This window comes from Brienomyrus brachyistius, chromosome 10, assembly GCF_023856365.1.
Source record: "Brienomyrus brachyistius isolate T26 chromosome 10, BBRACH_0.4, whole genome shotgun sequence".
In the NCBI taxonomy this organism is placed as follows: domain Eukaryota; kingdom Metazoa; phylum Chordata; class Actinopteri; order Osteoglossiformes; family Mormyridae; genus Brienomyrus; species Brienomyrus brachyistius.
The window spans coordinates 10,812,666-11,060,690 of NC_064542.1; the positions used below are offsets into that span (position 1 = coordinate 10,812,666).

Consider the following 248,025-nt stretch of genomic DNA (forward strand, 5'->3'; position numbering starts at 1 on the left):
GGCAGTCGAAGGCGTCCATGCATGAGTCGTACACCTGCTCCGAATACTTGATTTTACCTGAGCGGAGAGAGTGAGGCAGCTTGTGAGAATGCAGAAGAGGGATGTCACCTGTGGTGAACCTTTACAGGAGAACCTCACCTGGGGTGAGTCTTTACAGGAGAACCTCACCTGGCGTGAGTCTTTACAGGAGAACCTCACCTGGCGTGAGTCTTTACAGGAGAACCTTACCTGGGGTGAGCTTAACAGGAGAACCTTACCTGGGATAAGCCTTTATAGGAGAACCTCACCAGGAACAGGCCTTTGGAGGAGTACCCTACCTGGAGCTAGCCTTTATAGGAGAACCTCACCAGGAGCAGGCCTTTATAGGAGAACCTCACCTGGGATGAGCCTTTACACAAAAAACTGATTTGGGCTGAGCCTTTGGGGGAGAACCTCACCTGGGGTTAGCCTTTATAGGAGAACCTCACCTGGGGCAAGCCTTTGGAGGAGAATCTCACCTGGGGTTAGCCTTTATAGGAGAACCTCACCTGGAGCAATCCTTTGGAGGAGAATCTCACCTGGGGCTAGCCTTTGGAGGAGAACCTCACCTGGGGCAAGCCTTTGGAGGAGAACCTCACCTGGGATGAGCCTTTGGAGGAGAACCTCACCTGGGGCTAGCCTTTGGAGGAGAACCTCACCTGGGGTTAGCCTTTATAGGAGAACCTAACCTGGGGCAAGCCTTTGGAGGAGAACCTCACCTGGAGTGAGCCTTTAAAGAAGCCTAGTTACTCCATTACAGAGCCTGTCCAGACCTTTCCACCATGAAGCCCCATTTAATTCTGTCTTCTCCACACTGGATTCCTGATTCCTGATGGAAGCCATCCAAACCACCCCACCGTGGAGCCCACGGTAACCTGCGCACCCACACAGGGTCACGTCGAGCCTGGGGGCCCTGGCAGAGAACCAGCATGACATTTTACTCGCCCTGCTGCTTCAGGAGTAAAGTCCTGCATGAAAACCTGACGTGAGTGTCCCTCTCATCATAAACACCACTCCCAGCTCCTTTAAATGGGTCCCACAGCTTCATGCGCACAGCAGGACTCCTGCCTGCATCGACACCACGCATTGTGGGAGAAGATCTGCCAGTCTGTACCTTATCACCTTCTCAAGTCCCAGTACATTCATCTGCCTGGTGTGGAACGAGCTCATTAGCACATTAACTCCTGCATCACTCAGAGGACGGAGCTCTCTCCTACACCCGCGCAGACGTGCACGCGCTCATGATGCCATGTCCCCATCTCACGCCCGCACCTCGACTGGCTCGATGCATGTCAGGATCAGTCCGGTCCTAAATAAAGCCCCACCCCCTCCGCTGCCCCCCCCCACCCACCCACCCCGCGCGAGGCGAGTGGCAGTGACACGCGGCAGGCAGTAATTGAGGGCGTCTAGTGCTTTGGATTCCCCATCAGGGAAATCAGCATCGCTGTCGCAGGGCCAGTCATTAACATGAAAATTAATTTGCAGTTAATCACCTTCTCTGTGTCTGACAGGACTGTGCTCCAGAAACTCAGCCTTCCTGAGCACAGCGTCAGTGTTCAGGGCCAAGCGGGACGGGGGAGAGGGCAGGAATGGCAAGGAGAGGAGGGGAAACTCAGCCCATATTAACTCAGAGTAAACACTTCTCATTGGACGGCATGATTAAGTTCTGAAGAAGAATTTTCTCCCAAAGGCAGATTTATGAAACTCCTGCTTTTTTATATTCTAGCTGCTTCCTGGAATGCCTCGGAGCAGAAAATGACCCTGACAATCGCATCGCTGCCGAACAATCTAGCCACAGAAATGCACTCCGTGGCAAAGCATTTTCTGAGCATTTAGGGAAAAAGACGTAACGTCAGCACCTCGTCATCGCAATGACCCTACTGTCTGCAGGTGCGGCCATCGCAAAGTTGCGACGTAACAACTGAGAAGATGCAAGAAATCAGCGTAACGCAGCAGACGGTGTGGCAGGGCCCGGCCAGGCCACGGTGGTACTCACATTCTTGTTTGAAAGTGAAATATTCTGTCAAGTGTCTACATTCGTGGTTTCCCCGCAGTAGAAATAACGTCTTAGGGTAGAGGATTTTCAGGGACCAGAGGTACAGAACACACTGCAGAGGGAGAGAAAAGCAGGAAACTCAGTAAATTTAGGTGACGGAGTCACCAGCATCAGATCATGTTTAGTTATAACATCGCTGTCATGCAGCCACACAGATTGGCCTAATATGTACGCATAGCACTACACACACGCTTATGAACACGCGCATATACACCGTTTGCCCTAATTAATAATGCCCCCCAGGGCAGTGTAACTGAGTAACCCGAGAAGGTTCTAATGGGCCAGGATTTCCCTGTCCATGGGCCGGTGTCAGGGCAGCTGGGCCAGACCCGGCCCAAACTCCTTGGGATCCTTGCAGGACATTTTTCGGACATCAGAGGGCACAGAAACTGTCAGCATTTGTCAAGTGGGATGCAGGTGGAGGCAGAGAGTGCGGGGGGGGCTCTGGGTAAAGGGGGGCGGTGGCTCTGACACAGACACACACACACACACACACACACACACACACGCACACGGAGACACACACAGATTTGTATTCATATCTTTGTGGGGACCGTCCAGGACCATTAGGGAAAAATCTTAATCTCAGCAATGACCCCCTACCCAGCCCTAATCTTAACCAAATGTAACCAAACTTCTGACATTTTTAGTTTTTTGATGGCAGTCACAGATTTTTATAAAATTCAGTTTGCCTTTGTGCAGACCAAAAAATGTCCCCGCAAGGTCAAGATAACAGGTTTTTATCTATATTGTGTACAATATATACATGCCTACACACACACACATGTCATCATGCAAGGACACACAAAACACCCACTAAGCACTAAGAAACCATTTAACAGGCAGACAGAAGCACCTGCTCCCACATGCTGACGCTCACACACACACACAAACACACACACTCACGCTCTCACATACACACACACACACACACAAACACACACATACACACACACTCACAGAAACTCTCAAACACACCCTCACACACACACACACTGATATACATAAACCCTCACACACACACGACTTCACACACACACACACGGCCCCGCTGCCTCCCGTCACCTCAATGCTGAAGTATCCGCGGTCCACATAGTCCCCCAGGAAGAGGTAACGCGTAGATGCAGGGGAGCCGCCAACTTCGAACAGCTTCATCAGGTCGAAGAACTGCCCGTGGATGTCGCCACACACTGGAAGACAGGCCAGGGGTCAGGGGGCTGCAGGGGGTGTGCGTGCAGGCGTGTGCGTCACCCAGGGAGTGTGTCATTCAGCGGAACGCGTACCTGGTTAACTGGCTCCCTCCCTCTGAGAAACGATGAAAATAAACAAATAAACAAACAAACCTCGGAGCCCCTGAGTAACGGTTTCGTTTTGCTGCTGCTGTTTACGCCTCCCTCCCTCACTACTTAAGCCGCACGTTACGCTGGTGACAATGGTGACATCAGAATCTCCCGTCTACAGTCTTCGGCACTCGGTGACCCATGACAGAATATCTAAGACGTCCTCAGCTAAAAATACGAGAGAGCTGAACGCATGATATCCTGTGTTATGTTAATTCAGTTACATCCATCCATCCATCCATCCATCCATCCAATACACAGCCATTAAACCCACCCCAGGAAGCACAGAGCTAAAAGCAGGGACACCCTCGATGGGGGTCCACCACATAGAAACTGTAGTTACACATGCCTGTTAATTACACCTTGATCTTCAGGATTTCGTTAATCTTCTGCTTTCAGGTCCATGTACACTCCTCCGTCAGCATCTACATTATTTCATAACTATTACCGTACAAGTTATTATGCAGATAGTCTGACATGATATGTGGCGTGTTGACCTCAGAAACACAGTTTCATGGCAATGGCCAACTAAGAAAAATGCTTCAAAACAGTCGCTCAGCCAGCCTTTTGTGTTTCCATCAGTAATGAATTAAATGTTCTTGCTCAACAGCGACCCCTGTCTGTCGGAGTTGAGCATGCACTCCACGCTTCAGCTTGATAACCCGCGTAACCAGCCGCCCGTGTGGGACGTGACCCGTGACACAGCGACGAATCAGGGGTGCTGCTCTTCCTTTCTCCCATCATGCACATGTTCTTTCTCTCTCCTTGTCTCTCCGGATCTCAATAAATAGAGACAGAGTGCAGTATAGGGACCCCTCCCCATGCAGGCCAGACACACGGTCGTGCTCCACCATCACCCATAATGCACCGGTTACCTTACGTGACTTGTAATCATCTTACTGCCTCATGTGACCCCTTTCCCAAGCCTGCTCAGCTCCGCTGATGCTAAATCGTGTTGAGTTCCCCTTATTCTCCTCTGTTTCTTCAGGCCGCATTACATAAAACCGTCTACAGCAACCACCCAGTGGACACGGGGACTTAATGGCCGAACGGGGCACACACACAGGGGGGGTGCTGTCGGATTTAGCCGTCCACCGAGGTTGCCGGGTTGTCTTGGGTCAGCTGTAATGTGATCAAATCAGTCAGCCGAGTTCTAAGGCTGTTTCCTGTACCAATTAATGGCAAGAAAATACAAATTTAATAGAACTTTACTGGGGAGACGGGATCCATATTGTGTCCTTTAATAATTCATATGAAATAACAGCCACACATACTCACGCTGCCCTACTTTTGGGAGAGTATAAGCAGAGTAATAATAATAAGCAGCATTGACTGATACCACTTGCGCGGCCTCTGGACCCTTGGAACCCGTCCCTGTCCCTTGTAGATCTCCACCATTCTCTCCCACTCTCTCTTCCTGACATGTTCTCTCTCCCTCTATCTCAGACATATACGTGGGGTGGGCAAAATAACGGAAATGTCGTGTGAAAGAGGACGTACTTTGAAGCAACTAAATCGCATTCAAGAAAACGGATACGGAGATGAGTCACGTTAAGTGGAATACCGGTTCCTAAAAAAGGCAGCAGGCAGTCAGCACTTGGATATGTGAGTTTGCAATCCGGAAATCCGATGCCCAAATTGCGGGCCATAAAGGCTGCAAAATGGTTCAGCGTGTCAAGGGGAGCAGTCTCGGAAATAAAGCCAGCGTGTGCGAACGTGGACGGACTGCACCGGTGCAGGAGAGAGGCTGTCGCAGCTGGCGATGGCCACAGGATGGGCGTTAAACACACAGAAGCAGGGTCTCCTCGACCACAGCACTGAATCAGCAGCCCTGTGAACCAGGCTCATCAAAAATGCACAACGTTAGCTGGAGTGTATTGAAGGGCCGCCGTTTGGAAACCACTTGTGTCTGAAGCCATAGCAGCACAAAAGTCGATCCCCTAGCCTTGGGGAAAGTGCTGTTACCCCCGAAAGGTTTGTAGGTTAGGGGCGACCAGCATGTAGTGGTCAACGGGTCCCATGATTGTTCTGAATTTTTGGAAGTGCAGAAATATGGGGTCGTTTTACAGGACCAGGTGCACCTATAGTGCAAGCACTGGTCCCTCAGGATACTCATTTCAGGATGATGGTGTATATATAGATACAGATAGATGATTACACTGCCTGTCACTTAGTTTTACACGTTAGAAGCTATAAAAACGCTTTATCATAATGAAAACAACAGGCATCAGTTAGTGTAGCGACAAGGACCCCTAATAATAATCATCGTAATAATAATAATAATAATGATGATGATGATCGTAATAATAATAATAATAATAATGCTGATCGTAATAATAATAATAATCATCATCATCATCATCATCATCATCATAATAATAAGTCACTCCTTCCAGGGTGTGAAGCATGCTGGGAGAGTCTTGCCGCCAGTCTTGGTGTGTAACAGCGTCGTGTCACCTGACCAGCAAAGCGCAGTCATTGAATAAGCGCATGCAGTCACAGCCTGGTCTTCCTCCCTCTCACTGGAGCAGAACCCCCTTTCAAACGGGCCGGGTCCATTTACAGCACGCTGTTCCCCTCTCAGCGGGCCGACGCTACCCCTCACCCCCTCCCCCCTGCCTTCCCACAGCACATCCCCCCTCCCCAGCAGGACGCCCCCAGCGCTCAGACAGCAGACAGATGCAGATGCCTGCTCCCAGATCATTGCTTCCTCTCTTTTTATCCAGCTGTTTATTTTCTTTTAACCCCTATAAGCAACCCCCCCCCCCCCCCGCCATTCCCACTGCCTCACCTGTGACGGGCGCCTCGATGTCCAGCATGGTCTTCTCCTGCCGCAGGATGGCGGCGCCCTCGTTGATGATGCGCAGGGCCACAGCCTCCTCCACACGGCCCTCCTTGGTCAGGTGGGCCTTCAGCAGGTCCACACGGGGCTTCCCCTCACAGTCGAACACCTCCTTCATGGTGAGCCGGTGGCTCAGGGGGAAGGGAACAGCTACAGGAGGGAGATGAGACAGAATGGTTGAGGCGGGGCAAAGAATGAGGTTTATGGTACAATAGGATTGTAAGTTCACATCCCACTTGAGCTTGGGGATGCAAACCTAAAACATATCGGTGAGCCAGCGAATACCGCCACAGCTCTGCAGGGTTCTGGCATGCTTAGTGGCCAATCAGATCGCGCATGTTCCCATGAGTGTGCGGCCTGTGCACGTGGCCGCAGTGGGAACACAAGGCGATCAGATGAATGTTCTAGCTTCGAAGGCCGTTAAGCAATGGACAACCTTGAGTAGAACATTGAGGGACCTTGTCGTGGGACCAATGGCAGCAGATCCACTCTGAAGAAGGGGTGTTTGTGTACACAGCAGCAGTGGTCGGTACAGAGCCCCCACAGGTGCAAATGGGTCAGCGCGCATCTCCTGTGCCGACGGGGAGCACGCTTATGTGTGTGTCTCCGTCGCAGATGTGGGTGTTCATGTCTCTGCTGTGACGCAGCCTGTTTTTACTTGAGATTCACAGGACAAGTCAGGAGCGTCCCAGCTGGGGATCAGCGCGAAAGGCAGGCTTTTCCCTGCTGTTCTGCATCCTGTGTGTGACTGTGTGTGTCTGTGATGTCTGTGTCTCTTTGTGTCTGCGCTGTGTGTGTCTGTGTCTCTTTGTGTCTGTGTCTCTTTGTGTCTGTGCTGTGTATATCTGTGCTGCATATGTCTGTGCTGTGTGTGTCTGTGTATGTCTGTGCTGTGTGTGTCTGTGTCTCTTTGTGTCTGTGCTGTACGTGTCTGTGTCTCTTTGTGTCTGCGCTGTGTGTGTCTAGGTATGTCTGTGCTGTGTATGTCTGTGCTGTCTGTGTCCTGTGTGTGACTGTGTGTGTCTGTGTATGTCTGTGCTGTGTATGTCTGTGCTGTCTGTGTCCTGTGTGTGACTGTGTGTGACTGTGTGTGTCTGTGTATGTCTGTGCTGTGTGTGTCTGTTCTGTGTGTGTCTTACTCTCTATCTGCACACATGGTGGGTGGATCCCCAGCAGAGGCAGTGCTGCAGGAGCCTCTCTGAGTGCCTCTGTTCCTCACAGCAACCCCCCCCCCCCCCATTTCACTTCAGGATCCGCGGCCAGCCTAACCACTCCTGCGGCGCCGGGGGGGGGTGGAGGTGGGGGGAATGGGGATCACGAGTCTCCTGCCTCCCCCGCCGCTCCCACAGGTACTGAGCTACTGACACCAACCGCAAGCCTCCAACAAGCCAGGTCTTTCTCGGAACCGGAGTCGCATCCCTGCCCGTCATGGAGGACCAAAAGAGGGTTTCTTTCTAACAGAAAATAAACAGATCAGCAGATCAGAACAGAGATGGGGGGGGGGGCAGCGGGCAGGAGCGCAAGGGAACAGTCTCTCTTCGTCCCACACAGCAGAGCTGTGCCGGATGTTGCCAGGCAACGGGAGCCAACTGATGGAATGCAGCCAGTGCAGTAGAGCCACATCACCCTCCCCCAACACGCGCACACACATACATGCGCATGCGTGCATGTACGAGGACACACACACGCAAAGAAATACAAACACGCTTAACACAGGCGAACCTGCAACGGCAGGTGCAGAGATGCACGTACGATCTCACACGTGCACAGAGCCAGCTGTTCTCTGCATTAACTTGGCACAAAAGCAGACAGATGTGCCTCCGACTTGGGAAGAATGTAGCACGTCATTCACATGGAACATCCTGCCCCTTCATGCAGTCATCTTGGTTTAGTAATTAAATAAAGCACCCATGCTACGGATAATTTAGGATGTGAGCCTCTGTGGAAGACCCTTTAATCTCACTGGAAGACACAGATCTTCGCAGAATGGGAAAGCCCTGGAAGAGCGAGACTGCAAGAAAAGACGAGGGAAGGGAAATGCAGCTGGAGGAAAACAAGCACATCTTCAAGGCACAAGCCTTGAGGGAACTGGACCGGGGTGGGCCAAGGGGGATGGACCAAGCTGATCCATGTCGACTCAGCCTCCCGGGTGCATGCGTGTCCCTGGGAAGAGGGCTCGTGGCTTTTTCTGTGTCTGTAAATGTTCTGGCCTTCCAAACTGCTGCTGGGGGACTGGCAGGAAGTCCTCTGATGATGAACACAAACACCATGCTCCATGAGAAAGCCCTGGCCTTCCTGCACTGTAACCCCTCACATTCCTTTTCCTGTACTGTAACCATCACCTTCCTCTTCTTGTACTATCCCCTTACCTTCCTCTTCCTGCACTGTAACCCCTCACCTTCCTCTTCCTCTACTATAACCCCTCACCTTCCTCTTCCTGCACTGTAACCATCACCTTCCTCTTCTTATACTATCCCCTTACCTTCCTCTTCCTGCACTGTAACCCCTCACCTTCCTCTTCCTGTACTATAACCCCTCACCTTCCTCTTCCTGCACTGTAACCCCTCACCTTCCTCTTCCTGTACTATAACCCCTCACCTTCCTCTTCCTGCACTATAACCCCTCACCTTCCTCTTCCTGCACTACAACTCCTCACCTTCCCCTTTCTGCACTGTAAACCCTCACCTTCCTCTTCCTGCACTGTAACCCCTCACTTTCCCCTTTCTGCACTATAACCCCTCACCTTCCTCTTCCTGCATTGTAACCCCTCACCTTCCTCTTCCTGCACTACAACTCCTCACCTTCCCCTTTCTGCACTGTAACCCCTCACCTTCCTCTTCCTGCACTATAACCCCTCACCTTCCTCTTCCTGCATTGTAACCCCTCACCTTCCTCTTCCTGCACTACAACTCCTCACCTTCCCCTTTCTGCACTGTAACCCCTCACCTTCCTCTTCCTGCACTATAACCCCTCACCTTCCTCTTCCTGCATTGTAACCCCTCACCTTCCTCTTCCTGCACTATAACCCCTCACTTTCTTCTTCCTGCACTATAACCCCTCACCTTCCTCTTCCTGCATTGTAACCCCTCACCTTCCTCTTCCTGCACTACAACTCCTCACCTTCCCCTTTCTGCACTGTAACCCCTCACCTTCCTCTTCCTGCACTATAACCCCTCACCTTCCTCTTCCTGCATTGTAACCCCTCACCTTCCTCTTCCTGCACTACAACTCCTCACCTTCCCCTTTCTGCACTGTAACCCCTCACCTTCCTCTTCCTGCACTATAACCCCTCACCTTCCTCTTCCTGCATTGTAACCCCTCACCTTCCTCTTCCTGCACTATAACCCCTCACTTTCTTCTTCCTGCACTATAACCCCTCACCTTCCTCTTCCTGCATTGTAACCCCTCACCTTCCTCTTCCTGCACTGTAACCCCTCACTTTCCCCTTCCTGCACTATAACCCCTCACTTTCCCCTTCCTGCACTATAACCCCTCACCTTCCTCTTCCTGCATTATAACCCCTCACCTTCCTCTTCCTGCACAGTATCCCCTCACCTTCACCTTCCCGCACAATGTCCCCTCACTTTTCCCTTCCTGCACTGTATGTCCTTCACCTTCCTCTTGCTGCACTATATCCCCTCACCTTCCCCTTCCCACACTGCATCCCCTCACCTTCCTCTTCCTGCAGTACAACTCCTCACCTTCCCCTTTCTGCACTGTAACCCCTCACCTTCCTTTTGCTGCACTATATCCCCTCACCTTCTCCTTCCCACACTGTAACCCCTCGTATCCTTATTCTATGTAGGACCATCAGCCGCTGCAGGTTGTTGTGCCCCCCCCCCGGTTTCTCAGAGTGGACATCAGATCATGGGCACAGCTCAGCTCACTCTGCAATCACTTATACTCCACTGCCCCATGTCTGGCGGCCTGTCTACAGCCAGAGATTGGTGGCTGTTTGGCAGTATCCTTGTCCTCACATGACCATTTGACAAACCTGTGCTGCCGTCCAGACATGCATTAGTGTCCAGCTGCCCCTTGGCTCAGAACCAGCGTGCTTGAGACAAGACAAGGCAACGGAGCCCTTCTGCTAGAATGGATACCATTGTGGGACGTTACTGGGAAGAGGCACCATGGTGAAGCATCAGGAGCAGCAGCAGCCCTACCCCACGTCCGAGTGTGACATTAACCTTCATGCTGCAGGCTGGTGATGCGCAGTTCGCATACTGGGTCACAGAGGATGACTAACCCTCCCTCTGGTGAACCATGGCCCAGTGACACCTCAGCACATGACCACACCCCCTCCCACAATCCTGCCCCCGCCCCCCAACTTCAGGACATCCATGCTTCTGTATATAAACAGAACATGAGTGTAATATAATGAAGGTGCTGGCAGGGACAGTGCATGTGTGTGTGTGTGTGTGTGCGCGAGCGCATGGTGTACCACTCATCCCCTAGTGCTTCCAACCTCTCTATCTCTCCATCAAATCACTAGGGAAGCTTCATTATGTAAGAGGTCTCTGTGCAATAAAACACTGCTGCAAACCAACACTTTAATAATTTACCCGCATTGCTAAATAAAGCCTGTAAGTGCATATCAAACATGTAGATGCCCCAGCACACAAAGTTGCTCCACCCCCTCTATGGACTATCCCACTGCCACCCAATGAAGAGCTCTCCACTGGCAGCTGGGGAACAATGCTAAAGACCACAACATGAAGCTCACAGTCACCATGCAACGACACACTGGACTCAGAGGAAACTGGGCGCAGGCAAACACACAGACAAACAAACAGGTCTTCACCTAGGAATGTAAACAAAATCCCCTGGCATGCATCCATACACAAATGCATGTATAAAAATAGCTATAGGAACTGGAGACGAAACACTCACACATGCACACAGGGTCACAAAAAAAAGCAGATGTAAGATAACCTGACCATGGGGTACTCCCCCCCCCCCCCCCACCCCAAAGGAAGATCCTGCATCGCACCCGAAAGACAAAGGGTAGAAGTTTTCATCAGCCTCTTGTGACATTCCCACCAAACGCCTCTGACCCAGACCCTTGCTGGTAGTATCTGCCCATGCTTCCACGTTACCGTGATATATGTGCATCGCCAAGTCCCACAGAAGCTGTGTGATGACCCAGCCAGCCTCTCTGATCCGTCTGAGGAACACACATCTGTCTTAGCATCTCTGGGGTGCTGCAGTGAGACCGGGTGGGCGAGTAATCAAGACAACCAGCCCCCAGCCCCCAGAGTGTAGTAGTCAGTGGAACAGGCCACCCCCATCACACCCAAAGTCCACTTCACCTTCGTTACACCACCAGCCTGGACGCGGCACCCCAAGGCTGCTTAAACATACTGTTACGGTGGTAGCGGCGGAACCGGCTCACACACCGGCCCAAAGTGGGTCCGATTGTTCTGCAGGTTCCACAGCGCCTTGCGCTGCCCCACCAGTACTAACACAGATAATGCCCTAGAATCACACTTTGGAAAGTAGGCCGCTCCAAGACCCCAGAGGTTCCAGACAGGGGATCATCCAGATCGCAATGGCGCCTCCTCTGGTTCTTCACGTTCCTGCATGACCCAATCCCACATCTGCACCTATCCCCGACCCAAACCAGGTTAACAGCACATTACTGTCATTAACCCCACCCCCCCCCACCAGCACTTCCCCAAAACTCGAACCCTTCCTCCTTGCACAAAAAAGCACTTTGCAGTTTGACTCAGTAAACTGAATCAAAGCGGAAGAAAGCAAGAGATGAAAATTATTCCCAGATGCGTTGAAGAAAGTGAGTTTCATGAGATATGAAGCATATAATTGCATAAATTACAAATTACGCAAATGTAAAAAGTATTATATTATGATAATGACAATAACAGTTTCTAACTGAAAAAGATGGGAAGTGATATAATGGTTGCCGGGGGGGGGCAGATGTGACCCCAAAGTCTGCTCATTGGCGCCCTGAGCCCTGAGTGTGGGGCATGATGGGAGTATGGGCACCATGGATGCAAAGCCAGTGCTGGTCTCTAGTTATACGACCCAACATGTGGAGGGAGGCTGCTGACTGCCTCCTACAGGCAGGGAGGACTGACAGGGAGGAATACGTATGATGCTGTTTGATTGAAGGAGGGGGAGAGGCAGGGACTGAGGGCGTGACCGTCCGGGAGGGGAAGCCGTATGAGAGTGTGGGGGGGGTGCAAGCAGCGGTGCTGCTGCTGCCCCTGACCCAGATCACCAGCCCTCCTCTGCAGAGCTTGCCAAGTCTCTGCAGGGGGCTCTTGAAAAGCTCCTTGAAGCTGTTGTGCAATTGGAGCTTGGCCCGTTTGTGGTGGATCACCAGTGCATTACCGTGGGGGGGGGGGCAGTGATGGACCCCTCACAGCTTGGCCTCATTGCAGAGGCTGCCCACCCCCCTCACCTTGTCCGAGCTACACACCTGTCCTGGGAACCATCTCAGGAAGACCTATAAATATACGTGCGTCCACACGGACACCGTACGCGGAAGAATGCGATCCAACCCTCACCTTGCTGCTGACCTATTGCTCTGATGGCACAGTGCCTCCAGGGGGCGCCACAGCATAGCATGTTGCTCCTGTGCATGTTGCTCTGCAACGTGGCGCTGCGGCATGCTTACGTGGCAAGGCATCCCTTCCGCAGCACAATCGCAGAAAGGCGCATTAAACAACGACACTTCTTGGCAGCGAAGCATCTGCTATTATTCCCTCTATATTTTGTCTGCCAATTATTAGCATAATAGTTTGAGCAGTAAATCCCCACGGCTGTGACCTCAGGTCCAAAGTCACTCTCTGATGACACCTTTTACCAGGTAACTCTGTATTATTTGTGCATTATGTGTTTTACTTGTGTGAGTCACTACAACATAATGCATTTCATTTAAGCATACAGGCGTTAATTGCAGCGTAGAGTCGACTTAAAACCCATGACAGGTGCTGATTGGCAAATGGTGACCGTGCTGAGTGGCTTGAAAGTGTGTTAACTCCTTATTGGTCAGGCTCAATGCAAAAAATGGTGCTGGCTGGTGATACAGAGAGGCGCAGTAGTCTATATGTTGTACTTTTCCTACTCCCCAGTGCGAGCAGCCAGTTGGGCATTCAAAGAGGGACACCCTCAACAGCGCTTAAGCTGGCCCACATCTGACCCCATTTCTCACATCAGCTGCAACAACACGCTCATATCTGCTCCTCGATCAATTCCCCTGCTGTTCATATCATTGCCATAAAGCAGGTAACTACCCCTACCAATGCACATACCCCCTGACTGTAGGGTCACCCACAACATCCTCATCTTGCCTTTCTGGAGCCCAAAACCTTAGTTCATCAGCAAACTATTCTCCATCTGATAACTGCGTCATGACAGAAGGTGGACGTTCATCATCCCAACATAAATCACAACCATATCACTGATTCTACAGAAAAATAATCACTCACAGAAATACGATGCTATACTGTGGTAGTTGTGACAACCAGCGTTCAGCATACTACAAGATACAGAGAACAACAGTTCAAATGGCTGTAGAGGAAAATTTAATGAGCCTGTATTGGGTTTTTCTTAAGGATATCTGTCATCATGGTGAATAGGGTAGTCATGTTTGTTATAAAACTCTGTGTCACTTCTAGAGAGAGGACAGTCTGTCATGTGTCACTGTCTTGTCCTGTAGTTTAGAAGGAAACAAATGTTCCTGACAGTGCAAACTAGACCCTGTATGTACTGCACTGCACGCTCAGCCCTGTAGTCTATTATTGCAATACAGTGAAAACGAGACATTCACTGTACAAAATAACAACCAGATTTGCTCTGCTGCGGATCTGTACATGTATATGTTCAATTAAGTACAAAGAGAAATCTACTATGATAACTAAACTGATACCAAAATGAATCAACTTTGAAAATACCACTGTAATTCATGCACACAATGTATTTTGCATCCAGATATAGCGTGTGTAATACCGTGTTTTTAAGACACGGACACAGATGACTAGGTGTCCACAGTATTGTGCAGCAGACGTTACACACCCCACATTAACACATTAGCATATAGCACATGAAAAATGGCTCTCTATGAAAACGCAAACAGCGCTCTGCTGTCTTAAGCATATTAGCTGATGCTTTATAACTGACACAGCAGCGGAGCTGCACGAAGTATGACCCACCTAGCACACTCTCCTGCACGTCCTTCACCTAATTCTTAACTTAAAGTCAATCTCGGTTGCGTGAGACATCACAGTGTTAACTCTTAACTCATCACAGTGTTAACTCTCCTCATTGTTAACTCATTAGTGTTAGCTCTCCTCATTGTTAACACATCACAATGTTAACTCTCCTGATTGTTAACTCATTACAGTGTTAGCTCTCCTCATTGTTAACTCATTACAGTGTTAACTCTCCTCATTGTTAAGGCATCACAGTGTTAGCTCCCCTCATTAACACATCACAGTGTTAACTCTCCTCATTGTTAATGCATCACAGTGTTAACTCTCCTCATTGTTAACGCATCACAGTGTTAACTCTCCTCATTAAGGCATCACAGTGTTAGCTCCCCTCATTAACACATCACAGTGTTAACTCTCCTCATTGTTAACACATCACAATGTTAACTCTCCTCATTTCTAACTCATTATAGTGTTAGCTCTCTTCATTGTTAACTCATTACAGTGTTAACTCTCCTCATTGTTAACTCATTACAGAGTTAGCTCTCCTCATTGTTAACGATTAACAATGTTAACTCTCCTCATTGTCAACTCATTACAGTGTTAGCTCTCCTCATTAACACATCACAGTGTTAACTCTCTTCATTGTTAACTCATTACAGTGTTAATTCTCCCCAGTGTTGGATCATTACAGTGTTAACTCTCCTCATTTTTCAAGTCACCCTTTTCATCCCTCCTGTTCCATCTCTTCTCCTGTGCTGCTTGCACCACCTTCAAGGCACAAACTGCTTGCCTTGCTCACTGTCCCACTGAGCTCCCACATCGTGTAAATATACCTGTGCTGTTGCTTTCCCTCTGCATAGTATACAAAGATATACCCAGCATGGTATGATCGCTTGAACAGTTGTTGAGCCGCATGTGATCTTTTGGAGGTCCTTAACAGCATGTCCTGGGGTGGAGCATCATGAAACCGGTTGCTGGTCTTACAATTTGATTTGAGCTTTTGGAATACAAATGGTCTGTGGGCAGGAGCCCCAAGTTCTGTCACGGCGAAGCTTCCTTCACGGCCCAGTCTGACTAATATGTTTGCCGCGTGATGTCGCTGAAGGTCCTCTCGAGTTTCTCATATGGAGTTCCCCGTGTCTCTGTTCTAACCTGAGCACAATGGATGTCATTTCCAGCCACCACAGGTCAGGATACTTCATGGTTCCCATTTGCACTGCATACACTGTGTGCAGTTCAGCCCTGTGTTTCTTTACAGGTAGAACATGCAACAAAAAACTGCCCTGATTCCCAGCAAACAGCAAATGCTGCCCATAATATCCTTATTAATCAATCCATAGTAATTATCCCAATATCAATAATCATCACAAATGCGCCCGTGTAAACTGTAAATATTAATTACCATATTTAACATGACCATATTTACATAACTAAGAGGTAAGATGTATTGTTATTGTTTAAAATCTTCTGTCCCTTGTCCCTGCAGAGGCAGCGTTATCCTGTGCACACGAGCGCAGACGTAATACAGTCAATAGAAATCATTATCGATATTAGTGCCGCTCGCGGCCTCAATCCGGTAATGCAATATACTTTTCATTTTCAAATTACCATTGCATTTTTCAGTAGTGCCATCAAAATAGGTATTATTTGAAATTAGCAAGAAACGTAGCTTATGTGTTTCTCAGCTGCATTAGTCTTCGATTTTTAATCGCACAGATGCATCGTTCTGGGAGACATCAAGCTTAAGAGAAGAGGAGGTCATGAGGAGCGACATTTCCAGAGTTGTCCACAACACCTCAGGAAAAAATTCTCAGATTTCGTATCGCCTTTATGCTACTGAAGTCCTTACAGACCGACGCGGATGTAAAAACCGGTATAATCAGGCACTAATAGACACATATACTTAACCATGATTACTCCTCCCAAAAACAAAATCACAAAAATTATACCCGTCTGGACAATTGAATCTGTTTCATATCCTGGCTAACAGCGTTTCCCGGCCCGATGTCGACTATCAGTTATCCTTCATTTGAATCCACATCGAAGACAACGAAACATATTATGCGCGATCGTCTTAAAGTGTATAAAGGGTACGTACCGTGCGCGTAACACATCATTGTTGTTATCTGCAGTGCATGAATTAAATAGCCTTATGACATCGATTTTTATCTTGGTTGAAGTGTGCATGCTCGCTGGGGGTTAAATACTACACGTATGTCTTTATGTGCATATATAAACACGCCGGCGTGTGCGAAGCGTGTCGGATACTCGAAAGTTTACCTACCTTTAAGTCTCCCTTTTGCTGTCATTGTCAGCGGGAAAGATGTGTCTCATCGGAGCGAGATGCTAATTGCATCTCCCTCTTTCTCTCTCTCTCTCTCTCTCTCTCGTCCATCCCCCCACCCCAGCCCCGTCCCCATCCCCGCCCCCCCATATCCTGTAACTCCACACGCATTCACCAAGCGCGCATTCCCGACGACCGTCAAGTCATAGCGCATCACCGCCTCTCCCGGTGTGGCACCGGGCGCATCCGATTTGCCTAGGTGTAGTACCCGTTAGTCCATCGGTGTATGTAACAGAACCGAAACGAAACGTGACGACGAAGAGGTGGCCTGTGCACGGCAATGAACCCAGGATGTGATCCATTTGCGCGCTGGACCGAATTCGGTGCGACGGCATGCTGTGGTTAAGCTATATCTTAGGAAAAGCAGAAATGACACCAATTAACGCGATTACTTGATCTTTCAAAAGAAATAAAACAAACAAGAACTGAACCATGAATGAGGTACAGAAAAATCTGTACATATATTTAAAAAGAAATTAATTGTATATAATGCAAATTCTCAGCATAATTAAAAAATAAATAAAATAATTAATAAACCTGCACCTACATTTGACCACCCGGTCAGTGGCGTTTATGACCATGTCAGTGTTAGACATCTTCATGGGCAGATGCTGTCCAGAAGCGTGCGGTTTTTATCCCTCTTGATGGAGTGACTGTTTATTCGTGGGTTGTTGTCGCTGGTGCGGGATGCGGTTGGTGCAGTGGCATCACTCGGTGTGTTCTTCCGTGTTTCACCGACTAAACTAGTAAGGTTTACTGCTACCCAAAGAAGGTGGATGCTGGGCTGCTATATTGTACTGGGGTGCCGTGTGGGGGAGGATGGAAAGAGAGGGGTGGGGGTGAGAGAGATGCTACTCGATTCAGGAGATCCTCGCTGCGCTGCAGCACCCTGACTTGGCGAAGGAGGGAACTCCCACGCAATTGCTTCCAGGGACTGCCTGATACCGCCATCAGGTGGAAGCAAAGCCGGGGTTTCCCAAACACACGCGCCATGTTTTCATATTGCATGCTGCGCTCGATTTGATCCTAGCATGAAGGAATGGGGCTTCGAGGCTTTTAATGCAATGGACCGAGCGTCTATATTCTCTATCACACGCTACCCATTTCACAGTTGTATATTATTCTACTGGTAAAACGTACCGAAAAATCACAGACGGGTTCTTGACGTGATTAATTAGATTATAAAAATTGTTGTTATAAACGTATAAATACGTTTCTTGCATTTTGAGGTGTCTTAAGATAACTTGAAACCATATTTTAATTATTTAAATGTTCATCTTGGAAGTTATTGAATGCATAGCGGTTTTTGAAGAGAGAAATCCTTTTTGAGGTGGCTGACGAAGATTTCCAAACGGAAATATACGTATAGAATGGAAACCGGGGAAAGTCGTTGTGAGTGAACGGAAAAAAATACTTGAATAATTTATGCATTCATGGATTATTAGGTGATACGTGCTAGATACACGTCATTTTATGTAAGTGTAAGGAAACACCAGAGAAAACACGCACACAGCCTAGGAAATCCAACAGGAATAATGACACATGCATCCATTTGCAAGTAATTAGTATGCAATTTAGTCATTTATGTTTTAATGGTAAGAGCAAGGTAGGTAAAACATGTAGTTTGAGATACATATATGTGAGTAGTGACATTTAATTTCGATTTCTTAATTAATGTATCTATTATGTGTAATAATTTGGAATATCTACCATAGCAAAAATCACAATAATCACATTTAGCGGACATGACCTGAAAGCAGACTGACGAGTATGTTTGTCATGATTTAAAACTATACTGACCAAATAGTATTCTGCTTTATATATGTATATACAAATGCGCACACGCGCGCGTGCACACACACACACGTTGTCAAGACATTCTTGATCGATTCAATTTCTTCAACATCGTGATATGCGTTTTTATTTTGACATACAGCCTTCGTAAATCACTATGACTGACCGCAGAACTCAAAGTAATATGTATATTAAAATTTAACGTCAATAACACCATACTGTAAAAATAATAATAAGTAAAAAATATACGTTTAATTGAAGTTATCGAGTCAACTTTATATTGTATAACGGTACAGATAAATGACATGTGTTAAACAATCCTACAGTTTTGCTAGAAAAAACATTCTCAGTATTAAACACGTGACTCTTAAATGCCTGACGCTAGCCAGTTAAGACCAGTCTGTTTAACTTTTATGGCTCCTACCTAATCCAGAGCATCACCCGGCTTCTGATTATTCATGACATATATTATTACACTTATGTATACAGCAAATAATGAGCTAATAGTTTAATTATCCAAGTTAGATACATTTTCTTTAAGAAATTAACTACCTTTTTAAACTACCAGTATCAGTTCCTCATTTACAACTACAGTCCTCGCGATAACTTTGGGCAACATTGAACGACGTCATTTTCAATAATATCCCTCCGCTTATTTTTATCTTTAAAACTTCTTCTCCAGTTACATGTTTGTGATCATACCAACCCGATAAAAATACGAACATACATATGGTTCATTACATAACCCTAAAAAAGTGAACACGTCCTTAAATCCCGGTGTTATACTAGATCCTATTTTTCGATCTAGATCAGTCTTCGTGCTGCACAGCAAGGAAACTACGGTATGACTCAAGCCATTTTGGCTCAAAGGACCCTTTTAAAACAACGCAAAATGTTCCGCATTGGAGAACCAAAATGGCGCCGATTGCGCGGGACTGTTATATGAAAGGGTAGTCGGAGCGCAGATGTTAGGAAACGGCCTTGTTGAATGCGTCGGCGGATGTGCGGGTCTGCGGAAGGCTTCTATTAGAGTGCTGCTCGGCGGAGTGATGTGGTAGCCGCTGCTGTAGGAGGAAGGACCCCGCTTCTACTCCACTTGTCTTTCAATTTCGCCTTAAAAATTATCTCGCTTGGCCCTTCTCCTCTGGTGGCTAGCGGTGACTTTAGCGAAGGAGAGACTTGCTTGTATCCAGAGGACAGCCATAAGCCGGTGGTGAGGGAAAGTAACCGCCATTTTAATCGAATAAAACACACGTTTCTAGTGACAGCGGCACAAGCACAACAATGGCTCTGAAAAGAATTCACAAGGTAAGGAAGTCATCGTGAGCTATGGTGGGCCTTAGAAATATGCTATAAACTCGCCTTATTTTCCACAAAATGGAAGTTCTTCCGCGTTATGTGAACACTTCAAGGAGGTTACCAGTTAAATGAGGGATTATTTTATAGGCATGGGATTAAAATACATTCAATGTAACGTTGAAGACAAGATGACAGTAAAGCAATGCACCGTGTTTTGTGCCCACAGATCAGCCTGGGCCCTCCACTCTTATTTTAGGGGTTAGCTGGCTAGCTAGGCTTTTGGCAGACATTCCGGTACATCAGTCATACGAGAGCATGTTATAAAGGCTACTTTAGGTTGTTTTCCACTTACTGTGAAGGTATTTTGTGTTACTGTCGTGTATTATTAGCATCTGGCTAGTTCTTTGCTAGCTATATTACGAGTAGTTTTTAGCCTCGGTGAGACCGTATGCGTGGCTAACGATAGAAGAACGGCATGTGCGGTAAAAAGGCTAACTGTATTGGCTGCTGGGGCGTCTAGCGGGGTCCCTTTGGGGGGAAAATGGAATCCAAGCGCATTTTCACTGGCGCGGCGTCGTTGTTTCGTTGTTCGCCGAGTGTAGTCCGGGTTCTCTAGGGTGCTAAACGCAGAGATTGGCCTACCGTGAAATTTTCTTGGCGGGGTGTAACAGACATGTACGGTGTGGTGCTGTGTCTTTCTATCACGTTTATCTAATTACATCTAGATGTTTAGTCAAGTGTTATGGTGCAAGTCTAGTCTGTATTTGATTCTCTTCAGAAGGACAGTTTTATCTCAGTAACTTGATTTCGTGTTTGGTCAGCGTTATCTAATTTGTAAAGACCCACAGGTACCTGTCACTAAGTAACAGTTTTGCAGTCATTGAAATAACATAAAGCCTGCGGTGACTAAACTCGGAGTAAATTGGAACTGTATTTTGCAGCCACAGTCCACACAGAGTTTTAATGTGTATGAAAGGTGTTGTGTGATGTGCTTTTGAAGCACACATATATTATTATTATTATTTTTTTTTTTTTAAAACGAATTCACACAATGCAAGCTACTTCCTCCCGTCCTGTCAGGGTATGGCCCGGCCACGCTGATTTTCCGATACTTGGTGTAATATAACAAGTTAGGGCCTCAGTCTTACTTCTCAGCTTGTCGTAATTAACATGTTTAAAGTGGAGTTTGTGCTAAAGAGTATCTGGGATGGATACAGATGTTAATGCTTATGTGCCTTAAATAGAATGATACTTAATGATTTAGACCTTGGGTCTGTTATTATTTTCTTAGTGTCTTATTGTAGTAGCTACTTAACCAAAGCCAGACCAGTATATTTACAACATTTTCAAAGGTTAACAGTGTATCTTTGGATGGAATTGAAAAGGCTCACAGTAAAATGGGTCTTTTAAATTGTAGCGTTTGAGGTGAGGCTTAGGGTTTGTGGCACCGGCATCAGTTGAAAGACCAGCTGATAAATCTCTCTTCAGTAGGACTTGTGTGACGTGTATATTTATATCTAACCTGAAAATAGGTTTGTCGTAATATATAGGCTACATTGATTTGTTGCAACACATGCAAGTTGTTTGCTGAACAGTGTCAATGCAAAGTTTGAGTGATGTGTCATTGTAAAGTACATTTCCACATAACAGTGATGATGTCTGTTGTTAGGAGTTGAATGACTTGGCACGTGACCCTCCAGCTCAGTGCTCAGCCGGACCGGTTGGTGATGACAGTAAGTATTCATAAGTTCCGCTGTCAGTTATTTTAAAGTGTTGGATGCTTCAATTAAAAAAATAGCAAAAAAATGTAAAAGATAATTTAATATAAAATGTTCTTTGAGACTTTCAAAGGGTATCGTGCTTCTCATGCTCTGTAGACAGTATCTTTCCAGGTTGCTGTTGCATCACTTGAAGCTGCCCAATTATTGATTTGACTTGTGACTTCAGAGTTGATTTACATATACTAAGATTATATTTAAAAATGTATGCAACCAGTGGTCAGCGGCATTTTAAAGGCACTTTCACGCAGTTTACGTAATGGGGACGGGCAGTCCATGCTGGTGGTTTCCTGCAGGCCTGATGGCACGTCACTTGTCACCAAAACCTGATCTGCCTGTTCGAACTTGCTTCAGTACTTTTGACTGCTGGGCTGGTATGACCTGAATGAGTCATGGTGCTTCCTGGTTGTTAATTTAATAGACAGGAGCCGCAGTATAGAGGAAGCGGCGGGAGATCTGGATATTGATCCCAGTGAATGTGTGTAAGTTTGTTGTGTAAATAATGCTGTATAACACAATCGTAATATATCCACTTTGTGATGTTGGGTAACAGTATGCCAAGAAATTTTTACAGTTAAATTAGGTTAGTTGTGAAAACTTCAGGCGGTGTGCAGTGGCTGTCTCTCACACAAAGACCATTGTACATCACAGAGAAGTGAATTTTGTGCCATGTCTTGCTCGCCTTGAACTATCTACAAAGTGCAAAAAAAGAATTTCTGTAATATTTCATGTTCTTCTGTAACAGTCCCACACTGTTTAATGCTGCGCGTCAAACTTCATTTAATATGTAAAAGGTATATTTTGCTCCTGGCAGTTTAATGTGGATTTCGTGTCTTTGGTTTAATCCGGATTTGTAATGTTACTCGTGTCATTATTTTTTACAAACCATTACGACCAATTTTATATTTTTTACTTAAAATTTGTAAAATCAGCCTTCTTGGTGTTTACTTTATAAAGATAATGGAAAGTTAATATTTTTGTTTGTGCTTTAAAGGTGTTCATTTGGGCACTGTTTGTAAATGCAGTGAATGAAGTCTGCCAGTAATTAAATCTGACTGTCAGTGTCTTTTACTTTCAGTGTTTCATTGGCAAGCTACAATAATGGGACCCGTAAGTATGATCCCCTTACACTTTAAAGTTTTCAGTAGTCATGTAGCTGTGTGCTGATGTAACTGTGATCTCATTTGACAGAACGACAGTCCTTACCAAGGTGGCGTGTTCTTCTTGACTATTCACTTCCCCACAGATTACCCCTTCAAACCGCCAAAGGTGAAGTCTCTTTCCTTTCCATCTTTAGAATAATTTGGAAATTGTCTTCCCTGCTCCGTCTCTCTCGATGTAGCATTAGCAAGGTCCTGTGTAACTGAAGTGTGTTGCTGATACATTTTTGGTGCTGATTTTAGACATTGGTTTGCAGCACCATAAGATACTAAATGACAAGTACTACAGAAATTAGAGATTTTTTAAGTTCTTCTGCCCTCACGGCTACATTCAGAAATGCGTGTTTGTAGTACTGTTTTCTGTAATAACATTCAGCAATCCGCTCTTTGCACCTTCAGGTTGCATTCACCACAAGAATCTACCACCCAAACATCAACAGTAATGGCAGCATCTGCCTTGACATTCTGAGATCACAGTGGTCCCCAGCACTTACCATTTCTAAAGGTATGATGGCATTTGACACATTTTGGAGGGTAATGCGAATGTACCCAGAGCATGACACAGCAATGTTTTCCAGTTAAAATTGATACATGTATATTTTTTGTTAGTTCTCTTGTCCATCTGCTCGCTGCTATGTGACCCAAATCCAGATGACCCGTTAGTGCCTGAGATCGCCCGCATCTACAAGACAGATAGGGAAAAGTAAGTACATTGCTATTTATCCTGACTAGGTTCACAGAGCGGAATTCCTGCCCTTGCAGTACGCACACACACATGCCCACAGAGTTGTACACTTTGTGCAGCTTAGAAATTCCAGTCAGCCCAACTGCATGTCTTCAGACTGTGGGAGGAATTTCCCATGTGACATGTGGGAAAACATGCAAACTCCACATGGCACAGCGATTAGTATTTGTACCCTCACCACTGGAAGTGAGTGGAATTGAGCTGTGCTACCTGTTGCATCGCCATGTCACCCATGCAGTGAGCGGTTTTCCCGAAAACTGTCACGGATGCTACACTTCTGATTTGATCTTTAGCTGCTGTATTGTGTGAGCGTGCTGACTAGACATTCCCTCTCTCCATTTTCAGGTACAACAGAATAGCTCGGGAATGGACGCAAAAGTATGCGATGTAGTTTCGGCGCAAGATCATGGCGAAACACCTCTGCGTCTACAGCTAGGGGGAGCTCTGAGCGAAAATGAAAAATAGAAAAAATCTCGTTGGTTTCCATTGGAGTGCTTTCTTTGAGCCACATCTTCCTTAACCTGCACCTCTTTCCCCAACCCTACCCAGCTGCCATGTTGTATATATTTCAAACTGCAATCCACAGTCCACCTATTTTCCTTGTCCTGCTACTGTCTTTGTCACTGGATCAGTCCACTTTTGGAGCTGTCCGATGTTTATGATCCTAAAAGCATTCCTTGCCATTTTAAGAACTGGGATATCCAAGATTGAGGGTTTTTACTTTTTTCCCCCTTTGTGCTTCCAACAGTAATGAGTTGGGCGCTTTTTTTTTTTTTGGTATAAATCTCTAAGGAATTCTTTTAAATTCAAATGAAGCTAAAATGGAAATGTAAAGCCTTTTGGTTCTTGTATGTTCAGCTGGAAAATTCTAAAGGATTCCCCCCCCCCCACCCCCAACAATTATCACCAAGACCTTCATCATTCCATATTCATTTCTGTTTGGAGGTTTTGGACTGGTTGGTTAAAACCCATAACCAATCTAGGTTGCATTCGGAATTTTTATTTTTATTTTTTTTGGATCTAGAAGCTAATAGCTCCTGTCAGACTCGTGCTTTCTTGGGTTGTAGTGCGAGGAAATAAAATCCTGACAGATGACTTCTGTATATTTAAATACCTGGAAGCTCATTGAGCTCGTGTGTTGATTAAACTGTGTAATAAAATAATTACTAAAGTCTGAACTTTGAATTTAAGCATGACTGAAGTAATTGAACATGTGGGCTTCTGTCGACAAAATCAGTTTTTTTTTGTAATAAATGAAACCATGTTTAGCATTTTTCCACATTCTGTGCAGAATTAAGTATTTTAAGGTGATTGTCATAGTTGAATTCACAGTAAATATGTCAATGATTTGTGGAACTGTTGCAAAGTAAATTCCTATAAAAATGTTGCAAAGCATGTGGAAACAGTATGTTATGAGCAATGTAGAGAATGTTGATGGGGGGGGGGAGTGGCCCTCTGTGTTCTAAGTGAAGGTAGTACCACATAATCAATTGTATACAATATAAATAATTGATAACATGGCAAATGTTAAGCGACATGCCTCATAACTGGAAATTATTACTGTTTCAGTTGCAGTTATAATGTATGAACACAGCCCTGTAAACTGAATAAAAATAGGATGTATAAACTGCTTCTTAGGTTACTTAGTTGTAATACTTAATATCATTGTGTTGGTGGACTAATTTTAAACATAACACTTGAATAATGCTGGTTTAGTGGAAGGTAATATAAGCAGGGTTGGAAGATCTTGTCTTAAATTTCAGTATTTTTATGCAGTTTACCCATTGGAAATGTCGAGTAGTTCACCGTGAAAGTGGGGTTACTTTAAATTAAAGCACATTAACCCACTTCGGATTCGTCATTGTTGGTATATGCATTTGACATCCTTAACTGGTAAAAACATCGGGTATTTTAGGGAGAGGATTTGACAAGCTGGACTCGCTCTGTGTTCAGTAGTGGTACAGGAGACGCGTTAGAGAAGCAGCGCAGTCAGTCAATGATTCATTTTCTCTTGCGATTGGCTAGCCCCTCCGTGACGTAGCGTAACCCGGAAGCACGCATGATCCGTCCAAAGGTCCGGGGCTGCCAGTGACCTTGTGCATGAGCAGACAGCCGACATTACTGCCAGCGGCGAAGACTTGCGATGTCGGCATCATCATTTCTGGCGCTACCCAAGCCGGATATAAGAAATGGATTCTCCTTTTGCAAAGGTTTTTTTGTCTTCCTCAGTATTATAACTCTAGCTGTCAAAAGAAATGTAACCGTATTTTGTAACAAGTGTTTGTTTTCGTTAACATGCATAATAATCGAGCTTTTCCACTGCATTTAACATCTAGTGGTCATCTATAGGGCAGTCTGGTTAGATGGCTTGCCTACTATTCAAGTATTTCAAACCTAAATCGCGACAACAATATCAAAATAAGAAAATAGATATCCGCACACGGTTACCACGTAATATAGTGAAACTGATTGGTAGCTGTGGTAATGCACCTTAAATCTCTTGACTTGAATGTATTTACAGAAATTCTGAACTAAATTACGTGTTTTCAAGCTCCAGTGGACCACGTGACAATCGTAGTCACACCCACACAACTTTCCCTACTTTCACAATTACATGTAGGCCTACTTATTTTAGCAGGTGCTTAACTGTTTTTAAAGCGATCAAGTCAGGGTATCCAGGTCAGGATAGCGCGGAGGCTTGAAGCAATTCGCAGGCAGAAAAACGCACAAGGCAGACGTACGTCCTGGACTGCATGCCAGTTCATTGTATGCCACAGACACGTATGCTGACACACTACTCTGCAGACGTTATTAATTTTTTATCACTGTGTTATTGTCGTTGATTTGAAATATTGTAGAGCCAATGTACCAGGTCCCTATAATGTATTTTTCTTCATCGATATTCCATAAGCTTAAAGATAAATAGTAGCATTTTACTTGAGCGGACACAGATAATGTGGTTTTATGCTATTACTTGTGTAATTAACCACAAAATGTTTGTTACTTTATCTGTTAATTATGTAATTTTTTATGAACTACCAAAGGAACCACCGAAGGAAGCACTATAGGAACAAATAATGAAGAACACATGCAAAATACTGATCTTATGTTTGTTCCTCATTAATGAATTGTGACACATTTATCTCAAGCAGTTACTATATGTGTTACTGTGTCTCTTAATTCTGTAAACCCTTGTAAACTACTAAGGAACTACTGAAGGAACAAGTAACGAATAACAAAGTGAAATACTGATCTCATGTTTGTTCATCAGTAATAAATCATGACGCATCTTTCATCAAGTAGACTATATTTGTTCATGATTTGTACTTCAGTAGTAACTAAGTGATTACTAAGTATTTGTGTCCCTTCAAGTAGTGTTACCGGTAAATTACTAAGTGTCAAGTGCTCATTTTTGTCTCCAAAATACATTCTCTGCCACAAGAAGCATTATTTAATGACGAAATCAAATAATGCCTTGCTGCATTCCATCCACAAAAGCGCTCCACCTTCTGGTCATTGCAAGGTACTACCCCCCACCTGCTCGCCCCTACTACGTACCTCTCCTGATTCAGCCAAAGACAAGCATTTCGTGACTCAGCAAAAGTCGAATTGTATTTCATGGTGCCTTTTGTGACTCGACAAACGACGAAATGCATTTTGTGATTCCACAGAATCAATTTTGTCCACAAAATGGCTTTCTTTCATTCACAAAAATTCATTTTGTCCCCAAAATGACTTTCACAAAATTTATTTTGTCCACAAAAAAGTATTGACATCAATTCTGTGCACAAAATGAAACATTCTTTTTGGTTTCTGTGCATGAAAGAAAGTGAAGTAAAAAGATAGAATGTGCACAGAATTGATAGCACTTTGCATTTCGTGTACATAAGATAGTAATTTTGTGGACAAAATTTATTCTATGGAATCACGAAATGCATTTTAACTTTTGCTGAGTCACGAAAGGCCCCACGATCCATATCAGTTAGGTAATAAAACAACAGGTAGAGACTTCACTGCATAGTCATTTGCTCCATATGTAATATTGATAAGAATATGCTATTAACAGTAGGAGTTAGTAGAAGTTAGTAGAAGGTATGCATTAAATTCAAATAAATTTGTTACAAACGTATCTAAAATGTTGAAGCTTCTTGCCCATAAGGAAAGAATTACTTTCATCTCATTGAACAAAAGTGAAGGTAAATGCATAACATAGCATTATGAAGTTATACTGCTTTATGAATAAATACATTTTTAAATATGTAACCCTTGATATAGTGTAGTGTCGGAGCATGCTGGGAAAATGTAAATAGCCTTTGTTCGTGTAATTGTAGACCAGGGGTCACCAACCTTTTTGAAACTGAGAGCTACTTCACGAGTACTGAACCATACGAAGGGCTACCAATTTGAAACGCCCTCCTAAACTTATCTAAACTTCATGTATAATACACATGTTTTAAATGCTTTTTTAAGATATGGTCATTTTCAAATCTATATAAATGTAAATGTGATTAAAGAAGAATAGCAACAGGATAAAATTACATTTTAGACGCTGCTCACTCGTGAGCTGTGCTATTTTTAGAACGAGTGCGCAGGTGACTCATGTGGTCCTTGGGGGCGTCCTGGTGCCCGCGGGCACCATGTTGGTGACCCCTGTTGTAGATGCTTGTGTTCCCGATTGTCATATGTGCCCTTGCCTGTGTCATGCGTGAAACCGGTCCGATCCGTCATTGCGTAAACTACCCACCATGTGTGTGCCTTACCGTCCGGCATCAGACCTTCCTGTATTTCCCCATTGTGTGTGGTTCGGGGGTGGATTGGTTCATGTGTTTGTCTTTTTAAGGGCTTAATTAAAAGACACTCTCTCTTCTTCCTTGTCATTTCTTTCCTGCTAGTCATTACGAATTGTATTACTATATATATATATATATATATATATATATATATATATATATATAGTGTGTGTGTGTGTGTGTGTGTGTGTTTTTAGGGCGAGTTATCTACATGTTATTTATAAAAATTATATTCCGATGACGTGCGTTTACCGACGGAATTACATTTTGAACCATAAAGTTAAGTGCCCATCTGGAGTGTGAAATAGCGCTGGAGGAATCCGAGTTTGTGTCTTTCTTGGCACGATCCTTTGGTGCCTCTCATCTGTACTCTACAAGACTACCAATTCTGCTTCCTGTGACTGCGTGTACAGTGCTCTGACTTAGAGATCTTCTAGTATTAATACATGTAGGTTAGTTGCAGAATAAATTCATTTTCATAAACAGTAACGAATGCATGGTGAAAATAAGAAGCTGACGAAATAATGTATTTCTTGCGCTTCCCAGGTACTTTGGTTTTCTAAAATATGTTGTTGTTGAAGTAGCTCTGAATTGCCCATGTTGTGTGATTTTATGAGCCCTGAATCTTATCCTGGATATACCTCTGCCTTGTGCTGTCTTAGAACTGCTCTAGACTCCCCACAAACTCTCGCTAGATAAGTAGGTGGAAGATGGGTGGATAATGTGTGTGTGTGTGTGTGTGTGTGTGTGTGTGTGGTCCTGATATACCTTACCTTTATTTCTAAACATTTGTGACAGCAATCAAAAAAGTTAAAGTTTAAAAACTCTTGCATTTTGCTTGGTTATTTACGGTTATGGTTAGGGCTGGGTAGGGGTTAAGGCTTTCATAGTTAGCGTTAGCATTTTTCCCATAAAAATGAAAGAGCGGTCCCCATAAAGACATGATTACAGGTCTGTGTGTGTATAGGAATGTCTGTGTTTTTGTTATAATGATATTGAGGTTTGTATGCTATTAGAGTTTTAAGGTGGCCGTTAGTACTACACTGTTACATACAATGTCAATTTAAGTTAAGTAAGTTGCCTTGGTCAACAGAAAGTGCTTAGCAAATAAAGAGAGCTGAAATTCTGACCGGGGCGTGTTTGTATTTCAGAGCACCTGACCACTGTTCTGCCTGTGGTATTGGCCACTGCTGCTGGAACCTACCTCATCTGCAGGTACTTCGGTAGGAGGAGCTGCAAGAAGAGCAGGGTGAACCGGGAGGTGAACAAGGACAGCCCCAAGGTGGTGCACAGCTTTGACATGGAGGACATTGGCTCCAAGGCCGTCTACTGCCGATGCTGGAGGTCCACAAAGGTGTGTCACATGTGACCTGCACCTCTTATGGAAGAGCCACTGTCAACAAAGGCAGCCAAACAGGTTACAAAACAATGTAACAATAGGGTATTGAAATGGAGACTTCTGTTGTATGGCATGGTTTGCTGTCTTCAACACAATTGTTTTAAATTCCTATTTTAAATAAGAATGAAAATGTTGTCACATACAGTACTGTGCAAAAGTCTTAGGCAGTCCAAAGAAATGTCTAAAGCTGTTTATCTGGGTAGCAAGTGTACTTTGGCTTAGAACAAACAACACAATTTAATATTAGAACATGTGCAAATTAAGAGTAACACAGTAAAAACTAGTAATAATGTCTTCTGTTTTCTAAAACGTTACTGATATCTAGTCGGATGGCTAGATGAACACCGCTTCAGTTCCCAAACTTCTCCTCAGGGGCACCTCAGCCGTTCCATGATTTTGTTAAATTTCAACAACAGCTCAATTAAATAATTATATATATTGCCTTTAAAAAGTCAATGACAGATTGACTAGCTGTATGACGTGTGCTAGTGGCCAAGTCAAAAAATACATGGCTGCACTGGACGGTCGCTGCAAATACTAGGATGATTATAGCAGAGGTTCTGAAATAGCTAAGCTGACACACTTTGACAGGCATAATATCATAGTTTTACACTAACACAAGGATAATCTAAACGTCATTTTCTTTGCCTGCCTAAGACTTGCACAGTACTGTATTTCAACCTCATATACATGTGTTACATTTTATAACAAGCCATATGAGATGGGCTCTAGGCCCCCCGTTATCTGACTAAGATAAACAGTTAGAGGAAGGAAGGAAGGAAGGACGGATGGAAGGAAGGAAGGAAGGACGAACGGACGGAATGAATGAATGAATGAATTTGCATATTTGGGAATGATGAATGAATATTACGGGAGACCGCAGTTGTATGAAATGTGCAATAATTCAGTTATTTTCTTCACTTAGATGATCACGTTCTTTTGTGAAGGTAACTCCCTGTTCTTCGCCCCTGTAGTACAGTACTGTGCTAACCAAGCAAAGGTTGTGGGTTTAAATCCCAGGGAGCACGCACAAATTGTAACTCCCCCCTCTGCGGTGCTCTTTTGGATTGGGTACCCACAGCTAACCTTAGTCCCCCACGCCTTTCCACAGTTCCCTTATTGCGACGGCGCACACACCAAGCACAACGAAGACACTGGCGACAACGTGGGTCCCCTCATCATCAAAAAGAGGGATGCCTAATGACCAGCGGACCACCGGCTGACGCTGTGCCTCTGCTTGGCCACATGGTGGCGCTGCCCCTTGCGCCGCTCTGTGTGCACGTCTGGCTTTTCTGGGCTCTCGTCTTCCCGCCGTACTCCTTCTACCACACATGCCTGGATCCTCGTGAAAATTAAATGGTGAATGTAAAGATACAGAGAAAGGGTCAAGTTTAAAAGTAATTTCAGAAGCGAATGTTAGCATGACTATCAGAGCCAGTACAATCCAATCTCAGTCCATTTTGTAAATTTCCCTACAGTGGTCAGACAGAAACGCCCCCCCTGCAGTAAGAACATGCAGCTCTTTTCCCAAGGGAAGCGTTTGTCTTATTTGTACATCAATTCCATCCACTGTGACTGATTTCATTATAATGTATAATTCCCTATTTCAGCAAATGATCTATTTTGAATAAACTCTATTGGCAAGAGACAGTTTTCTGTGATGGGAATGTTTGGACACACAGTGTAAAGACGTGAAAGGGCAGTACCAGATATTTCTCATGGTCACAGCAGACCCATAATTCGGTGGCACAGTGATCACGCTGAAGTTTAATTGACTGCTGATGGATCCGCAAGTCATGTTTGCATGGAACCACTGGTCTAATGTGTGCTATCATCTACGAAAGAAAAAAAAACATATATGCTAGCAGTTAATCTCTAAACTTTCATTCTTCCAAGCGAATTGTACAATCTGATTAAACATATAATTTTCTTTATTTGTAGAGCTATGGCCAACAGCAGTATATAGCAATATATAGGCTGCAGTTATCTAAACTGCTGTCCCGTGCGCGTATGTCTCACGTGGGAGTACAAGCCCTTTTAAATGCGGTGTGAGGATTTAGAAGTGACCGAGTCTTTACCACTAGGGGGCACTCTCATACAAGGTTTCAACAGCGCGCAGGGAATTTCCGTGGAACAAGATGCACGTCAGTATGACACATGTGTGACCGGTGTCATGCTGGGAAAATACCCGTTTTTCCAAACGATTTCTAACTGGGGAAAAAAAGGTTTTTTGGATTATTCTCTGCATGTCACAGTGCAACAATATTCAAATAGAACGAGTCGCACAGCTGATCTTTTAACCTCAAACCTAGGCTTTTAAGTCAGAAAAGGGGCAGACCGGTGTCCTCATCTCCAAATTCTGTCTCCCACGTTGAGCAGAGAAGCAGCCTTTGCAAGCAGATGATGTGATAGTAAGAGCAAGTCACGTCAGTATATGGGGTCTGATTACCGGATGGTGTTTCCCTGGAGTGATGAGCCGATGTAGATGCATAAAAGCGCGAGCTTCGGGAGCCTGGAGCATAAAATACTGGAAGGAAGGGCGTGTAGAGAGGTGAGAAACCCTACGGTTAAACGTTAGAAAGCAAACAGGAAAGAGTGAAAGAGGATGGGAAGGTGTCTGAAGAAGATTTTGTGGAAGGAGCGGGTATCTCATGGGCGGACTGACCGCAGTATCTTCGCTTGAGAAGCTGGTTGACAGCATTCCACAGTGTCTGGGAAGCCGGACGTTTGCTCCTTCTCTCTCTCTTTTTGTTCAATCTGGCTTTGGGCACTCCTGCGGTGCTGGTCATGCGTCTGGCTGGAGCATGTGGCCATGTGACACTAATCCACCCCTCCCCCCTCCCATGCTCCCTCCCAGCCAAAGGAAGCGCTTTGGCGTGCTCTTCATCTGCCTCGCCTCGCACATGGGAAGACAACAAAGGCCCGAGCGCGGCAGAGGCTCCGAGCTGCCGAAACGCCCACCTTGAACGTCCGCCGTCGCTGCGAACGCTTTCATCTCACCCCCGCGGAGCATCGGCTCACCGGCAGACCTGCATGCACCTCTGCGGCAAAAAAACGATGACTTATGTGTGGGCAGCTCACGGGTGCCGCCATATGTAACGTGTGAAGGCGGCGTGGTCGCACCGGGGCCGCGGAACCTGCGGAGGATCGGGTAGCTGGAGAGGTGTAGGTGACAGGATGGCGGGGCAGGGAGATGCAGTCAGGCCGGCCAGCCCTGTGGGAGGGCTTGGAGATGAGAGTCGGATGGTGTGGAAGGGTGAGGAGTGGCTGGAGCGGGGGAGGAGATGTGGAAATGGGAGCGTGAGGAGGAGTAAAGGGAGTGAGGAGGCAGGTGATGATGGTAAAACAGAAAAGAGATTAGGAAATGTAATGTATAGGGATTGGGGGAGGAGCAAGAGAGAGGACGGTTAGGGAAACACCGGCCTTTGGGGCGGCATCGGTCTCCAGCTAACTGGACCGTTAAGCGCGTCATGAATGCCTGAGATTTTATATTACACGTACTCGCTGTGCATACTGAGTACTCAGCTCTATGCTGTGGTTCATTAGCAATGCTAAATTGAATCCTTACCCTTTCAAATATTTTCTATGTGTTAATATTCTTGTGTGACAAAAGCCAAACATTTTGTTACAGAATGTAACCACCCCCATCTCTCTACCCTTTCTGAAATTCACAAACCTTCTAAACACGTAGAAATCCGTATAATTACATCATTCGAACTAATACCATTCCAATATGTATCTGTCTAGATCGGAGCCGCAGTACATGTAGACACATTGAACATAATGTTAATATGAACATCTATATATGTGTGTGTGAGTCTTGGTGTGTTTAGTTTAATGGACTACTGTGAATTCTCGCTTCACACTGTAGACATCAATAATGTTTTCAAGGTTCGTATTGAACGAAAAAACTGCGATGGGTAACTATTATTTTACTTGATTAGCTTATTTTGCTTGTTCTATGAACAAAAGGACAAAACGGCGCTTTAAAGACTCCCCGGCACTTTAAAGATAAGGGAATATTGGACATTCTCCACGGAGAGCTAAGGGTATTGTACATGAAATGTATGATAAAGCTTAGTTAATTGCCCACTTGTACTTTCTTAGTGTTAAATATGCGTCTTCTTTGTATTATTTGCAGTGTTAACAGTGTTCGATCACGGAGGGCATGCAAAATGAGTGATCTAGCGGCATGTGGACAAATAAGGACAGTGTCCAGACGTGTCCCGCACCATTCACAGAATATACCATCATTAGCACGTGAACTGGCACGTGAGGTAGCTTAATTGTATTATTAAAACACTGTCATTATATTGTTTTTCAAAGTCAGAGTAAGACACAGATGAGACCGACTGTCAAGGACCAGGGCTGGTCCACTATATACGAAAGTCAGCAATTACAGACTTTTGCACCATAATTTGTTTTAGACCGATTTTAAACTGATGTACGCATATTTAACCCCAGCCGTCCCTGACTTTTTCTTTAAATTCGGACAACTTGATTCAGGAGTGCAGGAGATCATTCTAGTTTTTATTCTCTCCAAACCTTACTCAGGGAGATGGGGTCTTACACCTACTTACTGCAGGTGTGTGCAGTCTAGAATCTTGGTATTTTACTGGAATAAAACTCGGGAAATCTACATGATTCAGGCACCCTACAAGGAGGACAGCCTTCAGTCAAGGAAATCTTTTCCCCAGAGACCCAGGGAGATGATGATAGGCGGCACAGACACTGCTCTAGGGTCCTGGACAGAAAAGCAGACCGAGAATGCATGGATAGGTTGCGTTAAGGGTGCGAAACACTGAAAGCGGATCCCTGCGAGAGAATTTTTACTGTACGCTTTCTCAAACAAGGAAGGACACACTTGACACGGAAGTTAGTCAAATTTGACTACGGAAGGTTTCCTGGGATGACGTTCTGGAGAAGTGAAGAAGAGATTAATTTTTAGGGAATATAGTCGGTCTATCTATAAGCCGTAGGAGGGGGATGTCCAGTCCCTAGACAAGAGTGAAATAGGAAACAGATGGTCAGTTAGGTGGTGCAAAACAAGTGGAGCTTGGTAATTGGTAGTTGATGGAAACAAGGAGACGCTGGTGGTTTTTCACTCGTGAAACAGAATTTTACGCAGGCTAATATCACCAGTCACTTTCAGCCGTGGTAATTAGACTGGAGTCGACCTTTGTGTAACACGTATAACAACATCTGTGTATATTTTCATATGTCTATACGTTGTCGGTTGCCACTTATTAAAGCTAACCAATACTGAGCATATTAAATGTCCATATGAATTTATAGAAAGCGGAATACTTAAAGAGCTGGAAAGATCGCCAGAATAGCAGAGGCGCTCCGGAAAGGCCGCGGTACAAAAGCCCTCGTATGGATGTGTATCGTCGTTTTTCCTCCATATTCCCTTGAGGGGAACCCAGGGTCATAACAGATACAGCTCAAGGAAAAGAGAAAAACCGTCGATTCTCATCCAGTATTATAGCTGAATGGGTGGCGCTATATCCATGTGTACGAGGGTATATATAGGGTAGTTGGGGGGGGGGGGGGTCTGTGTGTGTAAAAAAAAACAGGAATGTGGACAAGTTGAGCGGGGCCAGGAAGAATGTGGTCAGTCTGGACTGTGTAAAAAGATAGGAGCAGCCACTGTGAAAAAATAAGCACGGGAGTGCGTGGCCGTCACCAGCAAAGCGGCATCCGGCGTTTTACTGCAATCACGAAACATCTTCCAATTATTCTAATACTCTCCACCTGATTGACTAGATAAATAAGTGCCTTTAAACCGGCCACTGAGCTACGTGTCGTACGATCCCAGTTCCCCCAATGTTTTATTTGCTGATGACAGTTTTCGGTTTGTTTGCAAGAGTGGGTCACAAAAAAAGCGGTCAGCACAACGGCATGGGGGCGATTTCCAAAACGGAGAGGGGGAGAGGCAATGCAGTCTGGATAACATAAGATACGGTGAAACCAGGCACTTTGCCAGTATAAAAGAGACGGTTCTCCCTCCAAGGGATTACGGAGCAATGCGTGTCAAACCTATTCACAGCGGTGCGTTGTCTGAGGGTCTGAAGCGACCATTGTGCGCTTATCTCGCTGACGGGCCCCGTGTTTGTTCGCCCACTGCCACGAAACACGTCGGCGATAAAAGACAAAGGAGTGGACTAGAAAGAGAAAGGTGACTTCTTTAGTTCACGGACGTAGATAAGCTGTTATCTTTTTTCGAGCAACGCAGTATGCCCAACAAACATATTATAGATGTACTACATTATTTAACTCACTCTTAAGCGCCACCATATAGGGTAGTCGATCTGAATACGTTTCAATATTAAAGTCGCGTCATATTTCGAACGAATATTTATTTTGGGTTTTCTTTCTGTAATCATTTCCACTCACTTAAAATATATAAGCAAGAAAAATATGTAATTAGTAGTGTACTCGTAATAATGCATGGAAACGCGCCTACTCTTCCAGTGAACTCGGGGTTAATATCGGCAGGTGCTGATGCTAATGTCATCATATATAAAGTTTTCCAAATCCATAAATATGCCATGTATATTACATTATAGTCTCAAATGATTGTAGCAGACTGCGTTAATATCGTGTTTGGGTAGCGTACAGTTCCCATCGCTGTGAATACAGGTCGACTAAGGTGATTGAATTGAATAAAAAAGTGTGGTCAGTTTGTTTAGAAACATCAAAGTTCATCATGCAAACAAAGTTCATCGCGTCAACTCCATCGAGTTAAAGGGGGTTAAACGCAACGATCCGTATGTTTACTGTCAATATTGACAAATTCTGAAATAGTGACAAAACTTGCGAAACGCTTTTTTTCGCCTTCAAGTTACTTTCTGCGATGATCAAGGTCCAAATGTCTTGTAGGTAAAGCTGGTATACGCTCGAATGGACTGTACCCATGATACATGCAATTCATCTGTCGGTATATATTCTAACATGTTTAGAATAGTTGCCAAACGTTAACTCGCGATTATTCGCATTCAGCAATTCAAAGCGAACAGTTACTAATAGAGCTTATAGGATTATGGCATCGCTGTTTAATGTCTGACGTCCCAAGAACAATGTGTTTGGCCTTAAGTGGGAGATTAACGTCTAGTTGTGCTTGCGTGAGTGTCTTTGGAGGGGAGGCTGACGGTTCCTGGACGTGAGGTCTCGGTTGGTGCCGCCGCTGCCGGTGCCTGTGCTGCTGGTGAAGCCCCCCCCCTCCTCCTCCTCCTCGCTCTCTGGCTGCTGTGATATTTTCCAGCTCGGAGCCCCAACCCGCGTGGCTCGATCGATTCGCATTGATTGTCCCTGACGAGCTGCTCCACTTTCCAGCCAATGTCAGCCAGTCTGCGATCGGGAAGGAGAGAAATGAAGGAAAATCTCTGCCGCCCTAGCGGTGTCATTTCCACACACTTCAGTTGGCCGCCTGCCAGCAGACAGGACACTCACAAGAGGTGGAGTGGACTTCAGCGTTTGCACGAAGAGGAGTCGGCTACTTCGCTGGCCTGAGCGACGATTTCGGCTGACCACTGCCCACCCACCTTAAAACTGTCAAATTATACCATGTGACATAATTAACCTTGCTTTAAACACAATATCCCTTTAATTTTACGCTGTGTTTACCTACACACGAGGCACCGCGTGTAGCCTATGTATGTATATTGATCACACGTCGGTTCCAACTCGTCGTTTATTATCGACTTTGCTTTAGTTAAACACGAGCAGAAATGATTACTTGGTTAGGTGTATATGTATTCATCGACAAAATCTGAGCAGTGTGCTGTACGGCAGAAATTTACGAATGTGAAAAAATCAATAGTGAAATGTACGAGACAAGATGTGTGACGATGTAGTACGGATTCATATGACATGCATGCAACTTTTAGTGTTTTATAGAAGGATCGCCGCGTCAGTAATCAAACGTAGCGTACAATTACAAAACCATTAATATTTAATATGTTTTAAATAGTCGGGTATTAAATATTATTGGTATAACGTATTCGGGGGTGCCGTTATGGTGAGATAACTGTCACCTAAAGTGGGTAATGAGACTATTACGTAGAAAAATTCACCCAATGTACACAGTGTATAATCCAGAACGTGTATATTTATCTTATGGCTGAAGAATTGGCTTCCTTCCCTGCCACTCTCCAGGACCTCCGTGGAAATGCTTATATTTCCGTCATATATTTTATGTTGCTAAGTACTGAGTATGTTTGAGTCTGGAAGCCAAATTTAAATAAATGCCATGTCACATGACATTTAAAGTTTTTTTGTATCACACCAAAAGCACAGCAACAGTAACACCAGGAACATTATTATTATTATTATTATTATTATTATTATTATTATTGTTGTTGTTGTTGTCGTCATCATCAGTAGTAGTAGAATCATTGAGGTAACGTTATGGTCCTAAAACTTGGTATTACTAAAAGGAAGAAATTAATAAAATATTTTTCCAATAATGCAATAATGTACAAGGCATTTTAAAATCATAACTAATTCCCCAGCTAACTTCTTTCTTCACCACTACAATTGTCAAGTGCAGAAACGCTTCAACGGAGCATGTGCTCCGTTTGTTTCACAGGACAGCCGAGTCAAAGTTCTTGGTAAGTATGAATGTGTTAAATGAAAGTTCTCTCTTAAAGAGGTATGACGAAAAAGTCAATCTGCTTTGCGCTAAGAAAAATCATATTGTCCGTAAACAGTGAGTGGAGGGGAAGCCGGAGTCCTGTGTGTATGCACGCTGTCTGAGAAACAGCCTCGATTTTATATTTAAAAATGAATGCGTCTTCTATAAAAGACATTCACATATTCAGAAGAATTCGACTTAAATAATATTGGATATTGCCTCGCGTTTGCTCAAGTTTAATGTTATATTACCTTTGGCGTTATATTTTTATCTCGATTTTTCTTAATCGAAAAGTCCATTTCGGTTTTTACGTGAAGCTCCAAAAATCTATGAAATGTGTTTGCATGTTCTTCCCCGCGAGCAGGGATGTAGAGGTGGGATAGCAAGAATCGAAAGGTTGGAGCCCACACGCTTGCCTCCGAGAAAGTACGTTTTACAATTATTTATCACTTGCTTTCCTTCGCGCTAATTTCTGCCGGGGGGTTTTATATTTCTTTTGAGTGAGAATTTTATTTTTTCCCTGTTTTTGCGTCAATCTCCATAGCAGGCACGCCGACGGACCGCTTGGACGGTGGGATCACTCCCCTCCGCTCGGATCTGCTTTGGTAGGTGCGAATGAAAAGGGCCTGTGTTTGCAAATATGCAGATATATTGAAGGGGGGAATCATAGTTTGTTGAAGTCTGTTCAAAGTTGGGATGTCATCTTCCTAACGATCAAGTTAACTGGGAGGACGGGAGAATGTTTTTTCTTTATCCCCCGCGACGTACCAGAGCAGACCGAGCGCTGGTACCGCAGACACCCCGGTTTCAGATCAGTGAGTCTAGACAAAAGGTATTTTTGTATTACTTTAATGTTAATAAATGTCGAATTTATTCATTCATGCGCATAGTTGATGATTTCATTGTGATTAGTCCGGTTTAATACGAGACTGCGCTGTAATGTAACTTTTGCGAATTTAACGCGGTTAGAAAATATTCCAAAATTAGTTCTTCTGACGAGGGACCGATATCGCGGATTTCCTTTCTGGTATGAGGATATTATTGTTAATGTTAATTTTAAAGTGCGTTAATGATTCACAAGTGACAAGGCTGATTACTTGAAAGTGTCTTTCGCAGTCGGTAATACAATTCATTAAGTGAAAATTAAAGATACATTTTTTTATTTAAAAGCACAGAATAGGAAAATGTTACAAGTTTCCTCTGGACTCGGAAATAACTTTACCAACCATTGATATTTCTCAACATTTCGAATGATATTTATTAACATAAACCTATGTGTTTTTAAATATACATACGCCGTTATTTATCACGTATTGCGCTGTATCTGGTTATATCTCGTTACCGGTTTTCGATACCAAAAAGATCGTGAATTACTTTAGTGTATTTTATTGCGGTTGAATGAGCAGTAGGGGTTACGTATTGCCGAGGAGAAGCCAGCAGCCCGTCTTGCGCTCACCGTGTCCCCCTCGCCCGACGCTGCTGCGTGCGGGGATTTACTGCGACCCCTCGGCACTGCCGCAATCCACAGCCGGCCGCAGCCTTCGTCAAGGCTGCGTGTTGTGTTTGCAATTAGGTGTCGCGGAACCAGATCAATATAAAATATAGATTCGCTATGTTTTAAACTTGTTCTGTGCCTGTGAGCGAAGAGCATACGGACTGTATAATACAGGGAATAACTTCATGTATAAGTAATATAATTAAAGTCGTTATTTATGGTGGATCTGAACTGGATCCAGTGAGTGAGTAAGCGCTGTGTGGGGGTGTGTGTTCGCCTGAGAGGAAGCGCTACGCTGGGTTCTGCATTACCTGAACTAATAAATATCTGACTCTCATGAGATCGCCGGGAGCAACTTAAAGCGGCTCTTGTTATGCACGTCGGCCGCAAACGGCGCTGCTCCGATAACTTTGATTTTAAAATGTAACTACATTATATCCACATGAATGACTGTTACTGTTGTTGACGTATCCAATTACTTATGCAATGCGCCGATTGGGGATCTAAACAAATGCTGAGATAAGAAGAGATGTATTTATTTTATACATTAATAATTTTGTAAGGGTTGTCGGTCATTTTCTAGCACCATTTTTGCCAGATTGCTCGTGGGTGTGTTGAGTAAGGTTCATTTGTTGGTGGGCTAATTATTTATGGTATTCCTCCAAGTAAAAAAAAACAGAGAAGCGGTATCGTTTTTGTTAAGATTTTGACGGCTGGGAATGAGACGATCCAGCGCGGGCTATGCCGGGCACAGCTGGGAACAGTTGTTTGACGCTGTGCATTTGGGCCCTGCCACATACACCACGCTGGCATACCAAAGGGACAGAGCTAGGGCCAAGACTGCTGGTCTACGGCACCCACCACTCCTCTATCTCAGGCGGAACGTCAGTGTTTTAGATATTAATTCTCCGAGGGGGATAGTTACAGCCGAGCTCCATCCCCATGGGACAGACACCAGGAAGATGTTCGCAGTTAACGACTATTCTTATTGGAAGGTAGCTATTTCGGTAGAGGCTTCAGGGGTAGGGTAATACATATGTTGTCCTATAATAGAAAGGTGCTGTTGTCAACATAAAAATTGTAATTATTAGTAATATTTTTTTACCTACTGCTAGTGTCCGTCTTTAATACTACTACTACTGATAATAATAGCCACGTAATTAAAAATCAATAGGAAGTACTAGATCATTTTAAAAAATATATATATTTCCCTGACCCATGAAGTTGAAAAAGATATTATTCTGAAAGTTAGTCCTTGGCTGCTTGGAAAGCAGACCAACAGTCTCCCAGGTTGAAGCCTCAGTGATGTATCTGTGCATGGCCATAATGGAAGTTCACCTTAGTTGCTGCGTGGCCTTTGAGGGCCCAAGGATGCACTTAGCGCCCACTGCCATGCTAGGGGTCATTAGGGGACATGCCCCCACAGGTAGCACAGGTCGGCGTCCGTCGCCATGCTACGACCTGCCTGTGGTGTTAGCGAGTCTCGTAGCATAGCTGCTGCTGGCTAATATACTCACGTTTAACAGCCTTAAAGGACCAGCTCAAAGGACAGCCAATCCAGTGGTGTTGGAGAGTGAGACACTGGAGGAAACACAACTTAATAATTTAAATGCAAAGGTCTGTTTATTTACGGGGGGAGGTGAATGAAACCAAATTAGATATTGGGGGGTACATGTCCCCTATGGTTCCCGTGCCCCCTGAATGAATCTGGCTGGGGAAAATAGATGGGAAGGAATGAAGAAAGTTGGGTACATTAATGACAGGAACATTGAGTGATGGGGCACGATGTACCTGGTTTACTAGGTGTTTATGGCCGATCTATATTAGTCTGTTACCCTCTGTTTTAATAAAATACTTGGCTTCACATATCTACGGTAAAAAGGCTGGGGTTGGGTGAAAAGCCGGAGATGTGGTGGCCTTTAACTACAACCAGGAGAGCAACGGGAGAACCTGCGAGGAAAGTTGTAGGACCAGAAGGAGAATGTGACAAAGGGATGGAGGAGATGGTGACCATCAGCGGTCGGGGATGGGAATGTGGCACTGGACACGGATGGTGGAAACGTGTTGCCGGTCACGCATGCAGTGAGGCGGACGGCGTGCGACAGTCAGGAAGGGCGGCTGTCGATCGGCGCAGTGGGGGGCGGGGGGGGGGGGGGGGGGTTGAGCGCTGGCGGCAGTTTCCGACGGCGAGGGGGGACGGCGTGCGGGAGAGTGCAGTTTGACAGCGAGGGGGACGGGCGAGCCCTACAGCTCCCTGTGAGGCGCGGTAGAGGATGGAGAGCGGCTGGCCCGGTCCGCCGGCGCCGCGGGCTCCGGAGCTGGCGGGAAACGCGGGGGCTGCGCTTCTGCCTTTGAAGCTCTACCTCCTACTAATTCTGGCCTTCCAATTTCCACAGAGTTGCTGGGCCGCCTCATTTCTCCCCTCCCTTTGTTTCCCTTATAAGGGTTGGCTTGGCGATTTCCTTTTGCCTTTTCTCTCTGGTGTCGTGTGTGTGTGTGTGTGTGTGTGTGTTTGTGTGTGTGTCTGTGGCTCCCAATGGCCAGATATGGAGAATTAAAGAGAAGGTTGTTCTCGCGCCTTCAAATGAGAAAATTCTGATGATGTCATAATGGGGGGAGTGACACATCACGCCGTGGACATAGTCACGCTGGTGGTGGTTGTGCTGGTTTTGGCGAGAGGGGGCTGACCCTGGTTTTGGACCCTGTGTGAATCTGAGCTGCTTGTGACAGATCTGACATTTATCATTGATTTTTTTTTTTCTCATCCTTTTTTTTTTCTTTTAAGATGAATGTTTATTACGAATCTAGTGAAAATCATGTGTTGGTCCATGAGTCACAATTAGCAGATGCTTGAAATCGGCAGAAAGCTGATTTATTGTGTACATTTGAAATCATATTGTGGTTTTCTGTTGTCTGTGTCATGCAGTTTACCAATGAAATGGTTAGTTTTGAATGACAATTATTCCTCACTGGAGATGATGTCAGATGTGAGACTCACCCGTGTGTCTACTCTGAGGATCTCCCTGATCACATGGGTCACATGGGTCACATGGTCCCTGCCACCTTAAACCTGTCGCCCTGTAGTCATGGTGACATTTTACTTCAGTCTTCTCTGTACACTGACATCCTGTGTGATGAGTGTTTCCTGTCCATTTCAATAGATTGTCCTTCTCCCCTCCCCGTTTGCTGAGAATCTCCACCCCCACCGTCCATCTTTTAAACCCTGTGCTCCTCTCCCCCTTCCCCCCCATCAGCTTACAGTCGGTCTGAGTAATGATGTGGACGGAGGCGGACCTCTAGAGTGCGTTCCTGGGCTCCGGGGGCTTCCATTGGCTGACCCATCAGCGGGGGAGTGGTCACTCTCACCTGGGCTTTGAGCAGACGGTTTCGCCATCGGCAGGCCCCCCCCCCGCCCCCTGCACGTGCTGGACCATGTCTAGCGGGCGTCCCGAGGGAAGCCACAGCGCAGAGGCCCCGGACAAGAGCAGCTGCGGCGAGGACGGCCACCCCCCCTGCCCCGGAGCGGCGGAGTCGGAGCGGCATCATCAGCGAACCGCTCAGCAAGAGCCTGAAACGGTCGCGCACGCTCTCCCAGAACACCGCCAGCTGCTCAGCCGCCAACGGACTCGCCCACAACGGCACCGCCGACGCCAAGGGCAATGCTACCTCCACGCAGCAGCGGGCCGCCAAGGCAGAGCGGGCCTCTGAGCCGGCCCCCGAGGGACACAACGGGTTGCATTTTGCCCAGGCTGCCGAACTGCTGAAGCGGGCCGGCATGCTCCTGCCTGGGGAGCAGGGTGGCGGCGCGGGCGACCCAGACGGCGTGTCGGCAGCAGATGCAGTAGGCCCTGCCGACTTCCCCCTACATCGGTGGCTTTCCCCTTCAACCCTGGCCTCTTCATCATGACACCTGCCGGAGTCTTCCTCGCCGACAGCGCGCTGCACATGGCCGGCCTGGCGGAGTACCCCATGCAGAGCGAGCTGGCCTCCGCCATCAGCTCGGGCAAGAAGAAGCGGAAACGCTGCGGCATGTGCCCGCCGTGCCGCCGGCGCATAAACTGCGAGCAGTGCAGCAGCTGCCGGAACCGCAAGACGGGCCACCAGATCTGTAAATTTCGCAAGTGCGAGGAACTTAAAAAGAAGCCGTCCGCTGCACTGGAGGTGAGTCTCCGGGGGACACTACCCATGGGGGGTGTGAGGGTGGGGCAGGGCTTGTTTAGGAGGGGGCAGATAAGGTAAGGGTTAGATTAGACATGTGATGCCTGGGGCGGGGGGGTGGGGTGTGTCTGGGGTCCGAGACAGGATATGCGGGGGGGGATTTACTCACGCCGGAGGATTGCCTATAATCTCTCCTCCATCTTCCATTGCATCAATGTGGTTAAAAACTGGCTATCAACGGCCATCTTTATCTGGGTAATGCGTGCTTTTGGCTAGCGGGCTGCCCTGTCCGAGTCCCACTTGATGTGTCTCTAATGGAGGCCGCCGTGTGCGGGCTGGGCTGGTCCCTGAGTGTGTGCATGTGTTTGATGGCATGCGTGCCGAAAGGAGGGCTGTGCCGGGCTTGGGGGGGTGTGCATGGGGAGGGGGGGGGCTGTGGAGGGCTCGGTCAGTCCATCTGGCCGTGGGGCTGTCATCTGGAGCACCAGGTGTCAGTGTGGCACAGACGCTTCCCTCCCGCCCAAGACGACTAGCCCTGCTCATCTATGTGGTGAGAGGCCCCCCCCCCCCCCCCCCCCCCCCCCCCCACACACACACACACACACACACATATGCCCCCCTCCAGCAGGGTCGCTCCTTCATGCAATACATCCACCCCTCCCAAGTTGCTCACTCTCCAGCTCCCTTCTGGACACTTGCAGGCCTTGACATCTCCTACCTCTGCTTAGAGCATTTCTTGAAAAACAGAAGTTTTATTTTGTCAGGGCCAAAGACATGCAGCTGTACGACAATTGCGTGAAAGACTTAGGGTACATACAGGTCCTGGCTGCTATATAAAAATAAATGCTGTGTTTTACCCTTGATGTCTAATCCACACGTCAAAGGTCCCGACAGCAGCGTCACTGTAAGCTCGGACCCGGAGAAGCCTCGGGCCAGTCCGTAAATAAACGGTACACATCAGCTGCTTACATGCTGTTTCCTACACAGCCCACGGGGTGCCTACCATTTCGAGAAGGGAAGATGTCTAACTGGGGCACTGGTTAAGGTTAACCGTTCGGGCCAAACACCAGCTCTCCCGAGTTGGCGTATCGATTATTACTTAGTATAAACCAGCGAATGATTTCCTCGCCAATACCGTTAGATATGAAATTGACAGGAGCAGCAAAGTGAGATAAATAAAGAGTCTGGTGAATATGATATTATTATACCCGTATCTTGTGTCTTAGCTTAGCGCTTAGCGGAAGGCACCAGGTTGAGTTGATCTGCCGTCATTCTTTGGCGTCTCACTCCAGCCCATACCGGGGCCAGCATTTCAGCAGCTGCGTGTTTAATTTCACGGCGAAGCTCGTGCTCATGGCAGGACTTTGCCGGGCTCTGGGCTCCGGGCTCCTGGCTGGATGATAATGATGAACCTCTCCGGGACATTAAAACCCGATTGAAGAGGTGGGCATTTCAGGTCCAGAAAGTACAAATCCAGACCAAGATTTTGTTTCAACGAACCAGTTGAGTATAAAGAGTCACAATCACAGCATACTCAACTAGTTGGTTGAAACAAAATCTTGGTCTGGATTTTTACTTTCTGCACCTGAATTACCCCACCTCTGGGTATGGGGTTGAGGCGGGGAATATCAAGGACAGCCAACACAGGGGGCCTGACCTTATTTCACGCGGTGTCAGTCACCTCCATCGGTTCCACTGTAAACTTCATATTTGCTGCAGTAGCAGACTTTGTGACACGGACAGTGTAGAAGGAAGTTGGACCCAGTTGGCACCAATCTGCTTGCCACTCTCTACTCACTTGAACCAGAGGACCAACAAGTGCATAAAATCTGAGTGGTAGAAGTGTCTATTCTGGTGCGGAAAGATTCACCTTGAGTGAGCAACATGAAGCGTTCACTGTAGAGAAGGAGAACTCATCCAAAGGACACTCTGGGTTCTACAGCAACCTACCAGTCCTTTTTTAGTATCTACACATGTATGGGTATATTTACAAATGATTTACTTTAATATAAAGTATTTTACTGTCTAGTGCTACATTGTCCTCTTATACATGAAATCATTAAATATACGTTACAGTCCCAAGCCCCAGTATTCTGTTCTGCGCACTGACACGCGTGTTCAGGACACGCACGGCTCTCCAGCATGCGTGTCCATAGCTTTACACGGTTGTTAGCGGGAGTGAGGGAGAAGAATATCTGAGCACACACTGTTCCATCGCTGTGCTGGGGATTCCACACGAAGGGCCGTGAGCTCCAGGGGTTTGTGTGTGTATGTGTGCGTGCGTTAGTGTGTGTGTGTGTGTGTGTGTGTGTGTGTGTGTGTGTGTGTGTGTGTGTGTGTGTGTGTGTGTATGTGTGCGTGCGTTAGTGTGTGTGTGTGTGTGTGTGTGTGTGTGTGTGTGTGTGTGTGTGTGTGTGTGTGTGTGTGTGTGTTGGGGGGGGGGTAGCATCGTGGTGCTTGAAGGGGCGGCATTGACAGGGCCTTCAGGCTGTTTTCCATTGAAACCTCACGGCAGCTGCGAAGCCTCCATAAAAAAAAAAAACGAGGGGGGGGGGGTGGCGTGCAGGGCTCTCGCCACTTTATACCGCACTGGCTGGAGGCGTCGAACTTTATTTTAGGAAAACGACGTTGGCTGAACGGAAATAAAAAAAAAAAATACAGAAAAAACCCGAGTGTGTGTGTGAGAGCAGGAAACGACAGAGACACACTGTGACACAGCAAAGTTCTGGGCAGCCCAGGCTGGGTCCTTATAAACCCCACACAGACCGGCCGCCGTTTGGACCTGGACCTCCTGCGCTTCACAGTTTGGCTGTAACTTGCCATTATTTAAGTCATAAACACAGTTAAGGGTAAACTTTTAATGGTGACCAGGATTCACTTGCTGTAAGACTGGAATGCTCATTCGTTTGATGTGTTTGATGTACGTAGAGGGTTTATTTGTGTGTTTATGGGTCAGTGACCGTGTGTATCCCATGTTGTGTGTTTCGCCTGTACTGTGTGTGTGTGTGTGTGTGTGTGTGAGTAGACGTGTTTTCCCTGAGGTGCCCCTGCGTGATAATGGCCGCCATCCGTGTACGTGGTTGGGGCTGCGGATCAAAGCGCCTCCATCCCCAGAAGGGTTATTAGTCTGGGTCCTGTGCCACGGGAATGTGAGGCTGCCCCGTCTGCATTGGCATGTCAGTGGGAAGGGGGGTGGGGAGGGTCAGTACGTTCCCCCTCTGGCTCGTCCTGCATTTCTGACTGACAGTTCTCCCAGACGGAGTGTAGACGCACAAGGCACACACCTGTCGGGGTCACAGTCGGAGGGTGTTTTGCATCTTGCACGGTTTGCGTTCGAGTGTAAAGCGTTTTGCATAACACACATGCGTGTGCGTGTGTTTTCAGGGGAGGAGGGATGGGTGAGGTCAGTGAAGGTGACATCCCTTCCCCCCCCCTCCCGTCCACGGTGTGGAGCTCCCCCCCCCCCACCCCCCCGCACGAGCCCCAGAGGGCCCTGTGGTTAGGAGCCCCCCCCCCCCCAGCCTTTACATGCCAGCTCTCAGACTCGTAACTGGGAAGGTGATCTGAGGTGGCGGTCGACAGTACAGAACAAAGAGAGAGGAGAGAGACTCGAGTAAGGTGGTTGATTTTGGGGGGTGGGGGGGTGGTACGAATAATGCTCAATAGTGGATCTGTGTCCTAGTCAGGCCATGGACTAAGTGCCATCTCTCAGTGCGCCCCCCGTGACGTCCGGATCCCCCCCTGCCCGCACCCCGAGCGGGAGGCCATGTCACTCCTTTATAGGTCAGGCCTTTCCCAAAGGTCTGGATCGGGTTACGTGCCGCTGAGCTTGCTGTGCGTTCCGGGAGCCTCTCACGCTGAGAGCGTGTTCCGGATCAGGGGTGTATCAGGTCTTCGGGGCTGCGTGACTGAGCCCCCCCAGTTACAGGTGTGTCTGGGGGAGTCCTCAGGGGCCTTGGGGGTAAAGACCAACTCTTTCACTAATTACACACACGTGTGTGTGTGTGTCCTTGCATGCATGCACGCGTGTGCCTCCACATCTCTGACAAACGTCCACTGCTATCTGCTGCAGTCCCCGCAAGGGGGGGGGGGGGGGTTGGGGTGACCCCATGGTTTCTGGATGCCCCTCCATGTTTTTGGGCTGCACCAAACTCCAGTCAGCCGCCTCTGTTTGTCTTACCTCACGTCAAATAAAAACCCGGCCAGGAACGAGAGGGGCTGAGGGTGGGGGGTGGCGAGGAACAGCGTCGCCATTGCAACCGCTCGCAAAAGTCTTGTTTGCCTGTTGGTGTTGGAGCCGGGTAAATAATACATGTAGCATATCGGATTTCAGTGGCGGAGCCAGCGCTGCGGCCCACGGCGGCGGGTGAGAGCAGGAGGCCCGGCAGACAGCAGGGAGCGAGGTCTGTTTGGGACAGCCTGGCGTGACGCCTTGCTAAGCCAGCTGCTCTCAGCGCCTGGAGAGCCGGGCGGGGGGTGGGGGGGTATAGGGGCAGAGTGACAGGGGACCGTGAAGAGAAATGGAGGGCAGGAAGAAGATGGCAGGGCTGGGGAGGGGAAAGGACGCAGGGGAGGGGGGCAGAGAGGGGGAGAGTATCACCAGTACTTGCATACAAGTACTGACAACACACACTACTGACACCAGCACTGGTAACACATACTCATGCAGTACCAAAAGCAGTACTGACACCACACTCGAATAGTACTGTCACTAATACTGACCGGACACACATGTGTAGTACAAAAACCAGTATTGACACCACTCTCGTAGAATACTGCGTACAGTGCACACATGCGTAGTACCAACATAAATACTGACCACATACTCGGGCAGTACAAAAAACCACTACTGACAATACACACTCGCACAGTGCTGACACCAATACTGACAACACACACACTGGCAGTACCGACGCCAATACTGACAACACACACTCGGGCAGTACGGAAACCAGTACTCACAACAGGCACTCGGGGAGTACCGACGCTAATACTGACAACAGGCACTCGGGCAGTACGGAAACCAGTACTCACAACAGGCACTCGGGGAGTACCGACGCTAATACTGACAACAGGCACTCGGGCAGTACGGAAACCAGTACTCACAACAGGCACTCGGGCAGTACCGACGCTAATACTGACAACAGGCACTCGGCTAGTACCGACGCTAATACTGACAACAGGCACTCGGGCAGTACCGACGCTAATACTGACAACAGGCACTCGGGCAGTACCGACGCTAATACTGACAACAGGCACTCGGGCAGTACCGACGCTAATACTGACAACAGTCACTCGGGCAGTACCGACGCTAATACTGACAACAGGCACTCGGGCAGTACCGACGCTAATACTGACAACAGGCACTCGGGCAGTACCGACGCTAATACTGACAACAGGCACTCGGGCAGTACCGACGCTAATACTGACAACAGGCACTCGGGCAGTACGGAAACCAGTACTCACAACAGTCACTCGGGCAGTACCGACGCTAATACTGACAACAGGCACTCGGGCAGTACCGATGCTAATACTGACAGCAGGCACCAGTACTGACACCACATTCATACACTGCTGACTCCAGTGAAACAGAGACACCTGTAACATGGCTGCATACTCTATGTTCACCGCCTGTGTCTCTCCTCTCTCCCAGAAGGTGATGTTGCCGACAGGAGCAGCGTTCCGATGGTTCCAGTAGGACTGTCATCGAGTGCAGTGGCACATCTCGCTTTTGACTGTCTCGGGCTTGGACCCCCCCCCCACCCCCCCCAGCTGAAAAACAAACAGAAAAAGCGAAAATTATTCAATATAATGGATGCACCTACTTTTTTCCTGAACCAAAAATAAACAATAAGAAGTTTATGGCAACTTTCATTCCTTTTTCTATGTTGCGTTTTGGTACCTTTTGTCCTTTTTCTGCAGTTTTTCCCGTCACTTTGACATCAGACTCTTCATTGCCAAAACAGAAACGAGGGACTGTGTGGACAATCAACTACTTTCTGTGTCTGGTGTTTATGTCGTTTACGTGTGGAAAGATAAAGTACTTGTGTAGAGAATGTAAATTTGCGGCTCTATTTTAAAACTAGTGACTAATGACAAGCACTATTGTAATTTAGCACCATTGTTCTTACTTACGACCTTGTATTTTGATTGATTCTTTTTTTAATTTTATTTTTGTTTTGTTATTGTTTTATGTCATAAATCTATAGTTTTGAATTTGCTTAATGTTTGTTATTAAACAAGAAAAGTTACAAAAAAAAAACTTTTAAGATGTAGCACCCCCATTTTCTGATTTGGGAAAATTCTAGCTTGCCGGATGTTGACAGTGCACTCCATGCCCATCCCCCCCCCCCCCCCCCCCCCCCCCACTTCCTCAGGGCCTTAAAAGCCAGCCCTCATCCTACTGGTATGGATGAATCTGCTCTCCAGAGTCTTTCTTGAAACCTTCTGGTCAACATTGCGCCCTCTCTCTCTCTCTCTCTCTCCCTCTCTCTCTCTCCCTCTCTCTCTCTCCTGTTTTTCTACTTGTTTGTTGAATGGGAACTGGAAGCCTCGCCTTGCTGATTCTCTTCTGAGGGGCGTGGAGTCTCCGGAACCTTACGGGAACATCTATCCCGTCTGCACCCGAGCACTGAGAGAATTTCATTTTTCCCACAATGCTATCAGATCTACATCTTTTGGAGGGGAAAAAAACAGTGATGTTTGTATTCATTTAGAGATTTGGCCTGATTTTGTGAATAAAAATGAATGCATGTATTTGTGTCAAAACCTACTGCTCTGAAGCCTGTCTGCTTTAATGCATGGTGCATCTTTTTGTTCAGTGATTCATGCAGAGACAACAGAAAAAATGCACTAAGAAGTGTCTAGGAAACACATTATTGTTAACTTTTAAAAGCTTTTTTGACCTCACTTCTTGTGGGTGAGCTTAGGGCTCATGATTATTGGTATAAGAATTTGAAGTGGTGTTTTTTTTGGAGTGATTTCCATAATTTTATATTCAATAATAGTTTTTAAAAAGCTGGGAATTTGTATTTAAATAAACTTATGTGAGTAAATGCCGGACCATTTCTAAAAAAATAATAAAAATGAAACTGCAATAATGAACAAACATGTAGGCTTGAGCTAGGACCCAGAAGTCATTTTTATTCATTTTTCCAATGTAATTACATTTTCCGTACTTTGTTTCAATTTCTATACAGGTGTTGGACAAAATGATAAATTGGCAGAAAAAGCCTATACCTCAATGCATTTGATAAAATCCCCGTGGCCACACAACATACTGATGATTAGAGTTTGAGTTTATTACAGTTTAATTGGGTTAATTATATCAAATACATTGTGAGTACGGTGGCTGAGAGGTGCCAAAACACAATTTTCACTTGTTTGCTTTTTAGCTGCATTGTTCTCGTAAAAAGATATCTGCTCTCATCATGATTAAAAGCATGAAGAGTGGGTGCTGGTTTTTGTGAGTTTCTGACCACAGATAGGAGCCTTTTCTTTTTCTAGCTGGAATCCACAAAACCAGCCGTATTCTCTTGATGTGAATTCCAAAGGCCCTCCGGGGGTTAAAGGTCAGCGAGCAGTCCGGCTGAGCAGCTTAGCCTGAAGGTGAGTTCTGTCTGGTCCGCGCCACCTCTGAAAAGAGCACGGCGCTTTCTCACATAGATCCAGTTTCATGCGTGTGGACGGCTCCCCCTCACGTCATTCACACAGTCATATTCCCTCTGCCTGAATCGAAAGGACAGCCAAAAGGTGATTAATAACCAGCGGCAGCATCTCGGTCAGCCTAATACCCTTGCAGTTATTGGCTATTTACCACAAGAGCCTTCCAAACTGGCTAAGAAAGGCCAAATGCTAACATTTACGTTAAAGCGAGGGGTTAACGCAAGAACGGAATGGCTCAGCGCCGCTCACGAAACTAATTCCTTTGGTTCACAACCCACTGCTACTGAGCGCCAAGGACCGACAACCGTTTGGTTGGCGTAGGTCTTCCAGGCTCGATCTGCCTCACCGGTGACGTACTGCACAGTCAGCTGGCCCTGTTAACCCTAGGGGCCTCTCTCGTGGTCGTAACGGTGGTAGGCGACCACAGCTGGAGCGGTGAGGCTTTCAGATATTTTTCCTCCAGCTGTCTTGGTTTGCGTGCGCCCTGGTATGTTCTTACCGTCAATAACTCACTCGAAGAGTGAACTACAGATCCTGTTTCTATTAAATTTAATGACAGGCAATATGGACTATGATGGAATTTACTGAAGGGCTCCGTTGGTCCATAGGGAAAAACACAGCTGCATATTGTAAATCATAACCTACATATTGCTAACTGATTTTAGCAGCGTGTGTGGTAGGTCACCATTGCCGGTGACTTGAGTTAGACAAGTAAATGCCTTCAACAGTACGCCCTGCACACCTGTTATAACGTAGAGTAACGTGAGGCTTCCGACTTCAGACAGAACGGGAAACGTAAGTGTGCGACCGTTATCGGTAATGAGTAGACAGGCATGGTCATGAATTGCATGTGGGAGGGTGGGGTGTCAGAGCTAATTACATGGCTGAACCACACCTGTGCGCCACCTGGAAGGCACAAGTCAGCAAGTACAAAGGTAGTGCTGCCGCCTGGAGCAGAGAGTCCGGAGAGACCCTGGATGGTGGACCACTTATAGCTTATCCTCTAGTGCCCTAACTTTCCTTGGTTGCTCCATCTTACTTCCTACCAGTACAACAGCTAGTGTGCGCAGGTGTAAAATTGTGACTAGGAACAAAGTTTGGAAAAGTATTAAGTTTTTCTTCCCCCAATACCTCGGGTATTTTTTTTTTCTCGTTTTAGACTTTAATCAGCAGTGGCTGATGGGAAATTAGATCGCAATGTAAACATGGCAGTCTTTAATAATTCGCTTAACAGATATCAAGCGTGAGCTGTTCTAGACGGGCTCAGCTGCGAATGAAGCACATCTGATGCGCGGATGAGTGTCTTAAAGCGGCTTAATCGCGTCGCTCGGCGATCGGCGTGGCCGCTGTTGGAGACAGAGAGGAGGAATAGCGGCGCGTTTGTTTGCCCTGCCCTCTAAATCATTCATTACCATCCCCCGTTATTCCGGGGGCCCGGGACACGCCTGGGAGACGTGGGAGCTGGCGGCGGCCGGGCTGCTGGAGCGGAAACACGGGTCGGCGTGAGATAATGCGGCGGAGAAATGTGGGGCTTTGGCGTCATGGCGCTGCCGCTCATAAACACTGTTAATTACTAATCAGTGCAAAGGCAGACGGCTGAAATGCGTGTGAAAACGCGGTTATTCGCCGTTATTTTAAGTTGGCCGAACAAAATATCCCTATAATACAGTAGGGATAAGTTAATATCGTGCACGCGTTGTTTCATTTAACGATTTTATAGTGCACATATGATAATTTATATAATATTTAATTCTTTCTTCGTTATGTAAGGCTATGGGGGGGCGAAGAGCACTGTGTAGGAAATCGTAAATAGTCACTGTGTGTGACTGGATATATATGTATATGTATATATGTTTTTAGGGGTCTAGTGACAGGGCAGTGGAGAGCAGGTGACTTAGCAGCTTTAATGCGTGCTGCCTGCACTGCGCAGCGTGACAGCAGTGGGCCGCTGCCATTACCTTTGTGCCTGCAGGCAGCATAGGCCGTACATTATTAATGTGCGCTATGGCGTCCGTGTCTCCGTCTCGATAACAGAGCTCACCGCCCACCCTGCCTTCAAAGGCCCAGCGTTACGCATCCGCGGGCTCCGAGATCCTCGTTCTGGAGCGGGGAGCTGGACAGCAGAGACGTCAGAGAGCCAGGCTAGATTTGGGTTGGGTGGGGGGGGGGAGACTGCACTGGGGATGTACTGGGAGCAGGGTTCTGCGACAGAGGTGGGTGGTCTGGATAATGGTGTCGGAGCTTGAGAGCTGTGCTGGACAGTGGGGGAGCAGGTTTAATGGCGTGACAGGGAGCCCGACGGAGGGGACGCGGATCTGGGTGAGGAGAAGCCTAATCAGGAAAGGCACGGTGGGACATTAAGGAGGATGCAGGAAAGACACAGCGGGACGTTAAGGACGATACAGACACTCTTATCTCTCTTACCCAGACGCTGAGCTGCAGCAAACTGCGTACGCTGGTCTGCACACACACACACACACACACACTCACACGTACACACACACTCACACATACACACACACACACGTTTGCCTCTATGTGTGGGGACTCCTAATTGATTTTTAATTGTAATGCAATTGACGATTCATAAAGACAAACCTCCAAAACTTGAAAAAATAGACTGAAAAGTTTTTTTTTATTTTGTGATGGAAAGAAAGTTGGAAATTTTGTGGCGAGTTCCAAGGAAGATCTGTTTTCAGTTTTCTTTTTTTTTTTTAGGTGGGGTATTTAAAAACCTTCACGGCAAACGGCGAATAACAAAAACGCACAGAAATACCCGCAACATTTTGCGATGAGGGCATTTATCAGGTGGATGCTAGGTACTGTCTGTTACATGTACTCCGTGAAAGTATGAGAGCCTGGTCTCCAGCATCATCTTCTGAAGTGCTCAGAGGAGTCGGCACCTACACCCCATCTGTGTCGCGCGGCCAGATTCTTAAATGGAGTGATACAGTGTCCCTGCCGTAGCCTTCGTGATCCCAGCAGATAATGTATTCCTCACAGAATGGTGAAAAGCCCCCGTTGGCTTTCATTATGCCTTTGGGTGGACTTCGCAGAGAACAGCTCTCCCTTTCCGACTCCCTGCAGCTGGGGACGCCCTCTCTGCCCTGTGAGACCAGGTTCCAGTGCCTCGCTTTTGAGACGCTTCCGGTTGATTAGTTATGTTCGAAGGGGAGTCGCACGCGACTGAAAATTTCGGTTAAGCAAGCCAGACGGTGATTGGGCGGTTTTGCTTTAAGTAGCCATATTTTCTGTGGTAAGTCTGCAGGCGCGGTGAGTGCCTTCAGTCATCTGTGGGTACTGGAGAGAGAGAGAAATCCATCCGTGAGTTTGGCATCGGTGGCTGTTAGCAGTAAAGATTCCAGTATAACTATTATAATCCCAAATAAAAATTATTCCCAGTTTCGACACTATCAATGATTAAACTGAATCTATGGTCAGAGTTTCTGTTTCTGCGTGTAGTAAACAAGCAGCCCTTGAGTTTTGTAGGTCTGTTAGTGACAAAAGACAGGCGTCTGTCTCTTTGTCTTCGTCTGAATTTTATGGATGAATTTGTGGTGCCCAAATGAAACCCTTCTCTCACATTTTCTCAATTAGACCAGTTCTCCGCAGAACACTAGACCACTGCTGCTGCTGTTCTGCGTTTCTTTAGCCTGCGTGAAAGTCTGGTGGCGGAATGCTGGAGTGCCGGATGCGATGTGAAAGCTTGATGGTCACGTCTGTGGCCCCGGTATGAGCTCCCGGCAGTCACATGGGTTCGGGGGCCTTTCACGAGTGCTGACCCCCGTCCGCCGAGAGCACGGTTCAAACGCGGAGGTCTGTAATTTACTCATGAAAACCATTAGCCCTTGGGGGAGGCCGGACGCACTCAGCCCTGAGTGCGAACCTGGCGACGTGCTTCCAAACCGCTGTCCTTGTACTCGACCCGCCTCCCAGCGCGTTACGTGTCCAAGGAAGACCTGCACATTACATGCGAGAGGAGGAGGACTCGTTTGCGGTAAGTATGCTTAAGTCGACAGAGTCTGGTGCCGTGACATCAGAGCGGGATGAAAATAAGCAGCCCTCCTTCCGAACGCGATCGGTGTCTCATGTGAACACCCACGTGGAGCACCGCCGCTCCAGCTTCTCGCCAAAGTGTGGACGTAGGCTGCCGGGCTATAAGGAAAGAAGTGATAATTAATTTGAGTCTCGGTTTGATAACTATCCAGCGTTAATCTGCTGCGGAAAAGCTTCTGAAGCAGAGAAGCAGAGGGAAGGGGGGGAAGGGGGGGGGGCAACACTATCACACTTGGGTACACCCGGGTGAGCACACTCGCACTGGCGTCTAAACGGACCAGGCGCTCGCACGCACACACACACACGCACAGAGCTGGGCACACACAAACCGATTAAGCACAAATCAATGGCAGGGCTCATGTGGGAGAGAGATTTCACCCCGGGTTCCTGTTAAGGCCTTACGCAGGCGGCGAAGGCTCGAGGGAGTGTTATTACCAGGGTGATGGTTGATAAGACGCTCGTTCCTCCACGGTGCGTCCCGGGGGACGGGTGCATCGCGCAGCCATGGAAACGGCAAGACTAGGTGTTACGCTATAATTGGGCCAGCGCTTTTAACAGCACAGCCGCGCAGGCAGGTATGCAGGCGTCTCTAAATGAGAAACGATGGCGCGACCGGCAGCCCAGCGCCGCACTTTCACCTGTCCTGTTCGACGCGTGTTTTTGTTTCTACGTTTTTTTTAACCACCCCCCCCCCAGGGAAACAAGAAGATAAATGGGGCTGGGAAAAATGTACTAATAGAAAATCTGAATTCGTAAATAGAGGAACAAGACTTTCATGTTGGGAGTGTCGCGTAAAGCTGTGTTTTTTTGTGGGAACCCTGTGATCCATTAGAGTTAAAAATGGCGGACGGTTAGATGCACTCGGGTGGGCGCTAACAGGGATGCTTCCTGTATCTTTATCCCGTATCCTGCCGAGAATGAGGAAGGGCATCTTGCGGCCAGTCAGCCCCGAGCTGTTGACAGATGAGTCTCTGGATTTGGTCTCCATGTCCCCCGTCTGGGTGTCGCTCCTCTGCAGGCTCATACCTGCCCATTTCTCTCTCCGTTTATGGGATGTTTGTCACAGCAGGCCTGTTCGGAACGTCACACCGGGAACAAGCGGGCGTCCGCACGCATGCCCCTTATAGCTGTCCCGGTTTCGGTGTCAGCCCAGAAGCTTCCAGCTCGTCATTTCCGAAGGACGGTCAGAGAGTCATGGCTCGGGTGGGTGTGGGATCGGGCCCCGTGACTGATGCCCACTCGTGTACCGATGCCAGTTCGCTGCGGCGTGAGGATGCTGCTGCCCATCAGGTCGCCTAGCAAGCTGACTTCAGCTCTCCCTGCAGGCCTAAGTTTAGTGTGAGATGAGGGTTCATGGCGTGAGACATTCGGAGCGGTTTCTCTCATGGGTTTTGTTTTATGCTTTCTTTATCTTTCCATTTATACAGAACATGAAAAGTAATCCAAGACCCGCTCATTGGGAAGAGGGAAAATAAGCCTATAGGTTTCCAAATAATGGCAGTATATATGAGTGCGCGTTCTGTGTGACGAGTGCTAGGGGACAAAGGAGTGATTGTACGTGTGGCTGCAAGGGTGAAAGGTCAGGCGAGTGTGCTGCGCGCTGCGCGTGTGCCCGTGCGTGTGTGCCCGTGCGTGTGTGCCCGATGGTGTATTTGAGATCCCTCCATCTCCGTGCGACTCCATCTCTGCAGCTCGACGGTGTCTGTCTGAAATTAATTGCATCTCGGAGAAGCTGATTCTTGCGCGGAGGCCAAGTTTGGGTCTTGCTGTGGGGGAGCCATTTAAAATTCTGCCTCCCATGTGGCTCCTGGTTTCAGCTTAATGACCCCCCCCCCCCTTTTTCCTTCCCTCTCCTTTCGTAATCTCGTTTCTCCCTCCGCTGAGCTCGGTGAGACCCCCCCGTCCCCACCCCACCCCCTCCCCTGCCCCCCCCCCATCCACAGAGACCCCCCCAGCCCCTGCTCACTGCAGTGGAAGACCCCCCTTCTCCACCCTATCACCCACCACAGCTCTATCCCCCCCCCCGTCTGACTCAGTGCCGCATTGCCACACCACACCTTACCTGGCACTTAACAGTTAAGCATCACCATGGAGTGAAGGGGCGCCCCAGTCCTTAGGATCTGGGGAAAAATGGAGTACAAGCTTGAGGGGAAGTAACGTGTCCCCAAGCAATGTTTCCAGAGCACACTGTTCCTCTAGAAGAACTGCAGATGTGCACAAGTAGGCTTGTAGACATGCCTTCCCTCATGGATGCATGGGCACATGGGCGTGAATAATTGCCCACAAACACATTCAAATAGACTTGCTCATGCTCATGCTTTCCCACATGCATACTCAGTAAACTGGAAGCCCAAAAAGTGGGCTGAGGAGAACAACACAGCAGAGGTGGGACAGGAGACAGAGATGTAGCAGGGAAGCAGAGAGACAGGCAGAGCTCTCTGTTTGGGAAGCAGAGAGACAGGCAGAGCTCTCTGGGAAGCAGAGAGACAGGCAGAGTTCTCTGTTTGGGAAGCAGAGAGACAGGCAGAGCTCTCTGGGAAGCAGAGAGACGGAGGCAGAGCTCTCTGTTTGGGAAGCAGAGAGACAGGCAGAGCTCTCTGTTTGGGAAGCAGAGAGACAGGCAGAGCTCTCTGGGAAGCAGAGAGACGGAGGCAGAGCTCTCTGGGAAGCAGAAAGACGGAGGCAGAGCTCTCTGGGAAGCAAGAGATGGAGGCAGAGCTCTCTGTTTGGGAAGCAGAGAGACAGGCAGAGCTCTCTGGGAAGCAGAGAGATGGAGGCAGAGCTCTCTGTTTGGGAAGCAGAGAGACGGAGGCAGAGCTCTCTGTTTGTGAGGTAGAGACGGAGGCAGATCTCTCTGTTTGAGAAGCAGAGAGACAGATCTCTGTGTTTAGGAGACACAAAGGCAGTGCTCTGTGTTTGGGAGGTAAGGCCAGAGAGGCAGAGCTCTGTGTTTGGGAGGTAAGGCCAGAGAGGCAGAGCTCTGTGTTTGGGAAGCAGAGAGACAGAGGCAGAGCTCTGTGTTTGGGAGGTACAGACAGATAGAGGCAGAGCTCTGGGTTTGGGAAGTAAAGTCAGAGAGGCAGAGCTCTGGGTTTAGAGGTTAGAGTGAAATGTACAGCTCCTTGTTTATGAATTAGAAAACGAGGCAAAGCTGGGGGTCAAAGCTCTGTGTCTGCAGTCTCCGGGAATTGGCAGAGGAGATGGGCTCCTTTGGGACCAGTGCCGGCAGGAGAGGTGTGGTGAATGAGCCGCGGGGGGCACAGCGCAGCACAGGCCTGTGCTCCTGGAGCCTCGTGGGGGCTGCCGGCCATCTGGCCCAAGTGGGGCGAGCCAACGCTCTCCTGTCACCTGCGCCTGGCGGAGTGCGAGCTTCCTGAGCAAGACGGAAACACCTCAGCGCTCGGCTATATCCCCGCGCCATGGAAGCAAGGGAATGGGAGAGAGAGCGAGACAGAGGGAGAGAGACAGAGAGAGAGAGACAGAGAGAGAAGGCGAGAGTGAGAGAGAGCAAGACAGAGAGAGGGAGTGAGAGACAGGGAATGAGAGAAAGAGAGGGAGAGACAAGGAGAGAGAGACAGAGGGAGAGAGAAAGCAAGGGAGAGAGAAAACGAGGGAGAGATATGGGGAGAGACAGAGAGGGGGAAAGAGAGGGATGGACAGAGAGAGAGATAGGAAGAGAGAGAGAAAGAGTGTTTTGTGTTTTGTTTTCTTTCCTGATATCTTTGGGTGTGTTCTTTTTCTGGACAATGTCATGAAAAATGCGATCCCCAAAAATGTGAATGTTAACCCAAAAATAACTACAGCATGAAAAATAAACAGTAATGCCAAAATAAGGGTTGAGATTGAGCTGGCCTTATGTTCAGTACCGTCGCTCTGTACCCCCCCCCCATGTCCCCTGATTGGTGCTGTCCAATTCTCACCAGGGCCCCTCCCTCAGGGTACCGACTGTGAATAAAGGTCACAGAGCCGGTTTGCCTCCCCGTAGAGTGTCACCTTCCTGACGTCCTTCTCCGGTCAATAGAAAGAGCAGTGGTGTGGGGGTTGGCACAGGGGCGTCAATGCGGGGTCAATATCTTCTCGCTGTGCTGTGAGCCTCTGCGGCAAGCCCAAGATGGCAGCCGGCAGCATCCCCCATGGGCCATTGCGGCTCCGTGACACTGCACTCCACTCATCTGGACCATCTGCCCTGCGGCCTGGCGCCCGTGTCCGTGATCTGTGGGGCGCTGTTGGTCCTGACAGGCCGAATCGCGTGGGTCCTGTACACCAAGAGGCCGGCATGCAGATGGGCCGTTCGCGGGTCTCGCTCGAGGTGAGGAGTGTCCCTGTAATCATCATTAACGCGCCACAATGGCTGTGTGACAGACGCTATTAGCAACAACGTGGCTTTGCTGACCTTGTTGACTGAAGGAGGTCATGGAGTCTCATTAAAGGGAGGTGGAAGATGGCCCAGTGGCTCCCCGGGGCCAATCACTAAGATGCTCTCCCTGCTCTGGCCTAATCAGGGGGTGGGGCCAACCCTTGCCACACCCCAGTTAGCCGGCATAGTCGTGCAGCCTCACGCATGCACTTTAAATGTTCCTGTGATCACATGCATCTACATGCCTGTTCTCCACACATATGCAACACTCGAACAACTACACGCACTCACCCACAACACCTCAGCATAGTCAGACTCGCAGGCGTACACCGAAAGCTGCTGGCAGACGCGCCGGACTCCTCGCACACCGGGGGCATCACAGCCGACGCACCTCACACGCAAGCCGTAATATGAAACGTGCGTTTTTAAAGTGTGGACAAGCCCAGGCAGGAGAGCTGGCGTGTACATGGGACGCACACATACGAGCTCGCACGCAAGCACATGCGGGGGGGGGGGGGGCGGTATGTGCGTGGCTCGGGGGCAGCCAGGCACTGAGTCAGTTGTCCGCAGAGGCCTGGGGGAGGGGGAGGCGGAGGCCGTGAGCCTCGGCACATTTCCGCGCTGTTTTCACTTCAGTGGTTCAGTCACCAAGCATGCCTATTAAATCACGGGCCCCATTCGAACAAAGACTGCCAATTACGCCCGGTCTTGCTGCCACCCCCCCCCTCCCCCTTTCTCTCACACTGCCCCCCCCCACCACCCACTGCTCCGGCTGCTGTCCAGCAGGGTAAATCTCGGCTGCTTCCTTGACATCCTTGTAGCTCAGCCATTCCTGGCGAATCGGTCGTCCTCACCCCCCCCAGCAGTGTTTCCCCGCTCGCCCTGCTCTACCGCCTGCCCCCCCACCCCAACTTAACACCCCATGATTCCTCACCCAGCTGACTTTTGCCCCCTCCCTGTGCCCCACTTTCTGTAGATGCTACCGGGCCGGCCCTCCATCAGGATGCAGAGACGCGCTGAGCTGTGTTGGTGCGTGTGTAATGGCCGGCAGGGGCGGGGGGGGGTCGATACCGTCGATACACACGCAGCGCTGTGATCCTGCCACCATGGTTCAGGGAAGAGTTCTCATGCTGAATTCTCATCGTGGTTTGGAGTGGGTGGGGGGCAGGAATGGAAGCAGAGCAGGGCGTAGTGCCCCCCCCCCCCCCCGCGGAACGATTCAGGCCAGGTGTGCGGACCCCGGAGCTGCCCTGAGACTCGGCTTTGCCTGCTTGGAATGCAGAAGTGCTCAGCAGCTGCTCTGTCACTTCACTTCCTCATGGTGTGGAGCTTCACAGAGGAGCCCCATCGCTGGAGAGACCCAATCATTTTAAGCCCAGGAGATACTCGCTGAACACTGAGATACTCACTGAACACTGAGATACAAACTGAGCACTGAGACGGACACTGAAGACTCAAATAACATGGGATACATACTGAACGCTGAGATACAAACTGAGCACTGAGACGGACACTGAAGACTCAAATAACATGGGATACATACTGAACGCTGAGATACAAACTGAGCACTGAGACGGACACTGAAGACTCAAATAACATGGGATACATACTGAACACTGAGATAGTCACTGAACACATAGATCATTGAAATGCATATTAAACATTGAGAAAGACATTAAACAGGCAGATCACTGAGATCCATCCTGAACACACAGATTACTAAGATACACACTAAACAATGAGAGACCCAAATCACTGAGATACACACTAAACACTGAGAATTGCAGTGAACGCACAGATAATCAAAATTCACACCAAACACAGATAGACAATGGAGACTCAACATGGGATACACATTGAACACAGATAAACTGAACACTAAGACAGACACTGAAGACCCAAGTAATTGAGATTTACTCTGAACACTGAGAATTGCACTAATCACACAAATCACTGAAATATACACTGAACACTAAGATAGACCCTGAACATGCAGATCACTGAGATCCATCTTGAACACACAGATTACTGAGATATACGCTAAACAGTGAAAGTGTCACTGATCGCTGACACTGAACATGAAGATACACACTAACAGCTGAGATATACACTGAGCATGCAGATCCTTGTGAAACACACTAAAGACTCATATTTCTGAAATATATGCTAAACACACAGATTACTGGAATACACACAGATCACTAAGATACACACTAATCAGACACACTGAACACTGGGACTGTTGAGATGCACATTGAACACTCAGATTGCTGGGATACACACTGAACACTCAGATTGTTGGGATACACACTGAACACTCAGACTGTTGAGATATACACTCAACAGGCGTAATATATATATATAATATTCAGACGTAGCTCCTTAAGTGAAGTAATATATATATTAACAGTTAAATCGAGTAAGAAAATAAAATATGTCATAACAAAAGCTGCTAAATGATACGTCAACTGCTATCACATCAAATCATATGTGTAACTATATATGTGTTATTGGACAGAATTATGTATTTTTGTCAGGCCTAGATAAGATGGTCGTGATATTACTATCTCAGTGTCAGTACTGCTTCACCTAAACCAGCTAAACTCCAATGACCAGGACAGGGAATTCAGATCCTGGACAGCAGTACCAGCTCATCCTGTCCTGCCTCGATGGGGTGCTGCCAAGCAGCCGCTGCCCCTGAGGGTCTGTCAGGGTGAACGTCCTGGCCAGGTGGGCTCAGGAAAGCCCCAGGATCCGTGTCGCTCCCAAATCTGCTTTCTCTCTGGCCAGAGTCACTCTGTCTCACTCTCCAGGGTTGCATCATTTTCCTCTCGTGGTTAAACATGACATGTAAACAAGGTCAGTCTGCTATCTGGCCCAAGCTCTCGGTTCTGTGTCAGAGATGCTCCCACCCAGCACAATGGAACTCTTACTTTCAAAAAGGGGCCTCTGCTCCAGGCCTCTGGGGTGTCCACTGGCTGTGGTTCCTACAGCTATGCTGGTAGGCAGTAGCCGATCGTCGAAACACCCCTCTGTGCAGATGTGGATAGTTCAGATTCAGAAAGTCAAAATCCAGGCCAAGACTTTGTTTCAACCAACTATTTGAGTTCTCTGTGACTGGTTCTTTATACTCAACTGGTTGGTTGAAACAAAATCTTGGTCTGGATTTTTACTCTCTGGAACTTTCCACTTCTGGTTCCATGTGTGGACCTCCCATCTTCATTTATTGGGCATCATCCCGTCATTCGGCAAGCACCCAAACTGCGCTGGGATTTTCACGAACCTTCAAACAGCTGACTGGCGCGTTTTGGGTGATCAAACACCAGCCTTACTCTCCAGGAGGAGATTTATAAAGGCAGGGAGCGCGTCGATATTTGGAGACCACTATTGCAGATATTGGAGGGGAGTGCCTCCAAGAGGTGTGAGTCACGTATTTGTCTTTATGTATATATTTTATGTGCGCAAATGGGGTCCTGAGGAAGGCCTGACAGGCGTGGGAATGACGACGTATGACTCCTTTGTTTTCTTGAGCCCTGCGACCGCTTGCAGATGGGATGAAGGTAGTAGGGCCCCAGTGGGGGGTGCTGACAGGTGGGGGCAGGCGTTCAGTCAGAGGGGTCCTGTGGACCTTTGACCTGGATCGCAGCAGGTTCCCCCCCCAACTGAGAGTGGCACGCTCCTGGAATGGCCCAGATGGGCAGTCCCCACCCCCCTCCCCATGGGAGTTTGATCTCAACCTGCATCTTTTCCTCAGGCTTCAGACAATGACCAGCTCCCCCGCCCAGTGAATTCTGATGGGGATCTGGGCGTGACAGTTCCCTGACAGCATCGATTTGTGACTTTCCCAGCCGCTGACTTCGGGGGTGCTACGGGGCGAGGGCTTGCGCGGGTGCGTTTTATCGCTTGCGCTGGTGTGCGCGTATGTGTGGGTTCGCCGACCGCGGCGAGGTGACCCTGGCTTCTCCACTCTCCCATCCTGTTAGGCCGCCCACCAGCAGCAGAAGACACCCATCCCCAGGAGACCGAAGCTTCTCACTCTCTTGCACGCTTTCTCAGTTTATATTTTTACAATTTTTTTTGCAGCTTAAAAGTATTTGCGGCAGACTTCTGTTTTTTAACACAAAGTAGCCGGTGCGTGGTGTTCGGGGCTCCGTCTGTACAGATGGAGTCGTGTGATATCAGTGCCTCGGTTCTGACTCAGTGTGTGGGGCAGAGATAGATATCCAGGTACCGCTGATATCACTGCACAGGCCACTGGGCTCAGTCCCCGCACTGATCGGTTCCTTGTGCCTCCGGGTGCGTGTGTATGTGCAGCCATGTTCAGGGCTGAGTGCGCACACGCGTGCGTGGGTGCGTGCGCCCGTGACCGTCAGAGCGATGGACTGCCCACTTCTTGGCCTCATTATGTCAGGCTGGTTTCGGAGGTGCTGGCAGGCCCAGGCACAGCATGCTGTGCCCAAAAGCCACCCCCCCCCCCCCACCTTCACGACCCCCACTGGGTCCTGACAGACACCAGCCTGCCCACGGACCAGACATGAGGGGTCACTGGAGATGTCAAACACGCCCGCTTAAAAACAATGAAAAGTAAAATATTTTTAAATTTAAAATCAAGGATGTCTTTGCCTCTTTATTTGTGGGATACACTTCTGTCTGTCTCTTGCTTTATACTGAATGCAATATTTCGCAATGACAGCCTGTGATCATAATCTTTCGGCCGTTTTAAGCGGAGCGAAGGATAATTATGGCCCTGAAAAGACGCCGCTTCCCTTCGGCTGCATGCGAGCCGGGTTCCTTTCCAGCAATCCCATAATCCTTTTCACTTAGCTCCCCGTCACCTGCTGCCCGAGCGGTCCAGCGCCCCGAGTGCCATCCGACTGATGGGCACTGCGGCAAGAGAGAGAGGGAGGGAGAGAGAGAGTGAGAGGAAGAGAGAAGCAGGGAGGTGGGGGGGGGGGGAGCAATTAGCGCTCGCTCGTCTGACAGTAAAAAAAAAAAAAAAAAAACAGAGACACTCGTGACCCCCAGAAGAACGCAGTCAAAAATAGACCACCAGAACCATCAAGGACGCCCCCCCCCAACCCCCACCCCCTGCTAATCCCTGACAGGAAAACAAACGGTTCTACGAGGGGGGGGGGGGGCAGGAGGCGCCACTCTGCCCCAGGTGTGTGAGCGGGGCTGGCGTCAGTGTGACGAGCGGAGGGGTGAGGCGGCGGCGAACTGCGGCTCAGCAGCGCCTCATCACCTGCAGCCTGCAGCCAATCGCATTAGAATTTCAATGAGGATTCCGGAGCCAGAGGCCCAGAGCGCTGGGCGGCTGTCCCTCCTCCTCCTCACCTCTCGCTACCACTCTCTGCTTCCCTCTCTTTCCCTCCTCTTACCCTCCCTTCCTCACCCCTCTCTCCTCTCCTCCGGCACACACACACACACACACAAACGTGCACACACGCATATCGACGCACGTCTCAAAATGGACGGCGAGGCCGCAGAAACGCAGCGTGACGTTCACCTTGAGCCCGACACGCAAACGCAGGGCTGTGCATGCACATACAACTCACACATGGGGGGGGGGGGGGTGGGGGGGGGTCTGACTCCTTAGACAAGTCTCCGTGGTCACTCAACCCCCCCCCACCCCCCCGCGCGATTAGCAGCTGCAGTATTTAAGAATTAAAAGCCTAGTCAAGTAAACGCTCACCTACCTGCATTTATATCATATTTGTACAACTAAAGTAAACAAAGTTAGTAAAGTTTTCAGGGGGTTCTGTGGGTTCTGCTGGGCTTCTGGGGTAAGTCAGACAGGGTTGAGGCATTAACAAATTATCATGCAAACAGTCCTACAAGTGCGTTTCATAAATCCATTTAGGCCTAAAATAAATGTTTTTAATACTCCTTCAAGGGAATTTGGTATATAGACATGTGGATGCCTTTTAAATTAAATATTAAATATATGGAGCTACTTATAGCACTCTGAACCACTGAGAGGTTTTAGTTAGTCTTGATCTCAACGGTCCAGTGCATAGAGCTCAGCCCCACAGTGTTCCAGTGCATAGTGCTCAGCCTAACAATGTTCCAGTGCGTAGTGCTTATCTTCACAGTGTTCCAGTGCATAGTGCTCAGCTTCAGTGTGCAGTGCTCAGCCTAACAATGTTCCAGTGCGTAGTGCTTAGCTTCACAGTGTTCCAGGGCATAGTGCACAGCTTCAGTGTGCAGTGCTCAGCCTAACAATGTTCCAGTGCGTAGTGCTTAGCTTCACAGGGTTCCCGTGCATAGTGCTCGACTTCACAGTTTTTCAGTATGTAGTGCTCAACTTCAGTGTTCCAGTGTGCAGTGCTCTCTTTCACAATGTTACAGTGTATAGTACTCTGCCTCGTGGTGTTCCAGTGTGCAGTGCTCAACTTCACAGTGTTCCAATGTGTAGAACTTATTTTTACAATTATCTAGTGCATAGTGCTCCGTTGCAGTTTTTTCATTGTGTAGTGGTCAACTTCAGTTTCCCAGTGCTCAGTGCTTGGCCTTATAGTGTTCCTTTGCACAGTGCCCCATTTCACTGTGTCCCAATATGCAGTTCTCAGGCCCACAGTGTTACAGTACCTAGTGCTCAGCTTCACACTGTTCCAGTGTGCAGTTCTGAAGCCCACCGTGTTCCAGTCCACAGTGTTCCAGAGCGCAGTGCTCAGCCCCAGTGTTTCAGTGTGTAGAGCTAATTTTTGCAATGTCCTAGTGTATAGTGCTCAGCTTTAGTGTTCTAGTGTGCAGTGCTCAGCCTCATACTGTTACAGTGCATAGAACTCTGCCTCACATTGTTCCAGTACGTAGTGCTTAGCCTCACAGTGTGCAGTGCTCAGCTTCACACCTCACCCTCACAATGTTCCAGTGTACAATGCTCAGCCTCACAGATCGATCTTATTCAAATGTGTAGTGCGCAGCCTCTGAGTGTTCAGAAGTAAAATACTCAGCCTTAAAGATCAGTCTCACCCTGTTCAGTGCCTAGTGCTCAGCCTAATAATGGTCCAATATGTAGGAGTCAGCCTAACAATGTTTCAGTGTAGTGCTCAGCTTCACAGTATTGTGTTCTGTATAGTTCTCAGCCTGTAATGTTATGTCACAGTGCTCAGTGTTTAACTTTGCAGTGTTCCAGCATGCAGTGCTCGGCCCCATAATATTTCAGTGCATATCACTTAGCCAGACATTGTTCCAGTGAATAATGCTCAGCCTCACTATGCTCAACCTCCACTGTGTAGTTCTCAGTCTCACAGGATCCCAGTGTGTAGTTAACAGCTTCACAGTTTTTCAATGTGCGGTGTTCATCCCCACAGTGTTCCATGCATGATACTCAGCCTCACAGTGATTGAGTGTGCAGAGCATAGTATTCAACCTCACTGTGTTCAACTGTGCAGTGCTTAGCTTCATAGAGTTCCATTGCATAGTGTTCAGTCTGACAGTGTTCTAGTGCATAGTGCTCTGCCTTACCATGTTCCACTGTACTGTACTAAGTTCCACAGTGTTCCAGTGTGTAGCAAGCAGCTTCATAGTGTTGTAGTGTGCAGTGATCAAACTCACAGTGTTCCAGTGTGTGGTGTATAGCCTCACAGGGTTGTGCAGTGCTTAGCCTCACAGTATCACAGTACATAGAGCTTGGTTTCACATTTTTCCAGTGTGTAGTGCTCAGCCTTACCATGTTCTACTGTATGATGCTCAGCTTCACGGTGCTCCAGTGCAAAATATTTAGCCTCAGAGTATTCCAATGTGTGGTACTTAGTCTTACAGTGTTCTACTGTATAGTGCTCGGCCTAACAGTGTTCCGTTGCATATTGATATATCTCACTGTGTTCCAGCGCACAGTGTTCTACCACACAGTGTTCCAGGGTACAGTGCTCAGTCAAACAGTGTTCCAATGTGCAATGCTCAGCCTCATAGTACATCAGCGTGCAATGCCGCATTCCCTGCCAACAGACAGTTTATCCTTCTCTGGTCGGAAGCCACAGAACCAGGCCAGTCCCCTCAGAGCTCTGCCATGGACACCGATCCCGGGTTCCATCCTAGACTGCCCCCCTCCCCTTTACCCCCCACCCCCGTATCTCTCAGGTCTGACACCTGACACCACCCCCCCATTCCCGACATGCTCCAGTTCCTTTCATAGCATGTGGTGCTGTGTTCCCTTCAATGTTAACTTCACCAATGACAGACAAATAGACAAACTATTTAAAACGCAGGGGCTTCAGAGAGCGTGCACATGTCAGTGCCTCAGAGGGGCCTCTATGCACAGCCACGCATACGCCGCCGTGGGGGGGGGGGGTAAGTGTGCCCATCGGCTCATTGGGCTGTCGTCACCGGCTGTGAGTGTGAGATCACCTGTGGCTACATAAACCCTGGGGAGCCCCTCCCCCCCTCCCACCAGCGAATGCTGTGCTCTCGTCCTCCAGGGATGGGCAGCCGCAGTCCGGCCCACGCCTCTGGTTAGCTGGCAAATTGTCCATCTGCCAGAAATGCCGCACCCGCCTCCTCCCACATTACTGTCCCTCCCCAATGGGGGCGGCAGCGTCATTCTTCCTGTCCGTGGCCCGTCCCCGTGTCCGAAACACGGTCCCGCGACTGTTGTGAGTGACGTAATGCTCGTGCATCCTGTTATGACCCTTTTTTGCTGTGCTTAGTGTGGCCAAAACATTTCCATGTGGCAGGAAAGAGGGTGCTTGTCCTGCCTCCTGTGAGAGGCCATTTTCAGGAGCCCCCCTAACTCCACCCCCCCCACACACACACACACACACACTGCCTCAACGCAGGGTCAGGGAGACTGCGGGAACTCGAGCAGCTTCATGGGGAGCAGAGGGGCCACGGGAACCTTTTGTGTTGGGGCTGTAAAGTACACATAATCGAAAGGGCCGGCTTATAATTTATAAGGAGGGCCGCGGCACATGGGATGTGGGGGGGCTGGTCTGTGGCCCATAATGCACGGTGAGAAAGAGGAGGCCGCAAGCCGCCGGCGCCATGCGCACAGCCCTCTGAACAGCCCATCTGGCAGCACACACCCCGTATGCAGATGCCGGCGCCATCTCTATGGATACGGTCTCTATGGACACGCTCGCGCGGCACGGTTCCCCCGGCAGGAGTTGGTGGTCAAGGTTCATTTTGGAATTCCCCGTCTCGTGTAGCCGGCGATGCTGTGTCTCTCCCTGTTCCCCCTGATTGATGGCGCGCGGCCCCTCTGTACCCAGCGGAGGGCAGGAGACAGTTGCCCCCACCCCCCCCCCCCCGCACTGCTGCCCCCGCCATACAGACGCTGTGAGTCACCAGAAGAAGGAATGTGACTCGCTGGGCCTGTTTGACCAGAAGTTCTGTGGCTGTGGGGCAGGGACACGGTCATCACGAGGTCCCCTGGGGACTGTTGTGCTGCTGTTGATCAGGGGATCAGAGATGCTGAGCGGAGGCCGGCTTGCCTGACCAATAGGGAGGTTCGGCTGCTGCAGTGGGAATGAGTGAGAACGAGCTTGGGAAGGTGTTTTAGGAGCTAGATCTGTGGTGCTAATCAGGCACAGGGAGATCAAAGCTGGGACTGGAGTGAAGTGGCACCAGATATGAGTGGTCAGGAGGTGAACGTGTGCAGTGGGGTGCAGTGCACTGCGTATGCCAGGCCGAATATGATAGGCGCTGGCCATTGTACCTTCTCAGTGCCTCACCATAGCAACATGTCTGCTCCTTGCAGTCTCTATGTGGCCACTTACTGCGCAGACCCTGCAGCTGGCCCTGTCTGCACACTGGACACATGGGACCACAGGGACAATGACGTCACACACAGCACACCAGGTAGAGCAGCACAAAACACTATGTGATATAACTCGTCTTACATACAATACAGCACTGACACTCACCCCCCATGCCACAATTACCCAACACAGCACTGGAGTGGCACATACCTCACCAGGTCCAATTACCCCACACCGCACTGGAGTGACACACATGTCACTAGGTCCAATTACCCCACACTGCACTGGAGTGACACACAGCTCACCAAGTCCAATTACCCCACACAGCACTGCAGTGACACACAGCTCACTAGGTCCAATTACCCCACACAGCACTGGAGTGACACACACACCTCACCAGGTACAATTACCCCACACAGCACTGGAGTGACACACACGTCACTAGGTCCAATTACCCCACACAGCACTGGAGTGACACACACGTCACTAGGTCCAATCACCCCACACAGCACTGGAGTGACACACAGCTCACTAGGTCCAATTACCCCACACAGCACTGGAGTGACACACACCTCACCATGTCCAATTACCCCACACAGCACTGGAGTGACACACACCTCACCAAGTCCACTTAGCCCACACAGCACTGGAGTGACACACACCTCACCATGTCCAATTACCACACACAGCACTGGAGTGACACACACCTCCCCAAATCCAATTACCCAACACAACCCATTGTAGTCGCGTGCATCTTGCACAGTTTTACAGTGACACATGTTACACACTTCATGCAGTCAGGGTGTCTCCCACAGCTAAGAAGTCCACATTAGTTGGGATCCTTTCATCTTTAACAATTTTTTTCTCCTGGTTACCTTACCTTACCTGCAATGAATTATAAATTGTAAATTGACAAAAAATATAATAGCCGATAAATTTGGAGTTTTCCAGGCAGTTTTATACATATTTTGTGACTTGATAGTTAGCAAGGAAATCCTCCCTGCTCTTGCCTTTAAATCCTGCACATATTGCTACCAGGTGTTGCTCTAAGTGCTTTAGGGAATAACGTTGGTGAAGGGACTGAAACGGCCTTCTGCTCCTGTGCCCAGTGGCAGCAGCTACAGGATCCTTACACTGAGTCCCTTCAGTTCAGTCGTATAACAACATTGGGCAATATTGGGGTGTAATGATACAATAATGTGCATCCGCTATACCTGTGAATCTGTGCTGCTTCTGTCTGCTTGTTTGTCACTCCACTGTTTACTGCTAGATGCTCACATGTGCAGTTAGTGTATTTGGCGTCTCACAGATAAGGCAATTAAACGTATTAGGAAATGTGTTTAATTGAACGTGTGAGTGCACACGCACACACAGACTGCAGATTCATGAATAGGAAAATTAAGTTATAAAAGAGACCGATTGCGTTTCCCTCGCTTCTTTTCTCTGTCCGTTCCCAGTGTATCATTCCCCTCTTTGTCCACTCTGCTTTCTTCCTGCTCATATTCTGCTCTCCTTTTTTTAACTTTCCACCTCCATCCCACCATCTCGTTCATGGGGAGCAGGAATGAAGGTCTGGCTCCTGCAGATTAATGCCAAGGTGCCACTAAAATACTCTAACGGCACACACACACACACACACACACACACACACACACACACACACACACACGCGGCGTCATACACACACACGCTGCCCTGCTTCACTCCTCGCCCACTTCCTCTGCATCCCGCGCTGTTTCCATTGGGTGAGACTACCCGTGCCAGCTCCGTTCCCCGGTGGGGTCCTGCCTCCCAGCATCTGTCAGGGCAGCTGTCTCCCTGCGCCACGCTGTGCCGCGCCCTTCCTGCACGCTGCGACGAGCCCGCGCACCAGACAAGCCTGTGTGTGCCCCAAATCTGAAACACAGAACACACAAAGCATACACCAGACCACACAGAACATACATGCTACTCACAGAACACTTTGCCCTGTACACCAGACCACACAGAACATACATGCCATTCACAGAACACTGTGCACTGTATACCAGACCACACAGAACATACATGCCATTCACAGAACACTGTGCACTGTGTACCAGACAATACAGAACATACATGCCATTCACAGAACACTGTGCACTGTATACCAGACAATAGAGAACATACATGCCATTCACAGAACACTGTGTACTGTGTACCAGACAATACAGAACATACATGCCATTCACAGAACACTGTGCACTGTATACCAGACCACACAGAACATACATGCCATTCACAGAACACTGTGCACTGTGTACCAGACAATACAGAACATACATGCCATTCACAGAACACTGTGCACTGTGTACCAGACAATACAGAACATACATGCCATTCACAGAACACTGTGCACTGTATACCAGACCACACAGAACATACATGCCATTCACAGAACACTGTGTACTGTGTACCAGACCACACAGAACATACATGCCATTCACAGAACACTGTGCACTGTGTACCAGACAATACAGAACATACATGCCATCACAGAACACTGTGCACTGTATACCAGACAATACAGAACATACATGCCATTCACAGAACACTGTGCACTGTATACCAGACAATATAGAACATACATGCCATTCACAGAACACTGTGCACCATGCACAAAACACAGAATATAAATGTACTGTAATTTACAGAACACTGTGCACCATGTAACAGATAACAACACAGAGCATACATGCCATTCACAGAACACTGTGCACCAATCAACAGACAATACAGAACATACATGCCATTCACAGAACACTGTGCACCAATCAACAGACAATACAGAACATACATGCCATTCACAGAACACTGTGGACCATGAACCAAACAACACAGAACACTTACACCATTAATAACAGAAAGTACACCATGTACCAAATAATATAGAATATTGATTTTCTCAGAGACTTTCAATCTTAACAATACAGTCACCATTAGAAAAACATGTTATAACTCATATCAGATCACATATACCATTCACACAACACAGTACACCATGTGACAGAAGACACAGAAAAAATTCACCATTCACAAAAAACTGTAGATGACATGTCAGACATGACATGAAACACCATTCACAAAAGACTACATCGAATTCACAGAACACTGTAGTCCGTAGCACGACAAAATAAATCATATGTACCATTCACAGCAGGAAGTCCACCATGTACAAGACATCATAGGACACATATACCATCAGAACAATGTACAACGTGAACATTAGACAACACAAAACATATAACATATACTGGATACTAACACACCATGCGCCAGACAGCACAGGGCACATACACCATTAACAGAATATTGTACACCATGTATCAGACAGCACAGGACACATACACCATTAACAGAATACTGTACACCACGTATCAGACAGCACAGGACACATACACCATTAACAGAATACTGTACACCACGTGTCAGACAGCACAGGACACATACACCATTAACAGAATACTGTATACCACATGCCAGACAGCACAGGACACATACACCATTAACAGAATACTGTATACCACATGCCAGACAGCACAGGACACATACACCATTAACATAATACTGTACACCACGTGTCAGACAGCACAGGACACATACACCATTAACAGAATACTGTACACCACGTGCCAGACAGCACAGGACACATACACCATTAACAGAATACTGTACACCACGTGTTAGACAGCACAGGACACATACACCATTAACAGAATACTGTACACCACGTGCCAGACAGCACAGGACACATACACCATTAACAGAATACAGATACATACACTAATAGCAGAATGCTTTACACCATGGACCAGGCAACATGATCACATACACCATGAACAAAAAACTTGTACACGATATATCATACAGAACCCATATACCATTAAGAAAACACTATACAACATGTACTGGACAACACAGGCCACTGACCACCTCTTTCTTTAAAACATGCTTTTTGTACATACAAGAACATGAGACCCTTCTGTACGTTTAATGAATTTTTATTTCCTGTGTTTAAGGTGTATCAAGCATGTGATGTTTATAATAGAGTTTACCCCTGTGCTTGTGTTTTTCAGGTACACCATGGTACCACAGAAAATCATCACGACGTAGATCACAGAGGGTTAAAGACGTACGATGCAGTCCCGACACGCAGCGTTTTATAAACCCCGATAAACACCGTGGGAAGGCAAAAGTGACACATCAAAGGGGAGGGAAGGGGGGTGAAATTAAAAGGGGGCAGGGGGAGAGGAGAGGGAGCTGAGCGCTCAGATGTCGGCTCAGGAGGACGGCAGTGGGCAGCGGGCGGACACAGGTGCGGAGCCACGCGGCCTGCCTGTACCTGCCACGGCCGCACTGACACGTGCACACACACACACACACGCACAAACACACACACACACGCTCACTTGGCTCTGGCCACTGACACAGAAAATGGCCGTAAAATCCACGGATGAAGAGACTGCGCGCGGATCGGTGCGGGGGCTGACATTAGCCCCCCTCACTGCCGTAGATACACACTCATCCCCCTGGTGGCGGTGGGGCGGGGAGGGGGGGGGGCGGTCGTGCACAGGCAGCCCTGATTAATTGAGTGCGACACGGGGAACTGGATCTGGGGGCTACCTGGCAATTTCCGTTCCGCCTCCCCCCCCCCCCCCCCAAAAAAGCCATTTGGAGCGAGAGCACCGGCAGGTGGGCCGTGGGGGCAGGGGGCGGATGCCGGAGCCCTCGCCTTGGTTGGTATTCCACCCGTGTCTGTCTTCCCCGGCGACGCCTCCCGCCTTACGGCCCAGCGTTCTGGCACGATGCTGAGGCCTTGCTTTTTCCGCCAGGAAGACGGGGGCTCTGGTCCAGATAGCTCACCACGGCTGTGCCCCCCCCCCCTTTCTTTGTGAGGCCATCATGGGCGGCTCCTTGACCAAGAAAGGGAGCGGCGAGATCACGGGGGAAAGTGAAGGAACTCGTAAACGCAGAATTAACCTATAAAATAAAGAGGGGGGAACAAAAGAGGTGGCGGCAGAGACGGAAAAGTGAGAAAGGGAGAAAGAGGAATGAGGAGAGGGGGGGAAAAAAGGGAAAGGGGAGGAAAAGAGGAGGAGAGAGAGAGAGGGATATATTTGACACATTCCCTAAACCCTGTGGATTACGCGCTGGGGCTGAAGGGTGTTGAAAGTAGCCGCAGAGAAAGAAGGGGAAGCAGCTGGTGGCGTGTGTTTGAGCTCGGAGGATAAGACCCTCACGCTCCGCTCACCCCCGCGCACCCCCCACCCTGCCCCCACTCCGCCACTGGGGACTGAAGGTCTTTGTCCACGGCGCCGCTGCCCGGCCTGGAACGAGGCCTGGACCGCGGAGCCCGGCGGAGGAGGAAGCCGCACGGGATGGAGGCGTGGAGGGCGCCGCTGGGTTCCATCGCCCGCCGCTCCCAGCTGAGACGCAGGAGGGCTCCTCACTCTCACACCCCCTGCCTTCAACATGGGGAAGTCGGGGAGGCGGGCGGGGGGGCGTCGGGGTGAAAGAGCCACGTGTGAGGACAACAACAAAGAGGAGGGAGAGCTTCCTGTAAACAGACGCAGGGTGTGACTGGGAACGCGCTTCAGCGTAACAGGATACAGAACAGGCCGGGAAAACGCAGCCGTTCCACAGCATTAGATCACATGTTGCTATGTAACCGTCAGCCGGAACTGAGCAGACCTCACGTCGACGCCAAATGCCATGTGATCCCCCCAACCTGGACGAGCCAAATGTCACACGCAGCCGCCCGCGGGCTCTCACCGTCCTGGCGCGCTCCGGGACTCGGGCGAGCCCGGCTCTCTGCCGCATGGCAGGACAGTCGAAGGTCCTTGGCTATTGGGAGACGTGCCGGGCTCCAGGCTCCACGTGACCAATCAGAGATCTCCTCCACGGTGCGGGTCAGAGGCACCGGCCGATGCGAGAAACAGATGTTCCCAGAGCCCCACCCATCCCGTTCTCTGCATGGTATCGCTGTGGCATCGGTGCAGCGGCGACGCTGGAGACCGTCTGCTTAAGGGCTGAGGGGCCTCTATGATGCAAGGGAAAGGGGCCGCTGAATTGGAGGAAAGTTAGCACTGGAAACGAGCACAGAACTTTGCCGCTGTCTTACATCACACGCTAACAGGGATTCCGCTCGACTCAGCAGAACCGAGAGGCGCGGAACTCATTTGTGGAGCTCACGCGTCAGGTCGGGGGCCGCTGAGCATCATGGGTACAGGAAAGCGTCCACTGGACAGTAAATCAGATTAAAGATCTGAAGCGAAGGTGCCTCTTTCCTTTTTTTCTCTCTCAGCAGATGATGATGATGATGTCATAGGAGCTTATAGCAGTAAAGGCTGTACAAAGAGCAACATACAAGAAAGACAGAACTATATATAGTTTCATGCCTATATATTTATACACAAATATATACATATATATAATAAATTATGCTTAAATTGTACTATACTACTAAACAATTATATGTTTGTGTTCATATGAGTTTGTTTCATATAGTTCACTTGAGTTTGCGTGTGACTATAACATATATAAATGAGTGTGTGAGTAATATTGCATGAAAACGTGTGTCTGTGTATCACTGTATGTTTCTTGTATATGTAAGTGTGTGTTTGTGTTAATATTTATTTCATTGCTGAGTGTGTATCCTTTCACCACGCGTGTTTGTGAGTGTGTGTGTGTGTGTGTGTGTGTGTGTGTGTACATGCGGCTGCTTTTATGTGCTGCGCTGTGTTTCCAGCTGAACGCAACCTGAGAGATAATGACTGCGGGAGTGAGAGCGTGCAGCGGGGGGGGTGGGGGGGTGGAGGGGGGGGGCCTCGGGGCACCGGGGTGGCGCGGATCCAATTACTGCGACACACTGAGGGCTTTGTGCGTCAGTCCCTCCTAACACACGCGGCCTGCACCATTGTCTCTGCTGCACTGTGCAGGACAGCCAGGACAGCACACACACACACACACACACACACACACACACATACTCACACACACATGCACACACGTTCACACACTCGCAGCTCACACACAGTCACACACACACATACTCACAGCATGCACACATACCCCCCCCCCAGTCACACACTCACACAGAAACGCACACACACACGTAGCCTCTCCCACAGACCCCATCTTCTCCAAACATCCTCATTAGCACCTGGGTGAGGCCAATGCCTCAGGGAAAGACCCGGTGAAGAGTCCTCGGGGCCTGATGGACAGCGGGGGCCCCTCGGAGGGAGGCAGGCGGGCCGCGGCCACAGAGCGCCCATGAAATGCGGAGCGTGGGGACTGGGCTGGCCGGCTTGCTGGGGGGACGACACCGGGAGGCTGGGTCTTGGCTAATTTAAGAGCAGGCCTTAGCTGGGCCGTGCATGTGCCGTGAGAGAGCAGTAATTGGATATAGTGGGAGGTGTGGGTGGACCGTGTGCGCGTGTGTGTGTGGGGGGCATGTATATATTACATTGTAGGGACCAAAATCTGTGATTTCTGACTGCCTTGTTGCAGTGACCATTTTCTCAGTCTCCACAAGGGGAAATTTTATAAAAATCTATGACTGCAATCAAAGAATTGCAAAATGGTTGCATTTTGTTTGGCTACTTATGGCTAAAGTTAGGGCTGGGTAGGGGTTAAGGTCACCATGTTGGGATTAGAGTTTCCTCCATAGAAATGGAGAAATGAATGGCGGGTCCCCACAAAGATACGAATGTGTGGACTGTGTGTGTGTGTGGATGTTCAAGCAGAGGGCAAAGGGACTGTGTCTTTGTTGGGGGAAAGAGGTGAGGAACTGCAAGGAGGACTGGGGGTGTGGGGGGGGGGACAGTGTGTGTATGTATGTGTGTGCGGGTGTGCAACCGTGGTGGGGGGGGGAGTGTGACGCAATGGGCCGTGCGTGTGAGGGCTGGTAACACGATAGCAGGCCTGCCATTCGTTTGATGTGGCAGAGAAGGATGGGGGGGGGGGGGGGGGGCATCATCCGGGCTGGGGAGCGCGAGCAAGCGCTGTGTCTGCCGCAGAGGCTGTGCCCAGGCCGAGCTGTGAGGAGCCATTGTTCCCCAGACGCACTTTCATTTGCTGCTCCCCCCGTAAATGAGGGCCGGCCTTTATTGAATTGGCTGGGAGCTGCTCCCAGGGATGGCCTCCTCTGATCTGCGCTCAAAGTCGCCGTCGCCACAAGGAGCTAATGAGCTTTCCAGCCCCCCCCCCCCCACTTGGGTGTTCGGAGGTCCGGTGCCAGCCATGTTAGCCTTGCCCACCCCCCACCCCCACCCGTGGGGGCTCACCGAAACGCCGGAGTGAGATCTAAGCAGGCCTCCGCCTGGACGCCTCAGCGCCCGCTGGCCTGGGGGGCTGTGCTCAGGGGCGGACGGGTGTGGTGCGGGATTTAGACGACATGGTCATCTGACCGCGGCCGGCGAGCAGCCATGAAAATCGCTTTGGCTCGGCTCCAGCAAGGAGGGAGGGGGAAAAAAAGCCCTTCTATCCGATTAACGGTCACCTAATTTCTACGCTGCCGCCATCTTCCGCGACGTGGGCCCCGTCTCCTAGCAACACAAGCTGTGCTCCGACAATCTTCCCGTGTCACAACAACCCGAGGGCCGCGGTCACTTAGCGGATGAGTTACGCCGTGTTCCCGGGAAACCGGCTGTCACCTAGCAACAGGGACCATGTCATGCCAACGTCCGGCCCCTCTGAACGACACCAGCCATGGTCTGGAAGCTCCGTCCAGTCGTACTGCATGGAAAAGCTTGTGAATGTGACTGTCCCTTGGTCTCAGGGACAGAAGTCAATGACCATGTCCTGCTTCCAAGGTTACGCATCATGCTTTTTTGGTTCCTGAATCCTAGATCCACATTGTCTGTGAAACAACTTGTAAGAACTTATCCCAAACTGTGTGCCTGTAGTTTTGCTGCCATGGCTGAATACCGGCATGTTTTTGGAAAGTGTCCTCACCCCCCGTCAGGATCCAACTGGCCCCCATCTCTCCATTTATAACAGCCCCCATTCAGAGGAATAACGTGGAGAGGGTGCAAAACTCTTATCAGAGGGTTTCTGCGCTTTTCTTCCACCTTCCCTTACCTGGAAAGTAAGATGGCACCTTGGTTCCCACAAAGGGAGCCCGCGGGCAGCACTGAGTGGCAGTGGACTCATGGGCTACCCATGGAAAGCGCACCTCTGAGCCAAAGAGGAAGGGGTGACCATTTCCGTGTTGCAAGGGCTCCTCGCCGAACCTCAAAGCAGCCGGCGACTCGCTAGCCGTGGCGCCTCTCGGCTCTCCACCGCATATCCCAGCATTCCCGGTGCCCCCTCTCCCGCCGGGCGCTGTGTAGGGTTGCTAGCCCACCTTCCGCACATCTGAGAGCCGCCGCGGAGCGCGGGCCCAGCTTTCCTGACCTCTCTGGTTGCCATGGATACTGCGCACTATAAATAAAACAGAGTTTTTTTAAGCAGTTTGGCAGAGCAGTAGGGCCTGCCGCTAGTGGGGCTGCCCCCCCCCCACCCTTTCCCCCCCCCCACCCTTATCTCCTGTCTCAAATGTACGCGCTCCTCCTCACTCACTTCCTCTGCTGCGTTTCTCTGCGTACGAAAACAAACACGGTGCCCCAACCCCCCGGATTCTCAGCCATTTTCACTTCTTAAGGAGAGACGGACAGGGACAGGAGGGGGCCCAGCGAGACCTGGGGGCCTGGGGGGGCCGGGCGGCCATGTGAGAGAGGGCGTAGGGGTGGCTGGGCGGGCCGCGTGTTTGCGCACTGAATCAGGCGCATTTCATCTGGCAGGGTGGATCTCGGTGGGCTGTGGAATAATTTGGTCACGCCTGTGAGAGGCTGCCTCGGGGGGGTAGCTGGGCGGGTGGGGAGGGGCGCTTTCTGACCGTCTTGCTGCGGTGAGCACACACTTGACACGCCATTCCTTCTCAGTTAACGCGGAGCAGAACGTGGGGGCTTTTAACCCTCTATCTTCCTGCCTTGCCGCCCCCCCTCAGGTTGACCACATCCGTCACCCACTGGGGGGCTTCTTTCAATTAGGCTCATTACTGTATAGCGCCTTTCCACACACTTCTGCCCCACAAAGCTACTGATCCCACTGGCAGATAAAGTAAAAGGTGCGTTGATGTTCCAGCCAGATAATTAGCTAACGAAACAACAAACAGCTAAAGTGGGCGACGCAGTGGCTTCCGGAGGCCCGTGGTTCTGCCCCAGAGCGGCAGCCCAGCCAATCAGGGGCCTCCATGGACACGGCTCTCCTGTATCGATCCAGTGGATTGTTAGAAACTTTCTCGCAGCCTTTGGTTCGCGCGCCTCACACTTCACATTGACTTTTCCTTTCGCCTGGCAGAGATAAATGCACGGCTGGTTTTATCAATGGAGACGCCGGGGAAGAGGGACACGTCCTCCTGAACGGCAGGGCGGGGGCATTAGGGGCAGATTGCAGTACTGGAAACGTGGCTTTGCCACCGATTGGGTTGTTTGGCGGCGGCGTGCCGAGAGGAGGTGCGCAGTGCCGCGCGTGACCATGACAGACTGCTCCTCACACTGGGGGTGGGGGGAATGGGGGGGTGGGGGTAAACGGGAGCCGGACTCCCCGTCAGTCACTGGGCCGTCTGTCGGTCACGCTGTTCTGATCAGACCCCATTTCCCATACCGTCAGAGCTAGCTTTGATGTGGGGGGGGGGGGGGGGCAGAAAGCGGCCCCCCCCTTGGGGCGCAATGCGCCGCCCCGCTGCAGCCCCCTTGCCCCCGGCCCTGTGCTTTCCGTGGGATGAATCACGGCCACGCGGTGGGACTGTACTGTGGGGGGCGCTGTGGGGCATGACTGTCCCCGGGTAACCGGGACCGAGGACCTGCCCAACCTCCCACTCACCCACTCACACACACACACACACACACACACACACACACACAGACCTGTACTCATATCTTTGTGGGGACTCACCACTGATTTCTGTGGGGAAAACTCTAATCCCAACATGACGACCTTAACCTCTACCCAGCTCTACCCTTACCCATAAGTAACCAAACATAATATAAGGACATAATTTTTAGTTTTTGGTTACAGTCACAGACTTTTATTTAATTGAATTTCCCAAAAAAAATTGTCCCAACATCAGAATAGCAGTTTTTTTTAATCACATTGTGGGGACATTCGGTCCCCGCAACATCATCCATACATGAGTCACACACATACACACACACACACACAGCCTGGGCAAGGCAGACAGACTCGTCTCTCTCTCTGCACACAACAGAGTCCTTTTATCTCCCATCAGAGGATACCGGGGCAGCGGGTGGGGGGGCAGGGAGGCGGCCTTGGGGGGGGGGGGGGGGATAGCTGTGAGCCCCCAGTCGCCCGGAAGCACCTCCGCAGCGCCTCAGCATGCTGGAGAACAGCCGCCACTATTGTGGGCGCAAAAGCAGGAGGTTCTGTTGCCTCCCGGACCCAGGAGAACAGACCCGGGCCAGGAAGAACAGAAGCAGGCAGGATGGCGTTCTGATGGTTCTCGCCTCACCATTGGCCGAAAAACCACAGCGTCGCTCTGGCTCCCCGAAAAACGGTAACTGCAGAGAAAGTTCAAAAACAAGTCAAACGCAAATAAACGCAGCCTGTGTGGCTTCCCATGATGCACACGTTTGAAGCTACAGGTGAGGTCAGGTCACCGAAAGATCAGCTTCCTCTCCCGCTCTATCCTCCTTTCTTTCATCCCTTCATTTTGTCCATCCCTTCCCTCTCGCTCTTTCCTGCTTGGCCGCGTTCCGTCGTGTCAGTGCCGCACTCTGCTGTGAGCTGCAAGCAGAGGGCAGCCTAGTGAAATCCACCCAGGGCCCCAGCCATGCGCTCTCTCTCTCTCTCTCTCTCTCTCTCTCTCTCTAAGATGAGCAAGGTATCCTGGATGACATTTTGCCCCCCCCCACCTTCCTGACAGGATTTACCCCTGTGGGGAAGACCCCAGTGCCCCCCTGCACCATCCTGGAACGATCATGTGACTGCAGCTTGGGAGATTAGCGACTTTATTGCGCTGGCGAGGGGGATGAGCCACATCCTGTATGCCGAAGTTGCAAACCCTTAGCGTCGCATGTGAAATGCGGCGTGATGGCGAGCGTCGGCATGCCGTTGTCTGCGAGGTTGAGCCCAGGCCACGTGCTGGTGAGGATATGGTAAGCAAAACATCGGTTAAAGCCCTTGGGAAAGGTTTTCCGGGATTAAAAGGACTCGACCATCCAGCTGGTCAGTCTCTGTGGTCATGCGACGAGCTAATGAGAGATGATGGTCTGGCAGTTCTGCAGACACATGGAAGACGTGCAGATGTTCCACAGAACCCAACGCCACACTGAGGCTCACCACATAGAGCCTTTCATGGGAAGTCAAGGAGAACCATGCAGCCCTTCAAACTGGACCCAGCCAGTGGTGATGGTTGAGGCAGTTGGGTCAGGAGCAGTCGATCTGGCATTTAGCTGGGACCACCAGGTTGGGCCACGGCCCGTTCCTGTGTGCCAGGAAATGCTTAATGAACACAGGCTGTCGGGTCCAAGAAAAGTTCCGGATCTGGTGGGTGGCGCGGCCATCCGCGGGCACAGCTGTCCGGGGGCCTCGCTCCCTCCGCAGCAAGCTGAGGATTCAAAGGCCGCGTGGAGCTTCAGAGGAACTCCATCTGAGCCGCCATTGCTGCCGTTTCTGTGCCGCGAATCTGCATTTAGGTCAAGATCAAAACTCGGCTCCGACCCGCGACCACCAGCCACAGAACCGGAACTAATGAGATAGAGCCAGACTTGGATCTACTCCTGTTGGGCACTGCGAAGGCAGCACAGGATCAGGACGTGCTCCACGAGTCCCTTTGAGGTGCGGACACTGGTCGCGGTTTATCGAGAGACATGACTGTTGGGGGGGGGGGGGGTGGCTGTACAGGTGCCCCAAGGAGTCTCATCAGCAAGCTGATGCTGGAGGAGAGGCAGTATGGCCTTCCACCGCCGATGAGGCAATGAACACACACATTAAGACACATTAAACCCTCAGAGGCAGTGAGATGCGCAGGACCACTCGGGGAGGGGGGGGGGGGGCACTCGGGGAGGGGGGGGGGGGGCACTCGGGGAGGGGCGAGTGACCAAACGGACACAGATCAGTGTATAAAACATTTCTTTGGCTTTTTTTCCCTTTGACAGCATTACTACAGTACCATAAAAATGTAAACAAAAGGAAACATTTAGCACATTATTCCATAAGTGACACCAAAATGTAATTGAAACACTTAATAACTTAATAATCCCGTGACCCTAACCAGGATAAGTGGCTGAAAGATTGGCAGATGGATGGATGGATGGAAAATTTAATAAAAAGACGTGAGACTGTGTCTATGCATAAAAGTTTTTTTTTTTTTGTCCAGAGACAGCCTGCAGTCCATGGGGGAGGCAGTATCCGTGGAGGGGTGTCCGTAGCCCAGGGATTACCTGAGCGAGGGGGAGGCAAGCAGGTGGGGGGGCTTATTTGGCACAGGGGGCTTGGCACGGCTCGGGGTCCCGGGGCTGTTACCCGCACTGAAGTTCTTCCTGAGCTGCGCCACACGGCCCTGGCCCGCGACGGCGCCCCTCTCAGCCTCACCCCCCACGCTGTTGGCTTCGGCCTGCTGGGGTGCGGCTGGCGTCTGGGGGACCTTGCCTGTGAGAAGGGGGGGAGGGGGGTTATTAAAACGCCAGTGAACCGCAAGCAGCCGGCAAGATGAGCCTGTCCCCCCCACCGACCTCGGCACCAGGCACGCCTCGGGACCTCGGTTGCCATGGAAAGCGGTCAGTCTTTGGACGCAGTCCAGCCTCAGTCGCCATCGTAACCCAAGCGCCGGCCATACAGAGCGGCTTCCCGCCACGGCAGCCCGGGCACGCTCTCAGTCTGATATTATCTACCCCACCAACCCACCTCCCACTCCCCCACCACCCCCACCCCCCTGCTTGGGGGTGGAGGTCACAGGCGAGGAAAGCGGAGAAGGGACACAGCTGAGTGGAGCCGCTGTGGAGAAGGCGATGGGCGGGGGGGGGGGGGAGATTACAGTGCTGGGGGCCTGTGGCGCACAGACGCAGCGCACGCACCAGGAGGCTCAAGGAGAGGCGTATTTTTAGCCCTTCGCTGGGAGACGCGGATGTGATCATGCTCACGCCTCCTCTGGGCTCTCCTGGTAAACACCGGCGGCTCATCGGGCTCGATCCGGTGTGCAGTTCTGGTACAGAGCGACCCGGTGGGCATGACCCCTCTGTCATACCACCCCCCCCCACCTACACCTTTAAAATGAACAACAGCCTTCTTCCTCCTGTCCTCCCTTTTCTTCTCCTCTCTCCCTCTCCTCCTCTTCCCGCACTCCCTCCCCCCCCCCCCCGCCCCGCCCCCCGGCGCTGCCTGGCTCCGGCTGGCCCCTGACCCATAGTTCCTGTGTTAATGTCCTCTCCCACCACCGCGTGGGCCCCGCACTGCCGCCACGGTCCCGATTGTCTTGCTGTGTTGTGCGGTCGCCACGGAAACGCTGGACACGCTCCAGCGGCTGGCGGAAACGCGCGCGATGTGCACGCACCAGCGCTCCCTGGCTCCCGCGCGCGGCGCAGCCACGCCGGCCATTCTGTGGACGCCACTCGCTTCATAAAGGCACGTTCTGAATATTTTAAAAAAATCTATGCACTCCACCTCAAACAGTATTATTTCTGCCTTTCTTCCACAGACTAACCTGTAGTGCCCTTGGGGGCATTTTTTCAGAGCTTAAACTGCTGGTCATTAGTGCCAGATAGATCTGGGATGCACGGCCACTGCGACCCACTGCTTCCGGTCCTGTGACTGGAATGTGGGAGCCGTCAGCCGTTCCACGCCGGCCCGCTCCAGCATGACCCCGCGTGACCCCTGGCTTGGCTCGCCGTGCCCTGAGCTCAGACTCGCTTCCTGGAGTGAATTACGAGGTCATCGCGACAGCATGGCTCGCTCCCAAGGTCCCCGGAAGGGGGAGCAGACTATAAGAACAGAAAATAAGACCCTGCCAAAAGTACCACATTTTCTGATGCGTTTTTTTTAAGGAAAATATGATGTGTCCCCCAAGAAGCAAGGTGTTTAAAGACTGGGCTGTCTGCACTTTGGAAATTATAGTTAACACAGGGGTCCCTGGAACTTAAGGGGAGGCTGTGGAAAAGGACACTGTCTCTTTAAAGACCCCCACCCCCCTCCGAGGGGAGGGCCAGAAGTGGGGCAGAGGGCAGAATTCCGGAGCGGCATGTCTGTGCGCTGAGCCAGGCTGGGGGCGGGAGAGTGTGCGCATGGGGGGGGGGTTGATTTGAGGAGGGCGGGGGAGGAGGGGGTGGGGGGGGGGGGCTATGTGGCGGCTGGAGGCTCCGTCACTTATCAGCTCGGAGCGAGCGTCGCCCAGGGCCCGAGTCGGGGAGCGGCGGTGGAATGCGTGTCCTTCCATGTGAAGGTGAAGCGCCGTGAGGGGAGGCGAGGGCCACAGCCAGCAGCTGCAGGAGGCGATACATCAAACACACACAGAGTCACACGCACACACACACAGATACATCAAACACACACAGAGTCACACGCACACACACACACACACACACACAGATACATCAAACACACACACACACACACACACACACTGATACATCAAACACACACAGAGTCACACGCACACACACACAGATACATCAAACACACACACACACACACACACAGATACATCAAACACACACACACACACACACACACACACTGATACATCAAACACACACAGAGTCACACGCACGCACACACACACTGATACATCAAACACACACAGAGTCACACACACACACAGATGCATCAAACACACACAGAGTCACACGCACGCACACACACACAGATACATCAAACACACACACACACACACTGATACATCAAACACACACAGAGTCACACACACACACAGATGTATCAAACACACACAGAGTCACACGCACGCACACACACACACACACAGATGCATCAAACACACACAGAGTCACACGCACGCACACACACACAGATACATCAAACACACACACACACACACTGATACATCAAACACACACAGAGTCACACACACACACTGATACATCAAACACACACAGAGTCACACACACACACACAGATGTATCAAACACACACAGAGTCACATACACACACAGATGCATCAAACACACACAGAGTCACATACACACACAGATGCATCAAACACACACAGAGTCACACACACACACACAGAGTCACACGCACGCACACACACAGAGTCACACGCACGCACACACACACCCACACAGATACAAACACACACAGAGTCACACGCACGCACACACACACACACACATACATCAAACACACACAGTCACACACACACAGTCACACGCACACACACAGATACATCAAACACACACAGAGTCACATACACACACAGATGCATCAAACACACACAGAGTCACATACACACACAGATGCATCAAACACACACAGAGTCACACACACACACACAGAGTCACACGCACGCACACACACAGAGTCACACGCACGCACACACACACCCACACAGATACAAACACACACAGAGTCACACGCACGCACACACACACTGATACATCAAACACACACAGAGTCACACACACACACAGATGTATCAAACACACACAGAGTCACACGCACGCACACACACACACACACAGATACATCAAACACACACACACACACACACACACTGATACATCAAACACACACAGAGTCACACACACACACACAGATGTATCAAACACACACAGAGTCACATACACACACAGATGCATCAAACACACACAGAGTCACATACACACACAGATGCATCAAACACACACAGAGTCACACACACACAGAGTCACACGCACGCACACACACAGAGTCACACGCACGCACACACACACCCACACAGATACAAACACACACAGAGTCACACGCACGCACACACACACACACACATACATCAAACACACACAGTCACACACACACAGTCACACGCACACACACAGATACATCAAACACACACAGAGTCACACACACACACAGAGTCGCACGCACACAGAGTCACACGCACACAGAGTCACACGCACACACACACACACACACAGATACATCAAACACACACAGAGTCACACGCACGCACACACACACACAGAGTCACACACACAGATACAAACACACACAGAGTCATCAAACACACAGAGTCATCAAACACACACAGATACACACACACCAAACACACACAGAGTCACATGTGCACACTCACAAATGCATCAAACCCACAGAGAGCCACATCACAGACACAAACAGGTACATCAAACACACACGGAGTCACACACACATCAAATATAGACACCCATGCAAACACACAGACAGAGTTGCACACACAGACACAAAAAACACACACACAGTGAGAGTCACACGAACAGACACAGATACATCAAACAGTCCCTCACACACAGAGTTACATGTACACACTCACACACACAGATACATCAAACACACACAGTATCACACACACATGGATAAATGAAATGCACAGAGTCACGCATGCAGATTCATCAAACACATCCAAAGTCACACACACAGTCAAATACATTCGGACACTCACACTCCACTATTCCCCTCTTTGTGGAAACTCTCCCTTCATTTCTATGGGAAAACCCTAATCCTAACAATGACAACCTTAACCCCTACTCAGCCCTAACCTTAACCATAAGTAACCAAATAAAATACAAGACTTTCAGCATGTCCAGTTTTGTGACTGCATTCATACATTTTAATAAAATTGAGTTTTCCATCGGGGACTGATAAAATGCTTGTTCTCCCCAATGTAGTATATATAAACACATCAAAATCAAACACACACGCACGCACCTTCTCCAAAGTGATTTATAATTTTATCCATTTGCACAGCCAGGCAAAGTCAGCTCTGGGTGTTCTGGCGCCCTAGGCGAGATTTTGCTGAGCGCGCCCCTACCCCAGAGTAGCAAAAAAAAAAAAAAAAACTAATTTTGTCAGTTCACTTATATCAAAAATACTTCTCTAGCACTGGGAATCTGGCCGCTAACTCGCTAGCTTAAGGAGCGCGGGCATGCCTGCTGTCCGCGTGGCAGAAAATGTACACACGTCATAAACGCCTTTACTGCACGATTACGCTGCACGTATGACCATCGAGTGGATAAGCAGCACTGGAATCAGATTAACTTCACACTGGACAATTGGCAGTGGGTGCGTCCAAAAAGAACGTGTTGCGTCCCTTGTCATGCCTCAGGCAGCTTTTTTATTATAATACCAATAAAGCAACTAGTAACAGACTCACCCGTTGTTACTGCCACTGTTTTCTGCATTGATCTTGAATGGCCACAGAAAGTGCAGCTCTTTTCTTTGTTAGGATGGCGACACTGCGTAATACTTTTTTATGGTATGGCAATTTCAGTACATTTCCACCAGGTGGTGCTAATAAGCCCATCTCCTTTCAGCAGAAGCCTGAGTCAAATTTAAGCATTTAAATGTTTGTCTTACGCCTGTTGAGGCGGAGAAGATGCGTTTCAGGAATAAAGGTCACCCTTTCCGGACAATGTCTCACATCACCCTTTGGTGGCACAAAACTAAACTCCACCGCGTAAGAATGCTCAAAAGTAAGCCTGCAAGATAAATGTTTAAAAAGTCGAAAAATAAAAGCAATTAAGGGAAATAGCTTTTCGCCAAAGTGTGCCTTGGAATTTCATGTTTCTGAGTAGCGCGGCGACCTTCTCTTTTGCTCCAGTTCCGCCACAGGCTGGATGACTTTCCGAGTCGCACCAGATCAGGGCCCCAGTGAGTCACCGGCAGCCACGTGGCCTCCAGCTAATTCATCTCCATCAGGTGCGGCGACTTCATGAGGAAACTCCACCACATTCAGCTAAAAAAAGACCATCTAGTGCACACCCAAAGAAACCGGAACCATCCGTCTGCGGCCCTGTTTTATTCATGCCGGGGCACTCAGATAGCGCGGCTAGTGCTTTAAGTAGCACACGAACGTCCTCTGGTGCACGTCGATATGTGATGCTAATGGCTAACTAGCATCCTGGTCTCGCAGGTAGAAAGCGTGCTGACAGTATGCTTCGGTCACAGGGACACCGGAATGCCTCTTTTCACATATCCCATCATGCTCTCCTTTGTGACACACACACATATATGCAGTTGAGAGGGAAGCTTGACGTCTCGGCTCCCCAGGATCAGCCTTTCAGGGGCTGAAGGTCTTTCTTAAGGGCCCAAGAAACATGTGACTGCTGAGGACTGTAAACCTTCCAACCATAGACACAGAGGTCTAACCTAATGAACCACACAGCAAGTGAGGATGTGACGATATTTGGGTAATTTAATTGAAAACGTAGTGTAATAAGGGCGGGGGGTTAGAAATTTCAGGACCAGAAAGTAAAAATCCAGACCAAGATTTTCTTTCAATCAACCAGTTGAGGGCTCTGTAATTGTGACTCTTTATTCTTAACTGGTTCGATGAAATAAAACCTTGGTCTGGATTTTTACTTTCTGGACCTGAAACTTACACCTATAAATGTAGGACAACGAGTCAATTGTACAGATGGGGGATCATCACGCTGAGTGTGAGGCGGGCGTGTGTCCCTCGCTCACCTTCCTCCATCTTCTGGGAGGCCTGTGGATGGGGCCCGTTCGTCTCTGATGTGCAGATGGCATCCACCCGACCCTGGGAGTTTCGAGACAGGAGCCGGTCGGAGATTGACATGGTTTGAGTAAGTCTGAGGTGAGGTCGGTAGAGGAGAATCTCGTCGCTCGAGTCTTCCGTGCCGCTGCTGTCGGACCCCTCGTCCTCCACGGCTTCCTGTCAAATATGGCGACACAAACTTTCAGATGTCACTGAAAAACCCCATGACCTTGGCACCTACAAACAGCGGCAAGGGCTGTATGTCGATATCACAAAACTCATGTGAGCTTTACATACACAAAAAATGTTCTGAGGGCACAATGAAAAATGATTGCTTTAGGGAGATAACCAATTAGATTGTAGAGGAGGTGGGTCAATCACATGTATTGGTCCTGCTTCTTCTGGATGATTGGACACACCTCCTCTGCAATCTGATTGGTTATCTCTCTAAAGCAATCATTTTTCATTCTGTCCTCAGAACATTGCTGTATAACTCCCACAAGCTCCCACAATCACAGTCACGCTGGCTCACCTTGTTTAGATCAACAATATTGTAAGATATACCTTAAACAGTGTATTTACAACTCACACTTCAATACTGAAGTACACATTAAGCGCCCAATTCTAATTAATAATTCATATTTAACGTGTAATTTTTGGATACAGCATGCAGAGAGTGGTGCTTTAAAGATTTCATTATCTGCTATGCTTAATGGCAGCATAAATGCTTTTTGGGTTAATCCCATGAAGCATCATGAATCACACTGTAAGTTAATAACACACCCCATTGTTATGGGAACGGAATACATTACATATGATAAAGGAGTGTGCGTCCTAATCATGTATAACGCATTATACTGTATTGATTGTGGTGTGAACGTAACGCACTGCGCCTGCTTGGTAGTCCAACATCCTGCTCAGGAACGTGGACCACTTGTGGGGGTCGGGGGGGGGGGGGGCTTTGGTGATCTCACTGTTCACCATTGATGTAATGCTCCCCCCCCCCTTCCCCCGCCCGATGCATCAGGCCACATTACTTTGGGAACGGCGTAATGCTGTGATTTAAATGTAATCTTCCTCGAGCTAATGAATTTTTAAAGGGATTTAAAGCATGAACGATATGACTCCCTTAGAACGGCCGGGGGGTGGGGGGGGGGGTGATCATGCCGGCTTGGACGCCACGGCGATGGCGTCGCTCGGAGCGACAGAAGGAGAGACACGCGCAACAGGGGCTGATTCTTCGTGGCTCCGCGGGGCCCCCTGCTGCATGGAGGGAGAGTTGCGCGGCCCTGCCCCAGGAGAATCGATCCCATCCATCTGCAGTTGGCGGCCCTGCCGTCTGAGGCCATCTCAGTCCCCGCTCAAGTTTTTCAGCCATCTGCTCAGGGAGAACCTCGAGCAGGCCCATCTCCAGCTGCCGTCACACGCACACGCGTGCGCTCGCTCAGGGGCGGGGGGGCGGCCACATTCACACACACACACACACACACACACACACACACACACACACACACACAGGGGCATTCACATGCAAGAAGCGGGCAGGTATAAGCACAGCCACAGAAACAGGAATATGCATGCTCATGTTCACACACACACCCACACACACACACACACACACACACACACACAGAGGTTTGCAATTATATCTTTCTGGGGACTCTGCATTCATTTCTATGATGACCTTAACCCCTACCCAGCCCTAATCTTAATCCTAAGTAACCATTTTCCCTTTTTTGATTGCATTCACAGATCAAAAAATCTGGTTTTTATTACATTGTGGGGGACATTTGGTCCCCACAAAGTAATATAAATCGAGTCCGCACGCACACCCACACACACACACACACACACACACACACACACACACGAGCACACTACAGCCCTATCCCCGGACAAATATAGACGAGCATGGTGGAAGGATGGCAAAACGAGGCTGTTCAGCAGCTGTTCTGCAGCAAGGCATGATGGGGCAGACATGACAGACAAGCCCCGACTGAAACAGGCCCAGAACAGCTGTGTGAAAGTGGATCTGGGATGGGGTGGGGGGCAGAGCCAGCAGGACCACAGCGTGTCGAGAGCGGGCCAGCCTCAAACGGAGCTCCCCGCTATTACATTTCACATGCCGTAAATATATTTAGTGTGTGATCCATTCAGTGGTAAAAAGCTTGAGCATATGATTCATGGGTCGGGAAGTTAGCTGACCTAAGCTAAGGTGGTGTGGTGGTCATGACTGCTTTTCCTGAATGAAACGATACAACTTCAGTGCTCTGATGTGGTGTTGGCACCACTTTACCGTGGTAAATGATCAGAATGGCAAAGGCAGCAGAGTAGACCCCCCCCCTGGAAGGAAGGAGGGCTACTTGCTCAGATCAACAGCCCTATACTGCCCCCACCCCCACCCTATGATCAAAACCGAAACCCAGATACAGGCAAGTATAGGCAAGACACTGTTCACAAGTCATGACTAGACTCTGGAGGTAAAGTTCTCACCCTTATCTGTGTGTCAAGGCTGCATATTCAGCCCGCTCTGTAAGGGACTCCTACGCTTCCACCATTGTCATTGAAACAGCGATGTTAGCGATGTTTATAGGTTCACCGGGTGATCGTGAGACCCGGAAGACATGTCGAGAGGTATGTATAGGAAGTATGCAGATGTGTATGGGGAGGGTCAAGAGGTTCAGTGGTTAATGTGTGCGACCGCGTGCTTTAAGTGGATGCTTACATCATCTGCAGTACCAGGTTGCTCCTGCAGAGGGAGCAAGGTAGGCTCCGACGTGGAGTCTTCAGTTTTTACCTTTAGAAGAGAGGAAACAATATGAACAAGGAATCGGGAGTAGCTCTCGGTGTGTCGGGATCAGGAAATAAAAATATTCATGTTACCTCCTCTAAGACAAACACTGACGGCGTCGGCGCTGAACTCTGCTTGTATACATTTATTAATCACGGGTATTTTGTAAATGTTCACTTGGACATTTAGTTGTAACTTGTAGTACATGTAGAAGATTTATAGAAAATGAGCAATAATCTAATAAGACGTATAATAATAATAATAATAATAATGACTTCATGGTATATATGTAATTTTCCACATTTGTGCCACTATTTTTAACTAATCGATATAATTTTCAATAATTTAATAAGAACATAATTAAATAAAAGCTATTTTTGGAGAAAATGTGATATATCTTATTAATAAAATTAATAAAATAACAGCATTGATTATGGATTAAAATGCATATAGAAACAGCGTAAAAGATCACACCGGCTTCTGTCGCTGACGTTTTTGCGGTTTCTGTGTGCTTGATTGCCCAGATCTCCAAACTCTCCAAGTCACTGCTGGGAAATTCCCAAGCTCTGTGTGCTTAAGGAACCAGCCCAAAACGATCGCTATTTCAGGCTGAGTGACGGACTCTGACGCAGGGCTCTAAGTTATCATGTATGTCTCAGTCAGAGCGAGCAGGTTAGCCAACATTATTAATGGAGCTGTTGACTCACAAAAACGTGTCTCTAAGTCCTTACTTTTGAACGCTAGGTATTGTGGGTCAAAGCCTTTGAGGTCGGTAATGATTTGGGGGCTACTTACCTCTTACTGTAACGCAATCTCAATCCATTATCACCCCTATTTACTGTACGTAGCAGAAACATCGATAACATTTGACGGGACACAAAAGTTACTCAGTTACTACTCAAGAACAAATCATGAACAAATATAGTTTCTGAATGAATTACATGAACCGCCGTGATTGATTAATGATGAACAAGCATGGGATCAGTATGCAACTAGTTCTTAGTTACTGGTTAATTAAGGATTAAGTAAGAGTGTACTGCTACATTATTTGTGCTCCCTCGAGTGAAGTGTTACCAAAATATCCATCATTGCCCATGAAGTGAACCGTGAAACAGGCTCAGCTTGAATCGTGATTGTCTAACCTCAGCTCCACCCTTCCCTTTGATGGCGCGATATGTATGTACACACGTCAGTCAGCGCCCCTACACCTCAGCCCCACGCAGCACTGACGAACCCCGGCTCACCTGAGTGGGTGCGACTATGCATGGCACTGGGGAGGGAGGAACGCCCTGCAGGGAGAAACAGGCCTTAAATTAGGGAACTACACCTTTAACAATGGAAGGAAGAAATCAGTGTGTGTGTGTGTGTGTGTGTGTGTGTGTGGCTGCATCTTTCTTTGTCTATTAACTACCTGAAAAATGTACACAATCATGTAGTACTTCAATAAGAGAAACAGCCATAATCAGTTAAGCGTGTCATTGTTCAGTGCAGTTGTTTAATAACACACACAAACACAGGTGGCTACACAGAAACACATAGAGACACAAACCTTGAAATCCAGCCGTATGTTTGGTTTGGGTGAAACGTCTTCTGTCCCAGTCTGGGCTGGTACTGAAGGGCTTCTGTTTTCCAGATTGTACCTGAGATCTGTTTGGTGCCTGAGAATGCAAACGGTAATGAGCTCATTTTACTGGAGGTGAGATCAGAAAGTAAGGCAGAGTGTTTGTGTAGGAGTTGGCGATTGTGACCTGACCCTTTGCGCTCCCTGAGCTGAGATAGGATGACGGTGGAGGACATCGGCTCGTCCGTGTCTTCGATCACATTGACGTGCACATCTCCATCTCGGCCCAGGAGCCAGGAAACATTCTTACTGGGACCTGCAAAGCACAGAGGGTCTCTGAGCACAGGGAGTTTGCCATCTCGCTTCAACACGCTCCCACTGATAGTAGATGTCAGTGTGGGAAAGGAATGATCTTCCTAACTGAAGCAGGGACACGCAGTCAACTGGTTCTGCCGGTGAGCCTTGCAGAGGTGGCATTCCACTCCGGAAGCTCAGGTGACATAGAGGAAAATGGAGCCAGGCTGGACTGGCGGGCTCAGCCTGCGGCCCTGCCCACGCTAAGACGAGGAGTGTGCTCCCCCGTTAAGGCTGTCGCTCCCCCGCCTAGCAAAAGCACGCTGTTTAGCCGTTGAGCTCCCAGGTGCCCTGATGAGACTGAAGCTGGGGGTGGGGCTTCACTCAGCCTGGAAGGAGCTTCAGAAATGGGGGTGGGGGGGGTGGGCACAAACTCCAGGGCTGCAGTCTGGTTTTAGAACTTTTGGCAGGGCGAAGCAGCTAATTATGGACTTCTCTGGGTAATTGCTGAGTCTCGCCATGGTCATGGCGGCTCGTGAAAAGTGCTCTTCTTGGTTCGGAGACTTGCCTCCTGGCAGATTTCCACCGCAGACTGGTGGGGAGCTGGGCTGCACCGCTAGATGGGAACAAAGCACCTCCTTCCTGCAGGAGTTGCTATAATTACAGAGGGCGCTCTGTAACCCTGTAGGGAGCACCTGCACGGGGCAGGGCACGTGGCTGGGGGGGCAGTGCGAGGGGGTCAGAGTCACGGGATCGCAGGAGACGCAGAGGGAGGCCCCCAACACTCCCCCCAGCATCTACCACATGAGGACGTGATCTCTCTCTCTCTCTCTGTCAGCTTATCGAACCTCAGTGGGTTCGCCGTAGCTTGACACCGCCATGGTGAACCGAGCCTCCACTCACCAGGACCCGAGATGAGTCCCGTGTCACGTGACCCCCATACCCTATTTACCTACCCCGCCCCTGTCGCGTTTGCCGCCGCTCTGCCCGGGGTTTCAGAGGTTCACCTATTCCCTGACTGTTTCATTTGCTCTGCTTCTTTGTCTTCCGCTGACACTGGCCGGGACCCTGATGGGAATGCGAGGGATTACCTATTCGCGTCTCCCCGCGGCGTGCGCCAGCCCCAGTGTCACACATGGGAGGCTGATTCTTACAGTGGCGCTGAGCTGTGCACTGGGGTTTGTGACACTTGTACCTGACACATAAACACGGGTCAGAGATGCTAAACACTCTCATTCTCAGGACAGCAACAGAGACGATACATTGCACTATTGCAGAATCAGCCAGATCGCCCCCCCCCCCAACCAAAAATCAAGTGAAAACAACCCTTTGAATGCATCTTGAAATCAAAGGCCAGTTTCCACTCCCTCTCCAGTTACAGATGCAGACGTGCTTCAGCAGATAATTGCAATCATTCATGCAAACATCTCAGTGTGGCTAATCCAACCAATTAATGGAATTCCCATGAATGCACCCATCAGTTATAAAACAAGGAAATGTGGCCGTGCTGTGAGGAGCACTGGAAACCGCAGCAGTCGTGCAGCCATATCTGCAGCTTGTTTACCCCTAAAGGGAGACACAGGGATTATGGGAACAGTAACGGCTCATCACAGAACCTTTAAGAAAAGTATCCAGCGAATGTAATCAAATGCATGCAGAACATTCTTCCTCTCTGTGTTTCCTACCAAGGAGGTAAATGCCTGGAAGATAAAGAGTGAATGCAGGAAAAGCACACAGGTATATTACAGATACCTATTGCATTAGTTGCTTCAGTCCACAGGCAACGCACACACACACACACGCACACACACACACACACTCACATGTTTGTATTCATGTAGTTCTAGGGACCGTCCATTCATTTCTACGGGCAATGACAACCTTAATCCCTACCCAGCCCTAACCTTAACCATAAGTAGCCAAACAAAACTTTTGGCATTTTTAGTTTTTTGATTGTATTCACAGATTTTGCTGCCTCTCGTGTTCCCAGAATATTGTCCTATGTGTTTAAATGACTGTGACTGTGGCAGAATGAATGAACGGATGAGAGAGTAAAGCTGTTACTGCAGTGTAAGTGCCACTGCACCCAAGGGCGATCTATGACAAAACTGGTCAGTGCTGTGAAAGTCCTGTAACAGTAGGGTTTGACCGGGGCAGGACAGATCTGTAACAATGTCGTTATTAAGGGTATTACCAGAATAAGACAGGGCGGGGCATTACCGGGGTAGGCTGGCCCTGTAAGAGTGAAGTATTACCAGGGTAAGGCAGCACAGTAAGAGTGAGGAATTAAGGGAATTAAACAGGTCAGACAGTTCTGTAAAAGCGGGGTGTTATCAGTGTAGGACAGCTCTGTTATGCTGGGAATTTATAAGAGTAAGACAGCCCTGTAATAGTGGAGTTTACCAGGGTAAGACGGCCCTGTAACAATGGGGTTTTACTAGGGGAAGACAACCTTGAAACAGTGGGGTTTTACCAGGGTAGTATGGCCCTGAAACAGTGGGGTTTTAACAGGGTAATATGGCCCTGAAACAGTGGGGTTTTACCAGGGTAAGATGGCCCTGAAATAGTGGGGTTTTACCAGGGTAAGATAGCCCTGAAACAGTGGGGTTTTACCAGGGTAAGATAGCCCTGAAACAGTGGAGTTTTACCAGGGTAAGATAGCCCTGAAACAGTGGGGGTTTTACCAGGGTAAGATAGCCCTGTATCAGTGAGGTTTTACCAGGGTAAGATAGCCCTGAAACAGTAGGGTTTTACCAGGGTAAGATAGCCCTGAAACAGTGGGGTTTTACCAGGGTAAGATAGCCCTGAAACAGTGGGGTTTTACCAGGGTAAGATAGCCCTGAAACAGTGGGGTTTTACCAGGGTAAGATAGCCCTGTATCAGTGAGGTTTTACCAGGGTAAGATAGCCCTGAAACAGTGGGGTTTTACCAGGGTAAGATAGCCCTGAAACAGTGAGGTTTTACCTGGGAGAGACAGCTGTGTAACAGCAGGGTACTACAAGAAAAACCTTAACAATTGACGTCTGGGAGCAGCTGCGCTGTTGCTCGGGGAATACAGAGTTGCCTGTTCCTCCTCGCCAGTTGACATTCCCATTTAATAATAAGTGCATTGTCATCAGCCAAGCCGAGACAGACCCCCCCCCCCCCCCCCCCCCCCGCCCGGCTGTGATGCGCCCGCTGCCCTGAATTAGCCATCTGTGGCACGTGCTGCTGGTGCTCCCATTGTCTCCACAATAGAGCCATGTGTCTGTACGGAGCTCCCCACACTCCGCGGCCCGAGGTCTCTGCAGAGGGGAGGCCTGGACTTTGCTCTCTCCCAGCGCCCTGAGAGCGCTTAGCCCTGGGTGACAACAGAGCCAAACCCCGTAAGCAGACAGGCTGTCAAGAGAGAATGCAGAAAGGCAGGGCTGAGCCAACTTTCATGCACCCCCCCCCCCAAAGAATAAGCACATGCTCTCCAGGGCTCTCCTGGATCACAGATGCCCCCCCCCCCCCGTCTGGCCTGTTCTTTGGTCCTTTCCTCCTTTCTAATCTCCCCTGTGCTCTTGGCCTGTCCTCACTGATCACAAACTCCCAAACAAAGTTCCTTATGAGGCTGAAAGGCAGGGCTGGGGAACCTGATCCGAAGGGCCGGTGTGGGTGTAGGTTTTTGGGATGGCCCCTCAATCAGCCAATGACAGTGGGTCCCCTGGACTGGAGTTGAGAAGTGCTGCTTTATTATTGGCTAATTGATAGGTCATCCCAAAAGCCCAGGTCCACACCGGCCCTCCATTGATCAGGTTCCCCAGCCCTGCTGTAAGAAGAAGATCAGCCTGGGACTCTGGTCTCCTGAGAGCCACATCACAGCTTCCAAATTATGATGGATCTCTGGTAGGTATGGCATCTGCCATCTACCCACTTTTGCCGTACTTCACATGCAGCGGCAATGGCATTTATGGAATGAAGCATTTCCACTAGTTAAAAAGTCCACTCTCATGTGTAACACTCAGAAATAAAGTCCCTATTTAGAAAGCGCCAGGCACTTCCTGTCAGCGCTTGGCATTTTTTCTCCCAGCTGTGTCGGCCTAGCACGCAGTTGGTTACTGGGACGTGCAGTTTGCATACAGCAGATCACCCTCGTCAGAAGCTTTGCAGAGTCTGTTGGTAGACATGCAGAGAATCCTAATTGGTGTAACCGATTGCTCACCCTGATTGGTTAGTTATTCAGAGCACATGAGACATTTCACCGGGCTGTTCAGGTGATCACTGCACCACGTCACTATGTGAACACTCAGTGGAAGCACAGATGGCCCACATAGGCCAACAATGGGCCGTGAGAACAAAAGCGACCGCAAATACACAGCCAGCTGAATTAAGCTTCATGTATGCTTCCATCATGACATCACCCATGCTCTTAATCAACCCAGAGTGACATCAAGCACAGTCCCCAGTGTAACCTTATGCTGGAAGGTCTAAAAGGCCATTGTGACACGCTGGTGACACACCGAGGATGTAGCAAGATCTGACAGCCCCCTAGGAGAGGAATCAATTAGATTTAATTATGACTCCAGTTTGAGAAGTATCAGCCCATACTGCACCTTTCTTCGATTTTGGCTTCTGATCCCCTGCACTTTCTCTTTCCAGCTTCTCTTCCCTCTCCTTCCACCGTCGGACTTGCTCCTGCCTCATCTTCAGGAACAGGATTTTCTTCTGCTCCTCGTTCAGGCCTCCAGGACATCTGGATCGATGTACATATCCTCCAGGATCTGCTGCAGCATTCTGCCAGCCGTCGGAGGAAGCTCCACTCAGCCCCAGGTGCTTGTCAGTCAGTCAGTCGGCTGTAAGGCGGCTTCGCGTCGCAGCGGGACAGCGACCCGGCCAAGCGCTCTGCTCCCTCTACCGTCCCGTTGTGGCCCTGCTCATGCCGGTCCTGTCCGCCCGTCACACTGCACGCATCAGCTGGATGCCTGCGCAAGGAAGACGAACATCACATCTTGAGTTGCGCACATCAGCCCTGCTTTTTTTCCTTTGTGATGAGAGGCAGTCCAGCAAATGAAAGTAAAGAGTCTCGGTCTACTATTTGTCATGGGACTCTCGTCCCTCCCACCGCCTGCGTCAGCCTACAGATCGCTCCTTTCTGCCTGCTCTGGGGGGTTCGTGCAATGAAGCAGTGGTTTCTGCTGGGACTCAAACCAGAGTGCAGTGAACTTCGCCAGAGGGCAGTCCTGCTTCATTCTGCCTCGCACCGAAGGACTAAGTGAGAAATATGCCTCTCCGAGTCCCACAGCACCCGGTTTGGTGATTAAAGTACCGGCAGCTGCCACGGTCACAAAAAAAGGCACTAAACTCCGAGACAAAGAAGAAGTTAGACTCTCTGAGAGCTTGTCATGCTGCCAGTCAGCAAATCTGTTTGTGGTTAATCCCGCTGATTACCAAGCTCACCGGAGAGAGGGACAGAGATTTGAAACCTGAACCTTGTGCCAGTCTAAGAATTTCTATTTGGACTGCCTTCAAATTTAAGAGTTGTAGAAGTGAGTTGAGCTCATTGCATATTCATTAACTGGAAGACAGGGAAGCGAAGAGTTGTGGAAGTGGATTGCAGTCACAAAGAAAGAAAGAAGAGGAAGAGGGAGCTCTGAAAGTGGGGGGGTACTTACAGGGGAGTGCAGATGTTTGGCAGTAGCCCTGGAGCCTGTAGCGTGATCTCCCAGAGAGTAGGAGTGCAGATGTGTCCTCATGCCTTTGTATCTGACTCGACTTGTGACATCACAGCATTCCGTAGGCTTTTTCTCCTGTTCTCTTTCTCTCTACCCCCACCTCTCTCTCTCTCTCTCTCTCTCTCTCTCCCTCCCTCTCTCACACACTCACAAACACATGCACAAAGTCATACTCTCCCCCTCAGACAAAAAATTACGCAGAAAGCAACGCTTCTCAGAAATAGCTGAAATGTCAGTATGTAAGCAGCACCAAACCGGCAGTATCCTGTTGAACACACAACAGGAGAAAGAGAATGTGTCTATGGGCGTCTGGAGAGGGGGAGAACGAGGGGGACGACTCCATTGGGGAGTGGTGGTGAGAGGGGGAGGGGTGCAAAGCGAGGGCGAGCAAGAGAGAGAGAAAGAGGGACAGATGCTTCACTTTATGGTACAAAAGTGTTAGAGTTGCTCAGAGGAACCAAATGAACGTGGGACAAATACAGACACAAACCCAAGGTCAAGAAATACAGAAAATATCCAATAGTTTTACAAAAAGGTAAAGATGGCTATTATTTTTAATATACCACAAAGACAATTCAATTATGGCCCCCTTGTATTTGACGAGCTTCGATCTCGCGACCACAAAATTCCAGACGTGTCAGATACAGCTCCTAGAGCTACTTTGATCTGACGCCCGGTGTCTTCACTCGTGCTGAGGCAAGGCATCTGGTAAATAACTCCACGAAAGAAGAAACACAAAACCACACCCCCCTGGGGACATGTATCCAAAGCCCTAAAAAAGCGAATGTGCCTGTGTAAGACCGTGTTGTTTTTTCAGTAAACAGAAACATTTATCCCCAAGTGGACAGAAGAATGTAGGGTTCATGGGGCGCCAAGCGCAGGACGTGGCCCAGTTCCTCCCCAGGTTCCTCCCCAGGTTCCTCCCCAGGGCCGCCGTTTAGGCTCCCAGTGGCTTCTAATTAATATTCCGTCTTGATCTTTATTATTGCTTCCTTTGTCCTCCTCCTCTTATCTGCCTGCTGATTTATGCGTCTTATGCTGCGTCAATAAAGCTGCTCAAACTGGCCTGAAACTCCTGAGAGTGAAAGTGAAAAAAGATCAAAATAAATTTAAGCGAGTGAGGGGCTACATAGCATGCGTGTTTGCCGCTGTTATCAAAACAGGGAGAGAACATGACTGGGCACATAGCAGAGAGGAGAGACAGGCCTTACTGTAAGAGGGGGAGGATCCTGAAGAGAAATACCCGAAAAACCAGCCATGCGAGCCTCACCCCCACTGTTTCACTGGAATCAATATTAGATGTATAACACATGAGTACCCTTACCAAAAAAATAGCAATAAAATTAACAAGCATATTTTGCTTTGTATTAAATTTCATTTGATAGGTTTCTGTCTCATTGTCTGTCAGTTTCATGGCAACAGATGAACTAGTGCTAGTCTTTTGATTTTGAAATGACACAATTAAAAAGTGGCCGGGAAAATGTGTGGGCGCTTGCCATGGTCAGTCCCACATGTTCACAGCAAACATTTCGCTCCGCAGGGCCTACAGTAGGTAGGACTGTTTTCCGTTGAAATCTCCAGCAAACTGAAACTTTACCTGCTCAGTTTGTTCCCGGCTGCACTGGGCACTGATTTGTTTGTAGTATCATCGCCAACTGCCAAGTTCCAGTGAAGTCATCGTCAGGGATAATTTCGTAAAACCTACCAGGCGTCCTGCTTTATGGCGATCTGCTGAATGTGAGCCTCCGTAAGTAGCAAAAATATTCATAATTTCATAGATTTTCGCCAGGTAACTATGCGTGAGATTTTTTTTTATTAATGTGATTAATTGTTTTCAGTTGGAAACCCTATTGATCTAACAGCTTAAGTGCTAGATTTTTAACCACAGATTTGCAAAGCATAGGTATCAGAATGCAAAGGCTCCGGAACGGACAGTCAAATGAATTTACGTTTAATTGAATGGCTGGTGTATAACAGAGTCAGCCGCAGGTTGGGCGACTAGTTAATAAGAGTGATTTGTTGTTTATAACTGCAAAGATATTGGGGGGGGGGGGGGGGGGCAATTGAAAAAGCTAGATATTTGTTCTAGCCGCCAGAGTGCGCCAGAGTGCCATTCAATGAATATCTTTTATCATTTAATTAGCCCCTAAATGTTAAAGCGAAAAAACAAATCTATATAACGTTGTCATTATAATATCAATACAAATTGCTCTTATATTATTACAAGTTAAGCTGAACTTAAGCAGGCTAAAGAAATAAATGACACTCAATTGCATTATCTTGACACTGCAAGAGCTTCTACGTAGTGTGTTACTTTTGTAAGCATGTAGCACCATCTGGTGGTCAAATGGTACAAAGGAAACAACATCACATATTCGTTGAACAAAAAAATCTTACTCAAGAACAAGGTTAATATCTGACATGTTTTAGTTATTACGAGAGCCCCAATTCCTCCCCAACACAGTACTGCACATATGCATTGTTACTGAAAGAGAGGAGATATTGTAATCATGCACTAATCTTTCGCATTCAGCATTTAATTGTGATGGTTTTACTCCAGACTCCAGACGCGGGAAAGGGACAGGAACCAGGCCACATCCAGGGCGCTGACAGGGTGGCATTTACGGGCCCAGCGGGTCTCTCTCCGGCCCTGGCAGCAGCTCCTCATCCTTCAGAACCACTTCCCTGCCAACATGACAGCCTGCACACTCCAGAGGGACGGCGGCCGGATATGCAGGCATTTATGCAGCTCCTTTAAGCCCCAGCTGGCAGGTTTACAGTTCTCAGTCCTCTCCCTTATTCTCTCTCTCTCTCTCTCTCCCTCATCTGTCTCTCCGTTTTGTTTCTATTTCAGTAAAAAAAAAAGGACAAATCAAGCCGTCACGCTGCATCTGTGAAACAGCTGCCCCCCCACCTCTGATCCCCCGCCACCCCCAAGCCCCCCTCAGCCCCCTTTGCACTCTGCCAATGGCACTTGTCAGCAGATGCATCAGCAATGACTGAAAACACACACAGACATACACGCAAACGCAGTGTCGTCTTAGGGACAGACGCGACCCATGACATGGCATGTTCTGGTCCCCTCCTCCATGTTAGGCATGTAACATTTATACAGCAAAATATCAGCTAATGTGTTTATCTCAGAACATAAACTCCCTGCATATCTGTCAAATAGGGAGCAGTAACTCAAATCAATGCAGTGTGATTATTGCCAATTAGATGTATAATGTACAGATAATGAGTCCCTGTGGATGTTTTCAGGTCTGATTCTGCTGATGTTTTTTTCATGTGTGAAATTCTGGCCCCCCTAGACAAAATGCCCCCCCCCCCCCACCTACCCAATTTGAAATATAATTTTGCATATCAAAGGGCCTCTGTTACAGTTTTTCTGAACTTCTAAAATGCATTTCCTAAAACCTCCTCTACCTTTTCTCAAAACACTAAAGCACAAACTCTAAAATTCAAGCTGCACCCACAAAACCATTGACTTGTCTTGCACAATCAAACAATCTTCTCAAAACTGTATTGTCTTTACTCAAAAGCAAACTCTACCAGTCTAATCTGATGCTGGCATGTAGAGAAATGTTTGCTGTGGATGTGGTCTGTTGCATGTTGAGCTGCAAAATTAGAAAGCAAAAGACTATAGTAAAAAAAAAAAATTATTTTCTACCAAAATGTTTGTATTCAATCATAATAAACTGTGATGTTTGCAGTATTCAATACTCCAGAAAGATTACTGTAAAGGACAAAGTAAAACAATCCAAATGAAAGGTATATTACAGTAAAATGTCGAGCCAGAGTCAAGGAAAAATACTCACTCTGCCACATCACCATGTCTCAGGGCTGGGTCTGGACAGGGAACTTGTCTATATCGCAGGAAATGCTCTCCCTTGCCGGGCAACGCAGGAAAAATCCTCAGTGTGACCCATTTGTACCTTGACGTCGAAATTCAAACCACCTATGGTACTTGCACATTCATCCAGCACGTAATCTATGTTCTAGTCAGTCTTTGGCTTCTTCTCATGTCTAGAAACATGTGTGAACAGTTTTGAGTCATCGTGTTTGAATGACGACTACTGTATTTCGGCTGTTCTTAACTTTTGCGACCTGTTTTCTATGTTGCGATAAAGTTCACCACGGTACAAAAGGTGTCTTGAAAGAGAATGTGTTTCGGATTTTGCGAAAAGGGTGACTCAGATCTGCAAACTGTGTCTAACTAGGTGAGCACTGCTTAAAGTTTCACCAAACGAGTGACTAATTCAATAAATGAGTTTTGGCAGTTGGAAGTTTTGTTCCAAGAATGAGATTTAGTGTTTTAGTAATTCAGGAAGACCATAAGTACTAGGGTCCGGAATATGTCATAGAATCTTTGCCCCTTCAGTGCCTCTGATGATGCATGTTTGTAAGTCAGAATGTGTGTGTAGTGTTATGTTACAGGCTTGGTTGTTGGCCTCACAGATAACAACTGGAGATTAAAGCTTGCTGATTGTTGGTCAGCATGGTGTTGCTGGCAAAGTCTATTAATGAAAACACTGAAAATGATGCGTGCATCTTTTTTTAGGGCGTCAGCTGGTATTGTTGCAGCTACAACAGGAGATTAGCCGCAAGGTCAAATCACTAAAGATACTTGTGTTTTTGAGCAGTGTATAAATAGTCTTTAAACAGTCCCTGAACACTCCCGTAAACTAACTTTTCGGACTGGAATCTCATCTCCCCGGCCTTACTGCTGACTGATTTTGTTCAGAGGGCCACATGGGACAGATCTGGGGTCAGGACGTGAGAAAGGCATGAAAAAGTAGGTCCACCTATGCCTGCTTCTGCTTCAGCAGAGGGACGCGTTGGCAGAAAAACATGCCAGCCTTTCTGCTGCTGAACAGACACCTCTAACGTTTTTTTGCCTCTTTTTATAAACACTCATATATCCTGCATGGTTTATATGCAGCTATTTTTTGTGTTTTTTTCCATGGTTCAGTAGCAAAAATAGGGCCTGATATATGTATAACAACCAGGAAATGCAAACAAAAAGAATTTATTCTATAAAATATAGAAAACCAGTTGAACTACATCACTATCGCTGAAGGCTATTATTGACTGCTGGGGGGGGATTTTGATGCTTAGCACTACAAATAGTATCCCAGCTACATGTCGTACAAAATCGGAGGGCCCAAAGCCATACAGAATGAAAAGGGTAAATATTAAGCAAGTAGGTTCACATTTAGCACTTTCAGCTCTAACATAGCAATTTTCCCTGAGCGCGTGCATATATGGGCACACAAGCCGGCACTGGAGATTCAGTACATGAAAACACTGAAAACAGAACACGCTTGGCATTCTGGGCCTTCTGAGTAATACGCGGTAGAGTGCTGCCTTTGTTTTGTTAGGTCAGTCTTAGAAGGTCACCCATGCATTGGCTCGTCCTATTGCGACGCCTTACTCTGAGGAACAGAATCTTGCAGACGATATTATCCTCTCATTAACCTGGCGAGCTTTAGGCCCTGTTGGTGATTATCTTTGACTTCCGTAGGTAAAAGACTTGTCAAGGGGAGACCTACCTTCATCATTCGGTTCCTCGGTGGCCTGTTTTTTTTTCCTGCTCTGCCTTGTCTCCGGTCTCCCCATTAAATTCTCCATCTCATTCGTCCGGCGCTCATCCCCCTCCCCCCAGTCTCTGTGCCTCATTCCCCCATTTTCCTGCCACGATCAGACCCAGTCCTGGAGCTCTGAGGTTGAATGCAGTGGCTCATTGGACATGCCATTCCCGTCTCCCTTCTCTTCAGGCGCTCCCCAAGGGAGAGGCAGTCTCATATCCCACGGTGGGGGCAGCCTAGAAGGGTAATGAATAAGTAAACAAGGCCGACGCCGTCTGTCACGCAGCCTAGATGGGCTTCCCCCTCACTCCGGGCAGAATGTTCCGGGCTGGAGCTCCTCTGTTCCTTTGGCTATCGTGGTGGCACTATCACCCGTGTCTGACCTTTCTGCAAGGTGACTCGATGCCAAAGGGGATGCTGGGGTGGACATGGCTGCTGTTTAGCAGCATACAGTGTTCAGTGAGGTCAGGCACCGGAGGGGGTCTAAGGACGCAAGATTAATTTGGTGAGGTCACAGCAGAGCGAGAGCAGAGCAAGGACGTGGTCATGCTTATGTGACAGAAGGCTGGGAAACTGGGTTTGGGTGATAGTATCAAAAGGCTTCACCTATCCATGGTACTGTCATGGGTGTGGATGCTTCACATTGAGGCAGAACCCTAACATACTCATTTCCCCCAGGCACCCCAGTTTTCCAAAATTAAATCCTTAACTTATCTCTGTGCACACACTTTACAACCCCACCTACCAAGTTCTAACCAAATGAAGATGAATAGCAGATTGTCAACCCATCAGTTACATTAATTTACCTCTTCCACTTAAAATCGATCTAATGACGCTCATGATAACTAACATCTCATGCACAGACCACACAGAAACATTTCGATTATTGAAATATGTCACCGGCATAAATAACCATGTAATACCACAGATTATGGACAATTAAGTCCTCGTGCTATTATTTAACCGACAATAAGCGGCTCAGCTCCATGATTGGCTGCAAACACAACAAATAGCAGTCATTATAAAAATTCCACTATTTCATATTATTCAACTGGATACTAGAATAGCGTGCGAAATGCGTGGAGGAGCCTCGTGCTTACGATGCATCTTGGCTCGCGTCGGCGCAAAGTGAGGGAGGACGGCGCGACAGCCGCCGAACTCGCGCACACACAGACAGCACGCTCGCGCAGTCGGGTTGCCGCTTCTCGCCGACTGGACCTCCCGCGTGCCCAGTCAGCGAGCGGTGGCCGAAGCTCGGCCGAACAGCATAAATCAAGGGATCGCTTGGAGTAAATCGAGCGGACGGGACGACTGTCGCACGAGAAGTCTCGATCTTTTCTTTTGCATGAATGGACAGGGAGAAAGGGAACGTGCGCTTCAAACCTGGCTTCTCCTTTCCTCGAGTTTGAGCATATTTCTTTTGGTAAGTGCAATACTCTGTACATTATGCATTGTACTTACCACTTATTGAAGATACGTTTGCATATATACTATAGGTGTATGCGTGGAAGAACCCTTTCTTCTGCACAGGTATTCTGCACAGCACCCGGTCTGTATCATTAACTGCGCTCTATTGAAAACCCGGCAAGGCTTTATAAAATGCATTTTAAGGCCCTTTTCTTTAAATCTTGCATATCCTAACTGCTATTTCGTGTCTGCTGGTGACAAATGATTAAGACAAGCATTTTTTAATGATCGCTTAAAACCGGACCTACACATTAACGGATAGCTGGAAAGATATATGCATTTTGCACACACACACACACACACCATCCTGTGTTCACGCTGAATATTTACTCTTATGTGAAATATTTAACCTTTTTATCAGGGCAGCTCGCATTTGGAAAGCAATGTCTATTTCGGAAGGAAGAAAGCAGCGGGCAGCGCGAGCAGTGTCTCCCAATCATCCTGTTGTCATGGTGACTGTACTGGGAGGCTGAGGAAATATGGCTGCATCTCGGTTCTAGTCAGCTGTACGGGTGTGTGTGTGAGAGAGAGCGCGTGTGTGTGTGTTTTCCTCTAAAGTCGTTACATCTTACTGGTACCGGTGGGGTGTCACGCAATGTGAGTGACATGTCAAAGTCCGGTCCACTTATTTAAAGCCCAAAGATTAGAATGGAACAGGTGCGGCATGGGGTACCGAATCCTGAACAAAACCCCCGTCATTATCCATCCCCCCGTTATTATCTTAATTATATTATTTAAGCGTCTAACATAATCTGATGATAATGACGGTTGAGCTTGAGCATGTGAAATGCAGACACAATGAAAACGTTTGATAAGGCTCATTCTTTAGCCTATTGTTAACCCTTTCCAGGAGGGGGCATCGTCAATGGATTCAGCCGAAATAAAGGCGTCAGACGCCTAGACAGCTCTGCGCCAGACTAGACACCCCGGGAAAAAATATAAGCCTATTTTATTTTCTATTCATCATCAAACTTGCGTTTAGTGTGTTTACAGGCTCATGTGGATTTTATGTAACATTTCACCGCTTATAAAATCTGTCGTACATTTCAAATGAAGTCACTTTAGGTTATGTGGCACAATATATGGCAACGTTCGACCTTGAAGCTGTAAATGTGACAGACAGATGATTAACGAGCCGTGGGTTTCCATTGCTGAGCAATTCACTCTGTTTCGAGTGCCTTAAAGTTGTTCATTATTGGGATTTGTGACAGGTCAGCATTTATAACAATGCAAGTCACCTTTTATTACAACCAATTGTTATGAGATAATATCCTTGCTGTTTTTAGACATTTTGGCAGAATGTTTAAGGCAGTCTTTCAGGGGTTAATGTAGCCACGTAAAAATTACATGCACGCATGCTTGTGTGCTTGTAAAGCATCTTTCTTTCAGGCAATTATAAACGCTGCGATGCGCAGCATCCTTATATTTTAGTTGTTTGGTATGCAAGGTTCCTGCAGTGCACGTTTGAATATAGAAGATTTTCTAAAGAACAGGGTTAGTAGGTCATACAAGATGATTGACATGCTGCATTACACACTGTGGTTACAGTATATCATACAGCGTATCTTTGGTGAATCCAGCATTTCCTACAGGCGAACTACACACGGTTTCGGAAGCCGTAGAGGTAGACAGAAATTCCAGGAGAGTGTGATTCTGGCATAAATAAGATATCCATCCATCCGCCTTCTTCGTCCACATTCCGGTCGGGGCCGAAGGGGACGAGGAGTCAAGCAAAGCGAATTAGGGAGCCTTCACTGCCTGGAGATGTTGACTTGCAGACTTTTAGCTGTGTCATCGGCGAGGTGTAAAGAGTTCATCGGTGTGTCCCTTGGCGTTCAGTCAGAACACACCGTACCGACTTGGAGAAGGCGGTGTGGGATGGGCGTTGCGGTTAAACGTAGCCTCATCTGTACCATCCTCCTCGTCTTCGGTGGCAGACCTCATTCCCCCAAGTCACGTGCCAGGGCATGTGTGACTCAGCACTAGAGAACCCTGCCGTACCAAGAGAGAAATCGAGGTGTCGCCCGTGTGTCGCGCCCAGCGGAGTGGATGGAGGCCGTTGTGTGTTGGCCAGCGGGTCTCTCCCAAGTCCAAATTGGCAGCCTGATCCGCTGTCTTACAGCCATATGAAGAGAAGTTATTAAGGTTAGATGAAGGTACAGCTTTAGTGATTCAAAAAATAGATAAAAATGAACAATAAAAGTTAAATATGTATCAGAATATCAAAGTAAATCGGACATGAGCTGAAGACTTCATTGAGGAAAGATCGAGGAGTGCGACATGTTTGTAGTATGTTATATGTCGTATAGACCGACTCTACTTACGAACTTTCAGACATACGAATGAAGAGGACTATAAGTCCAAATTGTGTTCATTTGGCTCCCGTTTCCTGTCTGCAACATAATTATTTTTTTCTGCACACCAATTCCGCCTAGTACGACTTTTGGCCGCTACTCCCGCCGCGCAGCAGCGTAGCGTGCGTACTCCCAGCATCCTAGTTCTTTGTACCTCCATATACCTTTAAAATCATGTTGAATAACGACTTACAAACATTTCAAGTTACGAAACGGTCGTTCAGAACGTAACTCGTTCGTAAGCACGCTTAGAAGAAAGCAGTATGTGGTGAAAGAGCATGATATAAAAATCGCAGACTATATTTCGCTAAATGTTTAGCGAAGCACCTTTTACCTTGTGCTGTACCCAAAGTGTCGCTGTTACGTGTGAGGACAGTCGGCTATCGGGCTGCCCAGACGCCTGCTTTTGAGCAGAGGTGGAGATGCCACCCTGTGTTTTTTTGGGCAGAATGTTGTCTCGATTAGCGTCGTGAGCTGCCTCTGCAGCACGTGCCCCATGAAGCACTTAATTAGGAGATATCACGAGCCTGACACAGCTCTGCTCTGCTTAGAGGGCAGGGAGAAGCACTTCCAGTTGGGTCGTAGAGATGCCTCCATTCAGCAGTCAGCTCGTGAACTGAAACTGAGCGTAAACCCTCAACACACCAGCCCGGTATTAAAACCTTGGCCTTCAACTTCAGGTTTAAATAATGAGGTCCCTGTGCCACACTTTTGACAACAATTTGGCTTGCGTGGCTGAATGTTAATAGCACAAATGTTTCGGAGAGTATTTCTGACAGTTTATTGTATGCCATGCCTTTGAGTCAAGTGCAGAATACAAAGTGTGATTGTTTCGTTCGACTGAAATGAGGAAGGGCTGTGCAATTTATGTCCTGTTTACCCAGTCAGAGAAGTGGTTGCACATGTTGTTATTTTTAAGGCGCCTCTTAATTGATCTCATCTTGTCTGTTCCTTAATGGGGGCTGAGTTGTGCCGAGGAGGTAAATCTACGTACCCATTCAATGCAAAGTAACGTTCTCCGGCAGCTTGGGGAACTATTGCGCTCAGCATTGTGCCAGGATCTGTTCGAATGTGGAGCAGGGGCAGCCCGCCTTCTGTGTGTGCAGAACCCGCGGCTTTCGGGGCGAAACCTTAACTTCCACTTGTTTTGTACGCGCACATTCAGCAGTGACGTGGCTTTGGTTTTTTTCCAGACTTCGCTTTTTTTTTCCCGCACGGGTGTCTGGAGATGCACTTCCTGGCCTCACGCCAGGGGTTCTAACTGTTTTGTTAACATGTATTTATGCTCAGTTGAGCAAGAACATATGGATCTTCGGTGATTCTTGTAGCATTCTGCCCCTCCAGCAGAGGAATGGTTTTGGCAAGGACCCTGCCTTCTCTGTGATTGACTCCCATTGTGCTGGCGCCTTTGTGCTCGCTCCCTGCTTTCCTCCTTCCACCTCCCTCAGTGGCAGCGGCAGCACGCACTGCTCCTCGCTCCAGGGAGCCGGCATCCTGATTTGCAAAGCCGAAATCAGTGTTTTCCAATCCGGTCCTCAGGGACCCACAGACTGTCCACGTTTTTGCTCTCTCCCAGCTCTGAGGGAGCAAAAATGTGGACTGTCTGACAGGGAGCTCGGAGGGAGCAAAAACATGGACCGACTGTGAAGGACCGGGTTGGGAAACGCTGCCTTAGATAATTTGACTTTTGTGAATCTCATCGAATGGGATCGATACCAGGCAGGACCTTAAACATGCTTTGGTAAGCAGGGCTAAAGTCCCCATGGAGGGCAACTGATGAATAACAGAATGACAGGAACGGAGATACCCGGGGCTCTCTGAACTCTGCTCAGCTCTGATCCTACAGTGGAATCAGCTCTGTCTCCATTTCTTTGTCATATAGGAGGTCATTCAGTTACCAAGTTACTTTGCAATTCTACACTTCCCTTACTGTGATGAAACTCGCTGCTGTATGTATTATGTATGTATAATTTTTGTGGTTGTATGACTGTAATGAACATGCACTCACTCTGTCTGTCTGTCTCTCTCTTTCTGTCTCACACACGCACACACACCGTAGCTATTTATATCATTGTGGGGACTGCAAATTCATTCACTCTCCATTGATTTCTATTGGTATAAGCCTAATCCAACTATCTAGCGTTCATAGCTCTTTGTGGGAACCTGAAAAATAACAGGTTTTTATTACATCGTGGGGAACATTTGGTCCCTACAATGTAATATATATAATCCACAGACACACATGCACTCACGCGCACACACACACACACACACACACACACACACATAGATTTGCAATTAAATCTTTGTGGGGACTCTCCATTCATTTCTATGGGGAAAACTCTAATCCCAACGTGATGACCTTAACTCCTACTCAGCTCTAACCTTAAGCATAAGTAACCAAACAAAATACGAGCCTTTTGGCATTTTTACTTTTTGATTGCATTCACAGATCTTTGTGGGGACCCGAAAAGTGGGTTACCTTGTGAGGGACATTTGATCGCACATAATCCATACACACACACACACACACACACTGACGAGCCAGAACATTATAACCACCCCGACATAAAACGTATAATGTTGACCATCTAGTAAAAACAGTGTGTGTCAAGGACTGGGATATATTAGACAACAAGCTAGCATTCACTACTCTTCGTCAACATGTTGAAAGCAGAAGAAATGGACAGAGGTCTGAGTGTCTGAGAAGGGCCATTGCGTGGATGGCCATGTCGAACTTCTGTGGGACGTCCGATCTGCAGTTGCGCAGCCCGATACACAGCAGTGTCCACTGCACTGTGTATCGTGATAAAATGACTCCTGTGATTATCATCAAACTTTTCTGCCGTTCATGCCGCTGTAGCCCTTCTGTTGGGTTGTACCATGCGGGATAGCCTTCATTTACCTCTTGCATCTTGACTGCCCAACACCCTGTCAGCAGTTCATGGCTTTTCCCTCCTCAGACCGCTGTCAGTCAGTACTCATCACGGCCGACCGTCAGTGCCCCACGGGCCTTGGCTTTTCAGAGATGGTCTGACCCAGTCACTCAGATCCTTATTCCTGCCTGTTTCCCCTGAATCCAACACATCAATTATCAGTCCCAAATGTTACCTTACTGTCTAATACACCCCAGACCTTGACACACACCTTTTTTTACAAGATAGTCAACATTATTCGCTTCACATGGGGATGGCCATAATGTCTCAGCTCATTGGTGTATATATGCACACAGACATCCAGATGCAAACAGTTAAACACAGACAGATTCGTAGCCACGCATGCATTTGCATAAACAGTGAGACACAAATACATACATTTTCACAGATGCAGATACAGAAACAGACAGGCATATATACAGACACCCGCAGATGTATTCATGGACATATACAGACCTACACAGATCTACACAGACAAGCGCATACACATTTGAACACACGCAGACAGACATATATGCAGATGTACGCAGATATACCATATGGACAAAAGTATTGGGACTAAAAAAATCATTGAATTCGGGTGTTTCACTCAGACCCATTGCCACAAGTGTATAAAATCAAGCACCTAGCCATGCTTTCAGGTTTACAAACATTTGTGAAAGAATGGGTCGTTGTGGAGGGCTCAGTGAATTCAAGCGTGACAGTGTCGTAGGATGCCACCTTTGCAGTAAGTCGGTTAGTGAAATTTCTTCCCTGCTGTAAGTGGTATTGCAAAATGGAAACTCGGCCACGAAGTGGGAGACCACATCAAGTAACACAGCAGGGTCGCCAAGTGCTGAGGTGCACAGTGCGTAAACGTCACCAATGATCTGTTGACTCAGTAAATGTAGCTCTCCAAACTTCCTCTGGCATTAACACCAGCACCAAAAACTGTGCACCAGGAGCTTCATGGATGGGCTCACATAGCCAAGCAGCTGCAAGAAAGCCTCATATCACTAAGCGTAATGACAAACATGGTGTAAGTGGTGTAAAGCATGCTGCTACTGGACTCTGGAGCAGTAGAAGCGTGTTCTGTGGAGTGACGACTCACTCCCCTGTCTGGCAGTCTGATGGATGAGTCTGGGTTTGGCAGGTGCCAGGAGAATGTTACCTACATGACTGCATTGTGCCAAATGTACAGTTTGGTGGAGGAGGGATAATGGTATGGGATTATTCCTCAGGGGATGGGCTAGACCCCTTAGTTTCAGTGAAGGTAATGCTTCTGCATATCAAGAGATTTTGGACAATTCTATGCTTCAAGCTTCATGGGAACAGTTTGGAGAAGGAAGGTCCCTTTCTGTTCCAGCATGACTGTGCCCCAGTGCACAAAGCAAGGTCCACAAAGACATGGTTGGGTGAGTTTGGTGTGAAAGAACTTGACTGGCCACACAGAGCCCTGACCTCAACCCCATCAGACCCTTTTGGATGAACTAGAATGGAGATTGTGAGCCAGGCCTTCACGTCCAACATCAATGCCTGACCTCACAAATGCTCTTCTGGGTGAATTGGCAAAAAAATCCCACATACAGCCCTACACAGACGTTTATAGACGTTTTCAAAAATACACAGACAGGCATATACACAGATGTACACAAAGACACATACACAAAGTACGTCCTGATTTAGCAGAGTTCTACGTGTCCCTGGGTCAACAAGGGAGGGTCTTCATCATATGACATCACCACATTTATTAAAGCTGGTGTTTTCTGGTAAGCGTAAGGTGCACAGATTTGTGAAGAATCTATGTATGCTTTTTGTTAAGGAACCTGTCATAGGTACAAACATAGCAACATGCTTACTTGCAAAGGCTGTATGGAGCAATGTAAGGATGCCTCTTTATTTCATAATGATGATGATAATAATAATAATAATAGCAAGGCTTGAACCAGTAACCTTATGACAACAGCGGCTTAGCTTGCTGAGTCACACACCACCGTACGGCAAGTAGCTGGAAGCTTTGAGTTTACAAATGTGAAAAAATGGCCAAATGTGGTGATGTCATACGATAATGACTGTGATTGGTTAAAGAAGTGAAAGGCAGGCCCCTCCCTTGTTGACCCAGGGACACGTCGAACTCTGATCAGAATCAGGATGACCCTGGCGCACGCGGACATACACAGAAGCGGACGTGCATGTGCAGGGACACAAATACAGATGTAGATGCAGAAAGGAAGGTAGATGTCGGAATGCACAGAGATCTGTAAGAGGGCGACATTCTCTGCTGTTATGACTGGGCAGAGTCAAGGACAAAGGGGGCTCCAATTTCCTCGCTGGTGTTCTAATCATTTCCTGTCTTACACTTTGCATTGGTCCATGGGTCTGCGTGTGCGTGACTGTCCATTTTCCACTGTTAGTATGTGTTGTTAGCATTTTTTGTTAGCTTTTGTTTTGCAGTAGTTTAAACAGTAGTTCCAGTGGGACAATAACACTAAACAAAGGCCTGACGGTCACCTTGGAGCACGATACAAGTCAGATACAAATGTCAGATTTACAGGTATTAGACATAGAACAGCGTTGCATTAATCATGCCTCATCTAGAGATGGCAGGGTGATACCTAACATCCTGAATCAACACATGCTGATTCACGTGGCGTTAACCTTTGCCTGCAGGTGGCGCTCTCCCTGATGTTACGGGGCTGGCTATAACAGCAGACCTACATGTGTTTTAGGCTTTTCCTTTAGAAGTGCCTCGATATATACAGACACACAAAAGTCTCAGCTCACTCTCAGTCTGAGAAAATCAGAGCTTTATTTCGCAGGGAAGTACTCTGTGTGAGTACAATCACACTTGCTCTTCAGAATATATCACATACGTTCCCCAAATGAGGTGTTAGCTGCCCTCCCGGGTCAGTAGATCTCCGGTTTAGAAACTTCACTCCATGTCCTTACGAGCTCCTGTTTCCCTTGGGTTGTTACACACCCTCTGTCCCTGTAAGGCAGCCCCCCCCAGCCGACGTCACACTCCTAGTGATGTGAGAGTAATCTGGCTGCTCAGGATCGCTCACTTTGTGCTGATGTCAGACATATCAGATCCTGGCGTCTCTGCCACACCATGGGGGGGCACTTTGAAAGCAGGTCTCGCGGCCACTGTCGGCTCGGCAGTGATCGATCCTGACGCACGCGCAGTGACCCTCCGCCCAGCATGGCTAAGCTGTTTTCCCCATGGCTCTTGGGGCCTGCTTGTCAACTCAACGGCTTAGCATAACATCATCGGCATCGCTGATGGCTGGAGGGGTCTGCATCCCGTTTCTGGGCTGCTCGGCCTGCTCCGGGCTCTCGCTTAGGCCAGACCTGACACCCCCCGTGCTTGCTGGTCTGCTTTGGCTGCTGGTGGCTGGTGACCTGAGTCTCTGCTTGCCGACGCTGCTAATGTGGGTCATCCGCTCCTCACGGCCTGCATTTCTTGTGCTCCGCAGTCACACATAATTTTTTTCTGTCCTCCCACTGCACTGATTCGCGGTCGGCCGTTATGTAAAACTGCAGTGTCCCCTTTGCCTTCCCCCCCCCACAGACAGGACGTGTTCACCAGCCCTGGATCGGAACCTGCCACCGGACAGCTCACCCTACAGCGGCACCGCTGCCACGGGTGCCATGACCCAGGAGACGCGTGATGCCGTGCCGCCCACGGATGAGCCCTCGCGGACCACGGTCGACGGGGCGGCAGGCGGCGGCGAGGAGCTGGAGGTGTCAGCGGAGAGGATGTGCGTCACAGATGGGAATGATGTGGTTGCCCTTGTGGAAGGCGGACCAAGGGATGACGACGGCGGACCTGCGCAGGAAGTGCACCAAGAGACCTTGCACATGTGTGACCGTGGCCTGAGAGATCCTGATAGGTCTGCAGATATTAAACCCCATTGTTGTATGATGATGCCTGCTTATGTTTAGAGAGGTTTATTAGAGCACACCCTGGTGGCGGGAGGTGGTATTGTCAGATGTATTTAGAGCAGCAGTGCAGTCCTTGCTGGTGCAGTGTTAGGCACGCCACTGCATGTGCTGGTGTGTGTTCTGCATCTGATCCATTCTGCGTCTCAGCAGGGAGAAGAACGGGGATGTGGAGGAGAACGAGGAGGAGGATGAGGAGGAGGAGTGCCAGGTGAACGGGGCGCAGGATAGCCAGGACAGTTTCAGCTCGCGCTTCGAGTGCATTGTGGAGGAGGTGGACCTGGAGGTGCTGGAGGAGGACGAGGGAGAGGCGGAGAACCGGGACGGCTTCAGCTCCACATTCGAGCGCATCGTGGAGCAGGTGCGGCTGGAGGTGGAGGCAGAGGATGGGGAGGACGAGAAGGAGGAGGCACGGGAGAACCAGGACGGCTTCAGTTCCACATTCGAGCGCATCGTGGAGTCCGAGCTGCTCCGGGGGACCTGCTACAGCAGCTTGGACTCACTGGACGTGCTGTCGCTGACGGACGAAACGGACAGCTGCGTCAGCTTCGAGGCGCCCCTCACCCCGCTCATCCAGCAGAGGGCACGGGAGGCCCCAGAGCTAGCAGAGCCGCTGGAGCTCGCCACAGTGGTGGAGCAGGAGGGACCAGAGGCCGGGATGGAAGCCGGCCCGGATGAAGGGCGGGGCCACGCGGATAACACGGGCAGCCCGCTCCGGAACTCCATCACTAGCAGCCGGTCAGAGAACGTGCTGAGCCGCTCAGCGTTCCGCACCCTACCTAATGGGTTCCACATGGATCCCCACGGGCCGGTGGACAGCGCCAGCATCTTTCCTAACTCCGTGAGGTAGGGTGCACACCATTCTGCGTCAATCGCAGGCTGTTGGATCCAATCAATGTTCTGATTATTAGCTCTGTGGTTCTAGGGTGTGTGTCCTGCTTTTAGCCCGGTATCTGAGGGTAACCACAAGTGAGAACTGTGAGCCTGATAACTGGGGTGCAAACAAGAGAGAGCACAAAATCTGTAGTTAATCTGTAGTGCAAGGGACAGGTGGAACAAATGAATATGGAGAAGCACCCCTCGCTCAGGAATCCTTTTCTGAATGATGATATTTTTATGCCTTTTTGGAAAAAAAACACAGACGCGGATTTTGAAGTGGATAGTGAGTTATGGATTTTCTGTATGATTCTCCACGACGAGACGCCACATTCTTAGTATGTTTCAACATTCCCAGTTTGATTCAACATTCCAAGTGTGTTTTAATAGTATTTACAGCGAGTTTCCATAATCCCAGTATGTTTCAGCACTACCAGTATGTTTCAGTATTCCCTGTATCTTTCAGTATTGCCAATGTGTTTTAGTATTTCCAGTATGTTCCAGCATTCCGAGTATGTTTCAGCATTCCCAGTGTGTTTCATGATTCCCAGTATGTTTTACCATTCCCAGTGTGTTTCAGCATTCCCAGCATTCCAGGAAATGTGAAGGGTTCCTGATTTATCTGAGGAAGCCCTATGTGCAGGAGTATCTTAAAGGGGGGGGGGGTTCCCAGGGCCCTTGAGAGATAGGGGCCCTAACAAATGCAGAGCAATAATTGGATTGGTCTGGATTGGAGACATTTATGGGGCCCAAAATGTAGTGCCACCCCTGCTTGTGCATAGCCCTGTGCTCTGTGCCATGGCGGCCAGACTGGAAGCTGGGAGCACAGAGGAGACAGGCTGCTGGAGACAGATTGATGTTTTGGGCAAGGGAAGGTCTGAGGAGGTCTGAATGGTCTGAAGCAATTTTGCTCCGGGATACCAGCTGTGATGTCTGTGAAATGGAACAGTCTGTGAAATAGAACAGTCTATGAAATGGAACGGTCTGCTCCGTCGCTGCTGGTCTAAGCTGGTCATGTCTCGGAGACTCCTGGGGTCTCCAGCCCGATACCGAGATACATAATTCATGCGGCTAACGCCTGAAATAATCAATAGCGTTGCTGAAGCACAGCAACCGGTCCCCTGGGCGTCTCAGGGTCCTTACTGCCTTCCTCCACAACGCACTTTAGCATGTTAGCAACTAGTGGACTGATAGTCCCGAGCAGGTCTGAAACGCATGCTTAGACGATCACATGATCCACGCATTAAAGACCCCTGAGAAAGGGACCCATTTTTTAGACCCGACCGCTGGGCAAGTGGAATGAAACACAAAGACACCCGGCGAGTCTGGAAACACCGCGTATGTGCCGGTGATTCCGGGAGGCGCATGGATAACAGCGCACATTCTCCGCCGCCTGCCTCCCAGGCCGTACCCCCGCGAGTGTTATCTGAAGGCATCTGCTGCCGCTGATTAACCTGGCCTGTCAGTCTCCCTGCGTGAAACGCTCGTTTGCGCTCACTTTCGCGCCGAGGGGATTTCTGTCTGTTGCCATGGTAACCCGGGGCTGCCACACACGGGCCGGCGCTCCCCAGAACCTGCCGCTACACGGAGGAAGCCACGTCAAAGCCGTGGTCCTTCTGTGTGCCGTGTTAGGGAACGTGGTCGTGGTCCTGAAGTGACAGGGGCAACTGGCGAGTCCTTCCAGCAGGGGGCAGACAGCTAGTCGGTCTGCCCTGATTCACACTTACACCGGGAGCCTGAATGAAGTCCGGTCACGGGGTGACGGCACATTCCCGGTGTGTGACCACGCGACATGGGTCACGCTGAGGAACAGCGCCAAGCGGTTCGCTACATCTGGAGCTCGACGCGTCGGGCTCCCGGCGTGTCTCTCATGAGACTGGCAATGCCTTTTTCATACCCCTGCATCTGAATGCAGCCCAGCCTCTGAGAAACTGTAATAATCTGAAACGGAAAACCCGTAATCATCGGCTCATAGGAAAAAGAAAAAAAAAACATTGATAATGCTGCTTCAACTTAACAAAAAATTCTTAGCCAGGCAGACTCCACTGTGTTCAGTGAAAAGACGTTTGGCACGAGATGCAGCTTTAAGTCTCATGCCCCTATCAGCTTTCCTCCTCATCCTGTTAGCGTTTCTGGCAGATTTTACTTGGTAGGTTGGCGCTGATGTTTCGCCTGCTTTGCCCCCACCTTTGATGCCACCTTACGATGGATTTAAACTGTGTATAAAATGTCATTAATGAGTATGTTTTCCAGCATATATAATTCAACACAAATGAAATATACACTGGTAGGATTTCGCTTACTTCTTCGCCTATCTGGGTGTATTTTGAGTGCTCCTACAGCCTGAGTTTCTGATGCCTTTCTTCCCCCGTGGACAGAGTCTGCTTGTAGTTGTTCCACAGCTGTAGTCGTTTAAACAAGCAGCGACTTCCTGCCCGGCAGACCTCTGAATGAGCCATTGTGTTCGGGGTGACATCAGCGGTTTCGGCCTTCCTCTCGCAGCACACCGGCTTCCAGCTCCTGTGCGAATCGCCATGGCACCTCCCTCCGTAACAGGGGATGGAGGTGAGGATTGGAGTAGCCTGCTGTTTATCCTCGCCGGAGACACGCAGGGGAGGGTCTGTGAAGCAAGCAGCCTGGACGATTCAGTGTTTCACACCGCAAAGGGCAGTTTCCCCTCTTTAGTTCTCATCTGAGACTCCCATCCCTCTCTTTTTCACCTGTCCCTGAGTTTTCTTGCAGCCTGGCATCCAAACATCAGACTATCGGCCGAGCGTACGCAAACACCCAGCCCACCAGCCACTCCCTCTCCAACCAGTCATGCTCCTCTCCAGTCCATGGCCCTCATTTTGCACATCTGCACCACAAAACCTATGGGATCGTGGGTGGAGCATCGGTGCTGCTCCATGTACAGATCCGCCCGAATGCCGGCCCAGCAGCGTCCTGTGTTTGTATCCGGAAGAGCGTTTCAGTAGGACCCCCTCCCAGTGACGATGTGTCATTTGAAGAAATAAATCCTAGGAAGCCTCTGTTTCCAAGGCCCAGCCCTCCTTGTTTTCTCACAACTTCAGCTAAAACATTCCCATCCCGAATTCAGTCCATCTTCCAAACACTGGTCCCGAAAAAGGTTGCAGAAGATTCAGTTCAGATACCTGTAACTGGAGCTGAATCTCTAATTCTTTCGCCGGCATTGAATTAAAAGCACCTCCTTGCTCTGATGTAACATACACCCGTTATTATGTTTTTAGGATTATCACATTCAGGGCTACTGCTTGTTTTCAGATGGATTTATTGAGTTATTTTGCAGGCAGTTTAATTCAAAGTCACTTAAGCTTGAGATTTCACACGGCTGGATACTAAAAAGCAATTTGTGGACCCTTTGTTCACAAGTTCAAGTACTTAACCACGGTGCGGCTTGCCGGGCATTTGTCACAGAGTATTAAGCCCTGTGCTTGGAGGGGTGCGAACTGGGGTTAATCGGTGGGCTTGGTGCTTTGCATTTATCTCGCCGTCCCCTTTCATACGCAAGTGGATGACGGTTAGCGACAGAGGCACGCTTTAATGTGTCAGACCCCGGTGATAAACATCTGCCGCCATGTAAAAGTCTGGAGACGATATCTATACCCCTCTTTTCCCTTCTGTCGGGTCTGTTCTGCTTTCAGGAGGTGAGTCATAGGTGGGACACTGTTCCCTTCACAAATACCAAAAGCAGAAAGAAAGGATCTGTATTGGGCAATAAACAGGCATAGTGTGTATTCATCATATCAGATGGACCAAATGCAGGCGCTTTATCTTTCAAACGTGTATCATCGCTCATTCCTTTGATATTCTAAGCAGCGACACTCGTCACGGCGCCCCCTGCCGGTGACTTAAAAGAGGAAAGCAGAGGAAGACTAAATATAGCAACATTTATGGATCCGGTCAGGTTCTGCAGTTTCCCCTGTTCTATGTGCAGTGTTTTTTCCGCAAAGAAAGTTGCAGATAATTGTTATCTGACTAATTAAACGTTCATTAAACAAAAGGGCAGAAACAAACATCTGCACAGGCCCGATATATATTAACGGGTAACGGGCGGAGAGAGGCCCCGGTGCTGTGCCAGGATGCCGCTGCGCTGCGCCTGTCTGCCGGGCTCTAATTCGTTGCAGATGGGGGACTTCTCCGTATTCGGTCAGCTTTCCGTTTCTATGACTGCCAACAGGAAAAGTAAAAAAATTACGGCGAAACCTCGCATTCCTTTTTCGAAAACGTAGAATCCAGGAACAATTTTAAATAATACAATTATTTCAATAATAATACACATCACCGTAATGACAAAAATATATATTATTAGGGCATACTTTGAAAGATATGTAATACGAACGATATTTAACTCGTGTTAACTTCTCGTGTTTAGTATTTTTCCTAGGAAGCATTCCTGCCTGAAGTGCAATGCAGCCAAAGTCGCGTTCTGCAGCTGGATTGCACCACTGGAAAATGAGAAGCAGTGAGGTCCGCATCACGGCGTAAAGCGCAGCGTTGTGCGGGATACTCCGCCCCCTTCCCCTGCTGCTTAAACGTTTAAACTTTAACGAAACAAAAGAAAACAACGAAAGCACTCAATGAGTAATCCGGCACGGCGACCCGGGTCCTACACGCGTTAATCTATGAACAATTTTTTATGGGGAGCGTGATCTGAAGAGCGCCGCACATCATGCAGCCTTTCCGGGCGCATTTCTAGCGGGGCAACACGAGCCCTCCGGCCGGCCGCGCAGCTTCTGACGAGCGCCTCGGCGGCGCCGAACATGGCTTTGAGCGACCTCCGCGCTGGGCTTTCACCCTGCTGTCCGCTCGATCTAGCGGTCTGAAGGCAAGGAGAATGTGGAAGGAGGAGTATGACGTGCACTTCGACTTTCTTTTGGAGTTGCTGTAAGTTACGGTCTTTTTAATGCAGGAAAGGGGCTGCCCCGTAACTCGCCAGTGTCCCTCCGTTTATAGGATAGGAATGCGTAAGATAAAAAATAAAAGATGGAAAATTAACTGTAAAAATTACTATGTATGAACTTTGCTTTCATCACATACAATAATAAAGAGAGAGAACGGAGTTTGACATTCTAAAGTAAAATAATCGATTATGGTTTTAAAATTGAGGGTATGTATGAGTGATGCAGGGTGAACCTACAGTACTTTCTTTTCCCAAGCAGTCATTCATCCCATTCTTTAACTGCTTTTCTCTCTTTCATGAAACGCAGATTAAAATCTGGAGATTAAGGGATAAGGTGGTGGGTAGTACTCCAGGGTTGTGGGTTTGAGTCCCTTCCCTGCTCTGTCTGTGTGTGTGTGTGTATTTTGCATATAAGGTCCCTGAATAGCCTGTAATGATCGTGTGTAGACTGTGATGAGCTGGCAGCCATATCCAGGATGCTCTCCTGCCCTCTGCTCAGTGCTGCTATTGCAGGCTTTCATTCCTCCTTCGTTCCTTAATCCTGACCAGGGTAAGCGGCTGTTAGGTGGATTAATGGATAAACTTAAAAAATTTTCGGAATGTGCACTGTAAGATTTTTACATCCAGTGCAGAAATACCCTCTCAGAGCAAATCACTGCTGTGGATATCACAGTGAGCACCTTGATGGACATATCTGTTCATATGAATTTACCCCTGAAACATATATATGCCAGTCATCCAGTAGCATTTAGTAATACTTTTGGTCCTTTCTTTTCACTTTATATCTTTTGTTGTGCATGTTTGGCAGAGGGTACAGCACGCCCAGCAGGTACTCTCCCATAATTTAAACCAAACTAATAAAATCAAGAGATTATAATCAGATTAGATTGAATCTGTTAGCTCTCTGCAGGCTTTTGGTGTCGGGTAACTGCATGGTCCAAGAGTTATTCTTGCTTCTAGCTAAAGACATGAGTCGATATGCCACGATATTGGCATTTAGACGTTGATATAAGTCCATAATGGATGGCATGGTGGCTTAAAAAGATAAAACTGCCACCTCACTGCCTTCGGGTCCCTGGTGTCAACCTGGATTTGCCTGTGCGGAGTCTGGGCGGGAGATGCTGGGCCTGGGGGCGTTTTGTGTTGACTTGGGGGCTCTGGATTCCTCCTCAGTTTTGACCTGATGGCGTTTCTTGCTGGGAACTGTGCTCTCCTTCTTTGCTTTGAAATCACCCAGTTCTGAAGATTCGGTGATGTGCGAGTGTCTGTTCAGGATGTGCCCTTGTCAGGCTCGGGATGATGGCGACCCGAGTGAAGTAGAAATTATTTTAATAGATGAAATTGAGCACAGGCCATGAGGCCCGGATCCGGTCTGGACCGTCAGATCTGAGGCTGAACTGCGGAGCATCACTGACAGCTCTGACAGAGGACTGAAAGCCCATCATCCCACTCGGAACTTTATTTTTAACAACACTTGTCACGCTTATTTCTGACTCGTTTAACGTTTAACTGAAGGGGAGGGGTGCAGCCAGTCAGTCTTGGACTCCAAGACATTTTTTCCCTCCAAAACCGTTCCATGGAAGTTTTTTCCTGCCTCTGTTGTCTTTTGGCTTTTCCACTCCCTGGATTTTCCATTCCTTTAATAGCATATAACAGCAACTTATGTTTTATCTATCAGTGATGCTGCTGAATTTTTGTTAAGCTCTTTGGGACAACTGTGTTGGAAAGGATTATGTAGGAAAATAAATGGAACTGAACTCAAGTGAATTAGTGGTTAATAGAACAAACTCTATTTTACAAGTCAGGTTTCATTTTAGGTTGAAATGAAGGTGATTTATGTAGTAAAAGTGAGTAGACTGAGGATTCCAAGGCAAATTAACGCATGAACACAACACTAATATACAGTTGACCCTTCTGCATCTCGACTTTCCCGATTGCGGTTTTGATACATCGTGGGGTTGGCATAAGAGATTTAAAGATGATTTTTAAGGAGTTTTATGAAAGCCGCAGACAACACACGAAGGCCAGCGGAGGACACGCTAAAAGTTTAGTAACTCATAAATGCATAAAATATATGTACAGTGTTGGCTGGGAAGATACCAAGCGTGTTTATAGCAACTTCTCATGCGGTGATCTTTGTGATCTAAACTGTATTAATATCCTAAACGCACATCGCTCGTCAAGGAGACCAAAAACGTTTTACGTGGTTTTTCCAGATCGGGGGGGGGGGCCTGTGTCCTAGCCCCCGCAATGTGGAAGGGTCGACTGTACTGTAAGTGAAAGTTAACTTTAAGGTGAACTCATAGCAATGTAAGATGCTGCCCTGTTTAGGAAAACTTATTTCCTGACATTGTTAATTTCTGTAACGAAGGTAACAGTTCGTGGCAGCACCGCGAGGTATGCGAAGTAAGCCGTTACTGATCACTGTACAGTGACAGCGGGCGTTTCTCATTGGTTCCCTTCATCACAGCCTCTGCACTTTGCCTCCTGGATTTGTCGATTTTAGACACGTTTTGCAATGCGGATCAATACCGTGGTGATGAAACCGTTTGCTTTGTTGCCTCGTGTTTACTTCCCGCTTGGGAACGTCGCGGCATATAGCTTCGCTGAGGCGAACCGAGCCGGAAGGTTCTGTGTCTTGTTCTCATTTTATGCATAATTCTGCGATGAGCTGGCAGACAGAGATACAGGGACAGCGAAGCCAGATGGGCCTCTGGCAGTGTATGGAGATGTTGACCTTGCACCTTTTCACTGACAACTTGTTTATGGCAGGGAAAGGGCATTTAATGAGATACTAAGTTACAAAAACAGCCTCTGCCTGCTTAGTCCATGATTAAGGACTGTATAACTTTATAACTTGCAGTTACTCTTATTGGTATTAGGTACGTGACACTTAGTACCAGTAGATGGGTGACATGACTCATTTCTGCACTATACTCGTTGCTAATCCATCACTAACCTCATCTCTTGGTCAACACATCTCACATACAAAGCCCTTTATGCTTCTAAATCCCCCAATTCCTTAGACTGACACTGTAGAATTGGACAGATATTGTGGACAGATATTCTCATGCTAGCACCGGCGAGTGAATGCGGTTAGGATTCTGGAGTTGTGTGCATGGTTCTTGTCTAAATGTGGCTGACACGCTTGTTTGGGTGAGAGCAGTATGGCGTGACTGGTGTGAGACTGGTCTGTGAGTCACTGGCTCTCAGTTTTTCCCAATGCAGACCGCCGCGCGTGTTGGCTTAACAGTCAGCTACGTGTGCAGTGAAGATGCTTCAGCATTCAGCTACGTGTGCAGTGCAGATGCTTTAGCGTTCAGCTACGTGTGCAGTGCAGATGCTTTAGTGTTCAGCTACGTGTGCAGTGAAGATGTTTTAGTGTTCAGCTACGTATGCAGTGAAGATGCTTTAGTTGGTTAGAAAATCAGTCTTGCCTCGTTTGTGTAGCACAAGTATCATCTTAGGAGTTGAACACTGGACATACATCGTCTGATGAAAACTGTATATGTTGACTTGTTGAGAATTGTGACGTTTTAGATAGAACACACCCATTCTTCTCTGTCTACTGATAGCATTTGACACCTAATCGACCAATGAAAAGATGCTTTATGAAGTCATCTATTTAACTTGGATTTGTTTGTACTAATGAGTACAAACATAAATGCTAGTTATCTTAGTCATCTAGTTAACCACTACTTGTGTTTGTATAGAGTACTTTATATGGCTAATTTTAACAACTTAGTATTGATATCTAGATAGCTAGATGACACGGACATATTTGCCTCACTGAAAACAATCCACAAAAGTCCATTTAAAACATGAAACCATTCACTGACAGTGTGTAAAGACAGGCTTCTATTTGTGGTGCTAAGGGTGTCTGATTATGATGTTTTAAGTTGACTTTGTAAAATAGTTTCTGAGAAAATGCTTTTTTTATGCTCCTGAAATAATGGATTTTTGGAGGCATGTGTTTCTACTTGGGCAGCTGTGATGTATATCGTCAGTAATATGGCTGACGCCCTCTCAGAGACTCCTTACAGCAGTGCTGTGTCTGTACCACACGCTTTGGTTCTAGGACGCCCTCTCAGAGACTCCTTACAGAAGTGCTGTGTCTGTACCACACGCTTTGGTTCTAGGACGCCCTCTTCAGTTCTTCTCCACTGTGAGGCACCAGTGGTTGTTGCTTTATTTGGCTCTGGATACCTGCATGACTCTGTTATGCGGCGATCTGAATATTCCAGTGGACAGCGGTCCCTCAGACTGCCGTGAGTGTATCTACTGAAGAAGGAAGGGACTCTGCTCTGTCACCTGTTATTTATATCCGGGCTGAATGGCTTTCAGTGGCAATGCTGCCCCACACCTTCGGAAATGTCCCTCGATCCTCTTCCGTATGTTTGTGGTTCGCATGTTGTTGCCCTGTCAGCTGGAGCTGTGCAAAGACCTGCAGTTGAACTCCTGTTGCTTGGCTTATCTAAATTGCCAATTGTGTGTGTGTGTGTGTGTATGTGTGTGTCTGTCTGTCTGTCTCGTCAATGTCATAAAAATCTATTATTCTGATGTGGGGACTATTTTTCCACATGGGGAAACTCTATTTTATATAAATCTGTCACTGCAATGAAAAAACTAAAAATGCTTGTATTTTGCTTGGTTACTTATGGTTATGGTTAGGGCTGGGTGGGGGTTAAGGTCGTCATAGTTAGCATTAGCATTCTTCCCATAGAAATGAATGAGCGGTCCCCAAAAAGATATAACTACACGACTGTGAGTGTGTGTGTGCGTCTGTGTGTGTGTGTGTGTGTGTGTGTGTGTGTGTGTACCCCTGTCATGTGCCCTCTACTCCAGGTCCCTCGGGACACTAACCAGCATAACCTGTTAGTGGATGGATAGTTGGATTAACGGCCTTTAGCTGATATTTTAATGCTTTGTAAAGAGCATTAATGCCGGAACTAGATAATGTATATAGCCGTACTGCACCCCATGCCCGCTTGGTAGCTACACCTGCTTCTTGATATAAACAGTGAATCTTGTGCTTTGCAGCTGAAAACAGGCAAGGTGAGGTTCACAGCTGAGGCATGTGATCCAGTCGATTTTAGACGCGGTGTGATTGTTAGTGCCAGACAAACGGGTTTGTAAATCTCAGAAACAGTCACCCTCTCTGTCTTTTCACTCAGTTCGGTGGCTTGGATTTACAGAGACCAGCGTGGGGAATAGAAATGACCAAGTCAGTGGCATTTCCGTGGCCTGTTTATAAGAAAGGTCAATGGAGGATGGCCAGGTTAGTTAACCCTAAAAGAATGAGTACAAGTTCAAAACGAACCACTCAATACAGCAGGAAAGCTTCTCTGAACCATAACTCATTTAACCTTGAAGCGGCTCTGGACACAGATCGGGGTCCTACCTGATACTGCTGTGTAGGAGAATGTAATAAAGTATCCCCTGACAGTATAATCTGCACATACTTTGGACCTGATGTGGATATTTACTGTTGGCTGCAGTGGTGTTGTTTAAACAGGACCTTGTTGGGTAACATCACTGCTTTTAGGGAAGGCAAAGGAAGAGGGCACTGGCAGTGATGCGTTCATTCTCCCTGCTATGTGATTGGTCACAGGGCAAGGAGAGTGATATTCATCTTCTCCATGGCAGAGGTCTGGTTTACATTAGGGCAGGAAGGGGATTCTGGTGTGTTGCTGTGATTTACTATGGAGGGTCCTAGGTGTTTGGGGAGGTGTTTGCTGAGCAGTGTTAGGTGTTGTAGGTTTATTGGGTGTTTCTGTGGAGTAGTTTAGGAACTTTATGTATTGCGGAGTTTGTGTAGTTGGGTGTTAATGTAGAGGGTTCCACTGTTGAGTTGTCTTGGTATGTTTCTAAACTGCTCCGGCCATTTGGGTTTCGTTGTGGATTTTTCTAGAGTGCTGCATGCGTTTTAGGTTATAGCAGCGTGTCACGTTGGTTTTCGGAGCTGTGATTAATGCCCCGCTCTTGGGTCAGGCAGCACGCAAGAAACCATGGCAACCGACACATTACTGCGCTATATTAAGTTTAGGCATAATTCAATTGCACTGATTAGATTTAGCTAAATATGTGAATCATTCGGTAAAAAGTGTAAAGGTTTAGTCATTCATTATTCTGTTTTTATGCATGATTGTGAAAGAAGCATGCGAGAACGTACCAGAATGTGGGAGAACGTGTGTGTGGGGGGGGGGGGGGGCATCATGGATCGACCCTGCGCTCTTGTCCTCTGTCTTCTCATACACTCCCAGTCTGGCAATTCTCCATTATACACTTCCTTACATATGCATGTCAGTACATTACGCTGGCAGATATGCTCATTATTTAGTAATCAGCTACTAATAAAATATTTATTAAGGTTACTTCTGAGCTTCTAAAATGAAAACGTGCTTTAAGTCGGTGGCTGACATATGCATGACGGAACCTCCCTCTCCGTATCCGCGGGCCGCGTGGCGATGGAAGCTCGCGGGAATGGTGTTTTCGTCCCACTCACACAGCGTTAAGTATTTCTGCTGGACGGAGCAGCGCCCATTAAGCTGTTAAAGTTGTTCCCAAAGCCAGCTCATTTGCAGCATGCTGAAACTTTGAAGTTGAGTAACCCTTGACAGCTCCATGCTGTTCTGGCGGTATCGAGCTGTCTTGATCATCCTAATTAGAAAACTCAACAAGATTTCAGGAAAAAAATGTGTCTAATCCAGTGTTTCCCAATCAGTCTTTGGGGATCCACAGCCGGTTCACGCTTTTGCTCCTACCGGGAGCTGTGAAGGAGCAAAAATGTGGGCCGTCTGTGGGTCCCCGAGGACTGGGTTGGGAAACACTGGTTTAATACAGTTTTAACATGTGTTCTTTAAAGAAGCCATTTCTTACATATATGTTTTTCAGACCATTCACATGTGGCCACACACCCCCAGTGTTGTTGGGACAGTTCCTGTGGGGGGGGGGGGGTTATTTGTACTCCTACTGGTTCTGGGTCTTTTTCCACAGACCAAAAATAAGCAATTAAGTGAACAGGCATCTCTGAATTGACCACCGTGTGTGTGTGTGTGTGTGTGTTTGTGTGAGCGGGTATACCTATCCTTATGGGGACACAATGTCCCCATAACGTGATAAATATTCGTTTTTTTTCCCTTATGGGGACCGGTTCCCTGGATACCCTACATCTGCATGTGTGTGTGTGTGTGTGTGTGTGTGTTTGGGTTTGTATTTATCACATTGTATGGACCACAATGTGGTAAAACCTTCCTGGCTCGTGGTGACATTTTCCAGGTCCCCGTAACATAAACAGCAACTTAATAAAAATCTGTGAAAAAACTAAAGTAGCCAAAAGTTTTGTATTTTGTTTGGTTACCTACAGTATGGTTAAGGTTAGGGCTGGGTGGGGGTTAAGGTTGTCATTGTTGGGATTAGGAATGAAAGTGTGTCCTGTGATGGACAGACGTGTTGTGTAGGCTGCCCCCCCCCCCCCATTGTGCTCTGTGTCTCCTGGGATAAGCGTCAGCCTCGCTGCTACCCCTGTAATGAATAAGGGTTTATGGAAAGCGGATAGATACACTGCAGATATATATACTGGATAATGCATTTACACTGACAGACCGGGCAGTAAATCATGAGTTATATTAGTTTTACGTTCTTAGGTAAGGCTGTACCGGAATGATGCATGGAGAGCCTCTTCCTGGCTCCACTCCATGTGTCCATTTTCAGTAGCTGCTTATTCACGTAGAGTTGTGGTGGCTGGCAGCCTCAGGAAGCACCCAGCCGCACACGGGGTCCACCTCGGGCGCGGTGCCAACACACAGCGACATTTTCACACGCCTGCCCATTCATCCACTTAATCAGAAACTAAGGCTCCCTGAATGGTGTTTTCTGCGCTATAGGGGGACCTCTGTGACTAGCCAGGCTGGTGGACTGAATGCAAAACTAAGTGTATTAGTCCACCACAGGCTGCCTGTGTGTTGTGTGTAAAATTAATTTCCATTTCTAATGGGAATCTCACCAGTACGCTGTTTAATCCGTTCTTAGGTTTAAGGATTTCAGACCCTTTGTCTACTTCCAAAAAAGCCGAGTGCTACTTTTGATGACAATCACACAAAATTTACAGGGACCCCCCCCACCCCAGCCCCGCCTCACCCCGATGTGCCCTTACATCGTCAGTGTAGTTACCTGTCTGCCTTATTTAACAACTTAAATTTATGCCCGAATTTATAAATGATATAGATTCCTGTGTGATGTGCTGTGTGGTAATACTATGGATGGACAGAGGAGGCCAGATCATGCTTGAAAACTCCTCTAGTTTTCCTGAAGATGTAAAGCTGACTGCTAGGCAGGGGTGGGCGACTTTTTGCATGTTTCACATTTAAGAAAACTACATCTGTTATGATGGAGAGAGATTGTTCATGAAGGCAGGGAGGAGCCAGTGTGAATAATTCCTTCAAAAGGGTAACGTACTGATGTATTTTTTGGCTTTCGTCAATTTGCGCTTTTATGTTATTTTTCCACGTATGTGAATTCTCTGCTGTGGATTTGATGGGCTTTTTGGACAAATCATTTGCTAATTGAGATAAGCGTTATGTGATTAACAGATATGACTAATGAAAATATGAACAGGAGAGGTGTTCCATTTGCGCGGGGGAAGAGGGGTGGGGGCATTTGTCTGAGATTTAAAATCTTTTTTGCGTGCAGTTAAATGTACTAGCTTTGCATTCTGTGGCATCTTATTCTTTTTTTGTGACGTTGCATTATTTGTTTTTAGGGTGATTATGTTTCGTTCCGGGGGCGGCATGGTGGTGCAGTGGTTAGCACTGTTGCCTCACACCTCTGGGACCCGGGTTCGAGTCTCCGACTGGGTCACATGTGTGTGGGGTTTGCATGTTCTCCCCATGTTGTCGTGGGGTTTCCTCCAGGTACTCTGGTTTCCCCCCACAGTCCAAAAACATGCTGAGGCTAACTGGACTTGCTAAATTGCCCGTAGGTGTGCATGTGTGAGTGAATGGTGTGTGAGTGTGCCCTGCGATGGGCTGGCCCCCCATCCTGGGCTGTTCCCTGCCTCGTGCCCATTGCTTCCGGGATAGGCTCCGGACCCCCCACGACCCAGTAGGATAAGCGGTTTGGAAAATGGATGGATGTTTCGTTCCCTTCATCCTGGCCAGTTTTAAATGCTTAGCACCCTTAGATTTGTTAAAAGGTTTCATTTTGCAGTAGCAGCTGATCATTAATGGAGTGAATGTGCCAGATTTGAAGGTTCCAGCACTGCTGCAGTAACAGAATGCATTATAATTCATGGCGAGCTTTAATTGTTGCTAATGGAACGCAGTAATGTATGAAAGTGCAGCGTTGCCTATAATTGCTCATTCATCATCCGGCATTATTGTTATTAGTTATGATTTTGTGACTTTTCGGCTGTGTTTCCTTCGGTGAATCAGAGAAACAGATGCTGCGTCACATGCACCGAGATGATGAAACCGATTAAACCCCCCCCCCCCCCCCCAAAAGCCGTGATGCGGGGCGGGGGGCGCTGCGGGGCTGACTAACGGGACCCGCCGCCTGTGCCGTTTGCAGTGACGCCAACCTCACGGACGTCCTGTCGGACTCGGATGTGGAGCTGGGCAGCTTCGAGCAGCTGGAGCAGGGCAGCACGGACACGCTGGCCAACGGCTGCCGGGCGGACGCCGAGGCCGCCAAGCGCCTGGCCAAGCGTCTCTTCCACCTGGAGGGCTTCAAGCGTTGCGACGTGGCCCGTCACTTGGGCAAGAAGTAAGTGCGGCATCCGCAGTGCCTCTGAGCGGACATTTCCCTCCCCGCTGTCGGCCCCGTGTGATAACGCCTCCATTCACACCTGCGTCTCGCTGCATAAGCGCATCTCTATGTGCCCCCCCCCCCCCCCTCCCGCCCCCGTGCTTCTGCTCTTCCCCTGACGTCTTCATTTCACCTGCTACCTGAAGCTTGCCGAGACCCCCTGGGATTCAGCTGGAACGTTAGGCCTTGTTTTGCATGACGTCATGGGCCCCACCTCCTCACCGTACATCTGTCTCTTGCAGTAACGAGTTCAGCCAGCTGGTGGCGGCAGAGTACCTGCGTTTCTTCGACTTCACGGGGATGGCCCTGGACAAGGCCCTTCGGTGAGGAGATCATCTCGACACTTTTCTCTCATCTCACAAAATGATTTCTGGAGACAGACCTTTTGCAGCTTACATCCCATTTGTGCTGCTGGAATATTTTGCTAAAACCATTTAACTTTTTTGTTGTGTAGCACTTTTCACAACAAGGTTACATTATATTACATTACATTATTAGTACATAAATAACTGAATTGTTAACGATAGAAGGAAACAACGAAAAAGGAAAAATTTCAGAATTTATAATGCACATTTAAAGTTTCCTAGGAATACTCTGTAATCTGTGAGGTTGAGTTTGGATGTTGCCGGAACACTTGGTTCCTTGGGGCGTCACACTGCTCCATCTTCCTTCCAGAACATTCCTGAAGGCCTTTCCGCTGATGGGTGAGACGCAGGAAAGGGAGCGGATTCTGATTCACTTCTCCAAGAGGTTCTGTTACTGCAACCCTGAGACACTGACGTCCGAAGGCAAGCCTGCCCCCCCCCATCCCCCCCTGCCCCCCCCATCCCCCCCTGCCCCCCCCATCCCCCCTGCCCCGCAGCTGCCCCCCCCCCCCCCACTTTCTCGGGTTGAAACGACTTCACAGCTCAATTACAGAATAATTGAAGAGCAAATTTCTATCACTCACTCAGTGCATTTGTTGTTTTTGAGACAAGACCGCCAATGACTTAAAGTCAGGCTTCTGGACAGCCAGTCATTACGGAGGGAAGCATCCCAGCCAATCAGAGGCTTTTGATCTGAAGCTTCCTGATTTTGCTGCATTACTGTACTGGGTACCAAAACTCAATCCAGCAAAGAGCTGTCATTAAATTTCCACAACTCATTAAGTCCACAGAAATCTTAATGTATGCTGTGGACTGGGTGAGTTTTGGAAATTTCCTCTTCAGTTCATTGTTTGTTGCCTTTTTTAAAGTAACAGCTCTGCTTCAGAGACACCATGGTTCCATTCTCCGTTCCCTCTTTGGAAGGCTTCCCATCATGCCAAGGTTCTCCCAGCGGTACCCTCTGGCCCCCCACTCGTCACGAGTGCACACATTGTACCTACAAAGAGGTTCTCTTGCTCTTTCAGACGGCGTGCACACGCTGACCTGTGCCCTCATGCTGCTCAACACAGATCTGCACGGCCATGTACGTATATCCTGCCTTCAGCCGCGTCTGACCTGAGCTGACGTTCTCCAGCTGTGCCTCTCCGCTTTAAGCGAATATACGTTTGCTCTGCTGCCATCTGCTGGCTGTCAGGTGCATTGCGGCTCCCGGAATTGTTCTGGAGCCCACCGGGCTGCAGGCCTCTCACCTGTACAAAGACAGACACGACTTTGTCAGCACACTGATCTGGCCCCCCCTTAAATGGGTTCTGCTCACAAACCCCCACCCCCCCCGTATTTTGTCCTAATGCTTTACCTCTATCTTCTTTTAACGCTACTTCTGGACCCTGAAAGGTGGTAAGTCCAGCTTTCTTCACTAGAACTTGAGTCACTAAGGGGTTGGAAAGACTGATAGAGCGAAACCTCTCTCTAACCTGACCGTGTGTGTGTGTGTGTGTGTGTGTGTGTCTCTGCATTGCAGAATATCGGGAAGAAGATGTCTTGCCAACAGTTCATTAGTAACTTGGACGGCCTGAACGATGGTGCTGATTTTCCGAAGGATTTATTAAAGGTACAGCAGTCTGTGCTCCACCCTTGTTTAGATTTCTCTACCTTTTTCCCCACAGAATGGAGGTCAGGGATGTCTGTAGTAAGAAGCCACCATAGATAAGAAACAGAAACAGCCAATCAGACGGCTACACGACGCGTCCGATAGCCAGTCTTCACGAAGGGAAGCGTCGTGGTGAAAAAGAGGCTTTCGAGAGGCATCTCGGTAAAGGCGACGGATGACTCGCAAGGATCCCTCAAAGAGGCGGCGGCCGTATGACATGAGTCATTACGTTTCTCGGAGTCCCAGTACGCGCTAAGCTAAATATGCGAGCGGCTCTGCAGTCTGTCGTGTGTGGGCTGGAGGCGGCGGCGGCGGCGGAGCTGAAAAGCATCTGCCCATCCGGCTGTTCCTGGATCCGCCTCCGCTGATGAGGCTCCTCGGAAAAGACGCAGCTCATGGCTGCAGGCCAGGTGGCATTAATTAAACCTTCCGAAGGAACGGGCTTCACTTCTGAACGTCTCCTGCGCTTTAATTGAAAGAGAATTAGTTACGTCAAGTAGCCTGAGACCCTGCAGCAGACGCTCAGGGAATGTTGTTACCTTTTTCTTCATTGTAACAATCAGTAAAGGAGAGCATTTTTACCGAAAAGCCCACAAAAGCTACATTTAACGCAGTGGATTTATTGTTATAATGTTGTTTTGAAGCACCTGATTGTATTCGAACCAAACAACATCTGTATGGACATCAAATACACACATAATGTACATCGAAGATTAATAGGTGATGGACTGACGCTGCCTTGCGAAACAACCTTTCGGTTTTTACACTTTCACCCGTTTTTCAGTTGGTTATTCAGTAACGCCGACCTGGTGGGACAGGATCCGACTCCCAGTCCTCATTTTTAAACTCAGAGGACCACACTGCTACCTGCTGCTAGAGCTGTTTGCCGTTTAAAACGTGTTTTCTAATGTTCGGCCTGCTATCTGACTACAGGTCTGTCTGAGCTTCAGAATGACCCAGCAGTGTTTGCAGCTTGTCTCTTTAAATTTGCCGCTTTGTCATGCTCTGATGTCATAATCTCACCAGGGGTTTCTTGCTGGCCATGTAACACAGAAAATGGGTCAGATTTACCCATGTGCAATTTCTTGTTTGTTCCAGAGAGGGACCGACATACCGAACGTGGTAGAACTAGCTCACGTCAAGGTTATTTAAGTGGCTGTAGTACGAATACGCATATATCTGAAAGGTCCAACTACTGTTCCATCAACTTCTTGGCAAGAACTGCACCATGGCGACAAAGGAACATCAGATAACTCTATGACTGTTATTTTTCTTGAAGTCACTGAATATCTCACACTGCAGTCACGTCCATTATTTTAAAATGGCACGACAGTAAATCTACCGAGGGCAGGCTGGCCTCAAAAATGGAGTGGCTGTGCAAGGAGGGCATTGGTGAGCCAGGCCACCAATGACAGCTGTGCAGGAGTGACGGGGATCTGCGTCTGAGGTTGGAGAGGCACATGACGGTTCTTCCCCAGGTGCTTCAGCAGTAGTGGCATTATAGGGGAATGGCAAAGAGGAAAAAAAGAAACATATGACATCTCAGCTAGAATTTTCCAGAAGGCACGTGAGAGAACCTGAAATCAAGTGGAAGAAGGTTCCGTTGTCTGATGAGATTAAAATCGAGCTCTTTTGTCATGAAACCAAACACTATATTTTGTATCAAATACCGAGAACTTAGCATCCCCACAGTGACGCATGGTGGGGGCAGCGTCATGCTGCAGGGAAGCTTCTCTGCAGCAGATCCTGGAACGATGGTGAAGGTGCAGGGTGCAGAAAAACGGGGAGATCCTGCAGGGGAACTGGCGACAGCATGACAGCCACCCCAAAAATAACGCTGAAGCTGCATAGGGATGACGTGAAAACACCAGAGTTAGTCTTAGAGTTAGGGTTAAGGTTAGGGTTAGGGTTAGGGTCAGGGTTAGGGTTAGGGTTAGGGTCCTGCAATGGCCAAGTCGAGTCCAGACCACCAGCCGTTGGCTCTTCTCTCACGGTCCCCATGACACTCGACAGAGCATAAGCAGGTCTGTAAGAAATCGCTCTTTCCTGACGTGCAAAGCTGCTAGAAACCCATCCACAGGCTCAAGACAATGGCGTGTGCCAGGGGTGACTGTACTAAATAGTGACATTTATTTTCGTTTTACATTTGTTATTATATCACGTAGAGATCTGATTTCTCTTTGGCATTAAAAAACCATTTTTTTGTTGATCAGTGTAAAATAAATGCATTCCTGAGAGGGATGGTTCCCCTACCGCAGCGGTGATCAGTCTTATCCTCAAAGGGCCAGTGTGTATGCAGGTTTTTGGGACAACCTTTAGGGCAGCAATTCAAACCCAGGTGTGAGGAATCCTCATCCAATTAGTAATCTAATTAGGGAGCTGTAGCAAAAACCTTTTTGGATAAGCTTGGCCACCCCTGCCCTACCGATTCCTGCTGTTTCCTTCCCTCAGCATAATGAGACTGCAAATGGGTTGTGTAGTTCAGGTTTAATGTTCTCAGTACGTACCATGCATTAAAAATGCCAGCTCCTGGCTTCAAACTATGCCATAAAATCACAAAAGCAAAATAAGCATTTTCCACAGATTTCTGCTACTATAAATGAGAATAAATTTAGTGACTACATTTCCCCTTAAAACCAAGCCCTGCATACTCTGTGACATAGACAACTAAGCTAATTATTTTTAAGTGGTTATGACCAAAATTGTGCTTCATGGAACATTTGCTGTGTTTTTTTTTTACCTCACTAGATGGTGTTCTCTTCAAATAAGAGCTCAATACATGCCCCAAAGCAACCAAGAGCACCATCTAGTGGGTTAAAAAAAAACAGCAAATGGTTCATGGGGTATCATCACTATTTTTAAGCTAACCTTTTCTCTTCCTTGCTTCACAAGTGGTTAAAAGAGCGTGAAATAAGAGTCTCTGTACTATTCACATAATTCATCCCCAGCAGGTCAGTGTGCCACAGAATGTATATGTTTCCTCTGAATTCTGGTGATATAGGATGAATATCCTCTGCATGTATGGCAGAATCACCCTGGAGCTCTATCTCAGGCACAGGGCAGACCAAGTAACTGAGAGCAGCGTGTGAATCTGATTTAATTTGCCTCCTTGTGTCTTCATAGATCCTGTACAGTTCAATAAAGAATGAAAAATTGGAGTGGGCGATGTGAGTACCATTCAATATTTTTTCAGTATTACACCCCCGCCCCACTAGAGGGTGCTGTTTTATAAAGCTTAGGATTACTAGGTTTGGTTTGATCGCTCAATCAGAGAAGATACTCTGTGGAATTCAGTACCAGCTTCTATAAGTCTATTACTGCAGACTGGTAATATCGTACAATACATTGTATTCATTTTGCTGTTACATTTTAACTTGTATGTCATACTGACTGCATTCTGTGATATGCTTATGGCAATGGAAGGAAAAATTTAGTTTATAGTCACTATTGTGTAAAGTTTTAACCTGTTAATTGTCCATGCAGTACAGTAAGGTATGTGTATGGGATAGGTTGACTGCTGACTACCAAGAGCTGGGAGGGGGCAAAAATATGGATTGTCTGTGACTCCCCGAGGACTTCCAGACTTAGGGTTAGGAGACACTGTTCTAGGGTATCTGAGATACAGGAAATACATGCCACTGAGATACATGGATAAAACATCAGCTTCCTATACTGTACATGGAAATGAATGTGCACGTGTGATTACAGTGAGGAAGAGGAGCTGCGGAAGTCCCTGTCTGAGCTGGTGGAGGAGCAGTGTGACTGCGGAGGTAAGCGGGTGGCACGGGTCACAGACGGCAACAATCCTTTCATCGCCATCCCGCTCCTCCTGAACGCCGTTACCTACAAGCACGGTGTCCTAACCCGCAAGAGTCACGCTGACATGGACGGCAAGCGCAGTGAGTGGGGGCCGCGTCTCGGGCGACGTGGGTGGGGTCCCTGAAGGCTGGGGGCGGCATAACCACTCTACACATGCCCACTTTCAGCTCCAAGAGGTCGCAGAGGCTGGAAGAAGTTCTACGCTGTGCTAAAAGGCACGATCCTCTACCTGCAGAAGGTGATTATTATAACCACATAATCCAGGCAGGATTATTTAGCATGTTCTTATGTTTGCAATGTATGATTTACCTCTCTAGTGCTTTGCTTTGGACAAAAGTGTCTGCTAATTAGAAAACTAAATGTATAGTCACGTTTAACGGAGTCTGTCACCCCCTTGTGGACAGGATGAGTACAAACCAGACAAGGATCTGTCTGAGGTCGATCTGAAAAACGCAGTACGGATTCACCACGCCCTCGCCACCAGAGCCAGCGACTACAGCAAGAAGCCCAATGTGCTCAAACTCAAGACCTCAGACTGGAGAGTGTTCCTGTTCCAGGCCCCGTAAGGCTCCAGCACACAATGTACACTGACACAGAATGAAAAGATCGCATTTAATAAGGCAGCACTGAGCGCTGGTGGGCTGCTCTTTGGTGATGTTCTGTGTATAAAGACGTCTTTGCTCTCTCACTTGCGTTAGGAGCGAAGAGGAGATGATGTCGTGGATTTTGCGCATTAACTTGGTGGCGGCGCTGTTCTCAGCCCCCGCCTTTCCCGCTGCCATCGGCTCCATGAAGAAGTTCTGTAGACCTCTGCTGCCGTCGTCCTCGACCAGACTGAGCCAGGTGACTGATATTAATCACGACTCCCTCTCCTTAAGATGTCGCTATGGTAACCAGCACCCGTGTGTGTGTGTGTGTGTGTGTGTTTGTCTGGTTTGTTGTGAGAAACGCACATAACAAACAGTGAATCACACACAGATTCCTCTTCCACATTGCAGGGAATAGGGGCACAGCCAGCTCCCCCGTGCCCCCCCCCCCCCCCCCCCCGCGCCCCGGCAATCTGAAAAAAACAAATCGTGGTCCTCTCAGTGCCCTTGGCGAGTGGAAGGAAGTGAAGTCAAAAGATACAGGAAATGCGAGACAGAAAGATCGGTGGCCTGCAGAAGGGTGGCCTGCAGAAGGGTGGCCTGCAGATGGGTGGCCTGCAGACAACTCTGTTTTCAAAAACATGGGATGCTGTGTAAAATGAAAATAAAAACAGAATGCAATGATTTACAAATCATATAAACCATTATCTAATTGGAAATAGAATAAAAACTACATATCAAATGCTGAAACTGAGAAATTTTATTGGTTTGTGACAAATATATGCTTAATATGAAATTGATGCCAGCAACATGTTTCAAAAAGGTTGTGACAGTGGCATGTCTACCACTGTGTTGCATCACCTCTTCTTTTAACAACACTCTGTAAACGTTTGGGAACTGAGGAGACCAGTTGCTGGGGTTTTGAAAGAGAAATGTTGTCCCATTCTTGCCTGATGTAGGATTTCATCTGCTCAACAGTTCAGGGTCTATCTATGTCGTATTTTTCACACCTTGATGCAGCAAATGTCTTCAGCTGGTGACAGGTCTGGACTGCAGGCAGGCCAGTCTAGCACCCGGACTCTGTTACTATGGGGCCATGCTGTTGTAATATGAGCAGAATGCTGTCTGGCATTGTCTTGCTGAAATATACAAGGTCTTCTCTGAAAAAGACATTATCTGGATGGCAGCACATGTTGCTCCAAAACCTGTATATATCATTGAACATTAATGGTGCCTTCCCAGATGTACCCAAGCCATTGGCACTAATGCACCCCCATACCATCACTTATGCTGGCTTTTGAACTGTCCACTGATAACAAGCTGGATGGTCCCTCTTCTCTTTAGCCTGGAGGACGTGGTGTCCATGATTTCCAGAAAGAATTTGAAATTTTGATTCATCAGACCACAGGACAGTTTTCCATTTTGCCTCAGTCCATCTGAAATGAGCTCAGGCCCAGAGAAGCTGGCAGTGATTCTGGACCATGTTTAGATGTGGTTTCTTCTTTGCATGGTACAGATTCATCCTGCATTTATGGATGCAGTGCCGCTTGACCACCTGACGATCACGACTATCCAATATCGTCCCTTGCGTACAGAGATTTTTCCAGATTCTCTGAATCTTTTAATAATATTATGTGCTGTAGATGATGAAATTTCCAGATTTGCAATGTCACATTCAGGAACATTATTCTTAAATTGTTACACTATGTGCCCACTAAGTCTTTCACAGAACCTGGTGAACCTCTCCCTGTTTTCACTGCACAGAGACTCTGCCTCTCTGGGAGACTCTTTATATACCCAGTCATCTCTCTGACCTGTCTCCAGTTCACCTAATTACTCGTGAGATATTCAAACAGGTGTTTTGTTTTAGCATCACACAACGTTTCCAGTCTTTTGTTGCCCCTATCCTGACTTTTTTGGAGCGTGTCACTGGCATCAAATTCATATTGAGCATATATTTGTCACAAAACAATAAAATTTCTGTTTGATATGTTGTATTTGTTTTATTTTCATTTACATATGGGTTTATATGATTTGCAAATCATTGCATTCTGTTTTTATTTGCATTTTACACAGTGTCCAAACTTTTTTGGAATCAGGGTTGTATAAAAAACATTATGAATGAAACGTGTGAAATCGAGTATCAAGACATGCATGGAATCCTGTAGACGAGCTACTATTCACAAAATTCACCCTTTTTCAGCATTTTCAATGACGTCATTTTGTTTTGTCCAGGTGCAAAATTATAAGCCACCAGATTACTTTTTTATGTTATCAGTGTTTTCAGATCACTGGTCAGTAGTCAGTGCTGTCTTGTGTTGTCAGGTCACTGGTCAGTACTGTCATTGCTGTTAGTATTGTCAGGTCACTGGTCAGTACTGTCATTGCTGTCAGTGCCGGATGGATCCGGTCCAAGATTTTATAGCTGTCACCGATGGTCAGTTCTGGTTAGTGTCTTCATTGCTGTCAGTGTCAGCTGGTACTTCCATTGCTGTCAGTGCTGGTCGGTGCTTTCATTACTGTCAGTGCCAGCTTCCTGTGTTCTATGGTCTGTTTGTCGGTGTCCTGGTGCAGGAGGAACAGCTGAGGTCCCATGAGACCAAGCTGAAGCAGATCACCTTGGAGGTGGAGGAGCACAGCAGGAATCCTCCGGACCTCACTCTGAAGACCAAGGAGTCGGAGGAGTACAGGCTGAAGGAGCACTATCTCACATTCGAAGTGAGTCATTTTTATAATCATATAAATAAGAATTATTATTATTTAACAGTTATCTAATTCAGTGTTATGTGCTTGTAAAATTTAAATGGGAAAACTTAACAGAGCACTGCCTAAAAATTGCAAAATAATGTGAGTATTACGTTCACTTCACATTGTTCCACCCAAAGCCAGTTACAGCTGCAGTGTGAGTCATTTTTAGAACGGGGTATTTTCTGAGCAATTGGTGCTGGTGCTTTCACAAAGGGCACAGTTACTGGCTCTCCTGGAACCTCAGACGGCATCCTTGGGGGTAAAAGACCAGATTATTAATCTCCATCTGCTGCCCACCCCCCTAGCATCACTTACAGACTCTTCCATTACGTCATGGTGTTAGCACACTTATGCTCAGCTGCCAGGCCATTGTGCCACCTGCTGGTGGGTACAGGGAAAACGACAGGGAACAGGGTGAGGGGTTAATGTGCACCTGCAGCTGTCTGTGTGCTGTCTTAAATGGGTCCTGAGCCTGTCCTGTCCCATTTGCTAAGCCGTCCTCTGAGTCTCCCCCAATTCACTCCTCCCCCCCCCCCCCCCCCCCCCCCCGCAGAAAAGTCGGTACGAGACGTACGTCACCCTGCTGCAGACCAAACTGAGGGCAGCCAGCGACGACCTGGACAAGATCGAGGCTTACATCCTGAGCGGCGAGGCCCCAGACGGGTACCTGCGTAAGACCCAGTCCAGCCCGGCCCTCAGCCACGGGCGCGGCTCCAACGGGCGGGCAGAGGGCAAGAGCAGCCTGGCTGACCAGGAGCAGCGGAGCTGAGACTGCAGGACTGCACATCCTAAAACAGTGTTTCCCAATCCGGTCCTCGAGGACCCGCAGACAGTCCACGTTTTTTGCTCCCTCCCAGCTCCCGGTAGGAAGCAAAAATGTAGACTGGCAGGGAGCTGGAAGGGAGCAAAAACAAGGGGGGACCCCGGGAACTTGGCTGGGAAACACTGGTGTAGAGTATTATTATGACTGCTATCATTAGTTTCTTCATTATGATTATTATTATTGTTGTTATTAATATCATGTACATATATATTGTGCCAAAAATGAAAAAAGAAGAAGAAATAAAGCCTAAAGCTGTATCCGGTGACAAGGGACGGCCAGTGCGAAGGAGGACAAGGTGCTGTGCGCAGGTGTGCGCAGCTGTGCCATCAGGCTGAACACTGTGCCTGCAACTGCGCGCTTATGCAATCGCGTGCGCTCACTTCGGGGCGACATGCGTGGCTGACAGGCGTGCAGCTTGCAGTGCGTCATAAAGGGCTAAACTGCATACGGCTCGGGATGAGCGCGACTCACATGAAGGGAGCGCACCCTGTCCTGGCTGCCGCTGTCTCTGCAGTGCAATACCCAAGCAGTACCAGCAGAAGGCAGCGCCGAGGTGTTGTTGTTTTTTTTTCTTGTACCCTAATCATTGCACTTGATTGGGTTTAAGGATTAAGCGAGTGGATGTGGCGTTTAGTGTTGATCATATCCGCAGCATTTGGGTGCGGGACTTTGCTAAAAAGCCAGCCGCAGTGGGAGGAATTCCTGCACTTTGTGGATATGTGGTTCGAGTGTGAGGCCTGACTGGTAGATGTGCATATAGAGGGACGAGTGAGGCATGGATGTGCTTCTGACAGACAGGGCAACGCACAGAGCATGGTCCGCCTCTGCCACACGTTTCAGATCCCAGGCAACATGCGACTGGGTTCCTGAGTTCCTTCCTCTCGTCTTAACGTGGTTCTCGGAGGCCTTGTTCACACACGGGGTCGCCAGCTGACGTGAAACTGACGGCTCACAGAGAGGTGTACGTGCAGAAAGAGAGACCATGCTTCTCTCGGATTCAAGAGAAGACAGGATGTAGTGGAGGTGTGAGGCGTCCGATACAGCTGCTGTCTCATCGCTTCCACCGGGCGCAGTGTCCAGCGCAGTGTCCAGCGCAGTGTCCAGCATGCCGTACACAGGACGGAGACCCTGCCAGACTCCGCGTGCTGCTGGAGACCATGCTGGCCTCGGTATTTTGCCAGGCTTCCCTGGAATGAACTGTTGAACATTTTATACCTTCATAATAACCTTTCATATTCTGAGAGTCACATGTTGTTCCCTGCTCTAGTGCTGGCCTTTGTTTTCCAGATGTTTTAGATGAGTGATGTTATATAGAATTGTGGCATTAATTTAAAATGTTTCCCCCCTTAAGGAATCCCCAATACCATTAAATTGGGTTTGCCTTTTGACGGTTTTTTTTTTGTATATAAAAAACTTTACAAAAATTTAAGTGCGCTTTATATTGCTTTATTTTGTCATTTTTCAATATAATGCAATCATTTTTTCCCTTTTATCACTGAATTATCATGTAAGGATATGCATTGCTTAGCATTAGTAAAATTATACAATGAAGGTTCTTTTATATTTACTTTGGATCACTTAGGTTACTTTTTTACGTAACATGCTGGAAAACGGTTATATGCAGATTTCGTTCTACTTAATACCGTTCCTGGACTGAATAAACCTATGAAACTCAAGTGCAGATACTAGACGGTGCATATGATGGTGCCATGACGCTCGCATTCCAAAATTCTTTAGGTGCCTGTCATTCCTCATCCTGCCGTTTCTCCCAGCCGCCCGTCACACAGCCAGTCGGGTGCAAGGCGAGTAATATTCACTTCAAGTATTAATGTAAGTGATGTAACACGGAAACTGAAGAGTCAGGCGCGAATGCAAAGCAGACAAGCTGGTCATGCAAAATCACCCGAATTAAGGAACGGAAATTTGCAAGTAATAGGTGAGATCTGTCTGTCTGTCTGTCTGTGTAATCTGTCTGCATCCTTAAGTATCATCTAAAAACAGCTGGACGAGACGCTACTTATTTTGGGATGATGGAAAAAAATCGAGTGTCGGCATCAATGTCTCTTCAAAATGACGATTTTCTGCATAAAGGAGTACTTTTTACATTTGTTAAGGCTGGCCGACAAGAACATAAGTGCACTGAGAACAGGTATCGTCAAATTGTCCGTACACTGACTTAATTGTCTGTGTCCGTGGCAAAATATTTTGATTGATAAATAGCATGTCCATGTAAAAAATGCATTTTGATCAAAATATCCATAATAACTCACCTTGGTGTTGACCCCTTAATCAAGACATCTTATTTTGTGGTGTTAATAGGGGTCGTTCCACATTATAGGTTAAACTTTCAATTTAGCACCATTTCTTACTGTTCTTACACATGATATGGATCTAGTTAAACTATTGCTGCTAATTTTCTTAAAATAACGTAGGTATATACACCGTGCCGAATTCATTGGAAATTAATTTAAAATTTAAACTGATTAATTGAAATCTCTAATACCTCATCCTGGGTTTATGCATATTAACGTATCTTAAACATTATGCAAAATCGGAAGAATAACGAACTTTTTCCATCTATTGAATTTATTTATTTGTAAATGTGCATACAAGTGAGACAATATTTAATTCTTCGATGAAATTATTAGGGAAACGTGAAGCATTGCATTGCAATGCAATTTTTCATTTTTGGTGGGCGTTACGTGAGAAAGGAGGTGAGTTGCCATTTCATTTTCAATATGACTCCAATATATTGCCATAGTATCATATGTCGTTCAATGATGAGATCACAGCGTTATCTTCAGTACCCGGGACAGCGACGCCTTGGCTGCCAATTGTGTTGCAAACATACACTTTCTGAGTGTATGTTCGATGACGAGCTCAGCTTTTCAAAGCAGAAATATTTATTAAATGCATCGATGTTTGGTGCCTCTCGTATTCTAAAACACCCCAAACGTTCATAGTTTGTAGAATGATGATCCTTTCATAACGGGCTAACAGTGAAGAAAAAAAAATCATTTGCTCGATCCCGACACTGTAAATCGCTTTTTTGTGAATGTCATAGCTTTGGCTTTTATCTTTCTTTGGTAAATCTGACCAGGTACGTCTAAATGTATTTCCCTGAATCTATTAGGAAACATGATTTCAGGGAAACTAATCAGCTTCAACATTTCCATCCATCCAACCATCCATCCATCCATCCATCCATTATTTACCCAATACAGGGTTACCTTAAACCTTAAACTTTAAACTTATACCAGAAAGCATAGTGCACAGGGCAGGTGAACATCCATGGAAAATATTAATGTATATATACACCGATAAGTCAAACCATTATTATAATCATGCCCATTTGAAGTGAATAATGTTGACTATCTAGTAAAAACAGTGTGTGTCAAGGTCTGGGGTGTATTGGACGGTAAACTATAACATTTGGTATTCCTAGTCAGCATGTCTAATGCAGAAGACATGGGCATGGATGAAGATCTGGGTGACTTTGACAAGGGCTAAATAATTATGGTCAAACGACTGGGTAAGAGCATCTCAGAAATGCCTAGGCTGTGGTGAGAACTACTGAGACTGGTCCGAGAAGCGAGAACCCCCAACCACTGGCAGTGTCTTAAGTGGTGATGACTCATTGAGGAAAGATGTGAATGATAGGTGTCACTTGTGGCACAACCCAACAGCAAGGCTGTGACACAAATGGCAGGTGATTTTGAGAATGATCATGGGAGTGATGTGTCACAACACACAATACTGAACGTTAACTTACCATCTAATACAGCTCTGAAAAAAATTAAGACACCACTCCATACGTTTTACAAATCTGCATTGTTAAATCCTGGTTTAATCTTGGTTCTGCTGCCAGAAGGCAACACTGCAAGGCAGGTTGCTTCCAGGCTCAAAAGACAGCAGTACGCAAGAACAAGGTGAAGTAGGAGACACTGGGAACGACCAGAAACCAGCCAGGTAGAGGGCGGAAGTAACTGTCTAATGCCAGAGGTGACTGTCAACTTATCCGACAGTTTCTCATGAACTGGAGGATGATTTCAAGTGTCAAGAAAGAGAAACATTAAGTTGTGTGTAATGCACTGCTAAGACAAGTTCATAAGAGGCTCCTAGAAGCAGGACTGAAGACCCATAAAGTAATGAAGAAGCCCTTCATCAAGGAGAAGCAGAAGACCTGGGCTGGAGTTTGGAAAAAATATATATATATTTTACACAGAAGCATATACATAAATTGAGAAGTGAGTGAAACTAAAAATGCGGATGTGGTCTCTTAATTTTTTCGAGAATTGTCTATGCCAAATGTGTGTGTGTGTGTGTGTGTGTGTGTATATATATATATATATATATATATATATATATATACACACACACACAAGTTATACACGTATAACTTAATTCATAAAGATGTTCTAATTACTACTTAGCATTCAGTTCCTTGATATCTATCTGGCTTTTCAGTCAAGGGCACTGGAGGGTTTTCCAGCATTACAAGCTGAAGTCTATCTACTGCTGGACTGTTGCTTTAGATTGAAAGTACCAACCCAAGTGGGATTCTGTCACCAATACATTAAATGGTGGTTAATATGACACACAGCCAAATGGCACCTTATGTCAATGTGTAAATGTTTCTGAAGCTTGCAGCAGTGTTTCTGTACCAAGCATGTGCTTGAACTATTTGCGATCGTCCGGGGAGCATCTGAATTATTGCATTAACTATTTCTGTAACCTGATCCATTTTCAAGGTTATCTGCACTTGAGATATGAACTCACTGATTTAAAATACATGCATTTTGACTTACTATAAGTAATTTCCTTTATTAAAAAGATTACTTGATACCACTGAAGTTTCAAAGGAAATTTAATGAGATGAACGTACATAGAACAGCAACAAAAGCAGAGGCTGCATGAAAACAAAACAAGAAAAATTCTAAACCAGAAAAGTACCAGTCAGGTCAGGAAAGGCAACCATTCACAATAAACTCTTTAAAATATAGGAATCCAGAAAGACATTGTTAAGACTTTTAGCTTATTTGGACAAAGCCATTTAAAATAATCAGAGTATTTTATCATGCAATACACTTTAATAAAACTGCACAAGACAAAATATACTACTGAAAGTTGGCATATTTTTCTGCAACAGTAATGACACAAAGCCTTGAAAGTATTTCCTATGTCGTGTAGGACCTATCAAAAATATTCAGAATTTTCACATTTTAAAGTGCAAATGTTAATCGATTAGTTAAGTTCTTTGAGTATAAAATATTACAGATAAAACTATTTTAGTTATATTTGCTCACGTATGCACATCTTACACAGAGATTTTTTGTTTTTCTTGGGTGGGGGGTAGCATAATTGGAATTGGAGCATAACAGCCTAAGAGAATCCGTGAATACGGTGTGGAAATTTAAACACTTCTCTGATGCTTTACACACACGCGTATGCACTCACAGTCGCAGAAGAACACAGTGAAATCAGCCTTTTTAAGTGAGTAGCTCCCATTTTCACTCACAAGGTATTGGTGTTATAGATCAGGCATACTGGGTAAATGGGATAATCACAGAAATTGTTCTGCAGGCCCTTGCCGTTCTCATTAAAGCAGCAAGACATCAATCCAATAGATAATCCCACTTTATTAGTGACGGCAGAGATCCTCATTTCAGTGTTACCATCAGCATTGAATCTTAATCATTGTTGTGCTTTGTTTTCTATCAAGTGTTTTGTTCATAAATCTGGCTTCTCTCGATACTCAAATCATGTAACATTTAGATCTGATGTATGAAAGCACAAGTATTCACATGAGTTATAAATTCGAGCGGAGAGAGACGATAAGTCTGCTTCAGTGGGTATTAATAAGTTAAAGTGGTAACATTGTTGCATGATATGCATTACAGATGTTGTACTACATGGCACATGGTGTCTGTTGCTATATTGCTGACTTTAAACCTCCTGGAACTTAACTTTCAATAGCCCGTTGAAGGCACTGAATATTTAAGAGAAGAATAGAAAATTGCTCTATATTAAATGACAGCAGCCATTTTGAAAAACAGCTGCAACACAGCACCAAAGTTAGTAGCACCTAAGCTGATGGTAAAAAAAAGACTAATTTACTTCTTCATTTTGCTAAATGTCTTAGTACTGACACAGAATGTTTTATCTAGGAAAGCGTACACACTTTGATGGTTCTATTTACTGAGTGATTTGTACCTGCAGGAAAGTACAGACAGCACATGGTACATCAGATCGATAGTAAAAGTGCTAAACATGATGATTCTCGGGTGGGTATGTGCTATATAAGTGAGAAGATGTCTACTTAAGTGGAACACCCTTCATTCTCTGGCCAGGGTGTGTGTTTAGAATTCAACAGGTAAACAATTTCCCGCATGAGCTCACAGCACAGCTCAGACAGGCAACATATGTAAGTTAGCAAGGATGAAGACCACAAAAAGCTGAAAATAGTAATCGGCCACAGAAAACCAGATATGTTCCCTTCCAGGTGGGTCTGCTGTGGCTAAATGCTAAAGATGGCACACAAAACAGTCTAGTGGTTCTATACAGTTTCAGCATTAGCCTTTGGAAACAATTGGAAACATCTGCCACTTATAGTTACTGCATGTAATTCCTGCGAGGTCATTACACAATAATTACCACTGTTTTCAATAGTAAGGCAAGCAGGTAAGCTGCTATTTTTCAGATATTAGTTTGAGGCATTATAGGATCATGTCAGGCAACAACTAAGAGTGAGACATTGTTTCCAAGTGGTTTCCATATAAATACAAATTAAACACAGAAAAAAGACGTGAAGTAACAGAAACATGGAGTAGAAATGAGAGCAGTGATCATATGATGAAAAAGTTGACAGTATACAGAGTTGTAAGATAACTACGTTACACATTTTTTTTTAAAAAAAAGCACTTGTGACAGACAGACACACTGTGCTGCATCCTTTTAACGTGAACTGTAAAGGGGGTCCTCCTGCATTCTGCTACTTGACCTACGAGACCAGCACAGCTTTAGTGATTACATACCGGAGGGTGAGTGCTGAGTAACCTATACCAGTAAGTGGTCCATTGGTCACTTGGATTGGCTGCTGGATTCCTGGACCCCCCAGTACTATCTATCTGTCTAATGGATTCCAGCCTTGCTTAGAGCTCCAGAACAGAACTATTGTATTACTGTACAAAAAGATGACAATATGAAACCCTATGAGAATACTTATTTCTTACTCACTACTAGTTTGTTCCCCCAAAAATACTGACCATCAAATACAATCCCTTTTCTTTACCCACTACGCCAATAATAATAATAAAATAACAATAATAAATAGCAGCAAAAGAAAAAACAAGCTTGCATTCAGCTGGCAGCATAAAGCTGATTTCAGCCAAAACATATAAAGTAATGGTATAGAAGTACATATATTTGAATATAAAACAAACGTAACAGAAAGCAACATTCACATAGAAAATACCAGGACCTTTGTTAGTGATGACAGTTGGAGTAGATCCAGTATTCACCCAAAAATTTTGGCATTTATATAGAGAATTTTAATATAGAATTTCTAAAGGTCCACACTGATTGAACCCTGCTTATGCAACATTCACAGACTAGTCCCCATTAAAACTGAAGACGTATGCAAACATACTTAAAAAAAACTGTTTTTCAAATAAAGGCTAATTAGGTCATATTTTGTAAACCTTCATAAACCTGTATTTGTAAAAATACAAGTTAGTCAATTTAATTTTAAGGAAACTTAAAATTATATGTACCAAGAACATATATATATATTAGTTTTGAATAAATGAAATGTATTTCTGTATTGGTATAATTGTGCTATAAACATTAACATCACTAAAATAAAACAGGAAGCATATAATGCAGAAATAAAAACACAACAAAACCTCCATAATGGAAGGATCAGGCATACATATTTCTGTAAACTTTTTTTTTTACTTGATGCATATCAGGTAACACAGCAGCACGTCTCAACTATATGTGCCATTAATTTTTATTTTTTAAGACACGATATGCTACATATTCTCACACAAGGGATGCTTGCTTAGCTTGAGGGACAGAGAGCGAGACAAACCCTCCAAGCAGCACGAACCACACTGCAGCTGTACAGGGGATTTGCCCGTCTGTCAGATACTGATAAGTAAGTTACTGAGACTGATGAAGTAACCCTAAACACTGCTGATGTTTTTCCCCTCAAAGAATAAGAAGAAAAATCAGCTTCAGGCTTTCAAATATTTAATATACATTAATTGCCAACATTGGCACATACAATATTGCACAGAGTAACAAAATCTAGCACTGAAATTCTTGTGGGGTAAAATAAACAAAAACATTCAAAATGAAAAATAACGCAGTAATTTCTTTTAGGGGGGGAAAAAAACAAAAATCAAATAGATCCCCTACTGGAGAGTTTTAATAATAAAGCACACACTGTCATAATGATTCACGCACAGAACACAGAAGGTGCGTGTGAGCTGCGGTCTCCAGACCACTGCACGCTCACTTCCTCTGCTCTTTGCACATTGCACATGGGAGAGAAAATGAAAAACAGGCGTATACACCTAACACGATAGCTCCCATCATGATGTGCGGCCTTCGTGGACAGAAAATTCATAAATTAAGGGAATATAACATTTTTATCATGAAAAACAAATGAAACAAAACAAACCATCTTTGGGTTTTTTTTTTCTTTTTTGAAGGTCTGGTAAATGCCATCACAAGCAAACAAAAATAAAACAGCCCTCCAGAACACCAAATCAGTATGTAAACATGAGCACTGTTTAAGGCACCAGATTGTTTAAATGTAGACCTATGCTCTATGAGCCTCAACATGCACCGGTAGCAGTTTCCCGTCTACCTGAGCATTGATAATTGGACCTTCTCATCTCCTGTTTCAATGCTGAATATCCTTTAAATTATTGTTTCATCATTACCCACAGAAAACGTGGGTGTTTCATAAGGACTGAAATATATCTGATTCACAAAATCATAGTTTTTATATATATATTTAAGTTGACACCAAACCATTCGCCCGACATTCCTATAGGGTTGACAATCTGATAAGAACAACAGTGACTTTAGTAACCAGAACAGCAATGCGTATGTGACAGACCTCCTGCTCCAAGACTCTGCAATCCTCTGCATCTCTAAATCGGGTATGCCTATAGCAGGGTGGACAAACTTCTACCGCAGGACCACATGTTCCTTGAAAAGCAGGTGGACAATTCAGAAAAAGCAACAAACCTGCACGACCATTTAAAAAGTGTTCCCGTTGACAGAAAAGACACAAACCAGCTGAATGAGTCCAGAGCTGAGGCAGAGATGCATATTGTAACACACAGGGTTTCTACGTACCTTGAACTATAGAGATTTCTGCATAATGCTACAACAGACCACCGACATGCCTAGCTTTCAATCACATATGGTAGACTCTTGGTACAAGAACACAAAAAATAAAAAATACCGTCACAGGACGCTTTAAAGGAAAGCCCTTTCCCGTTGGCGTTATTTTGTGCACAATACATTTTTAATCATCATCTTTTTTCGGGTCATAACTGTCCACTGCAGTTTAATGTCAGTTCTCTTTATAAATTTATATACTCATACGTAAATATGGTTGTAAATATATTAATATAAGTTATTTAAAAAGACTTGTTTGTTTTGGTAACAAAAAAAAAAGTTTCTAAAATATTTGCTTTGTGCTAAAGTCAAACGTAATACACGAAAAGCCCTACTTTTCCATGTCACCTCAACAGCACAATGCCTGACCACTGAAACTTCTTTAATAGCTTAGACGTGTAAAAATGTTCGTTAAGTAGGGAAATAAACACTAGGCTTTTGTATCAAGTACGAAACACAGTTCATATATGCCGTTACTGTAGCAGCCGCTTACTGTTTTAATGATGGATAAGTGGGTAACATCCAGCGATGGGAGAAAAGCCGTAACTGTCAGTCTGTGAAGGTTTCCTGTGGGTTAAACGATGACCGCTTAATATGTTTGTCTCCTTTTTTATAGATTCTCCTCCTATAGTTTTGTCATTAATTTATTTTGATTATCAATCGTCATCGTCGCCGTCGTCGTCGGCGCGCGGCTCCTCGGGATGCGGCTCGCACGAGCGTCTCTCACGCTCCTGGATCCGCCGCATCTCCTCGGCGTATTTACAAAACGTCTGGCCGAACTTGGACCACACCTTGTGGGGCACGGTGATGGAGTTGCGGTACGTAGGCTTCACTTCGCTGACTCTCATGAAGACGCCGTACTTGTTGGAGCCCACGTCGAAGAAGAAGCGCTTGTTGTCGACCGTCAGCGAGGTGCCCTCCGGCAGCTCGACCGGCTCCTCTTCCACCCCGTAGTCGTCGATCAGCTTGGCCAGAGCATCGCGGAACTCGATGAGTCCCTGGGCGGGAAGAGCGATCGTCTGGCCTTGAGCGAATCCCAGACCGGGCCCCCGGTTGACGGTCTGCCGGATCCGCAGGAACCTGCCCCGCTGGTTCTCCTTAAGGTCCATGTAATACTTCCTATTCTCCCGGACGAGAAATTCACTCTTCAGTGCCCTACGCGGTTCGTCCTGTACTTTGTCCGGATTGCTGGGCCCTAACTGAGCATAGTGCTCGATGAAGTCCCCCAGGTAGTCCCGAAACTCCACAGCAACCGACATAGACAGAGTGAGGCGGCTCTTGTTTCCTGCGGCCCCAACCTCTGCTATCTTTAGGAAGCGACCCTTTGCGTTCTGCTTTACGTCCAAGTAGAAGCGTTTGTTTTGGATGTCGACTCGTTTAGAGGCGAGCTCTTGCGTTTCATGCTGCAGCCCCGGGGACGAACCCGCCCCCCCTGGAGATGGGTGCAGGGGGCCCACAGCTGTCGCCGCCGCTGCTGCTGCTGCTGACTGTTCCGATGCACTATCTCTATCCGCCATGATGCTACCTCCGTGCCTGCAGCTCACACAGCCCTGCCTGTTGCGGCCCAACTGCCAGTCAGATGCGTCGCCGCTGTTCTCGCGAGATCTGCGGAGAAACAAGGAAAGCCTGATAAACATCCTCAATATCTCAACTACGACTTACTGCGTTTGTACTGGTCGGATTTACATAATATACCGCCCTCCCTTTTTTATTACAAAACACAAATAAACAAACATAATTGTCCGCAGTTTATTTGTGAAGGATACTATTTTGTCATATCTATTATAAGACAAATACGTCCACTTACCAGCTACCAAACTACTACTATTAGATTAATAATTATGTCACAAAATGTAAGTTCCTATACATCGACAGAAGAGTATATATATATATATATATATATATATATATATATAGATATACTCTTAAAACCTCCGGTTTAAATGTATTACGTGCAGCTTATTAAACAGTACAATGTAATGCGCCGAGAAAATAAAATACGGTCTTTACAAAAAATAGATGAACTAAATTATTGTCAGTTTTAAATATCGTGTTAATAACCACAGTTTTAAAAATATAACGATAGAATATAGCTATTTGTGTGTCTAAAGATTAGTCTTACGCACATTGGGAGTTACCTAAACTGCATATCATTTCAGTTAATTAGCAAATAAAGACGTTTAACAATGTCAAAGGTCTCTAGCGTTAACTGATTATTCAACTTTAATATTAAATAAACCAGTAACGACAGAATAAGCCTGCTCTACATTTTTGACAATTACTCGAAAAATTATTGCTTTACATTTATCATCCTATTGCATAGCTTCTCTGAGCATTTAAACACTTACTTATCCAAGCGCGGAGAGGTCGGATCACATCTCAGCAATAACAATTCCATTAAAATTTTATACACAGAGAGAGGGCGATTAGATGAAATCGCAAATGTACAAACAAAAGACTGCAAAACATCTACATTGCTTTTATATTTACCCTAAATATTGTACTATTTGTGAAATATGTACGATTCTATGAAAATGCATTAATTCATCATGGATTTGGTTTCTCGAGAAACTTTTTTTTCTAATGTTTTATAACGTTTTCTAATGCAAATTTTCTAGTTCTTAAACGTTTTGCAGCCAGAACTTGCCCATAATTCAATTTTGTAAAATTTAAATACTTTCGTATATTATGAGCCTTCTCCCGCCACATTTAAAATTGCAGTCTTACGTTGAAACAAACTATTTCAGTATTGTAGTAAAATAACAAACGGTATCCTATAAAATAATCCCAGAAACGTTTATCCTATAGTCTGAAATTACCGTTCGGATATTCACACATATCATAAATCAAACGTATATTACAAAGGTATACATGCGGTCGGGGGAGCAAACGTATTTCGTATAAATCATTAATGATTTTCTTTATTTTGACACCAAACTACTTTATTCACAGTCGGAAGATCAGACTAAATTAAACTGCAGCCATAATTTCTGATAGGTAACTGACAGATCAGAAAATGAAAAAGTAAAATGTTGACAAGACAATAACTGTTAATGACAATAGTTATTTTTTTTAACTTGATTGAAAAATAAGGCATATATTTGCAACACAGTATCCCTGTCAAATGAATTATTCATTACTTGAGAAATTAACCCTAATCTTCCACTTCTTCATTTATTATCATTGTAATAATTAATATGATAGTATATTATTATTATTATTATTATCATCATCATCATCATTATTATTGTTGTTGTTAATAACAATAATAGTAATAATAATACTAATAATAATATTTGTGACAATAACAATTATGATGATGATGATAAAGCATGAAGGCAAGTGGATTATAAAATAATGCAAGTAATACCTAAATACCCCGTCAAGACATTTTAGGGTTACCAGGACAATAAATCTCTTCTTAATTTGCTTTTTCTAACACTACAAGATGGTTTCCTGGAAATGACCAATGCATAGTCATCTAATCAATAGTCATCTAATTCTTTTCTTGAAGTAAATATAATATAATTCATAAAAATGAATAAGAACGATCCTAAATAGTTCAAAATACAACGTAATCATGGACGATTGTTAAAAAGGAACTAGTAGCGAAAACATGTTAAAAGATGAAAACAGCAACAAAAAGCAGTAGTAACAATTAGCAAAAATAATTAGGCCCTATTTGTTATTAATACAATTCTTATTTTACGTAATGTCATTCAATAGTTGTCATTCAAAACATTTCCGGCACAATTTTTACACACGTTTTTAGCTATAAAATATAAAATATACAGACAATTCAGAGAACAAGTGATTTATAATATTCAAGTTTTTTTTTCGATTACCAACTAGCCAACGACAATTCGTATAGCCGACTATCGTGAACTTAATATATTTTAAACGAGTTAATTTGCAGACAACATGCTCGAAAACCTTCGCTTTCAAGTTGCTAAACTATACTGACCGGTTAGTTTTAGAAAACATGCATGACGATTTCTAGAATGCTAGAACACTGCTAGAGTATGTCATCAATTAACATTATATTAAAATGAGACACCCTACAATTCTTAATAATGTATAATTAAACCCACGCAGAGTATATATAAACTTGACAGATTACATCCTGAACATTTACCCACATCATGTCACTGCACGTGGACAATAATCACTCAAGTTAAGTAATTTCATATATAGTCTGACTTCGCTTACAAAACATATATAGTAAAGTATATACCGAAACGATTTCAATTAGGAGAACAATAAGGCCTTATAGAGGGATTTGAACCTGATATTTTAGGTACAACTACAGCACTTATCAATTTCTGTACCTGCTGGCCTGCTTCAGTGATGGAATCGCAATAAAATGTACGCATATTGCATATATAAATTACAGGCCCGCTTCCTGTAACACAGTCAGGTAACCAGTACTTTTCTTTAAAGTATTTAATACAAAGAAGCATTGATTTAACAAACAAGCAAATTCATTCTTATTTACGAAGAACTAATGAAATAACACAATTCTTACATGTAAGCGAGAATTGCAAGACATATTAATGAAACATTGGTCAAGATCAAATGCGGGACTGCAGTTGTCTACTGAAACAACATAAGTTTCAAATTATAAGACGTATATTAAACTTAGATATTAGGGGGAAAATCATTTGAAGTAATAGCACTAGTTATTTAGTTATACGGAATGGTGCATTAACGCAATTTAAATTATTTTAAGCAGAGTTCTCTCGTGAAGATCTCTCTCATATCTGCTAATTTATTGTCAAAGTCATCTAGTTGGTCAGTTGTCCTATACCAAAGACGCAAGTCTCATATTAAACAAATAGGTCTCCGTGTGCCCGACATTCCTATAGGGCTGACAATCTGACAAACACAACAGAGATAATCGCCAATTACGAAAATGATCACATATTAGGATACTTTTAATCAATATCAACATGTCCCCTTGTCTAAGCAAAGGTAGCGATGCTCTCTCAGTTAGGTCAATCCAGACCTTGGACTTTTGGATCTTTTGGAACCGTTAGCTTCAGTCGTCATAAATAACAATAAATTAATGAATACTACTCCGAGATTATTTATAATGAATGGAGGATAACGAGAGAGGTTATAGCTGTCGGGAAAATCCGAAAGCTATTAGGAATAAATTGAATGGTTTAGGCAGTGTTTTCAAAAGTGAAATTCAACACGTTTTTACGCATAATCACAACCTTTTTTTTAAAATAAAAAAAAAACAAGCTGAAATATTTTTACAATGAATGAGTCTGATTAATTAATTATATATACACAGTGTATATATATATATAAGCAAATATGTATGTATGCATGTATGTATATATGTATGTAAGAAATGATCATCATTTAATTTTCAAAGCTAATCGAAGGTTTAATTTCACGGTTATTAATGACATGGATTCATTCGGGATTTTTCTCTTTTTTAAATTCTGAGCGGGAATAAAAAAAAATGTGTTCCCGATCATACAATTGCATCAAATCTCTTTCGAAAGTGATGTTGTCATGCGAAACACTGACTTCTGAAGCTGCCACCGACCTGTGCCCATTCAATATCCCTTACATGAAGAGTTAAATATTTTGGAAGTTTGATGCGTAGCTCTTCACAGGTCAGTGTTATGCAAAGCGTGACAGATTTCGCCTGGACATTTAAAGTGCAGTACGCGCATGAATAGGGATGTGAATATTAAAAACAATAATTCGAGGTATACCAGTAGCAATTATTTCGATTGCAATTTGAAAATAATAAGGTACTGTAAATATTTTATTGATCCCTAAAATGGGTTAAAGAGCGACAAGGTTCTATAAATCCTACCTCAGTATCTCTACAGGCTGGGCGATTAGAGCCTCTGGACAACCCGTCGCTGGCAGTTACCACTGCTGACAAGAGGAGCACAGTACTGTTAACTGGGCAGCCATCTATTACTGACGCTACTAAACCCCTAGCATCAGTTGCTATACAAGATGGAATGAAATCGCGAGTCGTGGCATGGAGACGGACGCACGCACGTCTATAACGCCGCACGTTTGTTTCTCTGACGTCATCACGTAGAGTCCCCGGGACTGCAGCAGTCTTACGCCTCTTGCCGTGACCAGGAAGGTATTGCAGCTAGAGGATCGGGCTGGGTGTCTGAAGTTATCGGTTTGAAAATCCAAAAAACCAAAGTCTGGATCGACCTAAACGAGAGAGCATCACCACCTCCTCTCTAAAACGTCCGCTTTGCATAGACAAAAGCACATTTTGCCGTGTCGATTCTGAAAAGTACAGTTATTTTTGCTAATTTTGGTAATTGGGGAGTATCTCTGCATTTCGGGTTTGAAAGACGTCAGCGCAGTCACGACACGGAGACCTACGGCGGCTTTTACTGCGGCAAAATAAAACGAGCCGTTTTACTATCCCCGAATAAAATGACACTTGTACTTAGCAATGTAATGTTTGGTTAACTACACAGATTAACTTAAAAACATGTTGACAGATTAAAACAAGTGTCTATCAATCTATCTGTCTGTCTGTCTGTCTGACTGACTGTCGACTGTATCAATCTTTTCGTGTCATGGCTACGTACATAGGTACTGTTGAAATGACATGATTGCAGCCTTGCATGACATCAGTTCTAATTCTTATTAAGTTTTAATTCGACTATAATTCTCCTCGTGTTGATAGTTTCTCTGACGGTATTCGTCTGCAGCACAGTTCAGCAATATTTTAAAATGGCATATAACTACACAGTAATCGAAGTAAGTAAGCTTATTAAAAACTGTAACCGTTTTTATAACGATCGGAATATCGATCTTCTACTTTTTTTTCGCCCACTGTCTTTTGGGAGAAAAAATAAAAAACAAGTCAACAATTAAGGTTGATGCAGTCTCTATTTCTTTAGCCTACAATTTAACTCGTGGAAACTACAAAAATGATCGTGAATGGGCAGAAAACATTACACGTTAGAATATGAATATAGGCCAATGTTCACATTTTTTTCACATCAAACATAGATATGCGTTATGTCATTCGTGTGATTTCATGGGGCAATATGCTGCAAAAACAACTCCAAAACAAACGTAGATGCTCTATGACTGTCTCTATGGGAATCAAAGTCATGTCAAGTCTTGGTCGTCCATAGGGCTTACCGTGTTTCAGTACCACGGACAGCACCCACGCGCTATTTGCCACTGACGCTAACCAAATTTGAACTACGGTTATTAAGCACACTATATGGTCAATCAATTGATATATATGCCCATGAATTTCCACATAGTATCTGGCATGGGCATGTATGTATCTTACATGGGGGGGGGGGGGGGGGGGGGGATTTGAATTCCCCAATGTAGAGTTTGTTCCACCATGCGGGATCCCTTCAAGTACTGCAGTTTGCCCCCACAGTCCTACAGACGTTGCAGGCTCTAAAGTGCCCATAGTGTGTGTGTGTGTGTGTGTGTGTGTGTGTGTGTGTGTGTGTGTGTGTGTGTGTGTGTGTGTGTGTGTGTGTGTGTGTGTGTGTGTGTGTGTGTACTGGCATCCTGCCCAATGTATGTCCCTTCCTTGAGGCCTACACCGTGTGCCATAGGCTTCAGGGCACAGCCAAGACCCTGTATTGAGTAAGCAGTTGGAAGGTAAATGGATGAATATTCTTGAGCAATAACAATCCAATCTAAAACATGTGGTATCAATTTTAAATACCGTATACTATGTGTGTGTCTGTGTGTGTATATATATATATATATATATGTAAATACAGACACACACACACACACACATACATGCATACATACACACATAACATACACACACTACTTTACCTATGCGGATTTTTGCATAACATACCATAATGGATTAGTAAAGAAAACTAGTACAATTGGATATGAAAGAGAATTACTTAATTTAATTATTCAAGTAAGAACATACTGACTTTCTTAATATCAAGAGCAATTGCTAAGCCGTTGGAATGAATTAAGTATCGTCTAATGAATGCATTTTTGTCAGAGGTTCTCATTTATTTTCATGTAGTTTTAGTACAAATTATGAACAGATAGGGTCTGCACAGCAATGATGAGTTTACGTTGAAGCATGTGGTGCATTAAACCTCTGCATTTCATCCTATTCACACATCCAGACCCCAGAAAAGCAATCTGATGTTTAAATGAAGATAACCCACAATGAACAGAGCAATGCAAATGCAGTACTGTAAAATATTCATTTTCGTTTTGAGTTCAGTACAATGCTGCATACTGCCAGTGATAAATTAGCACTGCCACTTTTGCTAATAATACTAGACCTAAGACAGTAGGTTAACGGAAACAAACATAGCATCTCAGAATTTAATTTAATTATGTATTTATCGATATATAGTAGCATCAAACAATGTAGGCCTCCATCCACAGTATGATGGTCAGGGACATGGAACGAGCACCTACAGTTTATGCTCACCGTAATTTCTCCCCTACTCTTGATATGATTAAAATTCTACTTAATATACATGCAAGTCGTCTTCTATTGATAACAATATCATAGTAGTAGAATATATAGGCACAGGGCCATATTTAGGATTTTTAAAATACCGAGGTCAGAAGTGTTAGTCCTTCCTATATGTGCCCTGTAATGGATCATGGTTATTGGAGTTGCAGAAAAAAACTCCTTGGACTTGACCTCGGTGTCCTCACTGGTAAGTGCGTGCATGTATACACAGTTATTACAACAGCAAAGATAATGGCTGAGTCAGTGAACGAGAGTGAATACACAGCGCTGATGGATGGGGTCCCTCGGCTGATACCTGCCGTTCTGTCCTGCTATTGCTTTTGCAAGCTTTAATCAACGTGACTTAAACAGCAGATGTCGCCCTTTACGAATTTTTATCCACTCTTCCGCGACATGACGGCATGGTTACACTGCATTCCGGGTAAATCGTAGATGCCTGGGCTGCGCTGGGTATCCTGGTTACCTCGCATCTGCACCTTCGGCATGAATGGTTCTGTATGACGTATTCATACAGGAATAGTATGTTACATGGTGTTTCCCCACCTATAGCAAACATCCTAACGACCCCCACATGATGTGACCGTTCATGCGGTGATGTCCTTGCACATACTGTTTGTAATTCTCTGAAAACGTGTATTTAATATCTGGGGTTTGATTGAGTTCGTTTTGTCTGTTAGATGCAGCGGAGCGGATATAATCCAAATGTAAGATAATAACCTGTAAGTTAATGATGAAAAACGCGAAACCGTTTCGGGAAAAAGAATGAGTTGAAAGCGCTTGGTCTGGTTTTCAAGCGCAGGTCGATGTATCCAGCGCGGCAGCACGTCTGTTGAGTCACTGTACAGTGAGCATCTTTCCATCGCTTTTTTTGGTGAGAAAACTATTCATCGCAAGACGATGTAATGGGAGTCATGATGCGCAACACGATGTCTCAGTATGTCATTTTACTTTGATTTATCGAATAGTATGATATTGTTGCGAAGATGCACAGAGCGCCATTGTTTTGCAGGTGGTTTTGGCAACCTGTAGTTCTGAATCGTTCCGTCACATAATTTCTCCGTTTTTTTTAACCTGTTATCTGGGTTTAAGTTGTCTATGATACCGATCAGTAGGAGATATTTGCTCTCGTAAGTTATTCGCTTGGATAAGAAAGAAGGGAGCTTTTGTTGAAGGGCGCGCTGGTTGCATCGGCAAAGCAAAATTATTTCGCGTTTTGTTTTTGCCGAGAAAATTATTTTTCCTCATATCTTTAGGTGGACAGAAGCTCGCCTCTCTGCATAGTACATGTAGGTGGTTTCCAATGGGAAGCGGCGCGACCACCTCGAACGATGGGATTCTCTGGATGAAGACGAGCGGCGTCTTGCAGAAGCTGTGATACTGGATGCGTCCATTAAGAAAGGAAAAGACAGATATATAAACGTAACGCACAGCCAACGAGAATGATATAATCTGCTTTGTGCAATGGCTTTTTAGCAGAATACAGAGACGGGATTTTTAACCCAGGATCATTACGCCGTTTCCGGTTCCTCGGTGGTGTTTCCCCATAGCAAACTGTATCGGAGAAGCAGCAGATCCAGATGGCATGGACACTTCCGCAAGGTCTGCCGCTGTGCCGTGCTGCTGGAGCTCACTTGCAGTCTCCTACTCCAACTCAGCTCCATCATCATCATCATCGCCCAAGCGCCCCGAGAGCACTGCAGCAACGCGGCCGGCAATCACAGAGCCAAAGCAGGCGGCATGAGGCTTGATTCAGTGCATTTCTCCATGCTGGTCATCGGGGTCTCCTTCGCCTGCTACTCCCCGAGTTTAAATTCCCTGCAGGACCAGGCTTACAAATCAGCGGTGGTCATTGAAGGCAAGGTGCAGGCTGTACCTGTGAATGTCTCAAAGGAGCCGTACAGTGTGAATGTCAAAGTGCTAGATGTTTGGCCGTTGAACAGTGGTGGCCTGGAGCGGGAGCAGCTCGTCACCGTCGGGGAGTTCGGCTCGGAGGCTCCGTGCACCAAAGTAAAAAAGAACCACAAATATATTTTTTTCATGGACCCAACCGACGAACCCTTAGTATTTAAGGCATCCTTTGCTCCCCTAGATACCAGCGGCAAGAATCTAAAAAAAGATGTTGGGAGCATCTTGTGCGAAGACTGCGGTAAGTTTAATCCTTATTCCTCTTTGCGGTGTAAACGATCGGTAATGTTTAATGGTAAATACTTGTCAGTCCCTTCACTTCCTAATTTTATCGCGCCTTTTTGTTGTGCAATTAGCGGATGTAAAGTATGATTTTATGTTTTGGTGATGGAATGAAATTCTGAAGTGTAAGTAACAGATGGGTGTTTGTGGGGCGTCTCTGCAGCATTGCTCCAATTAGGGTAATGTAGAAATATCCCTATTAGACTCACAGGAAATCTGAATACACGTGCATACATTAAACGCTGGCACTTTATGGGCATTTAAGTAAATATGACACCAACTTTTATTAAAGAAACACTTATACCGTTGTGATATTTGTTATCACCAAGTGGGTGATGGGGTAGGTTGTGGGAACGCCGATGTTGTGCATCATCGATACCAGCATTTAATCGCTGTTTTAAGCCATTTTAGTTATATGCTGTGGAATGCACATAGGGCAAACGTAGTGAGCGTGAATGGTCTTACGTAGGAAATTACTAGGTAAATTTGGAAATGCATGGAGTCCGTCAATGTAGTAATAGTTATTTCTAAAGGGGAAACTGGGAAAAGGGCACCCTAAGCGAAGTCCGGTGATCTATCTCAGTGCGGGTATTGGCGCTGTACCCTCGTGTGGATACTGGACTACCGGAGAAACGGAATCTGTATACGACCGGCACATCTGCTGAATGCCATTTTAAGCAGAATATGATCTGATATATATATATATATATATATATATATATATATATATATATGTGTGTGTGTGTGTGTGTGTGTGTGTGTATCCATTTATTGACTTCTTCTCTTGTTAATCGATAAATGGCCGAATTTCCTAGCATATTTAATCTTTTTCACTTCTTTTTCTCACTAGCAATTTCCGTTTCTCTGCAGTTTAAACATGACGACTTTTATCGCGACATATAGGACAACGGTGTTATTACCTAGAGGCGAGTCCGACGCCTTCACAACTCATGTTTATCATCGTTGTGATATCCAATTTCTGACTGATATTACTCTTTATTAAGAGTACATCACCTTGCCCGCGTGACTGTTAGGCTAATAAAAAACGTGCAATGCTACATTTAACACATTTCAAGTTGCCGGGACTGATGTCTTCCTCTTTGGCCTCGGTGTGTTCATGAGAATGTAGAAGATAGACCTTTACACAGTTATGTATGATGCTATGTATTCAACAATGTGAGCAGACATGTGTGGACTTTAATCTGTGGGAGTGTTGCTCTGTCCAGGGTGCTGGAGCACTGCAGAACCACCACGTGGGAGCAGCAAGCAGCACGAGGGTTCTGTTGCTAAGCGCTGTGTTATGAAATCTGCTGGAGCAAAATCGACAGTATGTCCTCCTCATATATATTGTATTGAGAGTTAAAAAGCTCCGTTTTCATTCCTAATGCCATTACGTGTATATTCATAGTTAGAGGAAATGAACAAAAATGTGCAGTCATTCCAGAATTATTATGACAAAACTGATGTTTAGAATGGCTTGTTCGCTTCATTGAAGATTATCTGAGATTTTTTCTTAATCTATCTTTCCATTCTCTTCCAAAGAAAATCAGGCTTGTATATTAACTTATCTGTCGAACAATCAAATGGTCCTCTGATCATCTGAGCAGGGATTTGACCCCTCTTTGCCTTCCCACAGTCTCAAGGAGGCTTAGCTCTTAATAAATTTAATATTCAAAGTACTTTTGAAGGAGGTCGTTTTACAGTCCATCTTTTGAAATGTCCTTGGGATTCGAGAACTAATTTGCGCACGCAACATTTGCAAACTTCGGTTTCATCTTCATTGTCCTTCAGAGGTGTTGTGTCCCATCCTATACAAGCCGTGGACTGCCTGTCGGTTCCCGAGGACCGGATTGGGAAACACGGGCTTAGAGTAGCTCCTAAGCCAGGCTCCTAAGCCATTTCCTTCCGTAGGTGATTTCAGAAGTTTGAGGTTTCGCCTCCTTTTACAGGCAACAAAATATCACAGGAAGCATTTATGTATTTATGCTAGGCCAGAGGTAATCTTTGTACACAGCTCAATCTACTCTCTGTTCCCCGCTCTAAAGTAACCTTTACCAGCCACTGCAGAGAGAACATGGCACTGATAAATCACGCAGATTGAAGTGAATGTTTTGTGAAGATGCCTTCTGTTTCTGTCATTGCATTATGATTAAAGGGGAAACACCACAGATCAGCTTTGCTCGCTGTGATCACACCATTGCCGGCGTCGCCACCTTTATTTTGTAACTGTTCCTGGCATGTGGACACTTCTTCTTCCTGCCTGAAAGGAATCTGAGCAGGAATGCATGAGATCTGTCTGCTAAATTGAATGGTGGAGATAAAAATATGTCTGTCCCTTATGACACACCCTACATTGACTGGCGGTGGATGTTAATTGCGTGGAATGTCTGCGTGCTGCTCCCGTCTGTCAGTAAGTCCGTGTTAGCTGGAGCCGGCTGTAGATTACCTCTGCACCTGTCTCTGAAATGTGCAGGCGAGTGTGTGTGTGTGTGTGCATTTGCTTGAGTGTGTTAGAGATGCTGGAGGTGTGAGATGTGTCTGCAGCATCGCGGCCAATCAGATGATCGGTACCCTGAGGGCCGGAACGGCCCTGGTTTTCATTCTATCCCTCTTGTTGTTTCTTTGAAGTAACATGAATGACCCGTGATTAGTGTAAATTACATACATGGTCAGAACCACAAATCAAATTTACATCGTCTGCTCCTTATTGTTAGATTTTTATTCTTGCTGCAGTTTGACCGAGATGTATATTCTTCCCATTTTAATAGTAAGGAGACCTGGTGCCAGTCTGATATCGCTCAAAGGACCATAAGGATCGTAACCTGACCTGGCAAATCTCCTCCTCCACGCCTGTGGTCTGCGATTGATATTGACATTTTATTATTTCACTGTTTCCTAAGATAGTTACGAATAAGAGGAGGCCATTCGGCCAATTCAACTCGGAGGGAATTAAATTATTTTGAAAAGGTACAACATAACAGTGGTAATTAAAGTTGTGACTATGTACAGCTATTTGTTTGAGCCAGAAATGGTGCTAATGGACTTCTTTGCACTCTTCTGGACACTGCAAATGCTACACTGTACCTATGTTGCTGGCAACACTTTTTAATTTAGAAACGTTTTTAGGCAACAGTAAGACATTCATCCATCTATCCATCCATCCATCCCTCCATCCATCCATCCAACCATCCATCACTCCTTCAAATGGCCATCCCGGTCAGGGTTGCATGGGGCCTGACGCCTGTCCCTCGCTGCACAGGGAAAGGCTGGGGACAGTAAGATTACTTTCAGATAAAATCCAGCACTTAAAATACAGTACAGCAGCAATGTAACTCAGCCTCTTGATAATGTTCTTTCTCGTGAGCTTATGGTGCACCTGCCCAAAAGAAACCGCAGGCAAATACTGTCAGATAATATCAAACGATCCAGATAAATCTCTGAAGACCTAAAGCATATATGCACTTAAATAATAGGTGTGTTTTGTTGTGATGTGAGTTTGTGAATTTGTTGTATTTGTGTTATATAGCAAGTATATACAGTATAGTACAAATATTATAAGGTGAATTCATCCTATGGATGACACAATTGCATAAAAGTACTAAATAAAACCATGTCCAAATGATTAAATCATCGGTGTCCTGGTGGACAGTGTTGTTTTTCATTTTGGCTGGACCCTCGCTGTGACAGCCTAGGCCCTGCTGTGCAGTGGCAGCAGCTGCTGCTTGTTGAGGAGAGGTTGCCAGGCGCTCCCCCGCCTACGGTGGCTGAGAGGGAACATTCCAGTGCTGACCTTAGAGCGCTGAATGCTGAAGTGGCTGCTGCGAGAGACTTTAAATAGAGCCAGAGTGAAAAAGCTCTGCGCAACAGTGCCTGTGGTGTAAGAGGCTTGTGGAAGAAGTTTTTCGCGAAGACCATCTTACCTCACTCCTAATTAAAATAGGGATGGTATTGATTAAGACGTGCCTTAGGTTATATACTTGGGATATTTACCTGACAGTCGATTAGCATTTGGTGCTATGTGTTATGAGGCAGTGTTTCCCAATCCAGTCCATTGGGGACCCCCAGACAGTCCAAGTGTTTGAACAAAAATCTCGACTGTGTGCTGGGGACCTTGGAGGGAGCAAAAATGTGGACTGTCTGTCGGGGAGCTGGGAGGAAGCAAAAATGTGGACTGTCTGCTGGGGAGTCGGGAGGAAGCAAAAATGTGGACTGTGTGCTGGGGAGCTTGGAGGGAGCAAAAATGTGGACTGTCTGCTGGGGAGCGTGGAGGGAGCAAAAATGTGGACTGTCTGCCAGGGAACAGGGAGGAAGCAAAAATGTGGACAGTCTGTCAGGGAGCTGGGAGGAAGCAAAAATGTGGACTGTCTGTTGGGGAGCTGGGAGGAAGCAAAAATGCAGACTGTCTGCCAGGGAACAGGGAGGAAGCAAAAATGTGGACTGTCTGCCGGGGAGCTGGGAGGAAGCAAAAATGTGGATTGCCTGCAGGTTGTTTTACCTGAATCACTTTGTTTGGCAGTCCAAAGTATTGTTATCGATTAAGCCATTTTAGTTATATGCTGTGGAATGCACGTAGGGTAACTATTTATTCATGTAATATGAAGGTATATTGTCAGAGTATGTGAGTAAATGTCTAAAAAAACTGTCCTGCCAGTGTACATGGTATAATTTTTAGGTACGGTTACCAGAAGCATGTGTGGTGAGGATCATGATTTTGAATGTCTGCAGATAAATGCAGCTTGTCAATATAGAGACCAGACTTTTCCCCGGATCACTGGAAGATTGCAATGAAGAAACACATCAGGAATATAATATCTGCAAATGCTGCACATCGCAGGTACAATCATAACGAGCGTAATGATACTGTCTTGATTGTTCTGATTACGGCTGGGTGATGCATTTCCTGGAGGCAGGGCACTGACAAAGGGCTTGGGGCAGATGACTGCATATTTGTAATTTGTATGTTATGCTTTGTATTACTTGATAAAACTTTGGGCCCGGATTAATCAACCTCTTACACTTGCCAAATCAGTGGCCATTTTTGCGTGAAGGAATGAATGTAAAATCATCACAAGTACAGACCCTGCAGTCTGGGCAGGAGTGCCATTCCTTTGATGCTTTCATACCAGGACATTCTGGATAAGCAGATATGTTTAATGCATGCAGGGATTGGTATAACTGTCATTTCATTTTAAATGTACATTCTAATTTTTATTGCTCAAGAAATCCTTGCATAGAGAGGGAATATGTGCATATATTAATTTACAAATCATTCTTCTTGATGCTGATTTGATTTATTGTTAAAATAGCAGATTTGACATGTTTATGGAAGTCTTTATCCGAGATTTTACAGTTTTGACTTGACTAAAAGCTTGCCTTAGAACTGCTGTAACACATGAAATGAGATCATGAGAGCCTGATGACTCAGTGTATGTTTTCCTATTCATTTTACCATTTTAGTCACTTGGCCTAAGGCAGAGGTTCCCACATTGGGACACACGTCCCAACAGTCGAACTAGTGTACTGTAAATTATGGCGACAAAAAATATGACGATGGAAAAAGGAGACGATAACAAAAATTAACACGTGAAGCCAAAAACAATGACAAAGCACCAGACGAACCTGAAATATCCAGTAAGAAGTAGTATCTTTCATTAGTGTCTAATGTAGTTGCACGTGATTGGATAATCGTAATATAACCGGCTCCAAGCCCCTAAACCGAGCATTGATCTGACTAATAGAAACCGTCTATCTGTACTAGAGCTTGGCGATATATCGAGTTTTTAAGATATATCTATATATTTTGCTGGTAAAATAATTTATACTCGTAGTTTATTTTTGAGCCATTTTTTATGTACATGTGCGGCTGTCTGTTAATAAAATTGCCTATGTGACATTGGGAACATTTGACTGTAACTTGGAACTGTGTATTTGTTATTACTTAATGGAAAAAAAAATCGAGATATGTATCGTATTTTGCCATTCAGCTAAAAAATATCGAGATCTGATTTTTGGCCCATATCGCCCAGTTGTAGTCTGTACCACAATCAGCTTTAGGTAGGACAAAACAAAGGAACATATGAATAAGTTGCACGATTTTTGCGAAAGAAAACTAGCCTGTACAAACAGTGTGGAGCGGAAGTAACGGAAAAAAAAGTGCTTTTCTGAAATAGAAACAAATACTCACGTTTTCGTTCATGGTGTTTGAAATATTCGTTGCCATTTAGAGGTGTAACAGTATACAGTGTTTGGTACAAACCTCAGTTAGGGTTCACGGTTTGTTGCTGTTTCCACAGAGAAGGAAAAACATCATTTGTTTTGAAATTGTTTATTATTAGATCTACAATTAGGAACAATTATATATGTGTAGCTAAGCCAATGCATTTGCGGATGAGTCTCAATAAAAACAAAAAAGGTCAGACGTACATTGTAAAAATCAGTACAGTTATGTGTCGCTTAACTACGGGGGGATATGTCCTGAGAAATGCGTCATTTCTCGATTTCGTCATTGTGTAAGCAGTGTAGTGTACAGGCGCTGCACCCCCCCGGGTTGAATCTTATCTGCAAAGGGGGGGCTTACAGAATTGCTAAATTGACAGAACCACTGGCTTAAGAAATCTATGAATCTGAAAAGGAGACTAAGTACTGAACCTGTTCCTCATGTTTACAGTGTTACAGGACACGTGGGGAAAGGGCCGATCTTCCCTCGCAGATGTGGCTGGAGAACACAGCCATCTGGCATGCGGACAGGTCCTTACTTTATAGATTAGTCTGACCTGACAGTAGTGTGGATTGGAACAGATAATTGGAGGTGGACAGGTGGGACTGTATGCAGTGGCACCGAGGACAGATGTGCAACAACAGACTGCTACATCTGTCATAGAGCAGCGGGACTGCAGTAGGCTGGATCAGGAGACACGGGAGCGGTTAGCCTCTTCAGGGCTGACGCCTGCTGGGACTATAGCAGCAGCTTGCAGACTCCGTCATTGGGGCGTCTTTAAGGGAACATATACCTGGGCCCCCTCCAAGACTGTACTTGTCATTTTGAAAGACTTATGACTGGCCTCAATGTGGGGGTTCTCTTTGAAAGGCCACCTGCACTTCATCGCTTGGAAAAAGCAAACAGGCCGAGTGTGTCTAGGTTAGCTGCCGATGGAGCAGCTGTTTGCCTGCTATGACATTCAGATTCTTCTTAATTACAGTGTGCTAAGCTCACCTGTTTCATTCGCTTTTGTGTCTTAGCTTGAATGGTGACGCTGCCTGATGATGGGTTGGCGCCTCATCCAGGGTTATTCCCCACGTTGTGCCCTTGGCTTCTGGGATAAGCTGAGGACCCCCGTGACCCTGCATAGTACAAGTGACCCTGCATAGTACAAGTGACCCTGCATAGTGTATAGAAAATGAATAACTTAATCAACGCGTCATGACTGTTCTTACTGAACTGACAACATACGCTTCACGTGTGCAGTCAGGCCTGCACTATATATGACTAAAAGTTAAGCTCAGCTGCGGCATTTTACAAATCAATGGGATAATATTGCTTCATTAAATTTACAATTGAAAAAGTCAGTTGTAAAGGTCAAAGTGATTATCATTACTGGAATATACTTTGTCAGGCCGGCTGTGTGCTCTTGATGATGCGTGATACTATGAGTGTCGCTGTAAAAAAACAAACAGGTTCGTCACATTTTTGCTGTGAGGGTTAAATGGATCTGACCATGTCTGCTTATACACTTTTATTTTTGTGCTACTTATGCCAAAGACAAAACTGTTGGGACATGCAGTGTAAAGTATTTATGGGTCTCTCGGCTTCTAGCGATGCCCTTTGATGCCTGTTAGTCTGCTGGTGTAGTGCTCCATCAGAATAGCCCTGTATTACAGGTTCTCTGAGACTGTTGTGCTTGGCGCCCCAGTGAATGCTTCCAGTCTGCAGATATAATGGGGATCTTCACTGGTTTAGGTTTTCCATTTCTGCCGTGACCTTGTAAATACTTCACCGCATGAAATCTCCACACCCTTTTCTTAAAATCAGCTCTCGTACGTTTTTTTAGCAACTGGTTTACAATATTTATTTGACCTATCGCTGTCATTCGATACAGTTCCTGTTCCATTTCAGACACTAAAAACCAGGCTTTGTGGATTTTCAGTCAAAACTTTGGCTCTTGGTGATCAGTGGGCTGGAGACACTGTGCAGTTGTGGAGACCGTATGCTTTTGGGTGAAAGTCGTGAGAAGGTTACATTAATGCCGTACCCATGACTTGTGAGAATTTTATGTAATAAGCAAAGAGTAAATTAAAGAGATTCTGTTGGAGAATGTGACATAGGTCAGGGTATTCCGCTGCTCTGTAATACAGTGTAGTAATGCTGCACAGATAATAATTATGACTGGACAATTTAGGGCAATAATTTTTATCTTGTCTGCTCTGTATCTTTAAGCCCTTCAGGAAAGAGGGAGAGGTGAGGTCTCAGTCGCAGACTGTAGATATAAAACCATCTTGTCCTCAAAACGTTATTTTAAGGTAATGATTTATTTGCAGATTATTGTAAAAGGCCTTGCTATTAAACTGCGCAAAAAAGGCTCGATAAATGAATCGATTGATGTCGATGTTTGATTTCACTGTCTACATGGATGCCTTGTCAATTGTGACAGTCCTGGTCTCAGTCCCGGCTTTAATGCTGTGGTGTGGTTCGAAGCAGGGCATTCAAGGAAGACGTCCCGAAAATATACATGAGCCGAGACAGTTTTGTTTACAAGAATGTGCCAAAATACCTCCAGACTTCCTCGCAGGGCTGATCTGCAGATTCAGAAACGTTTTGCTGAGGTTATTTCCAATAAAGTAAGCTCCACTTGCTGGTAAATATAATGGCATTAATGACCTTGACTAGTTCTACCATTTGTTCATTAAAGATATGGCAATGTAAATTGTTGTGTGTACTGTTAGTTAAATGAGACACATTATTTTGTAGTTTGTTGAAGATTGGGTCGCAGTTTAAGAGCCATTCATGGAGAAATGCAGACTGTTTTAACTTCAGACTCCTCACAGCTGTATATAAACATTACTGAAGCTCATAGTGCTGAGGTGGTACAGTAGCTTGAAGTGTTAGCTAGTATTCTGGCTTGTTGTTGGAAGGACGGAGCCCCCTTTTTGTCATTGTGAGGCAGTACACATCTCTTTTAGCTCAGTTAAATTGCTCTTCTTCAGAAGGGCAAAATTAATTAATGAAAATCTATCCTAATCTACTAGTAAAACCCTCCTGCATACTTTGAATTTTGAATACATTAGATTAAATTATGCCCTTATTCAACATTATGGGTTTTTGTACGTGTTATCCCTGATACACTGATTCTTATTGAAGCAGTTGTGAGAGAGAAACCCAGTGACTGGGAGAATATTGTCCTCAATCTTCTGTGTTAATTACATCCCACGAGGTTGACTATTCTATATTTTCATTAAAAAGTCAGGTTGTTATTCCAGTGTTGTAATCAGTACATGTTTCGTAGTTGTTATCTAGGTTAATTTCGATTAAGTATATAAAATGTGGTTTTTCAATGGCAAAGATGTACTTTTTTTCATTTGAAAAAACACAATACAGACTGATGACACATAATTGTGTAATGTGCCAGGGCACCGCAGCAGGTTATGCAGAGAACGTTTAACACCAGAATGCCGGAGCTCATGGTGCGTCAATGACAAACTTCATTGAGAATTCCCATCCTGCGTCATCTGCTCTATTTTGTATGGTGTCACTGGGGTTCGTCCATCTGCCTTTTCATCATCTCTGGGGGGGGGGGGGGGGGGGCAGGATTTCTCATGTGTTTAATGCTGACTGTTGTGATCATACAGAGCAAGCCAGATGTATGAGGATGGGTTTACAAACACAGAGCGTACTGGGATGGGTATCTTGGTCAGCGTGCCGCCCTGCTCAAACTGACTTTGAAGAAGTTCAGCATCCTTTGCCCTGTTCATAAAAAAAAGGTGTGTTGGGTGACAAGGGTGGGGGGGATCTCGACCTGTGAGGCAATGACATCATCCCTAAACGACATTGCACACTTCGCAGATTAGCACCGGTGTTGCTGCTGCAGTCTATCCACTTGGTGAATATTTATGAGCAAATTTGCGTATATGATGAATGTGGGTTTAAAACAGTATTTTATAAATGGAAAGGTGCAAAAAAACGTCATGCACCAGATTTAATGCCTGTGAGTAATAGGCTTCTTAGGTAGGAAACATTTTTTTAAGGTCCTAGATGTTATATCCTGTAAAATCTATACATATGCGCTCTGTGGATTCAGACATGGCGGACTAATTGTACAAATCATTCGTCCCATTAGCCTCTTTCATAAAAAATGCTCAGAGTTGGAGACCATAAACCAGCCCCTGAATGCCGCTGCAAAACGCACTTTGTCATTAAGATGAAACTGGCATAATCGCCAAGTGTTCAACCAGTCACCCTCGTGATTGTTTAATAGCTGAATCACTTTATGCATGATTAACTCTTTGCTGGAAGTGTCACAAATGCATGAAGTGCTTTCGTCTGTGGCCGCATCGAAAACATGTTGGTAGTTTTCACATAAATCATAGTTTTGCTCAACTGGTGATTGCTGGCTGTTTAGTCATTATTGTGTCACAGTGAAATATGGCTGTGAGTGCAGTGGAATCAGTCAATATGCTGCTGGTACGACATCCAATCAGAGGGGCCCACTGTGCTTTCTGTTGCCCTCAGTGATAACCTCGGTGTGGCATTAGACCATCCCAGCATTAAAGTCTGAATTTGCATAATCCTCCAGAGGGAGGGGGGTATCTTCCCATTGAATTTTATTTCTCGTTCCATTAAGCTGTAGGTTAAATATCCATCTGATTAAAGAATTATAAAGCCAATGGAATCATTTTTAATATTTCATTTTACGCATGTCTTGTGTTGGGTAAGTGAAAATTTAATTGTTAATACCTAATTATTCATTCATAATATTTTTAATTAACCAAATCATAACGTGATCCATTGCCAACTGGGCACGGTATAGAAACACAAACTGATCTCTATAAGGCCTGTTTCTCTGTGGCTGCTAATGGTGCTAATATGGAAGTTGCTAACAAGTGGGTCATGTTGCTGATTCGGGTATTTCATAAACAGCTGCAGTGAGATATGTCTCTTAAGTTAACCGGAATAAATCTGAAGACTGGGGACCGACTATGACAACACGTTTACACCTGACCCCCAGCTGTCCTCCACATGTATCCTCATTCTCTTAAATCTGTACCCTTTAAGATTAAAGCTGTCTTCGCACTTGACCTTCTCTGTCCCTGTTCTGAAATTCCTCATAGCCGGATCACACTGCCCAGCTGCTTAGGCGTCAGAAACAAGGCATCGCATCCAGCTCCTTCCCGTTTGTGTTCATTTCGGGCCTCCTTTCTGCTTTTCGTCTGACTTTCTCTAAACCTCCGATCCCTTTTTTAAGGCTTGCATGGCCGTTCCGTGAGACGGATCGTGCGCGATCTAGCAAAAAGAGAACTCGTCACTTGAAAGCACTGATTTCTGTTTCCTGTGGCGGTGGAGAAGTATTTATTTTTGACGGCCATCTTCTTGGTCTCAGAAGGGCACAGTGCTGATACCTCTGGGCTTGGTTCCCCAGCTTTCCTTACTATCTATGACCAGGCCCAAATTTCCCCATGCTCTGCTTCTTTTGGGCATAAAATCATTATCCTGTAGACTGGATCTTACAGATGGCGAGGGAAAAAGGAACTTGCTGGCTTCTAAAGAGCTGCTTTTCCCCTGGCTGGTTGTCCTACCTGGGCTCCCTCTGCGGTCATTACTACGCACACATGGAGGACGCAGACGCATGCTGGTGTGAATGAAGCGACCATCACTCGCCCTCTCCCCTCCTGCGTGCCCCACTGCTGTCGCTGGCTCCTCCCACCAATCCTGTCTCGTTGTGTCAAAGCCGGCAGACATTTTCTGACCGATGTGTTGGGAAGCCTTGAGCTGTCTTTAAAAATGGAAAACGGAAAAATAAAATAAAATCTTGATTGTGCTAACCAGGCCTCGGAGCTCCAGTTCTGGGTGGGTGCCCGGCTGTCAGGGTGCCCCCAGCCAGCTCGGCGCTCTGAATTAGGAGGCGATGCCTCCCCCCTTCGCTGGCAGCCTCAGCACTCCGTGTCTGACGCTTCTTTCTGCTGGAGTCTGGGATTTTTCTCCTCTGTCCTCCACAGCTTCAGACGTATAATCATGTCACAGATGCATTACAGTCGACCCGACGCCACTTAGGCAGTCACCCAGCTAAATCTGACTTAGGTGCCGGTTTGTGCGAAATCTGGGTGGGGAAGAAAGGGGGAAACTTCTAGTTAGCGGTTTTGGGTGGGGGGTCACGCCATTTCGCTGCTGGATGCTGGAAACACCAGCATCCAGAGACTTTAGGGGTTAGATTTCAGTTCAGATCGGGTTTAAATCAGTCATCCATCTCAGACCACATATGGAATATCAAAGTATTTAGCTGTATTTACCATCTCTTATAACATGGTGTGTCAGAGGGTTAAGAGGACATGCCTGTGACTGGAAGGTCGCCTGTCAAAATCCCAGGATCAGTCACCTTTGGGCCCCCGAGTAAGATCCTTTACCTTCTGTTTCCCCAGGGGCTCTCAGGTCCTGCTATCATAAAATGCATATGCTTCTTTGGATGTAAATGTTTAATGAATGTGATATACATGCCTCTAGAGGGGATGAAGTATAAATTTAGTGCCAATAGTGTTTTCCGTGCAAACAATTTCCATATATATGAATTATATTTATATCCTTGTACTATTTTGAGGCACCCATCAGAGCAGCTCATCAGAGGGACCTGTTCTATTAATTGCATCTTGCAGATCGAGTTCAGTACAGTTCAGCATCTGGAGCTCCTTGCGGAGACTTCCATGGTTCTCCTGTGCTCCCGTGTGCTCACGTGTCCTTGGCTGAGTGGCTGAGTGGCAGCTCATTGGCCAGGCCCAGAGAGCTCACTAGCATGCCACCTTATGTTTAACCCCACAAGGGAGCCTCCCTCCTGTCACCATGGCAACCAATGCGGCCCCCTTCTCTGCTCCCCAACTTGTCGCTGGCTCTTGGTGGAGCTGGGTTTGCGAAAGTGATAGAAACACCGAACACCATGGAAATGCCACTGAGGGGTGGCTCTGTGTGAAGGAGGGCTCCCCCTGGTGGAAGACTGCAGGAGTCGCCCGAGGCCGCTTTCTGCATCTCTGTCGCTCGGCACTGCGGGATATTGGGATACGGAATTGATATGATTAGGGAAGCATCCAGTGACATACAGACGGGACGCTGGACCAGTGCACAGGCCTGTGTTTGGTATTATGGTGTGTGAGGTGCAAACGTCGACATCAGCACTGAGGTTTCTCAGCCATACCCTGCCATGCCCTCCCACTCACACACGCCGCTACATGCTCACACTGTACCCTCCGCCCCCACCCTTTTTTTCTTTTGAGTGTTAATGAAAGACTTGAGAAATGGAAACACGCCTTCCTGCGTCTTTCTGCAGCCATTTTTCACGTCCTCTCCTGTGCACCCATCCTGCAGGCTGCCTGTCCTGTTAACGCCAGCAAATAGGTTCATGCTGAATGTGCTTCACGTCTGTGTCACGTCAGCCTCATCTCTAGCGAGCATCTTGTACTTATTTGTATCTGTTTGCAGGTCTGCTGTGTTGATTAATATAAATTGGAACATAAATATGCTTTAAATAATTTAACTTTTAAAGATCAGGTAACCATATAAACACTGTTGCTTTAGCTGCAAGTCATTTGGGCTGCTGTTTGACCCCCCGCTGTGGTGGAATACCATTATGCACTGGTCCCCAGTATAAAAACCTGCATTGGTGGCAGCTGCAGCAGTCTCTTTCCAGGTTAGTTAACAATGCTTGCATGTGGATATTTGCTATTCTGGTTAAGTGTGAACTGGAAGATAAGTGCAATGATTGCAGGGCAATTAAAGCCTAAACAGAACAGGTTCTGAATGAATGTGTCTGCTGTGTTATTGGGCTGGGGTCCAGGTCTTGCCCCAGTGGGGGAAATATTGTGACAATCCTTTCACCCCCTAAAAGCTAGTTTTGGCTTTGTCCTGCTACTTAATTGTGCTTGTGTTGCCAGGTATGTATGCTGAGTAGCGCAACTGTTTGTGTGCATTACATTAAAAAACATCACTTCAATAAATCGGAGATGCACATACGCTGAAAGACACGACATTAAACGTGTCTCATTTAGCTATTTAAGATTTGTTTCATTGTGCTACTGAATGTTTGTCCCTATGCTGCGTTGTTTAATGCTGTTATGGCACCAGGTGCCTCTATAACGAAGCAGGTTTTCTTACAGTACTTAGCCGGAGAACTTGTTGGATTTAAGGTAGTCTGAGCTAAATTTCAGGCAACAAAGATAAAGTCACCCATTTAGGGTGGTGCCCTAAATCCGACAAGATATCCGACTAAGCAAGAAATCTGGCTTTGTGACAGAGGCCCCTGTGACCGGCTCCCTCAGCGACTTCTGGAGATCAGTGTTGTCATTTTAAGCGTTTCGACAGCTTCCGCATATTTTTGATATTGCTGTTTGATATTTGAAATTTTGCTACTATGCATACTGTAATATTTACAAGAGCCAAAATAAAGAATAGCCACATAGAACTTGATATTATCTGCTGATAGTTTCTGTCAAATAAGTGGGTGTCTTTTGTCTGATATCGTCTATATGGAATCCAAAATATTTCCATACTGTGGACGGCGAATGTCTTCTGTCTTCTTGTTCACTTTTCTCCTCCTCACTCATTTTTCTTACATTTCTGAGTCTGACAGCAAGGACGAAAATGATTATGATCGGCTTGGAGAGCACATGCAGAGCTCATGCAAATGCAGGCTTTATACTGATTTTCCAACGTATATTTGATCATTTTGAAAAGGACCAATCATTAAAATTGCAAAGCTTGTTTCCTATACCAGAGTGAAAATATTAATTGTCTCAACTCAGCTGGCTGTCACAGTCCTTACGATGTTCCGAATGCATGCGCATATAATGCGATGTCAGTATTAACATAGCACATTGTGCCTGCCTGATACATTTCCTGCATTTGTATGGAGGTCTGTGTGTGTGACAGAAGGTTATTTATATGTGAGGAATTCTTGGGTTAAGATGAGCAGGAATGACGAAAGGCTTCGGTGCATAATTTATCAGTCCTCGAGCTGTTTTAGACATCTGAGTGACCGGCAGAGGGTCCTGAACGATACATGTCAGATGTGCTTAATTATTAAGTGGTATTATTCATAGAGTGCTCCAAAAGAAGGCTGAGATTGAGAAATACAGTTTAACTGGGTGTTTTCCTATTGCGCCTTGTTCGACGTGGACATGCAGTGCTGGGGAATCTGCTGTTAGCGGTAGCTCTGAGTGACAAAAGAAAGCAAGCCGCAGCAACAGCTGCTCGTTCAGTAGGAGTTCAAGCATGTATCACGTTCACCACATAGAGGGCAGTATATGAAAAGGAGTCCAGCGCCCAGCACGGGCCCTTCTGCAGTTTTTAGTGCTCAGACGCTCGGCTCTCAGCAGAGTGAAGGTTTCCCTGTCCTGGGCCCACTGTCACACCAACCCACAGGTGCTGCACTGTGCTGAACGTGTGACCGGATTCCGGCCCGGGGGAGTCAGACGTGGGATTCGGCGCCCCAGCTTCAGCCAGACCTCCGCGCCTCGGAGCTCCTCGCTGCTTGTGCTATCAGGCATGCTCCGCCGCAAAGGCTCATTACTTTTTGGAGCCCAAACAGGGGCCATGAAACAAGGGTCGGAACAAACAAGGTCCTGGGGGGGGGGGGGGGGGGGGGGTGGCAGGAAGAGGGGGGAGCACTGGTGCCGTAAATAATCGAGACAGCTGAAGATGCCAGTGATTAAACGGTGGAACGCCATTTTGCTGCCCTGCTGGATCATTACTGAAACAAGACCCTGTGAAATACCCTCTTTAAGGAGCCATTTCAATATTTAAATGGACCTTCTTCGCTGAGATGGGAATAATGAAGTCGGGACAATCCCCCGTGACAAAACATGACTATTACTCAGCCCTTAGAGATACCATCTATCTCAACCACACACATATATATATCATCACACAGAAATAGCTTAAAACATATTTTGCTGCTAATGATAGTTCCAAAAGGTTACTTAACACCCAGCCTATATACACGCACACACCTTGTATATCACGTGTGCTGTGACAGCTTTAAACTTCATCTGTTTTCCTATGAAAGAGCTGTAAATAATGCTGCTTTTGGCCTCTTTTTGGGACATGGACGTTGAGACTGCTGTTTCTGGGTGTTGGGGTCGGAGCAGAATGTATCTGTGCCTTTATTGAGGAACACGTACTGGAGGAGAAAGGGATGTAGGGAAGAAGTAGTAGCCAAATCTTGGGGTGACGATACGCAGGGCAATTTTTTGTGCAATGTTGCTGAGCGGTGTTGCTGAGCGGTGTTGCTGAACGGTGTTGCTGAGCAGTGTTGCTGAGCGGTGTTGCTGAGCAGTGTTACTGAGCAGTGTTGCCGACATACACTGTTCAGGCACTTTCCCTTTGATTTTAGGCCATAGATTTCTATTTGTAAAACTTTTATTGGCAGTGGGCAACTTTTCAGAATCATCCAGATCCGGATGAGTTGCCCTTTGTCTCACCTGGTGCGCAGTTGCCCGGCAACATTGGTCAAAAAGTTGCCCTGTGTATCATCACCTTGAGAGAGACTGTGTGGAAGGTGGAGCGAGTGAGTGGGGTCAGAGTGAGAGGAAGACAGGAAGAGGAAGTGATGGTGCTGAAGGAATGGAGAGATATGTAGGGAGGCAGAGGAAGGGGGCCGATGTGGCCAGAATGCGAGCCAGCATGGGGGGGTGTTTCCTGACCAGGCAGCCCGACAGCAAGCCCTTATCCACTATCTGTCACTAGCTCAGGGCTGCACAGTCCCCACAGCTGGCAGTCACCACAGAAGTGCTTAAGTGGCACCCCGGATCAAGCGGGGGACACGGTTGCCTCTGTGAATTGGGGATTTCTGGGTTACTGGGGTAACCCTGCAGCCCTGACTGCAGCCCCAGAGCTGGGCAGCTATTGCAACACACACCCGTGTCATGTGATTCCTGCTGATTCATGGGCTGTTTTTCTTGATGGAGATTCGTCCACTGGGACACAGAGTCGTTAATCTGAGCAGGAAAGACGTTTCGTTTGCCGTCTCTAGCGCTTATTATTCTACACCTCTTTATCTCGTTGTCTGCTTTGCGAAAGAAAAAGCCAGCACCGTTTAGCTGAATTAAGCCCAGCACGCGGTGCGTTTTTTTGCATTTTCTAAAATGACAATTGTTCATTGTTCTTTATCTGAAAGTATTTGGATGCCACACCGTGAGGTTGGCGCTAAAGGCGCTAATCGTTTTAACAAGGCTATCCCTGTGATTGCCACTTTTTAAACTTCGTCAAGGCCTTAGTCCCAGATTAGTCGTGTGGGGAAACCTAATGAATCCCACCTGGTCTGTCTCCATTCTGCCCCTCGCTTGGCAAGGACAGAAGAGCCGCTTTGATCTCGGGTTGTTTCACATCACTGTGGTGTTTAGTTTTGCATCCTCCAAGCTCGTTTATACAGCTGATCGCCCCCCCAGGAGCACGAAAGCTGAACGTGCCCTGGCCGGCCCGGGGAGCCTTGCGGAAAGACCCCCACAGTCTGGGCCTCCCTGCTGTTCTTGGAGAGCCATCAGATGAACGTAAGCACTCTGACGCCCGGCCGCTGTTCCTCTCCCTAAGCCACAAACCAAGCGTAACTCAACATTTCTGCAGTTCATTTTGTGACCTGCTGGAGGCCCCTCGCTGTGACCTGACATGGGCCACAGGGTGACCCCTCCCTAATGTGGGCCTATTGCTGCCACCCTCTGCCCCTTTCCTTGATGGGGCACCGACGGCTTTCCCAAGAGGGATTCTGGGTACCTGGCTGTGCTCCCCACGGTCGGTGTCCTGCCAGTGATTCCGAGTCAGGTAGTGTGGACGGAGGCAAAGGCAGTGGCCTTTTGCAGACGCGTAGGGGTAGACGGAGGAGGTGGCGGAGCCCCGGCGCCGCTCCTAGAGGAGACGCGGGATACCGGAGTGTTTACAAACATGTCCGGCCTTGCCCCGCCGCGCCAGGGCCGTGCTCTCTGCCTGTGTTTATCTCTGCAGGTATGTTTTGTAGGTGTGGGCTGATTTATGTCTGAAAGCGAAGTGGTTTGGAAGACATCGGCGTGCGCCCCTTGCTGGTGGGGGCGGGGCCGACTGGCAGGCGGGCAGCCGCCGATCACGCCGCCGGCAAGCTCCGCAGTGTTTACACAGTCCCTGGAAAAATGCGGAGCCGTTTCACGTAGAAGCGCGCTCACGGATCCCACGGCCTCTTGGAATCGCTCTCCCGTGACATTTGTTTTTCCGCGTCAGATGGCCCTTCTGCCCGCCACGGCCGGGAAGCGCGCTGCCCCATCTGAGCACGTGCGCTCTTAAAATGCTGCGTTTCCCACCAGGGCTGGGGTTGTGCTTTTCCAATGGAAAAGTCAATATTTACATGCAAATTGTACGTCAGCGGCCCATAGAACACACGTCCGCTCTCTGCAAAAAGAAGGGCGATATGTTAATTTAAACACCAGCAGGTATTATTTTCAGCTACTTTGCAAAGGCTGACTTGATTTGAGACCAGTGTCAATGTTTCTGCTGTCCTTTTCACTTCTCCGCTGTCTGTCCTCTTTCCTTCCTCTCCTTCTTTCTTGCTCCTTCCCTCCTTTTCAGCTGCTTAATAGAGGGCACCCCGTTCTGAGAGGATTATGTTCTTTTTGGGTATATTAACATGAATGAAATTATGCCACATATCCAAATACTGACCTTGGCAGTGTCCACACGGGCTGGATAAAAGCCTTTTGCTGTACTTTGCAAAAAACGATATAACTATTTGTTCTGTTGCAAGTTTATCCTTCCAGCTTTTGCAAACTTTCTACTGCCAGCAACATCCAGTGACATTGGTTTCAACGGCAGTGATTATTGAGGGAGATGGATCTTAGTAGACGAAACATCTTGTAAATCATTTTGCGAGCAACAGGATGTTGAAAACAATCGCCTTGAGCTTTTCGTTTTGGCTGCTTGCGTAACTTCTCACTCTCAGTGCCAGAGTGACACCAGGACAGAGCTCTATGACGTCAGGGGCATTCGTGTCCCTCTCAGCTTTGGGGATCCGTAAGCAAACGCCCCGGACACCACTGTGGCATTTTTGTTTGGTTTGGAAAGGTCTCACCTGATCTGTTTCTAGTACACTTATGTGCTCCTGTATCCTATGGAATAATCATCATAGCAGAGAGTAGTTCACGCTGCACTGATCTCTCTATCCCCCTGGTGAACAGAAGGCGTAGCACTCGCGTATTCGCTTGCAAGCACCACGATCGCACCTCACAGGCTCGCCTCTACTGATTAGCATGTTGCGATTCACTGTGCGTTACTGTAGCTAGCAGGGGAGATGACTAGCTTATGACTGGAAAGTAAAGGGGAAATGACTGGGAAAAAGCCTGGCAGTGACACGAGTACACCTGGTCGGAAAGTGACTGATAGTGGGATGGAGGCAGCATCAGCTCAGCATCGAGAAATGATTATATGCCATTTTCAGAGGATGTTTCTTTTCACATATCCCATCATGCTCTCCACTGAGACACACACCCAGTTGAAAGCAATGCAGGCTCAGTCATTTATGTGGTAACCCCTTGAGTGTTTCAGGGGACCTTATTCAAGGGCTTGACGAATGTGACTATTCTGCCAAAGACAGGATTCGAGCAATCTTCCAGTCAGTGGTACAGAAGCATAACCCGTCTAGCAGCTTAAGGGTTGTCTTAGCTCCCACTGAAGAGTGGATGGGGCCTGGGGTGAATCCCAGATGAGGGGCAGTTCGGGTGCAGGTAGGGGGCAGCGCTGAGGAGCCCGATGCCGTGACAGTGAGGCGGAGGGGTGCGTGTTTGTCCGGGCAGCGTGTCAGCCTGTCGCCCCTGAGGAGCTGCAGTCGCCTGGGCTTCCTGTCCTGTCAGCTAGCGACGCGGCATCCCCGGCCCTATCGGCCCGCGCTTCTGTCCCCCTTATCGCTGCAACCCGCGGAATGAGCCGGACCCATTCTGTCTGTGGGCTCGGGGCCTGAGCGTGCACTCGCCCGTGTTATTCAGGAAATGCCTGCGTTGGGAAAATATATTTAAAAGGATAAGTGAGTTGGCCGATAGGGGAAACAAACTCAGACATGCAAATGGGGGTCAAGATGTCTTCTAGTCTCCATCAAATCTGGGAGGGAGGGGGTCTCGCCCCGCGCCGAGACGTGTGACACGTGGTGCTGTGTTCACAGCGCATTCCTCAGATAAGGGGTGAGCTCACCATTTGCAAGGAATTTGGTGTGACTTCAGGAACATGGAACTAAAACAATTCTGCCAGAAAACAAGAAGCTCTGAGGATATAACGTTGATAGGATGAGATAAAGAGCCCCTGTGGCTGGGGGGGATAGAGACAGCCTACCGAGAAGCACCGATAAGCAGCACTGAGCTGCATGGTCCTGTTGTTGAAGGTACAGAGCACTTTATGGGGGCAGGTGGTGGGGGGGGGGGGGGGCAGCAAGTGTGTGAGGACCTGAGCCCTCCTGCAACTCCATACGTCATGGGGCTTATCCCAGATATTCTGCAGCACCATCGGCTGGCCGGAATGGTCTTTGTTTGTGTTTATGAAGGTCAACAAGAGAAAGATCCGGCACATAATCTGCCCCCAGCTGGAGAATCGGATGGAGCATGTGCAGGTTTGCATGCGAAGTCTCGCTGGGCCGTCTGACGCCATCTTTCAGGTTATCAGAGTGAAATTAAGAGATCAAAGTGGCGAACGTGACAGAACATCTACAGAACTGTGTCAGCGAGGAGCAGATCTGTGCAGGCAACCCCCAGAGAAGATCCCAGGCCCAGACGGGGGGGTGGGGGAGGGGGGATGTGTGTGACTAACAGGTGTGAGATCTGAGCCGCTTCCTCAGACGGAGGAAATCCGTGTCAGTGGCTCGGTGAAACGGCGTGTTCTTTCTCGCTTCTTGGAAAGGGCGCGTGAGATGACGCCAAGGTCCGCTCTGCCTGGTCTTACAGATATTTCCGCCATTTTCGGTGAGCTCACCAGCCCGGCCGGCCCTCCTGTCCCCTGGTCTTTGTCCCCCAGTTTCCCCCGGGGATGCTGGAAGCTCTGGTTTGCACGCCGCCCATGAAGGTGTGCCGGGTCGGGATGGGAATGGGCTGGTGTCCCGGCCGGCCAACGGCGTTGGCAGCGCCTGCCCTGCCATGTGTCGCGGGCTCCGCGGAGAGGCCCGGGTTTCTCTCTGACACCATATGGGACTAAATGGTTCTGGAGAGTGACTCAGTGAGCTCAGAAGGTCAGCGAGGAGCGACGGAAATGGCCCACTCTCCTAAAGACTCCAGCACTTGAATCTTACACATTATCCACGTCGGTCATTTCACTTTCTTTTTTTATTATATATATATATATATATATATATATATATATATATATATATATATATATATATATATATATATATATATATAGTTTTGCATTTGGTTTAGGATTTGAAACCAAGTGTAGATATAAAAGTGCTGTCATATTTCATTCAAAGTGCGTCACTGAAGGTGTTACACGCAAAACAGCTAATGCTGGTTGCACCTAAGTTAAAAGTACACAAGGCTGGTGGAGCAGCGACGGCTGATGAATCAAGCTCAGATGTCATTACAAGGCACCGTTTCTCAGAATCCGGCGGGTATCTCCGCACCCTCCGTCATTGGCGTCTCAGATCCCTCTAGCTTGGCCTTTCCAAACCTGTGAAATGGTCCAGCTTAGCTGCTGCTGAGGGGCAGTGTGTGTGTGTGTGTGTGTGTGTGTGTGTGTGGTGGGGGCTTGGGGGGTTTGAATCATTCTCCGGTGAGGGGGTCTCCCCTAGAGTGAGTGCCTTTAAGCCATGTCAGACAGATGGAGAGGAACAGACCACCTCGCTGCGATTGCCTGGGTGGAGAGAGAAGCGCAGAGATTAAATGCCCTGGGCTTTATCTCATTAAGCGCATCTACTGGTGCATCGCCAGTCGGCCTCGGGTGAGACTTTGTCACTTATAGACTTTAGCTCGCAGGCTTTTACGCCTGTCTTCGGTTTGTGTGCTCTTTTAGTCGCTTGTATCTTAGAGGGGTGCAAATTCTATATAGTGTGCATGGAAGGTCATGCATAATGTCATAACCCTGGAAATAATATCATCAATTCAAGGTGAAGGTGGTCAGATTAAACTATATGGCCAAATGTTTGTGGACAGTAGCTTCTCATTGTGAAATCAACACACCTACTAAACCTGGCAATTAGTTGATGAGCTGAATGAGGTGTCTTTCAACAGGGAGATTTGCAAACTGTGTCACAGACTGGCCCTCCAGGACCTTAATTGGGAAACACTGATCAACACCACCTCAGACAGGTTCAGTTTAATGATCATGTGTCCCTGAGGTTATGGGGGGGAAGCAACTACCTCCTGTAGGGGGCGCAGATGAGGGACTGCCTGTAGAGACTGGACCGAATGGGGAAATGTAAACATGGGAAGGCAGGGAGCATTTAAACGTGACGCAGCTGCAGCCAGGACATCATGGGGGAGACCATCTCGGGCGCTGTGTAAGGGGGGGTGTTGGGAGCTTAGTGGGTCAACGGCGTCCTCGGGGGGTTCGAGGGTCGTCGGGTTTTGTGGGCCGGCAAACTCGCAGGAGGGGAGTTGTAGCTGTGAAGGGGACAGAGGCCTTCGGAAGACACACTGACATCAGAGAAGCTGACGTTTCTGCTCGAAACAGACGGCTGGGATCATGGTACACGTACACTGGTAAGCTTTCAGGGACCTCATGAAGGAGTCTGCATGCATTGGCACTTTTCCAGGGCAAAGGGCTGGTTCCTATCAAGTACCTTCTTGGAAACATGCATTAGGGCTGCCATGTACATGTACTGTAATGCCAAAGGAGATTTCATTAATCAAACACTCCTAGCTTCTCCGATCTATGCTACAGCAATGAAGAATCCATTTTGTTGGTCTGCTTCCAAGATACAACAATTAGCATTTAGTTTACTTCAGTTCTGTGTATGATTTTGAAACTAAATATGGCCTTTAGTCTCTGGTTCTTGCGGTAACTAAAAGGTGCTTCGCAGTCATTTTATTATCTTTAGAAACGGAATTTGTGCAAAATAGTGTCAGTGTGTCTGTGTTAAAGGTCACCATAATGAACAAAACAGATCCGATGTGAGAATCCTGTCTTCTGTCTGCGCTTGACAGAATTGGCTCTGACAGTGATGTGGGAATATTTAATTATACTGTGAAATGTCGATGATGTTAAGGCCACGGCAGAGGTTTGCAGTGTGCCGCGCGAGTCTGACTTAGCGGCCATTTTAAAAGTTTGCACAGGAGGAAGCCTTTGCACGGCATGTGGATGGTAGAGATGGTGACAGGGTGCTCTGGGAAGTCTGCCTGTAAATTAATATTGTACAGCTGGAAACTGAAGGTAAGCTAAATGTCTGAATAGGTCAGAGGATAAGTGCAGAGATTAAAAATCATAAATAACGAACAAATAGTATGCCTTTTTCTCTTATTTGTCCACACAGATGCTGAAATACACACACACACACACACACACATTTGTATTCATGTCTTTGTAGGGACCATCCATTAATTTTTATGGGAATAACCCTAATCCCAACTATGACGACCTTAATCCCACCCAGCCCTGATCTTAGCTATAAGTACCTAAGCAAAATACAAGACTTTTGGCATTTTTAGTTTCTTAATTGCATTCACAGATTTTTATTAAACTGAATTTTCCCTTTTGCGATTGAAAAATAAGTTCCCTTAAATATATAATAATAACAGGTTTGTATCCCATTGTAGGGACATTGCCCAGTTGGCTCTTATTAAAATGTTTTCCGACTTAACATTGAGCAGGTATTTTGGTGTTCAGGGTGAAGGAGCATATCACCTCTTTTTATAGTTTTTTCATGTTTCAGGTTTGACTTAATCATCTTAGTCATGCTCCTTGTTTGTGAGTTTGTGTTTGAGTTTCACTGTTTGTTTTGTGTAATTTCCTCAAAGAAATTGTTTGAATTCGTTTATCCCCAGGAGCACAGTTTTACAGTTGACAAACAGAGCAGCGTGTGTGTGTGTGTGTGTGTGTGTGTGTGTGTGTGTGTCTGCATCCGTGTGACTGTACTTGTATCTGTGTGAGTACCATTCCCTCTGATTGCCAGCAGGCTTCAGAAGCCATTTTATTAGAGCAGTGTTTCCCAATCCAGTCCTTGAGGACCCACAGACGGTCCATGCTTTTGCTCTATCCCAGCTCCAGGGAGCAAAAATGTGGATTGTCTGGCAGGGAGCTTGGAGGGAGCAAAAACATGGACCGACTGTTGGTCCCCGTGGACCGGACTGGGAAACACTGTGTTTTCAGTGATTTTGTATAGACACATACAGGACAGGCAGGCTCTGCTAACTCTGGGCCACAGCCTTGAATTTACAGTGTGCTCAGTGTGGGAGTTCATCCCGCCGCCCTCATCCAGCCCCCTGCAAGAGGGAGTGCTTCCCAACAGGCTGAGCATTGGCTGACGCCCGCACATCTGTGTTTGCATGGGGCACGGCAGAGCGCTGCTGGCTCGCTCATGCTCTGCCTTCTCACTCTCGCTCTCTCTCCCTCTCTTTTTCCACACTCTTCCCCGTGCTGTGGTTTCCATGGAGACAGCTGTGTTCCGCAGAAATGACACAGAGTCATAACTATGATGGGGGTGCTGTCCTTACGTGCGCCTTGATTCTCCTGTTCGGTCACGTCGTCTTTTCCTTCATGTGATGGGTGACAGCCTAAATTATGATAATTAGGCAGAATGACATCGCTCTTACAATTATTCTTGTCGATTCGGGTCTGTTTTTTTTTTTCTTTTCAACTTTCTGAGTGAGGGTGTGTGTGAGTCTGTTAGTATGACCCAAGCGGGCCTGTTGGTGGAGCTCTCGGGACGTCAGTCGTGTCTGTTTCAGCCTCCCCCCTCATCGCCAGCACGCTGCTACAGGGCCCTGCCAGGAACATCACCCAGATCTGCCTCTCGTTACAGAAGCCGCAATTCCGGAAATGCAACGTCTGCTGCACGGGAGGCGGTTCGCTTGTGCTCTGCGGGTGAACGCGGGTGCTTCCTCACACCAGCCTCACGGTATGCCCGGATATTAAGCGTCAGCGTGCAGGCAGAGACTCCAGAGTTGCTCCCCTCTCCGGCAAAAGATGGGGAAGCGAGAGGCTGGCGTCGCCTGGGGATGTGCTGCTATCAGTCAGACGCATGCGCCGAGTCATGCGATGAGGAAATGCGATCAGGGCAGTCCTCGCTCTCCATGGTATCCACTCATAACCAATCACTGGATTAGCATGTCACTCGGTTAACTGAGCGTGCAGTCCTGCACAGTCAGGACAGTTTTAATGAATTATTTTAAGGTTTGCTTTCACTTATTGGCAGAGTCTTTTTGCTGCGCCAAACGTTTAGTGCATGGTGTTTTTGGGATGTAATGTTTGGAAGTAGCTGTATATGTATGGATTCTTACTTACATGCGTATCACACACACACACACACACACATATATATTTATTTATAATTGTGTGTGTATATAGTGGATATATTTCAGTTTATATGTGCTCAGGACATATTAAAATCAGTGAGCACATCTGCTACGTTTGTTAAGGCTCCTGATCTCCAGTTGCTTCACACTCCTTGTATGACAGCGTGCTTCAGTAAGGCCGACTTCTGGGGTGACGCTGGAATCCACAGGGTCTCTCCTCCTCACTCCCTCTCTCCTCCCTCCCTGGTGAGCTGCCCTCACTGCACCTCTCGAGCTTTAAAAGCAGATGGGAGGGCTCCCCTCCAGCCCCAGTAACACACCTAAACATCACGATGGGGTGTTTAAAAACCATTAAGTCATGCGGATGAACTGCAGCGTTTCTGTAGTGTCACCCATGTGATGCTGTGCAGGTGGCAGAGCCGAGTAAACAGTCTCTGAAGCTGCGGGCCTGATTTAGAGGCCTTTAATCTCACCCCCCCACCCCCAGAACAGAGTTGGGGCCCTCTGGGCAAGGCAGAGATAGGAACAGACAGGCCATCACGATTTTGGGGGATGGGGTGAAGAGGAGTATTTAGTCTCCAGGAAAATGTTATGGACCCTGATGGCTTCTGAATCTTGCTTAATGTAGATGAAAGACATCATACTCGTTCATTTCTTTTTGCATACTGTTTGAATATAGGCCTGAATGCCCAGCACAGCACAGTAGGGAAACATCAGCTGTTCTCTGTAGTGTGTCCATTTGAGCACCTGGAGTTTTACAGACAGACCATCTGCATTTAACCGGCAAACGTCACGTTGAACTTCAAGCTGGTGTCTATGACCAGCACCTGCCGCTCTCTCAAGCTGAAGAGGCGAGCCTCTGGGGGTCTTTCATTAAGGCATGTCGGACGGCAGGCCTGCCACCCGCTCCCCTTCCCCATCTTTCAGAAGCTTGCCCAACTGGGGGGGGGGTCACCTCCGTCCGTCGCAGGAAACTGCGGCTCTCATCCCAGCCTGCGGGGAGAGCTCCGCCGCGAGACACTGCTGCTCCGGCAGGTGGTTGCGGTTCTGTTGCATTTTCGCTGTTGCATAGCAACCGTGCTGGTAGCTTTGGGCCAGGAGCGTGTCGTGCAGGAAAGTCTCTGGTGAGTGCAGCATGCTGCAGGCATGCCCAGATGTTCTCTGCAGCACACGCCCAGTTTTCCTTGTGATGGAGAAGAGCCCCAGGGCGACAGGCATGGATCCTTCCGATGAAGCCTGCTCTCACTGCAGGGTGTGGACGCGTCTGGTGCTGGTGCTCTGCTGTCCATCTCCCTGATTGGTGACAGTAAGGAGGACTGACAGGTTCTGGGGGGGGGAATGACAGATTATCTCTCCTTTTTTTTTCTGAGAATTAATCAGGAATATTCTCAGGTCTGCCTTTAGACTCAAGAACAGCATCGAATAGAATCTGCGTTAATACAAGCGCACTGCATGTTTTACAAATTAGGGGAAAATATCAGAGCAATTTTTTATGTAAATAGATATGCAAAATATGTGCGGCTGTCCAGTGTTCGGTTGTGGATGTGAATCCTAATATATCCGATGGGTTTTAGTGAGACGTCCTCCTGTGATGATCTGCAGTTCATGGAGTCACAGTGTTTCACTGGGTCAGCGTCTCATAAGGAGGTATCGTTAACCACAGGAAAAAAGGAAATGTGCACAAACACATACACACACATGTACATGCGCAGACACACGTACACATATACAAACACACGCACGCACATACACAGTCCAGGTATTCATATCTTTGTAGGGACCGTCCATTCATTTTTATGGGAAAACCCCTAATCCCAACAATGGCAATCCTATCCTCTACCCAGCCCTAACCTTAACCATAAGTAACTAAACAACAAGACTTTTGGCATTTTTAGTTTTTTGATTGCTGTTACAGGTTTTTATAAAATCGAGTTTCTCCTTGCGGGGACCAAAAAGGTGCTCCCCACAAGGTCCAAATGACAGGATTTTTATCACATTGTGGGGACTCACAGTGTAATATATGCATGACACACACACACATGCTCAGCGACTGAGAGCCGCAGGTCGGTGCAGGGAGCCCGCAGGCGGAGCATGAGCAGAGCCTACGAGTCCTAGCTTGTTCTTGGCGAGGGGCCGGCGCCCCCTTTCCTCTACTGGCTCCCAGGTTCCGGGGCACCAGTGCCAACAGATGACACCCCCGCCGATGGTGTGTGGGGGTGACTGGGGGACAGTGGACAGTAGACGCAGTGATGTGGGTCTGTGGGGTCTGTGCTAACCCCCACCTCGGCGAGGTTCCCATCGTTTCCTCCATGTCCCGGCGTGTTGGGAGCCGCCCGGCCTGCACAGTGGTAGGGGGGGGAGATGAGGGCAGGGGCAGGAGTGGGGCTGTGCAGGGAGACCCCCCCAGAGGTCCCCCAGTGCCTACTTGGGTGGTTAGTCATGCGTGTGTGTTTTTTTTTTTTTTTGTGAGAGACGGCCCCATATTTGCCGGGCACTGCCCCCATCTTTCACTCCTTCACTCAGCCTGAGGAATTCAGGTCTTTCGAAGCTGTAACAGGTTTTCCAGAGACCTGGGCTACAGAGAAAGAAGGAAACAGGAGCAATTTCTCTGGAGAGAGAAACTATCCTAGTTATTGGTGGGGGTGGAGGATGAAAGAGCTCACTGCTGCTCAAGTCTAGCATGGCCTGATTCTGAAGTTAAAAGGTCCCTCATGTTCAGAGCCTAGGAACTGTATAAGTACTCAATTCTCGGGTAAGTACTCAGGATGAGTGCTTCAGAGCCTAAAACCATACTGTCTAAGTACTCAACTCTCGGGTAAGTACTCAGGTTGAGTGTTTCAGAGCCTGAGAACATACTGTATAAGTACTCAATTCTCGGGTAAGTACTCAGGATGAGTGTTTCAGAGCCTGAGAACATACTGTATAAGTACTCAAACCTCGGGTAAGTACTCAGAATGAGTGCTTTGGGGAGCTGAACTCCATCCATCAATCGGACGGCCTGCCTGTTAATCAGTTTACCGCCACTGTTTGTTTAGCTGTCTTATCTCTAGGGTTTTCTATGGGATTTGTGTTTATTTTTATGCATCATATGCTGAGTGTTGCATGTCTGAGGAGTTCCTGCTCTTGAGTTTGTTCTGCCCTGGCAGTGTTTGACAGCACACTTGAACCCTTGACCTCGAGTCCTAGACATCTCGCTGTCCCCATTAACAACATGCTCTGCGGGCGCGGCTGTGGCACGTGTCCCCAGACCCCTAACGCCTGGAATTTGCTGGCGCCCCCTTCTGAGTCCCAGAAAGGCCACACCGAATGCTTCATGCCACCGGGCAGAGCTGATATCCAGTGGCACTGACGCCCAGTAAATGGGTGGGCATCTCCCATCTCTGGTATTTTGCACTAGTGACAGACGGAAAGTTACATCAGGTCTGTGAGGAAGGAAAAAAAAAACAAAAAAAAAAAGCTTATGGGAAAGTTTGATTGCTTGATTCACACTAGGTCTGTGGATTAGGGATAAAAAAATGTCTGTATTTTATGTGTCCGGAAGAAACACTGCAGTCATGGCTGTTCCGTTGTTGGTAAACAGCTTATGGCGGCGTGTTATTGCCGTTCAGCAAGCTGCTCCTAAAAGCTGAGAAAGCGGACGTGGGGGAGCCTGGAGACGCCCGGCCAGCTGCACGCATGCTGTCTTGGACGGCGTCTCTGCTTTTCTCAAATGTGGTCTCCTGGTCTGTGTGCGACTCATTTAATGGGGACACTGAGGCTTGTGCTGAGATCATCAATTAGGCTCCCATCTCTCACACAAACACAGAAATTGGACTGTCCTCAGTGAGTCGTAACGACCACGAGGAAAGTGGACTTAATGTAAAAATTGCACGTCTCTGCGTGATTCTCTGTACTGGGGCAGTCATTATTACTTGCTTTGTCTTTGCTTTTAAATAATTTATCGATATGTGGGTTAATTTTTTTGTGATAAAGTACAGATTGATAGTCTGCGCTGTACACAGTAAAGGGGCGTTTGTGGGTTTTTATCATCGATTTTCAGTATATTATCATTTTCACTAGCCCACCCTGTCAGACACTGACTGCATGCTATCTTGGGAAGTTTATGTTCGGTTTGTCCTTGAACTGGTTACAATGGTCTGAATTTTTACAGACTGCAAAAAAAAAAAAAATTCTTATTAGAACCATAAATAAGTATCATGTATGTAATTTGGCTAAAAGTGCAGCCTGAAAGTTACATAAAACATTTCATCAAAAAAACTAAACTAAACAGAAATAAAACAGACTCAGATTAAAAGTAAAATTTATTAATGCACCTGGCTTATCAAATGCACACAGAACTCCAGACGGGGTGGGTGTCAGTGAGGCTGTGGTCTCAGGCCCGTCCACAGCTGGCGGGCTGATCTGTGGAGTCGTCATGGAGGTGATGATCGGTGCCTCCTACGTTGGGCTAGACTGCCTGAGGCGTCGCATGTCACACACGGTCTGAAACGTGGCACAGGAATCTGTTACCCTGATGAATTCAGGTGGTTGAATTGCCGGATCACCTGAAGCCAGTGCGTCTCGTATAAGGACCGGACGGGGGGGGGGGTCAGGAAAAGACAGTCGCCGTTTTCTTTTTGCCACCTTGTTTGCGGTTTGACGGATTGTTGCAGTAAAGTAAACGCTCACATCTGACCCGTGTGTGAGCTCCCTGTCAGGGATTATTGAAGAGAGGCAGTGGGGTAGGCAGGCTGGGGCTCGCCTGGACTCCCGGGTGGGAGGGGCGGGAGGAAGGAGAGGGGAGGGAGGCAGAGTGTCAGCTTAAGGAGGAAACTGGAACCCCTCTCACTGAATGGAGCCTTTATTTTTGGTCAGGTTATTTGTGTGGCATTTATAAAACATGACATTAGAGATATTAAGTTTAGAGGCGATTCGATGTAAAATGAACATGGCACCTTGCGTATCTGCGTGCGTGTGGAGTGAAGGAGAGTCACCTTTAATCGGGTTATTTAGGGTGGGCCGTTTGGCACGGGCGGCCCATTATAGTGGGTTTGTGGAGGTTCTGGTGCTGATGACCCACCGCTGGCGTTTCAGAGCCGGGTGCTCGCTTCCCAGCTGGAATAGCTCAAGGCACGTTGGGTCAGGGTCAGGCTGCTGCAGGGGAGGGCGGGGGGCAGCACTGTGTCGCTGCTAATCCCGCCCCTGACCCCCCTCCCCTGCTAGAGTGTGTGTCACCACTGGTCTGGCTGGGAAGCTGGGGAGGTAAAGGAGAGCGCTGGTGTTTCACCACTGGTATTACTGGAGGAGAGACCAGCAGTCTAATGATGCAGGTCTGACCCAGAGGAGGGGTGTGTTTGGGGGGGTGGTTTAACCTCGCCAGGCAGTTATAGCCAGCAAATAGTTAAACATCTGAAGGCAATGGGAAATGCCCCCCCCCCCCAAGTAGGTGTATCCCTGTGTGATGAGGGTTGCTCTATATAGAAGGAGAGCAGTGAGTCAAGTTCAGAGAGCCTCTCGCAGTCCGCCGCCCTGCCAGGATTACCCGTCTGTGGGATTACGCGTTACCGCTGACAGCATGTCCGAGGGCAGGAAGAAGGAGAGGAAGGGGAGAAAGAGGACGGGCGTCGCAGACCGGAGGGACGAGACGGACCCCATGGAAGGTAACGGGCCAGTGGGCTGTCCATGGGGGGGTGGGGGTGCACTGGCGCATCTCGTTAAAGCTGCCCGTTGTCACCCCACCGTTGAGTCCGGGTGGCGAGGAGGTGCAGAGCTGCGGGCGCTGGGTCGAGCTAAGCGTACAGACTCCTCAGCCTGCCCCCACCTGCAGTCTTAGCACCGTTCCCACGCCTTTTAAATGCAGCCCTGGCGTTTCAGGAATTATTTTTTATTGCTCGGAAGTTTCGTGACTGTGAGCTGGCGTCCACGTAGGTACTCTGTGCGCTGAATGATCTCACATCAGCAAGCTGAGCTCCCCAGGAAGGGTAATCGAGGGTTCACCGTTTATATCACAGCGACGGCGTCTATACTGCTTTGCGATGGTGGTGTCTGTGTTGCCGATTTGACCCTCCTTAGACCCCCACCCCAGTCATCCCACGGTTCTGATGGGCCTGGGATGGGGACCAGTCGGGCAGCTCTGAGTGTCACTGAGTATATAAATGAGATACTGTGCAGACATGCGGGCTGTGAATCCCTGAGGCAGGACCTGACAAGCAGCGTTACCACTGATACCAGCGTTGTGCTTTTCCCAGCACGCTAATACCTTCATAAATAAACACCACAACTTACTCCTATGTTATTGCCCTGTTTTTTTATTTGTTTTTATTACTGAAGCTGTAGCTACTGTCGAGATTAACAGCAGCTAATCTCCGTAGCAGACTAAACTTTTCAATAATTTGCCGCACTTTGGAAAAACAAAAAGTTCTATATTTTTGTGAACAGATTTAAAAAAAATAAAAAATACTTGGACACTGGGTTGGACAGGTAGCATTGTATACTGGCAATGCAAAGTAATATCATCAACACCACGTCTGCCATTACCACATCATCATTAATCATTATGAAGTTTATGAGGTTTACAGTATACTTGATGAGGCTATAAAATGCAGTTGGAAATGTGCTGGTTGGGAAATTTAGAATCGAATGTTTAGAGAGATGGGAGCAGACATGGGAGCAGATGGGTGACTTGGCATTCTGGGTGGATGGGATTGGCCAGCCGCACCTGTAGAACTGGGCCTTCGGACCTGGGACCACTCCCCTGCTGATTGTATCGTTCTTTAAAACAAGAATGGTGGAACCCGCCAATGCGGGTGGAGTGAGCAGCATAAGCATAACTCCCATATTCCTGACGTACACTTTAATAGCCAGCTACTCCAGGTATGGGAAAATGGGTATTGCACACTCATTTTTTTCTGGGCATAATGTAAATTTCTGTCTTTTAGTTACATTATTTTATTCAGAAATAATAATATAAAAGACTGTCATATATAGAATGTCGGCTGCTTGTGAAAAAAATGTGCAATATCATGTAACACAAGCTTTGTTTTTAATAGACCTGTTTACACACACACACACTGGTTTGTGATTATATCTTTGTGGGGACTCTCCATTCATTTCTATGGGGAAACCTCTAATCCCAACATGGCGACCTTAACCCCTGTCCAGCCCTAACCTGAAACATAAGTAACCAAACAAAATATTTGTACTTTTTTGATTGCATTCACGGATCTTTGTGGGGACATGAAAAATGTAATATAAACCTAATCCACACACACACACACACACACACACACACGCAGCTCATGCTTTATCCCAGGACGTGTGGAGTCTCTCTAAAGCCCACTGCTGCTCCAGGCTGCTGCAATGCTGATTCACAGATTCCCTCCAGGGGCCGCCAGCGACGCTGTTTCCCCCGAGCTCCACAACGAGCTTAATGAGGGCTTCTCTGTTGTCCCCTGGGCTCTGATCACCTGATCTGTCGGCTCGCCACGGCAACAAAGCCAGGCGGAGGGTCTGTACGCGATTCTTATCTGGCTGCTTTGGCTAGTGGGGAAAACATGAAAGGGTCCTTTTATAACCAGAGATGGGATCCAGTCAAACTAACACTTTGGAGGTTGCTCTTCCGTTTTGTCATCTTTATATCTTTGTGTGTGTGTGTGTGTGTGTGTGTGTGTGTGTGTGTGTGTGTGTGTGTGTGTGTGTGTGTGTGCACTCGGTTATATCAGAAGTTATCTGACGAGGTAGACAGTCATGTACATCTCTAGAATATTACCAGACACACAGGCGATATTAAGGTGATCCGTGTTTTTAAACTGAAGATGGGCCGAATGGCCTCCTCTCGTTTGTAAATGTCTTATGTTCCTGATTGTTGAAACACACACGCATACATCAATGGAAACATCACTATTAATGGCGGCACTCAATGTCACCACCGTTGGTCATAAACGCGATATGACAGGAAGCAAAGTCGGGCCCCCAGAATGGGCTCTCGGGCCCCGTTCTGCCCGGGGTCTTCCAAACAACCCGAAGCTCCCGCGGTCCCTTTTATTGCATCCCCAGCCTTTTCTTATTCTTTGCAGAGGCTTCACCCGACCGCATGCTCTGTCCAGGCGAGCTTCTCTCTCTCTCTCTTGGCTTTCCCCCCTTTTTAAAACATACAGTCATACTCATAATGGATCTTGTTGTCAGTTATCATGCAGACACTCAGGGGTCTCTGGGTGTTTTTGACGAACATGATGGACCTTCAGCTGAAGATGAAAAGTGGTCCGTATAATGTAATGTATGTATGTGCGTATGTATGTTCCTTTGACTTTTCCGTATTAGATTATTTATCCACCTAAGTGGCCCGACTTTAGGGAAGTCGGGGAGTTTTCTACGCTCCCTTGCAGTCCTTTGCAAATGCATATAAATATTTCCAGTGTTTTTCAGATGCTATTTCTTCAAGCTCTTGTTGGATCCATATTAAATGGACTTGGACTGACAAAGGCGTTAGCTGTGCTTGTGTTCACACTGACGGGGAGGGAGGGGAGGTGACACGCTGAATTTGAACAGCGACTTTATGAATATGATCCTTTCATAAGGATCAGCCACTATGTATGTTACATTTTACATCTTTTAATCTCTGCCGTATCTCAATAGTTATGAAAAACAGGTATGTATTTACCTAACAGACTGAAGTTCCCATTATATAAAAGTAAATTATATATGGTTCCTAGAAAATATTCTGTTCTTAGGTTTTTAATGAGTTATTAAACTTTTTTGTATGGTATTTATTGTTGTTTGGCCAGTGATTCACACTGTACTGAACAGCGTTTCTCCCTCGTGTTGTTGCTGTGGTGTCGCACTAGCCAAGAACCATGGCTTCACATCTCCTGCTTTGAGGTTGGGTGTTTGTCTGTGTGACTGGGTTTGTATTACATTGCGGGGACCAAATGGCTCCCACAATGTAATAAAAACCTGTTATTTTGACATTGTGGGGACAATTTTTCAGGTCCCCACAAAGATCTGTGAATGCAATCAAAAAAGTAAAAGAGCCAAAAGTCTTGTGTTTTGTTTAGTTACTTATGGTTAAGGTTAGGGCTGAGTAGGGGTTAAGGATGTCATTGTTAGGATTCGGGTTTTCCCATAGAAATGAACAGAGTCCCCACAAATATGTAGTTACAAACCTGTGTGTGTGTGTGTGTGTGTATGTGTGTGTGTGGTTCATGTATACATTAATTGTTGGAAACAAATGTCCCATAGAAATGAGTAGACAGTTCCCACCAAGACACGAGTACAGGCGTGTGTGTGTTTGCATATGTGTGTGTGGGTGTGGGTGTGTACGTGTGCGTGCCTGCATGTGTGTGTTTGTGTGTCAGGGAGGTGGTTTGCATGTTCTCCAATTGTACTGGTCCCTCTGGGTGCTCCAATTTCCTCTCACAGTCCAAAAACATGTGAACTGGCAATGTTCGATTGCTCACGGCACGTGCGGATGTTGTAGTAGAATGTAATATTTTCTAAAATAGCACATGTCTCCTTGGTTCATGAGGGAATATAAATTTTCCTCTTATAAGGTCTGTATTCTCAGTAATACTAAAATGAACTAAGTTCTAAACTGTATTTTTTTTTATAGTATTAGATCTTAATTTGAGGAATAATCAAAAAATCACAACTTTTAATAAACGTTTTGTACGTGAGATTCTACAGGTCTACAAGCATGCAAGCCTCTTTTTAGTCGTTACATTTGTTTAATTATGGCCTCAATTTTAGGTTTGGCCCTTATGATAATAGTGACAGCAGCAGGGCAGCGCGATGGTTAGGAGCACAAACTTGTGAATTTGCTGGTTGCTGATTTGATTTCCTGAAGGATACAAACCATGCTACCCTCTAACAGATACTTAACCTCCCTTCTTCAAAAATATATGCGACTGAACAAGCATGTTTTTTCTTTGCGCGTGCCAGGTAAGTGAAATTAGAGGATGATAATGATTTCACATTTACTCCTCATGAATACAAATTGCTGAATATTTCTAGGTAAAAGGAATGACAAAACAAACACACGTTTTATCTGACAGGACACTCCTTTGTTTTGGTTCCAGCCCATAGCACCTTAGGATGGAAAGTTCCCGAGGGGCTTATTTGCTTGCAGTAAAACTTATTTTGGCATTTTATACGATAGAACATAATACACGGGTATCATGTATTTTGAATAGCATTGTGTGGGTTTAATGACCTGAGGGAGATATTTTTAAGATGACTCAGCAGGTACATTTTTAGGGTCTGAATCAGTAAGTGTGACTCCCCCAATCTGTTTAATAAGGGCTTATAAGTGAGGACGGGATGGAGATGTAGACTATTTAATGTGTATTTCACCGCATGTTTTACGATATGTTATGCTATCTTTGCAAGACTTCTGAGCAAAAGTTAAAAGTGGTAACATGAGATCCACCAAGATTACAAAAAAACAGAAATGAGGCGACTAGTGTAATATTTACAGCCGTTTCGCGGTCCTGCTGCAGCTGTGCGTCTCGATCTGCCGTGGTTAACGGAGTATTTTCATAAGTACGGTTCCTGAGGACGCGCTGAAGCTTTCTGTCACCGAGGATATTTGTTGGTTTATGGAAAGATAATTAATTTTTTTCTGAAATGCATTGCCAGTGAAAAATTAGACGTGTGGAAATTCAGAAAATTAAGTGTGTATTAGCAAAACATGACTCCAAGAAAAATCTAGATTACATTTATAGTTATGTTTGATCCATTTATCAAACAGAAATATATTTAGATTTTTATTTTTTTATAAATATATATATATTAGAGGATATATATATTTTTCATAAAGACATGCTATTTACATTAAATGATTATATAATTCCCTTGCGGCCTTCAACAGGATAATGGTCTGGAAGATGAATGATTGGATGATCAGTTCCACAATATTTTATGTAATGTTTATAGACTTTTCATGCAGTTAACTCATACTCTGGCCAATGTTCAGCATGTCCTAAACGAGGTTTCTGTACTCATATTAAAATCTACTTCTGCTGTGATATTGATCATACCCGTAGAGGTTTACAGGGCAGTGAGATGTAAGCCCTACTCCCCAGCTACGTGTAACTGACTTTATAAGCCAGAGTATTGGACACAGTCTCATGGTCACGTGACCGTGGGGGGTGACATAGGACAGAGCCAGCGTCCGCCTCAGAGCTGTCAGCCACCGTCTGCATCCGGGTCAGGGGTCGTGGAGGCCAAGCGTCCTCAGCAGCCGCAATGCGACTGAACGTGCATGCAGTGACGCACCCTACTCGGTGGCATGTGTTCAGCATGCTCCGCTCCCTGAGCTGCATGCAGCTGCACTTCACAATCCACTGGAATTTTCTCGATATCGACGGAACCCGCTGGAAACGACGAGTCGCGCTACAGAGCAGCGCTTACTAGGCTGTGACTGGTGTAGCAGGAGCCCTCGGTGAACCCAGGTCAGTCAGCAGTCTGCCTGAATCATGGGCTTGTCCACAGTCATGCTCACTGTGTACAAAACATTAGAAGTGACCTCACACAGCTTCCACATCGCACCATGAGGCTGGAAAAACTGCCCATCTTCTCCGGGTTGGATCCCTCCACTGTTACTGTCTGCCGTACCTGTCTCCGCCATCCTCTGTGAATGTTTCCTAGCTTCCTCATGGTAAGTAGAATGCGGTGTAATCATACGGGTGGCGTAGCAAACGTCAGCAGATGGCACGGTGATCAGGCTCCTGCAGAAGCTGGACCCGCCATGGCAGGAAAGGGGGCCCCGTTCCTCGCAGAAACAGGTTTCACCGGGGCAACAAAGTGGGTCATTCCCATCCCAACCAGGGTGTCTTTGCAATGAGGGTTTTAATAGGAGTCATTATCCACAGATGGCTCTTCGCTCTACGTTTTCGTTCCATTAGTATGCATTGGCATGCGTGTTAACCTGGCTGCGGTGCAAGCAGTGAGAAAAAAAATAGTGATTAGTGAATTTAAAAATTGTGAACCATTTAAAAAAGGTGGGGGCTGGGGTCCTTTTAAAATTCCCACAGGACAAATGCAGCTGAGAAATCTGCATTTCTTGCAGACTTGACTCCTGTGCATTGGGGTTGTAGTCTGTTTACCATCATCTCCATTGTTTTCTATCGGCATGGATACCGCCCCTGTATAAATACGTGAGGGAAGTGGTGTGGGAATCGGGGGTGTGCCTGTCTGGCTGTGTGTGTGCATGCAGCAGCACATGGCAGCGGTGTGCGTGACAGTGCGAGCAGCACGTGTGAACGCCGGGGGCGTGTGTGCGTGCATGCGTGCGTGTGAACTGGTAGATAATTCGTGACACCTGAGCTGATGCAAGGGAGCGTCTCAAGGAAGACGTGGAGCGCCGGCGAAGTCGAGGCTGTCCCTCCGCAGATGAAAGCCAATCCTTGCCCCGCGTGTTCCGCCTTCCCGCTATCACCGCCGTTCCCGTGCACTAAAGAGAAATGAGGCCTGTCGTTCCTCTGACACCCACAGAGGGCGACGTGCCAACTATTCAGACTGAAAGGCTTGGTAGCCCCCCTACACCTCGCACCCCCGGTGAGCGTGCATCGCAGTCGGAGCTGTCTGCTTCTACGTCGGGCCCATGCAAGTAGGTAGCTGCCGCAGGTCATAGACCAGATTCACATCTCGTATCACCTTATGTGTACCAACATGGCCGCTGTCCCGTTTCCAGGGAAACCTGCGATGAGCGGCTATCCGTGTTAACCCCGCGTGTGTCAGCCGTCAGACAGCACCATGCTCGTCCTCTTAAAGGGTTCGGTTTTCCAGATCGGGTCCCAGATTCCGTTATATAACTGCTGTTTAGTCAATAAAGAGCTGCAGCGGGTCTCAGTCAGAGAAAGTCCTGGGGTCTGAGTCACATTACACTCATAACAGCGGCACATAACTGGCACCGCGCTGCCACCCGCTGTGGGTGAGAACATTGTGAAGTGCCACCCAGAATTCCTGTGCTTACAGGTGACTGATAAGCCCTGGCCATGTGACCCTCGGTCATGCAGATCGAGCTGTGGCCTTGCTGTGAGCGTGCAGACTACTGCTTATTACTCAACTTATCTGAGCCGAAATGGAATGGAAATTTCTAACATCCAGACAGGACCTTCGACAATGAATGCAGCCTGAGTGTATGGAAGTTTGAAATGCAGTTTTGACACGTTTTTGTAGAGTGCAACAGAGGTACACCTGGGGTGCTGTTTTACACACTCCTCCTGACCCCAGAGCGCCCCGTGATGAAATGTGCGATAGACAGTTGGGGGGGGGGGCTGGAAAGGTCAGAGAGGGCGTGGCAGCAGCTGGAATGCGGAATGTGACTCTGGATCACCTGCTCCGTCCATCGGGGAGATTCCCTCACGGTGAGGAACGTGGAAACAGAGGCACTACGCTAGCAAATCAGGCACAGAGGCAGGGGGACACGAACATGTGTGCTGGAGCGAATTTGAAACATCTGATTTGTCCGACACTACGGACCCCACCCCCTACCCCCGGTGGGAGCGAATCGTGGACGCCAGGACACAGATCTCCAATGCTGACAGGCTTTCTGATAGGATGCCGTCCGTCTGGCCGCAGGTGGCACCTTTTACCTTGGGGTCTGCGCCCCGTCTGCTCCTGTAGGATGTATGATCTTGCTTTTTCTCCCCTTTCTCCTGCATCCTCCCATCCCTCTTCTCCAGCCGCAGCCCCAAAGTTAAAACAGCTGAAGAACCAGGCCGTGTCAGAGGGGGGGAAGCTCTCACTTAAATGCGAGGCCACCGGGAACCCAGCCCCCTCCTACAAGTGGTACAAAGATGGCAGCGAACTCAAGAGGAGCAAGGAGATCAAAATAAAATCCAACAAGTAAGTATTAAGTCTGTCTGAAAAAGGGAATGCAGACCCTATTAAAACGTCCTGGCACTGTGAGTGTTATGAGCTGACAGAAAATTCCTTGATTCTCATGCCAAACTTGCCATTTAAAGCTCTAAACACATGATTGTTGGAACCAGGGAAGTGTATCTCAATTTGATTGCATTTTTTCGCCATTAGATGGCTCCCATTAGGTAGCTGTGTATTGAAAACAATGCTGAAGTGAGATTCGTTTTTTGCACCTCATCAGCCTGTGTATGACAGAAGCAGGCGTGGTTCTGCATGTGCGGTGAACAGATCAGTTGTTGACATTCTAGATTACTCACACAGAAATCAACCTTTGCGGCTGATAATCGCGAATTTCTGAAGATTAAATAATTGCTTGCTGACAGATGACAGACACTTTGTCAGTTTGCAAGCCTGAGCCGTAACACCGTGTCGAACAGACTGCAGAAAACAGCAGCAGAAAACTCCCGTTCATCCCAGATTTAATCAACAGGCTCTGCCAGTTTCACAGTGAAGCCATTTTATGGCTCGACTTTCAGTTTCATTCCTCTTTCTCTGCTAGAACTATCATATTGTCAAATCATATGAGATCAATACAGTACCAATGTTATCCTGACATTTAAACTGATTTATAACATTAAAGCCACGCAAATACTGCAAAGTTAATTTAAAAGCTCATAATAGAAGATAGATTAAAGGGTGTTTGACATGCTGACTAAACAAAGTTTGAGATAAAGCCAGTGTCAGGACCAACCAAATGACTACATTACATAGTTATTACTCTGTTCCAGGCTGAAATTATGACCTTGTCTCTTGGCAGGAAGAACTCCAGGATTCAGATCAATAAAGCAAAGCTAGAGGATTCTGGGAATTACATGTGTGTGGCGGAGAACATGTTGGGAAAAGATAACACGACAAGCACCGTCAATGTCCAAAGCAGTAAGTGTTAACGTTTTTCCTGGGATTTTCACATGCAGGGATGAAATCCATTTTCATTTCTGTGTATTGTGGAGGTGGACCTCCCTGGTACTACCGTGAACATGCAGGTCTAGGAAAACTCACTAAATCACTGAGCACCTAAAACAGCCACTAACCCGCGTCAGGCCCGTAAAAGTAATCAACCTGAATGAGGGCTTTGTTTGAAATCCAAGCCAGAAAATTCTCCAGCAGACCCGAGTTAGTGTCCTCCTTCCTGGGAGAGCGGACTGCTCTGGCTCACCGAGAAGGAATGTTAATTTCCTTTGTGTTTTCCAACACAGTTTGCCATCCAGTGAGTCAGCGCGGGTCTCGTCCACGTGAGCGTGTGTGAAGGGTTTCCCCAGCTCCCGCTCACGGGCCAAAGGCACTCAGTGGCGAGCTGTAGGGGAGCCAATCTCATCTGTGATCTCGGTCCCACATCACGGCTCTGCCCCTGCTTTTGAGAGATTATCTGCTGTTTACTGCATCTTATGCACTGTGTATGAAGAAAATATCCCCAGTAGGCAAAAATGCTTGGAAAACTCAAACTTTGAACTGGAATTCTTTGGGTAAATTTATATTGATGTTATTGGTCGTACTTTTGGGTCTTACTGTGATGTTACTGCGGTATGTGCTATATGTGCTTTCTGTAAGTGTAAAGGGAATGTGGGGAGACATAAGCAACGAATGTTTGTGGGTGGTAAGTCAGGGTCATGGGGAGTAGACAGATCTCACAGACAGGTTTTATTGTATTTAAATGACAAGTTTTACTCTGCAGGGCTTCTGAACAAAGGCAAGATCGGACATATTCGGCTCGGTTTGGCTCCGGGCAAAGGAAATAATTGTAAGCAAATGTTCACTGAAAGACAGGAATAAGGCGGTGAAAAATGCAGCAGGGTTACGTGAGTGACGTTTAAACAAACCTGACGAGTAGAACATTTATAAAAACGACAGGAGTAGAGAGGCACCCGTGTCTGAGAATATTTGGTTTCGTTCACACGGTTTGCCGTGTCGATGTGCAGTGCGTGAAGCAGCCCGGCCATAAATGGACAAATGCGTCTACTGAACTAAGATGATACATAGAATGCATGTAGTTAAAACTGATGTCCGCCGCTTAATCTGCTGAGGAACTTTGCGAGAATTTGAGTTTGACTAACGATCCGTTTAACTGTATGTCCTGAAAGGATTGGGGAGCGGATGTATATGCAGGGGCCATATACTGTATAATTTTTCATACCGTCCAGACATTATACGATATTTTGAAGGTATTTTCAAATTGAGCAAATTTGTCAAGCCTGCCACAATGCATAACATATTGGCACAATGCATAACAAGCCAATTGGTATATTCATATGTTACTTTGGTATTGGGTATTAATGCGTTATATTTAGCAGAAGTTATATTTTGCTAGTATCTTATAGTAGTATTGGCCTGTGTCAGTAGCACTGTGCCTGTGTGTCTTTACATGGCAACATGCGTGAGTGGAGCTGCAGTGTTGTGAGGGCTGCAGTGATGTATCGCTGCAGTTTTCCAGAGCAAAGCTGCAGCAGTGTGTGTCTGTGTGTGTGCGTGATTTCAGTGCTGGAGCAGTTTGCAGTTTCATCCTTGAGTTACAGCAGTGTCTGCTGCCTGATACAGTGCTGCCCCGGTATTAGTGACGCGTGACTGCACAGGTGAAAGCACCTGCTGTCTGCATTACAGCTGCGCGTCGGCATGCTACTGCTGTGTTTCTCTGGGAGTTTTAGATGTGGTGCTGGGTGTTGCAGAGGCAAATATGTCCGTTTAAACAGGGATGCGGTCGACTGTTAAGAGCACATAGAAACCAATGATCTGCCGATTCCGGATCAGTAGCCAATCAGGCACTGTCTGTTAGTGTGGGCAGCCTATCAGATGCACAGACTGACAGCCTCGCCCTGTCATTTGCACGGATGTTGTGCGAAACAGAAAAGGGAAGCCCCCTTTTCCCATGTGACTTTGTCATCACTGAAATGCACTGTAATATGATTCATTGAGGTGACGGAGCTCTTGGAGGAGCATTTGCTGCATGCAGTAATTGAGGTCATTAATAACGGCCTGTGGTTTGATCGTTTAATGAAGGTTAAAAAGGGCCGTGGGGCAGAGAGTCACAGGAGGTGGACTTGGGAATCGCCGCAGCGGCTGGTGATGGCGAGCAGCCTCTCCCAGGCTAGTGCGGTCACATGACCAAAGAAAGGCACCTCACCTTTAAGGGGCCGGCAACCTTTAAAGGAACCTCCACACTTATTGTTGACACACGTCCTGGGAGATCATGCGAATGATTCCTTTGGTGGGAAATAACTGGATGCAAATATATGCGTTTGCATTTGTAACAATATATTATTGTAAAAGCAGACCCATAAAGATTTTGGAGGGAAGCTTATGTGATGTGTTAAATAAATCAGTGGGTGAAGGCTATAGCTGGCCAAGAAAAGTACTGGACAATATATAAAATACAAATCAAAAATAACTTTTTTTTTTGAAGGAAAGTGTTCCAGTTTATAATATTTCAAAACCAGCCTCTCAAGTTTGTTTGAAAAGTTAATACTCGTTCATTTGTATAAACTTTTAATATGGATGCAATGGTGCTCGGAATGGCTTGTGGATAGTGTGAGTGAGTGCGAGATGGTTGAACGGTTGGTGAGAGGCTGTGAGATGATTCGGCGGTTGGTGAGAGGCTGTAAGATGATTGGATGATGTGTGAGAGGCTGCGAGATGATTGGTGAGATTTGAGTTGAGAATTTTATTGTTGATTGAGAATATGTTTATGTGTTCCCTTTCGGATAAGGCCGCTAAAAGGGGGGGTGGGGGGGGGGGGCGCAGTTTTTTTTCTGGAATTGCTATAGGAATCATTCATCTTACAGTCAAATTATCGCTGATATATTTTAGTATTCATTAACACTGCAGGTACCGTGTCTGAGTTTTATTGACAGTTCATTGCCTGCGAGTTTGCATCTATCTCTGCCTTTGCCCTGGAGCCTGCCAATATAAATCAGTTACTGCGAGCTCCCTTTCACTGTCCGTACCAACGTTTCATCAGCTATAACTGGACATTTCTCAGAATCAGCACTGGCACGACAAAACTGGCTGTAGCTGCTTCATTTGAATCCCCTGTCCCATCAGGACCTCCCTCTGAGCTGCCCGGACACCAAGAACATGGAATAGGAGCGATTGGGTCTGTGAGGGTTAAATAAGAGCTGTGGAAATAAACGAACATGTTTTGTTTCACATCCAGAATCTCACACACCTGATGTTATGGAGCTGATTATGGTGTTAGATGTTTTTAAGGCAAGACCAGAACTTTGAGATTAACTACAGTATAAATCAGGGTTCCCCAGTTCCGACCATGGAGGGCCAGTTTGCGGCAGATTTCCCTGGTCCGACACACATACTGAACCTGATAATTCGTTGATTAAGATGCGTTTGAGCAGGGAAAGCAGGACCAAAATTGGGGAACCCTGGTATAAATCAATCATATAATGATGCTGGCAAGTTAATTTTTGTTTAATTCCAGCTTTGCATCTTTGGTGTTGTGTTTTCTGCCAGTCAGGAACCGCCGCGTCAATCAGATTTCATGGGAATTTACCATTTGGGCCGCGCCTCCGGGGGGCGCTACGTTCTCTGTTTCAGTGTGTGGGCCAAAGGGAGGTGAATTGGCCTGTAAAAGACAGGATTTGAAAAAGGGGTGTGACTGGGGTAGGGGGGGGGGAGGGGGGGTTACAGGGTGTGATTGCCCAACAGTATTGTTGGGGTTGGGTCTCTTGGGGGCGCTGTGCCTATTGCCCTGGGGAGTGCTTCAGCTGGGAGGAATGCAATGATGTGAAAGGCAGCTGGGGGAGTGAATGTTCCAGCCTCACTGGTCACACCGGGGTCCGCCAGCAGTCACACGCGCGTGTGCACACACACACACACACACACACACACACACACACACACACACACGCACACACACACACACACACACACACACACACGCACGCGCACGCACGCACGCACACACACACACACACACACACACACACACACACACACACACGCACACATGCGTGCGCGCACTCGCCCCCTTCCTCAGCATGAGCTGTGCACATTCCCTCCCTGTTATACAGACCGGACACCTGTTTATCCTCCCTCTTTTGCTCTCTAATCCAAACCACACACCTCTCTAATCACACAGACCCAACAATCCAAATACTTTTTGACCAGAGTTTTGCAGCTACACTTACTTTTATTCTGATAGCTGACGCTCTTAGCCAGGTTGATAGAAATCAAATACATTTACCGACACAAATGCAAAAAAAATAACAACAACAAAAAATTGACAGCATTCGTTTTACTTTTCAAGCTGTCATAATACTTTAGCATCTACTTATAGTTAACGCAGAAGCTGTGAGACGCTGACAGCAATTGTGCTGCGTCTCTTTAATCACCACTGGCCCATGATGTCAGTCAGACTTGACAAAGCAGCTGTACAGTGCCAGTCAAAAGTTTGGACACGCCTACCAATACATGGGTTTATTTGTACGATTCTCTACATTTTAGAATAATTTCTCTTACAGTCCAAAAACTTGCTAAGGTTGCAGAATTGGAGTTGCCGGATTGGGTTGGTGCTCCAGCCTTGCACCCATAGCTTCTGGGATAGGCTTCCTGCATTGCACAGGCAGGTATAGGAAATGGGTGGATGGATGGATGGATGGATGGATGGATATATGTAAGATGGAGCAAGATATCAAGAGCTACTTCTCTGCACGAAATGGTTTGGTAGAAATATTGTGCCCAACAGTGTCCTGTAGATTGAGATCCTAAGCCTTGCAGACAAGCACCTTAGTCTGACAGTGGAAGTTAGTAGATGTTTTTGTATCTGTTTTTGTCAGAAAGGCTCTGACGTCAAACTCAAGAAGCTAGCCAGAGATTTTCAGTAGCCCAGATGAATAAATGGAGGTGTTGCTATGGAGGAAGAATCTGTATGTTCTGGGGGGGTTTTATAGATGAGAAGGAGCAGCTAGTCAAACGTGATGGTCTGCTTTCAAAACTGTTCAGGTGTGATGTGTATGGCTCTCTTTTTCCAATCGAAACCGCACTTATGGTGTTCTCTCTCATCCAAAGAGAGACGGACGGCTCCCTGCTTTATTTTCACCTCCAACCTGGCATCTTCCTGTGTGTGTGTCAGGCATAGCGCTGACTGCAAGACTGACGTGTCTCTTCATCTCCGGGAAAACTTGCAACCTGTAGGTGTCTTCTGGAAGGTCTTAGCACAGCAGGCGAGACTGGCGACAGTCTCAGACACTGGTCTGAAAATGAAATGAAAATGATTAGAAACAATGAAATGAAATGACCATTTATTTGCGATTTGCACAAGTGTGAGTACAAGTACATTGGAATGCTTCTCTTCAGATGCTCAGGCCTGAAGTCACTCAGGCCCCAAGACGATCAGGCCTGAAATCACTCAGGCCCCGAGACGATCGGGCCTGAAGTCACTCAGGCCCCGAGACGATCAGGCCTGAAATCACTCAGGCCCCGAGACGATCAGGCCTGAAATCACTCAGGCCCCGAAATGATCAGGCATGAAGTCACTCAGGCCCTGAAACAATTAGGCATGAAGTCACTCAGGCCCCGAGACGATCGGGCCTGAAGTCACTCAGGCCCCGAGACGATCAGGCCTGAAGTCACTCAGGCCCTGAGACGATCAGGCCTGAAGTCACTCAGGCCCCGAGACGATCAGGCCTGAAGTCACTCAGGCCCCGAAACGATCAGGCCTGAAGTCACTCAGGCCCCAAGACGATCAGGCCTGAAGTCACTCAGGCCCCGAGACGATCAGGCCTGAAGTCACTCAGGCCCTGAAACAATTAGGCATGAAGTCACTCAGGCCCTGAAACAATTAGGCATGAAGTCACTCAGGCCCTGAGACGATCGGGCCTGAAGTCACTCAGGCCCTGAGACGATCGGGCCTGAAGTCACTCAGGCCCCGAGACGATCAGGCCTGAAGTCACTCAGGCCCCGAGACGATCAGGCCTGAAGTCACTCAGGCCCCAAGACGATCAGGCCTGAAGTCACTCAGGCCCCGAGACGATCAGGCCTGAAGTCACTCAGGCCCCGAGACGATCAGGCCTGAAGTCACTCAGGCCCCGAGACGATCAGGCCTGAAGTCACTCAGGCCCCGAAACGATCAGGCCTGAAGTCACTCAGGCCCCGAGACGATCAGGCCTGAAGTCACTCAGGCTCCGAGACGATCAGACCTGAAATCACTCAGGCCCCAAGACGATCAGGCCTGAAGTCACTCCGCCCTAAAGTGTGTGGTGCCGCTGTGGAGCTCAAGATGAAGGCTTTTCTGGTAGAGGTGCTCAGGAACTACATCGGCCCACGTTATTTGCTATGTAAAAGACACTCTTATTTCTCCATACACGAACCATCAAGCTCTCTCACTGTCACCGGGCCTGCAGGCTCTCTCTCTTCTCTCTCTTTGTCTCTCCCTCTCTCTCTCTGTTTCTGATGGCACCAGCATTAGCGAAAGCCAGATATCTTTCCCAATCTTTTTCTCGGAGATCAAGCACAGCCACATATGGATGAGAAAGTGGCCGTATAGGGGTTGATGTCAATGAGCGCCGCTTGTCTTAGCGGGCAGGGCGGCACGTATGATCAAGGCCCCTCCCCCCTCCCCCCCAGGCAGGCCCTCAGTCACGAAGAGTTATGTCAGGCACGACTGGGCCCGCGAGTCGACTTCGGCGGCCAAAACCGGCGGCCGTCTTAATTACTCAGAGGCTGACGGGGAGTGGAGCCGGTGAATCAGCGGGGCCAGCGTGCATTAGGACCATTAGTGCCGTAACTCACCAGCTGCTGACCTCACAGTTTTCTGGTCGGGCCAGATGCTAACATGGCCTCTTAATTTAAATGCACTTAAACTTAGATAGTGTTTTGTTTTAACAATCAATCACACGCCTTTCTCGCACTGCAGTTTTTCACTGGCGGACTCCTCGGGTTTCGTAGCCTTTCACGGCGTGACGCGGAATCAAGCGAGTCGGCTTCGAGTTGGGGCCGGGACTCCGCCAGGCGATGTAGGAGGTGGCCGTCATTTCCTTCCATATGGAGGGACTTCCTGTTCGTCCCTCCGTTCAGCCTCGGATGGGTCATCTACAGGGCTGGGCTGCCCATATAGGCCCCCTTTCTCGGCTTAAGAGTACGCCAGCGTTTTGATGGTGACCTTGGGCCCAGAGGTCGCCCCTCTCCACACGACCCACGTCAGCCTGTTGCTGGTGGTCCTGCTCTGTTCACGGCTTGATTATTGCTAGTGGCAGGGTGGGGGGGGGGATTCTTCTGAGGCCTGTTTTCCACATCATGAGGTGTACAGGGGGTTGCCAACTCTCTCAGCGCCTGACCCCCCCACTCACAGCTCCACCTCTTGAGAGCAAACTGCCTGCCCTGATTGCTGGATCAGACCCAACCTGGGGGGGGGGTGGGGGCAGGGGCTGGCCAGAGCCTGTGATATCTGCTCCCTGGGGTCTTGTCAGAGTGAGGTTGCGATCTGCCACGCGTGCGCCGGCCCTAATCAATTGGTCAGCGCTCCCCACAGAAGGTGGCACCTCCTGGAGGGGGACACGCTCTGATTTCTTACAGAGCCCTTCCCATTAGGGGGGGCACCCTGCCCCCGGGGGCGCTGTCATGCCTACGTGTGGAGGCTGGCCTCCCTGAGGATGGGATTTCCCTGAAGCGTATAGCAGAGCAGAGGTGCCTCTTCTTCAGATTCCCAAGTTGACTCTGCGAGGCGGAATGCCGGCGTTCTGGCTGGATCGTCAGGATGGACGTGGACGTGTCCATATGCCCGCTGCCCATGCCTCCTGCTGTGCTGCTCGTGTCTCTGTGTGTCGGGCCTGGCGGCGCAGGGGGAGCCGTCCCAGAATGCTTGCCTCCTCTGGATACCCCTTTGCGGGCCCCCGGGCCCAGCTGCCGCTGCCCGTGCTGTGGCTGCAGGCGTCTCCTCCTGGTCCCTGTGCTGCTCCTCCTGCTGGGCCTGGGCTCCTGTGTGCTCTTCCTCCTCGTGGTGCTGGAGCATGGCGCTGCCGTCACCAGGACTCCCAGCCTGCCGGATCAAAGGTGGGCTAAGGGGAGCCTTTCCACTGAAGGGGGCCATCAGCTGCCTCTCAAGCCTCTGGAGCCTACAGCTGCAAGGGACGCCCGGAGCACTGGCCGCCCCCCCCAACCTGAGACGCCCTCGGCCTTCCCGCTCCTCCCGTACCCCTCGTCGCAGCCCGTTTCCGAAGCCGTGTTCTCAGGCAGTGGGCACGGCCCCTCCTCGACCTCCATGCCTCCCCCCACCTTGCTGTCGCCCTCGGAGACCGGCAGGTCCCCGCCTCCCCCGGGTAAGAGCAATTGGCCCTCTCACGTCCACCTGTGCAATCGCGTGCTTCCTACCCTCGTCGTCACCACTTTTCATCTCTCTGTGTTTTCTGCTAATGACTCTGCCAGGCAAGACCAGGCACATTTGGGGAGCCTCTGTCAAAGGGTGGCAGCTCAAAAGTAAATGCAAAGAGACGTTTCCTTGAAGGCAGTAATGCGGACAAAGTTCACCATGGGCTTTTTCCGCCTCCCTGTTCTCACGTCCGCTCTCTCTCTCTCTCTCTCTCTCTCTCTCTCTCTGTGAGTCGGTCTTGCGTGGAGTTTGCAAGTATAATGAGTTCCCTCCTGTCCTGCAATTTATAATGTGCCATCATTAATAATATGTTTACCCGTCCCACTCAAATTCTTGGTGAAGATAATATTCTTTCTCGCTGGCCCTCTGCCTGTCTCGTGATTTAAAGGCGTCCCTGCCGCTTGTCACGGATTCCTCGGTGAGCCAGCAGAACCAGATGTGCCTTCGCTCCGGCTTCTGGGAGCCCGACGCGTTGCGGGGACGTGTAAACAATTCCCGTGTTTACGCGCGAGGATGTTCAGGGTGGGGTGGGGGGGGGGGGGATGGGCACGTCGGGTGGACCTGATTGGCCAGTGTCTCATTCAAACAGGAAGTCCGCAATCCCAGCCTCCCGCTTTCGGTCATTTACAAATGTGATTAAGGTCCACTGTAAACCTTGAAGACAGGAAATGTCCGGCAGCTTTAATCTGTACTATATATCTTCTAAAGCTGTTTTAGCTCAGCCCACCTTCGTCCTGTTCCTCCCCTGACTTTTAACATTTCAGTCCCGTTGAAATGTCCTGCATGCGAAAGCAACTGTGCCGCTGCGCAGGGCCCGTTCACTCCCAGTGACTGCGTTTCATTTACCTTTAAATACAAGTGAATGCAATCTGAAGTAGCGAAAACAGAACTTTATTGAAAGAACCAGCTTCTAGCAGATGTCAAGAACATAAGTCAGAGATATAGATAACATAGAATACAGGCAGTCACATGAAAAAGGGTACGAAGGGGGATCTCTATCAAGGCTGATCTCTCTGCGTTACAAAAATAGACATGGCATAATAAGAGAACTATAAGAGAAAGCAAAAGTTAATTTCTGGGTATGAAAGATAGAGACCGCTTGTACTTTATAGGACAGATGCTGGTCCCAGACGAGGCTGGAGAACCAGGCGGGAATGCGGGGGGGGTTAACTGACCCCTGCAAAGTGACAAGCTGGGTTTATCCCAACAGTAACCTGAGAAATCTCAGGGATTCGGGAATGGTGGGGGTGAGGGCATTGGGTGGGGGGGGGTTGCAAGCTGTACTTTTTACTGTTGCAGATATCCTTTGTTCCCTTGTCAGGAAATGCAGACCAAATGTTGTCGCTGGGACACTTTAATTCCGGGACGTCCAACCATTACCCAGATCGAGACGTAGCAGCCGTAAGTGTGTCTCCTAGGAGGACATTAGTCTGACAGCAAAGGGCGGTCCACCGATCACTATTGTTCGGGGCATTTTCCGTCCTGCTAATTCCTGCGCTGTGTGCCAGGGCATGCTTCGTGGGTTTAAACGGCATGTTTCAGCTTTTAAGTGACCCCATAAGCATGCAATGTGCACGACATGTGCAATCCGCAGTCAGCTTGTTTTTCGGAGTTTAAGTAACCTTGATAAAGGCGGAGGTTGTTCCTGGTAGATTCCTGCGTCGGATATGGGCACTGAGCAACGATATTATATTTCATGAGAAAAACACTGAAGGAGATCTTTGCTTGCTGCCAGAGTATCTACTTATGAAGGACAGAATCATGAGTTTCTCCTCATAATGTTTATATCACTACTAAAAACATCCAGTACATCATCATATATCATTCGTGCAATCATGTAGTTTTGTACATGTGTATAATTTTTAAAATTGCAAAAAGTTATATAACTTTTTCGGTTTAATTTCACATGCACGTGCATGCAAGTGGCAGAGGAATTTAAAACGAATAACATGTGAAAGTTAAAGTAATGGATTTCAGATGAGAGGAGGCCGCAGGTTTCCATGGCGGGTCACATGTCTAGCCCATGTTTCCGTTGGCCGCTGCCGGCCTCCTTCAGACAGAGGGGCTGGTGTCTCCACCCTGGGGGCTTTTAGGAAGCTGAAGTTACACCTTGGGCGTGTGCAGCCGCCAGGGGCTTGGCCGTGCTGTTGTTTAGTCGCGGTGGTCATTCTTTAGGTCGGAAACGACAACAGTGGCCGGCTCTTGTGGCACTCCAAGTTTGGAAAAGAGACTGGAGATCAGAGGGAGGATATCCCCCAACTCCGCCCCTGTTTCCACAAGGGATTATGGGATACACGGCTTCCCGGATTTGCCAGGGAGCCTTGGAGGGTGCTGAAAGGCCCGTACTGCTTAGGTTTTCCAGATGGCCTTTCTCTCTTCCCTTTTCAGTTTTTCAGGCCCCAAAGGATTGATAGGGATCCCCCCCCCCCCCACCACCACCACCACCACCACCACCATGAGCAGCATCGCTACGGACCCACAGGGCTGCCCTAGTTTCACCCATAGAAGTGCTGAATACCAAACAATGGGAGGCAGCTCTTCTGCAGAGAGAAAAGCCCTTTTGCTTCTTTCATCCAGTGACAGTTTTAGCAGTGTTTTAAAATAGACCGAGCTGCATAAGCAGGAGCCTTTAAAATTAACTTTCTCTTTGCGAACAGGTGAATGTATGTGTGAATGCAGGCTGACGAAAGAGACGGGGAAATCCACGTCTTTCTGTCTGTGTGCTGCTGACGGATGCAAACCCCCCCCCCCCTGCTCTGTCATCGCGCAGGATAGCGGGCTCGCTGCCCCCCTGTCACACTCTCGTGGACATCAGCGGCCCTTCTGCACGAAACTGGAGGACACCAGGGGGATCCTGGCAGACAAGCCGCCCCCTGAAATGGCTTAATTATACTGCTGTGTTACAGAGCGAATGTTTCAGCCCGTCTGCACAGTGTGTGAGGCTTTCATTTACATGCGTTCTCAGAAAAAATCGCCGGGTTGACAGTGCCATTTAGAAGTGTCACACTCACAGTATCCCTGATCTATGCTGCCATGCTAAGGAACAACAGAGTAAATGCATATTTTCATCAAAATTACGTTATGAGCAATGTCGGGTATCTCAGACTCTGTTTTATCTCGTGACAAAATATCTTTGCTCGATATTGAAGAAAATTACAGTGACCACAAAATCCACACTAAAACCAAGTTAGTTTGTTTTGCCATTCTAAGGTAGTATATATATGGTCTTCTGTGGCATTATGTGACGTATTTCTGGTCTGTCTGCAGTATTTGGAGTCCCCCCCACCCCCCCCCCCGCCCAGGTTCACTCTGCATGATTCTGGTATTTTGTGGCTACCAGGAGATAGATGGCAGTGCCAAATGAACCGTGATAACAGTCAATGAGAATAGAGACAGGTGATGCCATCCTCATGGAGCAAGTCTCTGTGCACAAATACGTGAAGTAGCTAAGTGAGGTGCATATTTCCAGTGAATTGCAGTGGCGTGGGGGCAGTGAGGGTGCTTTATACCCTGACAGTGAGCCCGGCAGAAAGGGAGTTTTTCAGCATGCGCAAATACAACCAGCCATAAAAAGCTGAGGAACAAGACCCGGCTGGCTGTTTAGCCACCAAATTCGGCTCACTGGATCTCAGAAAGCTGCGTGCAGTGGTGTTCCTGCACGTGGTCACCATGGTGACGCTGAGGAGGGGTGAGGACTGAACGCCAGAGGAGCATGCAGGGTAGCGGAGTCGTAGAAGCCCGGGGCTGTGTCCTCCCTCCTCTGTCCCGCCGCCTCGGAGAGCAGCGTGCTGCTGAACTCAAGCCGTCTGCGTCCTTCCACAGTAAACAGTGCAGAAACCTGTATAAACCTCCTCTTGGCAGGAGAAGAGGGCCTGGGGAAGCATCTGTGACTGCCAGCTACTGCTGGATGTGGGCCAGCGCTTACAGCTGGGTACATGAATATAGGAAGTGAGCGAGTTCAGCATGGGCTCCCACCTTGTGCTTTTACAAATGCTGTTTGTGCCGCTCTCCTGCTTGTGTGTTCGGCAGCCCCTTTTGTTTCCCGTGTGACTTTCGGCAGCCAGAATGCACTCTTCCACACAGACACCCAAACTCTGCAGTCTTTTCCTCATTATTGCCATCAGCCTGACGTATGCAAATAACCATGTTCTTGAAGATGTCGTAAGGTCGCCATTACAGGAAGAGGGAAACAGCTCGGTAAAACCCCATAATAACAGTTATCCTTTTTAACTTCATTTTATGACTTCACACATCACCGCCAATAAAGGTAATTCGACTTATAAAGGAGTGTTGCACCAGTGCCCACAATGGTAACTTTGCCAGAGAGGTGCTGATGGAAATAAAAAAATAACAAGTATGACAAATTCCATCTTGTGATTTTTTTTTCTGCATGTTTGGCACTGAATGTTATCAGATCATTACCCAGAACTGAACATGAGAAAAAAAGTCAACTTGAGGGAAGAAATAACAAGAGGATAAATGTGTCATTCATTTAGAGCAGAAAGTTTTACCTAACTGGTTACACCATCTTTGGCAGAGGTAGTAGTTGATTAATCCCACGGTACCATGAAGAGTTTTAACCTACCTGGTCCTAGCAGAACCGTTTCAGCTCAGTAGCTTCGCATTTTCAGTTTCCTGCCACAACATCTCAGCATTAGCCTATGACTGTGATTATCTTATTCTTCAGCCATTCTGGTTCGGGCTAGCGCTAAGGCTAATCTCTGTTAGATTGTTGTCGTCCTGCGTGAAGCTGCTGAACTTCAGGGGAGGATTCCTGTAGAAGTCTCTAGTATCAAACAGGTTTCTTAATGAAGTGGTAGCAAATTGTCAAGGTTCTGCAAGAAGACTCAGACCATGACCCTACCCTAACCATGCTTTAATGCTCCATGTTTGCAAACATCAATCAATTTAGTACAAAATTTGTGATTGTGATAAAACAGGGAAATGACTAAAGCAGAAGGATGTTTTAAATTAATCTTTTGTATTAGCCATTTAAAGTAGCGATGGAGATAGTAGCTCTTGTCAGATGATTATGTTCACAGTTATATTGGAATTAAAGAGTATACTGAGGTTCCCTAATTCCGGTCCTGGAAGGCCAGGCTGCAGCACAGCTTGCAGATTTCCCTGCTCAGACACTGATCTGTAAACTGTGGTGCAGAATGGCGTTCCAGGACCGGAATTGGGGAACCCCTACACTAATCCGAATGGTATATCCATTAAATATACAACGTAAGAGCAAATCCAACAACGACCATTGAAACAATGCAGCCCGCAAATATAGCAGTAGAAATTAACAGTCAAGTTAGGTTGAGTTTATATAGGTGAGGCTGTCTGATTAATGGTACAAGACCTTTGAATAAGACCATTTAAAGGCTTTTTAAATGGAAGCTGGACATGAGAGATGAGTAGGACTCACCAGCACTGACCTGGCAGTCATGTCTTTCAAGTAAAGCAGACTGGGCCTCTCAAAGTTCTGACTGTAAAATTCCGGCACCGCTCGGTGTCCTCAGGAACTCTGCATGTTCTTTCACACTGTGGGATGCCGTGATGATAATTACGTCCCACAACAAAGCACACTGGAGAATTGCAGTAGGTGTAAAAACATGTAGGTGTTTCTGCAGCCTTCGCTTACTTAATTTAAGGAAAACTCCAGTCCAAGGAGTATGTCTCGTGTCCTGGAGTTATTTGGAAAATTTCAGCCAGATTTAACCTTTTTGTGATTGAATGCTTATTACCATTTTTAATACACAGTAAAATGTCATTATTCTGCGGTTCAGAAGAAGCTTGATAATGTATCACGTTTGTCTGTGTCTCTGCTACGGCATATCAATAATAAATGTGAGCTTAATAAATCTAATAGGACTGCAGCTTCAACAGATATGTGTGCATTATGTAATTAACAACATAGTGCATTAAGAATGCACTTAAACTGGAAGCTTAATAATATGTAAATCCTCGCGACATTAACCATTGATTTTGTTTTTCATTTACTCATTTATAGTCAAAGAATTTGCATGGAGAAAGAAGAATATCTACAATGAAAAAAAATATGAATGCAAAAAAGTTTAGAGCAAAAACAGTATAATGCAGTTTTTTTACGGTTTAAGAGGCATATTCATCTCATTATGAGGGTCGCAGTGGTAGCAAGCTGAGCAGGTCAGAGCAGATGCTATAGACTCCAGCTCCTTATAGGAATCCCTCGATGTTATCAAGCTAACTGGGAAATATAATCCCTCCAGCAAGTCCTGGGTTTTCCCCAGTGCCTCCATCCTGTGGAACATGCCCGAGAACTGAAACCGTTAAAGTTAAAACTGAAACAGTTCCATGAGAAGTTTTATATAAAACACATCCTTAACCGCAAATCTCAGTTCCCCACGCTGTATAGCTACTGAAAATGAAAAGTAGGGCATAATTAGTCTGTTCGAAACCTTCCAGTATGATCAGGAGCAGGCACGTCAAGGTAAGTTATTTAATTTCGGATCCTTAGACGTGCCCATTTCATACTTACAAATGTACTTATAGGGTACCAGAGCCATCTCAGCGGCTTTTGGTCAAAGGAGTAGCGGCTGTGTTTTCAGGTCCCTCCAGATCTCCAAACTTCTCACTCTGTCGAAGAGAATGGCTCCAGCAACCCTGCAGTGAAACCTTATTTTGGCAACTTGCGCTCACAACCTTCTTCTTTTGGTCATTACCCACATCTCATGACCATGGATGAGGATAGGGACGCCAGCTGAAGTGGGAGAGACGCGAGGCACCCTTCAGTTTGGTGCCAAGAATGTGGACGCAACTCTAACTGTATTAATGCAGGCACTAAAGAACATGCAGCAGCACCCCAACAGACCATAATCCAGGCCGGAATCCGCATTATTCCTGCTGAATCCTAAGCTCACCAAGTCTCCTCTTCAGTACTCTAGGCTTTCCCAGCGTGGATAAGAAGTGCTATCACTCTATCTTTGGTATGACATACTACTTCTTATAAAATATGGACCACCGCCCCATTTGCTAATCCAGAAGTATTATCCGCTTTTCATGTGACATTGAAGAGGCACGTCAATCGTAACCCCCTTCCCCCTGCAACATCTAGTGCTTTCAACATCTTTAGATGGATTTTCCTGCAGCCTTTCCACTACAGAGGCCTCTGACCACTGTAGTGACTTCAGCTGCAGTGAGAGACTCTGATCTACCTGAAAGTTTCCAACTCTGCCTCCTGGCAAGTGGGTTAAGGAATTCCTCAACGTGTTATTTCCACTGTTCTACTGAATCCTCCGAAGCGGTCAGCACTTTCCCATCTTGGCAGCAGCCAAGTCTGAGCAGCAACTCGCCTCCTCATCCTGAGGCATTGAACGGTTTGCCAAAATGTCCTCGGGGCCACCTGATAATCTCTCAATAGCTTCTCCATCTCCTCTCTTGCGAAAGCTCTCGCTACCGCCTTTCTGGTCTGCCGACAAGCTTTCACTTGTCTTACGAGACCCCATACAAGAGGGCTTCCCCTTCAGATTGACAGATATTCTCACCACAGCTGTCCACCAGTGGGTTTTAGGGTTGTCTTTCCTTCCACCTCCTTCAACATTCTTCATTCATACTTGATGTCCCCAGCCTCACTTGGCACTTGGGAAGTTTTTTTTTTCCTGAGGTGGAACTTGAATTCTTCATGTAAAAAAGTTTTAGCCAGATGCTCCCAGGAAACCCTAACTGTTTGTCTGGGTTGTCCTGGTTCTTTCTGCCTCCTCCCTGTCCGAGTCCAACTTGCCACTAAGTGGCGATCAGTTGATAGCTTCCTCTCTTCACTTGAGTATCTAACACATATGGCCTCTAGTCATATGACATGATCTCTGACCTTTGACCTGATCTTAAGAGCCTTTGCCACATACTGGGCAGTCAGGATGTGGGAATACTGTGGTGCAAAGTGGGGCTCTTCATAAGGGGAGGTCCTTCAGTGGCGTCCACCCGAAACCAAGACCCCCACCCATGCCTCGTTCCTCAGTCTGCTGTTCCGGAGCGGTCCCTTTATGGCTTGATGTGGTGATGCCGCTGCTGGTGCCGCCGGGGGCCTGCGTGACACACGCTTTGAGTCAGAACGCAGGCTGGCACGATTTTAATGGAAAGATTTGAAAAGGAGGCTGTAAAATACTGTGGAGAAAAAAACATATTGGAGAGCGAATGTGTGAATGGTCCTGGCTGGGCTCACACGGCAGCTGCAGAGTCTGCTGCCCCGAGGGAGGGAACATGCCGGGAAAAGGGAAAGTAGCATGACACGGGGTATATATAGCGCCGTTGTGAGAGGAGCCCTGCGCACACAAGCCCGCGGCCCCCTCCATTGCCTGACATCTCCCCAATGTGTCGTCTTCCTTCTGATTCTGTCACTGCCACCCCGTGTGCCCACATGGACGCCAGATCATCGAGACAGAAGAACCAGCGAAAGTGCATTCATGAAGCGTCCCTGATCTGTGACATGAACTCGAAAGTTATTAACAGCTAGTAGGGTAGAATCGTGTAACTCAGAATATTAACCCAGAATGCATAATAAAATTTTGGCATGCTGGTTGTCATTGTGAAGTTGAGGTTGTGATGCATTTCCTGTGCGAGGCTGTTCGATTTTCCAAGTGTGATGAAACTCTTCAGAGGAGAAGAGAAGAGCAAGTACAACATTGACAGCTATCGCAGACGGCATGCACAGGATAGGGCCTAGGTCAGCTGTCATTAAATCACGAGGCACACGCAACCGTAAGCTATTCCCCAGTTAATACCTAACTGCATGTCTTGGGACAGTGGAGGGAACAGTGGAGTATCCGGAGGAAACGCGTGTGATACGGAGAGAACATGCAACCTTTGCACACATAGATGCAGGATGAGATTCAAACCCAGCTGTGAGGGAGCTGGGCTCCACACTGAGCCAGGATGTTGCCTGAAAGAATGATTGTGGAGGACGTCAATGACACGTGATAGATTGTTGCTTATATCATTTCTGACATAAGCACAGTGTCAGTCAAATGAGAAACAGCTTTTTGGAAAAACTACACTGTATACTTGAGTTCTTACACTTCACCTCTGGGAACAACTGCATGTAGACTTAACCTGACAGCCGTGGGTCAAACACATATTTTCTTCATTGGTTCATCCCTTTGAGTTGGCATCGCTCTCTCGTCTCACACTGACTTTTCGTGCAGAAACCACACTTTTCATCGTTTCAGTTCTCACTTCACGTCTAATGAACCAAAATTAAATTCCCAAGTCAGCTTTATATACGATACAAACTTACCTTGACGTGCCTGCTCTTGATCATACTGGAAGGTTTCGAACAGACTAATTATGCCCTACTTTTCATTTTCAGTAGCTATACAGCGTGGAGAAGTGAGATTTGCGGTTAAGGATGCGTTTTATATGAAACACAATGTTATTAGTCCAGAGCCGTGGAGCTCCACATGGCTTGTTTTTCTTGGCTTTTAACAGCGTGTGTCAGGGCTCTACTGTACAGAATGGATTTATTGTTTGGCATGCTGTGACAAGGATGTGGGCCCTTACAAGCTTCTGCCGAATCCTACAGGGAAATAGTTTTGCAGTACGAAACAATACAAAGGCTACTGCAGGAAACAAGTGGGTTGTTGACAGTTTTTTTAAGAACCTCACACCCCCCCCCCCACACACATACACACATTTTACTGACAGACATATAGCAGAAAAAGAGACTTGAATATTTTGCCACAGCTAAGCACTGAAACATTTCAGGGATTCTGATGATGGATGTGTATATGGGCATGCATGTAGAACAGTAATCAGGTGATCTGCTTCCACCTATCGTCTGCCTTCAGCAATTTCCACGTTCTGTTTAGCTACCTCCCAGAAGCAAAGCTGAACTATTGCTACCACGTCCGAGTTCGAATTGAATTAACACTCACCACCAAACCGGCTTCTTGATGGTCATGGGAGTTTTACTTACAAAAATTGTAAAAAATTGAGGGCAGAAGGAAAAAAAATATTAGTTTAGAGAGATAACCAATACCATTGCAGAGAAGGTGAGTCCAAGCAACTAGAAAAGGTGGGGCCAACCAATCAGATTTCTTGGTCCCGCCTTCTCTAGTTGCTTGGACCCACCTCCTCTACAATCTGATTGGTTATTTCTTTGATCCAATCATTCTCCCTTCTGCCTTCACAACATTTTTGTGTAAGTAAAACTCCCACAAGCCTACTAGACTTTCAAGCTTCCTCTTGTGTGGTTTTGGCCGCATCCCAACTCATTATTTGTCTTTCCATATAAAAGGAAAACTTTCTATTCAAATTGATCACTTTCAATTATTCATGTGACTTGGTTTTATTTATCGACTTGATCTGAGATGCCCTAACAGATTATCCTGTTAGTCAAAGCACTATGCATCCATGATAAATATAAGGGTGATAGCTAACAAAAAATAACAATGGTTTACATAAAATGCACTGTGTCAGGCTTTTGTGATAATCTAGGCTTTGATAGTGTTAACACGTTTATAACGTACTGTACTGTTATGGACTGATTATAAAATCACTGAATGTGTTACAGGTGATATGAGCAGTGCTTCATATGTTGTTCTGATTGTTGATGTAAGTGTTTATTTATATTTAATATCTCTGAGAGCATCATCAATATTCTATGTAAGGCATGTTACAGTGTTACTCAGATTCTTCAGATTTCTCCTTTTTTTGTGCCATCATTTGTGCAATTGGAAGTTTATGTCACATTAATAATTGCCGGCTTATGAAGCAATATTTATTTCACAGTCATTTGTCCTTTTATCCTCTCTATCCAAAGATTTCCCTCTCCACTTGCTGCTAAATACATGCAATAATATATTTGTGCTTGTGTGGAATCTACAGTATAAGTCAGTTTCCTGTTTATCTCTGTCACAGTCTGGAAAACTGTAGCGGCAACTGCTAATGACAAAGACATTGCTAATAAACTAAAGAATGTTTTCTGACATGACGGAAAAGGTCTGCGGGCTGCATTTCCCATCAGTATCTGTCCGTCATAAATCCTGCAGGATTTTTATTGAGGTGCATTGCGACGCTTAATGGCAGACGAGCAGCCCATGGCTGCATTTTCTATGCAGTTCACCCCTTGTAAACTGAGTAAATGGAGCCAATTTTCTTTTAGGGTCACTTAGAAGCGCTTGAATCCCCCAAATCCATTTATCAGCATTCATTAATCAACAGATATTGGCATATATCAGAATATGAGTAAAATCTGTGTGAGTCTTCTGAAATTGTTGGTATATTTGTAAGTGGTCATTTTTTTTAAAGCGGTCAGTTCCCCTTTAACCGTGATGATGACTGCATTGTATCACTGCCTTAGTCTCTCATGTGCTATCATTCACAGGCAGTACTTTAATTATCCTGAGTGATTCTCAAAGTGATTGCTTTTTTCATGATGGTATAATCCATATATTACAAGAGCAATTGCCTTACAAGATGTGGTTTTAGGCATCCTTATATGATGCAGTTTAAGATGTGCTTATCCTTAGATGATAGGGCTTTAGATTTACTTACCCTTTCATTACTTGGTTGAACATTTTTGCGTCGAAACCCCACTCAGACACATATGTTCCCTCCGTCTGCTATATGTTGGGGAAACCGATATTTTAAATTAAAGCATTATTTACTTGAATTTGATTATTGCAATGGGCACTTAGCTTAGCGTGTGAGCTAATTGAAACCCTAGAGTTATTGACTTATTGAATTTATCTATCTAGTTTTGCTGGAATCTCCAAAAGTACGGCATGGCAACCTGTGTGTTAGTTTTTTTTCCAAGCTATAGCATTTAATGGCATTGATATGGACTTGAGTCACTGCAGTGAAAAATATGCATCCGAATAAATCAGTATAAACTGCAAGTCAAGGACCCCAAGAACACTTTGCAGTATCCAGCGCTTAATGCATGCCTGTTCTGCAATCCTAGTTACCACGACGCTGTCTCCAGGCTCCGGTCACACCAGAGGATGCAACGAGACTGAGAAGACCTACTGTGTGAACGGCGGCGACTGTTACTTCATACATGGTATAAATCAGCTGTCTTGCAAGTAAGTGAGTGACCTCCTGTGCTACTGGATCTTTTTCTGGCGTCCGTTGGACGTTCTCTTGTGATTTGATTGCCCGTCTTGCCCCCCTGTTGTGAAGTACAGTATCATCCTAGTACTTACTGTTTTCCCGATATGATTTGAAGAAACATAAAAAAAAAAGTATTTGTGACACTGGTGAAGATACAGTCAGCTTAAAAAGTCCCGGCCACTTTCCGTTAAATTACTTCGTAATGGAGGGAAACAAGCTTGTGATGATGCTGACATTAGACGTATTTCCACGATGATACTCCTCCTTCACCTGCTCTTCACTCCTCTCTCATTCCTCTCTGTTACCCTGCCTTCATAAATCTGTGAATCTGCTCAGACCTGTCATCTCTGTCTTCTCTTTCACACATCCTGTTTGCCTTTTCTTCTATCTCCCACCGTTCAACCTTTTTTTCCGCACTCAGTCACTCCTGTCTCTCTGCCAGATATTTTCCTGAATAGCAAGTTTCACGCACCTTGCCTAATTGTGATTATGTATTACTAAATGTTCTACCTATTCTGTTTTGATGTTTCTAGTGTTTAGCTAAGCAGACGGGATAAACGTCTCCGGATTGCGTTTGTTGTTCGTTTCAGGCCCGGTAACCAATAGTGGACTTCAAATGCCATGTCATGCTGGTTTTAGCAGAAAACAAATATTTATGGTAGCCTGAAGCCTCCCACAAGGAAAATAAGAGCATTGCTTATGTTCAGGTTCCAAGAACTTGGGAACAAATTTGCATAAACCCTTTTTACGTCAGTGATGGGCACGTCAGTGGTGGTGAGCAGCATTTGTTTTGGAAGTCAGATACTTTTCATTAGCAAGAAGATGTACTTCTAAGAATGTCTGTAGATATTCAGGCATTGTGAACTAGAGAACAAAGGCTCTTTCAGCATGCATTATGGGATACTTATAGAACAAAAGGTGAAAATGCCAATTTTAGGGCTTCCAGTGTGCAATATAAATTATCTTAGATGGTATCCCCTTTACTTCTGGTAAGCTCTTCATTTAGCTTTTAATTGGCTTGTGTTTTGTGAATGACAGTAGACTTGAGAATCCCCTTTACTAGCTGGCACACTAACACACTGCATCTGCCTTCTCTGGGCTAACTTGAAGGTGCGGGAATGACACAGATGCACAGTAGCTGCCTCATTTGAGGTCACTCACTCTCCCAAAGGGAATTACTCTAATGGAAAAAGTGGATATCTGGTTTTGGGGCCTGTCCTCCTGTCTTCGGTTCCCGCTCTGCCCTCTGCGGAGCCCAGGAAGGCACACGGGGGCTCCAGCAAGCTGGGAAGCTCTCCGCATAGCGGGAACACGCCTATGTCCAGAGCTCGTAACTCAGCCGCTGCAGCTAATTCACTCACGGAAGGGCAGAAGTCCAGGAGGGCTGATAATGCAGTCAAACCCTGCGGGGATCAACAAAACCAGCAGCGCTCAATAACGGCTGGGCCTGCGTGGGTATTACTCACAGCCAAACAAGCATGGCCGGCAGCCCCCTCCCCCGGCCACTCCCCTGTATTTATGTGCCTCTCATTCACTCTAAAATATTAAGTTCTCCTGGGCTGACCTGTAGGCAGCTCTTATTTGCCATATAAGCTCAGGTGCAAATTGCATATTTTACCTGTAAGAAAGTCAAAATTTCACAACATAGTTAAACTTCGCTTGAAAGCTGAGGGTTTGGGGCTCTACCTGCCCCTCCACCGCCCTAACGCCCCCCGAACAAGGCACTTACGACCCAGAGTCCCAGAACCGTGCATTTCTTTTACTAAAAGTCTACTTGTATATGCGGCCAATTGGATTAGATACAGGTGTTTGATGGAGTGAAAGTTCACTGCCAGTGTAAATCATGCAGTGTAATTCCGAATCGCACGAATACTAGCCGCTGGCCCGTTTCAGCTCGCTCTCACCCATGTGAGCCGTAAAGCATATTCTTGATGGTATTTCGTTCTTTGGGGATTCCAGGCCTTGCCAGTAATTATCCTCAACAGGACATGTGAACACAGGCTTTTAAGTCTTTCCAAAGACATTTCAAGGAATTAAATCCAAGTCTGGGCCATGCATTCCGAAGCCGGATCCACTTTAAGCGTCGCTGTCAGCAGCACTGGGCCAGCGGGCTCCCATTCCCTCAGCTGGGAGACGGAGTTGTTCCAGAGTCAGTTTTTTATTTTTTTTTGGAGATACCATGGGCACTTCAAAGTAAACGATACGTGGAGTAAAGTGCATCGAGGAAAACAAACATTTCTGAAAGTCACACACAACTTTAAAAAAGTTATGATGTGACCAGCTGTTCTGGTAAATAAAATGTCCGATTCGTTCAAGCGTCCTTTTCTTTAAGTTATAAATATTTAATTGTGACCATTTGTAAACAGTGTTAAAACATATATGTTTAAACTGGCTAGCTACATGCATAGTTCAACCCTGTGCATACAAGTAAATTTTATTTATAGACAAATTATGTTTCTTTCTGTTTCCATCCAGGGTAGCTTTATTAATCATGTTGCAAAGTCAAAACAAATTGAGTCGTTTGCGCAAAAAAATATATATTTTGAGTTGTTTGTTATAAAATGCAGTGAATATGTTTTTAAAATCCTAAAAAAAAATTGTAACATTGTTTACATATTATGGACAGTGCAGCTCAATATATATGGGATTTATATTACTTAATTCGTTTAACGTGCATTGGCATCTTTGTTAAATGTTCAGTTTTGTTTGTGAAACCAAACCAACCCCTGAAGTCCAATGGTACGTCCCATGTTTGAGCTCTTAATGGTCTAGACCAGCAGCCATGACGCACCTATGTTTTGGGGCCTTATTAATCTAGACGCTTGGTAAACAGGAGGGCCAATTGAGTCATACCCAGCATCTACCTGGCCCGATGCACAGAACAGCCAGCGAGATGGTCAAGGAATGGGCAGGGGGTGGATAAGGGTGGGCAGAGTTTATGTCTGGACTGGCTCCCATCTTGGTCGTTAATCATAGAGCCGACTGGGACTCTGCTGAAAGGGAGGCATGTAGAAATTTAGCAGAGTGTAAAAAGAACCGTGTGTCACGCTCTGGCGGGAGAGAGAGAGCGGGCTTCCATGGGGATTTGATTAAATGGACAGGTGCTCCCTACGAAGATTCCGGCTTCATAACTCAAGGGCAGATTGAGCAGCATCACAGGTGGCATAGGCGGTGACTTCCTCTTGAACACAGCCCGCCCAAAATGAATGTCGCTAGCCCCTCTTAGCTTTAAATCAGTCGATTAAAGGGGGAAGCTCCTCTCTGGGGGGAATTACCACAAGAGGATACAGTCTGTACTCGCTTGATGTTGGAACATGTCGAGCAGGCCTCCCTGCCCTGTTCTTGAAGATGACATCGTGTTCACAGTATCAATGAAATTGTCTCCTACTTTTAGCGCCTGTCACTTGAAGTAGCGGCTAATTCAGCCCACTGCCCACATATTATCTACATCTGCTACATCTTAGCAGGTGCTAAAAAGCGACATAGAAGTGAGAGCAGGATCAGCCAATGTCCCAGGAGAAACATGGGATTAAAGGCCTTGCTGAAGGAGCCAGAGGTAAAATCACTACATTAGCCAATGGGATTTGAACCAGAAACCTTCTGATCAAGGCACAGAGCCACAGAGTGTCCCTGCCCAGAACCCTGACACCTGATTTTCTGTATTAGCTGCTGTGTTTGTTAATATGTGTACAGTATGTGCATTTTCCCGTTTTCCTGTCAACCAGGTCTGCTCTCCACCATTCCACAGGCTTGTTTGTCTGTCTGTAGTGTACCGGCCATGTGTACAAAATTGTTTCTTGGGCACTTTGTAGATGATGCGTATCAGCACTGACATGGCATGTGTCCAGCGCAGGTTGAGGGATGAGAGCATGGCCTGAACACCCAGGCTACATGGCATTTTGTACCCCGTCTGAGTGAATACTGTCGTGGCCTCTGTTGTTCCCTTAAATGTTGCCATTCACAGCTATTTGTGTAGTTTAGCCGAATCACACCAAATACCAGCTGTTAAGATGAAGGTGCTATTCATAAAGCATTAATCCCGTCATACTCTTTGTTCCTGTAAAAATTCCATTTGAAACTCTTCTTCTGTTTTACAAAATCAGAAGTATATATTTTTGGAGCTAATAATGTTTAAAATGTTAATGCTGGAAAATAGATGAATTAATTCAGTAAATATACGTGTAAAACGTGTATATATTAACAAACACAAATTAACAGGTCATATTTCAGCTCTGTTTTGGAGAAGAAAATGCATTAAAGCTTTATGAATGATTTATTCACGGGGTAAAATGTGATAAAAAAAACAGCTGCTACATTTATGGTAAGTACACAAATATATAATCAAAAATATTTTTGCCTCTCCTTGGAAACCAAGGCGGATACTGACAAGCAGGAAACATGCAATAACAGCATCTACTGCTCAAGCGAATCCCTTTCGTTTGCAATAGCCAGTGAGAGTCTGAACTGATGGCTTCGCTGACACTGGCAGAAGGCCTCGGATACTGCCCTGCACCCTAAGGTGGCTGGCAGCAGAAGGTGGACAGATATCTCAGCTTTCTGTATTGTATCACTTATCCCCTTCTCCTTCCCTCAGATGTCGCCCTGGATACTTCGGGCCACGGTGCTTGGAGATAGAGCCCATGCGGTCATACATGCCCAAACCTTCTGAAAGTATGTTCACATAAAATGAACAGCAGAAACCAGTATCATGCCACTGAAACCTGTTAGCTTCCTCAGGTCAACAGAGATGACCAAAGGGAGCTGTGATTGGCTGGTTGGCAGTGTGTCACAGTGATGTCGCCGATGGGATGACTCTGCCTTTACCGTCTGAGTTGTACTCTGTTCTAATTCCATGTTCTGCTCTCTCTCTCTTTCTCTCTCTCTCTCTCCCTCCTATCTTTTGTGTTCCCCCCCTCAACACACTCACTTTCTTTTTCTCCCCTGCCCCCCCCCCTTCCTGTGGTTTTGTTTCCTTCCATCAGGTGTCCAAATGACTTTACTGGTGATCGCTGTCAAACCTACGTTATGGCCCGTTTCTACCGTATGTTCATCTCTTCTGTTCTTCTGTCTGTCTGTCTGTCATCGGAGTTGCATGCTGGAGCAGGACACGTAGCATGCTACCTCTAACTGTCGCCCATTCGTTTGTTTGTTGGCTCACCAGTCATGCTGCTTATCCCAGTAACCCCATTCTCAACGTAAGAAGCAACATAGCAATTGCGGCTTTACTAAAGACTCCATCGAGAACAGAGCGTCGGCTCGCAAATCCATGCACAGATTTTAACACGGATGTCGCCGCATGCCCGACTGGTCTGCCCTCTGTGGAGCGGCTCACCGCATGCATAGACAGCGATCATTACGAATAATAATCTGAAGACAGACGCCCCTCGCACTTGAATCTATCTCCAGGGTCATATGTAAGTCAGTAAGGTGTCACTGCACCCGAGAAAATGGTTACTGAAATTTCAAGCAATTGCTTGATGGCATTTGAAAGAAAAACTTTTATTTTATTTTTTTTTACATTATTTTACTTGAACCAACCTTTAAATAATTGATACACAAATAGAATCTTCTTATTAATGAATTACTATCTTTATACAAAGTTACATGTTCACACTATTACTATATACAAACATGGAGGTCACTGCAATGAGTGCAGTGGGATATTTTTAGAAAGCAATGCATATTTTAATCAGACTGCATGGCTGGGCATTAGACCTGATCTAGCCCAGGCATATCCAGAAGGCTTAGGTATTATCATGTCGTACTGCAGTTAACTCCATGCATGGTCTCCATAGCATGACTACGATGCCCATCGTTCCAAACCAGATATATGCGTATTTACCGCAAGTCCAAACACTGGGCCAGATTCTGCGCGGAGCATGAGAGAAGCATGTGCTCACAGAGTGTCACTGTCACGGCCAGCCTGTCCCGCGGGTGGCATATCCGGCACAGCACGCGGACAGGCAGCGGCAGTCGTGACTGTAACAGTGCTGCGGGGCGGAGGCATGGTGCATGACACTTAACCTTAGACTGTCCTCTGAGAGCAGGCATGCAGGAGCCCGACACGACAGCGGAAAGCGCCGCCTAGCATCGGGGTGGGATGCTGCCGTGAGAAAGAGCAGCTGTTATTTCCGAGCGGAGCACCTACGGCCTTTACCATGTAAAACCTGCACAAAAAGAATAACCTGACATTTTTTGGTCATTCGTTACACAAACAGAAAACAAATGGGATAATAATTGTGGAAGGAAAGGGCCCAGATTGATTAATAATGATGAACACATTTCTCTACCACAGAGCTGAAAATCAACAACATACTTGTTTCTATGCATCATCCTTTGGAAGTAGTTTTTGGAACTTGAAAGTAGTACATTTGGTGTTATAGCTGCATACCCCCAAATGGTAAACGCAGCGACTGCCTTTAATTTGTCCCTAAAAGAGGCCTTTAAACAAGAAGAACGAACGACAGTGAGCGGGAACGCAAACACGTACTATGTCAGATCACCTAGTTCTGATTGGCTGCCGCCATGTTGTCATGGTGAGCTGTCGGTAACCACGGTTTCATTAAAATAGCCCCACAGTCTGAAGCGCCTGTTGGGCCAACGGCCTTCAGACCAAGGAATTACTGATTTGATTCCTAGCTGTGGAAATTATGTTCTACCCTTGAGCAAGGTAATTAAGCTGAATTGCCCTAGAAAGAAAAACAAGCCATGTCAGCTGTGAAAAGCCGTGTCCTGGGCTGGGCCTGCTCAGGAGGGTGGAACTCGGAGCGACTGAAGTGACGTGAAGCTGCTTGACAAACAAGCTTGCCCTCCGGACGAGATGCTTCTCACTCCTCCATTCGTCTCCTTTATGCCCCTTGCCAAGAAACTGCCCGGAAGCACTTGGCATTATTTTTTGCACACGGCCTTGGAATGACTCAGCTCAGCCAGTACCATCAAGCCCACAATCTTCCGTTATCAAGCCTGGCACAAACTTCAAAAGGCCGTGGAAGAGGCTCAACTCATTTTGCCTTAAATCTCTTCTCCAACACCTGAACCTGCGTTGACCAACTTCAACTCATCGGTCCCCTAGTAGAGCAAAGTCCAGCTTACTTTGCATTCCCGGAATACTGCTTAGCTTCCGAACTTGGCTGTATTTATGTAGCAGCCACTATAGTTGGTTGGTGCCCCAAAAATCGTACAACATCCCCTATAGATGTAGGATTAAGTGCAGCAGGTGCTGAAGTGATAAAGGAATCGCACCTGAGATGGGAAGTGTGTAGGTAGCAGGCTTTGACTTTGAGTGACAGGGTACTTATCCTGAGCGCCTTGACCAGCTGAATAAGTGTAAAGATGGCGAGGGTCTTCTGGTACATGTCAAGCTTTTCCGGATGTTCTGAGTCACTCTTGAAGTCGGCCCGTCAATAATGGAACACTGGCATGGATGCCCCAATGTGCCCTCAGAGGAGATCCAGGCTGCAGTGCTTCCAGTGCACCCCCCTAGTGCCCGCACAGATGATGCACTTCCACCTCACCCACAGGAGGATGAAGAAGAAGAAAACACCCTCGGCGGCTCAGCTGGCAGCAGGCAGTGCGTTGTCATGGCAACTGCAGGAGTGCGCTTCAGACCGCGCTTGGCCTGCGAGCTGCCAGCGTGAGTCCCGCTTGGGCGGTCCTTGCCACCTTCAAGCGCTCCATCATGTTCAAAGGGCAGAAAAACCACATCTTTGGTCGACTTCCCAGCCATGAAATGCTATGCAGATTCATCAGCAATCTGCCCTTTTACATGTTTTTCCTTTCTATGCGCTTTAATGCTAGAGGCCCTTTCTGACATAGCGGTTTCACTGGCGGAATGCACAGAAACTCGCAGGAATCCCGTCGCAGTAACACAAAGCGATCCATGCATGGAGTTGGAAGGTGATGGGTTATAAATTGATTTTTCCAGGTAAAAAGGATGCTGAGGGCAAGAACAGCCTTAATTTGGACACAAACATTAATTTTAAAACCTTATAACAGCGTTTCCCAATTCGGTCTTCAGGGACCCACAGTCAGTTCATGTATTTGCTCTCTCCGAGCCCCCTACCAGACAGTGCACATTTTCGCTCCCTCCCAGTATCCAGAGCTGCTAGGAAGCAAAAATGTGAACTGCCTATGGGTCCCCGAGGACCGGTTTGGGAAACACTGCCCTACAACAGGCTCTGTGTGGAGTCAGCATTGTAATTCCCAGCCAAGCACAATAACCACTGACAAAAATAAAAATCCACATTCGCTACCGTTGGTGGCAGGTGACAGGTGACAGTGATGAGGCACAGCATGCCAGAGGGGAACACTTTAAGTCTGACTGCAGAGTCTCACGTTGGGGAATTTAATTTGAAACTTTGCCCCATCTGTCTTTCGTTTATTTTTATCACAAGTGTAAACACAGTATGACAACCTAGATGTAAACCACATCACTCCCATGTTTATATGCTGCTGCTCTGAACAGAAATGTTAATATAAAGATCTACTTTCCTGCATTTTTCTTATAATGCCCGTTACATCACAGTTGGACAGTATATATATAAGGCCAATTACAAATGGTTGTACTGAATCTCTGCCGTGCACAGTGTTTTCTAGTTACAGTAAATCATAAATAAAATATTTATCTGAAATCTGCTTTTATCCAAAATCTGCGATAGACAAATGTGACAAATCCACGAGGCAGAGCCATATGTGTTTTGCCTTTTTTCCAGCACGCCTTGAATAGAGCTCGCAGCAGTAGAAATTTAATAACAAATTAAACTACAGGATAGCGATAAATTAACCCTAAGTGGTCGCATTAGTATGCCAGAGGTACCATATCAGGTAAGACGCAGGCGTAATACGACGTGCAGTGTTGTGTTATCATGTCTAAACGTGTTTATTGACAGTGAATCTCCATGCTTGGGATGTCCCCTCTTGTGTACAGCTGTGCTGTTAACATGCCACCTTTGGACTAATCTCTGCTACAGTGATATAATGTCTAAGTCCACGTCACGCTTCCCGCAGGTCTCAGGGAGCCACACACACACATGTACTGAGTACTAACAGAGCTCCAGCGTGCATAAAACATCAGTGCCGGCCCCCGTGTACAGTGCTCTGCTTCTGTGATAGAAATTACTCTATGCTTTTTAATCTGTCTTCTGTGCCCCCCACCCCTGTAAATGTTAATCCAGAAATCAGATCTAGTAAATACAGGAGTAAGTGATGTGACTGTTCTTGTTTTGCATGCTTTCGGATGCTTGTTTTCTTCTCTGACACCCTGTCGCAATGTGCATCTCTTACTGGTCCTGACATCTAATGAACTCTCACACTAATCAATATTCGCTCTAATCACATGACTCATTTTTTTTTAACCTGCTGAAAGATCTCTTTCTGAAACTGTTTTCTTTCCCCCCCCCCCCCCCCTTTATTTTTTCGTCAACTTTCTGCATTGGCAGAGCATCTTGGAATTGAATTTATGGGTATGGAAACAATCATTCATTTCAATCTGAGAAAGCGTTACGAGTTGTTTAGCTTCTCTTAAGCCCCACCTCCTTCCATCCAGAGGCTGATTGGCCCCCGTCGAAGCCGGTTAACCTGTTAATCTGTCTGTCATTCGCTAACCCAGCTCCGTGCGGGTGCTGTTCTTTCATCAGCAGTGCTCTCCTTGCTTCAAAGCTGGAAAAAAAAGCTGTCAAACTTATAAGCTTCTTACTCCGAACACTCATAAACGCTTGGGGGGGGGGAGAGTGGGGTTGTGATGGATCGGTGGCGGGGGCCCAGCGGTGGAGCCTGAAACACGCAGACGGGAAGCGGCGTGTTTGTGCTCCCGCTAAATGGGGAGCGCGTGCGTCCACGGCGACAGCCCGCCGCTCTCTGCCCGGGCTGTGCCAGAGTGTCATCAGGGGGGCGACAAGTAGCCACTGGAGCTCTGTGAGAGCTGGAGCGGCTGCTTGCGCCTCCCTGACACCCCGCGCCTCCACGCCACGCCCTCCCCGCTGCCCTCCAGCACATATATGAACTGGGGCTATACGTGTTCAGAAATATGTCCGCTATTTCTGTCACCATCTCACTCCTCTGACAGTCACAGGCGACCATAGTGCAATTCCACTGCACCCTGACTAAGACACATGCTGCCTTTTGAAGAACACCCCACTTGTCTTATTTCCCAGTGCGGCCTTGACCCAGCCTTCCTTCAGCCCGGGATGTAATCAGTACATGAGCGTACATGATAAATACTGATCATAGGTGTGGTCCCCCATCACATTAATTGGCGCTGCCCATGTGCTTCGCGTACACCATCTCCTTTCTGACAGACCAGTACCATTTGGGCTGAATGATGGGGGGGTTTCATAAGAGGCTGTTGGCAATGGAAGCAAATGAGTGCTGCTGATGGAAAACCCTATGTCTTGTGCCTTATCGAGCCTCCTGCGTATCTTTCCTAGTTCGCTTCATGGTCCCCTCTTCTTTTACTGCTTCCTGTCGATCCACTTTCCTAACAAGTGCATGCAATGCCAGGCTTACTGCTGACTTCTTCCTCTCTGATTAACATCCCTCCTCCTCCTTCTTCTCCTCCCCCCACCCTCCATCTCTCCCCCCCCCCCCTCCCCATTTGCTTTCATCCCCCTCGTTCTTCTGTCCACGTTCCATTCTGCTTTCTGCTGTGGTTAACCTGCATCCACAGGATGTTTCGCAACATTGCTGTGGTTCAAACTGGGACACAAACCACAGATCTGACATGACTGTGTCGCTTTTACCCCCCTTTATGTGTTTTTGTTCTTACTGAAATCGTAACTAGTTAATATTGCTATTTTCTTGCATTTGTATTAGTTCACATTATATGTGCGTGCCCCATATTTGGTTGACCCTTGCCCTTTGGACCACGCGACCTCTGTGACCCTGAGTGCGTCCTGTGATCGTCGGTGTTTTGGCAGGAGAGCTGGTCCAGGAGGCTGACGTTCAAGTGGGACACGTGTCTTCTGGCCAGAAACGGCGAGACTTTACATCCCACAGTCTCTTACTCTTACACACACACACACACACACCCACACACACACACACCCTGGGACTGCCTCACCCCCCCCCCCCCCCACACACACACACACCCTGGGACTGCCTCACCCCCCCCCCATCGACAGAACTAATTAGCAGGCCCGTCATCCTGTCTCTCTTTATAACGAGACCCTAAGGCTGATTCTGCTGGCAGCTCCTTATTCACGCGCTCCCTAAAAATCACCTGATCATCACAGGACGATTTTAGCATTGGAAAAAAAAACGCCTCTATATTAAATGTTTAATTTTTTTTTTGTCTGTGCATGCATTTAATCTGTGCATTTAATCTGTGCATTTAATCTGCAGCCCTCCCTGTGTGCAGTGGTACCTTCGCCTCCGTATCGGGGTAAACTAGCAGGCACATCACCTGTTGCGTTATAGACTCCAGTGAACTTCTAACGGCCATTAGCAGCATTATCTGAAATCTGCCCTTTAGACATTTAGGGCCAATAGCGGGACCGAGCTGCGGGACCAGAGCGCTATTACGGGATTTTCCCCAGACGTCCCGCCTTTCCCTCTGTGTCGCTCGTTTGCCTCGCACACACCTCGCAGCAGAACTCTGCCACGACTCCAGCACAAGTTACGACGGCATTCCTGTCGCAGCGCTGACCTCCGTTCATTCCGCCACGGCGCCCCGGGCTCTTTCTGGTCATTTAGAGCCATAATCACGTCGCAGTTTTATAACACGATTAACATCTGAGATTAAGCGGAGACATTATGCGATGAAATATCATACTTTTTAATATTTCTGTCATGGATCGGAACATTTTTCCATGCCAAAGAGAAATAAAAATGAAGACAGTTCATAATCATTCATACCGGGTTGAACAAACATGTCCAGTGATTGATTATTCCTGTTTTTAAAGATATTTCAATAACCATGGTCTATCTAATAAGACCTACATATGCCTTTTGACAGATATACAGCACTGTGCAAAAGTCTGAGGCAGTCAAACAAAATGTTTAAAGCTCTTTATCTGGGTAGTAAGTGTACATGTGCTTAGAAAAAAAATACAACTTAACATTAAGAGTAACACAATAAAAACTAACAATTTCTTCTACCAAAGGTTACTGATGTCTTGCAGGATGACTAGATGAACAGCACTTCAGGTCCCACACCTCTCTTCAAGGCCCCCCCAGCCGTTCCATGTATTTGTTAAATTTCACTAGCTCTCTTAATGAATTAACTTAGTTAAATAACTCAGTGAGGCATTGATTAGTCATCCAAGGTGTGCTTTCAGTCGAGTCAAAGCTACATGAATGTATCGGATGGTTACTACAAGTATGACTGGGAGAGGTTTTGAAATGGACACGATGACAGACTTCGACAGGCATAATACCGTAGTTCTACGGCAACGCGAAGATCATCATTTTCTTTGGCTGTCCGTGACTTTTGCACAGTGCTGTACATTTGCGTTACAGAGCAGGGCTAGATCCACGAATACGGTGTGTCTCCTGCTTCTTTGCGTTAAACACGAGGGAGAATCACGCCAGACATTGGCCAGCTCGCTGTCCCTCTTCACTCCGCCTGCCATTGGCGCTGCACCATGCAGGATGGCCGGCTGCCATACAGTTACGTGGGGCCCCGAGGCACTGCGTCCTGGGGCTGCAGCTGCACGTCCTGCTTTCCCGTATGCAGCACAGGGCCCCTTACGCCTTAGCACACCTGCGCTCTCCCAGCTGCGGTCCGCTCCGGCCGATTGTCAGGGTGTCGGCTTACGGTTTCAAATGGTCCCTGAAACACGGGACACTAAAGCCCACGTGCCTGTCAGCCCATAGGAGGGGCCGTGAAAGGGAAAGGGAGGCAGTGCTGCAGACGAGCTGTGGCCCCCACGGTGCTGAGGAACGACACACATACTCACTCAGTGCACTGCTTCTGAGATGTCAGGCTTCCTCGTCACATGTCACAGTATCGGGAACCAAAACCCGCTCCGTCGTCATGTGATGCAGCGGAGAACCATTTGTCAAAACTCCGCAGCAGTATCCCATGGAGTGAGTCATGGAAATTTGCTCTTCAATTGGATGGGTGTCCATGATGCACTATTAAATCAGTAATTAGCAATTGGTAGTGGGTAGTAGATATTCAACGAGCAGATGGGTGTTAAAACTGTACATAACGGTGGGGGCCGCTTTGCAGGGCAACGGGCTGGTTATACCGCACAGGGGCGTTGGTACCACTGTAGGGGGTGGGGGTGTCTGTCGAGGGGCCCGTGCTGGGGTACTGATGGCGTTCCTGCTGTGTGTCGCCGCCCGCAGAAGCTGAGGAGCTCTACCAGAAGCGGGTCCTGACCATCACCGGCATCTGCGTGACCCTGCTGGTGGTGGGCATCGTCTGCGTCGTCGCCTACTGCAAAACCAAGTAGGTGGCGGGGGGGCCGGGCCGGCCAGAGTCTCTGAGGCGGGGAGTCGGTCTCCCGTGAGGCCCCAGCGTTCCTCAGCTAGAAGGAGCTTTATGGGTTTCGGAAATCACCTTGTAGTCAGTCCACCCTGCCCTGGGGGTTCCTGCGCAGGCAATCGCAGTGATTTAATGCGCTCTTCGGCGGTATGGATTTATGCCTGCGGTCCAATTAGCTCATTCAATCCACATGTCATGCCTCCGCTCCTCACGCGTGTGATTAACGGGCCGAGTGACGGCCTTCTCGTGCCCGAGCCGCTGCTAGGCCTGACCCACGCTGTCCTCCTTCAGGAAACAGAGGAAGAAAATGCACAACCACCTACGGCAAAACGTGTGCGCTGATCATCCCAACCGCAACCTGGCCAACGGGCCCAACCACCCCGGCCCAGGCCCGGAGGAGATCCCCATGGTCGATGTGAGTCATTCTTTCTGTCTGCGTTTTATCAGGCTGGCTCCATTATTTGTCAAACAGTATCTAATGTAAAACATTTTTTCTGTGTTATTTTGTTTAGGATAGTTAATGGTTAATGTGTAATATAATGGCTCCCAGGTCTCCTCTCTCCTAAAGTAGCATCCTAAAGCATAGCTAATGAAGTTCTGCCGTGAACAAACTCCAGCTGTTTAAATCGGACAAATCGTACAACTTTATCAAGCGGGCTGGCTTAGTAACAGTAAGAAAAATATAAAAGACGCTTGTTAAATGACTATCACTGTAAAAGTGAGGATACACAGGGTAACTTTTTGAGCAGCGTTGCCAGGCAACTGCCAACCATGTGAGATAAAACAACTCATCTGGATCTGGATGATCGTGAAAAGTCGCCAGTTGCCGATCAAAGTTTTTTGAACAGAAATTTGTTGCTCAAAATCGATGGGAAAGTGCCCAAGCCGCACTGGTCAGCAACAACCACCCGGCAGACAACTGCCACCCGGCAGACAACTTGATGCGCTGCCTCAGCAAAGTGGATCAGCAGCAGATTCCCCAGCCCTGCTCAGGGAGCAGCCCTGTGGCTCCGCGTTGTGACAGCTCCAACCCTGAGAAGATCCATATCTGGCTTTCCCTGATAAAAGCTCTTTGGCTTTGGTCCAGCCACAGTTATTCAACAGCTCTGTGCTGCAACGCGAGATGCGAAGCAGTGAGATGATAGCAGACACAGTGAAAAACACTGACAGCTACCTGTGGTGCTTCCGTGCCTCTTGCTCTGTGAGGCAGCTTAAGTCATACTTAGCGCTAATGCACTCACGAGTTAATGTCTGCCCAGTCCCACCCGCTGTTGTTCTTTTGTAGTGATGCATTCATTTCTTAGGCTAGTTTAGGGATGAACACGCCGTCCTGTTTATGATTGCGGTGTAGCGTGACTCATAGCGATATAAGCGTAGCCAAATTGCCAGCGGTTACGGCACATAGGGTACCCAGGATCCCAGCCGAGGACGCCCTGCACCGCTCCCGCCCACAGGTTCGAAACAGCAGGCTCCACCCGCATCCCCAGCTCTCCTCAGATCGCTCACGGTGCAGCTCTCTCTATTGCAGTACATGTCGAAGAACCTTCCGGCGACGGAGCACGTGATCCGGCACACGGCGGAGACTTCCTTCTCCGGCAGCCGCGCATCTTCCAGATCCCACCATTCATCGACCGCCACGCACTCCTCCAGTCACAGGTAACCCCGCCCCCTTGACCGGGACATGGATGGACTCCTACCTTACATCCACGCATCCAGCCTGGAGGCCCCCATGGCTACAAAACAAACAAACAAAAAAGATCAGACACATCTGTCATTGTGAGGTTCAGCCAAAACAGCAATCCCACCCCACATCCAGCCTCTCTCACAAATACCCCCTCACCTCTGCACCCCTCCCCCAGCGGGCTCCTCCCAGATTTGCTGTTGCTGGCAGCGGCGCCCGGTGCCAGGGTAACCGCTGGCTGCGGCGCTCGTGCAGCTCACGGCGTCCGTGACCACCCAGAACCAGGGGAACGCAGGGCCAAGCACAACGTTTATTCCAGGTGTTGAGTTTCAGCCTGCTCAGTAGCTTTCGGGAAGGTAAATACACAGACAGTGTCAAAGTCTTAAAGGGAATTCAGAATAATCAGTTTTTTGTTCTCCGACTGGATAACAACATCGTGAGATACAGGAAACGGATTCACATTCCTCAAAGTTTTAATACAGCGATATCGCTGCTGTAGTTGTGCCGCGTCGACTTCATAAATAGATTTTCCTCACCTGCCGTCCTCTCAGATATAAAAGCTTCATCTTATTTAGCCTCTTGAGGCGTGACAGGAGAGTGGCCAGTTACGGGATGAACCCTGAGAGGGTGAGGTCGCTGGGGGCTTGACGTCGCCAAGGAGGTGGCACGAACGCCGCGTAGTCACACTGAAGACACACCGTGGCGCCATGGTAACGGAATCGCTCCCGCGCTCGTGAATACAGCTGTGTTCTCTTCAAAGAGCCCCGTTAAAAAGGAAACATTGTACATAATTGCGTCCATTTATGGTGTCCACGCCCTTGCCGTGCATAACCCCTGCGTGCTGCTAGCTACTGCCCCGCCCACCAGGTCCCGCGTCCCAGTGCTCTTCCGACCTGCTGACATTCCCATGCTGGCCCTGTGCCTTTACGCAGACGCGGGGGATTGCTCTGCCCCCCCTCTCCGCCCCGCTGGACATACCCTCCCCTGCCTGTCTATCAGTGGTTTATATCTCTCAGTCCACAGAGAGTGAGATCATTTGTTACCAAATAAGAGTTTAAGCCAGTCGCTCGTCCAGCGTGACTCAGGATGATGTCTGGGGAGATTTAGGGCGATTCATGTGTGGGAAGGGAAGAGGCCAAAGGAGGCAGTCAGTGCTCAGCTTCGGCGAATACAGTCACTGAAAGTGAGTTGCAATCATTAGAGGAAGGTAGGAAGCTGATGGCGGTTTCAGCTGATTAAGTTGATAAGAAAGGACCAAACATTTTTTACATACAAATTCACACGCAACACCTTGTTAGAGAGGGTGACGCCTGGCTAGAGGAGGACAGGCCTGTCCATAATTGGTGTCTGAGCTGCCGTTAAATACCCAGTATGTGTCTGCTTGTATCACAGGGATTATCAGCCATACAGTACATTTTCGTTTTGCTGGAACAACACTGGGCAGAGTGAATTCCTTACACACGTGAGAAGTCCAGAGCAGAGACGCTTCTCCAGCAGTGGGGAGCTGTGTGTGTGTGTGTGTGTGTGTGTGTGTGTGTGTGTGTGTGTGATTGCAGGTTTTCACACATGCGCGTGTAAGTGTGTGTGGGCGCATGTGTGAGGTGAGGGTCACAGCATTCTCGCTCTCCCCCCGCACAGACACGAGGGACATACATGGAGCCTGGACAGGACAGGCAGCGCCTTGTCAGATCCTCCCTCAGGCATGGGGTCATCCTCCGTGGGGACCAGTAAATGCAACAGTCCTGCCTGCATGGAGGCGCGGGCCAGGCGTGCAGCACACTGTGGCATTACTGAGCCCCAGAACCCGGCCTCACAGTACAGGGACTCCTTCGACTCGCTGGGGGACTCTCCGCACAGCGACAGGTGGGATGCCTGCATCATCGGCTATGGCACTGCGCACGCTCCGGTGTGCATGTTAAAGCACCCCCTAGTGGCGAGCCCTTCCCCCGCGGGCCAGCGCTTTGTAAGGTGTAGCAGCAAGCACTGTAATCGAGCTGGAACTGAGCTGGAAGTGACGGGTGGCGCTGTAAAGAGGGCAGTACACAGAGGGCGGGGGTGGGAGGGGGGGGGGGGGACCAGCTGCTCGTGGTCTCAGGGAGTCTGCTTAAGCAGTTATTGTGGGGGGGAGGGGGGTCACATTCTCACTGAGAGGAAAAACGAGCATCTGCGTCCGTTGGTGGATGCTGGTTTTCATTACAGCTCCGCTTTCAAATCCCAGGGCTGCCCGAGCTGTTGTTTCCATCAGATAGTTCTGCGGCGTTTCCGCCTACTGGCGATCAGGCCCGAGTGCCGACCCGACCCTGCTGCACTCACAGGATGTCAGCAAAACGAGAGCCAGTGACAGGGATTCCAGGGGCCAGTGAGGAGGCTCAACTGATTGATCAGCACGAAAATAATATGATGACTCTGATTTTTAAGATTACGAGGGGAAGTAAATTATTTAATAGTAATTACCTAGAAAAGAGTTTAATAGTAATCAGCTAGAAAATAGTCTTTGTAGAGGGATGTACAGCAATGAATTCAAGCCAAAACATAGCTAATTAGTACCAAAAAGTAGAGGACTAGTCTCTTAAAGATGAATTAGTATAGCAAAGTAAGTTTGCTGGTGCACCTTTCAGACGCTGTGCTTTAACGCCCACCTCTGTGGTCGCTCAGTGCCATAGGACATGTGGGGCTAATGATTCGATACACAACAGATCACATGACACATTGGAGGCGAGGCTTCAGGACCCCATATAGCCTATCAGACCCTGACGGTCTGCTCAATCTCTTCCCCCCTACACACACACACACACACACACTTCACATCAGACAACCTGAGGTCCCAGACCTGTTGGATTGTGTTTTTTTTTTTCTTGTTTATTCTGCCTGACGGGGGTGGGATGTATGTTTTTGTTGTGTGTGACCACCCCCATCTCCCGCAGGTATGTGTCGGCATTGACGACGCCGGCGCGCCTCTCGCCCGTGGACTTCCATTACTCACTGCCCCCACAGGTGCCTACCTTCCAGATCACCTCCCCCAACGCCAGCCACGCCATGTCCCTCCCGCCGGCCGCTCACGCCTCCTACCAGCCGGAGGACGACCAGCCGCTGCTCCGTCGCTACCAGGTGCCACTGCAGGACGCCCGGCGGCACGAACCTTACCGCCAGCGGCGGTACATTGGCGACAGCACGAGCAGCCTGCCCTCCAGTCCGTACCGGCCGGCGGACGATGACGAGTATGAGACCACGCAGGAGTACCTCTCCTCGCGGGAGCAACCAAAGAGAAGCGGGTCGGGCAGCAGGCGCTGGAGGAGGTGCAGGCCCGACGGGCAAGTGCTGCGGGGCACCATGCTGGCGCGGGACTCCGGCTCGCGGAGCCGCCTGTCGGACAGCGAGTCGGAGGAAGAGGACGGCGAGAGCACGCCCTTCCTCAGTATGCAGAACATGAACACGGAGCCATGCAGCATTTACAGGCCGCCGGAGGCTCGGACTTTCCGGCCGGGCGGGCGGGGGGGCGTGCCCAGCAGACTGACGCAGGGCCGCTCCAAGCAGGACGGCGTGCCCCTTTAAGAAGCAGCCCGCCCCTTTAAGAAGCAGCACGCCAATAAGAGTAGACTGTAGACCCGCACCTATAAGAAATATTTTTATTTTATATAACAAACAGATATTCCGAACAAATGAAATATTTATTTTCATTTTAGCAAAAGTTGTCTACTAGCTAACTGCAAAGACATTTTTATAGGGAAAACTATTTATATGTAAATTTTGATTTACAGCATAAAGAACAAGATGTGCCAATTTTTTTCGTAAAGGAAATAGAACAACATTGTGGTGCCTTTTGCTGTTTGCCGATGCCAGAGGTCCAGTTCAGTTTTTTGTAGCCTTTCTTATATGGACTCCTATTTTTTATAGAAATGTTCCTCTTTTTTCTCCTTTCGTCTTTTTTCTTTGTTAGAACTGTGATATTATCGTTTCATCACGCAATATATTCCACCGCGGCATAAGGTGTATGTTTACATGACTATGATTTGCAGGCATGTTCATCTTCATGTCTCCCGGACAGGAACTGCGGCGGGGTCCTCGTTGTGATACTCCATCCTCGTTACAGTGCTCGTTATGATGACTCATACCTGTCGGTCGTTCCCTCGCGGGTGACCGGCATGCGCGGTTCCTCTCCAGAGGAGCTGGGTGCGTCATGGATGCGGTGCCCCTTCAGAGAAACGCTGGTTCTGGGTTCTCAGCACGGTTCTGGGTGTGTCGTGTCGGGGTCCTGGGCGGCCCCCCCCTCCCCATTCCCTGGGAGTCACAGCCCCGCCTCATCAACAGTCATGGGCCAAGATGCTGCCAGTGTGGGGATCACATCCAGCCTCGGCCTGGTTCTGGCCTGCTTGGATCATCGCCCCCCTCCCCCCAGTACCCCACAGCTCCAGCTCAGGGCCACACAGTCTCTCAGGACATCCCATCGGACAGAACTAACTAAAACGGGCTCCGTCCACAACCCGACGGTCCGTTTCCCATCCGAGATGCAGCGGCTGACTGCGAGACTCGGGAGAGGTCAGAAATGCCAAAATATGCAAACTTTGTATGTAGGTCTGTTTGATGACATCATTTTCTACAAAGTGTGATGACCGCAGTGGGCCATGGTCCCTCACGTGATGTCAGGCGTCGGTGTGAATGTAAGCCACCAATTGGGTCAGAGACACGGAACCAACTTCATAAGCACCACGAAACTGCTACTATTATTATTATTATTATTACTGTTATTATTATTTTTACAGAAAATGCTATAATTTTCTTAAATCTATTATTTATAATGTTTATTTAGCCCTTCCTGCGTCAGTTTTCCCTGTTTTGTGCCAGAACTCGTACCCGGTACCATTGTGTGCACTGTCTGACCCGCCCCAGTCTCAGTGAGACCTGCGCACGGCAGGTTTTTCTCTCTCCAGTTTCAGTCGTAATCGTCGACCGGTAGTGACAGGCCATTATCGATTTTTAAAACTGTACCGAAATCAGAATTGTCGACGAAGCTGTTTCACAAAGGAAAGGAAAACATCCACTGTATTTCTTACACACCCCCCCCCCCAGTTTGGCAAAACTATAAGAAAAGCATATTTTGGCATTGTGTTTTTATAGTGAATCTGCTGTAAAACAAGTAAACATGTGTTTACAGAATATTGACCGTTTAAAAACAACTCCCTTGATTGATTCTGAAAAAAAAAGAACGTTAAATAAGTACTGCTTTATGAGAAAGCAGTGTGTATTGGGAATTATCTTTCAGAAATTATACTAGGTATGAGTCCATTACGTTTCTAATTCTGTATACGAATCACTTGATTAATGCAGATGGAGGTAGTGTGTCTCCCTCTTTGTTAAATGTAAAATTGCTCCCCCCACCCCATTAGAATTCCCTGCACTTTTGCCCAGAAGGTCTCTTTTTATGTGATTTATTTTTTTTTATCCCATTGCCTGACCTTTTGACCCTTAAGCCCCCCCGCATGCCCTTGTGGTCCAGGTACAGTAGATGGGTGCATGGTAAAGAACAGAAAGCAAAACGTTCTCCATTCTGTAAAAGTGTGTCTCATTTAACATTAAGCAATAAATCCATTCTCCATGTTCATTCTGGATTAAAAAAAAAAAAGATCGAAAGTTTTGTCATAAAAACCTGTAAAAACAGAACCATCCCACCTGTTCGTATAGATTAAAATAAATCTTTATTCATACCATTTTAATACAGTGTCGTCATCTATATTTCTTATGATTTGCATTTGGGAAGCGTTTGCGAGGACTGAAAATGAAGGTGTCTGATCTGTTACCTCTGAGTCAGGCCGTGTAGTACTGACTGACGCCGATCCGTCAGCACTGGTGTTGTGTCCATGGTCTGCGTTTGAGCTTTAATGTCGGCTGGCGCTGCCTCAGGGATCTTGGCCCCTCTGACTGGCATTGTGGGCCTGACACTTGTTGGTGGATCTTTGGTCTTTGCTTTTACTGTAAGTAAATGCATCTTCCTGAAAATAATGTGTTCACTTTTATAAAGAATGCCTTACGAAGCAATCCCAAGAGTACCTGCATATGCTATGACGGGGATCATATGTCCTGAGCAAAGGAGACATAGTATAGGGAGGGTTACAGTCACCAGGTGGACCAGAACGAGTGAACAAGCGAAAAGCAGAAGTGAAGAGCGGAGCGATTTCCTGATGTGAGTCACGTTTCCACTGTCTTTCCCTGTTTGAAAACAAGTTCTGGTACATTCATCCCTGCGGAGTGAATGTCGCTCTATCGGCCTGTTTTTTGTGACTTTACATTTGCAGCAAAGAGTAAGCCTCTGTCTAAGCACCTTCCACACCACTAATCCGGTGCAGGGTCATACTGAATCCGGAGCTTATTATAGAGTCCAAAGCGGGGGGGGGGGGGGGGGGGGGGACACCCTACATGACAGGCCAGTCCATGGCAAAGCACACTAAGGTTCTGTGTAGCCAAACCACATGGTTTTGAACTGTGGGAGGAAAAACCTCGCAAACAACGCTGAGAACATACAAACTCCACACGCAAACTCCACACCCAAACCTTCGAAGTATGATGCCATGCAGTCACCCTACAAAGCAAACATTTAAATCCAAAACATCCATCGTTTCATCCACCCTTCAGTCGCTTATCCTGCTCAGGGTTGTGCGTGGGCCTGCAGCCTGTCTAATTAATAACAAATTAACATTTACTCAACACTTTTATCCGAAACCACTTACAATACGAGAGAGGGCTACAATTTATGCCTTCTCCACGGGATTTGAACCCACAATCACTGCTTTGTTAGGGCAACATGCTACCTGTTGAACTGCACAAATAAATATATTGACGATGGGCAGAATGGCAGTTCATCAAATTTATGACATGAGCTTTAGAGTGTGTTGACTTACTATGGATCACTTCTGTTTTGCATCTTGTGAGAAGGTAACATGTATGAGCAGAGCAGCTGCCTGACTGAAAAGGTGAAAGGGTTTTTTTTAATGAATTGCCAGAGAACTGGCTCTGAACGGGGCCGTGTTCTGAGCTGCTGAGGGATATGCTGGAATCATCTGGATTGCATCGCTTCCTGACCCTGTGACCCTTGATCACTATCTGTTTTATGTTCGCCTTTGTGCTGGCCTGCCGTTCCCTTCATGCTCGCATCTGAACCATGTGTCCCACTTTATTTTATGGGCTGTCAAGTAATCTTTGACTAAACTAATATATCCTTCATGCAGTTGAAAGAGAGACATTTTTACAGCAATCTGCTTGTGTCTGTTTTATGTGCCCAGCGTAATATTCATAAGTCGAGAGACACCCGCGTGGTTAAATAGACTCCCTATAAAAAGATCGTGCACTTAATTATTAATCAATTTTTTGAAATCGCATTTTTCAATCTGCATGCTAAAGGAATTCCCAATGGAATTCCGGAAAGGAAAAACTTGAATAGACTTTTCCTTTTTTTTTTTTAGTTACGTGGGTATATTTCAGCTGTTTTATATGGAAAACATACTTAAGGTTTCCGAGGAATGCAGTGACTGTATTTTCGCAGCAGCTGAAGTGTTAAGATCAATTTGGCATTCTGTGCGGGAGCCCCTACACATCTGCTCTGCGGTTACTCCGCAAGGTCAGAGCCCTTGTTAAGTAAGTCCTGGGGAACATTATTCCAAACACGGTGTAAGGGGACCCGCTCGCGCTCCTTCGAAAAGAATGGTTCACGCGGCCTGACTGTTGGTTATTGCTTTTAAAGAGGGTAGCACTTCATTAAGGGGAAAAAAAACCAAACGTTTAAACGTTAACGAGTACATATTAGAACATCGTCACCACTGACATTTCTCCTTATATGAAAATGCACATATTAATGCTATAAATTTTGATTTCTCTGAGCCTTACTATGTTGATGATTAAGTGTTGTTCGATTAGCTCAGTTTTTAAGACACACATTACATTGGCCAGTACACTTAGGGCATATTTTCCTTTAAGTTTTAAAATGTAAGAAGCTTTTATTTTGTCCTCGACGATTTCCAGCACATTTCTCATCATGCTGGGGACATACTGAGAGTTAATTTCGCTTGGCTAATGAATCAGCTGCCACTCACTATTTAATGAAGTAAAGCACTCAATAACAGCTACAACAAAGATATTTAAATATCAAAATAAAAGATAAGATGAAAATGTCCCCCTACTGTATTAATGGTCCCCTTATTTACACCCTAGCATGGTATCATAATTCCACACCCAGGTGCTACCTGTATTTCTCAAAAAACAAGATTCATGATTTCTTAAGCATAACAAAACATCATTTGCATCTATACGTGTGAGTGATTCATTCGTATTTTGTTTTCTACAAAGTCCATCATATAACATGTTGTTTATGATTCTTGGGTTCTTAATGGAGCATAAAGTACCGTCTTTCAGCACAAACTTCCCAAAGTCAAATGGAGATAAAATCTGACGGTTCCCGCCCTTCATTTATGAACCACACAAAGCATCACAACAATCGTTTGCAGAGACCACATCACACCCCACCCGCAACATGTCTGCTTTAGAAAGACGTGAGCAGACCGCGATCCCTCTGCTGCTCCTACTGACTTTGGGACACCAGAAGCAGCGGGGCTGGAGATCACGGTCCGTTCGGGGAAGGTGCCCCCCCGTCCACAACGGCGCCCAACAGCCTCCGCACAACGCCTTTCCATTTCTCATTCTGCGTGTTCACGCTCAATATGCTCATTAATTAGGAATGAACTTTTTATACCTTGCAAAAATATCTAGGAAGACATTTTCCTTCACTGTTTTATTAGAAATATAAATGATGTATTGTATGTTCCACAGCGTTTCATGTTCTAACGTAGGCTGTTCTCGGCATCAAACCCCACCACAACTACCATGTACTAACAATGGTTCAACAGCCCCCCAGTGGACACTAGGGCACAAGACGTTTCCACACTTTTTTGGACAAAAATAGGCTGAGAATCTCGTTCAAGATTCCTGCAGCTTGGAATAAGGTAGAATCATTAACCGCTATGCTATATTATTCTGGCACACAGTAGCACGTGGAAAACAGGGATTACATCATAATATACTTTGCTAATTTTAAGGACTTCTTTTTCAATGGTATGGATTAAAACATTAATTACCTGCACATGACTGCCCCCTACTGTACATCACAGGGCAAGAAAAAAAGAACACAAATCAAAGGTGGCAGGTGAATGCACCTGACCTTTTTTAAAAATAGATTCCGCATAAAGGGAAGATTTGATTCCAGATTCCCTTAAACCAGACCCTCTGACCTTGGCTTGTGTGAAAAGATGTTAATTGACAAGGAGGCGATAGCGCACAGCTCCAGGCTGAGGGATAGACAGGGCCTATTATGCTACATCTGCAGTCTGGACAATAGGCTGTAGTAAATACTGTCTTGAAGAGCAGATCTACAGATAAGGCCGCACCCCCAGGGACAGCAAGCACGGCACTCTGCTGACCTCAGGCAAATGCACAGCTCAGTCGACCGATTTCCAAATGGCTTGCAAATGGCTCGCTGTCTAATTCTAATTGAGATTAACTGCTCTATGGGTTGAACGTGTCTGCAAAGATTTATACCGCCTTTGCTGTGGTTGTAGTCATTCCCCTGAAACTATAAATTTTTCTTGAAATACACAAGCCTTCAATAAAGTCAGCGTGGCGATTGGATTTTGGAGTCACATCAAGTGAGAGTGATGACAGAAGAAATCCTACATTGTGTATCAGTGGTGTTATGTCTCCTTGACTTGGCCGGCCAGATCTGATAAACTCAGAACTAATTGTTACGCCACTGCCAGATTATACAGCCAGAACGGTGCAATTTGGCCAGACAGAAAATGATGTTAATATTACAGACTATGGTCGTTTACTCTGTTATTTTTAAATGCATAACCTCGTCCCCTACAAGGTAAGAGAATACAGTTCTGCTTTAATGTTTGATATATGACAGTAGAGCACTATCTGTAGAAGAATCTGCATTCTGTGCAGAAAATGCAGTGATCAAAGGTATTACAAACACCGTGTTTCACTTTGCCCCAGCAAGCGACATTATCGCACGGCATTTCCTGCGGCTTTCTGTTGTACTGGCACACACAAAGTAGTGTGATTGTGCTAATTTTCACGTGTGTTCGTCCAACATCAAGATAATCTGTGTGATGTGTAGATTTACCAGTGGCCAAATACCTTAAT

The 248,025-nt window shown here is 47.0% G+C and overlaps 8 protein-coding genes and 1 long non-coding RNA gene across 15 annotated transcripts in view; 6 read left to right on the forward strand and 3 right to left on the reverse strand.

Annotated features, from left to right (window-relative positions):
• ppp3cb (protein phosphatase 3, catalytic subunit, beta isozyme) overlaps window positions 1-17,565 on the reverse strand; it is a 35,069-nt gene extending 17,504 nt beyond the window's left edge. The window contains exons 1-5 of one of the 3 annotated variants that reach the window (XM_049029592.1): window positions 17,322-17,565; window positions 6,206-6,406; window positions 3,140-3,264; window positions 2,015-2,126; window positions 1-57 (exon numbers count right to left, since the gene is read on the reverse strand). The exon at window positions 1-57 is cut by the window's left edge and continues 89 nt beyond it. In XM_049029592.1, the coding sequence (XP_048885549.1) occupies window positions 1-57; window positions 2,015-2,126; window positions 3,140-3,264; window positions 6,206-6,406; window positions 17,322-17,376 (550 nt within the window). In that variant the 5' untranslated portion in view covers window positions 17,377-17,565. Of the gene's footprint in view, window positions 58-2,014; window positions 2,127-3,139; window positions 3,265-6,205; window positions 6,407-16,714; window positions 16,829-17,321 lie in introns of those variants that run through there. The other 2 variants (XM_049029590.1, XM_049029591.1) reach the window with 2 other exon arrangements.
• A 1,992-nt stretch (window positions 17,566-19,557) lies between these two features.
• On the forward strand, window positions 19,558-25,177 carry ube2d2 (ubiquitin-conjugating enzyme E2D 2 (UBC4/5 homolog, yeast)). The gene is made up of 7 exons (XM_049028477.1): window positions 19,558-19,876; window positions 21,537-21,600; window positions 22,724-22,755; window positions 22,837-22,914; window positions 23,205-23,310; window positions 23,415-23,508; window positions 23,896-25,177. Exons 1-7 carry the CDS (start codon window positions 19,853-19,855, stop codon window positions 23,939-23,941), a joined length of 444 nt encoding a protein of 147 aa, XP_048884434.1. The 5' UTR covers window positions 19,558-19,852; the 3' UTR covers window positions 23,942-25,177.
• Window positions 25,178-25,326: 149 nt separating this feature from the next.
• Window positions 25,327-31,385, forward strand: zgc:110843 (uncharacterized protein LOC541492 homolog). The gene is made up of 3 exons (XM_049028478.1): window positions 25,327-25,760; window positions 29,492-29,694; window positions 30,851-31,385. Exons 1-3 carry the CDS (start codon window positions 25,694-25,696, stop codon window positions 30,938-30,940), a joined length of 360 nt encoding a protein of 119 aa, XP_048884435.1. The 5' UTR covers window positions 25,327-25,693; the 3' UTR covers window positions 30,941-31,385.
• A 7,069-nt stretch (window positions 31,386-38,454) lies between these two features.
• Window positions 38,455-50,799, forward strand: LOC125750976 (CXXC-type zinc finger protein 5-like). Its single transcript, XM_049029367.1, is given in 6 exon segments — window positions 38,455-38,800; window positions 38,919-38,979; window positions 43,124-43,370; window positions 43,372-43,734; window positions 43,737-44,030; window positions 49,681-50,799. Coding segments are annotated over 4 exon segments (771 nt in total). The 5' UTR covers window positions 38,455-38,800; window positions 38,919-38,979; window positions 43,124-43,301; the 3' UTR covers window positions 49,726-50,799.
• Window positions 50,800-82,938: 32,139 nt separating this feature from the next.
• On the reverse strand, window positions 82,939-100,139 carry LOC125750516 (SH2 domain-containing protein 4A-like). Its single transcript, XM_049028420.1, is given in 9 exon segments — window positions 82,939-83,474; window positions 89,478-89,685; window positions 92,234-92,305; window positions 93,544-93,588; window positions 93,849-93,957; window positions 94,053-94,176; window positions 98,732-98,860; window positions 98,863-99,100; window positions 99,791-100,139. Coding segments are annotated over 8 exon segments (948 nt in total). The 5' UTR covers window positions 98,912-99,100; window positions 99,791-100,139; the 3' UTR covers window positions 82,939-83,262.
• LOC125750517 (uncharacterized) lies at window positions 96,654-97,244 on the forward strand. The gene is made up of 3 exons (XR_007400360.1): window positions 96,654-96,760; window positions 96,867-97,041; window positions 97,112-97,244. It is a non-coding gene; the product is annotated as an uncharacterized LOC125750517 (long non-coding RNA).
• Window positions 100,140-101,173: 1,034 nt separating the features above from the next.
• Window positions 101,174-143,139, forward strand: psd2 (pleckstrin and Sec7 domain containing 2). 3 transcript variants are annotated; one of them, XM_049028416.1, is made up of 16 exons: window positions 101,174-101,597; window positions 102,411-102,622; window positions 115,746-116,067; window positions 116,267-116,962; window positions 131,481-131,675; window positions 131,960-132,040; window positions 132,393-132,505; window positions 133,108-133,166; window positions 133,605-133,694; window positions 136,857-136,900; window positions 137,442-137,632; window positions 137,720-137,790; window positions 137,957-138,114; window positions 138,251-138,395; window positions 140,714-140,857; window positions 141,441-143,139. In XM_049028416.1, exons 2-16 carry the CDS (start codon window positions 102,544-102,546, stop codon window positions 141,654-141,656), a joined length of 2,604 nt encoding a protein of 867 aa, XP_048884373.1. In that variant the 5' UTR covers window positions 101,174-101,597; window positions 102,411-102,543; the 3' UTR covers window positions 141,657-143,139. The 3 variants fall into 3 exon arrangements, with proteins under 3 accessions (XP_048884373.1, XP_048884375.1, XP_048884376.1); XM_049028418.1 differs by lacking the exons at window positions 101,174-101,597; window positions 102,411-102,622 and adding an exon at window positions 102,782-106,861 and having other exon boundaries at window positions 133,108-133,168; window positions 133,604-133,694; XM_049028419.1 differs by lacking the exons at window positions 101,174-101,597; window positions 102,411-102,622; window positions 115,746-116,067; window positions 116,267-116,962 and adding an exon at window positions 121,511-121,897.
• Window positions 143,140-146,559: 3,420 nt separating this feature from the next.
• LOC125750915 (transcriptional activator protein Pur-alpha-like) lies at window positions 146,560-157,083 on the reverse strand. Its single transcript, XM_049029277.1, has 2 exons — window positions 156,964-157,083; window positions 146,560-152,732 (listed from the first exon to the last, which is right to left on the reverse strand). The coding sequence occupies exon 2, from the start codon at window positions 152,642-152,644 to the stop codon at window positions 151,784-151,786; it is 861 nt and encodes a 286-aa protein (XP_048885234.1). The 5' UTR covers window positions 152,645-152,732; window positions 156,964-157,083; the 3' UTR covers window positions 146,560-151,783.
• Window positions 157,084-161,110: 4,027 nt separating this feature from the next.
• LOC125750611 (pro-neuregulin-2, membrane-bound isoform-like) lies at window positions 161,111-243,548 on the forward strand. Of its 3 annotated transcripts, none has more exons than XM_049028707.1 (11): window positions 161,111-161,767; window positions 201,108-201,270; window positions 202,103-202,221; window positions 222,582-222,702; window positions 227,713-227,771; window positions 232,168-232,191; window positions 236,018-236,120; window positions 236,448-236,571; window positions 237,685-237,812; window positions 239,476-239,700; window positions 240,762-243,548. In XM_049028707.1, exons 1-11 carry the CDS (start codon window positions 161,359-161,361, stop codon window positions 241,387-241,389), a joined length of 2,103 nt encoding a protein of 700 aa, XP_048884664.1. In that variant the 5' UTR covers window positions 161,111-161,358; the 3' UTR covers window positions 241,390-243,548. The 3 variants fall into 3 exon arrangements, with proteins under 3 accessions (XP_048884664.1, XP_048884662.1, XP_048884663.1); XM_049028705.1 differs by lacking the exons at window positions 161,111-161,767; window positions 227,713-227,771 and adding exons at window positions 192,709-193,085; window positions 227,325-227,401; XM_049028706.1 differs by lacking the exons at window positions 161,111-161,767; window positions 227,713-227,771; window positions 232,168-232,191 and adding exons at window positions 192,709-193,085; window positions 227,325-227,401.
• Window positions 243,549-248,025: the final 4,477 nt, after the last annotated feature.

Excerpts from the sequence above, each read along its gene's own strand:
- LOC125750611 (XM_049028707.1), top strand. The coding sequence starts at position 161,359 with ATGAGGCTTGATTCAGTGCATTTCTCCATGCTGGTCATCGGGGTCTCC. Across the intron at positions 236,572-237,684 it reads AGGAGATCCCCATGGTCGAT|TACATGTCGAAGAACCTTCC; the intron begins GTGAGTCATTCT and ends TCTCTATTGCAG. Across the intron at positions 239,701-240,761 it reads GACTCTCCGCACAGCGACAG|GTATGTGTCGGCATTGACGA; the intron begins GTGGGATGCCTG and ends CATCTCCCGCAG.
- ube2d2 (XM_049028477.1), top strand. The coding sequence starts at position 19,853 with ATGGCTCTGAAAAGAATTCACAAG. Across the intron at positions 19,877-21,536 it reads CTCTGAAAAGAATTCACAAG|GAGTTGAATGACTTGGCACG; the intron begins GTAAGGAAGTCA and ends GTCTGTTGTTAG. Across the intron at positions 23,509-23,895 it reads TACAAGACAGATAGGGAAAA|GTACAACAGAATAGCTCGGG; the intron begins GTAAGTACATTG and ends CTCCATTTTCAG.
- psd2 (XM_049028416.1), top strand. The coding sequence starts at position 102,544 with ATGACAGCCTGCACACTCCAGAGGGACGGCGGCCGGATATGCAGGCAT. Across the intron at positions 136,901-137,441 it reads GAAAAATTGGAGTGGGCGAT|TGAGGAAGAGGAGCTGCGGA; the intron begins GTGAGTACCATT and ends GTGTGATTACAG. Across the intron at positions 140,858-141,440 it reads AGCACTATCTCACATTCGAA|AAAAGTCGGTACGAGACGTA; the intron begins GTGAGTCATTTT and ends CCCCCCCCGCAG.
- LOC125750915 (XM_049029277.1), bottom strand. The coding sequence starts at position 152,644 with ATGGCGGATAGAGATAGTGCATCGGAACAGTCAGCAGCAGCAGCAGCG.
- zgc:110843 (XM_049028478.1), top strand. The coding sequence starts at position 25,694 with ATGTCGGCATCATCATTTCTGGCGCTACCCAAGCCGGATATAAGAAAT. Across the intron at positions 25,761-29,491 it reads TGGATTCTCCTTTTGCAAAG|AGCACCTGACCACTGTTCTG; the intron begins GTTTTTTTGTCT and ends TTTGTATTTCAG. Across the intron at positions 29,695-30,850 it reads GATGCTGGAGGTCCACAAAG|TTCCCTTATTGCGACGGCGC; the intron begins GTGTGTCACATG and ends GCCTTTCCACAG.